Source organism: Halichoerus grypus, chromosome 9 (genome assembly GCF_964656455.1).
Source record: "Halichoerus grypus chromosome 9, mHalGry1.hap1.1, whole genome shotgun sequence".
In the NCBI taxonomy this organism is placed as follows: Eukaryota; Metazoa; Chordata; class Mammalia; order Carnivora; family Phocidae; genus Halichoerus; species Halichoerus grypus.
The window spans coordinates 48,994,713-49,238,505 of record NC_135720.1 but is presented as its reverse complement, the minus strand read 5'-3'; the positions used below and the strand labels follow the sequence as shown (position 1 = coordinate 49,238,505).

At 43.6% G+C, this 243,793-nt stretch overlaps 1 protein-coding gene and 2 long non-coding RNA genes across 15 annotated transcripts; 2 read left to right on the top strand and 1 right to left on the bottom strand.

Moving 5' to 3' along the window:
• Positions 1-12,686: 12,686 nt before the first annotated feature.
• Positions 12,687-223,934, bottom strand: FYN (FYN proto-oncogene, Src family tyrosine kinase). Of its 10 annotated transcripts, none has more exons than XM_078054854.1 (15): positions 223,442-223,933; positions 195,635-195,674; positions 126,651-126,720; positions 114,431-114,564; positions 68,586-68,843; positions 64,933-65,029; positions 57,057-57,155; positions 54,209-54,312; positions 53,116-53,265; positions 50,304-50,468; positions 47,145-47,324; positions 45,335-45,411; positions 45,083-45,236; positions 24,949-25,080; positions 12,687-13,885 (listed from the first exon to the last, which is right to left on the bottom strand). In XM_078054854.1, the coding sequence occupies exons 5-15, from the start codon at positions 68,830-68,832 to the stop codon at positions 13,677-13,679; spliced, it is 1,614 nt and encodes a 537-aa protein (XP_077910980.1). In that variant the 5' UTR covers positions 68,833-68,843; positions 114,431-114,564; positions 126,651-126,720; positions 195,635-195,674; positions 223,442-223,933; the 3' UTR covers positions 12,687-13,676. The 10 variants fall into 10 exon arrangements, with proteins under 10 accessions (XP_077910980.1, XP_035961222.1, XP_035961228.1 ...); XM_036105329.2 differs by lacking the exon at positions 114,431-114,564 and adding an exon at positions 71,168-71,273; XM_036105335.2 differs by lacking the exons at positions 50,304-50,468; positions 114,431-114,564 and adding an exon at positions 49,726-49,881 and having other exon boundaries at positions 223,442-223,934.
• LOC118543919 (uncharacterized) lies at positions 13,882-29,002 on the top strand. Of its 4 annotated transcripts, XR_013441146.1 has the most exons (6): positions 13,882-14,093; positions 17,932-18,132; positions 26,793-27,020; positions 27,124-27,199; positions 28,555-28,716; positions 28,792-29,002. It is a non-coding gene; the product is annotated as an uncharacterized LOC118543919 (long non-coding RNA). The 4 variants fall into 4 exon arrangements; XR_013441145.1 differs by having other exon boundaries at positions 28,555-29,002; XR_013441147.1 differs by lacking the exons at positions 28,555-28,716; positions 28,792-29,002 and adding an exon at positions 25,849-26,112 and having other exon boundaries at positions 27,124-27,577.
• LOC144379051 (uncharacterized) lies at positions 107,093-113,794 on the top strand. Its single transcript, XR_013441148.1, has 2 exons — positions 107,093-107,214; positions 109,773-113,794. It is a non-coding gene; the product is annotated as an uncharacterized LOC144379051 (long non-coding RNA).
• Positions 223,935-243,793: the final 19,859 nt, after the last annotated feature.

Sequence of the window (243,793 nt, the reverse complement as noted above, 5' to 3'; positions counted from 1 at the left end):
CCAAAGAAGACATCCAAATGGCCAACAGACACATGAAAAAGTACTCAACATCGCTCGGCATCAGGGAAATCCAAATCAAAACCTCAATGAGATACCACCTCACACCAGTCAGAATGGCTAAAATTAACAAGTCAGGAAATGACAGAAGTTGGCGGGGATGCGGAGAAAGGGGAACCCTCCTACACTGTTGATGGGAATGCAAGCTGGTGCAACCACTCTGGAAAACAGTATGGAGGTTCCTCAAAAAGTTGAAAATAGAGCCACCCTATGACCCAGCAATTGCACTACTGGGTATTTACCCCAAAGATACAAATGTAGTGATCTGAAGGGGTGCATGCACCCCAATGTTTATAGCAGCAATGTCCACAATAGCCAAACTATGGAAAGACCCAAGATGTCCATCGACAGATGAATGGATAAAGAAGAAGTGGTATATATATACAATGGAATATTATGCAGCCATCAAAAGGAATGAGATCTTGCCATTTGCAACGACATGGATGGAACTGGAGGGTGTTATGCTGAGCGAAATAAGTCAATAGAAAAAGACATGTATCATATGACCTCACTAATATGAGGAATTCTTAATCTCAGGAAACAAACTCAGGGTTGCTGGAGTGGGGGGTGGGGTGGGAGGGATGGGGTGGCTGGGTGATAGACACTGGGGAGGGTATGTGCTATGGTGAGCGCTGTGAATTGTGCAAGACTGTTGAATCTCAGATCTGTACCTCGGAAACAAATAATGCAATATATGTTAAGAAAAAAAAAAGAAGAAGATAGCAGGAGGGGAAGAATGAAGGGGGGAAATCGGAGAGGGAGACGAACCATGAGAGACGATGGACTCTGAAAAACAAACTGAGGGTTCTAGAGGGGAGGGGGGTGGGGGATGGGTTAGCCTGGTGATGGGTATTAAAGAGGGCACGTACTGAATGGAGCACTGGGTGTTATACGCAAACAATGAATCATGGAACACTACATCAAAAACTAATGATGTAATGTATGGTGACTAACATAACATAATAAAATAAAATAAAGAATTAAAAAAAAAAGTACCAATAAATGCTACAACATGGATGAACCTAGAAAACATTATGCCAAGTGGAAGAAGCCCGTCACAAAGGACCACATATTGTATGATTCCATTTAAATACAATGTCCAGAACAGGCTGATCTATAGAAATAGAAAGTAGATGAGTGGTTGCCTAGGACTACAGAAATGAGAAGGGACGGTGGGAGTGCTGGCTAAGGGGTGTGGTTTCTTTTGGGGTAATGAAAATGTTCTAAAATTGGTTGTGGTCATGGTTATAAAACTGGGTGAATACACAAAAAGCCATTAAATTGGACACTTTAAAAGAGTGGATTGTATGGCATATGAATTATGTCTCAGTAAGGCTGTTTAAAATTTTTTAAAAAGTTAATTTTGCCCATAATCTATTGTTACAGGTTTAGACACGTTCTAATACATATTATGTTTGACCCATGACAGTCACATTCTGAGGTAATGGGGGTTAGGGCTTCAACACCTGAATTTATGCCCTTAAAAACAGAAATTGTATGTATTTAAAAATGTAGATTTCTGGGTCTTGCCGTCTTGCCCCAGGATCGGTAGAAGACAGCAATCTGCATTTAACTAAAATTTCAGACCCTGTTTGTTCCCCTTAGTAGGGAGTGAGCTCACAAGGAGGTAGGCAGCTGGGGTAAGAGCTTGAGTAGCCAGGGCCAAAGACAAACTACAGGATTTCCCCAGTGAGTGGGAGGTGGAGGACAACTTTGCCTGAGGGTGTTTCAGTTTTAAGAAAGCCAGATAGGGTGTGGAAGCCTTAGCGTCATTCAGCTTCTGGACAAAGTTCCTGTTAACTGCCACAGTCCCCTCTCCTAGACGGTGCTTCTCCATCCCACTCTGGTTCCATCCTCTGGGGGTGGGGCTGGGGGGCATATCTGAATCTCTGAAGGGTAAGGGGAGGCTCTTGAGATAGTTACATCGATCAAAAGTGGGCATAAGGAGTGAGGTAGGACATCCCTTAAACAGGCCAGCCCAGGCCTTTCCACATGGAGACATTCTCGTTGTGCAAAGGATGAGGGAGGGGACAAGAATAAAGCCGACAGGAGATTTCATTGTGGGTTTTTTTTTTTTTTTTTTTACCAGTTTCATCTATAAATCCAGGGCCATTCCCTGAAAAACAGGCCTCTGTGCCCTCTAAGTTTGTGATGTTTTAGACACATCCAGTAGGGCGGCCCCGCCTAGAAGTGCTGGCCTAGAGGGCCCGGCCGAGGCTCCGCCCCACAGCCCCAGATCCTGTGGGGGGACAGCTGTGAGCCTGCTCCGCAGATCTCAGTCCGACTTCACCACTGCTCTCAGGGACTGGCCACAGCTCACGCGGCCTTGTCGCAGCAAAGACTTGCTTTCTGAGGGGTCGAGTCAGCCGAGCCCCGCTGGCCTGACCTGGGGGGCTGCTCTGAAAGCAGACGGCCCCGTGGCTGGCGCTGCCCCACTGCCCTGCGGGGAGGCGAGCACCCACAGCCGCGCCCTGGGGCGCTCCGGTCACCAGCCTTTTGCGTCCTTCCTTGCCAGCAGGGGCAGACCATGACGCAGTCGCCAGGGCCGCCCAGGCCAGAGCTGAGGCAAGTGGGACTTAAAAGGAGCCTTAAAAGGAGAAGTGTGTCATGAATCATCTGCTGCCGTGCCTGGCCAGCAGGGGTGGGGGTGGGAGGTGCGGGGGGGAGTGGGGGGTGCAGGTGAGAGGAGAAAAGACCACTTTCCTGGGCCTCCTGCCTCAGAAAGCCTGATTCAGCAAGTCTGGGGAGGGGCCCAGAGACCTGCATTTTAATGGATTCTCTTAGGACCTTCACAGGCAGATTTGGGAAGTGTGGCTTTAGGTGACCCCGGTGGCGCTTTGTGCGGAAAGCTTGAGTGAGGGTCAGAGGTCAGCGTCTGAAAGTGGACTTCCCTTCAGGTGTCGGGAGCCTCCTGGCGGCTGGCTGAGCGGCAAGGGCTTGGCTCATCCCATGACCTAGAACCCAAACCCACCCCCGCTCGTGCGTACAGGGGGGGCCTGGGGCGGGCACGTCAGGAGGGGAGAAGCCTCGGGATGGGAGGGTAGGAGGAGAGCAAGGCCGGGCGGAGCCGGGCCGAGGGCCCACAGCGGCAGGAAAGATCGCCATCGGGAAATTCTCACACTTGCAAAAGGCAGCTGTCCCGTCCAACACCGTCTGCAGGAGCAGCTGCCTTCTGTTCTCAACATGGGTCCGCGGGACCTCGACCCCGAGTGCACGTGTGTCCCCCGGCAGTGCACGTGGAGCTGCGTGTGCCTGTACCTCTAGCCTAGGGCACGGCCCCCAGGTCCCCCGTCTACACCGAGCGTGGCTTCTAGTCAGGCTCCCAGGTTTACCAGGTTTCAGCTGTTGGCACGGGCACTCGAATTTTAGACAAGACCAATCCTAACACAGTCAAGAGGCGACCGACTTTCCGCCAGGCCAAAAGTTTCAGAAAGTTTTATGTTACAGCACCAAATCCAGTGTTATGGTTCCAATCAATTCAGGAAATAAAATGTCTACAATTTATTTGGGTCTCTAAGACTTAGAACTCCTGGCCAAGAATGTGCCCTTTGATCTTCATCCCCTTAATCTGAAGCATTCCCTAAATGCATTTCCATTTTAAGGAACAATGTCTTACATTGGCATAGTACTCTTGATTGAAGAAACTCAGATTGTGTTTTAGGATTCCAGCCCTTGGATTAAATTCAATGCAACATCCGTGCCTGATGTCTGCCAAGTTCCTACCCTCAGCGAGCAGAGGCAAGGAGGGAAACGTGGGGGGAGTGAGCTGGGGATGCCACTGAGACTCGGGAAGCCAAGTGCAGCGAGTTCTTAGGACGGAGCGATGGTGTGTGACTGGGGCATCAGAGACGGCTTCATGGGGTGGGGGTGGGGTGAGTCTGGCCTCAAAGGACGGAGAGGTTTTTAAGACGAGGAGAGAAGGCAAAAGAACATTCCAGGCCAGGGGAAAAGACTGGAGCAGGGCAGGGCATGCTTGGGGAATGGTAGGCAGTTCGGTGTAGCCAGGAGCTGGGGTGGGGGTGATGGAGAGGGAAAGGGAGAGAGGAGGTTGGCAAAACAGCGGAGCTGGACTGCAGGGGCCCAACCCAAACTCCTTTGAGTTAGCTCAAGTGACAAGATGGTGCACTGCACAGGTTCGAGAAATCTCATGGAGATGGTGCTCAGGAAGTGCAGCTGGGCCTCCAGATACAGGAGTGTAGAAAGCAGCTACTCCCAGTCACTCTCTCTCTGGTGGCCCAGGAGCTCCAACCACTGCTTCCCTCTGCAGACTGTGGTCTCTGCTCCCCAACGGGGCCAACCTAACCTGTAGACCAAGTGCCCATCACCACAGCCCCTTGACTCTTGGTTCCAACTCCAAGGCAACCATTCCATTAGCTAGTGACTACTCAATGGGTTGGTTCCTCCCGGTCAGGCGTCTGCCTCTGGTATCACCAAGCCATTCTGGTGGAGGAGAGATGGAGCAGTCAACAAGAAATGGAGCAGCCAACGTCGTGGAGGGGTAATGGTTGACCTAAGTATAAGCCAAGTCCACCTCTCCCCTGCATCCCGAACATTCAGATTTAGCAGCTTTCTATCTGAGGCTTCCTAAAAATCTACCCAGTGTGGTTTGCGCTTTGTCTACCCATCAGTACTGCTGCCTGGGGGCTCTTTGTCTCTTCCAGAAACTGCCCCTCAGCAATCTGTGATCATGACTGAAAGACTTAGATTTTGAAATGGCAACCTGTCATAGAAAGGCAAGACTGACCTACTGGGGCTCTGATTTTTAGACAGGCTTCCAGGATAGCTCAGGTGATTCCAACTCTAGGGTCATCACATACGGCTGAGCCAGCTGTGGGCTACACAATTTTGGGGGGCACCATTCACATGATCTCTTGGCTTATTTACCACAGTAGTTTTCTGGCAGATGGCAGCAATGTCTGGAGGTAGGGTAGCTTTTTCTAATTTGCAAAAAGGTAACTTAATAGCTAGTAGCAGGAGGCATAGGAATCAAACTAGTGTCCAATAAATCTTGGGCCACTGGCTGGGGTTGGTGGGAGCGAAGGAAGGAGTGGGGAGGAGTACTGGGGAAGGCCCCTTTGGCTAGCCAAAATGGGCACCAAAGAGCTAAGAAATGTTGGTCTTTGTGGGGTTCAAGGGTCAACCCTGTGGGGCCATCACGGTTATCGAGGAGGCAAGATGGGCCAACAAGGCGAAACCAAAGCAGCCACAGATTTGCCCTGACAGGTGGAAATCTAAGGGCTGTGTCTCATAAACAAATAATGGCCCTTAGTGGAGAGATGGGGATGAAGTGAATGCGGGAGTGTCTAAATAAAAATTCGGTGGTTCTAGTGGGGACGGGGAGCAGGGTGGGAGGATGGGGGCGGGAGGGGAGGAGGGGAAAGGCACAGGGGTTGCTATGGGAGTGCACGGCTGAGTTCAGGGCATCCAGCCCCCTCTGACCACTCTGGTTCTGAACACCTACATCAGTCATGCCCAGATATCCGCATTCATAGCCACAGCACGGCTTCTGAGGGGCTGGGTGCATTACATGAGGACTTTTTATTTCAAACACTGTAGACTGCAAAATCTTTAGAACTGGAACAACGTTCTCCATTTTGCATTTGACTCCGAAGCAGAATCCCAGCCAAGCACAGCTTTTTGTTTTATCTGTTTATCTTCCGAGGTCTTCTCTGGCTGCGTGCATATCGCTTTTGTTCTTGGCTTGCTGTTTTAAGTATAGCTGTGCTACATTTCCATTTTCTCTACTATTAAAAACCAAGTGCTTACTCGAATTAGAGCAGAAAAACACTGACTAGAGAGAAGCACTGCTTCCCCTCTGAAACGTGGTGAGGCCGTGGCTTAGCGATAGCTGTGACAATGATTAATGCCCCGCGCTCTCACTTCCAGACCTTCAGGATCATATACACAAAGATTTTCTGAATTTGCAGGTGAAAGGAGGAAGGTGAAGTGGCTCACGCAGGATTGTGCTGATGACAGTCTGATTCTTCTCCCCTTCCCAGTGCCCTCACAAATTACGCTCTGCCGAGCAGTGCGGGAGCTGTTCAGATTTTAAATCAAACTAAAGTCCACTGAAGTAGGAAAATTATGCATTTTCCATAAAGGATGTGGGCAAATTATTATTCAATTTTTTAACAGGGTTTTTCCATCACTTTACTGTGCACAATGTAATATGGTTAATTTACCAGAAAGCATTGTTATTCATTCCCTAATTCTCGAGGCAACTACTGCCATTTCCTCACCATTTCCTTGCTGTTCTCTGGGAATGGACAGACCTACCTGGCTCCGTTAGGGTGGCTTGGGTTCCCGAGCCATCTCCAGAGGCTCTGCTTCCTGGTGTCTTCTAGTGCTTGCCCTTCGGGAGGAGTCTAAGAGCAAAAGGATTCACATACCTGGGTTTAGTTTGCGAGTGGCTTTAAATGAATCCTTTTGTAAAGACACACCAAAAAAAAAAAAAAAAAAGAAAAAGAAGATGAAACCTCTTGTGATTTGGTAATATTTCCCCACAGTATTACATGTACGGTTTTCATTAAAAACACAGTCTAATAACCATTTCATTCTCTCCTGCTTCTAATTAGCTACTCATTGATTACTACATTGCAAACACTTGATAATTAACCAAAGGGAAAAAATTCCAAAACAAAACAACCAGAGAACATCCTGCAACTGCCCCTATATATCTTCTTTCATGAGTTTACATGTTGCATGGGGATTCAAGCAAAACAGCCTGGTAAATAGAAGGACAGGAAAGAATGCCAATGAGTTCATAAATGGGAGAAAAGCCCCTCCACTCTGCTCATTGCTATTAAGAGAGTGGGGAGGAGCTATTATAAGCCTCTTCTCCTGCCACTTTTTTTTTTTTTAAGATTTTATTTATTTATTTGACACAGAGAGAGAGCAAGAACAGGAACACAAGCAGGGGGAGTGGGAGAGGGAGAAACAGGCCTCCCGCCGAGCAGGGAGCCCGACGCGGGGCTCGATCCCAGGACCCTGGGATCATGACCTGAGCCGAAGGCAGACGCTTAACGACTGAGCCACCCAGGCGCCCCACTCCTGCCACTTTTTAATTCTCATACTCTGTAAATATGTTTCAAATTACTGTACCATTCCTGCTGGGACGCTAGAGCCAACAACCTGCCTAAAACCTTTCTCTCTGTCCTGTTATGGTATTATCTACCATCCTCTTCGTTAGCAGCTCAGTAATCAGAATAACTGATGCACCTATATGGTTTTGTGTGTGTGTGTGTGTGTGTGTGTGTGTGTGTGAGAGAGAGAGAGAGAGAGAGAGAGAGAGATTGACTTAGATTTTTTTATTTGTTTTTTCTTCATTTAGATGCATTTGCTGAGCACCTTCTATATTTAAAACATGTGCCAGCCCCTAATGGGGGTTGGGAATCAGAAGGAAACACATCCAAAGGCAAAATAACACTGGGCCTACAATTACATAGTACATAATCTATTTCCACTTGTCTTTTAAGATCGAGTTCAGGCATCACCTCCTCCAGGAAACCTTCTCTACACTCCCCATCCTGGGCTGGATAGCACTCCTTTGCTACCACCTAGCAGAGAGCATATATATATATATATATATTTTTTTTTTTTTTAAAGTAAACTCTACCCCCAACATGGGGCTTGAACTCACAACCCTGAGACCAAGAATCACATGCTCTAGGGGCACCTGGTTGGCTCAGTTGGTAGAGTATGTGACTCTGGACCTCAGGGTTGTAAGTTTGAGCCCCACGTTGGGTATAGAGATTACTTAAAAATAATAAAATCTTTAGAAAAAAAAAGTCACATGCTCTACCTACTGAGCCACAGAGGCGCCCTGCAGAGAGCTTATTGCAACAATCTTTTATGGGTCTCCATCCTCACTGGACTGGGAATATTGTCTCTGACTTTCTAGTGCTAGCACAAGGGCTAGCCCATAATAAGCACTCAGCAAATGTATGGAGAAGGAACGAATGTTAAGTCCTTATATATATCCATAGTCATATCTACCATTATCCCACTACCTTGAACAGCCTTGGCAAAGGATTCCTCTCATCCCAGCTCTGGTTTCTTCCTCCTTGTCCAGTGTCTCCATCCTGTTTACTCCCATTTGCTGCCATCTTGGACCAACAGGGTTGACCTGACCGGACTTTCACTTCTGGGTAGCTCTGGATGGTTTTCTTCTTCCCATTATCAAACCCTCCTGTCTTCAGTCCCATTCTCAGTCAGAGGGCTGTTCTTTGCTGGGTGAAAAAAGCGAATCAGATAAGAGAATCCATATTAATGGGGGTTAATGTCACCTCTCCCAAATGCATTATTTTTATGTTAATAGTAATATTTTATGGACAACATCTTCATGCTGTGATTCTCAAGCAGGGTGCAGGTACTCCCTGGATTGTGTAGGAGTGTGCCAGGAATCCTACAAGCTGTAGTCTGCTTAACAATGCACAACCTGAAGGTCTGGGAAAATAATTTTATGTGAAGATAAAAAATGGATATCCTAGGGAGAATATCAAATTTTCATAAAAGTACAAAGTTAGAATGAGACCTTGAAGGCCCCAGGTCCCAGGGTGGACGAGTTTATTAGCATTAGTGTTGGGATGAGTTCTGGGCAAAGACTTGGGAAGCACTAATGGGGTTCACTTCAATCACATACTGAAGACTGGTGACCACACATTGGCAGGGGGCAGGGCTAGCACAGCTGGCAGCTCACAGCAAATCCCAGTGTGCTTGGCACGGGCCTAGGTTAGGGCATCATTTGCAGGTCAGTCATATGCCCCACTAGACGGCCTCACCCACTTAGCCACCATCCACCCATTCAATGTCGACCAGCAGCTCATCGTTGCTCTCGGGGCAGGGAGAACACTGGTGAACCAGTTAGGCAGTTACCGATCCCAAGGAGCTCACGGTCCGGCAGGGAAGGTGCATTAAAAGAAGAGTCATATTATTAAACACAGTATTACAAGGGTTGTAAGTATCCTGGAAAGGGGCACAGTGTTCTGGCTGCTGGTGGAGCTGTCGTCTGTCGCTGATCACATTCTCCTTAGAATAGTCCCTGCCAAGCTGGGAAAACTCTTATTTTTATTTTCAGTCCTTAGAATTTTGAAAATAAAGTCATGTCTCTCCCTGCCCCCATGGGGTTCTGGATATTTTGCATGTTTGAAAAGAATGAGGCATGATTTAGGAATTTATTATGAAAGGTTTCTGGGAAGATAGGTATATATACATTACGAAGGTCTATTTGAGATTTCAAAGATATTAAAGATACTAATTTTTCATTATTTTCTTCACTGTAGATGTCATCTACTTTTGAGAATTAAATAAACATATATTACTGGTACTCACTTGTTAAATCTGTACCCCACAATATCATTTTTAGAATAAAAGTTTTGAGCTTCCTTCCCCCTACCCCCAGATTATTTTTTTCTTTCCTTTCTTTTTTTTCCTCCTATTTCCCCCCCTCCCTCCTTTTCTTCCTTCCAGCAAATATTTTGGACGGCCTAACTGAATCCCCACAGTATAGTATCTAGTGGTAAGAAAGCCAACAAAAGCCATCTAAACCTATTAGACTACATTTCAGGAACAAATTCACCAAACACCATTTTATCCAGATATAACTTGTTAGGAAATGCCTCTTCTGTCAAGCGAGGCTCCCTTGTCCTGAGCACTGACACAAGGACGGATGACATCCCTCCTGCGGTAGGCTCCCCTCTGCATACTGCCGAAAACCTCACCTTCTTTCAAGACTCATGAAAGAACCGTTCCAATTAGTGCAGTATACATTCTTCAGGTCCCAGAGGAAATTTCAGATAAAAATTTTGCAGCTCCAACGCTACTAGAAAAATCCTCTGGTGCCAAGATTTAGCCACAGGAGGATTCCTGTCTTTCTCCAGGCAGGTAAACACCCTCCGGCACTTGTCAGAAAATCTTCAGTACTGTGGCTGTATTTGAGGGTTTATGAATACCCTTAATTTTTCTGGGGGAGCTGCCTGGTTCCCCATACACCTTTCTTTGCCACGACTGAGTCAGAGCCAAATGCATCATTAGCTTGGGTCTACACCCCGATGCCCCAGCCCGCGGGAGGCCCTGCGTCCACTCCTGGCTCGCGGGTCCTCCCAGCCCATCAATGCACCGTGAACGAAGCGCCTCGGAGAGGGTGAGCTGCCGTGAGCATTGGGTGAATGGGAATCGTGTTGTCACATTTTCAACGTCTGAGCTTTGTCAAGTGGTCTTGTCCAGTCGCTCTATTATTTGATTTTAAGAAAGTAAAAAGAAATAGTGTATTAAGAAGTCCCCCTCTGCAGCGCAGCAATGCCAGATGCCCGCTCTCCTAAGGCAGCAGAGCAAGTACTTATTCACTACCAGGGTCCTGAAGACAAAAACCATTTCACCATCACTTGCTGCTAAGGTACCATTCAAGACCCAGGCATACCTCGTTATACGGTGCTTCGCTGATACTCGGTTTCTTACACATGGAAGGTTTGTGGCATCCCTGCGTCGAGCAAGTCAATTGGCGCCGTGTTTCCAACAGCAGTGGCTCACTTTGCGTGTCTCTGTCATATTGCTAGTTCTCGCAGTATTTCACCCCTTTTCATTATTATATTTGTTATGATGAGCTGTGATCAGTTATTATAGCTCACCGAAAGCTCAGATGATAATCAGCATTTTTTAGTAATATTTTAAAATTAAGTTCATGTACTTTTTTTTAGACATGCTCTTGCACACTTACTAAACTACGGTATCGTGTAAACATCACTTTTATATGCACTGGGAAACCGAAGCATTCATTTGACTTGCTGTATTGAGGTGGTCTGGGTTGGAACCTGCACTATCTCTGAGGTGTGCCTGTTGTTCTTCTTTCTTAACCAGAGATCATTTTGGTCAGTGAATTCAGTTTCCTCATTCCACGCTTCTACAACCTGGGAGGGAGAGAGGCTTCTTGGGAGGTGTTGGGAACCCCTGGAGGTGGTTTCATTTGCCTGGACTGGTCTACCTCAGGAATATCTCTGGGCAGCACTTAACTTTCGGAAGAAAAACCCTGAAAACATCTCTGATTTCTCTGTATCTGCAGCTACTCTTTCATCCTGCAGCCCCACACTGTTTCAGAACATTTTGTCAGAGTGACCTCAAGTTAACCCAAGTCCTTAGTTCTGCTTCATAGGAGAGAATCCACAACAAACTCAACTGATGAATTAAAGGCTACACTTTGATTTGAAGAAACTAAGTTTTCTCTTAAAGAATCTCTGTTTAAAGCAGGTTATAACCTTTTTAGTTTTTTTTGAATGACTGAGTCAGAAACATAAATAACAATCCTTTGGAGAATATTTGCAAATTATCCAACCTAGTGGGATGTGAAGATGAAAACAAAGTTATCTTTAAAAATATCTAGAACATGTTAATAAATTGCCCAGTAATGCGATAGTAATTGTCAAAGATGTTTGAAATTTTTATAAATTTAGCAATTGCATTAATACTAAAACAATACCAGAAAGACCTGGTTAACCAGAAAATCCCTTTGTTTCATCCATTTTTTTTTAAATGTTGGAAACCCTTTCTAAATATAAAGGTTACTTCAGCAAGAGAACTCTCCCGCTTGTATAACTCCACATGACAGCAATGATCTCCGAATTACAGGATCTTAGATCTGTAGGAACCTACGGCAAATCTCATCGAAACCCATCTCTACAGACAGGACCCAAAACAGAGGTGGCAGATGGCTGCTGAAGGTCCCGCAGCTGAATGAGTGCACAGCCAGGCACCTGGACAGGTCATGCAGTCTACCCACTGCCCCTCCTACCACACAGGGTTGTTTTCCTGCCTAGCGACACGCTTACAGAGGGAGAGGACCACGGGAAACACATATACTGACTCTAGGGCAATAAAGATTCTTCTTGTAATTGTCTTCCTCCTACAAGTGGGATACAGAACATTCCAGTTAGAGACCATGTCTGATAGATTAAAATGTGAAAGTATGCTTAATCTTGCTTTAATAATCCTCTGAAATAGCTTGACAACGGTCCAGCCTTTCTAGGGGGAAGAACCCACTGCCAGTGTTCTGAATGTTTCTCTCATTTGGAAGTCACTGCACAATGGTTAAACGGACCAGAGCACTCCTTATCACCTGGTGTGGGACAGATATGTCATTACTAGAGCACCTTCCATAATTTAAACAAATGAAGAAAAAAAATTCAAATGTAAAATGCTCTCTTTTTAATTACTAAATTAAGAAAGTTAAACAATTTAAAAATGTAAACTCACAAATAAATCGTAACAAAAAAGGAATTAAGATTTCAGAGTTGCTACCCAGTATTAAAAACTTAATAGAAATAGGCTTTTTGATTTGTTGTTGTTAAACATGTAATTCAAGGTTGGTACAAACAGCAACTAAAAATATAATACTTTTTTTTTTCTTTTTTTTCTTTTTTCGGTGCATCCCCATGAAATGTAAAGTAGTGCATAGTTATTCCACTGGAGACTTCTTGGACATAGAGAAAGTCATTTCATTAGCAGTACAGGACGTTTAAAACACGTATTTTACAATGGGAAATGTCCAACCCCCACCCTCAGAAGTTTTAGTTGCATGAGAAAGTTTAGCAGGTCGCCATGACATTGACTCTAATGCTATGGGTTTTAGACCATTTAAATGCGGTTACAAGGTTTATTAAATAAAAAAAGTTTGAAACATTTCAGCATTCATATTTTTATACAAGAAGTATGTGTGGTATCCATCTTCCAGTTCCCCTGGTAGTTATTGGCCATTTGCTTGCTTCAATATGCTTTTAGACTTTGAGAACAAATCGCAGTTAAGTCAAAGCAAATACTGGAAACAGAACTTGTGAATTCAGCTCTGGGGCTGCTTGAAAAGAGTCAAAGGAACAGCCATCTACAGGTACAATCATGAACCAAAAAAGTGCAATCCAAATTAAAAAAAAAAAGAAAAAAAAAGAAAAAGGAAAAAGGATCATGCTTTGCAAAAGCCAAAAAGGAGGCCACTGGTTTGCAGGATGACAGCAGTGCTTTTATGCTGATTTGGCAGTAAAATCCTCACTCTGGGTCCCGAGGCGTTAACGGCCCAAGTGGGCCATGGTCTCCACATTAGCACCCACATGGCGTATATACAGGGACATAAATATTATATATATTCATATTATAAAAAAGAAAAAACCAAACACCTGTCCTGATTGGTTTTTGTTAAAACATGAAAAAAAATTTTATTGTTTTAGACAAAGAGGCCACTTTTGGAAAATAATACTTTTTTTTTTTAGTTGAATCAGGTGAAGACAGTTAAAATCACATAGGATTTGCATTTTAAAAAAAGGAAAGCACTAGGGTCGTTGGCACTGGAGTAACTATTTACACTGAACAGAGGTTTGGCCTTTTACATCACATCGATACAATGCATTTTCCAAAGTCTGAGAAATAACAAGGTTCTGTCTCGTATGCTTCACAGAGGAGGTTCGGATTTGGGGACAAGTGTCATTAATGAGGGCCATGGAAGTTCGTCAGCTTCAGAGTCACATGCAATCTGATCCGGGACGGCTCGCACTGCCCGCGCAGCTGGCTACGGAACTGAAAGCTAATGGGGAGGGGGCGGGGAAGCCTCGCCGGAAGGCCTCTCTCTGCAGACCCCGGTCTCACAGGTTTTCACCGGGCTGGTACTGGGGCTCTGTGGCGGTGAAGTAGTCTTCCAGGAAGCCCTGCAAGTACTCGAAAGTGGGCCGTTCTTCCGGGTCCTTCTTCCAGCAGTGGATCATGAGCTCGTGGAGAGAGATGGGGCAGTCCTGCGGGCAGGGCATCCTGTAGCCGCGCTCCACCTGCTCCAGCACCTCCCGGTTGTTCATGCCTGCAAGACAAGGCAGTGAGTGTGCGGCCCGCCACTCCCCTCTCCTCTGAGCCTGCGCCTGGCGAGAACGCGGCGAGCCCCGAGCGGCGGGGGGCGGGGGGCGCCGAGGAAGCCCGGCCCCTGCAGGGGACGCCGCCCCGCTCAGAAATGAGCGCCGAGTGTGCCACTGCTGTATGCGGAAAGCTGGGTGACGAATCTCGAAAGCTTCGTAAGTGAAAGGAGCCACACACAAAAGGCAACGTGCTGTATGATTTCATTTATGTGAAGTTCTAGAAAAAGCAAAGCTACAGTGACAGAAAGCAGATGAGTCGGTGCCGGGAGGGGAGGGGAGTGCCTGCCAAGGGGCTGCGGGGAACGGAGGGGTGATGGAAATGTTGTGTGTCAGGGGTCAGCAATCTACCGCTTGTAAAGGCCAGAGAGCAAATATTTGCGGCTTTGTGGGCTGCATATGATCTTCGTCGCATATTACTATTTTTAATAACCCTTTAAAAATATACAAAACAAAAACAGGTGGGCGTTGGATTTGGCCCACAGACGGTCATCTGTCAGCTCCTGTTCTATATCCTGTATGTGGTGGTGGGGCTGTTTATGCTTGTCAAAACTCACTGTGTTCTTAAAATGGTTGAATTCTGTTGTATGTAAATTACAGTTCAATTAAACTGATGAAAAACTATGAATGAGGCAGACCAAAAAAAAAGAAATCCATGGACTGAAAAATACACTCTCCCATGTTAGTAGCATCTATAAACTCCATCTCTGAACTTCATAAATTCGTTTTGCTTCTGCCTGGGCCAGCTTTTGGTGCCCCACCAGCTGAGATGTGCCATCGTGTCCCCATGGCTGGGCACCGTCTGGCCCAGTGACCCTGAGGTGCCCCGGGGTTTGGTGACTTTGATGGGGAGACAGGGCGCCTCCAGGGCCCGTGTTTACTCATGACCTTGGACAGGCCATCTATCATTTGAGACCTTTGTGACCCTCTGGGGGAGCTGCCTAATGTTGAAACCTCAGGCAGCACAGCACAAACAGGAGACGTTTCGGGGGTGGGGGGCAGGCACCTCCCTGCACTCCCGCCTTCCTGACAGAGCAGGAAATACCATAGGTGGGGTGAGGTGCATGCCCTGACCCCTCTTCCAATCACTGCCAGACACTCTTCTCTACCTCTCCTTCCTTTTCCTGCCGTCTTGCCTTCTGCCACTGCCCGCCAAGCACTTGTATGTTTTGGCTGCTCCTTGGCCCCAAGCTTGTAATCTGGAACCCTCCCTAACTTCTGACCTGGTTTACTTACAAAATCAAGAACCTGATTTCAAGCCATACAGAAACCTAGATGTCTTCCCCTAGGTCTCAGGGATAGCAGCAGAAGACCACAGCATCTGCATGTAGCAGCTCCCTTTAACTCTGGAGGACCTGGGCCCAGAGCAAAGCCCCGTCCTGACTTCCGGGGTCTGTTGCCATTCTCTTTGTTTTGTTGTTCCTTTTGGAACTGGGTTTCTCCTGGCTCCAGTCACACGCTTATATGAGCCTTTTTGGAATGCTTTCTTATTCTCTGCCACTGTAACTTCTTGTGATAAAATCCATATATTATTCCTGCTGTGTTGAAGTAGGCCTTCAATTTAATTATTCTAACATAACCTTACTCCCATTTTGGGAGTGACCCTTGGTTTAGTGAGAGGGGTTTAATGAACCAGGTGCCCTCTTCAGTTGGGTGTTGGGTCAGCTCTGTGGCTAATTAGCTTAAATCCTCCTCCGACTGCTGCAAACTCATTTTGAAAACTCAGGATGGGGCGGGGAGCTGGGAGCAAGGGGAAGAACATGAGGGCACCAGGAGAATGTCCTGCGGTGCTCTGGACAAACCGCGTGAGAGACAGGGACTAGCATTTCCTTATCCACCATCCCGAAACCCAAAGCTCTGGAAACCCCAAGTTCTGTTAACCCACCTGGCAGCAAAACTGATCGGAACTGACCTCATTTGGCATAAAACCCAAGGCTGTTTACTGTTTTTCTGTATTCATACATACTGCTATAGAAGTAAGAATGTCTTATTTGAATATGGATGTGGCCTCAGCCTCTTGAGGATGTTATCTGATGGATGGTCTGTGCATAGCATGGATGTTCTTTAAAAAAAAAAGTCTGATTATTGGGCACATCGGGGCCCAAGAGTTTTGGCCGGGACACTCTGGCCTGAGTGATGGCAGCGATCACATTCCAGCTAGCCCAGAAAGGTTAGGAAGCCAGCGTAATCATGTATGAGGACTGGCATTCTCTGAAGCCTTTGCTTTGTGTTTTACTACAGTCCTTGGTTTCATATCTCAGAAGCCATACAACCTGAGCCTGCAGAAATCCCCCTTGTCCTGCCCCTGCCAGGAGCCTGTAGGAACTGGGAGGAAAGACAGGCAGAAGGTCTGAACCTCGGAAGGCCTGATGGGCTCTTCTGGAAGGGGTTTCACCTCGCCCCCCCCCCCCCCCCCGCCGGCCCCAAACGCCTTCTAATGCTTTATTCTGGCATTGAGACTGTCCAAAATGGCACCACAGAGTTTAATTAATCATTCTCCTATTGCTCTGTAGAGTTTATGTCAGTAAATGTTTCATTTCATTAAAAAACAAACTACTCAAATGGAAAGATTTCATGTATTTTTTTTAAACTCTTAGTTCAATCTCTGCCAATGGAAAGTTTAATTGGCCACTTGGGTCAGGCCAGTTTTTCCAGTGCTCTGCCCAAGTCCCAGACACAGCAGATAGAGCGACTTGACCCTATACATGTAGCATCCCCCGAGACAGCCCGCTTCCGGGGACCCACGCAGGCCACCGGCAGGCCCACACCATCAGTCACATGGCTGCTCCTATTCTCGCTCCGCCTCCTTTCCTGCCTGACTCCTTCCTCCCCTCCTCCCCTTCCTTCTCTTCTCGTGCCTTCTCTCCTCAGGCTTCCTCAAAGCATGGGGACCATATGTAACCAATTCCACACCCTGGGCCAAACAAAAACATATCAATGACAGCTTTGCCAGAAAAGTGGGAAAAAAGACAAGGCACATTCGGCTGACAGTGACAGTGTGCGTGGGATCAGCTCTCTTCCCGCCGCCCGTAAGCCAGAGCCCGCCTGGCCGATGGCACCTTCCCCACTGCACGGTCCGGAGATGCCCGCTGAGCAAGGCTTAGGCTGGTTTTGACTCTACAAACAATAGCCAGGTTAAGTGGATTGCGTTCATATTTAAAGGAATAGTATTCTCAGCTATAAGAATTTTGATAAATCATTTCAAGAATTTCTTTTTTTAACAAAAATGGGTTTTACTCTATACATTCCTACAGAGATGAGCCTACTTCATTTTTCTTTTTAGATGTTTCATATTTTTCTTACCAAAAGAACTTGCGAGTTCCCCTCTTTTAGTCACTTTTCCCAAGACTTTGGCTTTACCTAGTACGTGGGAGGTGAAGGACAGGGACTGGGAAGGGGCTACACATGGGCTTGAGCACCACGGTGGTCAGAGCAGAGTCTGGAGGGACATGGGGCTGCCGGAAGATGGGAATCTGGTTACCAGACTTCCTACTGAGGTAGCAGACAGGGAGGGAGGAGGGCGCTCGGGAATGTTTTTCCTTTTTCTCCCTTTTCACGCAGGAGATGCTAGCAGAGAAACAGAAAAGACAGAAGCTTGAAAACACGGCATATGGGCACGTTTTAGGGAAACACTGTCATCAACAGTTCGGGCCTCCAGGTTTCTTAGTGGAGCTGCACCAGGGACCATTTGTCAGCAGGAGGGGGGTCTCTCTGCCACCAGGAGTGCCCGACGGCAGGGGGTGTCACCGTCACGAAGTGCAGCTGGGTGTGTGCCCTGGTTCCCAGCCTCCACATCGGAGGAGGGCCAGCACCGCCCCAACCCTGTCCTCCCCCGCCCCCACTGTGCAGCCCCTGACTCTCTGTCCTCTCCCTAGATGGGGACAATGGGCCATTTCCATGGGTCACTCCCGCAGGGCACAACTCAGTGGTCCTCAGTCCACAGAAAACCTGCAGGGCCTGCTGTGCCAGGGTTTGCTTTCCAATTCCTCTTCCCTAGGTCCTCCATGGGGCCCCCTGCCACCACGGATTTCCGGCTTTCCAACACAGTCGCGGAGAGAGCATCATTTCCAATCGGTCTGCCCAAAACCCTGCTGCTGAGACTCTCCAGCCAAGGGGACTGCATTCCCTTCCTGTCATGAGGACCATATTATCCTTTCCAAATCATTTTGCTGGCTTCCTCGTGGTTTCTGCGTTAGGGGTAAGCGTCCAACGCTCATTGTACACGGCTGCCAACAATGTAGATATTCCCATGCGCCTCTGTTTTCTTTCCCCTCCCCTTCTTTTAGATTTCCCCATTCCTCTCCTTCGAGCTACCTACTAACTCCACAGAGTCTCCCTCCCTCTCTTCTGTTGGATTCTTTGCAGAAGGGAAAGACAGCTCCTTTCCCCTGGCGGAGCCACTCCACTACTCCCCACTCTGCACCTCTCACTGGTGACTTGACCTACCCCGGCCTCAGTTTCTTCATTTGTCAACAAAATACCTCCACAGTCACTGTGCTTTCAGCTGTTTAAAAAAAACCCAAAACAAACCCAAAACAGTCTTCTATGAAAGAGGAGGGTTTGGCTTTATGGCCTCCCATTTGTGCAGCTTCCTAATATGGATCTCAGAGGGGCCAGCTCTGCACGATCAGGGATTTTCACTATTAGAGGATCAAGGCTGCATCTGGATTTGACTATGGGTTGCAAGAACCTGGATTTTTGTGCCACGGGAAAATTGAGCACTGTCACAATGGGAATGATGTGAGGTTATCAGACATTGAGATTACTTTTGCAAACTGAGCTTTCCATTCAAAGGAAATTATGCTCTATTGTGCATAAGGCTTTCGTCAGAGGCTCCCCCTTGCTTCTCTGCATAAACCCTATAAAAAGCTCCTTCTGTTTGCTTGTCTGTGTCTGTTGAGCAGGGCTGTGCTAACGTCAGGGAAAGGAGGGCTGAGTTAATGGTGCTTGCCTGGCACGCGCTTGTGCTACACACCATCACGTGCTCCAGGTGTCTTACTAGGCGACAACCAGGAGGTGTCCTGTTAGGTCTGGGGAAGGATCAAAGTACAAATTTAGGGCAGATATATAGTGATCAAAGAGTATAGATGAAAATAAAGGAGTGACTCTGAGAAGGCACCATAATGTCTAGTTCTCTTTCTCTTGCCCCATTTGACCAGATAACCTCGGGGCAGGTGTTTTTATTAAGCCCACCGTATTAATGAACACAGAAATGACAGCTACTCAGGGGCCACAATACAGAAAGATTATTTGAAGTTGGTCATGCAGTATCGTGAAGAACTCCCTTGTTCCAGAAAAGGAGAAGTGAGGAAGAGCGTGAGGGTGTCCACTGGGAAGGCCGTGGAAACACTGAGCTGAGAACGAAGGGCAGCGGAACGCAGGATTCAGGAGTGGAAAGTTCCTCTCTGGCTGCCCTCTCCACTTGCCTACTCCTCCCGTCCTCTCACCTCTCACTAGCCACACTGACCAAGAGAAACCTTGTAGGCAAAGGGGGCAGCATGACTCCTGGGCACTCCAGGAAGGCTTCCCTCTCTGGGGGAACTCAGGAGTGGAAAGGAGAAGCCCTGGGGACTGTGGACGGGGGCAGGGAGGGCAGAGCGGGCAGAGGACAAAGCACCCTTCCTGAGGGTAGAGGTTCTATTCTGCTTCCATTTTCCTGGCTGGAGAGGCTAAACTTTTCCTGCCCCAAGAAAAATCTGCTCTGTCAGCACGCTGAGCATAGCAGGAATAGTAAGAATGCAGGTGATGAAAATGGGGTGCCGAACACAGAGGAATATGTCTACGATTCAGGGCTGTAGGGTATCTAAGTGGGGCAGAGGGAGGAGAAGGCTGGGACTTCTAATTCTCTAAGGAAGGTGGCTTCTAGCTTCACTAATTTCTCTTGCCTCTTCAAGTCATGGTCAGGTGACAGGATATATTCATGAAAGCCAGGCAGCTGTCACTTACTAAAAGATCTGAAAGTGCTTCAAATGCACAGATAAATGTGATGTGCTTAAGAGAATGCTCCTGCTTTGCTAGATCCTGCCAGATTCACAAAGCAGGTGTTCAGCTGAGAGCCAGGGCACAGAACGGCCAGGACAGTCTGCCCAGAGTGGTACTGGAACGTGGTGTTTCAACCGGACCACAGTGTCAATTTCCCAGAACAACTCTGAGGACAGAGGCTATCTCGTGGCTGGGACAATACATGCTATATTTATGTGTGGAGATGATGAAATAGAGTTAAAAGGCTTTGCAGGCTATCAGCCAAACTAAAAAAATCTTGTTTCAAAAGCCTCATAGGCATCATCTTTTTTTTTTTTTTTTGCTATTCCATCCATCCATCCATCTATCCATCCATCCACGTGCTTACACTTATTGAGAGTCTACTATGGGGCAGACACTGCTGGGCACTGGGAATATCTAAAGGAGCTCCTGTCCCCTCAGAGCTACTGTGAATTATAGACACACGGATGGGGGCTTTAACAGAGATGTACCGGGTGTCATGGAAGCAAGCAGACAGGGCAAGTCATTTGGTATGGACATGAAGAAAGCTGCACATAGGAGGTGATGTCTGGGTTGGGCTTTGAAGGATTCTGAGGCAGACAGTGAAGCTGAGAAGAGCCACTCACATCAGAGGGATATCTCAGTGTGAGGGTTGGGGGTGGCAAGAGAGAAATCACGTCTGATCATGTCACTCTCCCACACAAGCCCCTCAGTGACTCCCCATCTCACTAACAATGAAAGCTAAAGTCCTCACAATGACCTAGGAAGGCCCTATCTGATCTCCCCAGGGGCCTCTCAGATCTCCGTCTCCTCGGCTCTAGCCACACTGGCCTCCTTGCTGTTTTCAGGGCCTTGTTTCCTTCAGGTCATTCGTCACCCTTCCAGTGAGGTCTCTGTGAGGTCCTCCATTGCCACTCTCCATCCTCTTCCCCTTTTACTTTTTTCCCTACCCATTACCACCAGCCAATACCGAATAGAGTTTGCTTATTATCTTTGTTTATTGTTTGTCTCTTCCAAGAAGAATAAACACTCACAAGGGCGTAAGTTTTTGTCTGCTGGTTCAGTGCTGTATTCCTGGTGCTTGAACAGTATCTAGCATACAGCAGGTGCTCAATAAATATTTGTGGAATGACTCAAGGAGCCCCCCCCGCCCCCCCTCCTGGAAAGAGTTATTAAGAACTATGCAAACTAAGGCTTCTGGAGTTTATCTGGAAGGTGAAGGGAAGCCACAGACGTTTTTAACTAGGAGAGTAAGATAACTGGGTCTCTGTTTTCTGGGATAACAACCCTGGTGGTGACAGTGATAGAACGTGTGAGGGGGGAGGAGAAGTCGAAGCAGGAAGTCCCATGAAGAGGTCACCGTGAGCGGACGGCAGCCTGACACAGGGCCGTGGAGGCAAAGAGGAAAAGAAGGATGTGAGGGAGGGTTTGAAGGTGCCTAGCTCTGATTGCATACATCAACCCCAGAAAACTGCTTTCATGTAAGTGTTGTCGTTTCTCACATACAACAGTCCATCAGTACAAAATCCGTTCTAATCTTGATGCAAAGAATGCACCTCGGCTCACAGAAAAGCAAGCTAGACTGCTAGGCCTAGAATGTGTTCAAGTCAGGCTGCTCCCAGGGCATCTGTAAAGTGGAGCTGTTCTCTGGGATGGCGCGCATCTCTGTGACACCTCTTGGAAGCAACCTTTGTCTGGGAGGGTGGGGTGCGTGTGACTCCTTTCCCCACGCACCCCACCCTCCTTTCTGCAGATACCTTTCTGCATTTCAGTATTTTTTTCTTTGGCTCTAAGGCTGTCATTGAATTTGAGATTGTCCTTCTTCCCTTCCTTTTACAGAACTCGCTAACTAACCAGCCGACCGATGTTTCATTGTCTCCTCAACCCTTCTGCTCTTCATGTGGTCACACCTCACATACTCCACTCTAAGCTCCTTCTCTGATTCTTACTTCTGGAACTCCTTTCATGCTGGGCAGAAATGCCTGGAAAGCTTTATGAACCCATGGATAAGTCACCTCCCTTCCCTTGACCTCCATCCTCATCTACCAGCCAAAGTCCCTTTCCTCTGTGTGAAGGTGACAGAAGGTCATGCTCAGGTATGAAAGAATTCAGAAAAATACCGCCACCTACTGTTCTTGAAAAAAGAGTTACTTAAAAATGTACTGTAGCCAACTGAGAAATTTCTGCATGGAGATGTCAGAATGGAAGGCATGAGGCACAGGGCCTGGGAGTCTGTCCCGGCGTACCCCCAACAGGCACAAGGATTCAGCACAGCAGAGAAGCAGCGCCTGGGCACGCACTGACTGACTTGGCCACACCAACAGGGAGAGGGTGGAGAGGAAGGGCCTTTCACAGTGACGTCTGGATGACGCTTAATGACACTGTGTCTTAGGAATTGGTATCCTTCATTACGGTAATAATTCTGTAATTGGAACTCCTTTGTAAAAGCCTCTCCCTCAAGAAGAGTTTACTGTGAGATCCAGAAGTCCAATTAAATAGGATTATAACTATGTTAAAAGACAAAAACAGGAAGCACCCATGGCTAGGAACAGGCCTGGGAACCATTTTCTGTGGCTGTTTGTGGCTGAGGAGCTGCTCCTGTCGCTCGCCCGCTGACACAGCGCCCTGGCCGCTGCTGCGGACCCCCTGGCCCCAGAGCCTCCCTGTGGCAGTGCACCAGGCCCCTACGACAACGACAACAGGCTCTGGCCAGCCTTCCCAGCTGCATGCCCAGGCTCCACGTCACGGCCCTCAAATTCCTTCTCCTGCAGCTCCTTGAAGAGGCTCTGTCCTCCTCGGCCCTGGTGCCTTCCCATATGCCCGTCCATATCCAGGACATTCCTCCCTCTTCCTTGGCTTGAGGAAGAAGCCCTGCCTGCCTGTTCCATGAAGCTTCCCAGACACAACCCGTCCTGTTACCCTCGGAGAAGCAGAGCAGCCCTCCCAGCCCCCTGGCACGTCAGCAGCTGCTCACGGTATGTAACTACACATAGGCAAGTGGACCTCGTTCTCACTGAGAACTCCTTTGCCACCCTCACTGGATTCTGAGGGAAAGGCTCTCTGTAGATAGGTGAATCACATGTCCCTGACCCCATTATCAGAATTAAGAGTCGAGGCCCACAGGGGGTAAATTCAAGTAATTCATCCCATGAGGATGATTCCCTCTAATAATAAATAAGTATCAGAAAAGACTGATTTCTTCCTGGACTTGATGCATATTTTATCTATCTGACTGTAAATTCCATGAGTGCAGGGACTAAATTTATTTATTTGCTCATTGTTCTACATCCCCAGCAACCAAAACAGCGCCTTGCTCCAGGAAAGTTTTAATCTGTTTCCTCAGAGTGTGAATGTCTTATTTGTACTCACTTCCCAGGTAGAGCAAAATGCCCAGCACAGTTCACACTCACGGACGCTATGCTGAATGAATCCTAGTCTGAGTTATAAAATGAGGCCATTTTCTTTATGCTAAATCCAAACTCGGGAAAAGCCTCTCCCTCAGAAGCACACACCTGCCTGCCTTCTCTGGGGCCCCAGCCCCTGCCCCTTTGTCTTGGTTTCTGTGTGCAACTCTGAGGAACAAAAAGTGGCTTTGTGTCACTGAAAGGAAAGCCTTTACAGAAACGCAAAACAACATTAACCTTTTCCCCTCTGGGGCATTCAACACACTGGCTGACTGTAAACCTGGGGCATTCAGGGAGAAATTCATTCAAAATTCAGGCAAAAAAAAGGTGCCTTCCTATCTTCAAAATCCCAAGACCTGCACATTTCCCCCCCTCAAGAAGCAACTCAAAAATGCCCACGCTGCACTCCAGACCCCCTAGGGCAGCCCTTTCTGCCACGCTGGCTGGCTCCTCGCAGAGCGTCTGCCCCCTCCGCGTGCTCCCTAAAACTGACTGCCACCCGCATCGGAGACGCCCCGTGCTGGCGCTTCAGAGACAGGGCATTTTGTTCATTTTGTCTCTGTGCCAACCTGCCTCTGCTAGGAGTCTCAAGGCCACGCCAACCTGAAGAGATCCTCTCTACTTCTCTGCATTCTCCGAAGATGACCAGAAATAATCATAAAAAACGAACAAAGGGATTACAAATTAATCTGCCCTCGCTGTCTCCTCTGACTGCAAAGATAGAATTACAAACCCAGGATTTGCAAGAGACCTCAATTCCTCATTAATCTCCACTATCATTTCTATCATGGCTTTTTTTTTTTTTTTTAAGCTCCTTAGGCAGGGAATGAGGGGGAGCTACGTTCTTTCTTCACTCAACATAACTGAAAAATATGTCCTTAACATTTCAGAAAGCAGATCACCCATGTGCTAGAATATAACCACTAAAGTGTGGAGGTGAAATGGCACAAGTGTCCTTTACGTCAGCATCTGTTGAAATTAATGAATTTAAGGGTGGACAGCCTAAATCTGTGGCTTCTTTGAAAAGCATGAATCCGATACTCCAGAAAATTTCCAGGGCCTAAGACTCTCCAATTTCTTTACGCTTGCTTTCGTAGGGCATACTTTGACTGTTCGGATGGGCGGTGTGTGGCCTCAAAACTGCGTTTCGAATGTGCCTCTGCTCTCTCTGGCCATCTGGAGCTGGGGCCTGCAGAGAGAGCAGGTCCTGGCATTTTCCTGCCAGGTTCACTTCATGGGTCAATGCTATGGTGTAATCAAAAAGCAGTGGGGGCTTTTCTCCTTCTCTGTCCCGGAAGTGCCCGCAAACTATTTGGGTGAGGCTGTGTCAGCACCACCGCTCCTCCTGGAGCCACGTGCTCCGACCAAGAGAGCACAGACTGCACGACCTGGGGGGCACCGGAGCGCTCATTCTCGCTGCTGTTTACACAAATCCCGGCATGCCATGCACGGCAGCTGCTTGTCTATGTGATGTCCATGGTGGCTCCCAGTCCTGCTCTTCCCTGGCTAAATACCAGTCCATGTTCCTCAAACTCACGCTTGGCAGAAAGTTGAGGATGGGGCTTAGAAGGTAAAGGGTGAAGAGAGCATCCAATCAGAGGCCTGTCTCTGCTAGGTCCCGCTCTTACCTGGGTATGGCACTCTTCCTTTGGTGACCAGCTCTGTGAGTAAGATTCCAAAAGACCACACGTCAGACTTGATCGTGAACCTCCCATACAGGGCTGCTTCAGGAGCCGTCCACTTAATGGGGAACTTCGCACCTGCAGAAAGAACACGCGGTGACTCGGCAGGCAGGGAGCGTGGCGCCGGGTGTGGGGCTGGGGGGTAGTGCTAGGAAGCCACTTTCACAGCAGCAAGGTCGCAGAGGATGATGGGAAGGTGGTGAGCAAGAATGGACTACAACTGAGCAGCTGTGGGATCTGGTCCTGGCTCTGCGACCTTAAGCAAGCTAGTCTAATTTATTTTTCCCATCAAAAGGTTGGTGTTCAAAGCCCCTTAAAGTCCTGGCTTCTAGAACTTGAATCTGTGACCACACTGAATGTCATAGGGTTGGTCTGGATGTGGGGCTGACTTGTGATTTAGGAAACTAATTTTATATATTTTTTTCCTTTGCTTTGAAATGATGTCATATTCTAATTAATACATACAGTATTAAATCATAATGCTACTCTCATGAATTCTTTGGTATAGAAGACCATAGTGTGCTCTTACGAGGTACACAGAAACCATATCCAACCATCGTGCTTCTCCCAAGGTGAAGACAATTTGCTGCAGCCCATGTATTTTGTAGAAATGGGCTCTAACTCCCAAGGCCTCCAAAACCCACAGCAGAGAAATGATTTTGCCTCTGGCTACTTCCCTCCACCTTTTCCCCCATCACTGATAGTGGCCATCTTCACTCCTGGGACAGCTTTTTCTTCTGTACTCTATGATCCTTTGTTTACCTCCCTATCTTTCTCCCACCCACCAGAGCGTACTATTTACTGTTTTTTATTTTTTTAATTAAAAAAAATTTTTTTTTTTTGAAGATTTTGTTTGACGGAGAGAGGCACAGCGAGAGAGGGAACACAAGCAGGGAGAGTGGGAGAGGGAGAAGCAGGCATCCCATGGAGCAGGGAGCCCGATGTGGGGCTCGATCCCAGGATCCTGGGATCTTGACCTGAGCTGAAGGCAGACGCCTAATGACTGAGCCACCTAGGCGCCCCTACTGTTTGTTTTTAAAGAGTAATCTTGCCTCAATGACTATCTTATGAGTCTGATTTCTCAAGACCAAGCAACAAATTCATGCCCAGGTCAGTAGAATCTTTCCTTTGAAATTTCTCAGATTAAAAAAATCCTCTCTCCAATCCAAAAGGAAGGGTGGCATCCACCCTGCTCTTCATAAGGCTAGATATGTGTATAGGGAATTAAAATTGATTCAGCAGCCTGTGCTCTCATATATTAAGCTCAGCAATTATAAAGCAGTTCCAGAAATTTCACTGAACAAACTAAAAGAAAAACACAAGGAATTTTTATTACTGATGTAAACACAATTATGTTTAAAGTACGTTAATTTTACTTAGGATCTCCTAAAAAAAATCATACAAAGGCTGACAGAATCAGAAATTTTCATAGTATCTTCTACGAAAAGTCACAATATGCGAAAGTGGCAAATAATTAAAATCTTTAAATTAGCATGGTTTTAATAACGAGAGGTATGATAAATTACAGCAATTAGATTTTTATTTTAAACACAGTACATGATAACGTCTTTAGCAAATCTACCCTGGCATTTTCTGGCAATATAATTTTCCTCTCCATCTCTTTTATGCCAGTGTGAAATGAAATTTAAAAAATCCTATTTCATTATGAGGCATCTTACATTTACACTGGAGCAGAAAAGTTATTCTATAGTTTTCTTTTCCTTTTATGCACTGAGTTATTTTTAATTAGCTGTGTTTCTCAAGCATAATTATTTCTATCTTTTCTTAAGTGCTGCATGATTCCACACAAGGCCTGGTATTCTCCGAACAGTCGTTTTGTTTTTAAAGTTTCTTTCAAAGCGTTCTGCTGTGTGAGAACCTACCCTCGAGCATTCTGTTCACGCAGCTTTGGACTCTGAGCCGCTGGGATTAACGTGATAGATTTTCTTCAGTGTCGAGAACAGACTTTGCCCTGGACCAGACCTCAGCTGGAGTTCTCTTATTTCAGAGAATTAAAGGTATATTAAATTCATTCCTATTTAAACTATCTCTTGAGCCAAATGGCTTGGAAATCTATGTCCATCTCGAGAGCAAAAAGAACTTTCTTTTTCCCCTGTGCAGACACAAATCCTGTAAACAAAATGACAAGCAAAAGGAGCCTTTCTTCCTTTCTTGGAATCATTCAACATTCGTGAAGGTGTGTGTTGCTGAAAGTAAACTGTTCAAAATTTGGATAAAGTCACTTTGGATTTTCTGAGAGAAGATTTCATAATTTGAGGTTAACAAAAACCCAAACAAATGTCAATATATCAGCCCGTTGTGCTAGGTGGCTTCATTGTTTTTTCATTACATCATCTACAACAAGAATTACAATATGTAAACCTTCAACAGATAAATTCAAACAAAGGCTGTAATGGATCTCTAATAAGAAACCATTTGTGGATATGTGCTTTGAGACTTATTAGCAGGAGCTTTTGTAAATAAATATTTTGCATTAGTTTTCTTTCTAAGATAAGCAATATATTTACACCTAATGCATTTTGGAAGAAAAAAAATAAAGGATGTCTTTGTCCAATTTCTCCTACTTCTTTTCAGTCTTAAAATAGCGGGCACTGTTGACAAAAAGAGCTTCTCTAAAGATAACTCATGTTTTCCTTTTCAAGGCAGAAAAAAGGTTAATAAATTAAAGCACCGATAATCTGTTAATCATTAACTACAGTTTCAACAAAAGAACTGATGGGTGTCCGCTCTTTTACTCATCTCATTACCTCTACTTCCCCTCGCCTTGGTTTCCCACCTTCTGGGAGCACAGAAGCAGCTCCAAACAGTGTGTAGTGGGGGTGGGGGGAGGTGTCTCTGTCCAGGGCCAGGCAGGTTGCACATTGCAAACCCCAGTCTATGAGAACCCCCAGGGCTGTCTGGAATACCACCTACACAACCCCACAGGTGGCCCTGCGGGGGGCTGCAGTGGGCTCTTGCCTCGGGTGAAGTCAAGAAAGCTCAGAAACCTGCAAGAAAGGATCTCCTGGGTGTAAACACTGCCTTTCCCTTGAAAATAAAGTTCCGCCCCCTCATATTTTTTTGAAGATACCATGACAGGCAGTAAGTCAGGATCAAAGTTGTCTCCTAAGCAGTATGGATTTGTAGAAAAAAGGAGACAGCGTCCAGAGGCCTATATTACAATGAACTTGGCCCTACTGTGTAACCAGCTGATTCGCTCTTCTTGAAATTCTCCTGTTTGGGAGCAGGATTCAGATGCCAATGCCATTTCCTCTCCTTTGCATTTTATCAGAGGAAACGTAGCCAACTGCAGGTAGGATAATCTGTGTCACTGGTATCATGGGCTTTGGAGGCCACAGTAACTCAGTGAACTTGTTCAATGTTTAGCTGAACCAAAAAATAAAGGAATTATCATCACTCTAGTGTTTATTTCTGACTGAATTACTTTAACAGTTTAGGATTCTTTGAGGCCAATAGACAAAGGCCATACATGATATATTATGTATTTAATGCATGGGACTTGAAACATCTTTTCCACTGTTTTCCAAGCAGCGTTTGCAGATTTTGTACCTCCCACGGTAAAGCCCTTGCTGAAAGCCTAATTCGGTGCTGTCACCGAGGCCCAGGTCCTGGAACCACCATGGGACTTGCGTCATTTACCTTCCTGTAATCCTAGTGAGGAGCAGCGAGCCTGAGGCCAAGCCATTTTCTGTGGTGAGTAAACATGCGGGTGTTACAAGTAATAATTTGTCACCGACCTCTCCATCCTGTTTCTCTGATTCTGTTAAGATTGAACTGAGTGGTCATGAGCTCTGTGTCACGACGGGGGACTGTACTCCCTCTCTTGGCTTCAACCGCTCTCCTGACTCCCGTGTCACCTGTGTTTGGATCACCCGATGGGCGCTCCCTCCTGAATTCCTGATCTGTACAATGGATTCTCTCCTCAGTGTCTCCACTGGGAGGCCTCAAAGGGCCTCTCAAATACAACATCCAAAATTGACCTTCCCCAGAATTCTGCTTCTTTTTCACCATTTGTTGCCTTGTAAACTGCCCAGCTGATGAGACCAGAATGCCGAGAACCCTCCTTATCTAGATGCTGCGTCTAACTGCCCATCACTGTGCCCTCACAAGGCAGCGCGGGGCCTGCCCAGGGAAGGAGCTCAGTCCATCTTCCCTGTGTCTTCTTCGGCCCCTGCTGCTTTATCACTCTCCAGGCTGCGTCCACTTCACTCCTGTGAATGTGTCCAGGCATCTTCACTACCCTCACTCCAGTCCTTACTCGCTCCCTGTCCCCTGCACTCCTGCAAGGGCCTTCCAGCTGGGCCCATATGCACAATCTGGTCCCTCCTCCCTACTGCTCCAGCCACTTCCTGTTATCCTGGGCACCTCTCCATTGCCCTTCTCCGATGGTTCCCACCTGCTGGAGGGCCACGGGGCAGGCTGTTCCCTTTGCTGAAGTCCCGCCCCCACGGCTAACTCCTGCTCCTTTGTTCTTAGCCTAAATGTTATTTGCACAGGGAGCCTTTGCTGGGACACGGGACTGGGGTTGGTTCCTAGCACTGTGCGGTCAGAGCCTCTCATTCTTTGTGGCTACTACTATTCCAGGGCAGATGAATACATTAGTTGTTTGAAGCACGCCTCTCTCAAGAGATAGAGACTGTCCCTGAGGGCAGGAGCATGTCTTTCCGGATGGCTACCTTATCTCCGGTACCCAGACCAGTGCCTGGTGCACGGAAGAAACTAGATAAAGATGTGTTGAATGATGGAGGAACTGGACAGCTGATTCGCCCTTCCAGCTTTCCTTTCCAGGCTGAACCACCACAGCTCCTCAGGAGGCTTGTTATTATTAGTTCCCTGCTCTCTGGCGGGTCTTCTCCTCGTCCTCAGTGACCAGTGTCACTGTCTGCCATCATCTGGATACCCTTGTAAGGGCCTCACAACTGCCGACTGCAGAAGAGCATCACCCTCATGACACTTAGAAACACCTGGAAAACCCTGTGTTCTTACTGCCAAATGAAGTGTGGAGTGAATCTGAGGCGGAAGGAGCCCCAGACTTTGCTCTGTGAGGAGTGGGGGGCCTAGATCACTGGAGTTGTGGCTCAGGGGGTTATATCAGCAGAAAGTCTAGGTGACCAGAGGCCTTGGGAGTGTTCACAGCAAAACAAAGTGGAAAATCCTTTTCGGAATAGAATGAGATGAAGCAGGTAACTGGTTGCCAATCACTCATCACCTTGCCCTGGTCTTTCTCAGGTAAAATAAGGTTAACAGTCATCCAGGCTATAGGTAGGAGAAAAGAGAGGGTTGTGGATATATTCAGTTATCAAAGTTTGACCACAAAACAGCACCAAGCCCCCACTACCGCTGACTGGTTTTGTTCTCTCTTGTTTCCTACCATAAGTATTTCTGAGTTTTCCCCATGTGCCTGGCACCGTACCTAGTGCTGGGGATGCAACAGTGAGCTCAACCTCTGGCTCTCATGAAGCTTGCAGCTCAGTCTGGGATGGAGATAAAATAAATGAGAGGCCATTATATATGTCAGACAGTGACAGATGCTATAAAGAAGAATAAAATGGGCTACAAGGACAGATTTTATGGGGCTTTGCAAGCCCCACTAAAGTCTTTGGATTCTATCCTAAGTGTGATGGGAAGCCACTGGGGCTTGTGAGCAGAATAGGATGACATCCTACCGCATTCTTTCTCCTTGTCTTTCAAACGTGGAAGATAATATATCATTACCTTGAGAACGATTTATGATGAGAAAGAACATGTAAAGCATTTTGACTTTTCAACTCTTGAGAAGCATCGTGACATTTCAAGGCCCATGGGTGTTTCTTACCAATTTGCATTGGGTAGATTATGCTTCTATTGTCACTTCTGACGTCATGTTTATTTAACTAGTGGCTCTAGTCACACTTGTGCTATTTTAGCACACTTTTCACGTTTGAACAATACTAATAATCTCAGCAACAAAGGAGTAAAACTTAGCATACTCCAACACTTTGCAAAGCTCAAACATTTCTATGAGAAATGAATTAATTATCTTCTCTGAATTTATTCTTCCCTGATGTCCTTCCTTCCTTTCCAAGCCTTTCTCGTGTCTCTGCCTTAGGCTCTTCTCCATCCCCCACTTGCTAATTGCGAGCATCTGAGAGGCCGCCGTGCTGGGACTCTTCCCTCTGACTCCCTTGGGAGACACACCCTCTCCCATGACTACCCCTTCCCATCTCTCTGCGACTAGGGCCGGAAACCCTACACAGACTCTGTTTCTCCTCGGAAGTCCCAGTTCTTGATTTGCAAATGTCAAAGGGATCAAAGCCTTTAGGGTGTCCCCACCTTTATCTCAAATGTGGCAACTATGAATCTAAATTCATTATTTTACTAAATCATCTTACTATGAATAAGACATTATAAAGGAGATTCTTGTACTAGGTAGAAAATTTTACTAAATGACTGACCTGACTTAAAAAGCTTATTCTCACTTTAATATTTTAGGATGCAAATGGAGTACTTTTTTTTTTTTTAGTATCCCTTTTCTGGGGGTCAGATCATCATTCTGCCAGGCTTCGAAGTAGGGGAAAAACCTGATAGCCAGCTGGAACTTGTCCCTCTCCTCAAACCTCCAAGCTAATCCATCATCAAGGTTTCTTTTTTCTCTCTCTCTCTTTTTTAGTAATCTCTATGCTCAAAGTGGGGCTCAAGCTCATGACCCTGAGATCAAGAGTCATATGCTCTACTGACTGAGCCGGTCAGGCGCCCCGTATCACCAAGGCTTCCTGTTTCCCTCTTTGACGTGTCTCTCACATTTGCCCTTTCTTGTTTAAGCTCTTCGCTGAAACTTGTCTTGGGTTCCTTGTCCCTCTGATCAGTCCTCCTGTCGTGGTTCATGGATCGTGCCCTGCCTTCGGCTCAGTGTCTTTCCAACGAGTCACTTACACCTCAGCTTCATAACGTCCCCCTCACCAACCGTGTAGTGGGCCCCCCCACTGCATCAAGGCAGACCCCTGCCTGGTCTCCATGCCCACGTATCTATTCAACTTCAGCTCTCGGAATCCCAAACACATCTCCTCTGGTTTGCTTTCTCAGAACCTGTACTCTGCCCTTGGCGTAATCATACCTGCTTCTTCTTAGCTTGTTCTAAATGTTTCTAAATGTCTTCTTTCCTTCCACCTGCTTAGCTGAAGCCTACTCACCTCCAGTCCCACCTTCTTCACGAAGTCATTGGGGATCACTCCAGCCTTCACTGATCTCTCCAATGCACCTGGAGCCAATCTTATAAATCACAGCCTAATGCTTGACAGTAGCCACAACAGTAGCAACACATATACTGAGCGCCTGCTAAGTGTCCAGCGTTGTGCTAAGTACTTTACATGCAGGAGGTAGATGCCAGCAATAATCCTGTCCTCCAGATGAGAACACGGAACACAGAGAGGTAAAATGATAGGCCAAAGAACATGTGGCAATGGTGGAACTAGGATTTGAACCAAGGGAGTCTGGCTCCAGAGCCCAAGTGCTTCAACGCTATATCCCATGCTGCTGTGCCCATGTCCCCAACATGTCTTTGTGCTAGTTCTGCAGGTGTTATTTTTTATCTTCTTAAGTAGAGTGTGAATCCTTGGCAGTTGGAGACCATGTTCTATACTTCTGTTCCTTGATAGTACCTTGCCTGAGGCTGGTTAAAGAGCAACTGCTCAACAAATCTTTAACTGGCTAAAGGCAATTTATCTTAGCAATTTGCCAACACTGTGATGGCCAAATAAATTCTCTTCCTTTACACAGATTTAATCAAAGCAAAAAAAAAAAAAAAAGAAAAGAGTGAACACACAGCAGTGTAATGAACTAATAATTGTTTTCACTCTTAGTATTATAGGAATAAAATCATCCTTACCATACTCTGGGATGGTCTGACCGAATGCTCTTGGTTTTTAAGTGAAAACAAGAAGACCAGTTAAATTCATTAAGTCAGGATGGCTCATCCCAACCCCCAGGATCCATTCCAGTTAAGGAAGGTCCTATATCCCTAGTGGCCAGGCAAGCTGTTTTCTTTGCCTTGAATGGAAACAGTTCTTACTTGATTTGGTTACTTACTATACTTTATGCATCTTCATGCATTAAGATGATGGCAGTGGCATTGGAGATATTCAAATGAAAATGGCAGAGACTTCTACTCCCAAGTCTACCTCCTGCACTAAGTGTATGCAAGTTGGCCAGGAACCAGGGAGGAAAATGCTCTCCCTGTGAGAGTGCAAAGGGGCCCACCCTGTGGGCTGTGCTGCGATCGAGGGCTCATTCGTGAAGGCCCAGGATGGTCATTTACGAAAGGAGCTTCGAAGTCAGCAGATCTGGGCTTGCACATTCGATTTGCTGGGTGACCACTTAAAACCTCCCCCAGTTTCAATCTCCGTTGTCTATAAATTGGGATGATGATAACCTTATGAGGTTGTGGTGAGAATTATAAATAATGTAAGGGGTTCAGCACAGCATCTAGCACTTTGTGACAGCTGAATAAATGCCAATTATTATTTTATTTGGACAGTAATGCAAAGGCACTGAGTTGCATCAGGTTAGCCAAAGCCTCCAAACTTTAAGAGAGGGAAAGAGGATGAAGAAAACCCAGTGCGCTCATCTATCAGTTACTGAGAACTTACTGAGCGTACACTTAGCCCCCAGCACAGGGGGAGGGCCTCCTGAGAAAACAAAGCATGGGTCACCTCCTGCCATATGCCTTTCCAGGCAGCTGGGGAGATAGAGCTCACAGGCAAACCCAACAGACAGCTAAATAGATTGCGGCACTGGCTCTAGGAAAAAGAGGGCTCAGGAGAGAGGGAAAGAAGAAGTGCACAGGGGCTGCGGGCTCTGGATAGAGGTGGTCACACTGAAATGCTGCAGTGTGACCTGTGGGTCTCCCTGGGAGGGGCCTGGGGGCCAGGACAGGCCTGGTGGGGAGGAGGGGGGAGCTCACATTATTGGCTCTTGGTGGAGAGCTGGGCTGTCAAACCCTTCCACACCCCCTGGTGACCAGGCCAATTCCATAGCCCTGTCTCAGAAAACATCCCCTCTGGCTAAAAAACTGGGCCAAGGTGGAGGAGGCAAAGCCATTGTGGAATGAAACCAGCCAAATCCTTCCTACAGAGACCACAGTGGTGCCCTAAGAGCATTTTCAAGGGGGGAAGGCATTAGCTTCAACAACAGACACTGTTTTTCTGAACTAAAGATTCATCCAGGGTCCCCTTTAATTAGGAAGCCACAAACTCTGCAAACTATTACATCCAAAATTAAATAATGTGCAGTACTTCAACTTTAAAGTTACCCTACGGAATAAAGGAAAAGAATTCACACACCATGCCAACAACAGGAAGCGGATTACATTGGCCGGGAGGGGTGACAAGGCAGGACTAGGACGGGATATCCTGCAGAAGAGTCAAAATCAAAGCTGACCTGACCTGGAACTCTGTGGTTATTCAAACAAAACAATGATTTCAAACCCAATAAAACCAGGCAAAGCAAAACTCAGATTTTTCACACTAGGCCAAAAGAATGACTTTCAAATTTCCCAAACATGTCTGGAGTAGTACAGCTGTGTGTTTTCCAGTTATTCCTGGTGACACATTCTGTTGAAATTTTTACTTCAAGTTCGTAAGATTTTAGCACCATGTTTTAAAAGTAAAAGTAAAGGAGAGGTACAGGGCACAATGAATTCATGTGACGTTCCGTCTGAAATGCATAACGGTGAGCCGGGAATCTGAGAAGGAAGGAAGGAGGTAATGAGGAGAAGAGGGAGGAGTGCTGTCCCATCAGGGATATGGGTGGAGGAAGGACAAGTTCAGCCAAGGAAGACAAGAACCAAGGGCCAGAGGCAGGGCCTGGACACACTGCACAGACAAGGACTGATTAGCTGGGCACGGATCCGAAGTCTGGTGTGGCTGACTCCATGGAAGGGATACTCAGCCTGAGAGGGGTGAGGAAAGTCTCAAGGGAGGCCCAGAATGGAGGACCAGATAGAGAAGGGTGCCAGGTCCATCAGTGGGTATTGAAAACCTAATCAGGACAATCAGAGGACAGGAGGGAGCAAACCCAGTCGCCAGGGAGAAGAGGGGATGAGGCTGCAGCCAGGGCACTAGGCCTGGCATCCTGTAGCTGAGGAAGGGCAGGCAGAAGGTGAACTGGGAAGGGCAGCGCAGCCTCATGTGGAGGAGAACAGAAAGCAAGCTGTGACACTTCTGCAATCCGTGGGGGAGCCAGCAGGCGAGGGGAGGCTGCTCTGGCTGCTTGTCTCCACACCACCCTCCTCCTCCCAGTGGTGACCACTGGTAACCCAGAACTCACACCAGCAGCACAAAAGAACGAAATTCATTAGCATCTCCCGCAATCATGGGTATTTGGTCCCCTTACTTTCAGGAAGGAAATCTAAGAACCACCAAGAGGACTTTGCTTGAAGTATAGACTGCGTTGGGGGAGGCTTGTGTAAGTGGTTCTCTTGGGTGGAAGTGGGTAAAGCAGGAATCTTGCTACCTATTCTAGAACTATTCTAGAACTAATGATCCTTCTGGCTTTCCAAGAGCCAAAAGAGAAGCAAAATCAGAATAAAAATTTGGATTCATAATCCCAGTTGGAGGGACACTACCTTTGTGGACTTTTATCCAGAGTAACAGACAAGAAAGCAGTGTGTCGGGTTCTCTAACCATGTGTATGCTGCTGATCAGGGTGGTGAGAACTCAGACCTGAGTAATAAACGGGTGTCTGGGATGCAGCTCACCGCAGAAATTATTCCAGGAATCCAGCCACCCCCAGAAGGGGCAGTGGGCCTGGTTCAGTCTGACATCATGCCACAAAGTATACGAGGCAGCAGGGACATGCACTGGGCTTGGGGAACTGCTTGGGAACAGCTGGTGGTCATATTGAGGCTTTGGCGGGAGTTAGCAAGAAATCAAAGGAGGAGAGGATATGCAGAAGACAATAACCACTTTGGGGTTGCTTTTTCAAACTGCCCCCACACAGTGCCTGTGCCACTGGGGAGACTAGCAAGATGCTGCTGTGTGCCTTCCTTCAGCTGCAAGAAATGGAGGCTTCCAAATGTGGGGCAGTTTTCATCTGCACTGCCTGCCCCTGATTATCCAGATGATGCAAATGAAGGAGTTCCTTCTGCCAGCAAAGCAAGACGAGGAAGCCAAGTGACATTTTTGATGTTTGATGGCAGTCTGCAGTTCCTATTTACACACTTTAAAATCACAGAGGGTGACCATCTGCTTCCTTCTTGCTGATTACTAAGAAACATGGGACGCACAGATCAAGGACATGCTCTTGACCATTCAGAAACAACCGCCAAATTGCTCTGCCCAAGACAGCACAAAGGAGAAAGACACCCACACGGAATCGAACACGTGACTGCCCAGTGCAGATAAAGAGGAAAGATATTCAGAGGAGCGGGCTGTCAGTGATCAGGGCTTACAGCGGTCCCATCTGTTTCCCCCCGGGCTGTCAGGGTGTGGAAGGAGTGAGTCCACCTCCTTCCTGTAGTTTTAATCTTACAAGAGAGTCTGGGGTAGGCAAGGGTGAGTAAGGTAAAGCCCCTTTCTTTTCACGGTGATCTTTGGCTTTCCGCATGTTCTTTCTGTGTGGAAAATGGATGGTGTGCACAATTCATCTCCCTTTCCCAGGCAGAATGACCCACCCTCCCTGGCGGTCAACCTGGCCCCTGCAGCTCCAGGGTGGCTCAGCAGAGAAACAAAGCATCCCTTCGGAAATGCCATGGAAGCCCGGGGCTGGAAGCGGCAGAATACAAATGAAGGCGCTTTTCTGCCTCGTGACAGAAGTGTACCAAACTAGGGATCGGGGAGGCTGGATCAGAACCAGGCTCGGTTCCAGCATGCACCCCGCGAGCTCCGCGGGAGGGCTGGCTTTGACCCGGCTGAGGGCAGGACGTTCTGCCCGGAGGTTCCCCAGGATCTCACCAGACAGCCCCTCGGGGCAGACAGTAAACTCTGGGGGCCAGAGGGTCAGTCCAAACAAACAAGTTTCCTGCTCAGGACTTAAAACAATGGCTTCTTTGGAAAGGATTTGCTTTTTGTCAAAGGATGGTTTGCTTCTCTAGTATGGGAAGAATTAGATTAAATCCAATGATTAAAAGGTCTCCCCGCCCACCTCCCCTTCCCTGACATTTCCAGTTCAGGTCACAGCACACTGTGTGGGGACTGCAACGCTGTTGTTGACAGAGAACAAGAAGCGCATGTGCCGACAGGGGCAGAGGGAGGGCACTAATGGCGAGACCAGACTTGATGTGCCACCGGATTACAGAGGCCTCAGATGAGGCTGATTAATAATTCTGCAGGAGCCCTTGAGCTGGAAAGCTGGTGTTCTGAGTCTGATAATCCCCAGTCATTGTAATACAAAGGAAGGACAGAAACTGAATTCACAGTTCTGAACTGTTGAAATTCGAAATTTGAAAGAAACAGGGATACGCTTCTTCCTGACTGTGTTTGTCAACCTAGCTGCCTCCTTGTTTGTGTTAAATGGCTACTGTGCTTTTTGAATCCAAAATCTGATTATATTTAATTAGTACAGGCATCTGGGATTTCTAATACACAAAGAGTTATTAAAGTAACAAATCTTTCTAAAATATGTTCACCATGAAAGAATGTGTTAATTTATGCAGTAACAATTTTTTAACATGAAATAATTAACATGAAAACTGCAACAATTATGAATTCTTCGCAGTCTAATTTATACGTGAATTGTCCTCCAGATAATAATCTATTCAACTTAAATCTGCAATACTGGGAGCGTTTGAACAGACACATTTTTCTTCTTCTATTTAATACACAAACCTAAACTCACAGCAGGTCTTATACAAAGTCACGAAAGCCCCGGTTTCTACACACATTCCAAAGATCCAAAGATTAAATTGCCTTGACATTTACTTCCCCAACAACGATCCTGTCGTTAACTTAGACCTTAAAAAAAAAAACAACCAACACACAGAGCAACTCTATGTTCCTGTCTTTGTGATGATTCAAATCAGGAGAGGAGAGGGTAAATAGGCAGGTGACCTGGCTGGGAGCGGTTAGGGAAAGACCAAGGGGGTGTGCTCTGCACGCAGGCATGCATGTGTGTGTAAGCGTGCGTGCGTGTGCGCGCGCGCGCGTGTGTGTGTGTGTGTGTGTGTGTGTGTAGGGGCAGGTAGGAGGGAGGGAGGGAGGGATGGGCGGACAGAGTGAAAGAGACACACACTAACAGCTACTATCAACCCACCAGATCACTAGTAGTGATATTACTATTACTACAACTGACTATAACTACACAACTATCAGCTCAGCATTTGCTTTGTGCTAAGTGCTTTACACATATTCCCAGGAAAGCCATCCAACAATTCTGTGATGTGGATAACTATTATTATCCCTGTTGTCAGAGGAGGGAATGAAGGCTCAGAGAGGTTAAGGAACTTGTTCAAAGTTTACAGCTAATTAGCAGCGATGCTAAGATTCACACCAAGATCATTTGATTTCATGTGTCGTGCTCTTAACCAATCCAGTCCCTCCCATCTTTGGGGGTGGGGAGGGAGAGGGAGGGAGAGAGAGAGAGAGAGAGAGAGAGAGAGAGAGTGTGTGTGTGTGTGTGTGTGTGTGTGTGTGTGTGTGTGTGAAGGAAAGCGGGGTCTGGCTATCCAGAAAGACGTGAAGCTAAGTGCTGCCAGGAGCAGCGGAAGGAGTGAATAATACCAACAGCTTCTTCTCTCATCCTCACAACCACCTGAAAGGTGACCAATACCAACCCTATTTCAAGGATGAGAAAGCTAAGGCTCACTGAGGCTAGAGCTTATGCAAAGTCCATGAGCAGGAAATGGCAGAGCCAGGATTTGAACCCAGACCATCTAGCTCCAAAGCTCCTGTGCTTCCCATTACCCAAAAGACAGTCTTGCTGTGTGCAGGGGTGCTGGTGTAGCAAACCATCCTCTCTGGAGGATCTTGCAGTCACCACAGTATCCGGTTCCCAGAGAGAGCTGTGCCCGGTGCTCAGAGAGCAGGAGAGCATGCCTGGGAAGAGTGTGCAGCGGTGACAGTGATTTTGGCTATTTTCACTGCCGTACACAGACATCTATTAAATACCTACTATGTGCTCTGTGCTGATCTTCAGGCCAAATTACCTCTCTAGAGAAGCAGCACGACTGGGTCCACTGACACTTGGGAGAATTGCTGTAACAGTGCCCGTGCATTTATGTGTGTGCACGCGCACATGCATGCACAACCATCAGCAACACTGCTGAGAATGCCCACCAGATACTCAGTTGATAAGGTGAGAAACAACAGAGGTGGCGTGGGGGCAGGGGCAGTTCTCAGCAGAGAAGGCAAATAATGAGAAAAAGGAAAGTCTGCTAGCGTCTCTGGGGCCCTCGGGGCAGGAAGGGAATACAGAGCCGTGACTGCCCAGACAAACAGAGCAGGCTGGAAAATAATCAACTAATTTTTTTTTCCTCTTAAAAGATTGATTCTTCTTTATTGATTACTAGCAGTCTTTTTTTTTAGGTAAGAAAGAAAGATACTTTTCAAGGACAATATACATCAAACACAAAAAGTTCAGGTCGTAAGAATGGTTTTTATATTTCACAACCCTTGAAGAGCTTTTATAGACAGATCATGTAGTCCTGTACTAATTATGTGAGGTAATTGTTTTCATTTCTCCATTTCACAGATGCTAAAACCGAGGCTCACAAAGGTCAAGTGATTTGTAAGTGAGTGAGTTCAAACCCAGGCCGTGTAACTTTGAATCCTAGGCCCCATCTGCAGCCTGGAAGGAAGTACACCGCCAGCACATAACACACTAACCCTGTATTAGACCCTAAAAGATAAGCCCACAAAGTCCGCTGGGCAGTATCTACAAATGCGAACTAGGCTTGTAGGACTAACGGTTTTTTGTTTTTTGTTTTTTTAGATTTATTTATTTATTTGAGAGAGGGAGCAAGGATGAGCGGAAGGGGCAGAGCGAGAGGGAGAGAGAATCTCAAGTAAATTCTGTGCTGAGCATGGAGCCCCACAAGGGGCTCGATCTCGTGACCCTGAGATCATGATCTGAGCTGAACCCAAGAGTCGGATGCTTAACCGACTGTGCCACCCAGGCGTCCCTAACAGTTTTATTCCTGGCATATATCTAAGAAATAGGAGGACCTCTGTCTACCACCATGGCAGCCTCATTCATAATGGCCCCAAATCAGAAATACCAGTAGAAGAGGGAAACTGATGTATTTGTAGAGGAGAATATGGCTCAGCCATAAAAGGGAAAGAACTGGTACGTGCAGCAACATGGATGAACCTCACAGACATAATGGTGGGAAAGAAGCCAGACACGGGGGAGGAAGACTCTACGACTGGTTTACGTGAAGTTCCATCACCAGTGGAGGAATCCCTGCTGACAGAGGCGGGCACAGCGGCTACCTGCTGGACGGGGCACGAGGTGGGCTTCTGGGGTGCTGGCGGTGTTCTGTGTCTTCATCTGCAGGTGGTTTCAGGGGCGGACGAATGTGTAAAAACTTACTGAGTTGTAGACTTCAGATTTACTCATTTTATTGTATGTATGTTATGGCTCAATAAAAAATAAGTGGCCACAAAAGCAAGTCGTTCTTATCCACAAGCCAAGTCTTTGGCTTAAGGTTTAAATCAAAACTAGTCAGCGTTGAGCTTCCTGAAAGCTTACGAAGAAGAAAATGGAGTCGATCAAGGATTTTCCCACTGCTTCCTGTCTGTTTGCGTGAGCTTTGAAGGAACTGATGGTTGGAGGGGCTGGGAGTCTTAGAAAGCAAGGTCTGGTGACAGCTGCCCATGCTGGTGGTGATGGGAGGAGGCAAGGTGTGGACGTGTGAGGACAGACAGACAGTGGAGCCTCGGGTGCCCGCGGCACAGGCGGGGCTGGGGCTAGCTCTGCTGATGCTGGGGTAGGGAGGTGGCTGAGGGTAGACCTCAGGCGACGGTGCAGGTCGGGGTGAGAGGCCAGTGTGAGCGGAGAGGAGAGGAGAGGAGTGGAGGGAGGCGCTGGGAGGGGAGCACCCATGGCAGTGGTACCCCGGGAGGGCTTGGTCACTGCACTGGGACATACCATCACAACCACCTCAAGCGCAGCAAACCCAAAACCAAACTCACCCTCTTTCTCTGAAAATGAGCTCTTCCTTTTGGACTCCCTCATTTCTGTTGCCCGCAATTCCATTCTCATGATACTTGCATTTGACTACCTGGGAATTATCTTTGCTTCCTCTCTCCCTTTCCAGCACAGTGTTTGAGCCTTTCCATTGTGTCTACCGTCCATTCTTGCCTGTGTTTATTCCCCAAGGACTGTCTTGTACAGGACATAATAACAGGAGTATTTATTTACCACCTGCCATGTTCTGGGCACGTGCTAAACACTTTACATGTACTGTTTTTAGTTATCTTGGCAAAAATTAAAGCACAAAGGAGGTAAAATATATCTTCACTTTACAGATAAGCAGACTGAGGTGTGGAAAAATTAACTAACTTGGCCAAGGCCCCAGGCGATGGTTTTATGTGGCTTCGGCGCCGCTCCTGTATGTCTCTCTGCACACTTGCAGACCCCCCGGTGCAGTCTCAGGCTTCCCTAGATCTGTAGCTCTTAGCAAAGTCCCTTTCCCAGACAAGGCATTCAAATAATTAATGCTGGCATTACTCAGAGACCCTGATTGGGCAGAATTTAGCAACGTATTTTTGACTACAGAAGATCGGCTGCGAGAGGGAGCATACAGGTGCTAGGGAGCAATACCGAATCATTTCGGGTTGCCTCCAGAAGGCTGTTGGCAGAGGGCCACCCTTGCAGGGTCTGACCCTGGTCTTGACCTTCTCCCTGACATGGGCTTCTGCTTACAGTCCAGCGGGGTAGGGGGTGGTAGGAGGAAAGGAACACAGGAAGGGCTGTTTAACACATGTCCAAATTTCAATTCTACTTGTGCCCTGGGAAATGTCACCACACCCACCCGGGGCAGGGGGGATGGTGACAGACATTTCAGTGTGCCATTAGATGGGAAACCCACAACTGTGTTGATAAACAACTGTCCCTCACAGTCCCCAAATACCTGTGTTTGGCACTTGCTTCTGAACACTGCCCACACTTCCATAATCAAGATTTATCCTGGTCGTGGCCTGTGGGTATCATAAAACCCGACTTGTAAATATGATCAGGCACATGGACCAGCTGTCTGGAGGAGCTGATTAATCCCCAGCAGAAACTTTAGCATGCAGCACGCATGCCATCTGCAGAGTACACTAACAGATACACACTAGGCCCTTTCTGCCTCATGAAGAGGCCGGGGCAGGCCAGACCCTCGGGAGGAATTTTATAAACAGCTGGGTTGTCCCAGAGCTGGAATATGAAGCTCTTTCAAACTCCCTCACACATGCACGTTAGAAGCTCCCCCTTTAAAAACTTTCCCATAAAATAAAGGGAAAATGGGACTCATGCCTAATCTTAGTTTTTAGTTTTTGTCTTTTAAATGACTGTCTTGCTGAGAGGCAGTCAGTACAGCTTATAAGAGCAGAAGCAACAGTGCTGGCCATACCCAGACTCAAATCCTGCCTCTGCCCTTTTACTAGCTGTGGGACTTTGTACAACTTACTTAACCCCTCTGAGTCTATTTCTATCATTTCCCTCTGCACTCTTCACATTTACCCTCTCAGACCTGGCTCTCGGCAGATACCCTGCAAACGCCCCAGCTCCTTCCTTTCCCTCTGCTGCAGGAGACCATTTTTTTTATTCTCCTTGCAAATCCTGGAGCCCCACAGCCTTTGTTCTTCCCCAACTTCAGTTCTCCACGTCATTTACTTCTCCTTACTTATCTCTTTCCAGTGTCTGGCATGGATGTGAAGGTATTTGTGAAAGGGAAGAGAGAAGCAAAAAGCATTTTAAGAGGGATGGGTGGGGCTCTATTTGGAAGTTAAGCAAACATGGTACAAAGGGTATGAAGCTGATCCTTCAAAAGGCATCAGGACAGCATGTGGGACAGTGATGGTGGGGGTTAGGAAGCCACCAGAAGGGTGATGGGGAGAGCTGGCAGGGGACGAGGGTGGGACGTGATGGCCAGGGCTGAGGGTGGCCACTGTGGCCATGCTCCATAGCAGAAGCGTGCTGTCAGGGAAACTGGTGAGGGGCTCTCACACGCCTTCCCCTCGGGTATCAGGCACCCAGGGCGACAGCCAGAGGACCCCACTCCATGGATTAAACCTCCAGCTCTGTCAGCAGCACCCCTGTCAACATCCTTGGTTTCTGCCCTGCAACCTTCTGGATGGTTCAAGGCCAGAATTTGTAACCACAAGTTGTGTAGAGTCCAGAGTCTGGGAGAAGGGGAGGGACAAATCCTGGACTGCCCCATCTGGCACCAGGACTCTACTCATGCATGCAAGGACGCTTTCACGACCGAGTGCTGAGACTGACTCCAATCTCACCTCTTCCCGAATCAAATACTCATGTCTCCAAACCTTCACCTGCTCCACCTCCTTCTGGGTCTGTGAGTTGGGATGTAATGGGTTTGCCGCGGGGTGAGCTCTCATTTAGGGCCAGGTCTCAGACCCAGTGACACTGCACACCCTCTCAGCTCGCCTTGACTTAAAATCACGTCCACACTTCTTTCTGGACAACCAGTGCCAATCGCAGCTGCCCGTGTGCCTTTGATTAGGGACACGGCCTGCCATCTGACCCCGCAGTAGCGTGTGTGTGTGTGCGCGCGTGTGCATGTGGGCATGCGGCTCCAGGACAAGAACTGCCACGTGTTGGGGACATTCAAAGAGCCGAGCTGTCTGACCAACAGGTGATTGAGCATCTGGACGGTATCTGCGCTAGTCAGGGTCTTCGTTTAACCATGCTCCTCATCACTTGAGACCGCTGAGAACGATGAGGGAAGAACAGGTGTGAAATGAAAGAATTTAAAAAGAAAGAAAGGATCGGAATTCCAGGGTGGCCACTGTGAAATCGAGCAGAAAGCACTGTCCTGCAGTGCATTCTAGTCAGCACTCAGCCCTGCTCAGAGTACCTCGGCTTGCTTAGAAACAACAGCCATGAAGCCTACCCCCTCCTCCCGACGCGAGCATTACATTCTACAGGAGAAGCGTATGTTCAACCGCAAACAGCACACTTCATTCCACACACTTACCTGCTTACCACTGTGCACGATCCAGGGTGGTAGGAGATAACCCTGGGAATTCCCTCCCTGGCATCAAGTGCTCTAAAAGTAGCCAAAAAGCTCCCCACCAGAGTGGCTGCTGGTTTGGGATGTGTTTAGTCTAGAGCCTGATTTCTACAAATCTCTGGGGGAGGGAGAATGGAGGGAGATGATTTAGAGGGGGTGGGCTGCTCGGGTGACACTGTTATTTTCTATCCTTCTTCTAGATCCCTTTTCTGCTCTTCTCCCGGCTCCTGACCCAGCTGGACTCATCAGTGGGCTCCTCTGACTTTTGGCTTCCCGCCGGGTTGGGCAGGACATCTGGAGGAGGCCCAAAGGCTGAGCTCAGGTACAAATCGCCCGATCCATGCCTGGTCTTTCTCTGCCAAATGTGGCCTCTCGTTCTTAGCTCTGGTGGCAGCCCCCTCCCCACTGCCCTTCTGGCCTTGGTGGGTGGCTGTTACTTACTAGCTCTAGGATATCACACTATGCCATGTTGGTTTTCCTCACTCCACCCATGCCTTTATAAATAACTCCTTGATTAAACTCTCCAATGAGCGTGTTTGTGTGTTCTGCTGAGACTTCGAGGGAATGACAAGCTATTATTTGACTTCTCTTTTGGCCTTTTAAAGCCCTCTTTCCCCAAAGGCAAAGCGTCCCAGGCCTGGATGTGAGGAGGGCAGCATAAGCCAGGAGGACCACAATGGTGGACACTCACTCACTAGAAAGTAACATCTTGCCCATCTGTTGAACCCACTATAGTCTCCCACCTGCAGAGCTATCAGATTCCTGCCAGATCAAGAAGAAAAACCTCAGCCGAAGAATGCCATTTCAAATATTTTCTGGAGGAAGGGAAGGGAAGGAGAGAGGAAGGATCGTGCAGTAAGCGACTGCTCTCAAGGATGTGATCACGAGCCATCCTATTTAAATGCCCACCTTGCCTTGCTGTGTACTCGTTGTCTTCGATCAATCTGGCCAATCCAAAGTCAGCAATCTTGCAGATTAGTCCATTCCCCACTAGAATGTTTGCTGATCGCAGATCCCTGTGGATGTAATTCATGCGCTCAATATAAGCCATTCCTGCAGCAACCTGTGGGAACCGAGGAACAGGACACATGTCACACCATGACTCGATGTACTTACATGTCGCTAAACCTGAGGTGCGAGTCAAAGGGCCACGTGGCCTACCTGTGCTGCCATATCCACAAGGTTTGGTAATTTCAGAGCTCTTCCTTCCCCATCTTTTAAGAAATCAAGTAGACTTCCTGTGAACAAAACATAAAACCATTTCAATTTACTCTGAAAGATAAAAATGCCTGACAAAGGGCTGTATTTGGTTTTCTTATTAGAAGTAATGAGGTGATTGAATGAATAATGCCATCAATGAAGAAAAGATTTATATAAAAAAAAAAAAAGGAGGGTAGAAAAAACTGTGCATTGAGAGGCAGCAGTTTTATCTTTCAGAAACAAACAATGGCGACTCCATTTCTAAGGACAACAAAGGTTTGATAAAATCGCAATACATGGGATGTGATTCCCTGTATGTCACAAAGAAGGACACGTGGGGACACGTGGGGAGCTGCACCATTTCAGCCTCATCCCCCAGCAGCCCCATATGGAGGAGTGACGTGGGGAAGATGCTGCCCAGCTGCGTGGTTCTGGAAGTGTGTTCCTGGGACCAGCAGGGATAGCATCCCTCGGGGAATTTGTTAGAAATGCAAACTCTTGGGTTCTACCCAAGAATCAGAATCAGAATCAGACACTCTGGAGGCTGGGCCCAGAAACGTGTATTGTAAGAAGCCCCCTGAGTGATTCTGACACCTGGCAAAGTTTGAGAATCACTGGCCTCGCTTATTTATAGATTTTAAATCAAGGAAAGAATATCTCAGGAATATAGAGTGGGGCAGGTAGCTCCGCCTGCTAGATCAGCACCCGCCAGGCCTTAAGGATATCTGAAACAAACAGCTGAAGCTTCAGAGTCACTGGGACAACCCAGCCTCAGGAGCTCAGGACCGACACCAGAGCTGAAACAATCATGAGCAGAGGCTGGAGGCTCACGATGGTCATTAGTGATTGCTTTCATGCTTTAATCACAAAGTTATTTACCATATAACCCTGGATACAAAGGACAAAGAGCCTGCCAGGAAAAAAAGAATTCCAAATAGATTTAAAAAGAAAGTACGTGGAAAGGAAAAATTACACTGGTGTCCTCTGGTGCCTTTTAAAGTTGTTTCTTGTTTGCTTTGTCTATTTTTCCAAAACAAAGTGATCTCTGGCCTTATTCCTGGCAATAATGCTTTGATTAGAAAAAGAGAGAATGAGAATAAAATGTGCTCTTTGGGACGCCTGGGTAGCACAGTCAGTAGAGTGTCCAACTCTTGGTTTCAGCTCAGGTCATGATCTCAGGGTCGTGAGATTGAGCCCTGCATCAGGCTCTGCATTCAGCGTGGAGTCTGCTTGAGACTCTCTCTCCTTCTCCCTCGGCCCCTCCAACTTGTACTCTCTCTCTCTCTCAAATAAATAAATCTTAAAAAAATGTGCTCTTTAAAAGCATGTCTTTCTTCATCTGATGTTTAAGAAGAGAGCTGGAAAAACAAAGGTGCTGAGAAGATGGAGACTAAACTGAGCCCAGAGACCTGTGTCTGATATTAACTGTTCAGCCCTGAAAAAGGAAATTTAGCCCATGGCATTTGAAATGATAGCAAATGATCATAGCTCTCCACACCACCCCTGATATTAAAAATGAATGCTTTCATTATGGCCAGGAGCTGGGACTCCTGACACATGCAACGTGTAGAAGGTGTTGCATTTCATAAGGATCTGGGCGGCAAGCTCAAGGTCATGGTCTTTTTTAAAAATGTTCTCATTAATGAGCACACAATTTGTGCTTCCCGATGGGAATCCTTGACTCATGCAGAAATTAGGAAAAAAGCAAGCAAGCACTGCCATTTCCCTCCTGAAAACAACCCTGTGGGTCAACTGTGAGGTGGGGCCCAACCTTTATTCATGTACTCAGTGACAATGTAGATAGGCTCCTCAGACACCACCGCGTAGAGCTGGACCAACTTGTCATGCTTCAACTTCTTCATGATCTGTGCCTCCTCAAGGAATGACTCCGGGGACATTGTGCCTGGTTTAAGAGTCTTTATGGCTACTTTTGTGTTTCCATTCCAGGTACCTGCACACATTGCACAATATTAAGTCAAATCAAGATCCTCTTTTGATGGGAAAAAAAAAGCTTTTAAATCAATAGCTACTTGCATAAAGTTAGAGTTTAACTTAGAAAAACTTAGTATCTTTTTTTTTGTTGAACAAGGACAATCAAATGTAAGGACTCTGTCAAATATTTTCAATAGGAAAAATGTGTTTCCTTATCACTATATGATGGTTTATAATTCTTGTAACTTTTATTTTGATATGTGCCGCTTTCCTTTTCTGGTGCTCACCCATGTGATTACAAATTGGTACCAAAAGCTCTGGATACTTCTTTACAAGGATGAAAGTCCAAAGGTTAGAACAGGCCAGGCCATCCCATAGCTATCCCTTAGGTAGTAGAGTCAGCATGGAAGAAACTCGGTTAAGTTCCATCATTTAAAAAAAACATGGCAACACACTGAGGATGTCTGGAGATTACTTCTAGACTTTAACTGTCTGCAGTGGATGGGCTACTTGACTGAGTCCTTGAACAGCTGATATATAAGTAAGATTACAAGTATGCTGATGAGCATTGGCAAGAAGCTCATGGTCTACTTGCCCCATACTTCAACCAGGTAAGGAAAATTCCTCAGGTTTACTGATGATCAGCCACAAGAACAATAGCTTCTATCAGTTAAGAGTGAAAAAATTAAACAGCAGCTAAGAGGGAACAGAAATATTTAGGCATAACATGTTAAAATCAAGTAGGTACAGAGACAGGCCTGGTGTATGATCATTGGTTGCCTCATCTGTAAAATATAGGAATGGAACTGGATTATCTTTTGAATCTCTTTCAGCCCCAAAATTAAGAAAAAAAAAAATCTAGGTTCAATGTGTATTCCATTATTAGTCCTATGACTTTGACTTAAAACTCTAAGGGAAACAGAAAAATCTGCTAAGTTAGATTATGCCTTTTTTATTTAGAAAAGAAAACTGGTTTAAATTAAGATTTTTATATTTAATATAATTGATTTTAGAATTAAAAAATTCTGTAAACTTCTGTCACCCTGTTCAAGACATGGTTCATATAATTACAAAATGCAACCTATAAAAATCTAAGTTATGAAAGAACAGTGGCTTAAAGAAGAGTTAATTCAAACTTTATAAAATATCTGACCACTAAATGTAAATGGAAAAATCTGACAATCTGTAAGTGGTCTTTGCTATTTAAGTACTGTTAGCATCCCAAAATTTTAAATAGAGATTTTCTTCCCTAATAACAACCCAGTTAGTCTCACTGGCATTCCATCCTGATCCTGAACTACCATAACATGATGTTTTATGTTCAGTGGGAAACAGATTCTTAATAATATGGCATAATGATTTAAAGTTGATAATTATAAAGTTTGAAAAGAAATTTTTGTATAATGTCTGATTCTTCCTGACTGTATAAGTGATTGAATTAAAATCCTTGGCATCCACAACTTCAATTATAAATTGGGTGAATGAGGGAGAGGAAGGCCATAAAGATATTTATATATACTCACTATATAGTAGCTTACACATACACATATAAATGTATATGTCTGAGCGTCTATCTCTAACCTTATTGCTATATCTCTATCTATGTAATACTTATTCCTTGCCAGGTTCTGTTCCAAGTGCTTTAACTGTGTTAAATCTTTTAATGCTGACCACCCCTAAACGCCTACAACTACACATAGCAACAGGTACCTATCTTTATTGTTTTTAATTGAATCTAAGAAGGAAAGAAGGAGGATTCCATAAGCACCAACATCTGTCTCACTGACAGATGTGTTTGGGTGGGGCCAAAATCATGGATTTTCTCTAAGCAAAGCTGCAACTGACCCAAAGGGTGTTATAAAAGCAGTGGGAGGGGCCCAGTGCAGTTAGCCTTATCAACGACATGACAACCAAATTAAGAGAAATAGGAGTGTCTACTGAGCATCTACTATGCACAGGGACTCTAAGTATATTGTCCTATGTAATCCTCAATCTTATAAAGTAGGTATCATTCCAATTTTACAGATGAGGGAACTAAGGCTCAAAGAGGTTAAATTAGCCCCTTGCCCATGTTAATCAGCTAGTAAAGATTCAAACCCAGGCCCATTGAGCACATGGTCTTTCCCTATAGTAACCCATCTATAATATCTTACCTTCCTAGGCCTTAGGAAGAGGAAACAACGGATTCTTATTGTATTGGTTTCTTGTTCTGTGTGAGCCTGCCTTCATTAACCATATGAAGAAGGATGGAAAAGTACAGCAAAGTATCGCCATATTCTCAAAATCTGGATGTCCTGCGCCTAGCTAGCCACCCAGGTTAAATGTCTTGGTCCCAATGACTGTGTGGGTATTTTTGCCCCAAACTGTCTTTTTAATTGGCTTTGAAATGCAGCCAAAATGAAATGTGCCCTCTGCCTTACCAAGCCACACTTCAGCGAAACACCCCTGACCCAGCTTCTTCTCCAGAAACAATGAATCACGTGCAACTTCCCAAGCATCTTTAGCCAATCCAGAAGTTTGTGGGGTACAACTCGATGCAATCAGAGTTAAGTTAAAACATAAACCATCAGCTTTCTCTACAGGAAAGGGAATTAATAAAGAAAACACAGTCCTTATAATCCATAATTATGCATGCACTAGGAAAGATGGAAGGTGACTTCCCCTTTAAGGAGACACTGATCTCACTGGGCAAACATCTGCACTTGAAAATGAAAGGCAAGCCATTTGTGCAGGCTGGAACATTCCTTGTATTATTTTCTGTCTTATGAATTGAAACTCATATCATAGCATAATTTGAGCCATCTGCCAATCTTGACCACTATCTCTCTTTTGGAAATTCCAGAATTTTGAAATCCAAATCAAATGTATTAATTCCCCACTATTAGTAATTTAAACCTTCTTCTGGGTCATAAAGTCTTTATTTTTCACCTTCCATCTTTGATGTTTGGGACTTCCCAAACGAGAGAGCTAGTAATAGAATAATTGAGTCTCAGCATACCCATCCATACTTCCCCAAACTGCCCATTTCCCAGTCTCTTGATCAACTGCAGGGATTCTCGAGGGATTTCCCAGACATCTTTGGTTTTGACAGACAGATCGGTAAGCCTTGGCATCCCTTTATGACAGGGAACTACTAGGCGGCAGCAGAGACCTGCGGCTCTCTCTGATGGAGTGGGGACAGCAGCAGGAGAGGGAGAGAAAAGCAGAACACGTGAGACAACACTTATAGTCGCACAAACCCAGCGAGCGCACAGCGTTGCTCGAAACAGTGCTACATCGGCAGAGAACTGCACATATCTTGGAAGATTAGACACCACACATTGAAACATGTTCCTTGGAGGTAGGACAGAGGACATTTCAGATGTGAACTGCTCCGTGCCTCCAGGTATAATATAGGCTACACAAATATACGGGTACAGGTACGGCTGTTTTGGTTTCTATACTAAGGAAGAAAAACATTTTCCGCCTGATATGCTAAGATCATGTCTCTGGAACCCTAAAATACCTCCACTGATTTCAAAAGGTACCTTTGGACTACAGAATGTCAGCACGACTGTCCCCTCCCTCTCTAATATCAAGGGTTTAGGGACTTTCTTTGCTTTAAATATATTTAAAATTGTAACTTCAGTACAGGATTTTTTTCCATAGAATGTTAGACTGTTATAAGCTAGTAAGACTGAAGATTATACCTGGCAGGGGAAAAAAGAGGTCACATTTCTCTAGGATTTCTTTGGCATTTTAACTGACTCTATTCTACCAGTCAGATACTCTCGCTTCTTTGATATTTTCCATTAAAAAAAAATCTTTATAACAGTCTCCAATGTATAATTTAGAAATCTGGTTTCAAAGCAGAAAGAAAGGAAACTGAAATCTGCAGAAACTCAAGGATGTGAAAGCACTCTATCTACTATGAAAAAGACAAAGGAAAAAAGTTATCACTATTGGGTTATTTGGAATTTTTTCTTCTTCTTCTTTTTTTTTTTTTTTTTAAGAATATACCTTTTAGAATCTAGCAGTGGTGAGGGGGAGAAATTGCCTGAATGCCAAGTGAAACATCTGTCAGGTAAGAAAAGGTAACAAAGCACGAGGAATCAGGGCAGTGACAAAGGCTGGAGAGAGCCTGGCTTGTGAGGTGGACAGAGCCCCGTCCCACCACACCCCACTGGGGGCCCTTCAGATCCCGGGAAATCATATGTAGTGTTGTTGTCTTTTCTCTGGGAACCAGTTCTAAGTTACTTTTTACTCCTTTCTTTTTGGTAGAGTCAGGTTCTGAGATGTTTAGGCAGGAAATTATTTATGTGTCAATATTTCAAAGGCACTTTGTTGTGTGGGAGAGAGAAAGAGGGAAGAGCAAAAGCCAATATAAAAACAAATCTAACTTGAGATGGATTTTTTTTTTTTAAGATTAAAAAACATCTATTGCTCTTCACATCCCTCCTCTCCTTCCAGCTTTACGATGTTATTAAGGTGCCCTTTCCAACACAATATTTTCAAATGATCCAAACCCTGGGGATCCTGCTGATGTTTGGCTGTAATGAAATACATTTCGGCATTTGAAAAATCCTTACACATGCAGGCATTTTGGGGATGTTGCTTAAGCTCAGGGAGATAGTCTGCTTCATTTCTACAAAATATTTCATTAGAATCCATGTAAACCTAAAGCTACCCAACGCCCTAATCAATGAGTACTCCAAGTGTTGTTAATTTTTTCACTTTTTCATTAGTGCCCAGGATCAATTGATAGGCATTTCTTATTGCCATTTTCAAAAGATTGCTTTTTTTGGTGCTAAAAAATTATACACACTTTTTTTTTAAACAAATGTACATAGAGCAATAGTTGAGGTCAAGTCATGTGCTATTTTGGGGTTTTGTTATTGTCCTGAAGAACAATATAAAATGTGTGTATGTGGGTATGCATATATATATGTATATGTGTGTATATATATGTATATATACACACATATACAGATCACAAAAAAACTACTGGGTTTAATGGGACATAGATCTATATCTGTACATATGTATCTATATAAAAATCCACCTGTGTGTATATGTTATATAGTGGGATACTCTTGCTAATCTTGGAAAGAAAATGATTATTTTGACACCTGTATATAAGACCACATCCTTTACTAAAATGTAGAGACTGTACACCTAAACACCTAGTTAGTATATATTTCTAGGAACAACACACTAACAGTGACATTGGGGGTTAGGACAGAGACTGATCTACTGACTGTTTCTAAGTTTAATACAATAGCTGTAACCGAGCTAGGAGCTACGGGTCACATAGTCTACATCTAGTTAGGAAACTAGATGGGTGGGGAAGTAGAACATGATAAATGGATTGCAAAATTCATCTGATCATGGGAATGAAAAGTATGCGCAGCCACTCCTGTGAGTGCTGAGTGTGAACTGGGGGCCCCCAGCAGGAGCCCCCCTGTGAGCTCCCTCCCAGACACTGCTCCCTCTCCTGTCACGGTTTCTGATTACAGACCCCACGGGAAAAGATGACAACATTTACAATTTAACTTACTGCTTTGTACTTGGGAACTAGAATGTTATATAGAGTCTTTTGGCAAACGTATGGAACTAATAATAACTCTGGTAGAAAGACATCAATAGAACCTATTCAGCCAAGCCCCACCTTGTGTGACCGGCAAAGAAAACTGTCACTGCTGACTTCATACATGTTTGTATTCTGCGCACCCCCCCTCCCCGCAGCCCTCCCCCCCCCCCCCCACGCCCCCAGTGCCTACCCATTCCCTCCAGGGTACCAGTGGTTAGTAGTTAGTTAGAATTAGGGTTACCTGAGTAATGTTGTACAAGCTGCTGAAGTGTTTCAAACTGGGCCCGGGTGGTAATATAGTATCCACCATTGTCAAGTTTGCGAATTTTATAATGTTTGACGTGGTCTCCTTTCATATCATCCCAATCTCGGATTGACAGTGAATAGGCACCTGGTAAATAGGCAAAGCGTTAGCAGCTCCAATCATTTGGAGAGCTCATTTGTTTTTTGGGTCTCATTTACTTGAGTATTCCGATTAATAATTATGAAGAGGACGCACAGGCATGCATGCGTGCATCTGCGCGTGCACACACTTCCACTCAGTAACAGAAGAAAACACCTTTTTCTTGAAATGTCAGAAGATATTAGCAATTAAGTGATTTTATCCTTGAGAATGAAAGCCTCCTGGATTTTTTCCTACGATACTCTCTTCAGTACCCCTGTGTTGCCCAATACGGTATAGACCCAACTCCTCTGGGGGCGGATGAAGAGAAACAGGCGCTGGGGTCGCTCTCGTCAGCTTCCCGGCCATGGAGCGTTGCAGGGGCAGTGGCAGTGTGTGTGAAACAAGTGTAAGGACTGTTTCTCTAGAAGGGAGCCTCCAGTTTCTACTTGGCAACACCGTCCCAGGAGCAGATCACCATGTCTGGTAGACGGAGCTAGAAGGCCATGGCTGCTCCTTTCCCTCGGCCCAGCTTCTCTTGTGGGCTCTCAGATGTGGTTAAATAATGAAAGGCCAGTGGCTGGAGGAAAAGCAGTCCTCAGTTTCGATAAAACAAAAGGAATGCAAAAACAACCTGTAGGAGTGGTGCCTGAGCAACTAAAAGTTGTAGAAAGTCCTAATTCTAAAGACCTGCTGCAAATTCTATGAACTTGCGTGCCTGCAGGAATGAAGCTGCCCGGCCCCTGTTTCCGGAGGAAGGCTTGATTCTGAGCCTCTGTAGTCCTTTCGGACTCTAGAGTCTGGAGGGAAAACTGAAAATAGGACTCTGCTCACAAGGTGGGGAGGATATGTGCCATTTAAAAATCCTTGTACATTGGAGATAAGCCTTTCATCCCCTCTGACTAATCCACAGATCTGAATGACAACCAAGTTCTTCAACTCCTTATCTTACCTTTGGTGGTTTCACTTTCACGGATAAGAAAGGTACCTCTCGGGTTTCCAAAGGACAAAAGCTGTCGCTCAGCATCTTTTCGGCCAAGTTTTCCAAAGTACCACCTTTAAATGAGATCAAGGGAAGGAAGCCTTTTGTAAGGGTCATTTACAAAAATGTAATAGCCATCCTCCTCACCCCTGATCGCATCCGTAGCCTTTCCCTGTACGTGTCTTCCTAGCCTCATCTAGTTCCCTTTCAGTCTGCTCCTGATTCCATCCCTACTCCATCTCTTTCACTCTTTGAAGAAAAAAAAATCAGATTTGAATTGTGGGCGATTTCCCTTCCCTTCCAGAGGTGACAAGAACCGGTTTGTGTTAAAACTGCCACCTGCATTCACAAAAAGAGAAATCTAAGACCTTGTTTTTAAATGGCAACTGCAGGAGACCCTTCCCATGCCCATCTACAAGACCCTGGGATTTCTGAGCATAATTACAACCCCTGGGAAATAATGAAACACAGCCTTAGTCTATATAAAGATCATTAATCAAGCATTAAAAAAAAGAGTCAGAATGGATAAAGAACAAAGACATGATATTTTCAGTAACTTTGTACCTATAGCAACTTTGAAAAAAATTGTCAAGACTACCCCGAATTGAGATGACTGCTGCCCTTGGATGCTTGCTTCCATGCTCTTCCTGGCCAGCAGGTGTGAGGACCTGGGTAAATGAAAGGCGCTGCCTTAGCAGATGGGTGGGCATCTGCGCACGTGCGCTCGGCACAGCTGCAGGGACAGGTCACTAGGCGCAGTCAACGAGCACGTCCTTCAAAATGACTGGCGTTGCAGACGTTTCCTATGCTCCTTGTGACGACACTCTGGTGCCATGTGAGAAGGCATCACATCCAGTCACCTCACAACCTCTGCTATTTATCTTTTCTCTTCCCTTCCACTCTCCAGCCCTAACCATGGCCCGGGAATTAGCTAACGTCTCTGCACGAGGTGCTGAATCCAAGGCAGAATTCAGGAGCACCCCATCGGAATCTGTGCCCAGAAACAATTTTAGAATATTCAACTGTGAAAGGATTCAGTTTCTAAAGTGAAATTTTAATTCATTATACTTGAACATAGCTATTATGTGTTCACTGTCAAATTCTTTTGTGAATGAAAGAGCCTCACTGAAGATAAGAAAAGATACGCTGCAAGCGAGCTCCTCAGTGACTTTTAAAGGCACCGGACTGTGTAATGATCCTAATTTAGCACTAGGCGGTAGAAAGAGAATCACAACAATTATTTATGAGAAATGACTTTCTGGGTTTGCATCAGTCACCCAATGAAAATGCAGTATAACTGTGAACAGTGGTGAAAAAAGAGCTGTTAGAACAATGGATGGAACTAAAACAATAGCATTTTCAGATAATTAATTAAAAAATTAATTGCCTATGTAAAACCATATGCGTTATCTTCTTAAAACGCTAACTTATTCTTTAAAAACAAATTATTTAAAAAATTTATTACATTATACATATATATAACTTAAATATATAGTTGTAGGTTCCCAGTTAAATCAAAATAATGCCACATTTTAGTGGTACCTTTTATTCTGAAAGAACACAAAGATGTTTGCAAATCTGCCATAAAATAAAAATTCAATACAAATTCCTTTATTCTCTGATGATAAAACACACTCACTAGGAGAAAAAAGGAGTGCAGAACCACTGAGTATTTGAGAGTGGGGAACAACAGCGATCTTCTTAGAGCAAATATAAAGGAATTAAAGCAAGACGGTGATCCAGTTGGGGATTTGGCTGGGGTGTGCAGTCTAATCCTCCTTGCCGTGCTTAAGCAAATCCAGGGCAAAATGCAGTATCGGAGCCAAAGGTTGGGCCTCATGTCTGACTTTCCTTGACTCCCTTACTGGTAAGGCAAGACTACCAGAAGAGTCAGATCCCCAGGGTGTCAGGGAGGAGGACAGGTCCCCAAGTCTGGGAGTCATGGGCCAGTTTTCTTTCCCTTAGTTCAGAAATGAGGGCCCTCACACAAACCACTCTGATAGTTCTCCCTTTTGGAAGTGCCCATGAATCTCCACAGGTGAGGAGAAGGAATGATAGCTGTCCGTTCTAGAATCCCCTCAGCCTACTGACCATCTTCCCAAACTGGTACCAAGTGAAATCCTTGGTCCAACTAACTGCTAGTCACAATTTACTATCAAAGAAACCAACCAAGACCCCAACTCAAAGGAAAGGAGCATCTGAAATGCATCAGAGGATTTCCCGAGTTGTGGAACATGCTGTATGTGAGATACTTCTATGTGGGGCATGGAAGGTATGTCTTCAGTACCCCCTTAATACTTCTGATTACACTGAGAAAGAAAATGTCAAGCTGATGTTTAATAATTATTTGCCCCCTTGGCCCCCTCCCACCATTCTCTTTCCCTCCCTACTCCCATTCTTTCTCCCTCCCTCTCTCTCCTTTTTTTTCAGCAGACTATAGGCTTAGAACTTTGGGTTCACAGTAATAATACATGCTCTGGCCAGAACTTCATCACATTTTCCTGATCAGTTTCTATCTATGGCAAGTAATACTGGGTTTTCATTAGGGTTCTGATATAAAGTTCCCTTTCGAAATAAGTATGTTTTTAAAAAGCAGGTGTAAAGAAAAGTATTAAGTTAATAATAGTACAAGTGTTACACAGATATGGCAAAAACCACAGCACGGTGCCTGGGGAAAAATGGCATCACCACATTCTCTCAACCCTGAAATCACTCTAGTGAATTTCTTCTCCCTCCAGCACAAAGTTAATGGCATTTTATTGTGACAGCTAACTTTTAAAAGCAAGTAGTTGAGTGAAAACAACAAAACAAAACATACTCTTCTGCCTGGATAGAGTCAACTGGAGCCACATAATTGCTGGGAATGTAACCAGTCTCTCCGGTTGTCAAGGAGCGGGCTTCCCACCAATCTCCTTCCCTGCAGAGAACAAAGAGAAAAGGAAGTGAATGTGTTGCCCATTTCAATGTTCTGCAGTTACAGACTCAATGCTGTATGAGTATAAGACCATCTCCTAGTCATTCCACTGCCTGATTTCTCCAAACTCCAACATAGCCCTTTGTAAGGGTCACATGGCTACAATCTGAGTCAACTGTGACTTGAATCCCGTGCTGCCTCTCATTTCTTATTTTATTTGCAAATTAATAATGTAGGACCCTGGGGGCGCCTGGGTGGCTCAGTTGGTTAAGCGACTGCCTTCGGCTCGGGTCATGATCCTGGAGTCCCGGGATCAAGTCCCACATCGGGCTCCCTGCTCAGCAGGGAGTCTGCTTCTCCCTCTGACCCTCCTCCCTCTCATGCTCTCTGTCTCTCATTCTCTCTCTCTCAAATAAATAAATAAAATCTTTAAAAAAAAAAAAAAATAATGTAGGACCCTGGCCATGAGAGAGCTTTCTTGAGGTGGAGGGGCATTTTGCTTGGTAAGTGTCCCCAACTCGGACAGAGGGGGAAGGGAACCCAGCCTCAGGCTACTTTAGAAAAACCCTGTAACCACAAAAACAAAATGGTAGTTATGTGAGGTGAAGGATGTGTTATTGTGGTAAACATTCACAGTATATACGTGTGTCAACCCATCACAGTGTACACGCTGTACACCGTACACATCATACACAACCTATCACAACCTACACAATGTTATGTGTCAGTTATAGCTCAGCAAAGCTAGAAGAAAAACAAAGCATGCATTGACACTACTAATTTAGCTAAGCCTCTATTTCGGCTCACATCCTGAGGTAAGCAGCATCCTCTGGTATTGCTGGAGAGATGCAAACTGTTTGCTGGTTCTAGTGTTTTTTGTTAGCCATTAACAGATGTATCAGAAAAGAAAAGAGAAACAGATCATCTGCAGTCATCTGAGAAAGGAAGCCTGCTAGGAGGCCCAGGAAGGAATGAAAGCCTACTCCTAATACCTGCCTTACTTGCTTTCGAGACAATGGGTAGCATGATAAGGACGATAGGTTAAGCCTTGTTCAGAAGTTTTCAACCTGAGGTTATTTCATCGACTACTGACAGCACTGACCTGAGCCTGGCGGGCAGGAGAGGAAGGGTGGGTGTAGCTGTGTGTGTACAGGTGCGGGGGTGGGGGTGGGGACAAAAACTGGCCCGGCGCTGAGGCTCTGCGTCTCACCACTCTGTAAGACCCAGTGCTCCAGGTGGTAGCCTGTCTCCGTCGGGAGAGGGGGCGGGCTCTCAGAGCCGTGGGCAGAAGGACGTGAAAGGGGGGCTTGTATCACCACCTGCAGCTTAGAACAAACAGGTCAGTTCAATGGTTAGAGTTCATGTGTTAGGCTCACGGCAGTGGACGCGTGACAGAGAGCAGGGACGGAGCGTGTGACTCTCCCCACACACATATGTGGGCTGCAGCCTTGCCACGCGCGAGTCCACAGAACCCTGCACCGGCCCGAGGCCAGGGGTGCGAGGGCAGGGGAGGAGGCGAGGTCACTGCTCCTGAGCATACCGAGACCTGTCAGACTGCTCTTCCGCAGGGGCCCAGCGCCTTCTCTCCGTCCATTTTCTGGTCCTTGGAGGCAGCAAGAAAAACCCCTAGCCCTTTTTTTTTTTGAAATCATTTTGTGGCTGGGCTCTGTGTCAAAACCCTCAGCCAGGGAAGAAAACGTGTTGGCTTTTGGCCCCGGTCAAGATCTTCCTCAGGCTGTTGGGATTAGGTAGAGAATAACCAGCCTCTGTATTAACACAAGCCTTACTGAGAGCCCCATTCTCCAAAGACTGACTCTCTGAGCAAGCTGACCGATGAGCAACAATTCTAGATAAAATTTAATAAAACAACAGGCAAATGGTGACAAGCCCACCCGCCCTCTGGGTGTGGCTGTGGGGCAGTGCTTGACGGCACAGGGGACACAAAATAGCCCACAAGGAAACGGGGTGCCGGCAAAGGCTTTTAAAAACTTATGTCTTTTTTTTTTTTTTTAAAGATTTATTTATTTATTTTAGAGGCAGGGAGGGGCAGAGGGAGAGGGAGAGAGAGAAACTTAAGCAGGCTCTGCGATGCAGGGCTCCATCCCACGACCCTGAGATCGGGACCTGAGCCGAAACCAAGAACTAGACACTTAAACAACTACACCACCCAGGTGCCCCTAAAAACTTATGTTTTAATTCATTTTTCAGTCTTTCTTTTTTCACTCTATTACAAAAATTTAAACAGATAAATCAACCAAAACAGGGAGATAACTTTTCATACCCAGAAAGTCCTTTGTTAATAAACCTTATTTTTAGCTTATGTCCAGATTTGTCTTAGGCAATGACTAATACATGCCAGAGAATATATGTGTATATGAACACCTGTGAACCCACCACTCGACTTAAGAGCTGGGTCTTTACTAATTGTGTGGAATCTACTCTGTGCTGCTCCCCTATTGGATTCCTCTGCCTTTTGGCCTCAACTCATAAAATTAAAATTGTTAGCCTTTGAACAGTTTGTATTGGTTTAATTTCCATGTCCTCTAAAAGAAATACATGCAGTTGTTAACTATATCATCTAGGAACACATGTGGAAGTTAAGTTTTTTTGAACACATGCTAAGAAATGGCTTTGGAGGCTTTTAAGATAGCAGTGTTTACTGCTCTGAAATTCCACCAGATGGAGACATTTCATCATAAAAAAATTAACAATACACATCATCTCCCCACCTTTTCCTTTCTCTTTCCCTTACTCCATCCACCTCCTAAACCCCACACCCAGGAAATGCTCCAAAATAGTAAAAAATTAAGAGCTTTCAGCAGAAGCTTATCTTTAATTGCAACCTTCATCATGTTAGTTCTGATTTAAATTAAGAAGACCGTCTAGTATCAATGCAGGGGGACATGGAAACGTCACCTGAGGCAGGAAGCCGATATATTTTGCTGGGGCTGGGACAAGCCCAGTCTTATTCAGATGATCTGGGATTTTTTTTTTTTTTTTTTTGAAGATTTTATTTATTTGATAGAGAGACAGCCAGAGAGGGAACACAAGCAGGGGGAGTGGGAGAGGGAGAAGCAGGCTTCCCACAGAGTAGGGAGCCCGATGCGGGGCTTGATGCCAGGACCCTGGGATCATGACCTGAGCAAAAGGCAGAAGCTTAATGACTGAGCCACCCAGATGCCCCGTCAGATGATCTGGGATTAATCAAGTATGGTTGACCCTTGAACAACATGGGTTTGAACTGCATGGGTCCACTTATATGCAGATCTTTTCCAATAAAAACAGTACAGTAAATGTACTCTCTTCCTTAGGATTTTCTTAATAACATTTTCTTTTTTCTAGCTCACTTTATTCTAAGAACACAGTATATATAATACATATACGAAATATGTGTTGACTGTTTACATTATTGGTAAGGCTTCCAGTCAACAGTAGGCTATTAGAAGTTTTTGGGGAGTCAAGGTTATATGCAGTGGGGGGGAGCTGGTGTCCCTAACCTGTCCATTGTTCAAGGGTCAACAACAATTTCCATTTCAAATCCAGTATTAATATCTCATTTTGATGTTGGCACCTAAATAGTTTAGCACAGATTAGAATCCAACTCTCAGCTCATTCTGAAGTCATTTATCAGGAATTCATGATTTTCTCTTAAGTGACTCCATTAATCTCACAAGGGTTTTTAGTTACTCATGAGAAAGATAAAATCCTTTTCTTTTTTGAGGCCATCCAGGGTCACTTTTTCCATCAAAGGCGATATGAGGTGACAAGGAAACAATGTATTATGTAGTAAGCCTCACAGGTTGGGCCCAGAGAGGCTGGTACCGACTCAAAACATCTATCAAAAAAAATCTTTTGAGCAAATGAATAAATCATCTTTTTAATACATTAGAAGTCCAATACACCCACAAATAATACTCTTTACAAATCTTTACTATGCTACTTTTTACTTCTTAAATTATTGTGAGTAATTAACATTATTAAAACTGCACTTTAAAAAAACCTGTTCTTGTACTTCAGATATTTCATTAATTCAGTGTTGGTGAGATTTTCTTTAACTGTTATCTTGCTTTGACTCAAATATATGATTTAAGGCTCTGGTTTAGAATAACTTTTAAGTTTTTATAAGAGCTTCCCCTATTCCTCTAATTTAAATACTTATTAAAAGAGCCTGTTCTCAATCCCCAAAATTGCTCATTGGGTTTGTTGGCCCCTGATCCAGCCAGGAAGTGGCATTTGCACATAGAAGTCAGCCTGATCCATTGAGCTGTGGAGCATTTTTATTATAAATACTATATTCTTTCTCAATTTGGTTAGTGCCATCTTACTGTCAGAGAGCATATCCATAACAATTTTATCATATGCGTAGATGGGAGTCTAACCCAGGATTTCTCCTTATCAAGATGAAAAGAACTTTAAAGGAGTCACTACTGTAGGCACTATTCTACTCTGTGTAACATGTTTATTATATTTTAAAGAGTCAGTGTTTTTAGGTGGTAAATCACTAAGGATTTCACATTTCACGTGAAATTTCACATTTCACGTGAAATGTGAAAATAGGGAATAAAACAGATAAATTTCCATAGTTTGTAAAATGGGTTCAAGTTTCATAATGTCCAAATGCACTACACTGAGCACTTGTAACAGGTCCGTGAAGAACCCTTAGCCTATGCTGGGCAGCAGTGCCCACTGGCTCTGGGCACAAGCACACGCGTGTACCACACAAAGGCCAGCCCTGCCGCCTCCGGTTTCTGCCTCTGGACGGGGTAAGGGGTGGGAGGACATGCACTAGGTGGTGCGGCAGCTGCCCCAGGGAGAGCAGAGCGCCATCCCCTCCCCCCACCCAGCGGAGGAGAGCCTGGGGCTGGGAGGGGCTGGGGGAAGGGAAGGAGCCGCAGGCCATCTGGTTCTCTATTACTGCTTTGTTTGTCCTTCATGATTTCCTCTTCCCTGTTATTACCCCTTACTTCAAGATACTGTATTTGTTGTAAAAACCTTATTTTTCCCCCCATAACCTTGGAAAAGGGCATTTAAATGGCATGTAGGATGAGGAATTCCACTGGCAAGAAGGAAGAACATTAAATAAAGGAAAAAAACCTTTGTAATATTTTCTTCTAAGAGAACAAGGCCAGAGGCTCGAAGCCTGTAAACACTAGAGGCCATGCATGCAAATCATAAAATACCGACTGAGATAGACTGGATCTTCCTGGAATGTTTCTCCAAAATTTCAATTAATTGCCATCGTAGAACCTATCCAGATTAACAAAGGAAGAAGTCAGGAATTTGACTTTGGCAAGGACTGGCTTTCCAAGTTGCCTAGGATCCGATATGTAGATCCCCCTGCAGTGTGGACAAAACCCGCAGAGGAACAGTTGTGTGGTACTTCCTACTACTCCTTAGTTCTCACCTTTCAGAAGCTGGTTAAAAGTTCTAACCGATTTTGGGACTGAGAGAATATTACAAGGAATGGGGAGGGGAAGTGGAGGGTATTTCAGAATTCAAAGTAAGTAGACTCTGAGAAGAAGCATTCATCAGAGAATCAAAATAACAATAAGCAATCTAAATCAGAAGAGATCAAAGCCAAATTCCCCTCTCCCCCACCTCCCAGCCAACCTTCCAAACTTTCATGTATCTTGCAAGGTTCAGTCCCCTCTGGGCCTTTCCGAGACCAAACCCGACGCAGTGCTCAGGATGCCATCCCCCACCTCACCCTTGGCTCTGCTGCCTGCTAGCTCCTCTGTGCACCTGGGCAGCTACCTAACTTGAGCCTCTGGCTCCTCATATGTCAAAGGATGACAGTGAGGCACATGGCAGACAAATGCCATGAAGAATAAATAAGAACACTTGCAACTTAGTACGTGGCTGGCACACGGGAGCCTTCAATAAATGGCAGCTGTTTACTACTTAAAAAAAATCTCTGTGGCCGTGAGGGGTCTTGAGGGGGCAGGCCACGTTCTTGATCTGGGGGCTGGTTGCACAGACATGTTCAGTTTGTGCAAATACAGCAAACTGTACACTTCCAAAACATTGTGGTAAAACATGCATAGCAAAATTTACCATTTCAACCATTTTTAAGTGTAACGGGCAGCACTAAGCACATTCACATTGTTGTGCGACCACCACCACGCACATTCTGATATGTGCGGTTTTCTGCATGTATTTAAATAGTTAAAAAAAACCCACCTATACCCATTAATGATGACAATAATAATTTAAAAAACCCCAACAACCCTGTGGCTACTATGTAGACACAGTTTTCTGAGATCCAGAAGAGTGACTGGCCTCTTTTGGGAGGAATCTAGCTCCTGTCCTTGAAAGGTGGTGTATTCTGACAGTTGGGGGTGTCCCAGGGAAGGGGTGGGCTTTCTAAGGAGGCAGTTTTCAGGCCTGAGGGAGTTCCCTGTTAACAATGACCACTTCTCTTTCCTAGGAAGGGGATGCTCTGGGGCGCCTCTAGCTCCCCTCGCTCGCCTCTCCTCTTGCTGGAGCTCTGGGGTAAGCTCAAGAGCCAGGCTTTGACTGGTTCTTCTGCCCTCACAGTTTGCTCAGGGAATGGAGTACAGAGCAAGCGGGGCTGGCAGCATAGGAGAACTTCCTGGTGGGCCCTCAGCCTTGGGGTGGCATTCCTCCCCGGTCCCTGCGGAGCACTCACAAGGAAAACTTGAGGACAGGGGAGAACGCCTGACTTGCTGATGGGGACATCACCATTTTCTTTTTCTTTTTTTGGGGGGGGAGGAGGGCAGAGGGAGAGAGAGAATCTTAACCAGCCTCCGTGCCCAGCACAGAGCCCCGCATGGGCTCCATCTTACAACCCTGAGATCATGACCTGAGCCAAAATCAAGAGTCGGATGCTTAACTGACAGAGCCACCCAGGCGCCCCCTCCCTTTTTTTTTTAAGTAAACTCTACACTCAATGTGGGGCTCGAACTCACAGCCTCAGGATTAAGAGACGTATGCTCTACTGACTGCGCCAGCCGGGAGCCCCCACCACCATTTTCTTTGAAGCCAGAAGTTTTTGGGCAGGCACACTGCCTTAACCTAATAGAGGCAATATTTAAAAACTACAGGGAAATACGCCTATACATAATGCCATATATACCTATATTTGCTCTTCTTATAGGTATTAAATGTAGAATTTGATTCTACCCTTACAATGAGTGATTCTGACCCTTGAAACTTCCCCATTGCCTATTTAACTGTTGTTCCTACTGGTCCCATCTAAAATGCACGCATTGTAGTCATTCACAAGTGGGCGAAGTCCCTTCTCCTTCCATCTCACAAAGATTTCAGTCACTCGCGCATTTTCACTCTGGGGAAACGCCTCCACAGGCTTCACCAATCAGAATATTTAGCAGTTTTGAAAACAGAAGGAACTTGTTGCCAGCTGTCAATGAGGGCTCAGCTAGTGCAACTTGTGAAATGCAACAAAACAAAAAAACCCATCTCAAGGCAGAGAGAGGGTAATGTGGATAGCCAAGCTTTGTGCCAATCATCTGAAAATGCAGATCTGCAGGGGGCAATACGGGAACTTTTCCAACCTGTAAACCGAAAGCATCAACTCTGCTACTATGGCGGCCCCCCAAAAGCTCCTTGGACACCAGTGCCAGAAAATACTGCACTGGCTCATCAACTCTTCATTTCTCAAGTTCAACTGCTACACATTAATGAATTTACCAAGTGTTCTCTTAGCATTTCAGAGACTAAAAAGGCACAGACTGGTAACACAAGTATCCTTTCCCAATCTGAAAGATATGCATACTTCCCTGTCCCTCCCCGAACTTACGAGCTGTTCAATATTTGGAATTTCTCTCCTTTGTGAAAACTCAGGTCATCTTCTGTCCGTGCTTCATAATCATAAAGGGCTACAAACAGGGTTACTCCTGACAAAACAAAATCAGAAGGGGAGAGATTATTACACAAGGGGAAATTAATTCCAAGAAATGAGCTCTTCACTAAAATCTTATTCTCAAAATCTACATCTAACCATAATATGGTGTGGTGGTGATGTAATTAATGTGTGCAACCAGGGCTGCAGGGCTGAAGTTATGCCTTGGTCTTTGTAGGGGAAGCGTTATTTGGTCTGACTGCAGCCTAGAGCTGGAGGTGCCCTTCTCTCTGAGCCCTCGGGAAGAGGCAGGCGTTAGCATTATGTCCACAACCAAGGGGCAGCAGTGGTGCTACAGCTCAGATCTGTGAGGCCTGCAGCAGTTACAGATACAAATTCCCTTCCTCTCAAGAGCCCACGTTAGGTCCAGGGTAAAACAGATCACAGTAATGGAGAATGTAACAGGAAACTCCTTCTGCAGCCTGGGACTGAGAAGACCCTCTCCATAAATGCTCACCCCAATTAGAGGATGTCTTGCTTTTGGCATCTGCAATTGCTCTGGGGACTCCGTCTCTCCTACCACAAATTTGCCTATCCTTGCACTGATTTGTAGTCCTTACTCCTCCTCATAACCACCCTACATTTTCTCATCTGGTGGACTCCCCACAGAGGCCCTTCCTGCTCTGCACAAGTCTGCTGTCGACAACAGAAAATCTCCTGCATCCCATTTGGCTTAGGACTTCCTTCATATAGTGGGTAGAATTCTAAGGTAGTCCTCTTGAGTCCCACCTCCTGGTATTCATGCTCCTGTGTAATCCCCCTCCCCCGAGTGTGGGTGAGCCTAGTGACTTGCTTCTAACCAACAGGACATGGCAAAGGTGATGGGATGTCCCATAAGTGATTAGTCTTCAAAAGATTGCTACTTCTGTCTTCCCTGCAGACGCTCTGTACTGCCACTTTGGCCTGAACACTTTGATGAAGCAAGCTGCCATGTTGGAAAGACACACATGACAAAGAACTGAGGGTGGCCTCTGGCCAACAGCCAATGAGGAACTGAGTCCTGCCAGCACCACACGAGCTTGGTAGCAGATCCTTCTCAGGTGGGCTGTGAGGTAGTGACTACAGCCCGGCCAACATACCTTGATTGCAGCCAGTGAGAGGCTCTGAAATGGGGGACCCAGTAAAGTCATTCCTGGTTTTCTGACCCCCAGGAACTGTGAGATCCTAAATATGTATTTTTTTAAAGCTGCTAAGTTCGCGGTAATATGTTATGCAGCAATTATTAACTAATACATTCCACTTCTCTGCTCTCTGGCTCCTCATTTTGATCTCCGCACACTTCAAAGTGCCTGCTGTGGCCTAAAGAACACACAACATGGATTCCACTCTTTAGCAAACTGCCATTTTGCTGTGTCTGTACTTCCAAGGGAGCAGATGTGCCTGTGGGGCTATCCGCAAACCAGAGAAGGAGGTGGGACTTGTTTTTCCACCCGATCCCAAGTGGGGCTTCCTGTAGGAGGACTGGCATTCTGACGGTCTGACCATGCAAAGCAGCAGGGCTCATTTGGCAACTTTAAATTTCTTTGAAAGGTTGGAAAAGAGACTGGCTTAAAACAAAGAAGTGGAAGCCTGTAAGGTCATGCTTATTCTCACTGAACACTCTATTAACAGATTCCTTTTGTTACATAATTTGAAAACAAACCCAAGCCCCATTGTGTGGAAGACAAGGAACACGAGGACGGACACTTCCAATCTCCCACGCTCACCCTGCATCGGCCGGCAAGTTCTCACTGGGGTTTTTATCTTTTAAGGACGGAAAGGAGAGTCAAAGGAGGTCACAGGGCACACAGACACTGTTCTTGGCCTTAAAGCACTAAAAGCAGTGGTGGAGAGACAGATATGCACATATAACAAAGCCAAATAATACAAGGCAGAGAAATCTGCCAACATTTGGGAGTACTAGATTTTAACTTCCAAATTTTAAAAGGGACCAGGTGGCCTCTTATACTATAAAGATTGTCCCTGACAATGAATCATGGAACACTACATCAAAACTAATGATGTAATGTATGGTGATTAACATAACATAATAAAATTTAAAAAATGTAAAAAAAAAAAAAAAAAAAAAAGATTGTCCCTGACTACAGTAGAGACTCCCATGTTCAAGGCAACTATTCCCTTCCGGTGACTTTATGAATGATACCTGCAGACACAGGGATTCGTATCCAGCATTCATGAATGAATGAACAAGGTCAATGTCTGCATCAGCAGAATTCAGTCTGGTTGGCAAAGAACTCAGCAGGCACAGGAAGTGTGTGCTGGTGCATTTTTGGCTCTTTTTTTCCCCTTCTGCATCCTCAGAGACAGACTTCCATAGAATGCCTCTTTCCTTCTTCCCTCCATCCCAGGTGCCTTCCAGGAAGGTAGGAAAGATTAGTAAGTATACTAACATTCATTAGCTCATGCGAGGCCTACTTTAAAGAGAAAGTTGGATCCACTACAACACAATGATACAATGCCCAAAGCTCTGGGTCAGGTCCCCTGGATATAACCACACTGCCGTGTTGCATGCAAAGGGAAAAAAACCCTGCTAATGTCTCAGTAGTGCCAACTCCCCAGGTAAAAAGGCACAGTGAGTCCTTATATAAGACTTCTGCTCCCAGATGAGCCAAGAGCACAATGGTTGATGTATATTTCTTTAAACTTTTCTAATAAACAAAACAGTTTTGGAACAAATAATGTCAAGTATCTAGTTACCATGATTCACATGCTGGGAGATGATCTGGAAGGCTAAGGATGCATGAGATAACTTTCAAATATTTTGCAAAACATATGTCTGAGAATGTATGCCAGATATTTCACAAAGTATTAGCTAAGTCAGCAAATGTACATGGCAGTAAAACAGAGCCTCGTGGTGGGAAAGAGAAGGAAACTTAAAAAAAAAAGAGAAGGATTCTTTAAGGATACATAACATTTGATTTTGAAATACAAGAGATAAACGATACACTTGACGGTTGGTAAACTCTGTCATATGGAAGATGATGGGAAGATCAGAAAGAGAATTAATGAAGATCAATGGCCAAAAACAAATGCTGCCAAACATCCCCACCGGCTGGGAGGTGACAGGCAGGCTGACGATTAGGAAGATGAGGGAGAAGGTGCTACCCCTGCAAAGTGGCTCTTAACCGGGGGATGGGAGGAAAGTGCACTGATATCTAGAGGACTCAAAACATACATTCTCAGATCCAGTCCCGGAGCTTCTGATTCGAAAGATGTGGGATGGGACTCAGCATTTTGAAAAAGCTGCTAGTTATTCTGAGTCAGCCAGCCAAGGTTGAGACCACTGATTGGCCTAGAGTATCTTAGTAGAAGCTGTTATCTCCTAACCCATGCAGAATCCTCCCAGAGCAGCTACTTGGGGCCACCTCGCACCACTGTAGCCAGCATTTCATTTGTCCATCAGGCCCTGTTTGTTTTAATAGCCCTTCATCTGGCAGTGGGTAGATGGAGACTGATGATGAAAAACGTAATGTTAAATCCTTAGTCAAAGGGAGCCGACTGGAACACAAATGTTCAATTGACAAAAAAATGAAGAACAGCCTAATTCTTACCCGTTCCTCCCCTGGTACGCAAGGTCCCGGTATGAGATGAAGAGTTCACACCCCCAAAGACGGTGAGTCCTTGGCCCCCCGCTGCGTGGAAGTTGTTGTAGTTGGGGATGGAGGTCACGCCGAAGCTGGGGTAGTGCTGCGGGGTGGGGTCTGTGCCATAGCGGTACCCGGAGCTCTGGGTCAGGCTGCCGTCCCTCTCCTCCGTCAGTTTTGTTGCTTCTTTATCCTTACATTGCACACAGCCCATTATCTAAATTCCTGCCGAAAACAAAAGGGAGGCACGTGAACTTGCATGCTCCTTAGCTGCCGGGTTGCTGGGTCATTTATAAGGCTCGCCCTTGGCTATTTCAGGCCTGAAAGGGAAGGAGGAAAAGCAGTGGCTAGGGCTGATGGTTAGAAGCGATCTCACGGCCCTTAACTTGACAATCACATTCGTTCCCCCTGTGCTCTGGGTGACAGGAGCCACACAGCGTATGGTCGCCAGGCACCAAGGTCCTCACATGAGGCCTGCACCCCTTAAAATCCTCGAACATTACACACCTGCTTAAAGATAGCCCAAGACTACTTATTATGCTTTTCTTTAGTCATCTAAAAGAATAATGTATGCTCTAGGAAGTGAGTCCATGCAATATTAGAACAAAAACCTCCATTATGGCAAAAAAAAAAAAAAAAAAAAAAAATCTAAGCAAGAGGGTGGAGGAATGCTGGAAAAGCCAGAAGACAGCTCCTGAACAGCTCACCATACTTCTTTTCTCACGGGTACCCATTCTTCAGGCACACACCTGGTAAATTTTAAGCAGTAAGATGATGATAAGTATCAAAATTAAGAAATCATTGCTGGATGAAAAATAAAATTAGGGGCGCCTGGGTGGCTCAGTTGGTTAAGCGTCTGACTCTTGCTTTTGGCTGAGGTAGTGATCTCAGGGTCGAGAGATCGAGCCCCACGTTGGGCTGGGCATGGAGCCTGCTTAAGATTCTCTCTCTCCCTCTCCCTCTGCCTCTCCCCCCCTCTAAAAAAAATTAAAAAATAAAATAAAATTGGTAGAAACTAAGAGGTCTGGGTATATTTGCAGGATGTCATGATAGCCTACAGTAACAAAATCATTTTCAGCTGCTAATTAACTTTCCAAATTTCCATTAGCTTTTGACATCTTTCAAAAATACTAAAAAAAATCAATCTCATGTTCTAGAGTTAGTGGTGGACTAAAAACTCAGGTCATTGTCACCCCACCCTCCTCCAACCTACTTCTCCTGTGCTTATCGTAGAAATGCCACCATCAATGACTGACTTGCTCAAGTCAGAATCCTGAGAAGCAACCTTATTTGCTTCCTTTTTACTTCTCACTCTCCCCGTCTCACACTCTACTATCCAAACATGCCGAACTTCTCAGTTACTTCAAGGTTCAATTTTTTCTGCTTTGCTTTAGGCCTTGGAATGTGGCCTTGAACATTTTTTCCTGACGTGCAACATATTCTTCGTGTTCCACGTAAGACACTGCTTCCTCTGCAAAGCCTTCTCGGATCCCCACACCTGCCTTCCAAGGCTGGCGGGATGCTCCTAAGTGCTCCCATGGCATCCTGATTTCTCCCATCATGGCACCTATTGTGCCATATTAAAACATGGCTTGTCCACTTATCTCATTGCCCAGTGGACTGCGGGTTCCAGGAAAACAGGGCCCTGTCCACTTTTGTCAGAGCTATAATGCCAGTGCCCGGCACACAGCACATGCTCGATAGACAGCAACCAAACAAGTGAAGATTCTCTAGCCCAGGATGTTTCTCTTTTACCCTTTCTCTCTGCATCCAAGGCCATCCCTTCTCTCAGCGACTTACATTTGCAGCTGACCCTGCATTTTTTAATCTATTGGTATGCGTGAAAAAGAAAGAGGATTCAGAAATACAAGGTTAATTCGGTTAAATGATCGTACTTTGGACTATAATACTCCGTCAGGTTGATGGGGGTAGGTAGAACATGCAATGGATGCCCCTTCCAAAACTCTGAAAAGTGGCCCATATGGAACCAAAGGATCAAATAAGAAACACATGACACCATGTGTAATTACATGTGTTCACCGGAGAGGGCAAAGCTGGTACAGGAATGGAAGGGACTTGCAGCAGTGAAGAAGAAAGAACTAGTTTTTCTTAGTATCTTGCAATCCAAAGTGGGGAATGCCACATCAGATACAGAGACTCTTGGCGGGGGGCACTGCTCTGAGCACTGCTTTTCTGGGGAAAAGGGACATGAAAGCAGCATCAGACTGCTCTAACGTCCTCTTACATTACACATTTCAATAAATACTTATGGAATTCAATGTCAGTTCCTGAGAATGGAAATGTCGGGAAATGAGCCACCTACTGCTTGAGCTGAGATCACCCAATCTGGAACACATTTAAGCATAAATCATTCGAGATTAACTTACAGTATACTGGGTCCAACATGCTCTCTAACTTATGGTAGATGAATGCCAGTTTAAAAAATTTCCAATAGGAAATGCAAACTATGTCCAAGGCATGATTTATTGAAGGAATTTCATCATTTGTTGTTGGTATTGCTTCATAGGATTGATAAATATCTTGCTTACTTTATATTAACTCCTTCATGGCAGAAAGTTGCTTTGAGCTCCCACAAAGGCCAGACAGAAGACAGTTCTTGTCCCAGGCACTTTTTTCAGGCATTTCACTGATCTACTGTAATTAGAAGATGTGAGACCTGAGTCACAGTATCACATCATTTACATCAGCGATTCTCAGCTGGGGTTGACTTTATTCCTCTCACCCCCACCAAGGGACATAATAGGCAATGTCTGGAGATACCTTTGGTTGCTACAACTCAGGGATAAGAGGTACTACTGGTACCTAGTCGGTAGAGGCCAAGGATGCTGCTAAACATTCTACGATGTAGGACAGCCTCCAACAGCAAAGAATTAATTGGCCCCAAATGTTAGTAGCTTCAAGGTTGAGAAATCCTGATTTATGGAGGAGAAAGAATGTATATCCATATCTTCGAAACAGTATATAACAGCTGTTTCCCTTATATGTGTGATCAACATGCAATTCACAATGCCTTTCTTAGGAGAACAGGCAGGCTAGGTAGAAGGGCACAATTTTAAAAATTGGTATGAAATGCTGATTCTTCCCTAGAAGATTGTTCCTTGTGATAGAGAAAAGAATCTAAACCAATGAGAACTCTCATTACAAACTACTCTTTCAACTCCAACAAAAGAAAATAGAAATGACACATCAGAACCCCACTGAAAACAGGACCTTATATCTAACCAAACTAAGAAAACACTCATCTTTCACAATCCACCAAGAAAAAGCATTACCACTGGAATAAACAGCTAACACCATATATAGACCTATGAAATAATGAAAGGAAACAAACAGTAATCTCCTTAAAGGCAGCTTATTTTTTGGTTTTGTTTTAGTATCGCATCCTGAGGGTCTAGAACAGTGCTATACATTGTAGGAGCTCAATAAATATTTGTTAAATGATTACAATGCAAAAACCCAAAACTCAGTCAAAATCATTTTGGAGAAAACAATTTTCTTTTGTAGAAGGGACAGCTCTGTTACCACTTCATACATTTGCAGTTTAGAGTAAGAAATGTTTCTGCACAGGTCTTGCTTACTCTCTTCCCTTCACCGACAAACATAAAGAGACCGAAATAAATCAGTCAATGCAGGCTCAAGACATTAAAAGTTAATCACAATGAAAATATTTGTGTAAGAACTTGTGGTCTTCTTCCTCCCACTTGGGGCGGTCAGACTAACCATTTCCTGACGGAAGAGTCAGAAGCCGCTCTGTGAGCTGTACCGAACATGACTTCAGGCTCCTTGCCATGAGACAAACTTCTGAGCATTTGAGTTAAAATAAAAACATCCTTTATTACATATGGTTCTGTGATGTGGCGTTTATGGCCAATGCTGTAGGTCCATTATGAACATATAATGTACTAATATACTTGCCCGAGATCTGTGGGGCACTGGGAAACAAGGAATAATGCCGTTCCAAAAGTGGGACCTTGGAATTACTCTGAAGAATAAATCCTACACCAGGAACTCATGGCCATCCTTCTCTGCATGTTGTTGTGCCTAGAGAAACTGATGGACAAGCACTTTGACCAATAAGATCCTGTGACTGTGGTCGAGGTGTCTGGATTATAGCCACGAAGCCCCCCTATTCTTCAGTCCTTTGGCAAAACCAAAGGGCTCTCTTTCTATTATGCAAGGGAAACCTGATTTACATAAAATTTCCTTAGTCCTGTGGATCTTATGTGTGCCAACAGCATTAAGCAACTCAGGGAAGAGTTGTCAAAGAGAGAACCCGAGGACTGCCACACCCGCACCGTCTGGTGCTGGCCACACGTGGCCTCAGAATCCTTCTTCACATAAGCCCTCGAGTGATCGACTGAAACCGACATAAAAGATGGACGCTATCCCCGATTCTGGGCCTAGGCTGCTTTGATCCAGAATGAGTCTGGCTGAACATACATTCCCTCCATCGACACCCCAGACCATGGTCCGGCTGCTAGGTGCACATCAAACACAGGTACGACAGATAAGCTCACGCTTCCTTGCACACCACTCAGTAAAGCAGCACCCATTCACTCAGGTTATAACGCTGCAGGACTTCAGAGAAGATTTCAGAGAGCTAGGTACCAAAAAGGGGGAAAGGCCATTGGCAGTCTTCTGCAAAAGCAAATTACCTTCTCTTGAGACACATAAACTTGGAAGCAGAGGAGGGATGGCCGGAGGAAGGCAGGTGAAAGTGACAACAAATAATTTTAATTTCAGCAGTGTGAGCACTTCTGTCTCAGAAACCAACCTAGGTGGGTGTGGAGAAGTGAGGGCCCTGAGGCCTAAGTTCCCATCCTTGCTGCTGACAGCGCAGACTTGGAAGAGTGACAGGTCGAGCCACACTGGCCTGCACTCTGATGTGGCATGTTTCCTGCTGGTACCATTCACCATCCCTTTAGCTGGTCTCCACTTTACCTGGGTGAAAATCATAATAAAAGTAAAGGAACAAGGAAGGGAACCTAGAAACCAAACACAAGCAGCTGAGATGGGGACAGTTGAAAAAGAATTTAAAGCTGAATTGTAGATCGACTGCACAGTCTCATACACTTCTCTGGGAACACAGCAAGAACTGGTGGTTTAATGAGCAACCACCCTTTTCTGGGCAACAGTAACACCATGAGGCAAGAGGGTGAGATGTGCAGAAATACATCAGAAATGACTTGACTTCTGGGGAGAAGAGCCATGGCAGGGGGTTCTCGGTCCTTGTCAGATTGGAAACACCCACAAGAATCAACCGGAGGTATCTAGCTACATTCTCCACAGAGAAAACAAATCCCTTGACAGTGTAGGAAAGGCTTGCTTTAGTTTTCACCACAGAAGTGCTGGAAGCTGGACGTTCAGAGACAGATGAGTGCCACGTTGGTAGCAATGGCTGTTGGGACACAGAACCTGTCACCCAAATTTCCCAGCACTTTCAATCCTTTATGACGGGACTTTCCTCTTTGTAGGACACCACCCACAAGAGAGTAGGGGTGGTGCTGTCTTCTGGGGACACCAGGACAGAAGGGCCAGTGCTGACCGGGGAGGCTGGAGAGAAAGCAGGACCACGTTGGACCGTCTTGGAAGTGCAGACACTCCCCAAAGTCCCTGCCACAGCTGGGATGGGATGTTGGGCATATAAATACTCGAGGCCTGAACCACAGTATTGGTATGGGGTCCAGCCAGTAGTCCCAGATGGCTAAAAAAAAGAATACAGAGGACTTTGCTTCTTTGCTGCCAAATGGAAGGAAGGAGTGAAAATCTGTGCCTTGCTGAAAAGGTGGCGTGGTAGGCAGAACTCCAAGGTATGCCCCAGATTCCTGCCCTTGGTATGACAAACCCCGTATCATCCCTAGGACTCATGACTGATGGGATAATCACTCCCTTGATTAGGCTATTTTATTTGGCATGGTTGACTTTAACAAAGAGAAATTATCCCAGGTGGACTTGACCTCACCAAGTGAGCCCTTGAAAGGGACTGGGCTCTCTCTGAAGAAGTAGATACCAAGTGTAAGAGGCATTCCGGTGGAGGGGGGTGGGGATGTTCTCCACTGCTGGCTTGGCAGATAGAGGGGGCTATGTGGCCTTTAGGAACTGAGCACAGCCCCCAGATGGCAGAAAGCAAAGAAATGGGGACCTCAGTCCTATAACCACAAGGAACTGAAGTGGGCCAAGAACCTGGAAATGGATTCTTTCCTGGTCAAGGCTTCAGATGAGAATGCTGTTGGCCAATGCAGCCCTGGGAGCAGAGAGCTCAGCCACACCATGCCCAGAGGCTCAGAACTGTGTGCTAATAAACGGGGGCTGTTTAAGCTGCTACGTTTGTAGTAACTGGTTACACAGCAAGAGAAAACGAATACCTATTTTGGTGGAATGGGCACCACTGAGGTGAAGGCTCCAATCTTGGTAGTGATGACCAATATCAAATGAGGGCTCACTGCAAGCCGGGCACCGTGCTATGTACTGGAACATCCTATCTCACTCGATTCTCATAACAGTCCTCAGACAGAAGTATTATGCTTTCCCCTCATTTGACAACAGAGGAGCAGAGAGGTTTGAGACTTTGTCCACAGCTCCATCAGGGGTGGTGAAGCCAGACAGACTGATTCCATGGCTGGCACATGGAGCCTGTAGACCAGAGTTGCTTCCTGCCCCACGGACTCCTGGCCAGTCCACGTAAGCATGTGGGTGTGTGGTCAGAGGGGCCTGTGGGGATGGCTCCCTAGTGCCCCAGAGCCCAGCTTCCTGTGCATGACTAATGGGGGCCCTGACATCAGGGACTGAGCCTCACTCCCCCACATTCACACCCTGCCCCAAGACCGTGGGTTCTGTAAGGGTACTGGGACCATGCGAGGCGTGGTGAGTCACCAGCTTCCTTCATGTGGTGTAGGGTCTTAATGAGCATTTGAACCAACGACACTGAAGCTCCCCTTAGTTTCCTGATATTTCCTAGATGTGGTGTTTATTTATTTATTTATTTAATTTACCTATGTGGGGGCGGGGAGAGAGAGAGAGAGAGCACAAATGGGGTGAGGGTAAAGGAATAACAGGCTCCCCGCTGAGCAGGGAGCCCGATGCAGGGCTCGATCCCAGGACCCCGGGACCCCGACCTGAGCCAAAGGCAGATGCCCAACAACAGAACCACCAGGCGCCTGTGGTGAGTGTTTATATACACCACAAAGGAGTGAGCACTGGTTTCCTTGGTATAAGTGAGCTTGCGGACTGCATTTAAAACATGATTTGCTATACAGGCAAAACTTTCTGGAACATATTTACTGTATAAACAGAACACAAGCAATGCTTCCTCCAAGCACAAAATAACAGATTTCTACTCTTGGTGGAGTCCCATGAGGGACAACACCCTCCCCCTACCCAAGCAATAAAATGTCACATCTTTGAGGTGCAAAGACTGATGTAGACCCAGGAACACGTACAGTGCAGACACCAGTCACATGCAAGAGTGGGAGAACAGAGCCTATTTAAAAATCAAATCAAAGCTTTGCTTTGGAAATAACAAGAGGTGGTGTTGGATGATCATTTGTGCATGACTCTGCAAGGTCCTCTGGAGGGTGAGGACAATGAATCTTGTTCTGTACCGCACAGCAAAGGACCCGAACTCATGTAAATCACTCTCACAAATGTCACATCACTTTAAGAAAAAACCACATTCCTGGCACCTAGATTTTTTGGCTACCACCCTGGTTTGTCTTGTTCAAATCACCCCCCATGCCGAGAAGCAGTGGCTTACTCCCTGCAGCATGTTCTCCTTTCCCTTCTCTAAAACCTTCCATTCCCTGATGCCTGGAGAGTCAAACGTACTTAATAAAGAAAGAAATGGAAGCATTAGACCCCGATGGTGAGATTTAACACTGCAGTCAACAAAGAGCTGGAACCATTCCCAAACCCAAATGGCCAAATGAGGTTTTAACACCAAACCATGGAAAGGCTCCAAAAGGAGCGAAGAACATTTTCTTCTTACACTCACTTCACTTTGGATCTCAGGGTTAAGACAAGAGGGAAATGGTGATAAAAAATAAGGATATGTTTTAACTGTCTATGCCAAAGGGTTCAGAAAGAATTAGAGCACAGATTATAAAGTTTTTCAGGCCTTCTCCCACCCCTTTTGGGAGGGAAAAAAGGTTCCTTAGTGGTTACTAGCTTAAACTCTTATTTTTATTGATATATAATTCACATACCATAAAATTCACCCTCTTAAAGTTTACAGTTCAGTGGTTTTATATTTTATATACACATATTACATATATAAATACATTATATATGTAATATGTATATTTAATATACAAAGGAAACCACTGTCACTATCTAATCCTAGGACATTTTCATTACCCCCAAAAGGAACCTGTACTCATTCAGCAGTTACTTCTCATTCCCTTCTCAGACTTACACCTGACAACCAGGAGTTTTATGTCTTTATGGATTTGCCTATTTGGACATTTCATATGAACGCAATCATATAATATGTAGCCTTCTGTGACTGGCTTCTTTCACTTGGCACACGGTTTGCAAGGTTCATTCATTTTGTAGCATGAATCAGTACTTCATTCCTTTTTATGGCTGAAAATATTCCGTTGTATGGATACACCACTTGTTTACCAATCATTAGTTGATCGACATTTGGATTGTTGTCATTTCCTGGCTGTATGAAAAATGAGGCTATGAACATTCATGCATAAGTTTTTGTGTGGACATATGCTTTCAATTCTCTTGGGTTCATATTTTAATATGTAAGGAATTTATATAGATAAAAAACCCCCTAAGATTAGGTAAATGGGAAAGCATGTTAATTGGCAGTTCAAAGAAAGGAGAAAGGACTTGTGAAACTTATGGGAAAATGTTACCTTCAGTAGTAATCAAAGAAACACAATGTTGATTAATGAGAGACTTTCACCTCTCAATTAACAAAATTTCAAAAGGAAGTCTGCCCAATAGTGACGGAGGTCCCCTGAAATGCCTGTTCTCATATATTGCTGATAGAAGACCAGGAATTAGTGTATAACCGTTTCATAAACCAATTTGACAATATTATATATATAGAAACAACCTTAAAAATGGGCCTGTTCTTTGTGAATCTGTGCTAAAGAGACACTTTTTGAAAAATGACACATGAAGAGGTCCTATGACATGTTATTTATAATTTGAAAGTCAGAAAACTTGCTAATTGTTTAACAAGAAGATGATGGCTAAGTATATAATAAGACACGCCGTTCATGTAAAGTAAAACAGAAATTAAAACTTCCGGTTACAGAAAATAATCAGCAATACAGAAAAATGCTCATATTACACTAAGAAGGATCACATGATTGTGACTATATGACAAATGCCTAAAAAATTGTTTGGAAGGAAAGATACCAAGATGCTTGCTGGTGGCGTGTGGGGGAATAACACTATGGGTGACTGTTCTTTCTTCTGTTTTTTCCCCTCAGATTATCTATACTGAGAAAGCACAATTTTTATGAGAGTAAATAATTTTTTTAAATAGGAAAGATCCCTTTAATTTTATCTGTTACTGATTTAATTTGTATATAAGTATATAACCATACATTGATGAAGTATGCTTTGTGAACTGAAAAATTAAGAGAAAGAAAGAGAGTAACTGATTCTAAAAAAATTTTTTTTTCTTTTTTCTTTTTTTTTTGAGGGGCACAGAGACTGTTTATTGAGTGGCAACTGATTCTAAAAATTAAGAGAAGGAGAGAGAGTGACTGATTCTAAAGTCTGTTAAGAAGCAAGCTCTCCTCCTGGAAGGTTTGAAAGGTGAAAGGTACTGAAGGACAGAGAGATTTCTTTTTCTTTTTAATTAATTTATTTATTTGAGGAAGAGAGATAGAGAGAGAGAGAAAGAGAGAGAGAATTCTCAAGCAGACTCCCCACTGAGTGTGGAGCCTGATGCTAGGCCTGATCCCAGGACCCTGAGATCATGACCTGAGCTGAAATCAAGAGTTGGTTGCTTGAGCCACTGACCGAGCCACCCAGGTGCCCCTTAGGACAGAGAGGTTTCTGAGTGAGTCTTTATAACATCTGTGCTGGGAAGTGGGCAGTGAGGGAGCAGTGCTGGGAGGGGTGGTGAATCACCCAGATGGGCAACCACGAAAATCTAATCAAGGGCACAGATTAAGCAAAGCCATAACACATAAACAACTCAGAGGACCATGTAGGTGGCAAGTGGCAAAATGTGGGATATCAGAACCAGAAGTCGGGTGGCTGGATTAGTGGGTTCTTGAGAACCTTCAGGGCCCAAGCTCCTAGGTACCTGGGGAAACCCAATAAAGTCAGAATGACAGTACTCTGAACAAGTCAATGTTGGAATATAACCGAGGAGTTCTGGATTTTAAGGTATCTGCAAGACCTCTCTGTGAGCGAGGGCCTGAAGACCACACACTGGCATGGCTCTAGGGAGGTGGGCAGAATGAAGTGAAACACTTTGTTCTTTGGATGCTTGCTGTTGGTGGAGACAAGGGGACTTGCTCAGGGCACCAGGCAGAAAAATTCTATACTTTTCTCTCACTTTTCCTCTTGTTGCCCTCACCCTTTCCTGCTGGGACATTCAGCCTGGCATTTTGATGGTGTGACTTCTTACTCTGACTAGAATTCCCCAGTCCTTAGAATCTGGCGCATTACAAGCAGGGCACAGAATAGTAACCAACACTGGTTTATGCGACCTAAAATTTTTCAGAAACATAAAAGATTCAACAAAGATGCTTCTTCCTGATGTTGATATTTGGCCAAACATCTTTCTACTCTCCTTGGCCCTGTTATATAAAAACAACCAGAGGAAAACAAAAATAAACATGTAGGCTTCCTTTCATGAACTGGCAAAAGGAAACGGGAGAGTCAGTGTCACATCTGGGCCACAGTGGTAGAGACTGGCTTTCTGGGCTGAACTGGCCGAGGGCCCAAGGGTCGGGGTGTCACCTGGTGGAGCCACGAGAAAGCACATTAGCACAAAGCAGCTGTGTGAACAGGCGTCATCAATGCCCCCTGCCCGCCAATGTGGAGAATGAACGCTGAGGAGGTTCTCTCTCCAAGGCCAAACAAAAACCCTCTCTGCCAATCTTTCTAGTCTCTATGGAGGTTCCTCGCCAGATGATTCTGCAAATGTGGCCTCTTCCTTTCAGAAAACAATGAATTCTTTTTCCCTTTAATTCATCAGTTAAAGAAACAGAACGGACTTTGAATAAGGAAATTTTACTTTTCTTCTTTTTGCCCTCGAGCTCATGTTTGTGTTTGTGTCCCCACGAGACCCCCTTTCCGCTGATGACTTATCTGGAGTCAGAGCGCCCTGAGAATTTGGTTGTGAAGCCACTTGCATTGTGTTTTTGGCACTGAAGCAGATGTCTTTTCTTTGAAGAATGACGTGAAGCCCTGGCCCCCCTCCCCTGGATCTTTATGTTGGCACTTTCTCAAGTTGCAAGGAATCAGCAACACTCTGGGCCTTCACTTCTGCATCCCTTGCAGTGGTTTCGAATTTCAAAGCTTCTCGGCATCTGTTTTGGTGTGAATGCTGATAAAGTAGGCCTTCAGAAAACGTGCCCCTAACTCCATGGCCTTTACTGGTTCAAGGAACAACAGTGACAGTGATGACGGGAACAAAGGAAACACAGAGGCCGGTGGACTCTAGCCAGCCTCCTCCTACCACTTCTGCGCCTGAAGGGAGTGACGACTGTCTCTGCCTTCCCTGGAGCTTACTTTTCTTACCCGCGTTGAGCCCAGGTTGGCTGACTCTGTGGTAGTTGCGTCCAAGCTGAGTGTCTATAGAGATCCGAGGAAATTAACAAGGAAATTAACATGGGAGATAGTAAGGAAGAGGAGGAGGACGGGGACCCACTGCAGGGACGCTTTCCCCAGCAGCATATAAAAATGGTATCTGGAATGACAAACTGCGGCCACTCTGTGCGGGAGGAACATGTGTTGCTAGAGCACTCATTGATGACCTACTTGGCACCAGATAGAAATCCTGTCAGGTTTCTGTTAACAAATCTGAAAAGGAAAGACGTGGTTTATATACCAGCATACATTTTGTAAACACTGTCGCTTATAAAATTTACGGTAAAGCAATTCAATAGACTTTTCACTTGGCATGTGAATGCAGCAGAGTGTGAATTTTAGAGTGTCTTGCACAGTAATTGAACTTGGGGTTTATCTCCTTAAAGAAGACAGCACAGCATATTGTCCCCTTGCAGATTCTGGTATCACAGCCTTGCAATGTTGAGGCCCGAATCCAGATGACTGAGAATGGGTAGCAGGAGGATGAGGTGAAGGGTGGGCAGACTGCTCCCTGTGCCACCAGACTCACCCCCCTCCTCCACAGTGAGGCCTACGGCTATGCACCCGAAGACTCCACTTTCAGCCTCCCTTGCAGCTAGGAGGGCCATGTCTGATTCTGGCCAACCAGCTGAGAATGGATGTGATATATCCAGCCCCTGTGTCTTTAAAAGAGACTGGGTTGCTCTCCATCCTCCTTCCCACTTCCTGTGGGCTGGACAGTGGATGTGGTGCTGGTGAATTGGCTTCCTCCAGGCAGAGGATGGCAACCCGACAGGGACTGGCAGAACCACAGGACACAGGAACCTGGCCCTAGACAGTCTTGGAGAGCACGGCTGCTCATCTGCCTTAAAGCTGTGATCTGTGACCTAACACGAGAGAGGCATGAACGTGTATCTTGTGGGAGCCACGGGATTTTTGTGGGGAGGAGCGAGTGGGGTCTTTTTGTTATAACAGGTAGCCTGTAACCTACCACAAGAAGGAAGGAAATCTAACATAGAGGTCAAAGGTGGCTCTACTGGTCACTTACTTGGTTTTTTCCCCCATAGTCTCTAGAACCAATAAGAGCTTCTGACCTCCTTTGATACTGACAGTTAAACTTGTATTAAGGCAGGTTAGTAGGATAACAATAACAAATTGTAACAATAGCTACCATTTATTGAGAACTTATTTTGTGCTTGGCATTTCACATATGGTATTTCATTTAATCTTCTGGACAACCTCGAAAGGGTATTCCACAGTCAAGGAATCTTGGGCTCACAGAATTTAAGTTAACTTGTCTGGGGTCACCCAATCAGTGGGACCTGGATCCATGTCTAATGCAATCATATCTTCTTCCTACTACCCCACGTTTCCTTTTGAGAAGCATGCTCTGCTCCTAGCCATTTTCTTCATACTTTTTGAAAAGAACAAAGAATGAGAGATTTAATGGTGTGACAGGAGTTGGGCATTGCTGTGTCCTACCATTATTTCATTTTTTGCACTAGGGCTGAAAGTGCTCTTTAAGTGTTCTTCTCTTTACAGTGATCCGCTTAGGACTGGCTCCTAAGTCTCTAGGACATTTCAGTCCTGGGTACCAGGCTCCTGGATTGGAGAAGGTCTGGGAGCAGTGACAAAGCTGGGACAAGGCTGTGAGTTGCCACGTGGTCCAGAGCATATCACTTGACACTGTGGAGCCCGGTTTCCTTCTTGGTTGAGCAACAGGCCTCAACAAGGAGCTCTAAGGATTCATACTAAGCCTAACACTCCTGAAGGAGCCCAGAGCCCTCCTGTACACACTCAAGCAGAACCGATTCTATAAACAGGCACAGAGGTCTCCACTCTCCACAGCCCTAGAGGCCTGTTATCAATCACGAGCACCCACAGAGTAACGTGACCAAGTAGCCAGGTTTGGCTATGAATGCTCCCTCTGCCATGGCCAGAGCCTGGACCATGCATATTATGAGAGTTTTAATGACGTGATAGGAGCTAGGCATTGCTATGCCCTACAGTTTTTATTTTATTTTTTGCACTATGGCTTAAAATGTTCTTTCTTACTGTGGTTTTCAGAAGACCCAACTATGCCCTCCATGTCTCTCTGCTGCTAAAGTGAAGGACAACTTATGATATGGTACAATTAGCTCAGGTACTCGAGACCTGTTGGGGTCTTGACCCACCTCCCCCTCCTCACAGGGAGGCTCCAATTCTCTCTGAGTCTTTCCTAGGATTGCTAGGTATAGCTGTTCTCCTGAGTTGCTGGAGATGAGGAAGGTACACAGAAAACAATAATAAGAACAAAGAAACTTTCCCCACTCCCCCAGACCAAAGTTACTCAGAAATCACCATAGTAACAAATCACCTGTTTTCAACGATTTCATTTTCCTTGCATTCTTATCTTTTTCTTTTTCTTTACAGCCCTATCTCTAGCCTCTATTCAGTAAACATATTTTGATCCTCTCTATGTGACAGGCGCTGTGCAAAGGGCTGTGGATATGGAGTCAAGTAAACAAGGCCCTGCCCGCGAGGAGCTTATGTGTACTTAGGAGGGAGACCTCAAATCTGGACTTGGGTTGGGGAGAGAGCACAGAGGGGTCTGAATTCATCCAGGCCAGCCACTGTGAGGTACCTGGCCCAGGTGAGGAGGGGGTGGGAGTGCACATGAGAGCACAGACGTGTGGTAGGGCATGGTTCCATGGGGCTTACTGGATTTGTTCCTGCGTTTACAGAGCACTGAAACATGTGCCAGGCATCATGCAAGGCTCTCAGAGGGAAGGGGCCAGGCGCCTGCTCAAAAGGAGCTTACAGTTTAATGGAATGGATATATGCAGCTGGGAAGGTGGCGGGAGATGAAGCCAGATTATAAACAGCTACGTGTCCATTTTACTGAGCACTCACTGTAGTGCCTGAAGCTGGTGTTAGGTACGATAAGCAAATGCTCTCCTTTGATCCATCAGCAGCCTTGTGAACTGGGTACTATTATTTTACAGATGGGGGAATGAGTATAGGGAGGGCAAGTTACTTGACGAAACCCCCACAGCTAGGTTGAGCTGGATTTTAACCCACAAATGGCTGAATCTAAGACATCATCTTAACCACGTGCTAATAGGCTAAAGTATTTGCACATTATCTAGCTGATGCTTACTCAGTATTAAGCGGGAGTGGAACTGGGTCTCGACAGACACATACTGAAATGTGGGGTAGAGGAGAAGCATGGGGGAGCCCGACAGTGAAGCCAAGATTGGGAAGAGACTACACACAAGTGGACAGAGGCATCTGAGTAAGATGTGACTTCTTCAGCTGGACAAACAACTCCATCCATTCTAGCAACCTGTCTATGCCTAATTCATACCTCATAATTCATCCCCAACTGTGGCAACACTGTAGCTTTTGTTGCAAGTGAGAATACAGATCTAAAACCATACTGGCAGCAGAGGCAGTTTACTATGGGACTATGTAAGCTACATTCTCCGAGAGCCCTGTCAGAAAAAGAAGCCCAAAATCTTTTAGGGCTGGTAGGAGTGGGAGACGTGCAGCTGTGTAGATGGTTGCCTAAACATGGCAAGGACAGACAACAGTGGAGATAGACACACACCTGCAATGCACGACATCTGGAAAAAGATGACTGCTGTCCACTAAAAAGGGCATGTAACAGCTAATATGCAACAATGGACTGATGACCTCTGATGTCCACAAGAGGAGCCTGAAGAAGGGGCTGGGGGTAGAGGTGCAGGTGAGTATAAGGTAAAAAAGGGCCCACCACCCTCTCCCTCCAACCATGGGCAGTTTACTCCATCAAGCCAAACAGAAATGTCTTTTGGCAGAAGCGGTGTTTACACCTCAGTTTTGCATGGAATATGTAATACTAACGAATTCTTCAGGCTAATGTCAGAAGGTGGCTTATATTTTAGCTATGACAGTTCTGCTCACATCTCCAAGCTCACCACAGTCAGAGGATGGAAACTGCCCATCCACCAGCAATAGTCATCACTCGGCAGCTCTGAGCAGTGGCAATTCAGCCCAGCACTAGGCAGAACTGGCCTGTCCCCAGAGCGCATGCTGAGCTCCTGTGGAACTGCCTTACAGACTCCACGTGACAATGACCCAAGTGTGGCTGCATACTCTGCCCCAGTTCTGCTTCAATATACCCCCAACTGACGGGGTCAGTAACAATGGTACACACTTGGAATGAGCCCAGGCAACAGCTCTGCCATAATTCTTTTTGACAAAGGCTGACCTGACATGCTAGTCATCAGTCCAGGCGGGGGGGCGGGGGGGGGGGAAGGGGGTCCTGTGATTAACCAGCCTACACACCCTTGGTTTCTGCCAGGGTTCATCTTTAATCTGGACACACATTCCCCGAATGCACTCTCTACTAAGTCCCCTCTTAATTTCCTACGCATTGTGCTTCTCTCTTGAGATTTGCATTTTCTACACAGGTTCCATTGCTAAAATGAAAAGTTGCTAAAAATTAGTGGATCTCTGTATCTCTTACAGAAAATCAATTATTTGTACCAATTCCTGCCTTCCGAAACCCACTAAGCTGTTTACTAAGTTTGTTTTTCTTAGCCCTATCTTAACTGTTTTAAATCTGTGTCTGTCTTAACATGCTGGCTGGTTAATCTTCCTTTCCAGTTTTTTCATTATTTCTTCCAACATCTGACTTTTCTTTAGCTTAAAATAAGCCTCAACTAAATTTCTCTTTTTCACTTTTGGCTCTGTTTCCCATGGCAAAACAAACAAACAAACAAATAAACAAAATTGATCACTTTTTTGGTACCAGAGCATTTTTGCTTTCTCATTTAGGTCAGGTAACAAAATATCATTTATTCTCAAACCAAACCAAACCTACCCCAAACTCACCCCCTCCTTTCTCTCTCGAAATTCCAGCATAAAGAAGTGATGCTATTGGCAGAATTTTCAGTCTGCTGATACGAAGTACTGATAAAAATGTGGAACAACAGAATTCCCAAACACTGCTGGTGGGACGTAAATTGTTACGATTACTTTGTAAAAACAATTTCACATTATTTAGTGAAGATAAAGATGCATCTCTCCTATGAGTCACAATTCCACTCCTAGGCATATATCTTAAAGAAGCACGCCTATGTGAGCCAGAGGGCATGTGTCCCTGCAGGTCTGGGGCAGGGCCAGGAATCTGTATTTTTTATAGTTCTAGATGCAATGTGGGGGCCTTATTCCACAGCAAGGGCCTGGGACTGAAGGCCTACAATATCAACTCAGATCTATCCTTGGGGCTGGGTCCCTCCAAGGCCTGTGGTTCCAGCCACAGGAAAGCTCATTGCAGAGGAGTGATGGGAAATGGCACAAGCCTGCTAGTTGAGTAACTATGCTTGGGGCACTGATCCCTGGTCAAATTCACTGTCATTTCCTCTTCTTCCTTTTCTGTCAGCCTGGCTGCCCGGCGAGGTTGGGCTTGTGTTCCTCATGCAAACTCCACCTCATCTGGAGAGGTGCTTGGAGTCAGCAAGATCATCATACTCATCTTTGACACAAAGCCTCGAAGCACCCACCCAGACACGGTGCTCTGAATGTGCTGTTCCCTGCCAGGAATGAGAAAACATCTAGGCAAGGTTTCAGGAGAGAAGGCTGAAGGCTGAGCCCTGGTAAAGAACCATCGTTCTTATTCTCTGTGCAAGCCTTTACATGGGGGTCCATGTTTGTGATTCTTGGTGTATTGAGTCCAACATAAGTACAACGCTAGGTGCAACTTGGCTTTTAATAAATACTTCCAAATGACAATGAACAGAAAGTGAGATAAGGAATTTCTTCTCAAGAAGTGAAAGCGGCTGTGTGCCTTCTGGTGTAAAGTTGCCCTCCACCTTCCTACTGCTCTGTCTGCTCTCACTCAGGGAGGTTGAATAATGGTGTCTCTCTGTCACCCTCACTTACGTTCATCTCTCCTCCTGATGCCAAGAATGGCTTCCACTATCCCTCTCTCCTCCATTCTGGCTGAACAAATGGGGAAAGTGCATGGCTTGGTCAGATGACCTCCCTCCATTTGTCCAGTCCCATAATCCTCCTATTTTGAAACTGGAGGGGCTCCTGGGTGGCTCAGTCGGTTAAGCGACTGCCTTTGGCTCAGGTCATGATCTCGGGGTCCTGGGATAAAGCCCCGCATCGGGCTCCCTGCTCGGCGGGAAGCCTGCTTCTCCCTCTCCCACTCCCCCTGCTTGTGTTCCCTCTCTCGCTGTCTCTCTCTGTGTCACATAAATAAATAAAATCTTAAAAAAAAAAAAAAAAAAAAAGAAACTGGAATATCCCTGGGGCAAAGTACGGATTACCATGTGGCTATTGTTCTTTTAGGTTTAAAAATATCTTCAAGGTGTCAAAAGTTTTACAGATTCCACTGGGCACCTGAAACCTGCCCTGTTCTTTAGCCCCAGTAATGTCCTAAGGGTGGAGGCAATTTGTTCAGTTTAAATCATTAAGTCCTCATAATGTAGGGTTCTGACAAGATGCAGTATGTGTGGGAGATGATGATGTGATGTTGGAAGGAAATCAAGATGATGATATGGTGCAAATACAAATGGAGTTTGGGTTGGATTTCAGGGAGGCCACACAGAGCCCATCTCTGCATGACTTGGCCTCGTTCCCACATCCCTGCCGGGGTTCTGTCTCTCACTTAAGGCTGTTGTGGTCCGCAGTGGAGCAGCCTGCAGCTTGCCCAGCCAACTGTCTCAAGAGAGGCCCCGGCCAGGCAGTTCATTATTTGGGCACGTAGGAGACAGACAGAAGTGATTTTTCTTTTAATGGTTTCAATTCCACTCTTTCAGTTCTAAAATGGGTTGCCTTCTAATTCTCTCCTCTTTCTTTTCCTCTTTGCTTCCTTTCTCATTGCCTTCGGGTGTCAGAAGGGCAGAAAGCCATGATTGAGGGTTAGAATTTATATTTTGAGTAGGTGGCTTTAAGTACTCTGGTTTCTTCCCTGTACAATGGGATTATGCTGATGTTTATAAGAATAGACATTCTACTATTAATTACTAGTAGGAAGTTACTGATACCTGACCATCTTTGATCTGAAAAAAGGAAACATCAATTTCATATGGTTCATATAGTAGATAATATCTAGACCATTAACTGTCCATGCAGTAGGTGCTCAGTAAACTGCAGGCTTACTAGGCATGTATGTATGTAAGAGAGGCGGCATGCTGGAGCCTGGGGGTCCTCTTGGGCTTATGGCTGGTCTTTCTATACCAGGCACAAATGACATCCAGTGACCTCCTGGCTGGCCAGGAGATAGCCAATCTACCATTACTGGTATCCAGCTACACTGCCAAACTAATCACTATGGATCGGTAATAACATTTAATGAGTTTAACTGAGTAGACAAACAAAACGATTTTGATAAAAATCAAAAGACAATAAAAAAAGAAAATAAAGAAGGGAGAAAGCTGCATTTCTGTCTACTCTTTAATTGGTTTCAACTCAAGAAAGAATCCACTGCCTAGAGTTCTCAGAAGGAACCACAACATTTGTACGATAGTCACATTGTTAATGTATTAGTTGGAAGGTGGGGATGGAGGTTGTTTGGTTGTTTACTCTTAGAGAGAAAAAAAGGAACTTTTAGTGTAACTCTTGGGTTGAAAATCTCAGTAGGAATCACATCACTGAAGAGCCAATTTCAGGGGTCATTAAAACTATAGCACTCCTGTCAGACAGCATTTTTGCATCTACTAAGCTAATTTTCACATAAATACTAATGTCCGAAGCACAGATTTCTCAGAAGCTGTAGACTGATGATTGATAACCCGGAGAAAAGCACATGGATCTCAGGCAGAAGGGGTTATATTTAGCTCCATTACTTCCTCAAAGCCACAAGGAGACTGTTCAGAAAGCCCTGGCATTTTGGGCACAGTCCTCTTGGCCTGACATGATCAGAAAGCTCAAAGGGAATAAGGAACAGCCACATTCTGATTCCTCACAGATCACTTCTGTGGCTCCATCAAGTGTCATCAACCTCTCCCATTACACTGTCCATACCCATAGGGCCTGAGTCACCTGAATGCAGGACCTTTCCTTCATGCTCCGGGACTTCCACAGACCAGTGGGGGCTGCTCGATCCAATCAGGCACCAGATGCTGGGAATGGCCCCCATCTCCAAGGCATTTGAGCAAGGTCTCCTGGGCCTTCTCCTTTACCTGTGCTGGGTTAAGAGCAGAGGACTCTTCCAGCCAGATTAGACACTGAGCCTTTGGCCAGAACTGGGTGGTCTAGAGGTATATGGCTTTGCAACATTTTGGGTTAACAGTTTTTGGACTTCTGGCTTTTTCTGATGATAATCTTTCTTGCTAGCCATCTATCCACGGACCTATATGCCCAACCCTTATTTGTTTGCTGAAAATAGGCTCACCGGGTTTAGTAACAAAAAGGAGTACATGACAGAAGAGGAAGACAGTTTGTTTGGTGGTGCCAGGAGAATCTCACAGTGCCTATGGCGGCCCTGGTCTGCAGTGTGCTGGGCTGCCCGGAATGTATGTGGCTGACCCCGGCCATGGGAGAGAGGTGTGAGTGTGCAAGGTCAACAGCACCACAAGCACACAAGTCTGGTGGTTGAGGAATGGGAGGGCAATTGCTTCTATAGATAGACAGATTCCTTCTTTGTTTTCAGTCGTTTGCTGAAAGGAGCCTAAAAGGCCTCAACTGCTACGTGGAGACCACGTCTTGGGGTGATGCAGAGAAAGAAACCAACATATAAACTGAAAACTTATTTGGTTACTTGAAGGGTTTTTTTTTTTTCCCCTTTTGGATTCTGGCCAATTTCTCTTTTCTGTGAAATAGAAAAAGCCTCCAACTTTCCCTTTTTTAGCTCTCCCGTTTTCCTGAGAAGGTGGAGAGAATTAAAAAGTCCAAGCAGAATGGAGGGACTCACTGGCCACTGTTGGGACTCTAAGGTTAGGCTAGTTAGATACCCCCAGGGGCTCCTACTGAATTCCACCTAGGAGCCACGCAGACCTCCCAGTTGTAACCCCCAGGGCAACTGAGCAGGACTGGGAAGCAGATACTTGATCACAGCCATGAGTCAGGGAAAAACGGTGCTTAAGACAACTGTGCCCCCACATACCTGTAAGTGAAGAATATGGATCTACACCCATTACCTGTTACATATTTGTGTTTTCTAACTGCTTAAGAATGAAGATGATAATGGAAACATGCACTGTTAATATGCAGCTAACAATGAAGTTAACGATGAAATTCTCTAACAGGGTAAGTAAAAGCAGAATCAAGCCCAGAGACAAATAATTACTTTCTTATGTTTTTCTTGTATAAAAGTGCCAGGGCCAGGCCTAGGATAAAGTGAATGAGGCACTTGCCCTAAGAGCAAAATAAAGAGATGTCAAAAAGCTCAGTAATCAGGATAAAAAAATTGCATTAAGATATTATTTATCTTGATTACTGAGGTTTTTTTTGGGTGCTTTTAATTATGCACCCCAGGAGAGCGCCTCACTTGCCTCCCTCTGGCCCATGCCTGGTAAAAATACATCAACTAAAGGTGTTAAATTACTGGAGGATGCCGGTTATGTAATTACAAATGAAACTAACTAAGAGACCCAAGAAAGAGTCTTCAAATTTCCTTAGGATAATTCCTAGAAGTGGGGAAGGACTTCCACTTCTAGGAATTATCCTAAGGAAACAACAAGACTGTACACAAAGATTTGAGAGCACTCACTTTGGTATTATTCATGACAACAAAAAATTGGAAATAATCTAAATACTCACAGGGGGTTAACAAAATATGATATCATACCAGATTCCTATATAGCCAGGAAAAATGATGATGCTGCAGAACTTAATAATCTTGAAAGATGTTCATGTTAAAGTCAGGGGAAACACGCAAGTTAAAAAACACTAGGTGGAAATACGAGTCTGCTTCTCCGGTTTCCATTCTTGCCCTCTATAATCCATCCTCTACATAACAATCAGAGTGAGGTTTTTTTTTTAAGTTTTTCCTAGTCTTAGTATGGTTTCCTATTATATTTAGAATAAATTTAAACTATACAGCCATCCCTGTTCTGGCCCCTGCCTATCTCTCTGGCCTCTTCTAAGGCTCTCCCTTCCATGCCTCTTCCCTAGCCAGATGAGCCTCCACACAAGCTTTTCCCTTTGCCTGAAATGCTCTTCCCCCCAATACCCACACAGCTGGATCATTCCTAGGATTCAGGTCCCAGCTCAAATGTCGCCTTCTCAGAAGGGTTTTTCCTGGCACCAACTCTTAATTGGCCACTTCCCTGTCGCTCTATCATATCACTCTCTTTTTTGGGGGGAAATCAGAGGGGGGATGAACCATGACAGACTATGGACTCTGAGAAACAAACTGAGGGTTCTAGAGGGGAGGGGGGTGGGGGGATGGGTTAGCCTGGTGATGGGCATTAAAGAGGGCACGTATTGAATGGAGCACTGGGTGTTATACGCAAACAATGAATCATGGAACACTACATCAAAAACTAATGATGTAATGTATGGTGATTAACATAACATAAAAAAAAGATTTCATTTATTTATCTGAGAGAGAGAGAGAGAGAGAACGTGAGCAGGGGGAGGAGCAGAGGGAGAGGGACAAGCAGACTCCCTGCTGAGTGCAGAGCTCCAGGTGGGGCTCAATCTCAGGACCCTGAGATCATGACCTGAATCGAAATCAAGAGTCAGACGCTCAACCCACTGAGCCACCCAGACGCCCCTCATATCACTCTGTTTTATTTTCTTCATATACCTAATACTCTCAGAAGTCATCTTATATTTAATTACTTATTTGTTTACTGTCTACCTCCCTCCATGAGAATGAAAGTTCCACAGGGGGAAAGGCTTTTTTTGACTGTATACCATGGATGCTGAATGACTATGGATAGATGTTTCTATACATACACATAGGTTAATGTATACATGTGCATTAACATTAAAAAAAAAAGGACTGGAAGAGCACAGGACAAAAGATTATCCTTGGATGGGGATACTGAGTTTCTGGATGGTTCTAAGTTTCTTCATTTTGCTTATTTTTATTTTCTACAACAATAATGTACTACTTTCAAAATAATGAAAACAAAGTTTTCCCTCTGTTTTAGAGTATGATCACTATGAAAATGTTGCCTGGGCACAGCTAGACTGAGATTAGAACTGCAAGATGCCAGAACTGGAAAAGAGCATAGAGAACATTTGGTCCCTCCCATCTCTCATTTCAGAGATGAGGAGGTCGAGGCTGAGCAAGGAAATGACTGCTGGCTTATAGAGCGTAAGACGTAACGAGTCTGGTGTTCTTCTCACTACACCAGTGGTTCTCAAACTTAACACACATGAGAATTATTTGGAAAGGCTTGTGAATACAGACTGCTGGGCCTTACTTGCAGTTTCCAAGAGTGGGTCTGGGGAAGGGCCCGAGAACCTGCATTTCTGACAAGTTCCTGAACAATTTCGAAGCTGCTGGTCTGGGTCCACACTTTGAGAACCACTAGGCTATGCCACGTTGCCTCTCATGACTCCCTCAGAAATGTCTTATTCTTTTTGTAGGAAGGGTAGTGATTAAAACAATACCTTCAACCGAAGAATTAATAAAAAACTCTATCTTTTAGGCTCACTCCCCAGAGTTCCTAGTGAAAAGAAGGAAAGGAGACAGGGATAAACAATTCTGAGAGCCTACTCTATACCAGGCGTTGTTCTAGATGGATCTACATTTTGTTTGTTTAATCTATTTTGCCGCCGGAAACCTAAACTACTCCAAGGGATAAAGGAACTCATTTAAGAGCAAACAGCTAGGGAGTGATTGAGACAGCTTTTAAATCCATGTCTATTTGACTATTGAAGTCCATGTTCCTTCTTCAACCTTCAGAAAAGAAGGAAAAGCTGTCACTTGTGGCATTTAGTGTGGCAAATCAATGTCTCCCAATGCAGAAACAAACACCCCCAAGAAGTATTAATGTCATGCTCCCAAAGATACTGAAGGTGTGTACAATATTAACATCCAACCTCTTCTCTGGGCTTGAAGCCAAGGTTTATTCACTTACATGATATTCAGCAACTTCTAACTCAGACCCTCACAGTAGAGATGATTTGAGTCAATGCCTGGCTCAGTGCAAATCATCTGTGAAATAACTGGGAAGGGAGAATTCATCAATCTCAGCTTCTGACAAAAGGAAGAATTCACACATGCTCTGTGGGAATAGAACCAAACAGATTTTGCAGCTGAACAGAACTGTCCCACTATTTGAGGAACTAAATTTGAATCCAAAGGCCAAAAGCCAAATATGAGAATGTATCATTTTCCATTTTAGGTAAAAAGTAACCTAGACATTAGTTATTGCTCCCTTTTTATTTGTTGATGAGGGAATTAACAAGAAATAAAATCTACATGACAAGGTCACCCATACCTACAAACACCCACACAATCAACGAGTCACAGTTTGTGCTATTATTGTGGTCACACTCAATCCACGTTTGAGAAAGCTCTGTTAATACTGTAATGGCAAAGGGCCTCGATGACATTCTTTAACAGTATAGTTTTGACCAGAATTCCAAGTTAAGTACAAAGTTAGATATTAGTGGGTTATTTCAGGAGTGATAACAAAAAAAGGTGGTTTTCTTTATCTGTCTCTCTGTATTTCTTATTTAATTTTATGATTTCCCCCCTTATGTTTTATTCCAGATCCCTGAAGCAGCTGTACAAATAGGTTTCACATGAAAATAAAAGGAAATACTTGCTGTAATTCTGGCTATAGAATCAGAGGAATGAGGGCTTCGACCAAGAGGGCTCACATGATGGGTCCCTTCCTGTGCCTCCCCCAAGGATCCTTGGTGCTTCTTCTGTCAGAAGCTCATTTTCTAACTGTGGTCAGTGAAATGTCTGTAGAGTTTGGTTAGCAAAGCTGGCTAATAGAGACCCTGAAAGAAAGATAAGTGGGAAAGAGGGAATAGGACAGAGTGGATGTGAAAAAAGGACAAGAGGATCCCAAAGATGGGTACCCAAGAGTGGTTAAAATTTGGTATCAAAGGCAACTTTGCTCTAAACACAGTTACGAATAGGCTTAAGGTTTGGAGTGACTGTGCTCTTTTCTGTGCACAAATCAGTAAGGTGGACCAAATTCACAGCCCCTCATTTGTTCATGTCTGTAAAGATATGGCTCTTTCACTCCCAATAAAATGCATGGAATTTTGTTTATTATAGAAAAAAGGAGGTCTGAAAGATCTTGTAGAACAAACCCTGGGTCTCAAAGCCAATGAGCTGTCTCTGCAGACAGCTTCTGAGCTAGGTCTCTAATGCAAGGCACGAGATTGGACTGTGCAGTATTAAGTATGAGCAAGCTGTCTTCTCATTCCCGACTCTCGTCCTTTATGAACAGTTTGGAAAATAGCCATCTTGCCTTCCCCAAAGGAATGATGCTGCTGCAGCTGTAAATGCAGTTTCTGCAGCCATTATTCCATGGTTAAATGTTTGCTTTTAAATATTAGACTGGCCTAGCAGAAAGAGCGGTCTTGTGTCTCCCCCTGCGACCCCAGCCTCACACACACTCACACACACACAGAGAGCATGTGACCAAGCTCCATATCTGCATTAGCACCCACACCTGTGTCCCAGCAAGGATTTAAGAAAAGACATTCCCTAATTTCTATCCAAATGGACATTTATCCCATAAGCTGCAAATATATTGTGGCAGTGTATGGCTGCTGTTGATTCTCACAGATTTCACAGTGGCCTTCAGCCTGGAGTAGTTCATGCAGAAGACAAAAGAATAACTACTTGGCAGATAATACTCTTCAGGCCTTAGGGAGGGCACTCAGCTGGAAAGATCTGTTTTCGTTGGAGATCGGAAGTGCTTTTCTAGCAATTATTTGATCTTTACTGGGAACTCGTACTTTTGAAAATCTCCCAGCCTGGTGGGAGCACATGGACTTCTATTCTGGTCTCAGCATTATCACTAACCAGACGTGTGACTTTGGGCAAATCATCTGGCCTTTACTTCACCTCAGTTTTCTCATTTGCTTGCTGGAATAATTATCCCTTCTCTGCTTACTTCATGGGATTTTTGTGAAGATAAAACTAGGTGGTGTATGTGAAGGTATTTGGAAAATATAAAAAAGCAAATTTATTGTCAGGTGGTATTTGTGTTAGGTTTTTCATTTTTTCCCTTGTCCTGGTTTATATGGCATTGGTATGTTCTGGTTTTCGTTCTCAGAACTAGGTAGGAATTCCTTCATGCAGAGGAGAGGTAGTAAGTGCAACTCAGGCAGAGAACATCATCAGATTCTTGTTACACTTGGAAAAAGAAAGTAAAAAATGCAGGACCAGAACACTGTAACATTGTCCTAGAAAGTCTGCTTTTGCTAGGGACACACAACATTCTGGTCCTTATTTGCCTCCTCTTCAGAGGTCCATACTGAGAAGGTTACTGCTGCAGTGTGAATGAAGGAAGGAAATGAATCTAAACACTCATCCACCCACCTTTTATAGACCAATACTATGTATCCAGCAGCGTGCACAGAATACAAAGATGCAAAATGCTATCCCCCTTGCTCAAGAGAGACCAGCCAACCTAAGGCAGACATGCAAAGGATTTGTCCTGCTACAATGTGGTCAAGTGTGCCCTCCAGAGAAACACACATGTGCTCTGGGAGCTTGAGCATGTGGGTCGTTCCTACCCCGAGGAGACTGGGACAGGTTCTCAGAGCACAGATATCTGAGCTGGGCCTGCAGGAAGGACTGGTGAGGGATGGGGTGGGCCAAGTGCTCTCCAGCTCTTACAGAGGCACAGATTCTAGAAGGAACATTCCAGAGAGCAGCTTTGTTTGGTGTGATGAAAGCCAAGAGTGGAGATGGGCAACTAGAAAGTTGGGCAGGGGCCTAAATGTGAAAGCAGGAGCAGGCCATCCAAGCTTCTGAGCAAGAATTACACAATAGGTTGGTATTTCAGAAAGATTACTTAACAGCAGGGAAGACAGACTGGAGGGAGACGGTGGGGGGTAGGAAACAGATTTAAAATCTAATGTAAACATCTGCATTTCACAATACTGGATACTTTACAGCAAGTACTGGTGTAAGAGCATTCCTCCAAACTCTAAATACAGCCAATCACAAATTAGGGAGGAGTATATGGTCAATGCCTTCCAGAAACTATTCTCCAAGTAATAATTTTCCCTTGCACAATTTAGAAAACACTGATTTCCCATATAATCTGGAACAATCTTTGTGAAAAGGGAGTCACTCTATGCTTCTGAAATGTGGTTGACCATTTGTGTACTGTGGCACCAGGAAGGGTCCAAAAGAAACAAGAAGCTGCTGCCCTACTATGTACCAGGTATAAAAAGGGGCTGATGAACAGCTACTTGGGAACTAGCTTTGGAGAAAATATCTCAGAAATGAAAAGAGAATTACTAATAATTTGGGGAGGTTTAGCAAGGATTATGGACTTTTTAATTACCTCTCTGAGTTTCTTTCTTTCTTTCTTTTTTTTTAGAGAGAGAGAGAGAGCGCAAATGTGCGCGTGGGGTGTGGGGTGGGGGGGAGGAGCAGAGGGAGAGAAGAGATTCCCAAGCAGACGCATGCAGATCCTGAGATCACAACCTGAGCCAAAACCAAGAGTCCGATGCTTAATGGACTGTGTCATGCACACACCTCAGTTTCCTTCTAGTCTACGTAAAACTCACATACAGTATGATGTATAGATCTTAAGTGCACAGTTCAATGAGTTCTGACAAATGTACCGGTGTAACCCAAACCCCTCTAGAGATAGAGAACATTTTCATCATTCTAGAAAGATCCATCAGTGCTCCTTGCCATCAGGCCCATGCAAAACAGTCACAGTTGTGCTTTCTACCACATAAATGAGTTTTGTCTGGCCCAGAACTTCATATAAATGTAGTCCTACAGTAAGTACTTTTTCTATTTACTTATTTTTTGACATTTATCCACAAAAAAATGCCTTTCATTAGTTTATTATTGCTGAGTAGTACAGCAGTCTTTATTGCTTTATTTATTACAGTACTTTTTGTTACTGAGCAGTACTCCATGGTCTGAATATACCACTGTTTGGCATGTTTTTAACAGCCCTCTCTTTTTCTGGAGTGTGCAAGCGCCTAACCAAGGCAAAGCAAACAAGAAAGGCATGGTGTGTAAGGTCAGGTGAAATGGCTGACTGTTTTCTGTGTGGTCGGGGCCTGACCTCTTGAGTCAGCTTGGTCTTCAGGACCTCTAACAGCAACAGGGGCTAAAACTTCAGGTCAATCAAGAAAACTAAGAGGGAGACCCGCCTTTGTATTTTCTTAGCGCTATATATTTGGATCACAGAAACAGATGAAAAATGGCCCCCAAAAGGGAGAAGTCAACTTACTGAGAATTCAGGTACTTGGGATGAATGGTTAGACAAATGATGTAGGTAACTAAAGCATTCCTTAAGAACTTAAAGTGTGTCCATGGAGTCCTGCACTAGGATTCTGTGTTGTTCCTACCACAAGTGGTACTTCAGTCAGGGGACTGAGGGAGTTCAGCAGAGAAAGGGAGTGATTCAGAAATACTCTCAGGATTCCCAGTTCCCAATGAGAGAAGTGCACCCATGAGTAGCAAGCAACTATGAGGCGAGACTGCAGCTGCGTTCAACCAGGAGACGGTATCTGGAGGCTTTGAGGAGAGCCGGTGAGCTCCAGCTACGAGGTTTATTGCGCAGCACAGGCAAAAGTCCTTACTCTGTGGAACTGTGTAAAGAATCATCACAAAAGAATCCAAATGGCATCCAAAATGCTTATTCAGTCTTCTCCTGTACATCTGTCACAGCTCCTTATGAAAATCAGATATGAATACCGTTCTGATGACTTGAAACACACCATTTGGGTCAGCTCCTCCCCCTGTCGCTATACAATGCCTGTCCTTTGAAATGAACTTGTCATTTTGGCTCCAACATTCCCATCATCACTGAAAGTGATGCTGGTTACAGTCATGCTGAAGACACAATGGAAACAAAGCTCTCGGCTCTGGGTAGAGCCTGGTTTGGTTCCAAAAATCATGTGGATAATGTCCTACAAAAAGCTGGCGGGCTCCCTTTCCATTTTTCAGACTAGACACACCTACTTGCCTTCTATTTTGCCCAGCCATTTTCTCGAAGCAATTGCAAACTAAACCATAACGCTCTCATTTTTGTTGAGCACGAACTATGTGCCAGATACTGGGCTTTGCACTTCATTCTTACGAGGCCTTGAGGTAGTAGCTGTTACTCCTCCTCCTTCAATGATGAGGAAAGTAAGAGCTAGCCACAGCTTCCCCAGTCGTCATTACTATTCCACGTGTTGCCTTTGCTTGTCTGCTTGGAGGTGGGGGCTGGGAGACGTGAGAGCTGATGCTGAACAAACAAAAAGCAAAATGATCCTCTTCTTTGATCTCCCTCCTTACATTTTTTCTTTTTTTAAGATTTTATTTATTTGACAGAGAGCAAGAGAGCACAAGCTGGGGGAACAGTAGAGGATGAAGGAGAAGCAGGCTCCCCACCAAGCAGGGAGCCCGATGTGGGGCTCAATCCCAGGACGCTGGGATCATGACCCAAGCCGAAGGCAGACGCTTAACCATCTGAGCCACCCAGGCACCCTTCTCTCCTTACATATTTTAACGTTAAATGTTGTAATTAGGTCAAGGTGAGAGAGATCACTGTGGAGAGCTACAGCTAAAGTTTAACAATTATTTCTTAGAAGACCGTTAATTGGACTGACTTGGGGTACAGGCTTCAGAATACGTACTCATTCTGATAGCAGTTACAGCACAAGACAGCTCATAAATAAAAGCCATTTAGAACATTATCCACAGGAAACAGCTGCAGCCGGTAAGGGAACTTCTGACATTAAGGAAATGCAGAACTTCATGGATTTAGAGGAAGGCAGGAGTCATATATCACATGGTAACACTATCTCAGCAAGAGAGGGACCATGTTTGCAATAGATACACTCATTTTACGGCAGTTTGCGCTTGCTTACTTCTCTCGGGTTTTCAGGAGACAAGCTTGGCATGTTAAGAGCAAAAAGTCAAAAGAAATGTGAACCAGACTCAGGGCTATTTACAATTTCAAAGGCTATGAGTGTGTGGTTTGGTGCAAAGCTTGGGCCTGTTCAGCTGTAGAGACCTGTGCTGTCCAATGTGGTACATCATCTCTAACCGATTGTGACTGGTCCAAACTGAGATGTGACATAGGTGCAAAGTATATAGCCAGACTGCAGACTTAATAGGAAGAAAATTATGTAAAGTCAGTCATTAATGAATTTTGAAATATTGACTGCATGTTGAAATGGTAATATTTTGGATCTGTCATCCTAAACAAAATACATTATTACAATTACTTTCAGGTGTTTCTTTTTGCTTTTTCATCATGGTCGGCTCCTAGAAAATTTAAAATTACCTGTGTTGCCTGCATTTGTGTTTTGCATTTTAAGTCTATGGACAGCACTGGTAACATACTCAGTAATTGAAAAGATTAACCCAAGTTGAAAATGTGGTGCATTTGATCAAAAGTGGTAAACCATCTGCAGTGAAATATGTTCCCTAACAGGTGAACAGAATAATTTAAAAAGCAAACATGTGCACTGCTGTTCTGCTCTGACCCACTGGTGACCTCAGGTAAGCCTCTCATTCTTCCTGGGCCTAGCCTCTGCAATGGTTGATTCAGATCATTTTTTTTTTTTTTTAAATAAGAGGGGGAGAGATGCGGAAGGGGCAGAAGGAGAGGGAGAGAATATTTTAAGCAGCCTCCATGCCCAGGGCCGAGCCTGGTGTGGAGTCCGATTCGAGGCTCGATCTCAAGACCCTGAGATCGGATGCTTAACTGACTGAGCCACCCAGCACCCCGATCCAGATAATCTTGAATATTTCTTCTAGTGCTCACATTTCGAGTCTGTGGCAAATTTCTAAGGGTTGTTGACTCATGGGTGAAGTGAATAATAATAAAAAAACCCCGAATATTTGCAGCTCCAATGTTGCCTGCTGATCTTCCACATGCGACACACCTTTGACTGTCTTTTTGGAGCAACAGCTAAAATTTAATGGCAATAATAATCATGTTTATAATAGACAGACTGGGCTACCTGAAAGGAGGGACAATGCCGTTTGCATGTGTACCCAAATAAGTGGGTTTTATATGACAAGACTATATTCCTAATATAGAAAAACTTAAGAGCTCCTTAACTCAACAGATGCTTACTGAAAGGTGAACCCAAAATGTTATAAAATACCCCAGGAGAGGGCAAAGAGAACCAAGTTCTGCCCTATTTATTTTCAAAGCATCTAATAATCTGCTGGAAGCTATTCTGCATCTCTCAGGCAGATTATACACTTTTTAGATGATTCCAGAGTTTTTCCTTAAAAGGTAAAAAATTTCAATTTAGATAACTCAATTATAACTAACAGAGTAAAGTTTCAGCACAAGCAAGACAGCATTCATGACCCCGTGAATATTTTAAGCAAACGTATGCTCAAAATCTATGTGTGGAAACAAATTTGGAATTAAGAAATTATAGGAATAAATGCCTGTAATGTGTAGGGATGGAAATCTTGCTTATTGTGAAGACCTCCAGAAATACTGCATGATCTCCCCTGGCAAGAATCCTAGAATTTACATGCCCATTTCTGTATGATTCCCCTGTTACATCTAATTTAAATCTGACATCTTTAACTTCTGAACATGCAGTGACAGTGTGTTCAACTGCCACTAAGATACTTGCCCATTTTGAAGTAGTCCTTGCCTTTATTTACATGACTCCAGATTCCTTCAATTATGACTTTCTGCAACATGACCATAACGTCACTAACAGTGATAAATTTTGCCTGTACCAGAGTAACTCAAGAAATACTTGGTGAGAAAAGGAATGTTAGACAGGCTCTTTCCCCTTCTTCCTCTCTTTTCTTCCTTCCTTTCTTTTTTTTGTCTATCCATAATAATGCTGCTATAATTCAAGTCTTTTTTTTTTTTTAAACTAACATTGAAGGCAAATTGGAAATTTTCACTGAATTGCTGAAATAAATGGCTTGGGCTTCAGCTATTCCAGACTTTGGGGGAACTTATTTTAAAAAGCAAGAAAGAGGCTGCAACCAACATCACAGAACAACAAAAGGATAGATTGGCCACCTTCACTTTTGAAATTGGTAGAGTGGGAGTTGGTCAACCCATGAATGAGAGCAAGTCCCGGTGGGTCTATCATGCAAGATAACAATTTGACTTGAAAACGGAAAAAATGACCCTGCATTTCTTCCCCTTTGCCACTATCTACAGAACCACATTTGAAAAAGCACTAAGAGAAGCAGATTAAAAAGAATAGCTTCTGGCTGGCTTTTCCTCGGCATTTTATACTTTCATTCCTTTGTTCTTTTCTCGTTCAACCTCATTCCCAATTACTGCACTGTTTTCGGGGCACTGGGGACAGGACGTCTGGGAAACATAACACATATTAGTCCATCTGCTTTCTCTGTGAGTTCTTTTCAGCATCTTTGCATGGCAGCAGGAAGGATGTGGGCTCCCTTTCAGATTCAAATGAGGCTAATCAGCCCTACCTCAGGTTGACAACATCATGCTTTTGTTACAGGGTAGCCTGAGAAAGCCAGAACCACCTCGCTAGTGGGGTAATCATTTCATCCCTGGGCTTAAGCTCTTATTTTTAACATCAGATTCCTAGCCCACTCCTCACTCAAATTAAAACAAAAAACAAAACAAAAAACACAAAAAACTGCTGACACAGTATGACTCAAGTGCATTCTTCTGTTAAGAGAATTCTGATTTTTAGAGTTGGAAAGACCAATGTTTCCAATATATTTGAAGATGTTTTAAGTTGTGTGGTACAGGGCGCCTGGGTGGCTCAGTTGGTTAAGCGACTGCCTTCGGCTCGGGTCATGATCCTGGAGTCCTGGGATGGAGTCCCGCATCAGGCTCCCTGCTCAGCAGGGAGTCTGCTTCTCCCTCAGACCCTCCCCCCTCTCATGTGCTCTCTTTCTCATTCTCTCTCTCAAATAAATAAATAAAATCTTTAAAAAAAAAAAAAAGTTGTGTGGTACAAAGTTTCCAAAGTGGCAGTGTCTCCTTCTTAAGATCAAATTATTTATGAAGCTAGAAGAATGTGGTAAGAAAAGCTCACCATGCCTTTTCTCCAAATATATATTTCTAAATGTGCAAAAACAAGAGGTATTACAATCAAATATAGGACTTTTGGTCTAATTCTTAAAACTGGATGTTTTATGACTAATATTTCCACAAAAAGATCAAAGCAAAACCATGGAATCTAATGTGGTACAGTGTTGGACAAACACCTTATCGGTGAATTTGGGAACTATTATCAATTCTACTCAAAACTTTGTGATCTTGACAAATTATTTCTCTCTTTTGAATCTCAACATCATCCATCTATATCCATCCATCTACTCATCCATCCAACAAGTATGTCCCATCTACTAGGCACCCGGCCCTTTGTGAGCTAAAAAGGTGGATAAGCTATTGTCCCAGCACCGGAGCAACTTTTGATAAAACAAGTGTAGAAACAATTCTACACTGCTAACACAAGCTCAGAAGAGGAAGAAATCACTTTCAATGGAGGATCAGTCCAGACTTCATCAAGGAGAAGCATTTATTTTATTGCTTGAGAGAGGAGCAAGATTTCTAAATTTAGAAATTGATTGGAACATTCTCCACCTCAGGCACACTGGTAGCAAAGATGGCATCAGGGAGTCAGGGAGGCAGGGGAGACGTTTAGGGAACAGTCATGACTCTACTTGGTGGTGTAAGTCTGAGGAATGGGGAGGTGGCTCTGAGGAGACTGTCAGCCAAGGGAGCAGGACGGACCTAGTTTGGAGTGTGGAAGGGAGGCCCCAAAGAGCTCTGAGAGAATGACTCGGTCTGGTAGCTCTATGCAGAATGGCTCAGCAAAGGGAGCACCCAGAAGAGGGGCACACAGCTAAGAAGCAGTTTTGGTGGACCAAGCCAGTATTAATTAGTCTTGATTTAGGAAGGTGATGCGGAGGGTGGGGTAGAGGGACAGGGTTATTGACTGGTGGAATGGCACTGGGGGACTTCGTTTATCTCTAACATTCTAGCTGACACATTCTAGTACTTAATAGTTCAGCACAGGTGAGGAAAATTGTTAAACCGAATGCCCACAAAAACAGGTAAAAACAGCTTTGGATAAAATTCAGTGCCATTTCCATATTTGAAATCTCAACATTAATTGGTCTTATTAAAATAGATGGGTCTTATGGAAAAAGTATCAAGGAGTGCTAGATGAAAAAAGTCCAATTTGGGTAATCCCATTAAAGTGTTTCAGCATTTGGTCTGATCCCTCATATAGGATAGGGATGGGTTAGCCCACTTTCTATTTTGAAAGGGATCAGAAAAATGTGGTTCTTTATGGACTTCAGCAATGCATTATCCAAAAAGGCCTCTCATATTCCCTTGGGAGACAGGAAAATGTGGGCTGGATACCAGGGCAATGAAGTGAATGATAATATTTAAATGGGGTTGATCAGTGAGTTCATGTCCACTTAGAAGGTAGACTCTAAGGGGCATAAAACAGGGCTCTGAGCTCTTCAACAACTTTGCCAACATCTTAGATGAAGATATGGAAAATTTACTTGATAAAATATTCAGATGAGACAAACTTTTGGAGGTATAGGAAATGTAGGTGACAATCTCAGGACACAAAAATATCTTGATAGGCTAGGGTAATAGGGCCAGAACTGAGATGATAGAATTAGTGAAGGAAAATGTGAGGGCCTGAAAAAAAAAATGTTGCATAACTACAGGAAGGTGGGCGTGTGGTTTCAGCAGCAGCACGTGTGAAAAAGATTTGGGGGGTGTTAGCTGAGTGATTTCAATTTGAGTCAATTGTTTGACATGGCTCAGGGAAGCCAGTGTGATCTAATGCAGTGTTTACTGAAATACAGCATTAGGTCTGGCCTCACATAAGAGAAGGTTTCAGAAACACTTAGAAACACAGGAGCTTTTATTATATGAACATGCTGGGTAAAGTTACTTAACAAACCTAGCTTGGCTTAACCAAGAGAAGAGATTTTGCTGGTTATCATGAAGGTCCTCCCCTTAGTTAGGCTGAGCTAAGGTGGTTAACAGACCATAATGAAGGAGCTGTCACACTAGACGTTGCACTGACCCATTCTTAGCAATCCTCAACTTTGAGTCTTTAAATTGCAACAATAATGAAATTTTAGGCACGAAGAGACAGAGACCATTTAAAAGGGCAATGTTGTCCCTCTCTTCCTCATTAAGTAAATGCTAAGCATTGTATTAAGTAATTAAGATACTGTCTGTCTGTTTGAAGGTGGGACTCTTTAACTGTCTGAATAGTTCCGGGCCCCAAGCTGGGGTTTGCTTTCTTGATGGTTGGAGAGGATCATGAGGGACAGGGAGTGGAGTGCCCATGATTTACAGCCAACTCCCTGCAAGCACAACAGGGTACTATTCCCATGGGGGGAGGAGATCTTCTGACACCTCTTACTATTCCCTCAGTGTATAAGTGGTGAATTCTGGAACTTCCAAATATAACACTTACTTTATGTCAGCAAATTGGCAAAATTTCTAAACAAAGTTGGTTTTTTTTTTTTTTTTTATAACAGGAAATTTGTTGCTGTGTATTAGTTCCCTTCCTCCTGTAGTTGCTGCTGATCTTCAGGACAAGGGCTGCATGGATCTTGGTGTACACCTTAAGAACAACAGACAAGAGCCACAGTCTCTCATCTCAACTGTTTCTCTTGAGAGAGAGAAATTCTTATATGATAGGGTCAGTGGGTTTTAGCCTCAATATAGCATATTTTTTTGAGGGGCTTCCCTAGTAATTACCTAATAAGATATTTTTAAAACATATTTATAGAGAGATATATGCACACACTTACTCATATATGTGTGTGTGTATGTGTGTGAGTGTACAATTTGAAAGTCTCTCAAGCCCTGACTATATAGAATCTAGAACTTGTCCAGAAAATAACAGATATTATAAAGATCTGAAATTATGTTGGGAAAAACTAATACAAAAACTGAAAATTGTTTTTGCTCTAAGCAAAAGAAGACATTTAAGCAGTCTTTAAAAAAACTGATGGGTTGTTACATAGAAGAATATTTTCTTATGATGCGTTTTAATCATGAGAACTTCCCAAAGATGGTAGAGACTATGTGACACTAGAGATGTTTGGGCAGAATTTAAATAAACAGATACTGGTTGGACTAGATGAACTTTAAGGCTCCTTCAAGCACAGCAGCTCTTTTCTTTGCCCATGAAACAGCCCATGGTGTTAAATCTAACAAGGTAATCTGAAGGTGAATGCCCTGAGGCCAGGGCTTCTGAGAAACTAGATTGATAATTACTTAGAAGCTGAAGAAGGGAATCCATGTTCTGAGAAAAAGAGGACGGTGCCAGCAAAGGGCTCTTCGACACTCTTCCATGATTAAAGCAAATTGTCAGAACTGTAAGGACAGAATGACAAACATAGTGAGAGATTTTAACAATACCTCTCTGAATGACTGATGAATTAATAAGTCCATAAAAGATTTGAACAACATAATTAAGAGGTTTCATCTAATGGGTATATTTTAAGAGCTCTATCTTCCCAGTACCCATCAGAGAATACGCATTTAAAAAAATATTCATGGAATGTTTTTAAGAAATCAATCACACACTAGGCCATGAACCAAGTCTCAATAAATTTTGTGGAGCTGGTTTCACACAAACAACATTCTCTAACAACAAAAGATTTTTTAAAGTTAGACTACTAAACAAAATGGTTACTAAAAAACTCTCACTTGTTTGGGAGTTTAAAATGACACTGCTAGTAACTCATGAATCAAAGAAGAAACAATTATGGTAACGATAACATTCTTAAAACTGAGTGATGATGAAAATATTCCGTAATATAACTGGGCAGATCCCACTAATGATGTAGTTAGAGGAAAATACTTAAATCTGATCCTAGAAAAGAAAAAAGATGGAAAATTAATGAGTATCCAACTCAAGAGGTAAGAAAGTGAATGACAGTAAATCTGAAGAACATGGAAGAAGGGATTAACGAAGGGTAGAAACTAATAAAATCAGTAAACAAAGATATGCTAGAGAAGATTAACAAAGAAAAAGCTGTTTATTTGAAAAGGTTAACAGGCAAATCACCAAAATCGATCAAGAAAAACACAGAGAATACTCATAATAATATTAGGAATAAAAGAGAGACTATAACTAGAGATTCAACAGAGATTAAAAATTAAGAGTATACTCTGCACAGCTGTATGTCATTAAGTTTGAAAATTTCAGTGAAATGAAGAATTTCAGAAAAACACAGTACTATAACCGTTGAAGAAATTGATGTATCAGTTAAAAGTCTACTCGTCTCTCCATCAAAGAAAACAAAACCAGTAAGCACTAGGTTCAGATGGTTTTAGAGAAAAAAAGATGCAAGTCTCAGAGATGGAGAATGGAAAAGCACTAGTATAATCTTATTATCAAAACCAGACAAGGACAGTAGGGAAAAGGGAAAATTATAGGCCAATTTCAGATATAAAAACAAATAAAAATCCTAAAAATATATTAGCAAATGAACCCAATAGTGCACTGAATATATCATGGCTAACTTGGATTTTTACCAATAATGCAAGGATTATTTAACTTAAGAAAGCTGCTGACAGCAAGTTCCCCATTATCAGATTAAAAGAGAAAAACCCTCGATCTTATCAATGGATGCAGAAAAAGCACTGAGTAAAATTCAACACTTATTTGTGATTTTAAAAAACAGAAACTCTTAGCAAACTAGGATCGCAAGGAAAATTTCTTAACCTAAAGAGTTTTAACCAAATCCCAAGAGTAAGCATCATGTTCAATGGTGAAATGTTAGCAGCCTTCCCTTTAAAATTAAGAACAAGTCAAGGAGGTGTGCTCTCCCTACTTTGCTTAACGCTGTACTGTGGGTCCTATGCAGAGCGGCAAAATAAGAGAGATAAATAAATAAATAAATGTTGGAAAGGAGAACTAAAACTCATAATTATTTATGGATGTCTGGATTATATGGACCTAATAGAAATTACAGATAAATTATCAGAGTTGATAAAATGCCTTAGCAAACTGCTATTAGTTCAATATGAAAAATTCTGTTCCTATGCACCAGCAACAGTTAGACGAAGTAATTTTATTCAAAAAATAGAACACTTATTTTTCTTGACCTTCATTTCCTTTTCTTTTTTAAAGGTTTTATTTATTTATTTGAGAGAGAGAGTGAGAGTGTGCATGAGCAGAGGAAGGGGCACAGGGAGAGGGAGAAGCAGACTCCCCACTGAGCAGGGAGCCTGATGAGAGGGCTTGATCCCAGGACCCTGAGATCATGACCTGAGTCGAAGGCAGACATTTAACTGACTGAGCCATCCAGGCGCCCCTTGACCTTCACTTCCTGCTCTTCGATGCACACCTCATTCAGATAAGCATAGGATGATAAAAAAAATAATTAAGAAAAACAAGTAACTAATTATATTACAAAATTATGAGAGGCAGAGGGCACAATTTCATGGAAGACTTACAGGATTCCTCTCTAGTCTATGGTTCCCACAGAAAAATTCCACTTGAAAAAAATGGGGCGCTGTAGATGGGGTTACCTTGAACTGTGGTGAATCACATGTATTACTGGAAAAGAAACACAAACAGGAAGTTCCAGGCCTCCGCAAATCAAACTCTGCCTCAAAGGAAAAATAAGGTTGACACCTTCTCTTCCACACAGCTTACAATAAAGTGAGCAGGAACCAGCTCTTCAAATGGCATCCCACATCGGGAAGGAGACAGAGGTCTTGAAGAGAGAGGCGCTGGGCAAGAGGTAGGTAGAAAGAGAGGGTTAAGAAAGTTCTTCATCTACATGAAGATAATATTGAGGGTTACTTAAAAAACTTTTTTAAATTGAAATTTCACTATACCAAGCACAGGATGATATTTACATTCTAAGAACTATCTGCTTCAACCGAGACCTCTAAACTTACTCTATATTTGGGTACCTCCATCAGCAGGGGGCTCGGTCTGCTTGCACTTTCAACACTCTTAGGGTGGCATAGTACTGGCACATATAATTCGTTTCTACTCAGGGGCTGATTGTCATTTCGATTAAGTGACAACGAAAATGAGATAAAACTTCATGAAGAACTTTTTATATTCACTTGGATCTGACTGGGCAAGTCACTCAATGAAAACAAGGTTATCTGAAAATACTATAGTATGATGTTGTTTTTAAAAATGGTTAAAACCTAATGCATTGGAAACAACCAAAATAAGCAAAAATAGAGGCTGGTTTCCTATCTGATTAAATAAACTATGGCACATTCCTATAGTGGGATAGGAGACAGCACTGGAGTCCTACTGTAAAATAACCTTATTGACACACAAAAATATTCACAGTATATTGCCAAATTATACAAATAAGATATAAAACATTAAGTGCAACTCAAAATCACTTTAAAAAATTTCCAAGTTTGGACATTGAACAAAAATACTAACAACATGTGTGATTATTTCTGAGTGATGAAATAATAGTGACTTTTGTTTTGTCCTTTGTGCTTTTCTGTGTTTTCTAAGTACTCTACACTAAAGATGTGTATTAATGCAGATATTATTTTTAAAAACTCACCATAATGCCATTTGTGACAACATGGATGGACATTATGCTAAGTGAAACATGCCAGACACAGAGAGACAAATACCATATGATTTCACTTATATGTGGAATCTAAAAGCAAAACAAAACAAAAAAAATGAACGAATATACAAAGAAAAAGAAACAGACCCATAAATACAGAGAACAAACTGGTGGGTGCCAGAGGGGAGGGGTGGGGGAGGGATGGACAAAATAGGTGAAGGGGAGTGGGAGATACAGGCTTCCAGTTAGGGAATGAATAAGCCACGGGGATGGAAGGCACAGCACAGGGAATATAGTCAGTGGTACTGTAATAGCATTGTGTGGGGACAGACACTTGTGGTGTATAGAGAAGCTGAATCACTCTGCTGTATACCTGAAACTGTGTAACATTGTGTGTCAACTACACTTTGATAATTAATAAACAAACAAATAAATAAAATTCACCATAATAAAGTACCTAGAGTTCTGTAGCACAAACTTCTGGAGCTCTCCCCAAACATTCAAACTTAGTACAGCTTCGGGGCAGCCAAAACAACCAACAAAAACAGTGTCTCCTGATAGTCACACTAGAGACTCTTTTCTTACTCTAGTTCCACCACCCGAGTGGGAGTAGTTGGGCTGGAGTATCTCAGGGCCCCCAGGAGACACTGAAAAGGCTTAGTGCCTATCCCAAGGAAGAGTTTGCTTCCCTTAGCTTGCTCTTGCACCGTCAGCCCGGCAGAGCCCCTAGCGCAGCATCTGGGGCTACAGGACATTAATGAGAATTCGGGGCATGGACAAAAATTCCACTTAACCATACTTCATAATGTTGCTTTCCTGCTTAGCACCCTCCCTCAGTTTTCCAGCTTGGCTTCCAAGCCTTCCACATTAGGGCCCCCACACCTCTTCCACCAATCTCCCACTGCCCCGGCACGATCTCCACCCAGGATGGTATATATCTCCACACTACCGTCCCTGCAATTTCCACATCTCATTCACGTGCCAGGCCCCATGCTGATCTTACCCTCCAGAAGCCTTCCTTTTAGTTCCTCTGGCTCACGTTGATCTCCCAGTCTCTCAGTTCCTTGGCTTATCCCCCACACTTGATCATGTGGGGGTGGACAGTCACATTGGTTCACTGTTTCCTGTGCATGGCAGGGTCTCTGAAGGGTTGGGGCCAAGTCCTGTACTGCTTTGATTCTCCCCATTGCCTTCTCCCAGCTGCTAGCATGGGGTTGCAACACGGTAGGCTCTCCCTTCCAGTCTGTCTGTTTGCCTGCTTCCTTCACTTTCTGCTTGTCCCATCCTACAGAGCAGAGCATGACATCTTCCCTGCCCTCATTCTTCTAAGCTTCTATCTATACGGCTTCCTCTAATGTCTTCGGCTCTCACTTAGCTGCACTAATGGATGGCAAGTCACTAATGCAGACAATTCGTGAAAGTGCCTGGTCCTCTTGACTTCTCACTCCCAGGCACCCCCAGGGTGCTGCACCCATTGAGAACTATATCTCTTTCAGTTCCTCCCTAACTCTTCTCCTTCACCACTTGTTCAACACCTAGTTACTGAGTGCCTTTTGTGTGTTGGGCACTGTTGCTTAAACCCACAGTTGGAGGTCTGTTTTTCCCCAACTAGATGGGAAGCTCCTTTATGGCAAATGTTATCTGTTACAATTATTTAAATGTCCAGACAATCTAGCACTGTGCTGATAAAGTGTTTGGAATGAATATATATATATATATTTTTAAGATTTTATTTATTTATTTGACAGAGAGAGAGAGCACAAGCAGAGGGAGAGGGAGAAGCAGACTCCCCGCTGAGCTGCAAGCCCAACGCGGGGCTCGATCCCGGAACCCCGGGATCATGACTGGAGCAGAAGGCAGACACTTAACCGACTGAGCCACCCAGGTGCCCCAAGTGTTTGGAAAATATTAAACTGAAACTAGAAAGAGAAAAGGAATGAAGCAGAAGGCTATAGTTTCATTCTATAACTCTCCCCTTTGTGGTTTGACTATATAGATGGTGTAAAGATTAGGAAAAACTCCCACTCTAGCAGAAGTGAGTAGAGCCTTTGTTTCTTTCTGAGTTTAAAGCAGACAAAATGGGACAGTGATGTACGTGAAAGCACTCTTTAGATGGTAGAATATGTTACAAATACCATCATCATCATGATATGCATTATCTATACCTCGATGTGGAAAGTTTGATCCCAAACAATAAGCAACTAAGTCACCCCATCTTGCAAGTTCCTGCAACCAGCAGCAGAATATAGCCCGAAGAGAAAGCTGATAGCCTGACAAAACCCAAATGAAAGATAAAAATGAGCAAGAACAGCCACATACCCAAAGAGAGAACAAATCCCCACTGCTGGGAGCAAGAAATCCTCTAATTGCCTCCACACCCCTGCTTACTTCCATCTGCTCGCATTTAAGCCCAACTACAGGGCTCCTTGCAGCTGCGGAGAAGAAAGGAAAAGACTTCAGAGTGTCTGGATGGCTAGGGCAGGCAGAAGCCAACAATAAGGACGGAAGATCCACAAGCAAGGCTAAAGAGCAAGGTAAAGTGGACAAGAGATTCGATGTTTGTTATGCAAAACTGAGCAAACAACCTCTCCTGGTTTGAGACCACGTGAAATGATCATGGAAATCACTGTCGGGAGGAGGGCGGCAGGAACATGCGTGGGCACGACAGCTGCAGTGGTGCAACTGAAGCAGCCTATGAGCCTCCCTGGAGCAGGGAGTCGGAAGGGGCCCGGGCTGCAATAGGTTTCCTACGCGGATGGGACCGGAAGCGCAGGCACCACACTCCTCAGTGTGCTGTTAACTCAGCCTTCACAAAACTCGCAAGTGCTGATCTTGGTTTTTAGAAATGCCAACCTTTTGATTTTGGTGTCATTTGGATCATTTCTCCCCTGCTGTGCCTACCTCAAGCTCACCAGTCCCAGTTCTCACTGTTTCTGGGCTGCCTCATGCTCAGGAATTTCCCCTGTGCCCCCACAGTCTGAAGGATCCTCCGAAGGAGCAATTAGGTAGTATAATTTTTTTTTTAAAGTCACAGCATCTTGGAAAACAGGCAGTCCATTTTTAGATGACGAGACTGAGGTGTACAGATGCAAAGAGGCAAGATGTGGTCATACCACCGGCTAGTGGCAGGGATATGAGCCCTCATCTCATACCTTACAACGAATCACACATGAGAGAAAAGGGAAACCAATGCTTAGTGACATTAGCTATACTTAGTGACACTAAGTTAGGTGGCTTCACATACTTTTATCTGAGCTCCAACCTTTAAAATAATCCTATGAGCTGGGCTTAGGCACTTTTCCTCAAGTCTCACAGCCAGGAATGGTGGAAGTTGGGGGTCCACATTTGGTCTGATTACAAAGCCTGTTCTTCCTTCTAGCCAGGACTGCCTAAACATTTCAGGATGAAGGAAGCTGATGGAGTAGTTAACTCAAGAGACAGGTACCTTTTGAGGGTATTAAATTCTGTTCAGGGCATAGTGAAAGGAGAACAGTATAATGGTATGAATATCAGTAAGTCACATGGGCCCCAAGACTCAAACAGAATTTTGGAAATCAGTGGGAAAGGTGGTTACTAGAAACTTCTTGGTTTCCTCGTGTGACCATAGTTTTGCAATCTGTGAGGACCCTGGAGGATTCTGGAGAGGTGGCTTTCCTATCTCTAAGCAGCTTCCTCCTGCAGAGCAGGGTAAAGCTAGAAGGGTAGGTTGGGTAATGCCAATGGCAACCATGCTTGGGCCAGTAGGACACACAGGGCTCTCTGCAGGAGTGGAAGGGGGCCCGTTGGCTATACCTTCAGCAATGAAATGCCCTCAGGAATCCCTTGAACAGAGTATCTTTGCCACCAACCATCACTTCCAACAGAGCAGAGACTGCTCAGCAGTTCCTGGCCAGGCCAGGTCACCATCAATGCAGGGCGTGTTCACAATGGAATGCTGTGGGCGACTCTGTTTTTGACTCTGTTTTATAAAAGAAATTGATTATGTCCTTCCATGAGAAGGAACAGCTTCAACATGCAGGTTGTATGGATGCAAAATGTTCCTTTGGGTAAATGATGGAATCTCACCCAAGTGGCCAGAACTGGAAAAGGGGACTGTCCATCATTATATCTGCTCTAGCCTTCCACAAGCCGCACCAGGGAGGAGGCTTCCGAGCTGTCCGCTCACAGGCACCACCCCCGGGAAGCTCTGTTTCTGCATGGGTTTTCGGAGTTCTCTCGGACCTTGCCAGTCAATGTCAGTTAGGTACACCTCCAAGTGATTTCTCTCCCTGGCCTGACAGTTCTAAAATTAAAATTCAACCAAGTCTCAAATCTGTCTCTTTGGAGCAGACATGATAGGATGGGTAACTGAAAATAGCTTGTGTGTTTTGTCCACTGCTTGAGACAAAGTTTGCTTCTGTTGGAATTCCCCTTCACCAACATTTTATTGTGAAAAACTTCAGATACATAGTTTTAATAGTTTTACGTTGAATATCTATCTAGTTCTGACATTAACATTAATTTGCTTTAACATATAGCTATCCATCTCCCCATACTGTAAAACTTTTATATCTGCACATTTAATAATTTTACATTGAACATGCACCTAGCTTCTAACATTAACATTATACCATATTTACTTTATCATATAGTGATCCATCTACCCAAACTGTAAAACTTACCTACGCATTTTTTATGGTCTTTATTCTCCTAAGGTGCAGCTTGGGGGAAAAGCATGGCTTTCAGACACCTCTGGCAGTGAAACCCTGCTTGAACACTCACTAGCTGGGAGATTGTGCACGTGTTTAATTTCTTAGCGCTTCAGTTTCCATAGTTATAAAATGTGGGGAACAATGCCTAGGGGTGTTGTGAGGATTAAATGCCATATGGTGGGGGAAACACCTGTAAGGACATGGAACCATGTTTTAGTTCATAGACAATTCATGAGCATGACACGCTCCCTCTGTTTTCTATGAAACAAAACTGCAGAGTCAAAAAATAGTAACAATAATCCAGGTACACATGAAACAAGAATGGCAGAATGTGGGTAACTGTGGGAGGTGGGTGAAGGATTCATGGGAGGTTGGTCCATTATGCTACACTGTTTACTTCCTATAAATTTGAAAATTTCCATAATAGGACAAAATATTTAAAAAAATGAATCCGCTGGATTTTGTCAAGGAAAAAAGAAGGAATCCTATTTTTGGAAAATTCAATAAGAATCCTCTGAGGAAGTAATAAGATAAATGATGACACGGTGGTTAACAGCACAGGTTTAGGGAGGCCCTGGGTCATCTCACTCTCACAGGTGGTAGGGGAAGCGGAAGCAAAGGGCTTAGGGACTTTGTAGATGCTCCCCAGGTGACTTGGTTCACTACTGGGTGAGAACCTTTGTCCTGGCAGAAAAGTGTGAAACCACACTTTCCAGCATATTAATTGTGAGAATAAATACTTTGCATAATGCAAAACTTGTGCCTCCAGCTAATTTGCAGGCTGATGACTGTGTGAGGAGCCTCTGATTTAGCAGTATAAAAACTATTTGTAACCCAACAGCCTCCCTTGGTAAGTCAGGGGTGGGTTAACGAAGGACCCAATTAGACTGCATTCTCCCACACTGCTTATCAACAGTCTAAACTAATAGAGCTAAGGAGTTCCTCAGCCGCTTTCAGAATCGGGGACCTGGAGAAATCTGGAGGGGGGGAAAAAAAACACCCGTGGACAATGTTTAGCAGAAAAGGAAAGACTTCATTTCTTTCTTTTAAAATAAAAATGTCACCCTCCTGTTCTCCTACCCTGATTCCTTCCCTTCCCTGCTGTGGATCATTCTCTCTTTCCCGTTCGCTGGCAGCCAAGGGCACCGAGGGGCTGCGAGGGAACTGCTCTGCTCGGGGAGGCGGTGTGTGTCTCTGGGAGCCCTTGGAGTGGCGGCAGCAGCGGGGCCTTTGAGGGACGAGGGCAGGGCTCCCACAGGTGAGCGACAAAGCCATCTGCAGCTCTGTGGGCTTTTGTGGCAAAGAAGAAAGCAGGTAACAGAGCGCATGGGGGCACGTGCACACACGTGAGCACTAACACACACGCACTCCCTCCCTCACGTGCACACACGTGAGCACTAACATACACACGCACTCCCTCCCTCACGTGCACACACGTGAGCACTAACATACACGTGCACACATGAGCACTAACATGCATGTGCACTCCCTCACGTGCACACACGTGAGCACTAACATACATGCGCGCTCCCTCGGGAGCTGGCAGTGTTTCTGTACCCCTGTGTTACTGACTGAACAGTGTCTCCCCAAAATTCATACACTGAAGCTCTAACCCCCACTACCACTATATTCGGAGACAGGTCTTTTAAGGAGGTAATTAAGGTTCAATGAGGCCACAGACGAGGGCTCTAGTCCAACAGGTCTGCTCTTCTTACCAGAGGAAGTGATACCAGGGATGTGTCTGTACAGAGAGGCCACGTGAGGACAGAGAGAGAAGGTGGCCACTGGCCGCGGGCCTCCTTGCAGAGAGGACAGGCTTGACCAGGAGAGGCCTCTTTGAGCACCTGTGCTGAGAAAGAGACACAGTGTTGGACAGAGAGGTGAATTTTCCAGCCTGAGGGACTGGGAAGAGGGGGCATTTAAGATGAGCCTTGCGGCCGACTCTAAGAGATGGGAGGAAGGCATCCTGGAGGAGGAGAGTGAGTGCCCGAGGCCCGCTGAGGGCACAGAGGCTGTTTGTTTTTGCCCTGGGATGACTATGAAGCATATGGTCGGACATGGTAGAAAGGTAGGTCAGACAGAGGGATGGTGAAGGGCCTTGAACATCAGTTTACCACGTTTCTTTCTCAGAGGCTAATGGGAACCTTGAAAAGTTTTTAAACAAGAGGATGACAAGAATTGATATACATGCTAACAAGGGCAAAGTAAAGAGGCCTGACATGGAATAAGCATTTAATAGTGCCAGGCATCACGTGAGCACCACATCTTATCTCCTGTGATTCTCGACTCCCACTTCGGAAAGTAGGAAGGTGAGGTTCACAGAGGCGAAGTGACTTGCCCAAGACCCCACAGCTGGTTTGCAGTGGGGAGCTCAGATTTCAATCCTATGTCCATCACCAAAGCGAATGCCCTGTCCATCCTGCCATTTAAAACCCTAACCCAGTTCTGGTGGCTTCATCTACTTTCCCTGAAACCAGAATGGCTATTTAATGGAACAGAGACTGGAATGCACATTTTGTTTAGGCTTGGGAAGTAGGCAGAACAGCAGCAAAAACTTCCAATGCGCAGGGCACCTCCAGAAATCTTATTCAGCCTTCAAACAGAAGCTATATGTGAGTTGGTTCTTTGCCTTCCACGTCACAACAAAAAGTTACAAATGTTCCTGTTATGTTCGGTGGTATCAAAGTAACTAATAATGGCAATTTGCATATAAGCTGCAAAAATGTGTAGGGAGAACAGTTGCCCTGGGTGAGCTGACACCCTGCATGGACTGTATTTTTTTCAATGCAGTGTCAACAGCTACTCTCAAATACTCTTTGCCCCCCAACTCCTGAAAGAGCATCCAATACCCAGGAAAACACAATGCTGTGTCCTGGATCTGCTGGAAGGACAGACTTGGTAAGGGATGCCATGATCATTTCTTTTTGGCTCAGTTGCTTATCCAAAACCCCAGATACATTTAAAAGTGAAAAAGAATAAAACACTGGGTTAGAAAGAAGAGTTAATGTTCTTAAATATAAAAACCAAATCATACCATGACACATACCATCAGGAACCACTTAAATATTCTTAAATGCACTCTCCTTCAAGAGCAAACATTTTTAGTATTTAGGAAGCAATACTTACAGAGGTAACTTGGGTGCTATTTTGAAAATTACACACTACTATTATTATCCTAAGATGCAATTGTGTATAACAGTTTGTCAGGGGAAAGGCAGACTACTGAAAGCATCAATTCAATCCAGCACACCTACTGTGGGGCATACCTACTGTGTCAGGCATTGTGACTAGATAGATCAGGATAAACAAACTGAAGAGTATGAAAGGTTGTGGAAATCACTTTAAAAACAACTGATGCCATAACGACCTCTTTTTTTTTTTTAACTTTAGAACCAAATTTTGAGAGGCATTCCTTTGAAAAACAGGCATAATATTTTCTACTTCCTTGCCTAATCATGCCCTAGGACTCATGTTCTGTGGCTTCTCTGTAAAATGTTCCTAACACTGCCTAACCCATTCCACCTTCAAGAAGGCAGTGGGGTAGAACTGGGAGTGTGTGTGTGTGTGTGTGTATGTATGTATGTGTGTGTGTGCACATATGTGTATGTGTTTGTTGGGGGTCTTCTTTTCCTTTTTTGCTCTACAGATATGCTCATATTACATTTTCCATTTTGCATCCTAATTGGTGGATATTGGTCTCACCCATAAAACAAAACCCTTGTCATGTACTGTGTCTCAATGCACCTCTTTTTTCCCAAGGCAGGAACAATGCCTAGCACGGCTCCTTAAATGTTAATGAATGAATGAATGCTTGTTTTGACTGTGAGCTTTATCTCTGAGTCTAGTTTGATAGTCAAAATATTCTCCATTGTGGGTGTCAAAAATTTCAAAAATGTCAATGCATGCATATAAATATACTTCAGGATATTAAGTTTGTTAAGGTATAATTTACACATAGTAAAGCTGTCCCTGAATTTTGACAAATGGACACAACTGAGTAAGAGTGGGTGGTTCTTAATATACTTGCTTGGGTCCTGTCCGCAAGCCTTCTGACGGTGAGAACATCTCCTCAGGTGATCCAGATAAGAATCCTTGAGGTAGATGATGCTCTGCCACTCTATTCTAGATTTCCTTTCCTTTCCTCAGTCCCTCATCCATCACTCTCAGTCAACTATTAATATTGAAGATGAAACCAAAACATTTCTACGCAGCACCATACTGGAAGCAAAATCTAGGTAACTCAGCCACTTGCCTGGAGTCAACTATGATTTCTGGTTGTATGGCAGAAATAAAGCTAGTAAATGATATTTTGAAATGAACACGAGATACCCACTCAAAGAAATAAAAACGCCTTTGAATCAGAGTGAATAAAAGGGCTGTGATTTAAATGGGGACTGAGTATTGATGTAGGGAAGGGGGGGTGAGAGAAGAAAACTGCCCTTACAAAACACATTGTTTTGATTCCAAATGCAACTTTACACCTAAAGATTCAGGGGCTCTGTGAATAAGAGAGATTGACACAAGGTCAAAACCTAAGGAGGGGCGCCTGGGTGGCTTAGTCGTTAAGCGTCTGCCTTCAGCTCAGGTCATGATCCCAGGGTCCTGGGATCGAGCCCCACATCGGGCTCCCTGCTTGGCGGGAAGCCTGCTTCTCCCTCTCCCACTCCCCCTGCTTGTGTTCCCTCTCTCACTGTGTCTCTCTCTGTCAAATAAATAAAATCTTTAAAAAACAAAACAACAACAACAAAAAAAACCTAAGGAATACAGTGCTGAAGGAAAATAGGGGAAATTCATTTCTCTGGTTTGGTGGTGTCATCCTTCAATGACTGGAAGAGGCCAGAGGATAAGGGGAAAAAGGCATTATCTTCTCTATCCTTTATTTAACTGAGATTGTTGGAAGATGTGGAATCTGGCCTCTAATTAAGAATATGGGACAATCTTTACCCTATTCAAATTTCTATTTTTACAAATCAGTGTTTCCATTTGGGTGAAGTCCATCATAACAAACTCCAGGGGCCTGTCACCTTTCTTCTGTCATTTCCCCCCACCCCCCAGGATTGTATTGTAATCGAATACTTCAAGTGATAGGGTCAACGGCCAGGAGACTTGACATTTAGTGGAAATGGAATCTGACCTTTACTAATGTTTCATTGTGAATAATGTCCTTGGTTTCATTGTGAATAATGCTCAAAATGGGACTGATGTATTAACTAGTATTTGACTAATTAAAGAAAAAAAGAAGAAACCATCATGAATCAAAACAGAGGTATACTTGGTGTAAAAACAGCCAGAAAATGTATAATGCCTACTTGCTCTGCTGAGGTCCTGGGAGACTATGAGTCTGCATGAATTTTAAGAATCCATTGATTAGAATGGGTCCTTCAGAAAGGGTGAGTTAAAAAAAAATCACCCTGGTTTTGCAAAATGCCATTGAGTTACCCCCTCAGAGAAAGGAAATCATGGAAACTGCTGTGGAGACATCTGGAAGTATGCTTCACACTATCATTTACAAGGCAGGGTATGTGGGTCTCACCAGCTGCCAGGACTGGTGGAAAACTGCTGAGCTAGTCGTTATGGCCAAACCAAACATCTCCCTGTAATTAGACTTAGCTGGGGAAAAAGTGGCACACAGAGGATAGAAATATGTGGCCTCAGACTCGGGGGGAGGACAAGAAAGCTGATTAAGTTTTTCTCAAGAGATTCAATTAAAGAATCTCGCTGGGTGTGGCCCTGGACTGCTTAGCTGCCCAGAGAAGTAGCTGTAAGCCACATCGAGTGCTTGAAATGTGGCTTGTCTAAATCGAGATATGCTGTTAAGTGTTAAATACACACTGAGATTTCTAAGACTTAGTACACAAATATTTCAATAATTTTTAATACGGATTGATTATATAATAGTTTAGATACAACTTAGGTTAAGGTATATTATTAAAATTAATTTCGCCTATTTCTTTTTACTTCCATTTATAAATGAACTACCAACATTGAAAACTTGGGACAGTTAAAATACAGATCGAGATTTCTGATAGCACTGGGCCCACAGCTGTCTGAGACCCAGGAGCACGTGCACTTTTTAGGTGTGCATGGCTTGTGTTTCTCCAGCTGCACAGCCCCCTCCTGGCTGACTATGTCTTGTTTCACAGACCCACCCAGTCGGGTAGGCATTTGTCTACAGCAAGAACTGTAGGTGCGAGACACTGACAGGGTTGGGGATCAGAGGGGACACAGCAAAGTAGAAAATCCCTGACGCCAAGCCTGACAGATCCTGCTTGATCTCAGCTCCACCAGAGGAGCTGGGTGACCCTGAGCAAGTCCCTTTGCTCGCTAGTCTGAGCTGTTGTGTGTGGGGGGAAAGTGAAAGAAGTTCTATAGTTAAGGAGCCTATGTGGTACCCTGGCAGGTAGTAAATAGCTTTGTTAAAGTTACTCTTTCTTATCCTAAACACAAGAAATCTATTATCACAGCAAAATCTAGCTGACTACCAGGGAAGTGGCTAATTCATCACTGTAAAAATATGAAAGCCTAGATCATTCACTATAAAGAACTGAGGAAGAGAAAGCAAAGGGTAAAAATATCAGACACTATCCCAATGTAGTAAGTGATCCAGGTGAGGATTATCCATTGATACTCAAAGCACTGGACAAAAGGTAGGTTGGTGACAGGATGTTCACAAAGGATCCATGGAGCAGCCTACAGATGCCTTACTGACTCAGGGTGTATCTGGACATAGGTGAGGTCTGGTTACCACCTGCTCAAGAGATCAAACTGAGCTCTGTGGATGGTGGTACAAGGTGACATCATCTGCCTCCTGCTGTGATGTAATATCAAGCATGCATTACTACCTATGAAGTATCCTTGCCAAAAAAATGTTTAACCCGCACCTAATACCAAGCCTCTAAATCTAATAATTTTCAGGAAGAGAGAAGGAGCAAGTTGACCAACACTATGAAGAAACAGGCAAGGCCAGAGTGCAGGACATTCTATACAACATGCAGCCTGGACAATGGGGGAAATCTGACTATGGACTGGATGTTACACAATATCATAGAATTACTGTAAATTTCTTAGGTATAATAGCATTGTGGTTATATAGAAGAATCCATATTCTTAGGAAATACACAATGAAATATTTAGAGGTAAAGTGTCAAGATGTTTGCAACTTTCAAATATGGCGCAGCAAAAATTTATATAATGTATGCCATATATGTTACATGTAATACATATAAATATATATGTATAAATAATTGGAAGAAGGAATAACAAAAGCAAATATGGCAAATTCAAAACAATTGGTGAATCTAGGTAAAGGGCATATAGGTGTTGGTTTTACCATTCTCCCAAACTAGTGGCTTTGTTCAGAATAAAAAGCTGGGAAAGAAACTGGAAGAGAGAAAAAAGAAAAAAATAATAGGAAAGAAAAAAATCATATAATATCACTACCTCCTCTTTTCATAATCCCCTTGACATTTACATTCAGGGCAGCTTCACTGTGTGCCTTTTCATTCAATATGGTTACATTTTTACCACTTTAATAAATTCCATGTGTGCTCATTCAAACTGATGTAGCCACTGTTTTGGCTGCTTTGTTGGCTGACATCAAAATCACACTTTAAACAAAGCTCCAATAGTAGGCTGTAGAAGTGCTTCAGGTGGGGGTATGAAGCCTAAGATGTCTTATCAAAAACTCCTGAAATTGACACCTAATTCCCTATCTGGATGGTTTTTAAGCCAGTAAGATTGGATCAAAGGCTCTAGGTGGAGCATCCTTTTGGGCTTTGATCTTTTTCAAAGATGGCACTCTTTCCACCGTGCTAGGCACTGATGGAAGAATGACAGGTACAGGGTGCTGGTCAACCCGGGATACTGAGGTTTCAGAAAGGCTGCTTCCACATAGAGCATGCTGTGCCCGTGTTCTGGTGCAGAGTAGCAATGACACAACCCAAAGAACAATCACTCAGAATTCAATTTTTAATGCAATGAGAGCTCCCAGTAAAGCAGGAATTCATTCTGTGATGCCTTTAACATGGAGAGGGCCATAAAGGGTCTGGATTCAGAGAGCATAGATATAAGCCCGGTTCGACCGCACAAATTAGCTGTACAACCTCAGAGCAGTGTTACTGGGTGGGGTGCAACAAACCCTCTGCCGGGGACAACTCTTCACTGAGCAGGACTCTGGGAGATGCTGTAGGCCACGTACCAACTCCACCTGACTCCCCGTGCCAACTGCATGCCAACACCTCCTCCAGTCTTTGCGAGGAGGACAACCCCCACCCCGGAACCCCCAAATGCCTCCTAAGACATAGGCTGAATTCTTGGAGGCACAGATTTTATCTGGGGATAATACCTGTTCCACCACCTCAGAAGTGATTTGGGAGGAGCAAATACGCTTCAGCTCCTTATAAACTTACCGTAGCTATACGAATGACATCACGATACCCATTTGCACAGGCAGCCATACCAGTTAGAGGCAGGGCTATAGAGTTGGTCCAAATACCTGTATCCCAGGTCGGATTTATTACCCAGGGTCAGCTGTCCAGCATGTACTAGAATATGCAACAGTTACTTATTCTGAAAATGTTTCCCCTCCGTAAGTGGGAAACCCTGGTTTTACAGCACCCTCACTGTGGTGTAAATTTTCCAGTGAGGGCTGATGGCAGATCCACAGGCTCCTGGAGCAGACAAGAAGGATGGCAGTCTCAAAGTGGCTTCAAAGAATCTGGCTTAGGATGGCACCCACACTAACCTGGAATGAGAAGGACGCTTCTCTTAGTGAGCAAGGATTAACCTCAAGGATCAAGAGAATGAGGTAACAGGATACGGTGCTCTACTATCCCACACACAGCAGAGCAAGGAGCATAATGCGTAGTTCTGACCTTCAAAATGGCTGCTCCGTTCTTTGCATTTTTCAGCCATGCTTATGGAAGAGAATCTTAGAGGCTGGGCAGGGCTGCATATTAGTAGTACAAGAGTACAAGAGTAATACTAATAATTAGTGTTAGTGCACAAGAGCCACCTGGAGAGTGGCATGAAGAATACACCTGCCACAGGGGTTTGGATTCTGTCCATCTGGACTGGGCCCAGGGACCTGCACTCTTAAATCCATCTCTCTGGGTGATTCAGATGCAGGCTGCAGACTGCCTCTGGGAGAACAGGGACACCTCTCCAGAGACTTCTACAGAGGAGGCTTTGTCTTCAACTCTCCCTCACGGAGCATTCTTGCTCTCATTTTATTGCTTTCATGACTTACAATTTAGGTAAAAATGCTTCTCTGCCCTCAGGTGTGGTTGGTTTTTGGGTTAAAAATTTGTTCTTACTTGACCTCTCTTCCTCCTCCCCACCTACCTCCCACACACATTGTGTAAGCAAAAAGCTGATTTTATTTTGTTGATCTAATTTCTCCTTTATCATTCGCTTTCAAATGAGGACTAGGAAATGCTGACTGGGCAGAAAGTTCCAACCCTTCCTTTGAGAAAGGCCAAAGTCCTCAGGTATTAATAGGGAAGTGAAGGAGGCCACCAAAGGCAGAGCTGGGGAAAGGCATGAGTCTTGAAGAGCAAATGTGCAAACGGATACCCACTCTAGGTTGTCAGCTGTGGTAAAAGGGCACTGAGGTGGCCCAGAAGAATCACCCAGGGGTTGGGGAGTGCTGGCAAAGTAGGTAGCTATACATGTGTGGCTTCTCCACCGTTCCTTACATTAAAATATTCAGCACCAGCAGGTTCTCACAGTCTCACCCGATGCTGCTTACTCTTCAGCATTGGTACATTCCTCCAAATTCTGTTCATCTTAAAAACAGCAGACTGATAATGTAAAGTTCCTAAATCTCTGGACTTGGCCATCTAAAATGAGATCTTTTATCCTTTTCTTCTCCAAGTTTCTAGAATGCATTTTCATAGCATACTTGCAAAGGGAAAGATTATCAGAAAAAGAAAAATGGATGGTAGTAAAGTTGAAGGAATATTATACTAAAGGTTTTGGTAGGAAAATATTTATGTCCACAAGCACAAGCCACACCCTTTCTGGGAAGATATTACTAGCCTTGAAGCTGGGTTAGTGGATCCCAAAATATACCTCACAAAAAGCACAGTTACCCTCCCAAAATAAGCCCTATAATTAAAGTCTTTTCAAGTGGATTGTCCTATATCACAACTTGACATATGTTGCTTTAATCTCCCTGCTTCAGCAAATGTAGCCGTCTTGGGCTACAAAAGCCCTCAACAACTTACATTTAAACCAGACTGTGGTGTCACTAGGAAATTGATGCAAATAAACAGCCCTGTGTACCAAAATACCCAATCTCAATCATCTGTAATGAGATCTCTCTCCTCCCTAAGCACATTTTCATCACACCAGAATCGCTGCCCTTGATTCAAAAGGAAGGACTAGCCCAGATTGAAATACCATTTCATCTCAGAGACCATCTAAAGGCAGGCACTTCTGAAGAAGCTGGGGCTGAAATTAAAATAGGAGATGACCTCCTTTGTGTGAATGCGGGGATCATGTTGTGTGAGTCTCACTTCAGACGCCCATCTGTCTGTCTGAATTCATTTAAGTCAGTTCGTGCTTGGAGTTAGGGGTAGTGTTAAGAGAGAGAGTCCCTTATGAGACCTTTTGGCCCTATGATTCTCTGACCAAACTTCTTTATGTTTTCTAGGTATATATTTACATATAATTAAATGTCAAAATACTTAAAATTTTAAACCTTCAAAATAATAAGTACTTTGGACATTAAAAATTTTTTTTTTTATTACTTCCATATCAGGTTCCTCAGTCTCAGCTTTATTGACACGTGGGCCTGATCACTGTGTGTGGGGGGTGCTGTCCTGTGCACTGTAGGATGGTTAGCAGCATCCATGGCCTCCACCCACTAGATGTCAATACACACATCCTCCCACCCCCAGTTGTGACAACCAAAAATGTCTTCAGACATTGGCAAATGTCCTGTGGGAGAACAAAATTAACTCGGGTTGAGAACCACAGCGCTTATATATCTCCCCATGGCATGCCCAGGGGGAAAATAAATCTAGATTTTTCAAGGCACTCACAAGTTTTCATTTTAAGAATTTCAAACTTCCTGTGATTCATAATGAAGAATCAGGATCTGTGATACAGTGCTACCTTGAAAAATTAAAAACAGCACTACTGCTGTCTTAAACAAAGGGTGGCAAGGCCTGGCCTCATTTCAGTCAAGACACTTAAGAGAGGATGGATTTACTGTACCCTATCTCTTAGACGGCTATCCTCCCCACTTTGAGGAATTCCATTCTTAGAAGACTACTGTTAAGAAATCCTTCACAATCTATTACCAGGCCCTCCGTACTGATCGCAAAGGAAGAGGATTAGGGTTTGTATCTAGTGACATTGTCTATAGAAGCAATGGCCCTCTGTACTGCTCCTGGGCCAGATCACCTCAGGGGCAGTGCTTCTAATGCTGGAGAGGCAGGGTGGGGAGGGAGAGGGAAATAACATCAGGAGACACACAGTACAAGGATGGAACATGGTTAAGTTCAGGCCAGAGAAGAGAAGACGAATGATGAAGGAGAGGGTCTTCAAATACGTGAAGGGCTGGTGTGTGTGAGAGAGTGGGTAGACTTGTCTCTGCCTACTTAGAAAGTGACTGCGAGCATAGCTGGCTCAATGAGTACTTACCATAGGCCTGCTAAGTGCCAGGCACTGTCCAGGCACTGGGACCAGAGGAAGGAAGAAGACCAAGTTCCCGTCTCATGGAGCACATACGGTTCAATGTAAGGACTAGATTGCTTTCCTTCCCTCCTTTCTTCCCTCTTTCTTTCTTTCTTTTTTTTTTTTTTTAAGATTTTATTTATTTATTTGACAGAGAGACACACAGTGAGAGAGGGAACACAAGCAGAGGGAGTGGGAGAGGGAGAAGCAGGCTTCCCACTGAGCAGGGAGCCCGATGCGGGGCTCGATCCCAGGACCCCGGGAGCATGACCTGAGCCGAAGGCAGACGCTTAACGACTGAGCCACCCAGGCGCCCCTCTTCCCTCTTTCTTTTTAACAATTTGAGCTAAATGTCCAGGTATTTGTCAACTGCTTGTTTTTTTGTTTTTTTGTTTTTTTTTCTATTTTAAAACTGAGGTTTAGGGGCGCCTGGGTGGCTCAGCTAAACATCTGCCTTCAGCTCAGGTCATGATCCTGGGGTCCTGGGATCGAGCCCTGAGTCAGGCTCCCTGCTCAGTGGGGAGCCTGCTTCTCCCTCTCCCACTCCCCCTGCTTGTGCTTTCTCTCTGTCAAATAAATAAAATCTTAAAAAACAAAACAAAACAAAACTGAGGTTTAATTAACATAGAGCAAAATTCACCCTTTTATTATAGAATTCTGTGAACTTTCATGAAACAACACAGTTGTATAAATACTGCTACAAATCCAAGATCCAGAACAATTTCCTCACCTGCTACACTTTTCCTGTGCCCCTTAATTGTTTTCTTTAATTGGAGCATGCTGCTCTGTGCAGTAGCAAGCTCCTCACCTCTGAGAGAATTTGGACTCCTTTCTGTCACAGGTTCTGTAGAAGAGACTTGTTTTGGCTAGTGGGAGAATGGGCCAGACAACCCCTGAGGCCATGTCCATCTCTTCGATTCCATGAAACTGGAGGGGTCCACCTAGGGACACCAATCTTAAAAACCAGCCCATCTGCAGTGAGTGACATGGCTGATTCCTTCCAACCACAGATAAAAGCCCTACCCCAAAGCCAAATTCTTTTAGTCGAAGCTCAAAAATTTCAGCCCGATACCTGGATCTCTGCGAAGGGTATATAATAAGCACAGATGAAAAAAAATCAAAAGAAAGGTTTGGAAATGAAAGCCTAAATATGGTAACTACTCCTAACTCTTCTTTTCCTTCTCATTCTTTTCATTCAAAGTAACATTAACTTCAAAACTGAAACAAAACTCTAACAAATGTGACTGTACTTGTCTGCAAAGGTGGCAGGAAGGGAAGTTAAATTAGCCAAGCTTGTCTAAGAATGGGTAGACAGGAGTGGAGAAGATGATAAATGTCTTGGGGCTGCCACAGTGTGTTATGGAGTGGACTGTGGAGGACGGACTGCGGTGACCAGCTGTGACATCCCTTGTGACAGCAAATGTGGTGTGACCAACCCATCCACGGTGGCCCTCCTGCTGGGAGATATGTACACCTTTTGGTGGTTTGACTTCAGTAAATGTCCAGTTTCCAAATGAGGCTGTCCCGTTACCAAGAATAACTGCTCTATTGAGCACCTACTACGCCCCAGCACTACCTAGCTCATTTTATTCTCACCACAACCATATGAGGTGTGTAACATTACAAGCCTTGTTTTACAGACGAGGAAACTGAGGCTTAGAGAGTGGATGTAACAACCAGTTAGTGTAGAACTTAAATTTTAGCCTGACCCTGAAGACTGTTCTTTTTACTACTGCTGGCAAGGTATTCTGGGTGGTTGCTGAACTTAATGTTCCTGGTCTCTTGGGCCACTGTCATGCTGGGATTCCTGATTCCCTTCAGTTTCCCGTTCCCCAAACAGCTAACTGTCCATTTCTCATTTCAACAGCTAGGCCGTAAGGATTTCTCTGTGGTGGAGACTCTTTGTTGCTGTTGTTATTCTATTGGTCTGCACGTTATTACTCTTATATTCCATGGGTTACCTAGATGGTAAGCTAAACTGTCAAGGGTATTCTTTACCCTGTGTCCAGAAGCTTCCCTAAATCTAGGCTTCTTATTAAATCTTAGAAAACCCCACATTTCTTAATAACATTAGCAATAACAAGAAAAAACGTCATACTGTCAGCAAGTGCTGATTAAAGGTCACATCTAATTATAAAATCCTATTTTGTCTAAGTTTAGTGCAGATTCAAAAGATGCATGAAACAAGGCAATGGCTTCCCTTTTGGGCACCACTTTACAACAAAAGGTATTAGAAAATGCAGCAGCACTTACCAAAATTTCCCCCAACTATCACAAACTTTATATACACCACATGTCTTCTTCTACAGCTGCTGGACCGGTCCTGAAAAACAAACCATGACAAAAGGAAAAATGCATTGCTGAAAAGAAGTCATTTACCCTTCTGGAAACCACGTAGTCTTCCTTGTTTGGGGCACTCATCCACGTACCAAACTCTTACTGCCAGATTCTTCTCTGTTTTTCACAGGAAGATGAAACCATTTATAAATTAACAAATAAATAAAAGTCTGGAGAATGAAGTAAACCAGAAACTTTGCTCAGACTTTATTTGAATTTTTAGCCCTTTAAAATAATTGAAGACAAAACAATGCAAAAATATCTAAAATTGAACTCATAAAAATTTCCCCCAAACCAATTCTTTTTCCTGTTTCTTTCAATAACACACTCTCTTCTCCCTTGCTGGCTGTGAGACCCTCACCTTTCGTTTCTAGACTTCATTTTCTTACCTGTAAAATAGGGATTATTGCACTGACCTCCCAGGGTGGTTATGGAAATTAAATGAGATAAATTTAATGACATATAAATGTCACAGCAAGGCTTAAAACAGCATCTGGCATGCAGTAAACACTCAGTGCATGCAAGGAGCTATTATCGGTCTCCTAATCACCCAGGCCTGAAAACAAACATGGCCTTCCTCACCTCCTCAGTGAACCGAGGTCCCAGACTGCCCTTCTAGTCCTGCGGGTGTGCTGGAACTCACCGCCTTCTCTCTATCTTATCATTACACCAGCTGGCATCGCTCCGTGCAGAAACCGGTTTCCTGGCCCCCGGTTTCTTCCCTTCCAATCCTGCTCTCACGGCTCTGCAAGGCATCCTTCCTAAACGCAACTTAAAGCCTTGTGGAAACACCTTCCACTGCTTCCTGTGACCTACAAATTTATCTGTGAAATTACATTAGCCTGGGACTCCAGCTCCCCTCTGCTTTATCTCCACACCTTCCCACCGGAAGCTGCAGCGTCCAGTCACCTATCCTGCCTGAGCCCGTCTGCATGCCAGTTCCTTCCCTGAGTGTCTCTGCCTCACAACTGCTGGTAGGAGGCCTAGCCATTTTCTGAGGCAGGGGCTCTTTGTCCTTTTTGTCCTGTAGCAGTCTAGAGACATGTTTCTCAGAATAATGTTTTTAAATGCTTGAAATTAATGCATGAAATGAATAGGATTCAAAAGAAGCATATTGATCATACAGTTATCAAAATATAACAAAATTGTGATGTGTTTCTTTCCATATTTAAATAAGTTCCAGCAAAAATCTAAAAATTACTGTAATTTGAAGTACTGTTGGGCATAAATGATATTTTAGGGTATCTATAACCATAATATAATATGAAAATACCCATAATTTCTATTGGTGGCAAAGAACTAATGCTACTTTGTAATAGAAGGAAATATTAGATTTCGGTTAAGGGTTAGTGAAAATAATTTTTTTTTCTCCATCCAAGTTCACAGAGCTCCGAATTCCATTCATGGACCCACGTCATGAGCCCCTGCTTTTAGGCCTGGCCTAACTTTCTTCTTCTTGAAGCCTTTCTTTCTTTCTTTCTTTTTTTCTTTCTTTCTTTCTTTCTCTCTCTCTCTCTCTCTTTCTTCCTTCCTTCCTTTTTCCTTCTTTATTTTTTTAAAAGATTTTATTTATTTATTTTAGATAGAGAGAGAGCATGAGCAGGGTGGAGGGGCAGTGGGAGAGGGAGAAGCAGGCTCTCCACCGAGCAGGGAGCCTGATGTGGGGCTCGATCCCAGGATCCTGGATCATGACCTGAGCTGAAGGCAGATGCTTAACCAACTGAGCCATCCAGGCACCTTTCCTTGAGCCCTTTCTACCTTGATTTTCCCAATGGCTATGATCTTATCTCTCTTTGTTTTTCTCTTTCAAAAATTATGTTTTATTTGATATAGATACTTGAAATACATTTACTGTATCCTACTTTTTAGGCTGTAAGGGGAGGCGCTATTTTTTTTTTTTTTAATTCCTCCCATGGCTAATAGTGTTTTGCCTCACAGCACACACAGGCAGGAAGGCATGCGGCCAGCACTGTTTGAATCAATCAGTGAGTCAAAGGGCTTTCTTGCCTGCCCCACACAGATCAGCTAATATGACTATTATTTCACCTCTCTTTGGCAGGCTATGAGGTCCTAAATATGTAGATAGGACCCCTAAACACTCCATATTTAGAGTATAAATTACTGAAGTTAGGCAACAAAATGTTCTCTGCTTTTACTTCTCTCTAGAGTGTGGATGCTCAGTCAGTGCTGCTGACGGACAGATCTCCCAGGAGCAGACCAGCGGTCCAGGCAGCACGTCACACAGGGGGCTCACAGTCCCTGCCTTCATGGAGCACCGAGTCTAGCAGGTTTCCCCACCTGGTGGAGAGTAGCTGGGCACCGCTCAACCTTTCAGGGCTTCTGCAAAGATGAGACATATCTGGTGATTTCCTAAGTATGGGCACCTTGGTGACCTATGTAGGCAAGGCCATTGAAGAGTTGCTCTGGTTTTCCATTGGTCTCACGGATGTGAGCCCATGGTTCCAGTAGATGGAGTGGTGAAATGTCATCTTCCCTCCTAAGTGACACCATCCTTGCATATGAAGTCGGAGATGACAACCCCGCCAAAGAGACTGTCTCAGGAAGGTCTACTTAACACCTGGCTGCGTATTTCACTCTGAGCCCCACTGGGTCTATGATGGATCTGCCCCAGGACGGACACCAGTCCTTTGGTCTTACCAGCTTTTTCCCTAAACAGCTACAGCTCAGGACTCCTGTGTATCTTTTATTAAGAAAAATTTAAAAATAATAGATTAGGAGTGCCTGGTTAGTTCAGTTGGAAGAGCATGCAATTCTTGATCTCAGGGTCATGGGTCTGAGCCCCGCACTGGGTGTAGAGGTCACTTAAATAAACTTAAAAAAAATCACAAAATAGTTCTTCCTTTTCAAATGATGACAGCATGATGATTTTCTCCACTGATAATCACTCATAAAGGTATTGTGGCCATTTGCTTTGGCATAAATCCACCACCGGCAGCATTTTTCATGCTCAACCTCATATCAAGTGACCCTGAGGACAGTAGGGGTGTACTCTCTCTCCCCGAGAACTAAGACAGATGACATATTCACTCAGATCAAAGGCTGGGCTTGGCACACTCTTTTTAAACTTAAGGACATTTACATCCATCTCATTTGCATTTGTTCTTTTTGAGACACATTAGATATATGGTATTAAATAGAAAGAACTGAAAGATAATGAGGAGGGCAACATGACTGTTTAATCTTTTGTTTCAAGAATTATGACATATATATCCCCATAAATAAATAGTAAGATATTAATAGGCATTCCCACACAACACATTGCCCTGCATGAACTTTTTGCCACTACTACATATCATAGACCCTGTGCGGCTCCTGGTTTAAAGGATAACATTCTCATTACCATTGGAACAAGTATCTCTAATACAGTTCTCATCTGCACGGGTCATTCCTTCACCCTTCTTCCTAACAGATCCCCTGTATCTCTTCAGCCACAGTGCCTCAGGGGCAGGTGACAGCACTCCAGCTGGAGGGTGGGGACCTGAAGGGCCTAGGGCTTTGTGGCATGCTACGCAGTGACGGTCAGCATCACCTGGGAGCTTCTGAGAAATGTCAGCTCTGAGGCCCTAGCCCAAACCTACTGAACCAGAATCTATTTTATAAGATCCCCAGGTGATCTATGGGTCCACAGGGTTTCAAATGCACTGATCTAAGGGGAACACATTCCTCTTGACAGTGACAGGTTCAAGATTAGGCATGTGACCCAATTCAGGCCAACAAGATGTCAAGAATGTTTTGCTGGGAGCTTCTCATTCTGAGATAAATTCCCCCCTTCTGAATGTTGTGTGGGATATGATGCCTAGGACTTCTGTAGCTACCTTGCTCCAGTCTAATGATAAAGCTGGCCCAAAGAGGAGGGCAAAGACAAAAGTCCCAGGGAAGCAGAGTTGGGGTGACTGCATCAGGTCAACCCTGAAGTCTGTGGAACCAATGGAACTCTAGTAAATTTCTTATTGTTCAGGCCTCCTTGAGTTGGGTTTTCAATTACCTGAAGCTGGAAAGCATCTTTCCAGCAAATCAGTGTCCAGTAAAGCATTATAAAAAGGACAGAACACCGAGACATTGGGCTTAGTCATATGCTCAAGAGTCCAGACAAGTCAGTGCATTGACAGGCAACAGTTTAGAGACTTGTTTTGTTTGGGGAACTGACCCAGGAGTACTTCTGGTTCTGACAACCTTTGTTCGCTTTGTGCATTTCCAAAAGCTTTCCAAATCAGCCAGTTTAAATGATCAACCAGAGGAAGTGCTGAACACTTTCCAAATTATTTTAACCAGAGCGGTCAACAGTTGCTTTCCCCAGAAGCCACATGGATGTCATTTCCTGTAAAGACAATGGGAGACTAATTGCTCAGCCTCGGACTCCAGCAGGGAAGACAACCTGTGACATGTCGTTACTGGCAGGGTAAATAAGGAAAAGCGTGAGGATCTCAGAATCTGCTTCTGAGATTTATCCACTCCAATAACTCGGGGGAAAAGTTAAAAAGCACCAGCTGGTCTAGGAAAAGATTTGAGGGGATAGCAAATTAGATAGTCACCTACAGCATTTTTACGTACACTGGTATTTATGGAAGACCTTTCTGAGGAAACCAAATAGACCTGCTCTTGTATAAAACCATATAGGACTCTGGTGTGATTTTGCTTCATACACAGGAGTGATGTAGTCAAGGAGAGCTGGGCGTCCAAATGGACATTATTTCTTCTGTGTGTTACAGCTTCTTAGCCACAACAGGATATTTTGAGGGATGAGTTTGCTGTGTCAGCTTGATGAAGAATGTGCTTCCTATGATGGAGTGAAATTAGTTGGTTCTCCACAGAATGTTTCTTAGGTTCTATCACCTCAGGTCTTTTTTTCCTCTCTAATCCTTTTTGCTTTCTCTTCCCTGGTACCTATATGCTTCCAAAGCTCCAACCATCACCCCTTGTCATGAGTTTCAAACCACACCCCTAGATCTCTCACCCATGCTCCCAGTTCCTCTGCTGCCTCCTAGACATAAAGTACTTTGAAGTGGGGACTTCGTTTTGGTCACTGCTATATTATCAATGCTTAGCACAGTAGCTGGCACTGAGTATTACATGTTTGTTGAATGAATGATTGAAAGCCCTCACTCGGAGTCTTAGGATGGTTCACAGAAGTTCTTGCCATCACCTCTTAACTGGCCTCTCTGACTTTGGTCTCTCCTTTTCCCACTCTATCCACACACATGAAAGCTCTGAATTACAGCTCTGATCAGGTCAGTGCTAGAATGCCCCAGCTGGGAATGACTTATCAGCCCAGCCCTGCATTTTCCAGCTGAGGCACTGGTCCCACTGAGACCAGGAGACTTGCCTACGGTTTTACGAACAGTGGGTGGCAGAGACAGGATTCTTACCCAGTGGCTCTTGCTACCATGCCATTGACTAGCTCGAAATCTTCAATGGTCTTTCAGTAGGACCTAGTACAGGGCTAAGTATGTAGGAGTCACTTAAAATATAAAAATATTTGTTAATTGACTGGATAAATGAGTGGGTCTCTTTTACATATACCAATGGGTTTCAGTTTTTCTTAAAGTGGAATACTCTATTTAAAGAAAGACAATTCCCCAGTACACAAAATGGAGAAGAGAGGAGCTGGTCTGCCCCTGCAGTGCTTCTGAGCCACCTCCTAGGAACCTCAGGGCTTGGTGGCACTGCAAAAAACCAATGACTTATGTAAACTCGAACTCTTCAGCTTTGTACTCAAAGCTACCCACTAATATTCCAAACCTACTTCAACCTTATCTTCCATTTCTTTTTCCTCCTTCATGCCCAGTCCTACCAAAGCACTTGCTGTTCCTGGCACTTGCCCCTCCCCTAGACCTTCACACGTTGCTGGGTAGCACACCACAAAGCCCTGGGCCCTTCAGGTCCCCCACATCACACTGTTTCTTCCCTCTTAGGTGCTCTTACCTCCACCTGCAAGAATGGAGAACCAGCCTGTCCCTCTGGTCCAACTCTAATATAAATCCCTCCCTGAAATTCTTGCCCAATTTCTTCCACTGGAATTAATCTCATTCTATTTGTACCTCTACTATATAACTTACCATACCATCAGCTTCAAGGGAAAGAGCCAGTTCCTTGAGGGCAGGAACTGACTCTAAATTTATCTTTGAACCACTGGCACCTTGCCTGGCCCAATGCCTTGCACAGAAGAGGCACTTCTAGTCGTTTTGTTGCATTCAAAGGGCATTATCCTTTTTGGTTCACCTCTGTAACCAAATTACATACATTCTGTAATGGGGATTCCAAGTCTTCCTCTAGACGATACAGGTTGACGATAAAGCCAGCACGCACTTGTGTGGAGCCCACTTGTTAAGAAAGAGCCGTGGCAGTCTTTGCTGAGTCTTATTTTCAAAAGCGAGAAATGTGGGGGCAGGGAGAGTGACTTCCCCTCCCCTCCACAGCTCTCCTGTGGCTACAGCTCTCCTGCAGGCATGAGGTAGAGGCTGGGCAGCTTGTGCACAAAAGTAACAATATACAGTCCTGATCCTTCCACGCTACCATATTCTCTGCAAGTCTAAAGTCAATTGTCTGAAAAATTAAAGTGTTCCAAATGGTGGGATAATGCATTAAACAAGCCAGTGCACAAAGCCCAAGCACAAGGGAGGAGGATGGGAACCAGAAAACACAGGGTTCCCTAGGAAACCAAGCTCACTTTATGACTGACTGTGGCTTTCGCTCCTCTTGGGGGAGGAAGGGGGTGCTCTGAGAAGGCACCACTGACCCATCTGCTTCCCCTGCCTGCAAAGCCCTATTTCTTCTGGCTTCACTCCAACAAGTTAGGGAGACTCCAGCGAGGCTTGGTTGTTGCTTGTTTTATTATTTGCTGGAGGGGGAGTAAAGAGCAGAAGAAAAGAGGGAGAGAGACAGAAAAAGAGATGAGCACAGAGGGCACTCGTCCAGAGAAAGAAATTACTGACCACAGAATAAGAGGCAGGAAGGTAGAACTACAAAAGGCCAGTTCAGGGAATCAGAGTCTCACTGTGAGCAGGGCACCACCAAACCAGTAGATGAGTTTATCCTCAGCTGCCCAAGAGGCCAGCTCTGAAGTCAGACTAGAGAGGTATATATTTTGGGTTCACTGGCACAAATGGTTGGACTGAGTCATGCAAAGGGATGGCTGGAGGGGTTGGGTGGGGCTTTAGGGCTCCCCCTCACCCCCTGCAACCTTCATCAGCTCCAAGCAGGAGTAGTAATAATTTCTAATAATAATAATAAATTATTAAGTTTAACCTTTGGGCTGAAGACACCCCGTTTACTTGGGGAAGAAATAAATGCCACTGGAATAATTAATTAGTTGACTGCCAGAAGGAAAAATAAAGATTCTGCTTCTATAAAACTCATGAGAATGAAGTATATATTTATAATAATCATGTCTTTTCTTAAATGAGTTAAAGAATGAACAATGAGGGCACCTGGATGGCTCAGTTGGTTAAGTGACTGCCTTCGGCTCAGGTCATGATCCTGGAGTCCCAGAATCGAGTCCCAGGATTGAGTCCCGCATCCGGGTCCCTGCTCAGCAGGGAGCCTGCTTCTCCTTCTGACCCTCCCCCCTCTCATGTGCTCTGTCTCTCTCATTCTCTCTCTCAAATAAATAAATAAATAAAATCTTTAAAAAAAAAAGAATGAACAATGAGTTTCTGTCAGGTGATCACATAACTTATGGATCAGGTAAAGAGAAAAGAGAAACTGTTTTTGTAGTACACTTGAATTGTTTCTGACTTGTCCTTGTGAACGAAGCTACCTCTAGGGATCTGCAGTCCAGGGTCTGAACAGAAACACTGCTTTGCTCTGATGCAGGTGTAGCTTCTGGACAAGTCCCTGAGCTCTCTTCCAACCTGAATACTACTCCCAAGACCCTCTGGACAGACATTCTGCAGTGGCTCCTGGGAAGACCAATGGTATATACACGGTATCACAATGCTGCCAAGATCCAGGTTAATAATGATGTGTGCAGAGCCCCTGGAATGTGTAGGCTTGCTACAATATTAGAATCCCAGAATCCTAAGGATGAATGAAATGTTAAAGAATATCCAGTCTGGTAGTTTTAATACTATTTTTTTAATATAAGAATTGTGAATTCATACACGTGTGTCACATTTTTAAGGTTTATACTAAATACCAATATATTAAATGAAAGTAGAATAGGACAGTCCTGGCTCAAGGGGGAAAGGACTCAAAATGCCACCACCTGGGGGCGCCTGGGTGGCTCAGTCGTTAAGCGTCTGCCTTCGGCTCAGGTCGTGATCCCAGGGTCCTGGGATCGAGCCCCGCATCGGGCTCCCTGCTCAGCGGGAAGCCTGCTTCTCCTTCTCCTGCTCCCCCTGCTTCTGTTCCCTCTCTCGCTGTGTCTCTCTCTGTCAAATAAATAAATAAAATCTAAAAAAAAAAAAAAAAAAATGCCACTACCTGGGCCATCCTCCTGGCCTACTTGGCACTTCTGGGGAGCCCTAATGTTCTAAGAACACTGAAAATTCCAGATCTAGTTCCTTACCCCCACCCAGGATCTGCATCTTGTCTTCCTCTCTTCCAGCCCAAGCACGGGTTTGCCATGTGGCAACGTGGGTGACCAAACACCTCTACCTTCCCTCTATCAAGGGCCTATTTTACCCACCCCCAAGGGCTCCATATTATGAATGATTTCACCTCTCATAAAAACTGCATTCCTGAAGCGATAACTAATTTATTTGTCTAGTGAGACCTCAACTTAAAGCTTAGCCCTGCTGTGCTTGCCTAACTTGGGAAAATTCCTTAATAATGTAAAATAGACATAGAAACCCAGTAGAAACTTTTCTTCTCTTCCTCTGCTTCCTATTTCTTCAAAACAATCTCCATCAAAGAAATACCAAATACTGAGGAATAAGTCCAACAAAGAATAAGTTTGAAACAAAACACTGAGAGAAATTAAAGTCCTAAATAATAGAGGGTTGTGTATGTAGAAGGACTGGAAATCTCACTATTTTTCAGATGTCAATTCTCCCCAGGTGCCTGGCTGGCTCAGTTGGACGAGTGTGCGACTCTTTTTTTTTCCATTCTTCCTTTTTTTTTTTAAATTTTATTTTACTATGTTATGTTAGTCACCATACATCATTAGTTTTTGATGTAGTGATCCATGATTCATTGTTTTCGTATAACACCCAGTGCTCCATGCAGTATGTGCCCTCCTTAATACCCATCACTGGGCTAACCCATCTCCCCACCCCCCTCCCCTCTAAAACCCTCAGTTTGTTTCTCAGAGTCCATAGTCTCTCATGGTTTGTCTCTCCCTCCGATGTCTCCCCTTCATTTTTCCCTTCCTTATCCTAATGTCCTCCATGCTATTCCTTATGTTCCACAAATAAGTGAAACCATAGGATAATTGACTTTCTCTGCTTGATTTATTTCACTTAGCATAATCGCCTCCAGTCCCATCGATGTTGATGTAAAAGTTGGGTAATTCGTCCTTTCTGATGGCTGAGTATTATTCCAATCAAAATTCCAATGACATTTTTCAAAGTGCTGGAACAAACAATCCTAAAATTTGTATGGTATCAGAAAAGACCCCAAATCGCCAAGGAAATGTTGAAAAAGAAAAACAAAGCTGGGGGCATCATGTTGCCTAATTTCAAGCTATATATACATTGTATATATAGACCACATCTTCTTTATCCATTCATCTGTTGAAGGGCATCTCGGCTCTTTCCACAGTTTGGCTATTGTGGACATCGCTGCTATGAACATTGGGGTGCATATGGCCCTTTTTTTCCACTACATCTGTGTCTTTGGGGTAAATACCCAGTAGGACAATTGCTCGGTCATAGGGTAGCTCTATTTTTAATTTTTTGAGGCACCTCCACACTGTTTTCCAAAGTGGCTATACCAACTTGCATTCCCACCAGCAGTGTAAGAGGGTTCCTCTTTCTCTACAACCTCTCCAACATTTGTTGTTTCTTGCCTTGTCAATTTTTGCCATTCTAACTGGTGTAAGGTGGTATCTCAATGTGGTTTTGATTTGAATTTCCCTGATGGCTAATGATGATGAACATTTTTTCATGTGTCTGTTAGCCATTTGTATGTCTTCTTCAGAGAAGTGTCTGTTCATGTCTTCTGCCCATTTTTTAACAAGATTGAAGTAGTGATCAAAAACCTCCCAAAAAACAAGAGTCCAGGGCCTGATGGATTCCCTGGGGAATTCTACCAAACATTCAAAGAAGAAATAATACCTAGTCTCCTGAAGCTGTTTCAAAAAATAGATACAGAAGGAAAGCTTCCAGACTCATTCTATGAGGCCGGCATTACCTTAATCCCCAAACCAGGCAAAGACCCCATCAAAAAAGGAGAATTTCAGACCGATATCCCTGATGAATATGGATTCCAAAATTCTCAACAAAATCCTAGCAAATAGGATCCAACAATACATTAAAAGGATCATCCACCACGACCAAGGGGGATTTCTCCCCGGGATGCAAGGGTGGTTCAACATTTGCAAATCAATCAATGTGATAGAACACATTAATGAGAGGAGAGAGAAGAACCATATGGTCCTCTCAATTGATGCAGAAAAAGCATTTGACAAAATACAGTATCCTTTCCTGATTAAAACTCTTCAGAGTATAGGGATAGAGGGAACATTCCTCAAGTTCATAAAATCTATCTATGAAAAACCCACAGCAAATATCATCCTCAGTGGGGAAAAGCTGAGAGCCTTTCCCTTAAGATCAGGAACACGTCAAGGATGCCCACTCTCGCCACTATTGTTCAACATAGTACTAGAAGTCCTAGCAACAGCAATCAGACAACAAAAAGAAATAAAAGGTATTCAGATTGGCAAAGAAGAAGTCAAACTCTCTCTCTTCGCAGATGACATGATACTTTATGTGGAAAATCCATAAGACTCCACCCCCAAATTACTAGAACTCATACAGCAATTCCGTAATGTGGCAGGATATAAAATCAATGCACAGAAATCAGTTGCTTTCTTATACACTAACAACGCAACTGTAGAAAGAGAAATTAGAGAAACAATTCCATTTACAATAGCACCAAAAACCATAAGATACCTCGGAATAAACCTAACCAAAGAGGTAAAGGATCTATACTCTAGGAACTACAGAACACTCAGGAAAGAAATTGAAGAAGACACAAAAAGATGGAAAAACATTCCATGCTCATGGATCGGAAGAATAAACATTGTTAAAATGTCTATGCTATCCAGAGCAATCTATACCTTCAGTGCCACCCTGATCAAAATTCCAATGACATTTTTCAAAGTGCTGGAACAAACAATCCTAAAATTTGTATGGTATCAGAAAAGACCCCAAATCGCCAAGGAAATGTTGAAAAAGAAAAACAAAGCTGGGGGCATCATGTTGCCTAATTTCAAGCTATATTACAAAGCAGTGATCATCAAGACAGCATGGTACTGGCACAAAAACAGACATATAGACCAATGGAACAGAATAGAGAGCCCAGATATGGACCCTCAACTCTATGGTCAAATAATCTTTGACAAAGCAGGAAAAAATATGCAATGGAAAAAAGTCTCCTCAATAAATGGTGCTGGGAAAATTGGACAGCCACATGCAGAAGAATGAAACTCGACCATTCTCTAACACCATACACAAAGATAAACTCAAAATGGATGAAAGACCTGAATGTGAGACAGGAATCCATCAAAATCCTAGAGAAGAACATAGGCAGTAACCTCTTTGACATCGGCCACAGCAACTTCTTTCAAGATACATCTCCAAAGGCTAGTGAAACAAAAGCAAAAATGAACTTTTGGGACTTCATCAAGATAAAAAGCTTCTGCACAGCAAAGGAAACAGTCAACAAAACAAAGAGGCAACCCACAGAATGGGAGAAGATATTTGCAAATGACACTACAGATAAAGGGCTGGTATCCAAGATCTATAAAGAACTTCTCAAACTCAACGCCCAAAAAACAAATAATCAAGTGTGCGACTCTTGATCTCGGTCAGGGTCATGAGTTTGAGCCCCATGTTGGGTGTAGAGATTACTTTTTTTTTTTTTTTTGCAAAACATTACACAACTTTTTATTATTATATGAGAAAATCTCATTTGTTACATTGTAGGGATTACTTAAATAAAAATAAAACCTGAAAAAAAAGATGTCAGTTTTTCCCCAAATTGCATCTTCAATGCAATTTCAAAAAAAAATTTTCTTCCCCCCTGGTGGAAACTGACAAGCAGATTCAAAAACTTATATGGGAATGCAAAATGCCAGGAGCCAAGATAACCTTGAAGAACAACAATGCTGGAAGACTTACCCTATTTGATTCAAAATTCATTATAAAATAATAGTAATTTAGACAATGTGGTATTTAAGGATAAATAGGCCAACAGAACAAAAAAGGAGGTCCCCAAGTAGACCTACACAGATAGTCACCTAAATTATGACAAAGATGACACTGAAGTTCAATAAATGGTGTTGGGTTCACTGGGTATTGTGGGGTGAATTGTGTGCCCCAGAAAGATACACTGAAGTCCTAACCCCCTCTCCCCCTGTACTTGAGAAGGTGACCTTATTTGGAAATAGTGTCTTTGTAGGTGAAATTCATTAAAATGAGGTCGTAGTGGATTAGGGTGGGGCCTAAATCCAATATGACTGGTGTCCTTATAAGAAGGAAATTTAGACACAGGGAGACATAAGGGGAACAGGGACATGTGGTAATGGACACAGAGATCAGATCAATGCAGCTGCAAGCCAAGGAATGCCAAGGATTTACTGGCTACCACCAGAAGCTAAGAAGGATTCTTCCCTAGAGCCTTCAGAGGGAGCATGGCCCTGCTCACACCTTGATTTTGGACTTCCAGCCTCCAGAACTATGAAAGAATAAATTTCTGTGGTTTTAAGCCATCCAGTTTGTGCTACTTTATTTACGGCAGTCCTAGTTGATGAACACATTGGGTATCCATATGAAAAAAATTATTCTTAATCTCTATATTACATCATGTAAAGATCAATTTCACATGGATGGTAGAACTAAATGTGAAAGGTAAAATACACCTTTAGAAAAAAACAGAGAATACCTTCACACTTTGCAAGAGGTGAAGATTTTTAAGAACAGAACCAAAGAAAATGCTAATCATAAAGGGAAAATATGATAATTTGGAGTATGTTAAAATTAAGCATCTCTTTGTCAAATGACATCAACAGAATCAAAAGGCATGCCCACAGTGGGAGATAACTGCAAAACTATATCCAGCAAATAACGCCTGCAAATTCATAAGGAAAAGGTAGGAACCCAATAAAGAAATAGGCAAATACTTTAGAAGAAACTTTGCAAAAAAGGAAATCCAAATGGCCATTAAATGGATTAAAAGATGCTTTAGCCATCAAAGAAAAGTAGAGTAAAATCACAATGCATTACCAATACACACCTACCAAATTATCTAAAATGACAAAAACTACAAAGTGTTGGTGAGGATATGGAGTAAACGGAACTCTCATACTAACATTGATGAGAGTAAATTGATAAAGACTCTGGAAAACTCACAGTATCTGAAAGCTGAACACACCCATACCCTATGACCCAGGGTCTCGTCATCAAGGGATCTATCCTACAGAAATGTTACATATGCTCACCCATTGACATGTACAAGAATGTTCCTAGTACCACTCTTTGTGATAGCCCCAAACTGGAAACGACATAAAAGCCCATGCACAATAGAAGAAGGATTAAATACATTTTGGTATAGTTATACAATATTACATAGCAGTGAGAATGAACAAAGCACAACTCATAACACAAGGAATCTTCCAAATATAATATTAAGGGGGACACAAGATTACATAGTACAATTTTATTTATGCAAAGTTCAAAACAGACAAAATCGATGTTGTTAGAAATAATGCTATCAGTTACTTTTGGCTGGAGTCGGGGTGGATAGGGACTGGGAGTGGGTCTCGGGGCTTTGGGTATTTGGGTGACATTCTTTCTCCATCTGGCTGCTGTTTACACAGCAATGTTCATGTCATGAAAATCCAGTACCTGTGCGCTTAATTTCTGTGCTTTTCTGTATGAATGTTATACTTCAGTTAAAAAAAAAAAATCTTGGTGGTTAATGCAGTGAAACCAGAAACAAAACAGGGCTCTTATAAGTACTGAAAGAAGAGAGCACAGCAATTTAATTTAAGCAAGATAATTTAAAAATTTGCTTTCGCTAAAAGCTTAAAAAGTGCCATTTCATTAAATTGTGTTTTTTATTTACTTAAGAGGACTCTCATGCCAAAGCTATTTTATTATTATATGTTAGGCTGGAATGAAGCGAACACAGTTTCAAAATAAAATAACACATTTTATCTGATTTCTTAAAGTGAAAATTTAGATATTAAGCCCAATTCTTTCATGTCAATTAAACAAAGTTTTCTGGGTCCTTGGTTTACAGTCTGAAGAACCCCTTACATGGGAAAGCCCTGGGGATAAAGGTGTTTCCTTCCTGTGCACACAGGCACTCAACATTTCCCTTCCAGAGTCATCACGTGAGATCAGCTCATTCCTGCCAATGGAAGCAACAGCAGTTCAGCTTGCCTTCACGACCTGGTTGTGGGTAAATGTACAGTTTCCACCTGACAGTCTAAAATACTGAAGATAACTCCCAGGACACCACTCCTTGTCAGATAACTCCAAATCAGCCTTGGCCGATTTCTGTGGCTCTTTGGATTCCCGCTACGTCACAGGCGGGGAGTCCTGACCTCCCTCACAGCAGGCAGCATTAGAAGGATGGAGAGAGAATTCTGTCCCTAGTCCTGGGGCAGCTCAGCCCCCATCTTCTACTAGCCCTCTGCCCCTTCTGGTCAGTGTCTGGAGAGGGGTGAGCTCGTCGTCACTAGACATGCGCTCTGTACAACTGTTCCAGCTACGCTGAAATGAATCCCTTGGAGCATAGAAACCAGATGGCCAGGCTCTTGGCTTTCTCGGACAGCTTTGTTCTCTCAGGCCCTCTGGAAGGGAGATTTGTCTGGGTGCTTACGGGGCATCCTGAGGCTGCAGGCAGTCCCCCCAGGAAGTGAGAGACGGCCACAGCCACCATGGCCTACATGGTGAACTGGGAAAGAAACCATGGGAAGGGACCCCTGGAGGATGTGGGGCTGCTCTGAGGGCAACCTCACTCACCTTCACCGTGAGAGGAAAGCATGGGGACCGGAGCCCTGGAGCTGAGTTGCTATCCTCTATCTGCCTTGAGAAAACCTGGGCCTTTCTCTGGCTGCTACATTTCCCTTAAATATCAACTTCCCGAAAGAGACTCCTTTTTAGATTCAAGCTCCGTGGTTGTTTTTGTGCAGACTTTCTGTGCTAATTCTATTCCTAACTTTACTGCCTGACAATGATTTTCTGCGTGCTTTAAGAATATTTCCATATCCCCAGTTAGAGTTCCCTCTGGTAAAACAAACAAAACAAACAAACAAAAAATAACACTTGCTTTTTAGATAATTTTTTTTTTTATCGTGAGTAACCACAGAGATTTTTCAGAATTTACAGGGACTGAGGAAAATCATCCAGGCAAATTCCTTGAGAGCCTTTTAGCTAGATAATTTGGCTCTACCAGCCAGGGAAGGGGTAGGCAAATTATAGCCTGTGGGCCAGATCTGGCCCGTGGCCTGCTTTTGCTGCAGCCCGTGAATTGAGAATGGTTTTTACATTTTTAAAGTGTTGGGGGTGGGAGGGAGAAAATAAAAAGAATATTTCATGTCATGTGAAAATTATAAGAAATTCAAATTTCAGTGCTTATAAATGAAGTTGTACAGGAACATAGCCATACCCACTAGTTTACCTATTGTCTCTGGCAGCTGTCATGATCCAACAGAGTTGTCTTGGCAAAGATCGTATGGCCTACAGAGTCAAAAATTCTTACCATCTGGCTATTTACAGAAGTTTGCTAGCCCCTAAGCTTAGGTAAGTGTTACGTGTTTGCAGAAGGTTGTCCGCTCTGATCTTCTTACTCTCCCATACATGTTTTCAGCCTCGGAGGCTGTCTGTACAGACAAAGGCAAGTCCTAATGCTGGTGCCAATTTCACACTAACCAACACAACCCACTAGAGAAGTGCCTTTCAACGGTCTGGTTATCAATATAGTGGGCTGTAAAAATCTACTGAGTTGCTTGTGCCCAGCATTTTCTTTGATAAAATAAAAGAGAAAAATATCAAGGGCATTGTTAGGGACTGGATTATGTCCCCCTTTCCAATTCATATGTTGAAGTCCTAACCCCCAGCACCTCAGAATGTAACTGTGTTTGGAGATAGGGCCTTTAAAGAGGCAATTAAGGTAAAATGAGGTCCCAGGGTGGACCCTAATCCAATATGACCGGTATCCTTATAAGGGGAGATTAAGACAGAAGAGAGGCCATGTGAGAGACAAAGGGCAGAGCCAAGGAGAGAGGCCTCAGAAGAAATCAACCCTGCTGACACCTTGATCTTGGACCTCTAGGCTCCAGAAATGTGAGAAAACACATTTCTGTTGTTTATGCCACTCAGTTTGTGGTACTTTGTTATGGCACCCCTAGCAAACTAATACAGGCATCACACATAATATTATTTGGAGAAAATTTCTTTTTCAGCCATGTATGCATGTGATACGGTTGTAATGTAAAAATGTATTAAATTCTGTGTGTTAGATCTAAAATAAATTGAATACTACACGGGAGAGACACACCATGCCAGGTACAAAATCACAGAGGGATGCTCTAACTGAACCAAGACAAAAAAGGGGGGAAGAACACTTGCTGAACACATTATTGCATTCTCACAGTGGCCCTATGCATGGCTTATGCTGTATGTCCTCAGCTGATAAAGAAACTGAAGCGCAGGGAAGTTAACTGCCTCACACAGGTGGCAGGGCCAGGTCTGACTCCAAAGGTTATGGTGTATTTTTCCTCATCATGAATCAGTTTGTACTTCTAAGTCCCTGAGAATAGGCTGTAGTTTGACAATACTAAGGGATCAAAAGAAAGGGGAAAACATTTTAAGTTAAAATAGCTAGCACTTACCAAATACTCCCTATGTGCCAGGTACTGTGTTATGCTTTACATAAATGACCTCACTTCATCCTTATCAACAACCCACAGGGTAGGTTCTGTTATCCACGATTTTCAGCTGAGGAAGTCTGGAAAAAATTAATTAACTTGCCCAAGGTTACAAAGCTGGTAAATTGCAGACCCAGGATTTGAACTCCCATTGGTCTGATATTTGAGCTAGAACTCTTGCCTACCACAATCTCTCCTTTGACCTGACTATACTTATTGTCAACCTAAGTATATAACTGTTTGCCGGTAGTTTCCACTTGAAGAAAAAAGATGCATACTTTTTGTTCATCTATCTAATAAATACCAACTGAACACATACCACAGGCCAGGCCCTGTTCTGAGGGATAGGGATACAATAATGAACAAAACAGAATTCTTGCCATCATGGTGACCATTTGGATAAAACTTTAATAATATAACCATATCATGGTGATTGAAATCACCTCATGTGTGTCATGAGGAGTAAGATTCAGGTGTGTTAAAGGCATAGGCCAATGAACCTGAAGAAACTGTAGAAAACAAAGGAAGGTGGGTAAGGTTTACTAGAAATTTCTGGTAATTTTATTTAATACCTCTTATATCCAAGTTTACTTATCATGTGGGCCTGTTGAGTCTCCAAGCTGACTGGAAATTTTTCAATGGCACGGGCTGCGTCATACTTTAAAATATCCCCCTTAGTGCTTGGCACAGTGCACAGTAGTCTGAATTTATTTACTTATTTTTAAGTTGTTTTCAAGAGAGATGTACGGAGGTTACTCAAGGACTTTCAAGTCAGATATAATGACAAGATTCAGACAGTCCGTGGGAAGTCCCAAGAGGATAGATAGATCCTGTCTCATGGTATCAAGCACGTGAGCAAAGAACTAAACATTTAATGGGAAGAATTTTTGCTAAATCAAATGAGATACCAGTACAATGGTTAAGAAATTATAATGAATGACTGGTCATGAGAGTGTGAGAAAAAATTTTCTGAGTGAAAGGAAACCAGGGTGTGGAGTGTTAAGAATTTTAATATATTTGTGGCAAGTATTTTTCCTTTATTTAGGATTTTACATGTATAGAAACTTCATATTTTTAGTCAAGTCTATTGATTCTTTCATTAAGAAATAATCAAGGAGATAAGCAAATATTTACATACCAGAATGTTTACTATATGTTATTTATAATATCAAATGAGAAAATTTAATTACATTGTAATAGGATAGTGAATGTTTAATTATGTCTATTCATACAATGGAAAACCCTATAGTCATTATTTAATTACATTAGAAAATGATCACAATTTAATACTTAGTAAAATCAGGATCAAAACCTTATATATGTATATAAGGTGCATATCCCCGACACAAAGGAGGGGAAATATATAGGAGCTTAACATTGTTATCTCAATAGAATGTGATTAAGAGATGTTTTAATTTTCTCACCAAATTTTCTACAATGAGTATATATTTTATTAGAAATAATCTTAAATCAAAGAGAAAGTTTGCATATAGTATCCTCATTGCGCACCTCTGATGTGCTGATGGTCTTAGCCGCCAGAGGCCTTTGGCCACTCTGACACATATGGCTAATTCTGGTAATGTTATTTTAAAAAGAAAAAAAAAGGGGCGCCTGGGTGGCTCAGTCGTTAAGCGTCTGCCTTCGGCTCAGGTCATGATCCCAGGGTCCTGGGATCGAGCCCCGCATCGGGCTCTCTGCTCGGCCGGGAGCCTGCTTCTCCCTCTCCCACTCCCCCTGCTTGTGTTCCCTCTCTAGCTGTCTCTCTCTCTCTCTGTCAAATAAATAAAATAAAATCTTTAAAAAAATAAAAAATAAATAAAAAGAAAAAAAAATTAAAAATATGTATTTTTAAAACTTACCTGCAAAGAGGTTTCAAAATAGATTTGGCAGTGGCCAGGGCAGTCACAAGGATGTGATGATGAATTATAATGAATTATTTGGCTGTGACAATACTTTCATTCAACAAGCATTTCTTGAGTGCCTGTCATGCTCCAAGTACTCTGCTGGGTACTGAAGGGCAAATTGGGTCTCTGGGAACAAGTGAGCCATCAGGCTGACACTGGGCCTACACACCCCGACTCCAGCTAAGATCCAGCAGCAGGCAGGGCTGGGCAGTAATCATGCAGGCCTGCCCTCAATCCTCCCACCTCTTCTGGGCTTGTATCTATGGCCCTGAGAAAGGATGGCTTCACCTCCCCAGCGCCGGCCGCCTCATTTGTAAAACAAGAATAATCCTGACCCAGTTCCCAGTACTGTGGTGAAGAATAAGTGAAAAGCATTCTGGGCTTGTTTCTATCTATTCAGTGCCAGATAGATTCTACCTGTTAATAGCCAGCATTGCTTCCTTCCTTTGGAAATTGTGTATTTATTCTTTAAAAAAGGGGGGGGGAAGGGGGTTGGAAATGAGGTTCAGCGATTAAAGGGATATTTTGTATTTTTCTTCCTCAGAATATCTAGATGAATAATTACAGAAATGAAAACTTGTTTCTCAACCTCCGACAAAAGCAGAGGAAACTCAAAGTTCTTGCAAGGTCCGATGACATTCCAAGGACAGAACTAGGTGAGATGCTGCCAGTCTTTAGGGAAATAATTTAATTATAACCAGCACTTCAAAACCTAATAAAATTAACTTATAGTTTTCCATCTCCCCCTGTTAGGTAGGATGATTTTCCAAAGAGCAACATTTAAAAACAAACAAGTGTTAATTTAAGTGTTACAAAATCTTAACATTTCTAAGAAAGACTAAGGGGCACTGAAAGGATACCATGCGTTATGCCCAAATCAGACATAAATATGGAAATACCTCCTCTCTCACCCAAACTGAACTCATTTTCCAAACATTGGGAATATTTGTGTAATAAGGCCCTATTACAGGCAGAAGAAGAGGTAGGAAACGAGCAGGCAAGATAGAAGGAGAAACACACAGACCCCAAAATGGGGCACATCAGGAGAGAAGTCTCCCTCGATTGGCTATTAAGGTGAACACATAAGCACTGTACAAATACATGCAGCGAGAAAGGGCAGTGCTAAACCTAGTGTTTGCATTTTACGTGAAAGGTGAAGGGTATTTTCAAGTTGTTTCTACAATGTCTTCTGGTTCTTTGTGGTTCTTCTGCCCTAGTAAGGGTTGGTAAAAGGAGGGTTTCAGCAGCTTTACATGTATCTGGACCGAATCCCCCCACCTCTCCACTGTTCATTTCAGGGATGTTATCTGTCAATAACCACACAAATAGCTCAGGTGAAGCAAAAACCTTTATTTACTTTTCTCTGTCCTGTGGGTAACAACGGTCCCCTTCCCACTGTTCTGGCACCTTCCCCAGTGTTGTTAGGCTGAGACCCAAACGCTCCAGCAGCCCCCGGATGGAGGGAAGCGTGCAGGAGCGGCTGCCACAAGGTTAAATCTTCAACACTGATACTGCCTACGTCGGACAAAGCTCGAGACTTCTAGCCTGGGTGGGGCAGGACTGTACAACTACATCATTTCTTCCGAAGGACTTGGGCATGCTATGATGATATATTCAGTAATTGCTCTACTTTTTAAAAAGGAGTTGTAAAAATCATATTTAAAATGCTTGTTGATGCCCTGTGGGTATGAGTCATTTTGCAAAGCAGGATCAAAATGGATCCTCTGTTATGGGCTCCTGCTGGTTCTTTGATTCTAAACAATTTTATAAATGTTACGCACACATCAATGAGAGAATACATTCCTTGGGTTTAGTGGTACTTCAATTAATGATTTATAATAAGCAACGTAAAACGCTTTCTAATTTTTTTCCAAGTAATGACACACTACCCAAGAAGAGCTGAAAATGAGGCCCAGGTCCCCCTGGGGAAGGGGGAGAGATGGGGGGGGTGGTGGCAGAAAGAAGGCTCTCCAGCTGCCCGAGGCGAGGCTCTCCAGCTGCCCGAGGCGAGGCTCTGCAGGAGAAGTCCTCGGCGCAGTGCGTGGGAGCATAGCAGGAGGGACAGACACAACTCGCCCAAGGGATGATGAACGTGATGAAGGGAGGAAGAGAAAACTCACAAGGAGCGAGCCTGACACAGAAGGAATTTACTATAATCTAAAATGGGAATGACTGCAGCCGTGCTTCTTAAATCTGTCACGGGATCATTCCATTTTTTTCAGAGCATAAGTTAATACTATTCATTGACTTCCAAAAATACCCACCAAGATGAAAATGGGAATTTAAGTTCCAGGGATGATGCAGCAGGATTCCTAATGAATAGGTTAGTTTGCAGTGACACAAAGCTCTGCCTTGAATTTCTGGAAACCCAGCTTCCGATTTAACCCTCTCTTGCCCAGGCCTGCAGGTCTCTCCTCACCTCTTCTCACGGGAAACCAGATGCCGATGATCGATAACCCTGTGAGGATGGGGTGAGGTGCCATGGGGGCCTGCAGCAGAGACAAGTGTAAATTGCAAATGCCTAAATTCCATCATTTGGGAAGAGAACAGGTTCAAGTTCTCATCTAAGAATCTCCTCGGTGTTTGCTGTTCCATACATAATCACCTTAGACCTCCTTACAATTTTATCCTAATGCTGCACAGATATTGAGAAGACCTCTGCCAACAAATAAGACCCCACAACATGGAAGACCAGACACACGGGCCATCTGCTCTCAGCCACCGAGAGTCTGGTGGTGTGTCTAGGAGCTGTGGAAGCACTACATGCCTCACCTGTAGTGCTGCTGTGGTCAAGCAACCCTCCAGCCTCTGGCCCCGACAGGGCAGCACCCTGAGCATTTGGCTCAGCAGTCACCTCCCATTCGGCAGGTTTTGGAGCACTTTGGATTTTAAGGGTTTTGCATTTAGACATTCCAGTGTAAACCATTTCCAAAATAACCAAGGCAGGGGTCCATACACCATGTGCATTATATGTAGGATTAGACAGCTTTGCAAGGGAGTTCTTCTGGTAATTATTGCCTACATGGAATACACGAAAACAGAATTCAGAAACTGTTATGATGTGTAGTTTAACTGAACAAATATTTCTAGGGAGAGAAATTTGCTGGCTAGGGAAATGAATATCAAAATTCAACAGAACTTCTATACCAGCCACTTAGACATATCTGGGAATGGCATCATTCATTCTATGAATTATCAGAAAACTGAGGGGTCTCTTCCAGTGGTACAGATCATACTAGAAAAACATGAACCAATCACACAAATAGCAAGTGAAGAGAATAAAGTATCTGGAACCATGTTAGCCTTCAAGACATCTGAGCTATATCCACAAGCCAAGTTGACTTACCAATGCAATACTTAACCACTGACTATTTGCCAAGCTCAATGCAGAGTGGGTTTTGAAGAAACTGGGTAAAACTCCTAGATTTCCCAACCATACATGTTTTTCTTGGCTAGGAAACTATAAAATTTTGGACAAGATGACCAAAATCCAGCTGAAGTTTTTCTAAGTGAGAAAAGTGACAACTAAGTAGTCTGTTTACCCACTTTTCTCCAGAAAAAGGCCCCATCCACTTTGGGAAATGTTTCCCGGATCCACCATCTGCCTCTAAACAGCAAGTTCCCACTGACCTTTGGAGGCCACTGGGAGTTCCAAGGGCCTGCTGCTGCTTCATCCACTGAGCACTGTTCTGGGCTAATTTGTAGTTTTTTGGGTTTTCCAAATCAGGTACCTTTCAGGGGTACATATTTATTTGGCTCTTTTAAAAGTATGAATTCAATCAGTTTAAATATTTGGGCTTCATTAAAAAAATTTCCTTTCCAAACTATGCTGCTTTTGTGGCTTGACTCTGGAAGTGAGGTTTCTTTCACCCCATGGATCATTTCTGGAAGTCAACAAGTAATATTAATAAATGTCCAAGGGCTTTCTTATTCTCAAGCTACTCTGAATTGAGGACCACAGCCAATCAGCTCCTGGCCAGTTTCATTCATCACAGATCCTCAGCTTTTTAGTTTCACGTTCTCCAATCTGCAAACAGTCAAGTACGATTCTTGTGAACATCAGGGAAGGAAGTAACCCACTTTGTAATGTTTTCGGCTGGCATGAGTGTGGGTGGTGGAGGCCACGGAGGTAAAGGGCAAAGGAAGAACCTGAGTAACAGGTGTGTCTACCTCCGGCTCTAGCTGGTTCATGTTTAACACTATCACTACTGAGATAATAGAGCAACAATCTGCCGAGGATAATTTCATTTCTGCAGCAAACAGTGCAAACTGTAGCATTACCTGAAGACATAATCTGCGGAGGAGCATGGGGAATTTCAGCTTCCCAAAGAAGCCATACAACATTAATGTGGGATATTTTGCTTTCCAAGAAAACATCGCAAATATCCACCATGTCAGGAACGGGGCAAACCACATGAGTACAGAAGAAGAAAAGAATCTTCTTTCCCATAAATGACCTTCTCCCCTCTAAATAGTTTCCCACGTGCTAATTTACTGAGAGGATAAGACAGTGTGGACACAGCTATGGGTTCACTGAAGTATTCTTATCCTCAAATCCACAGTTCACATCAAAAGCTGCTAAAGTAAACAAGATAAACTTAAAAAGAACATTTCATTCCTGCATGTTTAAAAGCCAGGAAAAGGCGCAGTGATCCTGAAAAAAGAGGAAGGCCGTGCCTAAGGATTCAGAAGGAAAAACAAGGTAAAGTCAGGCTTTGGGTAACATCTACAACTCCTGTTACCATAAAGCTCTCAGTCCCTGGAGGAACTGGGGGTGATGGTTTTCTCTAAGTCAGAAGAGACCCTCCCCATTCTACTCTACCCTGAGCATTTCTTTCTTCCCAACTGGGCACTGTGGAGGGCCCCGGAGAGCACACAGGCTTCTGCTGACTAGTCCCCTACCACATTTCAGTCCTAAATAGGAACGAATGCTACATTGTAAAATCATTGATACTTATTTTTTTAAAAAGATTTATTTATTTGAGTGAGAGAGAGCGAGAGAACATACACAAGTGGGGTGAGGGGCATTGGGAGAAGCAGACTCCCCACTGAGCAGGGAGCCCCAAGATCATGAGCTGAGCCAAAGGCAGACACTTAACCGACTGAGCCAGCCAGGTGCCCCACTGATACATATTTTTAAGCCAGAAGGAAGCACAACTTTAGGTTTTTCTTTCATGCTACCGAGTAGCCAGATTTTGGAAACAGATAACCGCCCCAAATCGCACCTAATGCAATGAATGGCAAAACCTGGATGTTTCTGGTCCCTGGTTTTTGTTAACTGGGATCTAAAACATAACCCAGCCTCTTGGTAAGAAGGGGCTACCGAGGAGGTTCTTAAACCAACAGAAAAGAAAATGAGGACAGTGACTCATAAGCGGAGTGCAGTCCTTCCCACAGGTTGGCCCAAGTGGGTAGAGTATATAGAGGCGCCCTTGTGTGGAAACTTGGAGGGCTGGATGAGAATCTGCTGTGTTAGCACAATGTAGTGGAAAGAACTCCGTGAGGACTTAAGAAACCCGATTCTGCTACCAGCTTCCCTGATGTTTTTCTGTGACCGAGTGGCCACTTCACCTTGTCCTCTACTTCCTCTGAAGAAGGGTACAGGTGACTCTTAGTTTCCTTCGAGGCCTCTGCCCGAACCCCACCTGCACGTTCACTTCCTGGAGTCTCTGTCTTCCCAGTTCTGCAGGCCTTTTGGAAGGGCCTCTCAGACAGCGGAGCCCTCTGCCAGGCTCACCTCCCTCCAGGGCCCTCTCAGCCACCGAGACTAACAGCAGGGGGCCCAAAGTGTGCTTGTGAGCTTGCTGTCTGGTGCTACGATGCGTTCTCCATGGTTGGTCCGGGGGCTGGGAACACCAGCTTCTGGAGGCTTTTCCACCAGCCAAAAGGCTATAAACCACAATCCCTGCTAGCCTCGGCTTTCCCATCACTGAAGTGGGGCCAACAACATCTTTCTCACAGAACTGTTGAATGTCAGGCACTCAGCCATTCTGAACACTGCCAGATAAAATTCAGAACACCCAGTTAAATCTGAATTTTGGATAATCTGGGACAGACTTATACTTAAAAAATTACTCTTTCTCTGAAATTCAAATTTAGTTAGGCATCCTGTATTTTTTTTATTTGCTAAAGTTGGCAAGCCCACATATGATAGATGGTGTTGTTGGTGGTGTTAGGTACCAAAACAGCCTTACACAAAACAAAACCACTGCTGGCCTGGCTTCTGGGTCTTAGGAAAGAGACTATGTGGTTAAGGTTCTTTCTCCTCAATCCTCTCACCGTTCCAAAGCTACTCCCTTCTAGTCCTGCTGTTGGCTTTGTATCACCACATATCCTACCTGGGTCTCTCCGGGGTACCCAAATTGTCTACTGACCACTTTCCAATCATACTCCCCTTCCCCCTGGCTGGGAAATCTGATCCAATGAATTCATGTACATGTGTCACTGATCATTTCATGAGTCATCAACCTCTTCTGAAGCAACTTTTTTCTTTTTAAAGGTCATTTATAACCTCAAATGAAGATGATCAAATTGTAGGTCATCAAAAAACTGAAGTGAAAAAAAGTAGCTTGTGTGGGGAAAAAAAAAAAGCATGGTGATTGGGGGAGGGCTGGTTCCACCTCCTGCTGGCTCTCATGGCAGATCCTCTAAGGTGTTTCTGCTTCTTCTAGCCTTTTCCATTCTGAGCCCACAGCAGCTCTTGTGATAGCTGAAGACCCTGTGGATAAGGGGCAAATGGAAGGGTGGAGTGGAATGGGGGTCTACAGTCTCCTAGGACACTGGTCCCCACACTGCCCCTGCCTGCAGCCACCTTCCCAGTCACCAGTGCAGGTCCTGGGGGTGCCTAGCGTATCTAATTCAGTTAGACTGGAAAACACAAACCCTGACCAGCCTTTCTCCTTTATGAGCACCATGTGTTCAGAGATGAAACCGTACTGCACACACTTGTAACTCCTGGCTCCTGAGTGCTGGCCAAAGTAACTCCAGTAGCCTTAAGAACCACCTCTCTCTTCCCAGGGCACATTAGTCTAAATGGCTCTGAGAGCTAACCTGGAGAGGCAGGGGGTGGCTTGAGGTGGTGGGACACACTTCAATCAGAATTGCTCAAGCACTTCCAAGTGGGTCAACTGAATTCCTCCTGGCCCAGCTCTGCCCTCCTGGAAAGGATCTCTGCTCCTAGGCTGTTCTATCCAAGATGATCTTTTATCTTAATCTCTACAACCTGTCAGCTAAAAGCACTTTGCCAAACCATTAAAAGGAAAAGGCTTAAAATGAACAAAATGGCAAAATATTATATAACAGATAATTTATTATCCTTCTCTAGCAATTAGCTCTCAGCGGAGTACCCCTCACTCCACCTTTTGGGAAGACAGGACTGCTACATGGCCTGGCTCACTATTCAGGTGAGAAGAATTACTACTTAACTTGGACTGAGAAATTCTCTTATAATTTTGCAAGGCCCATTGCGGGGTAGATGGAAGCACCTAGAGGCTGCCCCACTGACTCAGCAGACTACACTTTGCAATTATCTTTACATCTTGGTAACTGCCCTGAGATTAGGGATGTGAATTTTTTTTTTTTTAAGATGATAACAGAGTTCTGGTGGGGACAGTGGTTAGAGTGGGGGCAGGGAGTAACACCGAGAATCTCACATGTCCCAACAGCTTAACTAGGAGAAACAGACCCCTTGGTCCAAGCAGCATTTGAACCTGTGTCTTCTGGACACTCCCCATTGTCCATGATAGCATTTTATTCAAGGTCTTGAGCTCCAATCTCACTTTTCCCTTGGGAGTGTGAATGCTGATGCTTTTTCAGTGTGGTCACTGACAGGAACTGACTAAGCATTTCATGGGCTGATAAGTAACAAGTGCTCTACTGAGGGATTTACTTTAACACAGGACTTATACTTCTTTTTTGCAGGAAGCGTCCAGTATTTAGAGACTTACATTTCACATCTTGAGTTACACTTTGGTAGTCAACAAGGTTTTTTCCTTAATAGATGATGGCGAGGAACTCCGTGACAAAACAGACATGAGGCTTTCCTCCTGGATAATAGGCAATGGTCTCTTCCTTTCCAAATCTTGCACAGGAACTAGGAGTCTGGCCATTCCAGCTAATGCATCAGTTCACTGTTGTTAACAAGGAGTTAGGAGAGCAATTATTCTCCTCTTTGAGGTTTAGTTTTCTTTCTCATTAAACTGTATTTTTCAAGAGAATTTGTATTTCCAACCATCAGGTGTTTCTCTCACCTACTTCCAGGTAACAGTAAAACATGGCTCAAAAGGCCTTGTGCCCTTGAACCAGTTATCTGTTCAGAAGGCCACCTGGGTTTGGGGTACTATAAATTATCATATTCTGTGTCTAGTGAGCAAAGGTCAAAAATTATAAGGGCCTTGGAGCCATCCTCAGCACTCTGAAGCCAGGAGTTGGAGGAGTGGGGCCTAGGAACCTGCATTTTCACAACCTTCCTAGGTGATCTTGAAGCACCCTTAAGTTTGGGGACCATTCTGGTATACAACACATTGCTATTAAGGCTGAGGTCAGTCCATTTGGAACCAGTCAGCTTGGCTGTGTTGCAAAGAAATCTGCATATGCCCACTTTATCAGTCAAGGTTCCAGCAGGAAATAGACAACAGTCTCAAATTATGATAATTTGAAGGGAATTTAATAAAGGGGCTATTGACAAAGAAGTGGGTGGGGTACAGGAAAGCCACAATGCCTAGTGCAGTCCCCTGGGCTAATTAACCTGCCACACCCCAAGGCTGAGGGGGCAAGATGAGAGGGTGGCTACCTGAACCTGGGACAGAAATGCTGGCTGGACAGCACTGCCTGACAGGAGCTGTGACCACCCTTGAAGAGCCAATGCCTGAGAAACCCCACAGAAAATAAGGATCCTGACCTCACTCCCGCCCTCCAGGTTCAGGTGCCCCCCTTGCTGAACCTAGCTAGGAACCAGAGGCACCCACCAAAGCAGTGCACAGAAGTCAATTTTCGGGGGCAGAGAGCAAGCAGGGAGGAAGAGGGAGGGCAGTGTCTGGACCTGGGGAAGCAAAGGGAAGATGCCTGGTAAGGTGCCACTATAGAAACCTACAGAAGCCATACCAGGGAGTGTCAAGCCTTCACCAGCATTACAGATGGCAGCATTCCACCTGCAAATGCCGAGCGTCTAGGCTTCTGCCATGCCCACTTATGAAAGTACCTGACGGGAGAGATAACTACAGGAAGGACACAACTTTGTCCAGGAAAGTATTTCAAAAAATAAATTCACAAATGTACCTATCAAACATCTACTGAGCACCAATTCCATGAAAGACATATTTCACACTTTAGTAGTAAAGGTCTTGGTGTCTTTTATGTTGAACTTAATAGGGCTACTGCTGAGAGCCGTGTTCATAGGGTTTAGTGAAGCGCCTGCTGCTGTTTCCTAAAAAAGTGTGTGTGTGTGTGTGTGTGTTACAGAAAAGGAAAATATCTCAGATTTTTCAAGTGGAAAAATTGAACTTTTCCATGTACTCATAGCCTATAGCAAAAGTGACTTTTCCCCCCTTTTAATATATATGACTTTCCAGCTAGGTTTTACCTGCATGTGAGCAGGCGATTACACACAGAATGTGAGGTCGGATGGCCTGAAACAAATGGGGTGAGGGATGATTTATTCCATCCTTCAACTTCCACCCAACTAATGTTGGTTCTGTGAAACTTAAGTTCTCAGGAGGCATCATGTTTGATCACCATCTCTCCTACAGTCACCTTCACTGGGTGCTCAATAAATGACTTTGAAGTCTCACCATCTCCACATTGACCTGGTTCACTGGCCTCCGTGAAGGAAAGTCTCCTGAGTTCTCTGGGTTAGCCGAGTGGTGCAGCAGTGTCTGCCACCAGGGACGCCCCAGGTGACTTCAGAGGCACATCACAGAATTACAAAATGAAAACCTTATTCCTTTCTCAGTGCTTTTCAAGTCTTCTCAAACACCGAAGTCTCAGCTGGATGCTGCATGTCTACGACAGCTTGCCTCTGTAACACCTGCCAGTGTGGCCTTAGGCCCTAATCTTATTTCACTTATTTATTTTAATCATGATCATTTATTTGCATCAAATGATACTGGTTTTCTACTTGAGGAGGTCACACAGTCTCCTTTTAAAATAAGTTGATTTAGGGGCACCTCGGTGGCTCAGTCATTAAGCGTCTGCCTCCGGCTCAGGTCATGATCCCAGGGTCCTGTGATCGAGCCCCGTGTCGGGCTCCCTGCTCTTCCGGAAGCCTGCTTCTCCCTCTCCCACTCCCCCTGCTTGTGTTCCCTCTCTTGCTATCTCTGTCAAAAAATAAATAAAAATCTTCAAAAAATAAAATAAGTTTGGTTTAGTATAAAAAATTAAGGGCTGTTATATAAATAATGCAGGTGGTACACAGATATGAAGAAGACAAGACAGGTGGTATACAAATGACTAGAGTCTGGGAAACACAGATCTAATGCCAAGTATACCTCATGAGTCACAGAGACCTGGATTTAGTTCTAACTGCCATCCAATAGCAATAATGACTAATTTTATTGCCTTGTAAACAAAATATTCTTTCATTGAAGGTAGTAGTTCTGGTCAGAGGGTTGCAGCTCAAAGAGAGTAATAAAAATTTAGTAAAATTGCTTTGTAATCCGAATCCTATCTTGTTATTAACAGAGATGCCTGTGATATTAATCATTTATACGGTATACTACTGTAGGATGAAAATATGGCATAATAAATTATGAAAGGAGAGGGAAAATAGCTAAACGCTGCTCTCCTCATCAGGTCTGACAAGAGGGCCTTCAGCAGTCCCTGTAATGTGCGGGGGAAAAACCTTCCCTCATTCACGTAAGATTCACTGACAGTATTCCAGGTCCATCCAGGCAGAATAAATTCCAAAAGCAATCTGTCATGGTACGTGAATCCTTCTGATGTTTGGTAAAAATACTTCGTATTCTGTGGTGCTGATCAGGGAGGACATGGTCAATGGTCCCTTCCTACACAAACTGCACAGCTCTTAAGGCATTTTACTTTAGCCCTGTTTTGTTTCAAGTCAGCCAAAACCCCAAATTCTAACCTCTTGAAAAATTTACATTTATGTTCATGTTTTTTCAAGTCAAGACCTCAGGAAACATTAAATCAACCAACATATGGTGCCTTTTTCCTTCTCTCAGGAGCATGAGACAGCGGAGTGTTGGGGTGCACTCACACTCACTTGTGATCCTCCTGCACACATACTTGCCCCCACCTGCAAACTCCCCTGGGGGTAGAGCCAGAGACTAATGCTGCCCGGCTCATTCCAGAAAGAGGTGTTTGAAACAAAGCGTGCTGTCCTTCTGAACCCTTATTTACACTTGAACTTTGCTAAATATCACACATCAGTAGACACTCTGGAGCCGGGGGCCCTCTCCCTATGCATTGTCTGCTTTTTACTTGTTTTAAAAATATTTCTACAATGCATCTATTGTTCTCCATTCATCATATAATTGTATGATACATTGGCAAACAACTGTTCCTCAATGAATAAAAGTGTGTTTACCAAAGAATAATTGGAGTTACTTGGCACAGGAACCAGACCTTGTCCACCACCAGCTGATGTATGTTGCAAACACAGAGCCCTCAGCCTTCTGCCCTTGCTGGATGTGTAAGTAGTCAGTACTTGTTAATTCTGGGACCTCAGTTTTAGCCACATAAGATAAAGGAATGCTATTTTATGCTGTATGATTTCATTTGTAGAATTTTTTAAATTACTCAGTTGCTAGAATTATAGGAAATAAACAGACTTTAATTTTATTTAAATCCTAAAATTTAGATTCAAACAAAATCTTTTAAAACATGCCATAATAGTAGCTTATTTTTTGGGGGGAGGAGAGGGAAGTTCCTATAACAGCATTTAGACTTATAAATGTAAATATAGTGAATAGAGGGCAATACGGGTCAAGATACTGCTATGCTTCTTATTCTAACAGAACCCAGTTTCATAAAGAGAGTTGTTTGAGGACAAAGTGCAAGTTGAGTTTTATGTTTCAGGTCTCTCCAAATCATACCTGTACCATACATGTTTCTGGGTGTCTGCCCCATCCTTGTCCTGTTCCCTGGGAATCCGTCCTGCCATTGGCTCAGCGGCAAACCATGTGACCATAGCTAGTCCAGCAACATATGATTGGACAGAAGTATACAAATGAAATTACTGAACATCAAAGAATAAAAGGAGCTCCCAGAGCAAATGCTAAAGGGATGAAAGTAAGACTCATCAACTGAGGATTTGATGCTCTCAGAGGAAGAGACCTTTCTGATGGCACTTCCACAGGCTGGTGGTAAGGAAGACTGATAAACGCCCCAGCAGATCCCAAGTGATTACCTAATAGTGCACACCAGTGGTTACACATGAAATTTTCAGGTAAGAAGAAAAAGGTCGTAACCCAAATGCCAGACATAAACGTGGCACACGTGAGTCTTACCCAAAGTCACAACTGCTGCTTTGCTGTGACTCTCCTCTACAGTAATTTTTAAACATTGTGGCAAGACACCAATGATTACCTACTCAGACAACACCAGTACATTTATTTCAAATTTCTAGGAGGTAAAAGAAATGTCTGATGCTGATGCTTTATGCATGCTCAAGGCCAGCTTATAAATACTCCATTCGGTGATAACATAAATTTGCAACAATGAAAAGACACTGGCAAAATCCACCTCTTGCCATTCAACTGAAGGAGGCCCACCCACAAATGCTGGCTAGGAACCTTCAAGCTGTACAGCTTGGCTTAAAAAGATAAGTTAAGCCAATCAGATTGCTCTGCCAGGAATTTGGAACTAGAAAGTGGAGAAGCTGTTACTGGTTAGCCGTGGGCTGCTAAGTTGACAAATCATTCCAGTCGAGAGGCTTTTTAAATTTCTTTTAATTTTGGGAAGGGGAGTAATAAATAGAAATGGCTAGATGAAGTATCCACAAAGTTTCTTCCTCCCCAAAAAACATTTTGGGTCAAAAACAGTTCTGAATCACTGCTCTTTAAATGCAATTAATAATTATTCACCTAGGGAGAATATTTGAGAAGGAAGAAAAGCATGTACATAATTCCGTGGTGAGTGGTGCATAAAACAGGGGCTACTGTTTGGTTCATCCGACGCGTGAAGTCTTGCAGGCCAACAGCTGCTGGCTCTCCAGGCATCACAGGTAACAAGGAAAGCTGCAGCCTCGAAATGAGAATACAAAGGAGAAACATATGTGCTAGCTTCCAGGGAACCTGTCTGAGGACCCTCTGCACCCCAGGCCCCAGGCTGGCGTGTGGAAGGTGCTCAAACATGTCTATGGAGCTGCGTGGGATTGAACCTGGCCCAGGAGCAGCCTTGGGTGGAAGTCGGACAGGCTTCGAGTGAAACCGGCACGAGTGAAGATTGGAGTGGCTGCAATCAGCACTGTGTCTAAGTGAACGAAGGGCGTTCTGAAGAAGAGGCCAGTGACTGCCTAGGCAAGAGGGGAGGGTGCCACGGCCTCAGAAAGGAGGCAGGGCAGATGGTGATCCTTCAGGGGAGTGAACAGAAATGCCCAGAGCAAGACCTCGAGACTCCTTCATCTAAATGGATGTGTTAATGGCTCCCATGGAGCGGGTGTAAGAGGCCTGAGCACATATGCCTCCGTCTACTGTACTGGCTGTAAATAAACCATGTGCTCGTCTGCACCATCTGCTTAGTGTGCACTTTGTGGAACTGTGTGAAGAGAAAAAAGTGTTTGGGGCCAAATATCTAGAAATACTTTAGTTGTATACTTAGAAACCAAATATGCTTACACAGCTAAATTATTACATTGCCTTTAAAGTGGGTAATTTAAAATGCTCCCCCTTTTTAATAAGGGGGGCAATGCTGGACAGTAGGAGGCCACACAGCGTTGAAAGGTCAAATAGTAGGTCACAGGCACAGAATGAGGCTGGAGACAAGTTATCCTACAACTAGAGTTAATCAATCTTGAGTTAGTCATACTTAACCGGTCTTAACCACAAATTCTTCATCTATAAAAGAAGAGTGTGTCACTCATCTTCCTCAGAGTGGTATTTTGAGGATTAATGAGTTCTTTAGATAAAAGATACTATGAACATACAACATGTTTTTATGGAGACGGTCATGCCCTCTATAAAATACTTAGTATACATCATACATGATCATTGCCCTCAGATACACACTGAGATTGCTTATTGTTCATTATTTTTACTTTCTCCAAATTATATAAATAATGCAACTAATTCACTCATGAAACAATTATTTACTGAGCATTCAGTATGTTTTAGACTGTGGAATAATTTAAATCAGAAGTAAGAGACCTAAAATTATGTTCTAAAATCACAGACTTAGTATGTTGCATGTAATTTCCAAAATACACAGTTGGATTTGTGTTTTCAAAATTAAACAGTTTACAAAATTTAACGGTGGGGTAATTTCCCACTTCTGGATTTGTGATGGTCTAAAGTTTAGTGATTTCAAAGAGTTCAAAGAACTCCCTCATCTAACTTGGATGACCTTTATCCCCAGGACTAATACAGCAGCAATTTAGGTAGATACTATACACACTCCCAGACAACCCAACAACTTTATGGAAAACTCTACAATACAGCATGAACACCTGGTTTATGAAATGCAAACCTGAAAGAATAATCATACTGTGTTAGACTGATTTACAAACCATATCTCATCTTAACAGAACCCCCAGAAATAATGTAGGTCAGATCCTGATAAAATGAATTCCAAGGATTGCTCAAATACTTTTTATGGAGCTGAACTTGGGCTCTATCAGAATTTGCTTGGAGGAAGGAAGAGGTAATGAGTGCAGTAGTTGGAGCTAGCGCTTTGGACTCAGACAAAGTCCCACACCATGATGTATCAGCCATGGTCTTAAATCAGCTACTTTAGGTTTTGTCCTTGGTTTTGTCATCTACAAAATGGAGATGACAATACCACCTATCTCAGGATTTCCAAGTGAAACAGTAGAAGTCTTAGCATATGGTAAGGACTCAATAAATATTAGCTAATACAGAGATCTTCATTGTGTGGAAACAGAACTGGCATGGAAGCCAGAGGGTCATCAAAGAAGTGTTATTGAAACTGGAAAGTGGGTGGAGGAGGGGGAGACCCTGCTACTCCTATGTTCCCATTGGCAGCTCTGTCGCCCTTGCTAGGCAGAAAGCACAGAGGTGCCAAGGAACTTGAGGGAGATGGATCATCCTTCTAGTCTGTCTCAGCAAGACTTGAGCTGAAGGAGAGAGTACAGGCCACTCTGGAAGCAGCACAAGTGAACCTTAATTTCTCATCACGTCCCAACATGGGAGTGCCTCAGTACCATCTTGATTTATGTTAATTCCGTAAAGAGAAAGCACAGTGTGTACTCTGGATGAGTTTTAAAACTAAAGGGGAAAATCCCACACTCACAATGCATTTTAACATTGTTCTTATTAAAATACTTTAAAGACAGGTCAAAATGGTGGGGAGAAAACAAATCCTAACCACTGGGTTAGTTTCAGAAGTGGCTTTGGTTTTACAAACTAAGTTTTGATTCTAAAGACAAAAGTACAGAGGAGAATGATAAAGCCTCATCCCACTGACCAGGTCCCACATTCTCACCAAAACAGAACAAAATAAAAGCCTAAAGCATGAAAAGATCTTTTTCTGCAAGCTTTTGGAATTTCCTAGGAGAAGGATAAAGATACAACTACAGCTGTGAATTTAACGCAGGTAAATTTTAATCTTCTCTTTTGTCAAAAGGTTGGAGGGGCACCTGGGTGGCTCGGCCGGTTAAGTGTCTGCCTTCGGCTCAGGTCGTGATCCCAGGGTCCTGGGATCGAGCCCCTCATCAGGCTCCCTACTCGGCGGGAGCCTGCTTCTCCCTCTCCTCCCGGCTTGTGCTCTCTCTCGCTAGCTCTGTCACTATCTGTCTCTCTCAAATAAATAAATAAAATCTTAAAAAAAAAAAAAGGTTGGAAATAATTAAGAACCTGAGATGGAAACAAGTTTATGCAAAAATTTGTAATACGTGCTACATAAAATGTATATTTTGTGTAGAATCAAGGAAATATATACCTAAGTTATGAATTTTACACAGTGACAAGGGTATTTTCAAGGAGTATTCCTAAACAAAATATTTTTAAAACATCTATTTGGTTTAGGCCTTTGAAACAACCCCATACTTATTCCAGAAAAAAAAAAAAAAGGAAAATGGCAGTAAAATTAAGATGATTTTCAACTAAAATAAATTCACGTGGAAATCCTAGGAGGGCAGAAATATAAGCCAGGACTTGACTGCGGAACACATAAGCATGAGTACAGAGAATACTGGAGTTCCCTCCTTTCAGAAAATTTATGAAATGTAATTCCTGGATAATCTCAACATGCAAGGCAAATAAAGTGGTGAGTTCAGTTGTGCGTGTGCGCGTGCTTTAAAAAAAGATATACAACAAGGCTTCTTTGAAGAATTCGCTTCAAAGGAATTTGAAGACCATAAAAGAAATGTGGTAACAAAAACTTAATTTCGACACTATAGTAACACAACTATCTCATGAAATCCAGCTCAGCCACATGGGATGAGACAGAGAGCTAAGAAAGATTCAGTCCACATTTGGTCAGTGCAAGATCGCCTCGCTGTTCTCCTGGAGCGGAAGCAGTATAGACGGGCTACAGCCTCAGACTCCTACAATCTGTAAACTGTTTAAACATCTTCAGAAATAATGGGAAAAAAATGGCCACATTATTTGATTGCATAACAAGATTTGAATGATGAATTCGGAGGAATCGCAATGTTTATAGTTTTAATTGTCCAAAATGTCTTTCAATCACACTTAATCCTCACTCTAATAAAAAATGTGTTACAAATAAATAGCAACACATGGGCGCCTGGGTGGCTCAGTTGGTTAGGCGACTGCCTTCGGCTCAGGTCATGATCCTGGAGTCCTGGGATCGAGTCCCGCATCGGGCTCCCTGAGGGAGCCTGCTTCTCCCTCTGACCCTCCCCCCTCTCATGTGCTCTCTCTGTCTCAAATAAATAAATAAAAAATCTTAAAAAAAAAAAAATAAATAAATAAATAAATAGCAACACAAACAAAATTCTCAATTAAACCACAATAAAAAAAAAAATCAATCTGGGTAACCACTCCCTCCCATTGTTGAAAAATTAAGTATACACATTTGCTGAAATTCAAAATCTTGTACAGTTTTAGTATAGTCCCACTTTTGTAAAACAGGTATGTAGAGAAAAAAAAAAAAAAAAGACTGGAATAAAATACTCCCAAACCAGAAACACTGGTCGTTTCTGCCTGGTGGAATTTGAGTAAAGGGATTATATCCGTTACTGAGTATTTCTAATTTTGCTAAAATTTTCCTACAATACAAAATGTAATAATCATTGAGCATGTATGAGAGGCTAGGCAGTATCCAGGATGCTTTCTGCATCTCACAGAGCGCTCACATCTGCACGAGGGGGGTATTATTATCTCTGCAGATGTGGAAGCAGAAACCCAGGCAACCAACACTGGAGGGGTGGGGACTGGAACTCAGACATGCCTGTCTCATAATCATTCTGCGGCAACTGAATTTCATTTGTGGCCAGAAAACAAACAAACTTAAAAGTAAATTTAAGTGCTACATAGCCAGGTGAAGGGTGAATGGAGACAATATACCTCTAGGCATTTAAGATTTTTATTAGGTACTCCTTAAATTTAGTGATTATGATTTTTTTTTGTTGCTATTTTCAAAAGTATGTTATCTATTTGAAAATAAAAGGAAATGAATGAAATCTTACATGATGCTAAAAACCAGTGAACTGGATTTAGATCAGTTATCATGTCTACACAACATCCTTTCAGTGAGGATTCTATTACCTGAAGTAGACAACCTCCTCACTGATTCTGACCTGACTCTGAAGAAAAAAGTAAAAAAGGAGTCTTCCCTTTTAAGAGGCATAGAGATAGGACTCACAGAAAATGGTACTCCATAGACCATATATGGAGGCCATGATTTCTTGGTGGCTAAAACTCCCATCTAAGCACAACAGAAATCAAAGAAATAGAAGTTAAAACAGTGAAGCATCATTTTTCACCTGTCACACTGACAAAGATGATAACCAATGAAAAGTATTATCATAAGGGTTTTGAGGGGCGCCTGGGTGGCTCAGTCGTTAAGCGTCTGCCTTCGGCTCAGGTCATGGTCCCAGAGTCCTGGAATCGAGCCCCGCATCGGGCTTGCTGCTCAGCGGGAAGCCTGCTTCTCCCTCTCCCACTCCCCCTGCTTGTGTTCCCTCTCTGGCTGTCTCTCTCTGTCAAATAAATAAATAAAATCTTAAAAAAAAAAAAAGTTTTGAAAAACTGGCACCATTGTAAACTTTTAGTAGAGAGTGGGTAGGCAATAAATATGGATCAAACTTCAAAATGTGTAAACAACTGACCAGCGAATTCTCCTCCTAGGGACTTATTTTAAGGAGAAAATTAGGTTATGTATGCAAACGTAAATGTGGCAGTAATCGCTGTTCAATGCAGTATTGCTTATAACATAGAAAAACCAGTAATAACCAAAATATCCTTTGATAGAAGAGTTTGCTGCTTATCCCCAGAATTTAGCAGTGTCTATTTGTAGAAGTAAAAATAAGTATCTGTGAATGAACAAATTAACAGGACACAGCTATACAACTGAATTTTATGCTGGTACTAACACTCTTGATGTAATGTTATATTCAATGTAATGCTATATTCAACATGGAAAGGAGTCGATAGCATTTTGTTAAGTGATCAAAACAGATTACAGACTAGCCTATGTAGTATGATCCCACTTAGAAAAAATCATATGTATGTCCACCTGTGTATATATGTGTAGAATGGCAGTGTAGGTGGGATTTGTGAAATTTTCACTTTTTTCTTTATACTTTTCTGTATTATTTGGATTTATTTTAAAACAGTAGCTACATATTTTCTATTTGGCTGAGAAGAATCCTATTCTTTGAATTCTTATCCCAACCACTCAATCTATGGAGAAGGAAAATCCTACTAACAGATAACATTCAGGGAATATAATTTAAGACAATTCCTTTTCCCTTGATTTCTCAAATATTGCTGTGCTAGTTCTCTTTTCTGCAACTTACTCCTATAACAGGTCTGAAGCAGAATGAACACAAGGCACATCTGTTTTAAAACAGTTGTAATCAACATCCTGGTAACCATTATACTGAAAAGAAAATCTCAGTGCATGGTATTTCACTATTTTGACTTTCTCTGTCCACAACCCTTCAGAACCCACCCTTGTTAACTTTCTGGCCAACCTCATCGCCCAAGGGTGCTCTCTTGGGCTCTGTGTGCATTCAAGTGTATTCACCATCAATGGACTCCATCTGTCAGCTCTATACACAAAGACCTTCAAGTTATTTGGCAAAGAAACACTGCTTTTCTTGAATGCTGGATTGAGTTTAAAAGCGGACAGTTTGTATTAATAACTAATGGCTTCTGGTAATTTTTTTCAGTCCGGGAGAAAATACAAGCATTCCTGATAAACAAATGACAAAGTCTCTCTTTGGATTCAAACAAGAGCAACGTGATTCCTCCACTGGGGCACTGTCTGGTTATAACAGTGCCCGGCTGCGATTCTGGCCAGCCTCTGAAAGCAGGAGTCGGGGCCAACAGACACTGCATCTATGCACATGTGCCCTGAAGAATTAGCCAACTGTGAGAAGGGCAGAGAGAACACATGAGCTGATGACTGATAAGCTGCCTCTTCTGGATGCCAGTTATCTGAAAGTACCGCAGTTTGCTGATGAAACATGCCATGCCAATGCATGGGTTCATCAAGTCAAGAATAAGCTACATGTTTTGGTCTTGTCGTATCTTCTCCCAAATAATCAAGCCCAGAGTAAGAGCAAGATGGAGGGCTGAGAGAACAGAGACAGAATGCTGGAAGACAACGCACATCTACTGCTTCTTCCTTGCAGCTCCTGGGTGAGCTATCAATCCAGGTGGGTGTTAGGGACAGCAACAGCAGATACCCAACGTGAAAAGCATTCTAAGCCCCAGACATGAGGGTGGCTGGCTTGATGGGATCAAGTAGATTATGGATTTAATGTTGCAAATCCTCTTTTTTTTTTTTAAAAAAAGGTACCACTGTACATGAAGACGAGCCTACTGGCATGAGCTCTGAGTTCATGGTCAGTGGTGGTGATAGTTTGCAATCACACCTGTTGGATGCCAGTGCCACTCGTTTACAAGATGCTTGGACAGCCTGGGGCCTCCTGAGAAAGGAGTCCGACCACCGCCCACCTCGGGAGCCCGGCTCCATCATGGTGACCCATGGTGACAGGGGCTTGGTCTTTCGCCCCTGCTGCCGCTGACTAGTTTTCCGTGATGCTGCTGTCCTGTGCCTTGTCTACTCAGACCGGTCAGCTTCCGAGCCACAGATATTTCCTGAGGGGTATAAAACTCAACAAATGGCAAATAAACAATACAAAACATGATTTCATGCTGTCATGCTGCTGTTTCTCTAGACTGAAGCATTGTAGCAGCTCCCTGACTTACAAGTATCATTTGGCACTCACTTTTCCCTTCCAGTTACTTCTTTTTCCTGCTTTTACCCTTAGTCCATCAGCAACCTCTATTGCCTATACCCTTCCCCAGCCCCGCCCCTGGGACCCTGGCTCTCAAGGTCACCAGGCTACAGAAAGGATTCTTGTAAAGTTCACCAGCAAGTTACCCTACCTTGTTCTCCAGAGTTTAACACTGTCTGTGTGTGGCTTTTGCTGCCAGTGTTGGCTATGCCTGATCATCTTCTCTGCCCAAATCAGCTCTACGTGCTCCCTTCAGTCGGAGGCAGACATCTTCCCAGGCTGAGCAGCTCAGTCTTGTCTCTTTCCCCTGATCTCATCCCCTATATCCAGGCAGCCTGCTTCCATCAAACCTCGAGATTCAGTCTTCAAAAAGGCTTGCAATTCATCAAGATTTAACACAGATTTAATAAAATAACATTCCTAAAAGGAGTCTAGAAACCATAGTATGACATACAAATACAAGATATCAGTATGGGCATAATCATTTTACCTCAATTCTGTTCCCTGCTGAAGTCATTCAAAGTCTTTTTCCAGTATTTAAATCCTTCTATAATCTGGACTCACTTTAAATCTCCGACTAGATCATGATTGTTGTTTTATGACAGGCCCTGGAAGTGGAATATATCCTTCCCTCTAAAACCTCTCTATAAAAATGCAGCACTTGAACCACCTTCGCCAAGACCTTGACCCAGATTAAATTGAGTTTTAGCCACTCCAGTAACCCCTCGGGCAGAATTTTAATTAGTTTAACAGACATATATGCATTGCAGAAGTCTTTATGTAGTTTCCATTTTCCTGCTTCTCTATTTTCTAATTTGTGTTTACTTATTTCCCAAATTAGCACAAACAGGGATCATGTCTTAATATGGACTATTAGTGACCAACAGACTTCAGTTCACTACTGATGACAAATTAGTCCCACCTCCCTCACTTTTAAAAATACATAAATATTCATATATTATTCCTATACACTCACCCTTGGTGTCTCCTCCAGAGGGTCCAGTGATGAGAGAGTTACTAAGAGTATTTAAAAGCCTCATTTCAACTCAGGAGTAAGAAATTCATCCACCCCTGACAAAAACAGCTTAAGAATAAATTCCAAACACCCAAGTGTTATTTTCTTCACCCCACAAACCCACGAACATTATGTGACCATGACACAAGCTTGGATGACATCCCATGGCAATCAGATGATAGATGTTTTCATTGGTTTCTCCTTAAATCAGGGCTATTAACAGCAGCATGATACTGAATGAAAACCCTCAGCAAAAGAGCTCAAATTGTATCTGACAAGGCTCACTTTATAAACCTCAACTATTTTCCTACTGAAGAGATGTTGTATTAAGTCAACTCTGTTTATACAACCATTATGTATTTATATTCTCTTTAAAGATAAATGATACTTTTATGAAGAATGAATTGCACACAAAATACTATCTGCCTTGGAAAGATGCCAACATACACAGTTAAAATACACAAAACAAAAACAACCAGCTACCAATACTTCTTCCAAACAAAACAAGGGGTGTGCAGATTTCTCTATTGCATAGTAGGGTGATCTTAATGAGGGAAGCAAAATTAATGTTACTGTTAGAAAACGATCTGAGAAATAGGTTAACTGTACCTTATGATAATTGCACTAATATATTTACTATAAAGCTTAGGATATTTTAATTTGAATTTAAACTATAATTTAATATTATATATAAATTGGAATGATCTAATTGAATGGGCAAAAATACCAATGTTCACTCACCCACTCACCCACTATTGATGGGTGCTTTGATAGGGGAATATGAAAAGACACTGTCCCTACCATCTCAGAGTCTTAGAGAAAACAGATACACAACCATATGTTAACTACTATAATTATTCAGTCGGCTTTGCTTGGAAACACCCACATTTAAGAAGTTGGTGAATCACAAAATGGGTATGATGGAGATTTATCCTGACCAATGTCATCTCCAAATCAAAAAGCAGTATGTATAAAATTATCCCATTCATGTTGAACAACAACAAACAAACCAGATTACATGGAAAGGGTCAGGAAAAGAGACCCATTTGCCTCTGGGATGGGGGGTGGTGGAAAAAGGAAAGGAACATGGTTAAAAAAAAAAAAAGACTTTCTCTTTTTACTTTACATACTTCTGTTATTGTCTGAAATTTTAAAGTCATCTATATGTTCATGTAATACTTGGCTACTGAGGAAATAAGTGATTGAAACACAGAAGCAGTAAGGCAGACAGAGATGAGCTCCCAGTAGAAGAAAATCCAGAAGCGGGTAGAGTCATAGAAGCCATTGGAGGACAGTGCGGAGAGAAAGGGCTGGTCAACCAGATCATCCGCCTGCATAACAGATATGGAGGAGGACAAGGACGCAAGAAAGGACATGCTACAAAGGAGGAGGACTCTCTAATTTGGGATATGGCTGTTTCACTGCAACAGCAGCAGGGGAAAGAAGAGTGCAGCAGGGTGAAGGTAGGGGTGAGGGTGGGATGAACAGCAGCTGGAGATCAAATGCTGCAGGACAGGTAACACGCAGGAATGAAGTGAACTGGGAGCAAGCTGCCCCCTCTGTCTCTTCCATATTGCCAAATGGGTACAAAAAAATACTTGTCTGTTTTGCGAAAATCAACAGTACAAATGTGATCGTGAATGGCAACTAACACTTGTGGCCACAGACTTCAGGGGTGGGGACCCACCAAGAACCTGACAGACTGCCTAGGAACTGATGGGGCGGCCGCTATGCAGCTCCTTCTCCAGTTAATGGCTGCCAAGTGGTGATATTCGCCCAATGTTGCGAGATCATTTTATTTTTAAAGAGAAGCCATAAATCTGGATTTTTTTTTTTTTTTAGTGTGAAATATCTTGACTTTTAAGTGCTGGCTCAAATTAAAAACAAAACAAAACAAAACATTGGACTAGGCAAAATATGCCTATGGGCCACCTCTAGCATTCTGACCCTTTCAAGCTTGGCACTGAAGAGAAAATGTCAGGTAAAAATTTTATTTTTTTCCTTTATTTATTATTTATTTATTTATTTTAAAGAAAGAGAGCTTTTCACATGTTGCTAGGCTAAGAGTAAAGACCTAATAGGTAAAAACCATCCTCTCATTTTTTTTTTAAATATTCAATACTTGAACAAAAAAGGGCTCACTTTGCTTGCCTTTAAGAGTCTATACACTCATGAGGCACCTGGGTGGCTCAGTCTGCCTTTGGCTCAGGTCATGGGATCCTAGGATTGAGCCCCACATCTGGCTCCACACTCAGCGGGGTGTCTGCTTCTCTTTCTCCCTCTGCCCCTCCCCCCTGCTCCTTCTCTTTCTCTCTCAAATAAATAAAATCTTAAAAAAAAAAAGAGTCTACACCCTCACATACTCTACTGGTAAACATTTAATCCACACTCTTGTATCATGCTAACATAACAGACCTCAGCTAACTATTTATTGCAAGTGTTAAAATATGTGTTTGGATGGGAAGCACAAATTAACTGATAATTTTTGAAAGGAGAACATGAGGAAAGAAGCAAAATTCTCACAGAAAATATATAAACACTCAAGTGGACTTTCAGTTTATCAAATTTCCTCAGGAAAGAACTTCCCATTTGCAGCTGACTTATATTACAACAACACACCCAACAATTTCATTAGAATGTTATTTTTAATCAGTTCATCATATCGCTTTGCCTCCGGAACTGGAAGCAAGGAGTACATAAAGTCACCAACTATGGATACAAAACATTCAGAGTTCAAATAGCATTTTTAACTAGGAAAATAGTTAGAAAAGCACAGCATCTCCACAAAAGAAAGGTATCAACAATTGATACTCTTACATGAGTACACAGTCTTTAAAGAAAAATCTTCATTGCAAACTTTTGAAAATTGAAAAACATCTATTGCAAGATGTGAAGAATCTATTTGGTCATTACTCATCTGTGATAACATCACTGGCTGGGTCATTGCCATAGAATCTATTTTAAGCTCATTTCACTTTGCTCTAGTTCTCCTAGTCTATTAAGGGGCATTTTGGATGATGATAAATATTAGTCTCTACTTTCAAATGATTTTTCCCCTGACCCAACAAATACAATCTCAGGCATGTGGAAAGAGAACTCAGCTGGAAGCCCTCTGTATACTAGGCTTAACTTTCTACTGAAACTTAGGGGAAAGCCTGACTACCACCCCCACCCCTCGGTTTAGCATCTTTAACACTGGGTGACATTCTTGCCTGTGGCTCTGTGTCTTTGTCTTTCCATCTACAGTACATTTCTCTGTCTCATGTCCTTCGTCTTCAGCTCTTATGTAGCTCTGCCCTAGCTTGTCTTTCCCTGTTCACTCTGTCTCATCCGTTTTGCCTTACTTGCTCTCGTTCATTATTTTGTATTTGTATTTGTTTAGGTTTAGCTATTTTGCTTCTCTGGTCTCCTGTCCCTTCTTCCAGTTAGGACCCTTTCCCCTCCCTGCACAAATCAGGTGGCCACAAAATGCATTCTTTGTATACCCTTACCCCTAAGGTTCTTATTTGTATCAAGTTCACAAATTCACACGCTGAACCAGTGTCTCTGTCAGAAAATATATTTTACATTTGTGACAAAGGAACTGCTTAAAATTCCCTGTCTTTTTGAAAGCTCCTTCCAGCTCCCATCTCTGTGCTCTACAGGCATTTCCTTAGACTGCCAGGCCCAACATTAGCAGAGTCAGGAAGTTACGGCCTGGGATCTGTGGGACCAGTGGTCCACAGAACTTACTGGGATCTCTCTGGGCTGTGGGCAAAGAGGCCCAGACCATTCTCCCTGTTTCCAAATAAGACAAAGATTCCACTCCACTTTGGGGGAACATCCTCTTCTCCATTTAGCTCTCATGCTTTCAAAATCTTTGCTGAAAACAGATTTAACTGCCTCAAACAAACACCAAAGACTTAGTTTTATAATTGTGCTTCCCACCCAAACAAATCTGCAACTGAAATAACATGGAGCCTCTGGGATTTCTCTTACTTACAGGCAGCACCACATAGGACCAAGGGCACAGTTTTTATAACCAGACAGAACTGGGCTCAAATCCTAGCGTTCTCTACATAGCATACCAGGCAAGTTACTTGACTTCTCGGGCTGCAGTTTTTTTTCCAGCAGCAAAATGAAGACATCAATACCTACCACACAGGATTCCTGGGAGGCATAAATTACATGAGGCACTATAGAAGAATGACTAGCGCAGCTGTAAACAGTGGTGTGAGGGGCACAGAAATCAAGAGCGCCTGCTTTCAGGCTCTCTTCCCCCAGCCCCAAATGTGGATTCTGACTTTGCTCTGCTGGTTCTTCCCCTCGCCTACCCTTCTGGGAAAGTCTTGATCCTGGTCTCTCCGGGGGGTATCTTATGATGCAGAATGAGGGGGGAAGGTGGAAAAGCAAGTGGGTCGTGGTTAGGAAAAGTCTGTAAGCGCGCAAGCGTTGTAGAGTGAGGAAAACTGGTGGGAGAACGAGGGACTTGAGGCATTGCTGCAGATTCCATACCCCACTGGTGCACTGACAAATACAAGTAAAGAATTTGTTGTTTGGAACTGTCACCACCACATCATCCTGAAGCTGAGCGGTGTGGCTTTGGATGCATAAGGGTTAAAGCATTATTCCAGTCTTATTATTGTTTAATAATCCAGACTTGGGAGTGGAGGTTGCTCATAAGCAAAAGAGAAGGGGGAGTCAAAACAGCCAAGCTGCCTGCCTCATTGTAGAAGGAATGTAGGGAGGCCCTGGAGGCGGGTGACTGATGGTCCAAGGGCCGGGCCAGGTCCTATCACCCATCCCTGATTCACTCTGATCCTGGTGAGTCATTAGCATTTCTGTGTTCCAGTTCTTCCCCTGTAAAATGGCAGGATGGGAGGGCTATATTATTATTGCTCACCAGTTGACCTTTTAAAAGTTTGCTGGGAGATATGCCAGCAGCTGGGTTCACCCAACTCTGGCTTGTAGTGCTCCTTAAACAGAAGTACGTGTGTGTTCACGTGTGTGTAAACACCTATCTGTACGTGTGTGCATATGTATGCACACACACACACACAAATTCTGGAGCTGTCCCTGCACAAACAACTAAATCACTAAAAAAGAAAGCCTTCAAAAAGATCATCTGGTTAATCCTGCTACATCCAAACAAGAATATCCCTGAATCTAAAAAGATGAGAATTTTCTTTTCCTAAAATCTCCAAGGGAGAGGTTTATAGCTTCCGATTAATGACGTACTTGATTTTCTAACAACTCTCATAATGGAAAAGTTCCTCTTTGCTACATTTTTTAAATTGCACTCCTGCCTGCATTCTTGATTCCTCTTACCACACTTTTTTGTTCTTGGACAGAACATATCACCTTCTAACAACTATATAATTTACTTATGCATTAACATTTTACTGCCCATTGTCTCATTTCCTTTTCCCCCAACTGGAATAAGCTGCCTCATTCAGGGATTTATCCCAAGCACCTACGACAGTGTCTAGCTCATAAAAGGCACTTGATAAACATTTGTAATTTGAAGTTGAATTATTATTTTTTTGTTTAATCTTTGATAAAAATCACCCATCTACAGAGCTGGAAGGAACCTCAGCCAAGGACCATCAGCGATGAGAAAGCCGAAGCTCTCTGAGGGGAAGCGGATTGCCCTAGGTCGTACGGTTTCATCAGGGCTCCTTCCACTTGGCCTCCACACCTCCACATGGAACTGCGATCCCCGGGGGGAACAGCATGGCTGCAAGCTGGCCAATGAGCAAGGCCAAGTCTGAACTCATTTAAAGCAAAGGAGTCCGAGAGAATAAGCTATGGTATTTATTTACAGAACATAAAGTCTCCTGTAATGATAATAATTTGTGCATCAGTAGCTGCTTTCATCTAAGGATCTTAGAGAGCTGACGAAATCCTTGGCCCATGGGGCCAGCTATCATTATCTGCTCTGGCGCAAGGGCGCTGAGATGCTGGGGGCTCTGCGGCCTTACTGCAGGCTGCTGCAAGCTCTTCGGGGCTACAGATCTACTCCATAGTTTTATCTCCTCTCCACGTCCTCATCCTTATCAACGTCGCAAACAGCAGCTATAACCTCCTGGTCTGTTCTCTTTCAGGCGCCCCTAAAACCATTCAGGGACGTGCCAATTTTCAAACCAGTGTATAGAGAAACAACACTGAGCATGTGGGGTGTTTGCTCATGTAGTCTCTCCTGCAAGTCACCAAGGGCTTGGCCTTCCTGAGCCCGTCCTGGAGAGAGGCCGACCACAGGGACATCTGAGGTACCCAGCGGCGTTCGGGGTTGGGACTTTTCTTTCCTCGCTTTACTGCCATTGCCCCACATACCCTTTTTCCATCTGTGGAAAGCAGATCAACTCTGTTGGAATTTTTACCTACCCACACAATGACAGTATTTACAAGTATCCCTCAATGAGTCAGGAACCACATTAAGGGCCAATTAGATTGAGCCAACACAACAAGTGTGGTAGAGGAGCCCTTTTGTACACGGTTTTGACCAGGTGGCATTCCTTGCTCCTTGAGGACTGAGGGGAACGGTGGACTCTGCACTCCAACCCTTCTCACCACGAAGCCCTCTCCAGGCCCCTTCCTGCGCGTAGGCCGGGGGCTGCTCTTCTTCACCGTCCTGCTGAACGGACGTACCAGCCTAACCAGTGCTGCCCACAGGACATCAGTGCCATGGCAGCCTCTTCACCGGTGCCAAGTTTACAGCGTCGGTTCCAGCCAGAGGGACCCGTGCCGCGGTCTGTCGTGTATCCTGGAGCTTCCTCTGCTTCTGCAGTTCCGGGGACCACCCTGCTGACTTTGCCTGTGGGCTGGCAGATTTGGGGCCGAAATGCCCGGCCAGCATCCTGAGGTTTGCCGGCTCCTTGGAACAGGAGGAAATCCTTGGCACAAGCGGAAATAATCGTAGGCTCAGGATTTCCCAGTGTTTTCTGGGAGACCCGGGTTCTGGGGGATACTCAGAGGTATAATGTGGAAAAAGAATTCTGTGATCAAATGAATCTGTGAAACTTGGGTAGAAAAATATGTTAAACAATGGTGGTTGCATAAAAAACTAAAAAAAGAATTACCATGTGATCCAGCATTTCAATCCAGCATTTCCGTTCCAAAAGAACTGAAAGTAAATTCTTTTTTTTGAGAAACAGAGAGTGTGTGTGTGGGGGGGGGGTGGCGGGGAGAGGGAGAGAGTGAATCTTAGGCAGGCTCCATGCCCAGTGTGGAGCCTGATGCGGGGCTTGATCTCATGACCCTGAGATCATGATCTGAGCCAAAATCAAGTGTTGGATGCTTAATGAACTGAGCTACCCAGGCACCCCAAAAGTAAATTCTTGAAGAGATATTTGTACACCCATGTTTGCAGCAGTATTATTCCCAATAATCAGAAGGTGGAAGCAACTCAAGCGTCAACTTGTGTTGGATGGATAAACAAACGTGGAATATCCATATAATGGAATATTACTCAGCCTTAAAAAGGAAGGAAGTTCTGACACATGCTACAACATGGATGAGTCTTGACAACATGTTGCTAAGTGAAATAAGCCAGTCATAAAAAGACAATACTGTATGATTCCATTTATGTGAAGTACCCAGAGTAGTCAAATTCATAGCAATAGAAAATAGAATGGTGGTTGCCAGGGGCTAGGGGAGGGGAGAAAGGAGTGTTATTTAAGGGGTGAGAGTTTCAGTTTTGCAAGATGAAAAGAGTTCTGGAGACTAGTTGAACAACAAAGTGAATATACTTAACACCACTAAACTGTACAATGAAAAATGGCTAAGATGGTATTTACTGAATTTTTTTAAAAAGTACATTCAACAGTCATCTTTGCAGTAGAACTTGTCAGAACCTTTAAATGCTAATCTGCATTGGGAATCCCCAAGAGGGGCATATAGCAAGCAGCTTTGCCCAGCTTATCTGGCCATGCAACCCATTTTTCACTGAGTATCTCGCGGGACCAGTGCGCTTCAGAACATATTTCAGGAAATGAGCCACCAAACTGGAAACTGCCAGAAAATAGGAAATCCTACTTTTTTATATTTACATCAAGGAAGGAAGGATTCCAGAGCACAAGGCCAGATTTTCAAAACAGTTCTAACTTGCTATCATCCTCTGGCTGAGGAGAGCTGGGCTCTATCTTCAACTGTGTCACTTATTAGCCACATGGTCTCAGTCTCAAACAAGTCACTACTTTTATCCCCTCTGATGTGTGAGAATAATACCAGCTCAACCTACCTTACTGGCTTGTGGTGAAATCTAATGGAAAAACATACGTGAAAGAACCTGAAAAGTACCAAGTGCTATTTAAAATGTAAGATAATTATTAAGTACTTATGCTTATTAAAGTGCAAACAGATAACTTAAGGCAGCATGAAGAGCTCAGAATATCCATGGGCACCATACAGGTACTAATAAGCATAGAGATGAAGGAGAAGGGAAAAAGGAAGAATGGTGGATGGAGCACTTGCAGTGCAGCAAACAGAGAGACTGGGAGTGAGAAAACATAGGTTCAAAAGCTGATTTTATTGCTGTCTGACCTTGGACAGGTCATTTAACCTCCCTGACTCTCAGCTTGCCCAGCTCGCAAATAAGGTGGCTGGAGATCATGTCGGGTCCCTTCCAGCTATGAAACTATCAAATACTGAGAGAGATGCGCCATGGCACCTGCACACCTCCCTTATCAGACACTTAGGCCCGCCCTTGCCTCATGCTAGGACACAGAGATGAGCAGACCATGGGCTGTACTCCTTGGTGAGTGAGAGGGGGCTGCCGGCCTACAGACCAGCAGGGGAAGATGAGATGGCGCACGTGGGGGATGCCACAGATTTATTTGCTTTGTACTATTCTCCTAGTCCCTTGCCCCCATGCTTTTTTTTTTTTTTTTTAAGTGTTTCCAAAGTATCTTTACTGCAGTACTGACTCAATTGAGCTAGATGGTGGGGAAAAGTTGCTAAATGAACAGAAGGACAGACTTCCACAGAAGTAAGGCTGCCCAGACCTGGGGACCCATGTCCTGCCGGGTTTAGTGACTATTCACAGAAAACATGAGGCGCCCAAACACTGCCTATCAGCAGACTGATCATCTGTCCTAGGCACCCTCTTGGAGGGGCAGAGTTGTTGGCAGTGCGGGAAGATGGGAGAGGAGTGGCTGGATAGGGACAAGCAAGGAGGTCGGGGAAAGAAAGTCTCTGGGGAAATGGGAGGAGGTGAGCCGGCCCCCACAGTGAAGGAGCTGGTGGTTTTTAACCTCCTGTGTGCCATGACAGAAAACCCCTGAAGGTGTTCAAGAGGGTAGAAGGCAAGGTGAAAGTGTGCCTGTGAGGCAGGCCACACACAGGGAAGACTGGGTCCCAAATGAGGGGTGGGATGGAGGGAATTTGGGGACGGGAGGCTGGACCATTTAAAGGACAGATGTTTGAGGCTTGCACTAGAGCAGTGATGAAAAACCACAGAAGGGGTGAAAGCAGTGGGAAGAACCTGCATGGAGTAAGACAGCACGCTTGTTCCAGCTTTTGGGGAGACAGGGCAGAGGGAGAAGCTGGTGACCACCTGTAAGGACTGAAGAAATGACGAGATGAGCTGGAAATCAGTAGTGGTGGAAAAGGATCTCTGTTTCTGTCACATTTAGACTGAACTAACTGGTAATGGAGACTTTTGAGTAAAAATGTCCTATGGAGAAAAGGCATAAATGAAAATGAATTTACAGACATGGGTCGGGAGAGCCTAAACATGGGACTGTGCAAAACAGAAGGGGCTATTTGTACAATTTGCATTTAGATCAAGGATTCACATCTTTGGGTCCATGAAGAGGCATTCAGGAAGTCAGACCATAGACCTCCTGAGGTAGCATACCCTATGTGTGTTTCTGTGTATGTGTGCACACGTTTTTCTTGATGGAGGATTTCCCTAGCTTTCGTCTGGTCCTCTAAAAGACCCCCATCCAGTGGTTTAGTTGGTATTAAGATTCTCAATATTTGATGGAAAATTTCTCTCTTATCTGCTTGATAAATCTACCATGTCAGAGCACATTAAGAATACGGTGTTAAAACTGCACTTATTACCAAATTTAAGAACCAAGGAATAGTCACTCTCCTATCATCTTATCAAAATTAAGGTCCATTATAACACTCCAAAGACTATTGACACTGGCAACCATATTTAAATATCTTAAATTAAAAATGTTAAAAGTGTATTTAGAATTTTGCAAGTGCAGTTTCCTTGCAAAAGGTTTACTATGGGGGCACTTGGGTGGCTCAGTTGTTAAGCATCTGCCTTAGGCTCAGGTCATGATCCCGGGGTCCTGGGATCGAGCCCTGCATCGGGCTCCCTGCTCAGCGGGAAGCCTGCTTCTCCCTCTCCCACTCCCCCTGCTTGTGTTCCCTCTCTCGCTGTGTCTCTCTCTGCCCAATAAATAAATAAAATCTTTAAAAAAAAAAAAGTTTTACTATGTATGGTATTTTAATATAAAAGTACCTGGATCTATTAATATTCACAGCTAGATTCAAAGACTTGCCAAAAAGTTACTACTACTTTTAATAGTCATGACCCCTTTTCTCCCAAAAGGATGTTATCAAGTACACTGTGCAGTAATGACTATAAATACATGACACGCCTGTTACTATAAATAAATATTGCACATTCTCCCAACCCATTTAATTACCATTCACCCAAAGCAGTGCAATTAAGAAACTGTCTGTTGAATTCTGAAAATGGGAAAAGCCCTCGTGTCTCTCTTAGGTAGTTTTACAATGCTAACAATAGACTTAATGAAGCCTTTTAAAACAAGGATGATTACATTAAAATGACCGGGGCATGTAAAAATTCATTACATAGACCCTCCTGCTGTCTGGTGGATTAAATGCCTCATCACACCCTAGAGAGAAGAACAAAGAATAAAGAAAAATCACAACTTTCTGAGTGAACATCTTATGTGAGATTTAATTTGGCCCCATAAATCACTCAGGACTTCACTCTATACCCCAAGTGCAAAGGAGGTATGCCTGGTATCAGATAAATTGTGAAACGGCCCTAGCAGTGCTGCATGGCTTGTTGAATACAAAGTGACATTACAATCCACATCTTGATGAAGCTAAACAATTATGCAAGTTGATATAGCTTTTCCCCTTGAGAAATGATAAGGGCTACAAAAACCAAGTCCACTCCCTGGAGAACTGTCTGGGACCATTAGCACCCATTACCCTTAAGTGCCTGCAGAGATTGCACCAATTGATAGTTTTGTTACATTTATTTCCAAGTGTTTTATGTTTTTCTGTTGCTGTTATACATAGAATTGTTTCTTAGCTTCATTTTCCATCTATTAGCTGCTAATATATAGAAATACAATTGATTTCTGCATATTGACTTCGTATCCTATGACTTTAAAGTTCATTTATTAGTTCTTTCTGGAAGTGGTTTTATACATTCCTTAGGATTTGTCTATGTAAACAGTCATGTCACCTGCAAGTAGATAAAACTGCACTTCTTCCCATCCAGTCTATATGCCCTTCATTTCTTGTTCTTGCTCAATTCTCCTTCTTAAAGGGCTACAGCAGCTTGTTTCACCAGCGAGGAACCTCCTGCCACTGCATTCCAGTTGTCCTCGTGCCATCTTTGACCTTCGTAGGACCAAGAAGACCATGCCATGGGGAACTGTGGCCTTAGCAGAAAGATCTTGATCCCACCAAGCCATCCACGGAAGACAGGGTGCCTGATTCAGAGCCTCAAACTTAAAGGAACAAGAATTTATAGTTCATTTCCTATAGTTTAATTATTTGTACCTCTCAAGATGCTGACATGTAGAAGAAGAAGAAGAAGAAAGAAGAAAGAAGGAGAAGAAGAAAGAAAATAGCCAAAGGAATTATAGAATTTTTGGACTTTGGACCCAGAAGGTCCTTCGAGATTAAACCTCTCCTATTATAACAAAAGTGAGGCTCAGCACGTCCAGTGACTTGTACAAAGCCAGCTGGAGGCAGAGGGAGAGTCTGCTATTCTAAACAGGACATGAACTGGGAGTGCATGGACCTGGATTCTAGCCTTGAGTAGGTCAGGAATGTACTGTCTTCAGACTGTAAGTCTACGAGTCTAGGGGAGATCTCAGATACTCTGAGTACTGGTCCAAGTAGATGGGATGACTCGGGCCCTGTGAATATGGGCATCTTTCTTTGGGCCTTTGCTAAGGATGTACCCTAAACCAGGGCAAGACAACATTTTCCAGTACCTGGCCCATCTGTAGCTGGCTATTACTCTTAAGAAATGAGTTTTCAGGATGCCTGGCTGGCTCAGGCAGCAGAGCATGTGACTCTTGATCTCAGGGTTGTCAGTTCAAGCCCCAGGTTGGGTGTAGGGATTACTTAAAAATAAAATATTTTAAAAAGAAAAGGAAAAAGAAATGAGTTTTCCTCTCCTTGCCTGAATAAACTTACCCTGAAATAAGTTAAAAACTAGGATCTCTTTGAGCATCTCTGGCCCTGTTTACACCAATTGCTGAACATGATCATCTCCTATCATCGGGAAGCTTGGTTAACATCTTAGGGCTCACACACAGCCCCTGGGGATCCTGCTAAATCTTCTCTTACATATTATTTGTATTTGTCTCTTAGAAGAACTTGACAGAGCCAAGAAAATCACCAGTCTGTTTAGCAAGCATATAACATGTTCTCTCCTTGCTAGCCAAGGGATGTTAAGATGTCCTCAAATAAGCAAACATGTTTCTGTCAATCCCATATATATATGTTTGAACAGCTGAAATTCTCGAACTTTTAGGAAGTCCAGTTCCTCAAATTTCCCCTCCTGTCACATAAGGCCAAACATTCTTACTCACCAATCACTTCTCTAAAATAACCATCAGTTGTCACTGCTAAAACAGAAGTTCTAAGAGGTCAAAAGTGTTTACTGACATCAGAGTGAGGCCCCAACTGGACAAAATAGAAACCAAATAATAAAAGAGCATCATGGCTGTTGGGTGTGTACCGGGCAACGCCTGTTTCACAAGAGAAGGGGAAGCTGAGGAGGATAGGAACCACCATACTAGCTACTTGCACCAGGAGCGGGGTGCTTTGGAATATCACCTCATTTGACTAGCAACAACCCTATGGGGGTTCCTGACCAGCTCCTGAGGAAGCTGGTTAAGTAGCTTGCCCAAGGTCAAACAGCTGGTTAATGGTAGAGTGGCAATTTGAGTCCAGATTAATCTCTTTTAAGTCCAGCCTTTTAATTAATTTTATTATAAAAGTAATACAACCACATTAACAAACACTGAGACAAAAATCCCTATAATCTCATAACCCAAATACAACTGTTAGCATTTTAGTATAATTTTTGTAGGCTTTTCCTACGCATGCGTTATGCTTTGCAAAATTACGATCATGTTCCACAATTTGGTATCCTGCTTTTTTCTACTTAACCAACTAAACATTTGCCTAACTTATTTAATAATTTTTCTAATCTTTTTTTTTTTTTTAAAGATTTTATTTATTTGACAGAGAGACACACAGCGAGAGAGGGAACACATGGAGGGGGAGTGGGAGAGGGAGAAGCAGGCTTCCTGCCGAGCAGGGAGCCCCATGCGGGGCTCGACCCCAGGACCCTGGGATCATGACCTGAGCTGAAGGCAGACGCTTAACCACTGAGCCACCCAGGTGCCCCTAATCATTTATTTTTTTTTAATCATTTAAATTAATATATTCTAAGAGTAGACATGTCCTAGTTTACATAATGAGACCTCAAACCATGGAACACTGAGGTTCTTTTCAGTTTTGGGGGCAAAGCCTGGTGTTATCTTGAGTATGCCATGCTGCCTTCCCAAACATGTACTGTCACCATTGAAAGCTTCAAATAGACAATACCAATCAACAGATGATAAGAAAAAAAAACTATGATGAAAATATTTTAAAAATGCCACCATCCCTGAGCTCTTAGGCCTAGAATCAAATAAATCCGATGAATGCTATTAATGAAGGGTCACCCAAAAATAACAAGTTCAAAAAGGCTGTACTTCTGAGACTCCAGACAGCATGTGCTGTGAATGGTTCAGTGCTCTACTTTCAGTCTCCTAGGAATGCCAACAAAAGAAGTTATCCTCACTAAAATCTAGATTTGGAAGAATGGAAATTCTTTGAAAAGAAAACAAATCCTATCCGCTTTATGTGTCAGAGTGATCAGAACTTACAAATGAGGCCAAAAATGCTCACGCAGGACTGTGTCATACTTCACAGTTAATTTGCTATTCAAAATGCCATGCGCCCATTTTTCTCAGGTCAAGTGACCGGGCAACAGCAGAGCAGCTCTGAGTTTTTTGCAAATAACCCTATGATGTAAAAGAGTCAGCAATATCGAACCCTGTGTGAGTTTACTGAATTTATAAAGTATAAAGAATGGCTGTCAGAAAAATCTCCTACATTTGGAGGAGAGTAATATCCAAAATATCTGTGCCTCTGTGTCTGTTCTGAAAACTTTATTAGAATCCATGCCACCATCCATGTGATGTGGAAATAGCACACTTAAATGCCTGGAAGCATCTATCTGCTCCCCAGATAGAGCACTAAAGATTCCTGCTGATCAGGGAGAATGGAGTAAAAGCAGGGAGAACTGGGGAATTCATTCCTACTGAGATGGAATATGTCACTTACTGACAACTCGGCCATAGCCCATGTGAGATAACCTTTCACCCTATGCACAGTGCCTGTTTAAAACCCGTATCTTTTTCTTCATATCCCCAGCTCTCTCTACTCCACACTTTGATGGGGAGTGGTACTTCATCAGACCCTAATGATATCCTTTTCCTCTCCAGTGTTTAGCCAATCCTGCACTTTGGACTTCCCCTTCTCTTAAAAGCTAGTATGTTTACTCATGGGAATGTCAAATGAAATGTCCAAATATAACCACTTTAGAAAACAATCTGGTATTATCCAGTAAACCTGAAGATACACATACTCTAAGTCCCCCAAATTTTTCTCTTAGGCACCTGTCCTAAGAGTTTGTTTGCAGCAGGATGCACATACAAGAATGTTCACAGCAGTATTGTTTAAAATGGCACAAAACTGGCAATGACCCAAATGTCCATTGAGAAGAGACTGGATAAATTGTGGTATGTTCACACAATACAAGACCATATAGCGGTGGAGATAAGTGAATTTCATGTATGTCATTTCATGCATCAACAGGGATGAATCTTAAAAAGAAACGACTGATTGAAAAAAAGCAAATGGTACAAGAATACTATATAAACATATAGTATTTTTGTTTGCTCATGGCAAACAAAACTTAGTAATAGATTACATAAAAAAGCCATAGGGAAACATACTTCCACAGACAAGCCAGGAAACAAACACAAAATTATTCAGCAGTGGTACCAGGAGAGAGGAGTATGGCCAGGGAGGAACACATAAGGACTCCCAAAGTACTGGTGATATTCTAGTTCTTATGTTGCAGAATGGTACAGGGGGTTATATTTCCTACCCTCTTTTTCCCTCCACTCTCCTCTCTGTGTATGTATATATGTATATAACTGACGCATACGCACACTTCTTTGTAGGAATATATATATATCCCTTTGTAGACATCCTCATACTCGTCATCATTTTTCCATGTCACTCTGAGCTCTGGACCTGTCTCCCTTAGCCCCTCCTTCCCAGCATTCTGACCCATGTGGAGCCCTCAGCTCAGACCTTTGTCTTAGACTTGAGTGCTTTCTCTGTCCAACTCCCTCCTCCAAACATGATGACCACTGAAGACCCGACATGACGTCCTTTATTCTCTATACAGACTCATGTGGAGCATTTATCCAGGCCACCACTGATGGGAAGGTAAACCTTGCGGTGAGGTCTCATTCAGAAGGTGGTACCAGCTGCACTGCAAGGGGACCTGAAATGCCACTCAGAGTGCAACGGCTGTTTGCTGAATTATACCAAGTTGCTGCAGGCAGCAACGTTAGCCTGATCTCCCAACCTGACCCAACCACAGGGTGTCCTGTGCTCCTGAGAAGCTTGTCAAGTTTGCTCTATTGCATTACTGCTGCCTGGCCTGACTTCCCAAACCACCCTTTCTTTCTTCCTACAAAATAATCTTAATTCCACCCATCTCCCAGACACCCAGGCTCCAAACTTATTCTTCAACTTCTTTTTTTTTAAGATTTTATTTATTTATTTGAGAGATAGCAAGAGAGAGCATGAGCAGGGAGGAGAGGGAGAAGCAGGCTCCCTGCTGAGCAAAGAGCTCGATGAGGGGCTTGATCCCAGGGCTCGGGGATCATGACCTGGGCTGAAGGCAGACGCTTAACCGACTGGGCCACCCAGGTGCCTCAATTCTTCATCTTTTTACCTCTCTCTCTCTTTTTTTAGATTTTATTTATTTATTTGACAGAGAGAGAGAGAGCACAAACAGGGGAGTAGCAGAGGGACAGGGAGAAACAGACTCCCCAATGAGCAAGTAGCCCAATGTGGGGCTCGATCCCAGGACCCCGGGATCACTACCCGAGCTGAAGGCAGATGGTTAACCAACTGAGCCACCCAGGTGCCCCCTTTTTACCTCTTTTAAGGATAAACTCTGAGATTACTTTTCTGCTCTAACCTCAGTTAGGCTCCCTCAGGAGTCCCTGATTTTGGTACCACAGCCTTAATTTAGACAAAATAAGAATTCTTATTGAATTTGTTCTATTTCAGTAACGTTTAGTCTAAAAGCTTTTCTTATCTCCTACTCAAAAATTAAAATTGATAAAGAAATTATTTCAAAACAAAATGAATTTGGCAAAGTTTTTTCATTGGGTTTTCTCTCCTATTTAGTAGACTACTTGTAGAAAAAATACATAAGCTGCAACCACTGTCCTAGAGATCTGAGTTTAGGGAATTTGATTTTCTTCAAAAATGTTTCATACCATCTGCGTGTAACATAAGAAAAGCACAACACATCTCCATTTTTACTTTCATGGGCCAATTTTCATTTGATCATACACATTAAGTGAAGAATAAATATGAAAAAAGATCATGAAAAAAAGGAAAGGTTTATGCAAAGAGGTGGTAGGATACCGCAAAGCAAACCCTACATGAGCACAATGCTGTTACAGTCAGGGGGCTGAGCTAAGTGCGCAACTCAATAGAGAATGCTGAATTCAACAAGAAACAGAGGAACTGAAAGGCAGGTCTGAACTACCAAGCCAGCAAAGGTGATTCCAAAGTGAGAGGTAATAACCTGACTTAGACCTGATTGTGGGAAAGAAAAACAAGAAAAAGGAGGACCTTTGGAGAAAAGCCTCAGAGTTGGCCAATTCCTTTAATTTGGGGGAAGAGAGCTCTCAACAATCATGGAGCTGGGGCATACATGATGTAAGAGAAAACTCAAAACTCCGTCATTCACCACACAAATTTGAGCAATGGATATTTATGGGTTAAAGCAGCAGGTGAAATGGTGGTTGACTAAATTTACATGCCAACAAGCTTACAGCATGCAGCGATTTGGGCTCTTCCCTTAAGAAGAAAATACAAAACAATTTCTAAATTCCAACAGAGAGCAAATGCTTTTTATCACACTCTATGGTATTTACCCAAAGGATCTGAAAACTTATGTCTACACAAAAACCTCTACAGAGACGTTTATAATGGCTTTATTCACAATTGCCAAAATTTGGAAGCAGCCAAAATGTTCTTCAGGAGGTGAATGGATAAATAAAATGTGGTACATCCAGACAACGGAATATTATTCAGTGCTTAAAAAGAAATGAGCTATCAAGCTATGAAAACACATGGAGAAAACTTAAATGCATATAACTAAGTGAAAGAAGCCAATCCGAAAATGCTACATAGTGTATGATTCCAAATACATGACATCCTGTAGAAGACCAAACCATAGAGACAGTAAAAGAAAAAAAATTTTTTTTTTTTACTGTCTCTATGGTTTGGTCTTCTACAGTATGTTAATTTTGCTATGAACTGCTCTAAAAAATAAAGTCTATTAAAAAAAAACTTAAAAAAAAAAAAAAGAAATCAAACAAGTGCTTTTCCCCGCCCTGATACATCTTCCTTCACGGGCTCTGAAATTGTTTCTGAAGCTTTTCACTTTTTCCTTCAAAACACATTACATGACATCTTGTTGTTGGTGTATTTACTACCTAGAAAACATGGAAGCCTAATTATATTTTCCTCTAAGCCACCGTAAAAATAGAATAATAATAAAGTTACATGATTGGCTAGTAGCCAGTATTTACATTAATAAATATAACCGAATATGAGAAAATACAGTACATATTATGGTAACTGTCAACATTTTTTTTTCTTCCAGTTCATGGGTTATACATGAAAAAAGCGCTCCTGACATTTTGCCAGTGAGGCCTCTCCCATTCTTTTTTTTTTTTTTTTTTTTTTTTAAAGATTTTATTTATTTATTTTGACAGAGAGAGACACAGCGAGAGAGGGAACACAAGCAGGGGGAGTGGGAGAGGGAGAAGCAGGCTTCCCGCGGAGCAGGGAGCCCGATGCGGGGCTCGATCCCAGGACCCTGGGATCATGACCTGAGCCGAAGGCAGACGCTTGACGACTGAGCCACCCAGGCGCCCCAGGCCTCTCGCATTCTTAAAACTTCACTGTGGATCACTGTGAGGACTTCCAAACTTCGTGAGTAGGTTTTAGAAGTTATTTCATTTTTAATACCCACAGGCTGCTCAAACTTTTAACCCCATTATCAAATTTACTTTTTTGCAATAAGCATCACCTTGACACACGGGTCAAGCTCTCTGGTAAAGGAAAAAAAGTTTTTCCCCTTATTTGATAACCGTGTAATAGGCAAAATGACAGTTACTTTGTTTTTTAAACTACTGCTTCCCATACCACCAGTTTAGGACTACTTTTCAGAATACTCTTCCAAAGATGAACAAAATCTCCCACCACACATACACACACACACACACACACACACACACACGCACGCACACACGTTCTGTTTGTTTTAAATTACTATGGCATTAAGTCTTGATGAAGAGCAACAGAAAAAATAACGTCGTGGAAAGGAACCTCCCCTCCCAGGCCATTCTTCTAGCCCAAGTATGGATCTGCTCCCTGTCACACTTAGAAGTTATCTAATCCTTGGCCAGTACTGCCCAAAGAAAGAGCGGACAAGAAACAGAAGTTGCGAACTCCTATCTGGGATCCTCCTGTATCATTTCCCCAGCTCCTTGCACAACTCCTCAGACACTCACCACCACTGCAATTTTTCATCTGACTCTCTGCTTCCCCCACAGCCAACATGACACAGCTCTTTGGCGGCACACAGGACCTCCTCACGCCCCTGAGGCCCACACACTCTTTCCACTACATCACGCTGCCTCGTGACTGACCCTGAAACCATCTCACTTGGTCCTGGCAGTCTTATTTGGAAGGACTATGCAAATGAATGAATTGCTGTTTTACCCCCTTCTTCTGTTAACGTAAATGATCCACACAGCATCTCACTTCCTTTCCTTCACTTTACACGCTGACTACATTTAGTATGGCACATTTCACAACTTAAGGAACACCCCTACATCTTCCAAGAAGCGGCCTTACGCACCCAACGGTGAGGTCGGCTCTTCACAGACCACGTGTAATAGGCAAAGGAGGAGGTCTTTAGTAATGGTGAACCCCAGAAACAAAGATTAGGACTCCACATCTGAATATGGGCTTCCAGTCTCACCTTAAAAATCACCCATGGCTAACACCCACAAGTGTGTTACAGGAAGTGGGGCTCAGGATCGAAACCCACGGACATCAGTGAGAACAACCGGGGGACCTCTACCCTCACAGCAGTGACTAACTCAAGCATGCTACCAGCTCTCCCTTCCTGGGGCACTGCCTCATCTCAGGGTATTTTCACAGGACAAGCAGAATGGTACGTTATAGACACAGAGCGCCTGGATCTGTCACTCAAAGCATAGCTATGAGAGATGGGAAACCCTGGGCCAAGTGACAGTTCAGTCTGAAGGCCTGAGAGGTGATGAGCAACCATACCTAGGGGTGTGAACATCACAGAGGAACAACACTGACCTGGAGGGAGGTCCTTGCACAGTGGGACTTTGTAGGTTCATCCCTGGTAAGGTTTTCATCAAGATGTGCTTAGGGATATCACAAATAATTCACAACTGAGGGGATAGTCAATTAATTAGAGGAAAGAATAGAGATTTTAAAACATTTCAGCTTTAGCCAGCTGGAAGGACTTCCAGAACTGACCAAAAAAGAACCCAAAGAATTAACAAAAATAAAACCATGCTTTTAAAGGTAAAAAATCAATTGTGTATATATAGAAGGGGGTCATCACCTACCCTACACCCTCCAATCTGCTCAGCTAGGACAACTCAGCCCTGTTCACAAATTCTGCCACGTGACCCTGACCCCAGGCTCTGAATGGATGAGGCCCCAGGTCACTGTTACATAGACACACATCAGTGTTGTGACTCTGACTTCAGACCAGGGGCTTCCTCTCACTCTCTGGACTCAAGCTCCTATCTTGGGCCCTCCCATTTTGGCAGTTGACTCTAACTCATCATTCAGGACTCATCTCTTTTCATCAGCTTCCTGTCTGAGTCTTGTCCCCCCACATCAGTGCTCCTCCTATCTGCCCCTTGGCATGCTCAGCCAGACAATTCTGCTGCCAACATCTGTCCATCTAGACTGCCACCTACGGAGGACTTTCTCCAGTTCTAGGCTTCACCAATTTGCCCTAACTGCCTCTTGTTTACTGTCTGCTGCTGGTACCATCCCCATGAGCGTACCCCAGCTCGCGGATACATCTGTTCCCTGGATCCCTGTCTGGACTCTACTCTGGGTCCCAAGCTGATCACATCCTGCTACTGACAGAAACCCGGCTCTTCTATCTGGCAGGGGCAAAGGAGATAGGTTTAAAGCAATTCATATTTTAAAGTCTTAAGGATTTGTACTGAACCCAAGTTCAATGCAAGCCAAAAGTGTGACAGGATGGCTAAATGGAGATGTGACCTTCGTTCCCCTAAGTGTAGCACATAATGATGCAGAAAACATGTGCATCTCACAAGACCTAACAATTCCAGGAGTAGAGTCCTTACCCTGTACTGGGCAAGCCATCTCAGAAGTATTGTTCATGTCTGAGTGCTGTGTTCTTAAAGAGACAATGACATCAAGGGAACGCATCCAGGGGGATGTAATCAGAATGGCAAAATTCCCGGTATCAGGTAATGTAAGAATATTTGTAAGAACAGGGCTGTTGGCCAAGGAAAGGGGGATTTGCAGGGATGGAGTTCTCAGGTACTAAAGAGCTGTCACATGAAGGATGACATGGAGACTTACATGACGAGAGACAACCTGGACACACACAGGGACGCAGTGGAAGAGGTGGGCTGAAGCAGTGAGTGCTAGTCCCCATCTCTGCTCCTGACTCAGCTGACCCTGCATCTCTGACCTCAGTTTCCCCCTAAGACTGGGAGACTATGATTTTGAAGGTCCCTCCCTGCTCTCAGAGCCCACGATTCCTCATCCTCACATTAACCCCAATCTAAGAAAGAAGATAGGCATGGCCTTGCCTGTTCTGTGGCCTGGGAGACCAGGTGGGTTCTTAGGTCTCCCAAGGGCCCCTTGTAGAAAAATCACTCACTAGAGTAATGTGTGAAACCAGTGGTCATAAGCTTTTGTTTCAGGAAATGAAAAATGTGGAAATTCACAAAAGAGAAGGTGTGGGAGGCAGAAAAATGTCCACCCCCTCCCCAAGATATTCACTTCCTAATCCCTGCAATCTCTGACTGTCACCTCATACAGAATGGAATGATAGGGTCTATTAAGTTAAGGATCTCGGGAGGAGGAGCTTATGCTGGATTATCTGGCGGGTTCTGAAAGCCATCACAGGCATCCTTACAAGACGGATGCACAGGAGGTCTGACAGACACACACAAAGGAAAGAAGAGAATTTGAAGGCAAAGGCAGAGGCTGGGGTGACATGGCCACAAGTCAAAGGAAGGCCTGTAGCCACCAGGAGCTGAAAGGCAAGCAACAGGTTTCCCCCAATGCCTCTGAAGGGGATGCATTCCTGACATCCTGCTGTGGACTCTGACCTCCAAAACCGTGAGAGCAGAAATCTGTTGTTTTCAGCCGTCAAGTGTGCGGTCGCTTGCCATGGCAGCCACAGCAAACTAATACGAAGATTTTCTGCTTAAACTTTTGTGTAGCCCAAAAGCGGGCAGTAATAACCCTCGTTAGGGGAAAACCTTGAATTTTTATGTATTTTTAGGTCTCTTCCCCATACACACAGCAGCTCAGAACAAGTGCAGGTCTGCTTTTAAAAGTGTTTCAGGGCAGTGACAGAAGTATCTTCTAAGCTATTCTTTACACATATTTTCCTAATAATCTCTCCTTCACAGGTGATTTCAGCAGACAATAAATCTAGGCAAGGCAGACGACTGAGTGATTCCAACCTCTCCCCAGCAGGCCTGGCTGCAGTGGAAGAAATTATGCAGCAACTCACGGCTACAGGAGAAAGCCTGCAGAGTAGGTGGGAGCTTGTCTTGATTCTCCATTGTGACGTGGGCTGCGTTTCTCCCCACTCTCTTCTGGCAGCATCCAGCTCTCTCCCTGTAGAATGATGAATGCTACCAAGAGGAGGACAATGAGATGATCCCGAGCCCAGGAGTAGGCCTCCCCAGACTCCCACTCCTGCAGAATGCCATTCTGGGAAGTCACTCTCACTCTGTCACCCCCAAGGGACCACCTGGTAGGACCAGGTCAGGTTCAAAGAGATGGTTCCCCTTTAAGTTTCTAATTTCTCTTTGATAAAAACATCATTACAGTTTTTAAAGCCACAAATAAGGGTGAAAGTCTTAAATTCAGGGAAGAGAAAATGAAAGATGTGTATAAAATTATCAGTTAAATTGCATGAGGCTGATGATGGATCATTTGTCTTCTGCTCTTTTGAGCTTCAGTACAAGAGAACAATCCACCGTAGAGTGGAAACAGAGGGTACTCCAAGTCTGAGAGCTACTTTTGGATCTTGTCATTTCCTAGATGTAAGTCCTTGGGCAAACCATTTCACTTCTGTCGGGCTTCATTTCCCTCACATGTAAAACAGGGCTACTGAGTAAGATAGCCTGTGGCCTAGGACAGTGATTAGCCCACAGGCGTTTGTTAGTGTTCGAGGAACAAATGAATTATGTGTTCAGCATCCAAGACTAGACAATTCACCCCTAATTTTCCAACTCTTCCCTTGGATCAGCCTGGATCATAAATTTTGTTATCTGTAGCTCTTCCAATGGTCATCAATATCTGCCTGAGTTTATAATGTCTAGGAAGAGGTACTTTTATCTTAGAAATTCGAATTGGCAGAAGGGATGTTTTTTCTTTTCCAGCAGCACTTAGGTTTATAATGCAGAGATTTATATAAAAGAAAGTTGGTCAGTTATTATGGGTGATGTATAATAACTGTTTTTGGTGCAGGACTAAAACTGTTCGTTCTTCAACCTAAAGCAGAACTGTATGCAAGTTCTTCCCTCCCAAACAATCCCCTCCCACTCAAACCATTCCCTGGTCACCAGGAAAGCAGGCTGTAGGAAGCCCAGCCTTTACTCAGTGATAGGGAGGCTGGTCTTTCCCCATGTCCAATCTCCAAGAGAATGCGTCAATCTATGTGGAGGCTGGGGCAGGGCATGGAGAATGGGAGACAAGTGGGCATCCTATAAGCCCTGCGGCTGACAGCCCTAAGCATGTGGACCAGAGAAGGCCTAAGGAGCAGTCCCATCTGCACACCAGGGCTGCCTTCTCCATTCCCCACACCCACCTAGAGAGCCCTCCATTCCATTCAGGAAGCAATGGCTTCTACATTATGGGTGTTCTTCCCTCTTGCTTTTCACACCTCCTTATAGCAACCAGCATACACAGGGAAACGCTACACCCTGACACTGCCCCTTGCCCCCATACACACACACATTCTCACTGGAGACACATCCTCATGCCTTTGGACTCCCCATATAAGCACTGCTGACCTTCTGACCCCTGGAAATCCTATTCTCCCTACTAAAGAAAAATCTTACATGAATTAATTTTTCCACCTCTCAACCAGCTATGTAGGAATCCCATATACATGGCTTTAAAGCTTGGTTCCAGATGCAATCTCAAATTTTGAACCAATTGTTTAGAACCACATTTTTTTTTTTTTTTAACAAAAACTATTAGCCCCACAATAAGAAACTAGGATATTGTTATCGCTTCTCTTGGGACTTATTAAAACAAAAGAAATTGGGCGCCTGGGTGGCTCAGTTGGTTAAGCGACTGCCTTCGGCTCAGGTCATGATCCTGGAGTCCTGGGATCGAGTCCCACATCGGGCTCCCTGCTCAGCAGGGAGCCTGCTTCTCCCTCTGACCCTCCCCCCTCTCATGCTCTCTCTATCTCATTCTCTCTCTCAAATAAATAAATAAAATCTTTTAAAAAAAAACAAAAAAAAAAGAAATTGAAAAATGGAGCAACTTCTACGTACATTCTACATTTACGGATGAACACATTTTAAGGAATTCACTGGGAAAAAGGAAACATTCTAAAGCATTCTCTTTACTCTTCTTTCGAATGACAATTTTTATTTGGGGTGGCCTCTGTATCTATCAAACAGTAGTATCTATGGCCGTATTTGTGGCCTAAAGGCAGCTATCCAAACCCTGCAAACAGAATAGCAATACAGGGATTCTTGTTCTCACTGAAACTACAAAAATGATGGATCTCTTTCAAAGCAAGTGCCAAATACTTTCAATCATGCTAGACAAAGGCCATGCAGGATACATGAAAATCATTTAGGATACATGGAAATCAAACCTCTCTCCTTAGCCCTTTGAAAGTCATTATGACCAAAGTAGATGTTATTTTAAGCAAATCCATTTAAATCATGATTTAAATCACCAAATAGGATAACCCAATTTAATCAGTTTTATTTTTTAAAAAGTACATTTTTGTCCTTCTGACATGCCTAATTACATATTCTTTAAAATTCAGTTGAGTATGGGTTTTACTTTTAGAAGATACACTGTATATATTTAAATCAGTGATTTACGTAAACCATACTCAGAAGTGTATCCCTTAATAATTCAAGAAGATTCTGTGAAAAAAACAAAACAAAGCAGTATTGCTGTCTCCCTTGTGCTCTTACCGCTCCTCCCTCTTTTATCCTTAGACTTTCTTTGCAATAATCTATTCATTTGTCTGCTTGAAACTTTGTACTTTTGAAGAGGAAGTCAAGGAGTGATTGTCTTATCTCCATGTAATGCTATTAACTAGCATGGTTTCCACAGATAAAACCTATAGATGGAGAAGAAAACCATGATTTCTGGAGTATACAGAAAGATTTTTTACTTTGCCACCTACCAAAGTGGCTTTCATGGACTCTCATTACCCCCTAATTTGGTCATGTGCCAGTCACTCATGCCTGTGGTCAACATTTTAAGAAGGCATTCTAGAAGTCAGGCACTAGGCTTAGCACGTGTAAGGATTCAGATCTGACAAAGCTTACAGTTCAAGAGGGAACAGATACTAGATGGTTATTGAACAAATAACTATACAACAATGATAGCTTTGAAGAAGTGCATGGTGGCAGGGCAACCCCATCCAGATTGCGGGGGAGTGTCAAAGAAGACCTCTCTAGAAAGTAACATTGCCTTTTTATTACTCGTAATACTTTTTAGAAAGAGGTCACACAAATATATTGTCCCAAATATTGTATCAATTTCAAGGTAAGGTAGGGTATGAGAAAGAGAAGGCTCTAGACCAAGACAGAATTAGAATCCTTGCTATTACTGTAGTGCCTCAAGCAAGGGACATGGTTCCCTCCCAAAATTGTTGTAATGGTCAAGTGTGACACACAGAAAGCACTCAGTATAAGCTCAATAAACTATAGATAATAATTAATTACAGGATTTAGTTGATTTATCTTTGAGCTTTCACATGTCGAGATACGGCTAATTTTCCATTCATAGTTCTATCTTTACAAAAATGTTCGACTAAAAGAGAAAACTCAAAAATCCATTTAGAAAAAAACACACCATGACTTCTGTAATTTTTCTTCACTTGGGTTGGCCAGCAGGTATCATTTAATTATACAATGGAGGCACACCCTATTCTAGATTCTTCTTGGCAGATATATAAATACAGGCGAAAAGAACAATTTATACATCTGTGCTCAACAGCCTTCTATCAGCATTAGAAAAAATTTTGGAATTGGAGCTTTTGAATTAGAACTTTTAAAATAGTAAACTCCCTTAGGGTGGTTAAGTGTTTTCCAGGTCATTAACTATGTGACCGAGAGGGTGCGGCAGGCAGAGTCCTCTGCAGGCAGCTCAAATTCACGCAGCCCAAGAAGCATTTCCCACCACCTTTTTAGCTTCTCTTATTCTGAATTTCCCTCAGTACTTACAAATACCCAACCCACATGACAGGGTCAGTCACAGTATTCATTCCCTCATTAGATACTCACTGCAGCCAGTGTTGTACCTGAGGGTACGTACAACAGACAAGGCTGCGCCTGCGAGGACCTCCCAGCCTCTGGTGGGCCTTATTAAGCATCCTTCAGACTCGTGGCCAACAGCCCTTTGTCCTTTTTGGTACAAAGCCCAAGTCAGAAAATTAAGAAATATGTGCGGTTTATGTTTTTAAGTTAAAAAATGAAGAATTTTACTTGATCCTGGAAAATGGACCATGTTACTGATGAGAAAAATGAGGCCTGCACAGGAGAAAAGATTTGCCTGAGGTCTTAGAGCAAGTGAACAGCAGAGCTGAAGCAAGACTCTAATTCATTCCATTCAGGGCTTCACACCCCATTTACTGAGCCCTCTTGTCTGCCTGGCATTGGGTTGTACTGAGAACACAATTAACAGACCCGCCTCCTCCATAAACTGGACCTCCCCCTTTCATGGTTGTAGGATTCACCTCTCACAAGGCAGGGCAAGCCCTGCAACCTGGAACAGCTCCAGGCATTTCCTAACCCGTCTGGCTGGTCCGGCTATTCTGCGCTACACCATCCCAAGGTGGCTCCTGGCACCCAAAGGCTCTTCTAGCCTGCTCTGGGGCCAGCCTGGCCCATGAGGGCTGCAGTGATGACCCCCCACCCCCCATAGGGAGTACCTTTGCCAGCCCCTGGCTTCCACACCCAAAACCTAAGCACACCGGGATTTCAAAAAGGCTCCCCTCCAATCTAGCCCTGACTAGAGCCTGAGTCACCTTGGTTTGCATGAGCTGAAAAGGCCATGACTGAAAGTAGATCACAGGCCATTCTGCAGAAGCTAGGGGGTTGCATGGGACAAAGGTCAGGGGTTGCTCATAATTGTTCTAGAAGGAGGTTTCAGACGAGATCGGGCGCGTTCAGGGTGGGATGGCCGTAGACTAGAAGGAGGTTTCAGATAGTAACTTAAAGGTACACCAACTGCATAAGAATGGCTCTAGGTTCAGGGAGAAGAACCTGTCTTACACACAAATTCAAAATGGGAAATAACCCCAAGTCATTCTTAGATGATGAAGTGGAGCCCCTGATTGGCCAGGGAAAGGAGGATTGTAACTCTGAACTGCTAAAAAATTACCCCCGAGGCAATGTGATTGGACAGTGGAGACTGGGGCAGAAGAGGATCCCACGGTGGCTAGTGAGACTCACTTAAGGCCAACCTTTCATGGGAACCCAAGACACCTGGGAGACGAGCGAAGTACAAGCAGAGAAGACTCAGCAAACTTTACAGAAGCAAGAAAATATGTGGTTCCTTCACACATCCCCTCCGTCAGGGAGCTTTTCTGGACAGTCCAGCCTCAGTCTGAGCTTCTAGAGCCCCTTCTGCACACTTCTATCACATTGTATAATCATTGCCTGTGTACTTGTCGGTCAAATTCATTTTTGTCTCAACAGATTCCAGCATGGTGCTTAACACGCAGTGTGCCTCAAAAAAACGTTCAGTGAATGCAAGAATGACCTGTGACACAGTGACTACAATTCGAAGGTATAACTAGGGCAGAGGTAAGCAGTAATCATCTCAGAGTAGAGAAAAAACAAAAATGGATGGACTTCCTTGACCAGTCTGAAGACAGAGTGCTACCCACCCCTCAGCAGCCCCTGAGGGCTCATCAGCCACAGGACCGCTGTCCCATTCTATTTCTGGGGTAAGGAGACACATCATATAGCTAAAAAATATGTTCCCATAATTATCAAAACCGAGTGTTACAACTAAGAGAAGGGGAAAATGGTAGATTCACCTAAGTGAGGGAAGACTTTCTATTCATGTACCAGCTCCCTCTCCAACTCAACCTCTCTCCTAGAAACCTACAGACTCAGAGTCACAATCCCAAGTTCAAAGTGGACCAAGTCCTGGGTCCCAATGGGACACCCTTTCTAATTCACAAGGCATGTGCTCTCAGTGCAAAACTTGTCAACTTACTTTTTCCACGTCTAGATCAGCATCCTGCTTCTTCAAAAAACTGTAGAAGAAAAAAAATAGACATCAAAAAAGAACTGAACACTCTGCCTATAAACCTCCCACAAAGTACCACCAAAGAATTTCCATTTGCTGCAGAAAATCAACTTGCCCACAACTTTTTTCTCGTTCATACAATTGTTGCTAAGTCACAGTTGCCACAAACACCTGCCTGCAACTGCAAAGACCTGGCCGACATGAGATTTTGAGTTTCTGGAGTCAGGAAAGATAAAGATGGAGGTCTTACACACACACACACACACACACACACACACACACATCTTCTGAGTGCCTACAAGTCATCCATAGTTGGGACACATTAAAAAAATGAGTCTTCCAAGGTCTTATTCAACTCACCTCTTGGCTTAGATCTTCCCTTAGCCCCCAACCCATATGTGCCCCACTTCCTGTCTAACTGTGGGTGGGCTTCGCTGTCAAAACAGCCTCCTTGGGATGGCCCCTCTTTCCCATCAGCTGGAGTTCCCCTCTCCGGGAGGTGTGCCAACCCACCAGCCTGCACCAACTTGTCCACGGAACTCGAGCCCCAGGATTACCTTAGAACCTTGTGCCAACCCCCTGGCAGAGCGGAGTGCTGATTCTGTGGCACCCCTGCCCATTTCACATTAATCTTTAAAGTGCCAGGAGCAGGATGGCAGATTTCCAGTTTGCTCATGCACTCTGCCTACAACCTGCCAATATTATGGTACCTCATTTATTATTTGCAATTTTAGCTATTTGAACAAAGCTTCAGTTTTAATAAGATGTCTAAAGAGAATAAAAATGGCTGAATGGAATTATGTTGACAACGTTAGGGAAGAGAGTAAAAGGTCTGAGGAATGTGAATAAAAAAGCAGAAACCATTTTTCTTATCTTAGTAGAGACTCACACTTCTTTTCATTATGATTCTTAGCATCCTGGTCCATAGTTTAAAATACTGCCATCATAAATTACTATCCCCATCAAAACCATCCCCACACACACAAAAGAATTTTTGCACTGTTCGAAAGGGTGCATAATTAACAGTAACATCTTTGTTTTGTTTAATCAAAGATGACTCAGAATGAAGGAAAGAAGAAAATGACCATGGGGAAGAGAATTAGAAACTCATATATTGTCTTCTGCAGATGCGTATTCAAATCATGAACTGACTGCAGACATGCACGAGAACCAGCATGAGGCTGGAGAGAGAGAACTTGCTAATGAGCATGCCACTCCAGCCAGTACCTTAGCAACCCACATCACCCCATCGCTTTCTGGCTTCTGACATGCCGTCCCGTCCTAACAGAGGAGATGCCACCAGGCCATATAGGCCTTTTCTTCTGGCTAACCCACTGGGGATGCAGACAATGCCGAGCTGGACGAAATGGGAATCCCCATTGTCAAAAATTTTTAACTAGCCTCCCTAAAACCAGCAAAGAGAAATTTAGTACCATGAAAACTTCACCAGGGAGGGGCGCCTGCGTGGCACAGTTGGTTAAGCCACTGACTCTTGGTTTTGGCACAGGTTATGATCTCAGGGTCATGAGTTCGAGCCCTGCCTCAGGCTCCATACTCAGCGCAGAGTCTGCTTAAGTTTCTCTCTCTCCCTCTCCCTCTGCCCCTCCCTGCCTCTAAACTAACTAACTAAATCTAAAAAAAAAAAAAAAAAAAAAAAGTTTCACCAAAGGGAACATATATACAGTGGAAGTCTGACTTCCACTTGAACACCTTCATTCTGATTTCCAGAATCGAATTTTCTATTTGCAAGGTGAAAGATCCCTTCATCTGCCACAGAAAGAGCACTTGGAGAATCACTACCCTTTTCCAAAGCAGTAAGGAAACTCAACCTCTCTCATACAGATAACACAAGTGCAACTGCATGGGATGCCCAGTTCAACAACAGGCTCTTGAAGAATGAGCCTTAGCTCCACAGCACTTTAGCAACTGGTAGCAAAAGGAAAACTGAAAAGCTGTTTGGAGCTGCTGGCTCACTACTGCAAAAGGAATATTACCCATCCATACATATATGCAGCTTCATCCAATTTCTTTTTCAGGCTTACAAAACAGATGGAGTTAATTAACAAAGACAATACATATATGCATCATCCTGCAGCCATAAACCAGAAGGATGCCACAGCTTTAGCTTCAAAGACTCCCAGCAAGCACAGCCCGAGATATTTTTAGGCATCGGCTCCATTGTTTCAAAGAGGATATGGTTTGGTGAAATAAAATTGCCAAGAAGTAAAATTCATAGGACAGCCCTGTCTAGTGTGAAGAGTGGCATTTGTTTTTAAAACCAGGTATATCTGTCTTAACTAAAGGGTGTGTTTCTGAAAAGTTGAGAATAAATAAATGTCGTCATCAAATGTTTAAGTGAAATAGAAGTACCTTTTATTTGGGACGCCTGGGTGGCACAGTTGGTTGAACGTCCAACTCTTGGTTTTGGCTCGGGTTGTGATCTCAGGGTCATGAGACTTCTTTCAGCCCTGTCCCCCCGCCCCTCCCCCCCCGTACCTCCTCCTCGTGTGCAAGTGCGTGCACATGCTCTCTCTCAAATAAGTAAATCTTAAAAAAAAAAAAAGAAGTACCTTTTATTTGTCTTACATTTAAAAAATCATTCTTTAAAAACTGACCAATTATCCCATTTAATTTTTATTCTAAATCTAAATTTTTGGAATCTTCAAGTTTTAAGTGTCCAAGGCTTAAGGCAAGATAGACCTCTCCTTCCCCATGCGTGTGCTTTTGTACAGACACAGATATGCATATGTAGATACTTTCAATAGTTGACTCTGTATTCAATTGTGGGCTTGTGGGCATTAGGGCATTTTCCATGCTTTTATTCTTCCTGCTGAAGTAGTGCTAATGTTTTGTTTGAGAAACATGACTGAAGTGACCCAGATTCCCCAGTGGAAAAGGCTGATCCATGAGTGTTGCAAATGTGTGACTGCCTGCAGGAATGGAAGCCAGAGGATAAGGCCCTGGCCAAAAATGAGCTACTCCCAACTATTTAGATCAGATCAAATCCTCTATCTTTGGGAGAATACATAGAGATCTTTGCTTTTAGAGAAAACTCTAAAGATAAAACTCAGAAGCCTTCAGCTGTGAGTCCTCTGTTGATGCAGCCACCCCGTAGCCCCAGGGCGCTCCTATTCCAGCCGCCAGGGGACATCTCCCACGGCACCCACCACAGGCACCTGACCACAGGGCGGAGGAACAAACAGACACGGTCAGCGGGGCGTCAGCCACATGTTCAGAGAACGGCAAGAGGCTTGGCAGGACTACAGGGCAGAGAGGGAGGTGAGAGGACGGTGGTAGGCTGGTGGGAGAAAGGTGGGAAACTGAGGCAGAGGCCAGCTAAGGAGTCAGTCAGTTAGAGGCACACTTGTGTGGCTACCAGTGTCTTTTCTACTCGCCTCTATCCCAGGAAGGGGCAGAAAAACAGATATAGCCCCCAGCAGATTCCTGGCACCGGACCAAGCATCGTCACTCCAATCTCACCACCCTGCTGGGTCAGGATAGTTTTCTCCTAATTCGCTGTCGCTGCCGGGGCCCAGGACAAAATCACCTTTTCACTCCTGTTTTCCTTTGGTCCCACTTCTGTGCAGAACCAGACTTCCTCTCCTTGGTGTTCTCACAGCACTTCCCGCAGTACCTGTTTCATGGTCTCCCGGGCTCGGATGCCAGCTCGTGTAGGGCTGGGGCCGTGCTGAGCACGACAGGGGCTTGTGTCAGCTCTGCTGATGGAGGGGTGAAGGGGGACGAGGGGCGGTGACAGAGTGACTAATGAAGAACTGACCGACAGGGATGAAGGAAACGAAGCTGCGCTGACTCAAGCTGCGAGTACGGTAGGGGGTGTGCTGGGGGGGGGCTGGAGGAGACAAATCCAGGGTGTGCCCACGTACCACACACAGCTTATAGATCACCAGAAGATGACCTTTCTTTCCATTTAGTCCTGTGTCTTTAGCTATAAATAAGTGACAAAGATCCAATCTGGAGATTCTGCTGTTATTTTTTAACATTAGCCAGTGTTTCCTTTTTACTTAAGAATGTGACTGAGAAACTGAGGTTCAATACATGAGAGTCATAATCACAACTCCCATTTAAAGAAAGAGATGTAAGGGATATGACAAATCCAAGATTTAAATCCTGGTTCTCGTTTTTGTTTGATTATTTTAAGAAAAGGAAGATTGAGAGAGAAATGAAATATACTTTTCTCTTGCCACAGAATCTTCTCTATTTCCAATTCAACCCTCTTCACTTCTTGAAAAAGATTTAAAATATTCATCAACCTGCCAAAAAACATCTGCATGTTACTAGACATGTCTGTTCACATCTGAATGGCGGCTTTCTGCTCCAACGATCACAGCTCTATTCAATCAAAACTAAAGTGTGAACCTCAGGACTGTACATGGTGTGATGTCAGTGGCGATGAGGATAAAATGGCCATTGGACAGCAACTTCCACATCAAGTGTGTCAACAGGGGCACTGTTCCTTCAGTTATTAACTTAGGATCCAAGGCACAAAAAAGACCAGGCAGGGCCAGACTCTGCCACAATTCCAAAGAAAGCTGAGACACATACAGAGCGTACACAGAAGCTCCTCAATGCTCCCTGGTGAAGGGGCGGCCCCTGGCTCCCTGCCTGAAGCCTGGGAACAGGCCCACTCTCTCAGTGGGCTTCCTGAGGCCTCCACAGCTGCACAAAGACACGCGGCACAGTGTTTGGGACCATCCACGCTCAAGGTCACCACAGTCTCCTGTGTGCCTAACAACTGGGCAGGCCCCAGAGACAGGAGCCAGCTCAGACAAGGCCCTTTGTTGTGGGGTATTCCTCATTGCCTGGTTTCCCCATGAAAAAATTTATTTTCCTTTAGCCATTCACTCTGGCCCCAGACTAGCTCATTCTCCTGTGTCCTCCTCCACACATGAACCTTCTAACAAGGTTCAAGATGGCAGCAATCACAACCTCTTCTCCCATCTTACCCATTCCCCCCAACCAGCCCCCTGCCAAAGGTGCAGAGACAGGTCCATGTTCACAACGGTGAAGGGCACAGGGCCTTGGTAACAAGTCGAGACTCCTGAAGGAGTTTGAAGGAAAGGGTCTAGTCTGGGATAGGACCACAAAGGTTGTTGGGGATTGCCTTTGAGGATTCTAGGTTGGGAAGACATGATGGGGCTCTGCCAATGTCCTATATCCTATGTCTTATATCTCCTTATTTCTTCTATCTAAACATTTATTTACTTCATTGAAAAGGTAATCTATGTTCACTGAAAATCTGGAACCCCTGTTATGATGCTGGAGCTTTCCCCTTCTGACCAGTTTTTCTATGCTTATGTAACTGTTAACCTCTAGTACAGCACCTCCATCTTGCATGTCACAACTGACAGCTCATACAACTTACCTCTGATAGAGGCAAATGGGGAGATACCCCAATATGAACAATGTACCTAGTACAATTAATGGCAGGGTCTATTTCGAGTAGCAAGGTGCATCACCTAATGCTGCCTCTTACCACTGACCTATGAATTAGTCTCTAAAACACAGAATTTTGGTCCACAGCGAGGGAGGAAGCAGTTGGACCCCACTCTATCCCTAGTTCTGCTATTTATTTGTTCTGAGACTGGGTGAGGGAAGGGGTGCAGGAGGGGTCACATACTACATAGCCCACAGGGCCAGGCAGGTAACACAAGTGAATGAAGCAGGTGAGGTGGGGCTGGAGGGAGCTCTTCCCATCCCAGGAGGACAGCTGTAGCACTGCTGAGGCAGGCTGCCATCATGGGTCTTCTTTTCAAAAGAAATGGAAAATCTCAGTTTTTATACAAAACTGCCCGATTCTAAAATGTTAGTTTAATTTTTTAAAAATGCATCATGTGGCCTAATAAAATATAATTATCGAGGGTATAATCCAGCCCATGGACTGGTTGGCTATCTTTTTGAGTCATAAGATCTAGCCCTTGGTTTCTCTTAATATTAAATAGGAAATTGGCTGCTATCTGCCCCTTGGGGTTATTTAAGAGCACAGAGGGGGTTTTTATTATCATGTAACAAAATAATCCAAGCACATTCAGATGCACAAAGCAGAGTAACATGATCCCTTGCGTTTATATAAATGTATTAACTATGAGGCTTCGTGTTTTTTAGAATTATTTGAAATGTATAATTACACATGTTAGCTTCTAAATAAACAAAAGAGGTAACTGTAATAGCCTTAGAGGATGAAGGTGTGACCAACTGGATCAAGCGGTGGGGTGGAAGCCTGAGTGGAAAGGTGTAGAGACAAACCCTGTGCAGAGACAGGTGGTGTAGACAACCGTCTCAAGAAGCCCTGTGATAAAGGGCAGCAGAGCCGTGAGGTGGTTGCTACACGAGAACACGAAGTGAAGATAATGTATCTTAGAGATGGATGAAATCACAAATGTCTGTATGGTGATGGAATGAGCATCATGTTAAAGTAAACAAAAAAAAACCCCCAAGTACCAAGTAAAGGAATTATGTCAGCAAAATATTAGACAGTACTGGGTGCAGTAAAAATTTTATTAGTAAGAGTTAAGAAGCCAAGATCTAGTTATACAGGTTTTCCCAAACAAGAAGTCAGAAAAAAAAAAAATTCTTTACTACAACACACATTGCCCCACATTTTACACTGTGCCATTTCTGTATTTGTCCTTTTTAGCCTACTTCTAGCAGTCTCTCTTTGCTAAAATACATTAGTTGCCATGGAAACGATGTCATAGTGTGTAAAACCATACTGTCCTTGGAAAGGCATTCATGATAAAAACTGAACAGTAGCATGTTTTAAAAAGAGATCCAATAGAGAGCAGTTGTGTAAGAACACCACAAGATCTCAAAATTGTGACTTCAAAGTATTCTACCACCACCATCATATGTCCCAATTCCCCCCACGTCAACCAGAGAGGCACCTTTCCTCCTCTCATACACCAGGAGTACTTGAAACAAAATCTCTGATCTAATGTTGGTGAAAACAATAGACTCCCTGTAACGCACACTTACCTGTCTGGGTGGGGTAGGGCTGGGAGACTGCAGAATCAGAATGGTTTGTGGGCATCATAACACCTCTGCTAATGGGAAGGATTTAGTCCTATGATACCTTCTGCTGTCCAACTTTGTTATGAGAGAGAGAGAGAAATAATATTTAGGACATAGAGATTTAGACTTGCTTTCCTTACTGCCAGATTAGCAAGACACTCCCACTTTTTTCCTTTCATTAACTCAAGGTAGACCATATTTATCCCTCTGAGGTAAGATATTAAGCAGCTCTCATGTGCTATGTTGGCAAAGAAAACAGACAAGGTATGGGTCCCCTGGCAGCTTAAAATCTGGCGGGGCCAGTTGGGTGAGGATGGGAGCATGAAAGGCCTCCTGGGCTTTGGTGAAGAGCTGGATTTTATTCTAACTGCAATAGGAAGACTACTGAGTGGTGCGACCCAACAATGTGATCTCCCATAGATTTTTAAAAGCTCACTCAGCTGTTGTGGGAAGTGGAATTGGAAGTCAACAGTAGAGGAGCATAGAGCAGTAATGTTATCAGAATAGTCCCAACCAGAGAGGAGAGTACAAAGTAGACGGAGAAATAGGCTCTCTAACTAGGGTGACTTTACACCTTGGCTCCTCTGGGAAAGTGTTAGATTATACCTATTGTCCTGGGAGCGATTAAACATCTGTCCAGACATTTCATTTTTAAACCAAGTATTATTAATAGTTGCATCAAAATGTACCAAGATTGAATTTGGTAAACTCCACTTTGCCTTTCCAACTTCTGCCATAGTCTTGCCTGCCAATGGTGAGATGACCCCATGGTGAAGAGAGTTTTCACCCTAATGTGATTAAGTCTGAAAGGTGACCAGTAACAATCCTGTCCTTTTCCAATCTTGACTTAAGTAAACACCTCCCTTTCAAGGAAAACATGCAGGATGCCTATAAAATAAAGAACACTTGGCTATGAGCATCTATGGGCAGCTAACTCCTCCCAGTCTCAGTGGGTGGGGTCCCTGCCAGACACTGGATGCAATGACTGGTTGTGGCGTGGCCAGAGTTGCACAAGACACCTGTCAGAAGGGTCAATGGGAAACAGAAAATTACAGGTTAGGTGTACATGAAATATTTTCGGGAAATGACCCTTCTCAAGAATGGTCTAAATGCTTGCATTACAGTGTTTTTGTCATTTATTGACGGCTATCTATTTCACTTTGCAGTATTCCTTTCAGCAGTAATGAGATAAAAAGGAAAAAAAAGCCTGCAAATTTAGGGAAAAGTTAAGCACTAAGTTTCTATTTTTCAAGAAAGTTGATGATGAAATGTCAACTCACACAAAATGTTTGAGATTTGCTGTCCACCACGGGAGCCATAGTGATATCATTCACTACATGAACCACAGCCACAGATCTGCAGAAGCACAGATGGGCACCTACTTCAAACGCGAACCACTACTGTAACAAGGCTGTGCCCGAGGACAGTTTAACACGTACAGCTATGGAAGATTCATGAACATAGCACTCTAGGAAGCATGATCTTTCTTTTAGGCCACAAGATTGCTCTTCTAGCTTGATTCTGCTTATTTCTGAGTTCAGGTTTTCTGGGCATATATGAAAAGTAAAGTGATAGCTTTTAATGTGTTGGCTTCGTTAGCAGAAGAAAAAGATTTAACAGTTAAATGATTCCAGTTTTATGTTAGTGTTATCAGGTGTTTTAAGCAGAAAAACCAATTAATTCCAATAGTGGTTTGATTTTTTTTTTCCTCGTCTATTTCCTGGGACCAAATAAAGCTTATGAAGTTCATTCTGTCAGTGGTGAAACATCTGTTATTGTGCATGCTATTGTAAATTGTAAAAAGTTTAACATGAGAGATGAAATTATTTTTGTAGTGAAATATAAATACAAATTTTATGATGCTAAAAACAACTGTCCTTACTAAGTCAAGAAACTGATGGAACAGAGGAAGTCACTTGGAATTGTGGATTGCATATGCATAATTCATTCATAACTGCCAACTCAAATAAGTGGCTATATCCTACCAAATGCAAAAGAAACTATAGATGTAGAAATTGACAAACAGGAAAACTGAACTACAAAAATACTACAAACACTTCAGCACCATAATACTTGCCTTCTATTTTGCCACCTGTCATCAGCAACCAAATTTTAGAAATGTTTGAGAAACGACTCTGTAAATCAACCTAGTTGTTTCACAATGGTATGATAGATGAATCCTGTAAAGTTTGGGTGCGTTCTGTTCCAAAACAGTTGGAAATCTTTCATCAAAGCAGTGAGTGAAGCGCCAAAACACTTCAGCTTTTAAAGCCTTTAGCCAATTGCAGTTCTTGAAAACAGGGCTTGCTAAAAGGAAGATGTTGAAATTCATCCCAACAAAGCAAAGGAGGAACTAAATGCAGTGCCCAAGATTTAATTCTGATATTATCTTATGATGTTTTGAAGGATCTCGACCTTAGGTGATCTTTTGATGGTGCTCCTAGTTTTAACTGGATCCGAATGCAGTGAAATTATGAAGATCTATGATTTGTGTCATCTAAATGTGATAAGCCATTCAAACGACCACAGTGGATTTTATTTTCATGAATTTTATAAAAATATTTTTTTAAAGATTTATTTATTTGAGAGAGAGAGAAAGTGTGCAAGCAGGGGGAGGGGCAGAGGGAGAGGATCTCAAGCAGACTCCCCGCTGAGTGCAGAGCAAGACTGGGGCTTGATCTCACGACCCTGAGATCATGCATGATCTGAGCCGAAATCAAGAGTCAGACAATCAACCATCTGAGCCACCCAGGCACCCCTGTAAAAATATTTATTAATGATAAAAGTCCTGAATGGGGGTAAAATGGGGGTGAAAATATTTGGGCTAAAATATTAACACATTTCTATGTGAAAAAAATTAGTCTGAGAAAAGCCTCCGTTTAGCAGAATTTGCTCTGAGCTTATTTGCATCTGTAGAAAGAGCTATTTTCTCAGTGAAAAATATTTTGATGTACACATAAATGCCAACTAAAGATAGTGACAATTTCACATACTGACTATAAGACACAACTTTGAAGGAGACTGCAGGCAAATCTATGAGAAAATTTAAAAGAGTTCATTCTTCATAAAAAAATATGTGACATGAATATTAGAGACATATGGCTAAAAACTGACTAGAGCGAATATATACCCCAAATAATTATGGTCTTATGTTCTTTTAAATGCTAAGATAATCAGTATAAAAAGGTGTTGTTTTTTTTTTTTTTGCTCTAATGTATATGGACATGTTTTTAATTTTTAGAAATTTTATTTTTGAGATTTTGAATAGAACTGTTTCCAAGGTCCAAAATATTATTGAAATGATGTCAGTTAATAAATCAACTTTTAAAAATTCTATAATATTATTTCAGTGACTCCTCTCAATGATGTTATGATCCCACATCTCTAGCTCTCTTGGCTCCCACTGACAGATGTGGGAAAATATGAGATGCATTTATGTTTTGAGAAGATACGCTCAAAGCATCACAGTAATTTTCTAGTAGAAAAATACATAAGCAGTATCCTCACACCACCAAACCTACACTTTTTAAAGCAAGACAAAAAAAAAAAAGACTAAAGATTTCCCTTCCCAAATTACTAGGCATTTCAAGGAAGAGCAGGTTTTAAAACATCTTAAATGCAGCATCATCCTTGTATGAATGTCAGAGAGAGATGAAACATAATTAAAAAGAGCTAACTGGTTTGTTTCCCCCTCTCTCATTTAGTGGTCTGGTAACTACTTATGAATTATACTTGAAAATGAATCCTTCCATAAACTCATTCTTTATTTAGCACGTGAGGACTGAATAAAAATGAAGAGCTTCTCCCCTTACAGTCAGACTGTAACCTCTAGTATTCACCGATACCTTTAAAATACGGAACTGAAGGATCACACCCAGTAAAAATTCTTATCTAGTCTCCAGCATCACAGTAAACTCATTAAAGAAAGGCCTGAAATTCTAATACTTTCCACTGACCTGAGGCTCCATGGCAACCTGAAGTCCTTCCTTCCAGGGCACACGGAAGAACTGCCACAAGCTAAACAGTGGGAAGCCCCGAATCCCCGCTTCACTTTGTAATATCTGGTACGTAACTCTGCTCCTTCAGAGGGCAGATCTTCCCACTTCTTGCCCAGAAGGAACCTAGTACAGGTATGCTAAGGCATGACTACTCAAAAGAACAAGCGTACTGTAAGAATATAAGCAAGTGAATATGCCGCCATCATTGTTATCATCATCATCAAGATAAAATACAGCTCAGACACTGTTGCAGGACTGAGATTTACACCTAATACACAGCTGCAGACAAAAAATGTTACTTCAGGGGTGCCTGGCTGGCTCTGTCGGTGGAGCATGTGACTCTTGATCTCAGGGTCATGAGTTCAAGCCCCACGCTGGGCACAGAGCTTGCTTAAATAAACAAATAATTTTTTTTTTTTTTTTAAAGATTTTATTTATTTATTTGACAGAGAGAGACACAGTGAGAGAGGGAATGTAAGCAGGGGGAGTGGGAGAGGGAGAAGCAGGCTTCCCGCCGAGCAGGGAGCCCGATGCGGGACTCGATCCCAGGACCCCGGGATCATGACCTGGGCCGAAGGCAGACGCTTAACGACTGAGCCACCCAGGCGCCCCACAAATAATTTTTTAAAAAGATTTTATTTATTTATTTGACACAGAGGGAGAGAACACAAGCAGGGGGAGCGGCAGGCAGAGGGAGAGGGAGAAGCAGGCTCCCCGCTGAGCAGGGAGCCCAACGCAGGGCTCAGATTCCAGGACCCTGGGATCATAACCTGAGCCGAAGGCAGACGCTTAACCGAATGAACCACCCAGGTGCCTAGTACATTAATTCTTAAAGAATGTTACTTCACTTCTCCATAGTTGAATTCAATTTGATCACGACCATTGCATTTCTCATTATGGCAGAAAAAACAATCTTGCCACTTCAAGATAACTTAATCTCTTCAGATTTAAAATTTTCAGTTGCCTCAGGGCAATTAGTCAAATTAAACTTACCTCAAACTTTGTCTCCGGGGCTATGTTCCTTTCCCTTGACCTTCTCCCTGCATCCCCACCCCCCTGCCCCCCATACTCCCAACCCCCTGGTTAGATGACAGACCACCACAGGATGGGTGAGGACCTAGTCCAGGCGCTGCCCTCCATGCCCTCACTGGCCTCCCTGGGATGTTTCTTCCCTTTGTCTTTGGGTGTTGGCCTGGTTCTGCTGATCTGCTGATGTGACTGGTAGATCGAACCCAACCAGTCTCCAGGAGTGAGACTGCACAGTTCGTTCTGTGCCGCCTTCATTCTGCCTCCAAGCCTCTCCCACCCGGCTCCCTCTGCACCTCCACATGTGCCCGAGGGGGCCTGCAGGCCCTTGCGATCTCTCCTATGCCACATGCAGGCTTTAGGGAACTGGGAGGGGACAGCACTTCAGGGCTCGTTTCTGCCTAAATATGCCTCACTGCAGGGCACACTACAGGTGGTTTCCTTCCAGGGTTCCAGACAGGAGGCAGATTCTCCTCCACCCTCCTGAAGTAGGGGAACTCAATGACCCATTCATTTCTCTCCAGTCTCCTCTAATCTCTAAAGGCTCCATGCTCCATCCCAGGAAGGTATTTCCTCCTTCCTACAGCCTCCTTCCTGCATGGCTTACTGTACAATATATGCCAGGCCTTCTGAGATCTGCCTTCTTAGAATCCACAATCACTTTTCTTCTAACAAAGCCTGTCTCTTTTGAGTGAAGGCCTGGGCTAGCTCTGGTCTCTGAAACATGCTTCAAGGGCCTGTTTTGAAAGTCAAAAGCTGAACAACGTCTTCTTTGTTGTAGACCATATTCTGTCCTCCCCCTGAAGTAATGGAATCCTTAGCCTCAGTGGGGAAGACTCCCAGTGCAACAAGAATTAGAAGGAAGGGAAAGTAAATTGAATACTAGTCTAAGATATTATCACCACCAAAGCAGCTCGTCATAATGCAAGGTTTCAGTGATCCCAGGACACTCAACCAAGATTTAATTTTTTAAAGTAAATTCTACACCCAACATGGGGCTAGAACTCATGACCCCAAGATCAAGAGTTGCATGCTCTGCTGACTGAGCCAGCCAGGTACCTCATCATTCAGGATTTTTAAAAAAGTGCAACATACTGACATGTCATTCTTCTAGAAGACATACTTTACAGTCAACCCTTGAACAACATGGGTTTGAACTGTGTAAGTCCACTTATACATGGATTTTTTTTTTTATAAATACTGTATAGTACTGTAAATGTATTTTTCTCTTATGGTTCATTTTCTTAATATTTTCTCAAGCTTACTTTATTGTAAGAGTATGGTATGTTATACATATAACATATGAAATATGTTAACTGACTGCTGATGATCAATAAGGCTTCCAGTCAACAGATAGCTAATAGTTATGTTTTTGGTAAGTCAAAAGTTATACATGGATTTTCGACTGCCCAAGGGGTCAGCACCCCTAACCTTTGTGTTGTTCAAGGGTCAACTGCATACATATTTGAACCAAGGGCAAAAGAGGCCTATGGCTTTTGGTTTCTTACCTAATGTCCTCAATCGCTATTCTACAGTTGAGTGGAGATCCATTCAACAAGAAGCCACCCTTGCTCAGCATCATTTTGGAACTCTTCACTCCCCTCGATTTCTTCTTCCTAAGGCCTTCCTGCCTTTGTTTCCACTACTCCATACCTGCTGTATTCACTCATCACATCCCTAAAACCTCAGATCTTTCCTTACTGTATCCACCATCCCAATTTCAGCTTGCTCCCCTACCCAGGCTGAATCCTACTTGCAGCTGATTCAACTAATATTTTCTTTAGTCTCTTAGAACACCCTCCCCACTTGACTGTTCAAATCAATTCTCAACTTTAGGTCACCACAAGGTCAGATTTCCATTCCAAAGTAACAAGTACTACCAGGCAAAATCACAAAACTGGCCTAAAGGAAACCATTAAAAAGACCTACAAATTCCAATGGGGCCTCACTCTTTTGTAATACTTTTCTTTTTTCTTTTTTTTAAGATTTTATTTTTAAGTAATCTCTACACCCAGCATGGGGCTCGAACCCACAACCCCAAGATCAAAAGTCACACGCCCCACTGACCAATCCAGCCAGGCACCCTCTCTGTAATACTTTTTATTCACCTATTAACATGTTACCCTATATTTTCATGGCTGTTTGGGCTTTTTCTAGATTCTCCAAGCCCCTCTCCCATATCCAAACCTTCCAACCTTGGATGATGGCTCAGCCTCCAATTTTACTGAAAAGCTTCAAGACACTCCATGTGTCAGTATCTTTATCCTTTCAGTAATAGTTAGAAATCACACATGTAAAATACCGTGCCTTCCCCTCAGTAGGCATCCAAACTTGCAAAGACCTTTCCATGTGTTCTTTCTCATTCCAAGTTACTGCTAATTTTTATCCCTTTGAGAGCTATAGTGGGTTGAAAAGTGGCCCCTTCCCATTATAAAATATACCCATCTGGGATCTGTGAATGTTACCTCATAGGGAGAAAGGGTCTCTGAAGATATAATTAAGGATTTTAAGATGAGATCATCTTGGATTAGGTTGGCCCCTAAATCCAGTGACAAGTGTCCTTATAAGAGGAGAAGGCCATGCAAAGACACTCAGAGGAGAATCTCCTGTGTATTGGAGGCAGAAATTGTAGTGATGGGTCTAAAAGCCAAGGGATGCCAAGGACTGCCAGCAGCCAGCAGAAGCTAGGAAAGAGGCATGGAACAGAATCTCCCTTGGAGCCTCCAGAAAGAGCCAACTCTAGTAACACCTTAATTTCAAGACTTTTGGACTCCAGAACTATAAGAGAAATTTTTCTGTTGTTTTAAGCCACTTAGTTTGGGGTAATTTGTTGCAGCCACAGCAGACTAACGCAAGGGCTCCTTCTATACCCATTATGATCTTGCCCTGCCAACTCTTTGCTGATCCTTTATCCCCTCTCTCTCCAGTCTCACCAACATCACCCTCATTAGTGGATCATTTCTGTGTGTTCTAGCTCATGTAAGAGGTTCTGAAAGCCCAGCTGAGTGTCCTGGTGGGGAGCACAGAGCAGGGCTCTTCCCACATGGCAGTTCTGAATCTCAAGTGCGTGGGAGCATTATTGTGGGAGTGGAGGCCAGGGTACTTCATCCCCTACAAACAGAACCTCTGTCACAGCTAGGGACAGGAGATCAGGGAAGGCAGTGGAGTTTGCCTTGGGCACCCTAGATCAGGGACTCTTAACACCTTCCCACACTGGACTCTTCCTCATATGCCATACTTGGGTCAAGGTACAATCAAAGAATGTTTGGGGCTGCAGTTTTCCAAGTGCCAGTCCTCCTTGTATCACACTTAGGTATAAACTAACCAGAACTTCCCTGAAACTACTGGCACCCACAGACACATCTGGCTCTGCTCATTATACTGTAGTCCTTCTAGGTCCTTCCCAGCCACACATCACTGGCCTTCCCTAAGCAATTCTTGGCCTCTTAGAGAACTACCTTCAACTCTTAGCAGTCTGAAATCAAGAATCTGTTGAACAATGACTATAGGACAGTGGGAATTATATTGGCAACCACACTTACATGGAAAGAAGCATGTGGTATGGCACACTATCTACCTATGCTTTGGCCCTAATTTGCAGACAGGATTAGAAGTTGGCATCACTGCATTTTCATCCAAGGAGGTAGAACATAAGGTGGAACCTAAAAAACTGTGCAACCAAAATCTGGATTCTAAACATGACTCTGAGGATCTACCAATGCAGAGGACCTAATGTACTAAGTACAAGAAGATAATTTATTCAAGATGCATCTCATTCCAGAAGTACTGAAAACATCTTTAAGACCTCCCAGCTTGGAAGCTTAGAACATAATCAGCAAGCATTTAATAAACGCACAGTTCAGTGTAGTACTACATAGCACAAAGCAAATTAAGTGAGGTGGGCTTTCAGCCTTCTGGAAACTTGCTACGGAAAATGGACAACATTGACAATGCCATGTACAAAAGTGACTGAACAAGCACAAACTGGATAAATACATGAAGTGGTGACATTACATGCCAGCTGAGGAGAAAGTGCATTTTGACAGTGGTATGTGATCTCCCACATTTAAGGAGGTGGTTTGGTAGTGGGGGTGGAGGGTGTGCTCAAATCATCGACCATGTATGGGTATGGAAAGAGAAAAGTTCACTACCACTTTCCAAAGACCATAATGACATTTCAAATAACAGTGAAGCACCAGGTACCTCCCTTTCCCCCTCTTGGCTGCAGCAGTTGGTCAACATCCATAGAATGTGTTCGTATTGTTCTCCATCCCTCAGATACATTAAACTTGGCATCCAGGTGAGGGCTACGCAGGGGGACACATTAAAGAGGAATCACAGAGAACTTTTCAAAGGTAGATGAGAAGACTCTTAATAAGTGGCTGACAAACACTGACTGCTGTGCTGTTGTGCATTTTGTTACAGAAATGACTCGAGTAATGACCCTAACCGTGGAAAACATTTTGTAAGGTTTATTTTTAGTCGTTCTTTTGAAGGCAATATAGAGGCTCTGGTTGGGATACAGTGTTAGTCATTACTTTGTAGGATATTAAGTCCATGGAAACTTCCTCCTCTACTAGGGAGATTCTTCAGATGGTGATACTACCAAGTAAACAAAATTAACACACGGAGAGGAAGGTACTCCCACAGCCACAGCTGGGTGTCATGTGGATGAGGGACTTAGGTAAACACTGCTTTGAGAGGTGCAGAAATGAGTGGGCACCGACCCTCACTAGTCCTCACAGACTTCCAGGCACAACACTGGTGGCCACTGTGCAGTAATCCCACTTCCACCGTCCACTACTGTGTTCTCCCAGTTTCCTCCTGGTATTGAAATATTCTGCGTTTCCCCTGGTCTTGGATGTCACTGCACCACTGCTAAATCCCTATGGTTTTGGTGAAAATCTTACTGGTGAAAGCCTAATGGCAGAGGACAAAGAAGTAACTATTTCCCTGACCACTCTAAAATTTTTTAAAATATTTGTTTATGTATGTTTGTGTGTGTGTGTGTGTGTGTGTGTGTGAGTGAGAGAGAGAGAGAGCGTGCACACACAAAAGGGGGGGGAGGGCAGAGGGAGAGAGAATCTTCAGCAGACTCCCCGCTGAGTGCAGAGCCCAGTGCAGGGCTTGATCCCACAATCCTGAGATTGTGACCTGAGCCAAAATCAAAAGTTGGATGCTTAACCGACTGAGCCACCCAGGCGCACCCCCCTTCCCTGACCACTCTAAATTTTTTTTAAAAAGTTCAAATTATGAGAAAAAGATCTTTAAACATATACCATTCTCAAAATACAATGGTGGTTACTGAAACAGTCTGGGACAATCATCGACCCTAAACCATGTGGGTTGGTAGAGAGTGAATCTGGTGCCATCAGAAACTACAGAAGCTCAATGTCCAAGGAGAGCTAGCCTAGCCCCACAGATGGCCAGGAAACGAGCTACATATTCCAGTGCCCTGATTCAGGGCCTGTCTGAATAAACATCCACCGAGTATCTGCACTATGAATGACATTGTGCTACACGGTATAGGGGGACAAAAAGGGGGGATGGGCAGCAAACAACATTTTTGCACACATGGGGCCAACAGTCTCTTGAGAAAACAGGACCCATATACATAGATTTCTTGGAGACCTGTATTCTAGTCTAAACTGAATTACTGGATGTATGACCTTGGGCAAGTCACAAAATTTCTCTGCACCTTGGAGTCCTCATATGAGAATTTAACAACATAAGGCATCATTTATTAGGAGACAATTGCTCACAAATGTTCAATGCAAGAGGATGAGGAGATTAGGGGAAATTTCCCAGAGCTGGGATTCCAGCTGGGCCTTGAAAAATGGGTAGAATTCTGAGGGGAAAGAAGGATTAGGGGATTCCAGAAAGGAAAACAAAGGCCAGAACACATACTTCATATTAAAGAAGTATGACATCTGGCTAATCAAGTGTTAGTGTAGTGGTGAATGAAGTGAGCCAGATATGACCAAGGATGTGGAGATGGAAGGCGTTGAATGCCAGCCTAAGGAATGTGGCCCTTCTCCTACTCAGTGGGTTGTTAGTAAAGGGACGAGGCAAGAAAACCAGTATCTACATCAGCCAGCACATCCATTTTACATGGATCGACATCTCCTCACTCAATTTAGAAGGTATAGGAGTGAAGCAACTGCAGTCGTGCTTTGCAAACCACGGGAGAGCCTGAAGGACATAACATATTAAGAAAATACAGATCGGGCAGAGATCTATATAAACGACAACCACACAATTGCCATTTTCAAGTAAGAGATGATGATAAAAGATAGAGAATGACAGAATGTTAGCGTTCATTGATAACTCAGCTGTGACATCTGAAAACAATGAGGTACTCTGTTTTTACTTATAGGTTGGACAATAAACTCCATAATGAAAGGTGAAAGCCTCCAAACTCTGAGAGCAAATAAGAGAAAGAAACCTTTAATAGAAATCAGCGCTTTTCAAGTATCCTTGTGTGCATGTGCTTAGTTACAGGCAACATACCACACAGTTCTGGAATAAAATGAAAATTGAAAGGAAAATCAAATTTTACAAGTGACAATATTTGAAACCATTATTGCTTTTAAATAGATAGGACAATGTGTGGAAATGAAGAAACTTGTTAGTGTTTATTTGCCTTTTCATTAGAATTTAAATTGGGGCGGGGGGAGGATCTCATAGAAATACAGATTCAGTAACTTCTTCTGGGGATTAAAAGAAGAAAGGATTGGGAAAAGTGCCCTGGGCTTTGTTGTAGGAAAGGCGATCTGGCTCATTTTTAACTTTCCATTAAAGCCCTACTTTTTGGTATAAAGCAGATGGAATCCTTATACAACTCCATGAAAAGCCTACTATTTTTGGGAACCTCAAAGATGGAAGCTCTGAAAAAAAAAATGAAAGTGTTTAAATTCATCAGATAAAATCCCACCAGCACATTCAAAAGAAGCAGGTACTTAGAAATCTTAAAAATACAAAGTAAGTGGTCTTCCTGTGATTGATTTCTGATCCCCAGCCTCCCCTGGGCGGCTGCTCGCTCTGGCTCTGGCTGATTGATGATTTTCTACCACTTCATGGCCTGCTCTCATCAATGTGGCTGAGACTCACTGTGCTTGCTTCATTCCTTGTCTTTCAGAAGCTACCTCCCTGATGGTTCCATCCCCACTGCCATTCTCATATCCAGAAGAGATCTCAGTGTTCAACCCTGCCTGCCCCAGACTACTGAGTCAGAAGAGGGTCTGGGCATATGCACTCTATAAGATCCTCAGAGAATATTCATGTAACCACGGCCCTAAAGCTCTCTCCTTATTATTATTATTATGAGCTAAGGCCTAGTTCAATATTTTTTGTTTGTTGTTCTGCCAGGGTGGATGGAAGAACAAGAGGGCTGACGTTTACTCGGCGTGGACTGTGAGGGCACTGGGCTAGGAGGTGATATGCACTGTCTCCATCCTTACAGTTTACAATCTCATTTGAGAGATGGAACAAATTTAGTGTTAGGAGCAGAGATTCTGGAGTCAGACTGACTGCCTGGGTTCAGATTCCAGCTCTGCTGCTGACTAGCTGTGTGAGCCTGATGAAATTACCTCCTATATACATCAGTTTCCCCTCTCTTAAGTGGGAATAATAATGATAGTACATCATGGAATAATGCTGGGTGTTGTGCTAGCCAATCAACCATGAATATGATATAGTCCCTGACTTCCAAAGAGCTCACAAGTCAATGAAAAAGACCAGTATCCACCCATTCTCTCACCCAGCTGATGCCATTTTGCTTTGTAAGTCAGACTGTGATAAGGGTGATGATGAGGTGGTAACCAAGTGCCATGGGGGCCCAGAGAGAGGACCAAAGAGGGGGCTTCGCAGAAGGTAAGTCTTGAATGGAGCAATGAAGGAGTGAGGTTTCCACTAGGGGGTAAAGGTGTCTTTATATCCTTCAACACTTAACACAGAAGCAACTGCAAAGCAAAGGCAAGGACGTTAGAAAGCAAGCAGGGAACAAGGAACCACAGCTCTGGAGCAAAAGCGGGCATGAGCTTAGGAGCCAGACAGACCTGGCTTCTCTAGTAATTAGCTGTGTGATAATGCACAAGTTACTTTACCTTTCTGAGCCTCAGTCTTCCCATTTGATCAATGGGGATAATAACACCTGCCTCACACAGTTGTTATAATTAAGTAAATTACTGTATGTAAAGAACTTAACAAGGCCCCTAGGGTGCAATAAAAGTGGTAGGTATTATTATTTTTATGGTGTATTTAAGGAGGGGTGAGTACTTGTGGTTGCTACATGCTTTTTTACATTATCACAAGGCCAGAAATAAGTAGCCCTCAGAAAAAGCCTTACGAATTAAAGTAAGAAATTAGTTAAGACCTTCCCATACTGTATATTTTTCTCCCCAAATTTATAGTTAATAGATGTTCCATACATATATGCCCAAACCAACAGGGTGCTGCTTGAGGTCACAGGTCTACAAGGGCAGAAATATGTGATGATCTCCGCTTCCTAAAAACACCCAGGAAGGACCCAAGTCAGCTTCACATCCAAAGTGAGGCCTCCCGCAGGTCATTCTGGAAGCTCTGAGACGAATGGGAAAATGCTCTCATCCAAACATTACGACAACTCAGAGCCTTACAAACGTTGTTAAAGTTTCATGAGTCAGTAAGCATTATATTTTCTTCCCACGTTTTTATTAGACCATAAATCCAGTTCAGTTTATATCCTTCCAGGATTACCGTGTTCTAATCAAGTCCAGAGTGCCACTTAGCCTAGGCTCTCTGTACTGCAGGTCACCTAAGTCCAGTCGGGTAACACTGTTTAGGCTACTCATGTGTTTTAGCAGCCAAAAATTAGATTTGCTCAACTAGAAACATTAAGGGGTAAAAAAAGAGATTTCTCTAAATAATCCAAATCACCCTTTTTTCAGAGGAACCAAGTTCATGAAAGTCATAACTCATGTTTTCTCCCTCTACTCTGTAGTCTTTACCTTTGGGAAGTATGATGACATTCTGAAGTCAAACTCAAGGGACTTACATTGTAAATAGGCTAAAATTCTGGTTATCTGACTAAAACCAAGAAACCCTTTCATAGGGCTAATTTCAAAGTACTTTTATGTTTTCTATTCTCAAAAATAAAAAAGGCTCTGCATTCCTTAAGAAAACTTGCTAAATATGCTGTTTTCTTTTCTTTTTTTTTTTTTTTAAAGATTTTATTTATTTATTTGACAGAGAGAGACACAGCGAGAGAAGGAACACAAGCAAGGGGAGTGGGAGAGGGAGAAGCAGGCTTCCCGCGGAGCAGGGAGCCCGATGCGGGGCTCGATCCCAGGACGCTGGGATCATGACCTGAGCCGAAGGCAGACGCTTAACGACTGAGCCACCCAGGCGCCCCAAATATGCTGTTTTCAATCCTACTATATAAACTTTCCCACCTTCCCAGTAATTCTTGACCCAGGCCTGACAGTCACCCAAATCTCTTTCTAAAATATTCAAAATTTCCTTTTATGCAGACAATATATCTTCATTTTCCCTTCCCTAAGGGATATATATGTTGTATGTATGTTATATGTGTACGCGCACACACACACACACACGAAACAGCAGCTGCAGATTCACAGCTGTTCCCATGTGTGGGGCACTATTCTGAGTGCTCTACATTTATTATCTCACTGATTCCTTATAGCAAAGCTTAAAGGTGCAAAAATGGAGGCACAGAGAGTTTAGGTAACTTGGCCCTGTTCACACTGCTGGGAGGGGAACCAGGACCACACCCACGTCCCTGCTCTTGACCACATCCTTCACCTGGGCTGGAAGGCTTGACACCTGGTTCTACATGGTGATTCTGCCACCTTGGACAAGTCACTTAGCCCCCTGGGCCTCATTTTTCCTCATAAGGAAAACAGACATGTTGGACTACACGATCTCCATCCCTTATGGCTGTATGTTCTACGGTTCATACATGTTTCTACCCTGGTCTGGGGAGCAGCAGAGTTGTAGACTGCCACTCCTTATTCCCCTGATGCTGCTCTGGCCAGATTCAGAGATCTTTGGTGCTAAATCAAACTACACTTTTCATTCTTAACTTTGCTTAATCTCTGGGGCATAACCCTCCCCTCCTGGGGATCAGGGACACCTCTCTCCCCTGGGCCTGCTCAACACTCTGGCTGTACCATTCAGGGCCCGGGCTCCTCTCCCTCCTCCATTCCTGGGCTCTCCCTCAGCCATGCCTGCAAACTCCCTGAGTGATATTGCCCACATCCATTGTTTCAAGTAGTTTCTAATTTGCTACTAATAGACTTATATATATATATTTTTAAATGTTTTATTTATTTATTCATGAGAGTCAGAGAGAGAGATAGAGAGAGGCAGCGGCAGAGGGAGAACCAGGCTCCCCGCCTAGCAGGGAGCCCGATGCGGGACTCGATCCCAGGACCCTGGGATCATGACCTGAGCCGAAGGCAGACGCTTAACCATCTGAGCCACCCAGGCGCCCCTAATAGACTTATATTTAAAAGTCCTCGTCTTCACTCCAGACCCATCTATTCAACTGCCTTGACATACCTGGACCTGACAGTCCAAAGTCCATTATAAAGTCATCATTTTACACACCTGTCCTCTCCTGTCTTACTGTATTACCTGTCTGCATGTCTCTCTCCACCTAATTTCTCAGGACCCCTCTTCTGCACCCCCCTCATATACTGTCTCACCCCCTCTTATTCTTTTTTGTTCCACTCCCACTTCCATTCCTTCCATTCAGACCTTCATCTATTGCTCATCTGAGTTTCCATAACTACCTTCCCTGCATCGGTCTTGACTGCCTCTGGTCAACAGCCCACACGGTGGCCAGATGCTTTTATAAAATACAAATTAGATCAAAGTAGCATTTCCACTTACAACTCTTACATGGCATTCTGCCATTCTGACCCTTGAACAATGCAGGGGTTAGGGGTGCTGATCCCCATGCAGTCTAAAATCTGTGTATAATTTTTGACTCCCCCGAAACTTAACTACTAATAGCCTACTGTTGAGGGTGCTGATAACATAAAGAGTTGATTAACACATATTTTGTATGTTATATCTATTATATACTACATTTTTACAATAAAGTAAGCTGGAGAAAAAATGTTAAGAAAATCGTAAGGAAAATACATTTCCAATACTGTACTGTATTTATCAAAGAAATGCATGTAAGTGGACTGCGCAGTTCAAACCCATGTTTTTCAAAGGTCAACTGTACTTACAAGAACATTCTCAATTTTTCCTCTAGCCCCATCTTCTTCCTCTGTCCATCTCTCTACAACCACCACCTACTCTGAACTACTTGCAATTTCCCAAAAGGTCTGTGGATTTGCCTTCTAGGCTGCTCCTTCTGGGGCAATGGCCTTCTGACAACACTCTACTAGCTGACTCCTACTCTTCATCTCAAAGACACCTCCTCCAACCTTTTCTGCCTGGCTGCCCCACTTTCCCACCTCTTTGCAGAGATCATGCTCCCATCTCTTTCTCTTGTGAGGACCTCTCGAATCACGGTGGTCAGAGACTTCCTTTATCCAGGTAAGTTCCTTGGGGCAGGATCACACCTCTGCCCCTGAAGCATTCAGTTCAATGTCTGGCATGGTGGATACAACGAATGAATGCTGCTGAATGAGTAAATACACAGGACAATTCACAAACACAGACCTGTCCGTGGCCCACGGAAGGACCCAGCTTAAAATGGAAATCACAGAGAGTAGAAGTATTTCCCCATCAACATGCTTTGCTTTCCCATTTTTAACGTTATTTTTATTTAAATATGAAGTTGCTTCACAACAATTAGAAGTATCAATTTCCAAAGCATTTAGTCATCCGCCCATATGGCATATTTTAATTAATATCATTATATCCGTATATAGTATTTTGCATATTGCCTAAGAGCAAGGGCTCTGAAACCAAACTAACTGGGCCCGAATTGTGACTCTACCACCCAATAACTATATGATCTTGAGTTAGTTACTTAACCTCCCCTGCTTCAATTTTCCATCTGTAAAATGAAGATAACCAAAACCACTTCATATCGTTTTTATTAAGACTAGAACTTCAACACTGCTTGACACATAGTAAATGCTCAATAAAAGTTAGCTATTATTTATTTATTTTTATCTCCTCTAGCGGACTGTGAGCCCTTGAAGAGCAAGGACAGCAGAAGCATTCATTTTCATGACCCTATCTCCCAGTGCCTTGCACACAATAACACACTTGGCTAATGTCTGCAGATCAGATGAATATAATGAAATGTCTGTAGCAAACCTACGTGCATTATTAAGTATGATGACTAGTATGGACTGCATTGCTCCAACGGCCTGTGGAGAACAGAGACTATCCAGAACACTTAGCAGTTTGCCCTGCTCCTGGAGGTCTGGAAGCTCACTTAATCTCCATGGAATACGCAAGGCAGGGCTCACAGTCACCAAGTTAGGGCAGCTGTGTGGTGAAGGGGACCCAGGCAGGACGGAGAGCTGGGCCTACCAGGGCTCCCTTCCCATTAGCATGGCCCTAGGCAAGAAATTTCTCCTCTGCAGTCTGCTTTCCTCTTTCAATTAAGACAAGGTAGAACTGTGATTTCTAAGGACCCTCCTAAACACTTTGGGAGTCTTTAAATCAGCAAATAAAAAACTGGGCCAAGAAAGATGCTCCTGGAGTAAAAGAACCATATCAAAGTCAACACTGGAAGCCTAAGATCACTGTATTGAAAGTAATCACTGAGTGGGAACTAGCTACTTGAACCGACAAAAAGCAAAGTTCTTCGAAACACGTTTAAAATAAAAAGATCTGAACTCAAGAAACCAAAAGAATAAAAGCAATGATGGGTACAGGCTCCAGTTTCCATATATTTTAATTCTCATCAGCCTGCAAACTCCCTGAGGGCAATGACTGTGCCTTGTTGAGTGGCAACATATGGCAAAGCTGGAGGCCCAAAATACATTTCTTCTTGATTTTTTTCTTAGTCAAGTGGCTAACCTATATTTCCCAGGGTCCCCTGCAGTTAAATGTGGCCATATAACTAGCCCTCATGTATAGGATGTGAGTAGAAGTGATGGGTGTCATTTCCAGGCCAAGGCATTTAAAAAGTGGACTACTACATGAGGAATAATAAACATCTAATGCTTTTGAGCCATTACATTTTTGCAGGCCTATTTGTTATAGCTGCTAACATGAGCTTAATGAATCCAGGTGCCTGGCACATACCAAAGACTTAACTCACATTTATTGAAACAGGATTAGGTAAGACCAGGTTCCTTCTCTCAATGTGCTGACTGGCTAATGATGGAGACAGAGACATGCCAAACATAATGCCTGCTGCTGAAGTCTGAAAACAAAATTGGAGGTGTAGTGATTTGTTTGGAGGGGAGGATGGAGAAAGCATCAAAGACTTTTGAGCTGAGCCCTAAAGGTTAAATAGAACCCAAGCAAATCAGATGGGATTGGAGAGTCCAGACCCAGCACAAAGCATAAAGTACAGAAAGCAGAGTGTGCATTTGTTCACATTCAACCTTATCATTAAGTCTCTTTAGCTTGGTCAACACAGTGTGAGCTTATTGTGCACTGACTTTCCTTCCTGGGTCTGGCATCAAACAAACAACCCTTTGTTTTTACAGTACACTCATTAACCCCATTGCTTTTTTTTTTAATATAAAAAGTTCTACGATGAATGTCCTTAGAAAGTGCAGAAGTAAATGTTTAATGAATCATAACTCTTTTCTAATAAAATTCTTGAAGAACAAACTTGAGACAGATCTATTACAACCGTCAAGGAGCCATGCTCTTAGGAATCAATGGTTTCAAAGTTTTCACATTATCAATTAAGCATGTAATAGTCACTGGCATACAAAATGGACCATTAAGCCTCTAAATTTACATTAACATTTCCTCTTTAGAAGGAACACTAAACAGATGGTTCAAAGTTCTGTCAGAAGATTCTCTACATCCTTTGCTCCTAGTTAAGTGCCCCCAAACCTGGGATAGTTAACAAACCACTTCCTCCAAAAGTCTGAGTCCCTTCATCTGCAAGCACAGTACCCATGGGACCAGGACTCAGGAGAAAGAGCACAAAGGGTGGAAAGTATTATCATGGCTTGGGTGGTAAGAGGAAGGATGTGGGTGTCTGAAGGCTACCTTGAAGCGGGGAAGACACATAGTCTCCAGTGGTCTTCCAAATACCAATTTATTCTGGTTTTGATGCCCCCCCAAAACTTGTTTAAATATAAGGGTAAAACACCACCACTGGGCAGACAAAATTGCATTTCAATACTTTTGCACTTCTTAGACTTCAGAGAAGTCTGGCTGCCTCACTCTTACCAAACACCAATTTAATATTCTGATTCCAAAGCAAAATTCTTCTGCCCCCACACCAATGTATCCTCCCCCAGCTCTTTAGTACCTATCCCCAAAAGAGAGGAGGTTAAAACAAGGCAGAGGAGGGCTACCTTGCTAGTAAAGCAACTCTTAAGACTGCTGGAATCATTTCCCCCTTAAATCGAAGAAATACTGCAGCTGCCAGTCAACACTACTGGGTCCAGGAATACAGCAAAATGACAGCACCTGCCACCCCGCAGCATCTGGGGCCTTTTATTTTTTGGTAAATGTGGCAGGAAAGACTCTCAGAGAGAAAATCAACTGCTTTATCTGAGAGAAAGGGAAGCCCCAGTGAAGAGAAATAAGAATCATCGTGTCCATCCTTGGGTACTTTGTGCGTCTCCTCTCTGTGCACTGAAAGGGCTCTTTGTGTCACACACACACACACACACACACACCCGGCAAGTCTGTGTGATTTATTAAGGGGAGGAGGGGAAAGAAGGGTGATTTTATTATCCCTCTTCTCATGAGTCCCAGCAAATCTCTGCCTGGGCCCAACCTCGGTGGCCTCTTTCTGGCCCAGTCCCCTCTGCCTGTGGCCGCAGAGATAAGAGAGGGGAGGCGACCAAAAAAAAAAAAAAAAAAAGAAAAGAAAAAAAACCAGTCATCGATCTGGGGAAGTAGAGAGGAAATCCAGCGAGCAGGGAACGGAGGAGAAAGGAGCTTGAGGGAGCAGAAGGGGTGGGGAGGCAGAGGAAGAAGAGCGAAGGCTCCAGCACGGGGGACAGGGGAAGGTTGGGTGGGTGGTGGCACAGGAAGAGTGAAGGGGAGGATGGGGGAAGTGCTAGGGAGGTGCCAGAAATAGGCAGGAGGATGCGCTGAGGAAAGCGACGACCGCAGGAGGAGGCCGAGAGGTGGAGGAGTGGGGCAGGGGTGGGGTGGGGTGGGATGGGATGGGGTGGGGAGGGAAGCAGCACGGGGCATCAATTATTAAGTGATTACATCATCCCTGACATTAAAACAACACACACAGACCGAGTCCCCGTGGGGGGCCCCCGAAAGGAGGGCGAGGGTGGAGTCTGGGCCAGCCTCGCCCCCCCCAGCCAATTCCTATTCTCACCCCGCGCCCGCTCGCAGGCGAGGAAATGGGCCCCCATCCCTGCGCCACCTCAGGGCCGCACCCCGCAGAGGTGTCCTCCGGCGCGGCCGCGGGAAGACTCCGAGCGGGGCCAACTCCCCGGCAGCCCCGCGGGGCGCCCCGGAGGCGGCGGCGGCCGGGAGACTGCAGCGCGGGGCCCCGCGGCGGGGGCGGCGCAGCGCGGGGGCGCCGGTGGCCGGCGTCTCCGCAGCATCCCCACGGCCCTCCCGCGGCGCATCCTCAGCCGCTTACCTGCGCGGCGCTCAGGCTCCGGAGCCCATTCACATGGTCTTCTCCCCGCCCTCCTCCGGCGCGGCCGAGGCGGCTCCGGTGGCTCCTCGCCGGGCCCGGGAGCCGGTGGGCCTTCCGAGAGCGCCGAGGGGGCGGCGCCGGGTGTCCCCGGCCCGGCGGCCGGATCCTTCCCAGGCGCGGACGGCGGCCGCCGGGCGGTGCGGCGCGGGCGGCGGCTTTGTGTGCGCCCGGAGAGCTCTCGGTGCGCTTGCTGAAGCGCCGCGCGCCCGGACGGGAGAGAACGCGCGGCTCGGAGGGTACTCTGCCTCTGCTTTTGCGGCCGGCCGGCGGGCGGGTCTCGGCGGCCTTTGGTCACGACGACCCCTCCTCCTCTCCCGCGGCAGCCCCCTCCCCGCCGGCTCCGCTCCTGACAGATGGCGCAACTGCAACAACGCGCCGCCGCCGCCGCGGCTGCTCCCAGCTACTCACGCTGATGCTTCGGCCCCTCCAGCCCCAGCCCCGAGCGAGGACGGGGCGGGACGCACCCTGAGAGTGGCAGGCCCCGCTGACCTATCAACGCATCCGTCGGGAGTTGCGGGCGGCGACCATTGGTGTCTGGGGCGGGGGCGGGGCTGAAAGGGGTGGGGCTACCGAGTGGGTTGAGCGTTACTGTGGCAGCAGGCATCCTGGCGTGCGTGCCGTGTGGGTTGTGAGAGGGGATGCGAGGTTGGAGGAGTTGTGTGTGTGCTTTTAAGGATTGTGTGGACTTGCGAGGTAGTGGGTTTGGGCGGGGGAAGAAGGGGAGAGTGTGAGCTGCAGTTTAGGCTTTGCGGGAGGTTGCAGCTGCCACTGCAGAAAGGCATCTGCCATTCCCCCAAAACCATGGGAACCTGCCTGGAGAAAGGGCTATCTTGCGTTTCTGGTGTCTTTTCATTTGAAGGTGGGAGGATAAATTGGCCAACGAAAACGTTTTCGCTGATCAAACCGGAGAGTGCGGAGCAAGGTAGAATTCCATCACCGAAACTTGGAAAAACCAGGAGAACCCTGGAAACTCACAATTAATATTAATATTAATAAAGAGAAGGAGGAAGGGAGAGAAAGAGGAAATTAAGATTAATCTATTAGTATCCTATTTTCGTGGACACACACATATTTATTTTCAAGCAGAAGTCTGGAGGAAGTATTACTGAAATACGGGGAGGGGTGGAGAGGGCAGGTGGCAACTTAGGAATCTGAAATCACAGAGTAGACATTTGTTTGTATAGATTTCCCCCAAATCATGTTTAATTGTAGCTATTGGTTGTCTTTGGTTTCTCGTGACATTTAGCCTCCTCATGTTTTTTTTCCTTCATCAAATCTGAGCTTTTGCTCAGATTTTCCTTGATGAAATAATAGCCAGTTTCGTATACAGTTGGGAGTGCATCAGTCTTTATTTCCTATCCAGCTTTTCTATGGCAGGATGTAACTTCATAAAAAGAAACACTTTGGCTTCCTGATTTTCTTTATAGTTAATTCCTGTTTACTGAAAATTCTCCTTTAAGGCATGCTCAGATTCATTCCCCTTAGTGATTTTGGCAAGAACCTTACCCTCCCCCCTCAGCAAATCTAATGTTCTGAGAAATAGAAGTGAATTAGCTTCTGCTTCTATGCTCAAAATCTATATTACCTTTCCTGCCCACTAGTTTTTTAAAAAAATGTTGTTTAAAAATATCAGTTGCTTTTGCTGACTTCTTTTTGTACACAGTACTTTGAAAAAAGTTGCCCGGTTGCGTGGCTGGCTTGGTCAGAAGAACTCATTACTCTTGATTGGCGGTCGTGAGTTCGAGCCCAACACTGGGTGTAGAGATTACTAAAAAAAATAAATAAAAATTGTTTTAAAAATTCCCAACATTTATTAAAGGATCCCCATTTTATGGATGAGGAAAGTGAGGACAAGAGAACTTAGTAACTAAATTCAAGGTGATAGCATAGGGTAGTTACTGTGGGGTGTTGTTTCCTCCTTAAACAAAGTGATAAATGAAACCATGTTTAAATTATGTGTCTGGTAATTCATTCCACAGTCCCGAGAAATGGAACCACAACAAGCACTAGAGGATTTCCATACAAGAGAATACCAACTTCATCTAGCCAAGAATTGTTGATCTCAAGAGAAGGGGCTCCTCTTCCTTAGTAGTAGCCTGACATGGCTGTCCTAGATTTGAATTGGGATGGAGAGGCAACTGTCTAGAGTAATGGTTCTCAAACCTTAGCATCTTTCAGAATTACCAGAAGGGACTTGTTAAAATACAGATTGGTGTTCCCCAATCCCACAGGGTCTGATTCAGTAGGTTTGGAATGGGGCCCAAGAATCTGTTCTTCTAAGAGTTCCCTGGTGATTCTGCTGCTGCTGGTCTGGGTACCACTTCTTGAGAACCACTGTTCTAGAACTAGGCTAATGTGGCAACGACTCGCCACAGGTGGCTGTTAAGTACTTGAAATGTACTTGTGTATTTGAAATGGGGCTGGTGCAAATTAAAGTATGCTGTAAATGTAAAAAACACATTGGATTTCAAATATTTAGCATAAAAAAAGAAATGTAAAGCATGTAATTAATTTTTATATTGATTACATGTTAAGATGATAATAGTCTGAATGTATTGTGCTCCATAAAATATATTATTAAATTTTACTTCACATATTTATTTTTATTTTTATTTTTAAATGAGCTACTAGAGAATTTTCTTAAAGATTTATGTATTTATTTGAGAGAGAGTACGTGCAGAGGGAAGGGCAGAGGGAGAAGGAGAGAAAGTCACAAGCAGACTCCCTGCAGAGTGCAGGGTACGGGGCTGGGCAGAGGCCTGAGGCCAGAGGCCCAAGGCGTGGGGGCCCAAGGTGGGGCTGGATCCCAGAACTCTGAGCTCATGACCTGAGCCAAAACCAAGAGTCAGACACTTAGCTGACTGAGCCACCCAGGAACCCCACTACTAGAGAATCTTAAATAGCATATGTGGCTCACATTACCTGTCTATTGGATAGCAGTGTTTCTGAGTCCAGCTCCTTAGCACACACTGTGAGCACCTTGATGACTCAAATCACTTAGTCTTTATGGACCTTTGTGTTCTCATACATAAAACAGGGAAATAGTAAAACTGATCTCATACTACTTTGTGAAGACTAAATGGGCATGGAAGCGGTTTATGCATACTTTCTTCCTTTTTAAAGATAAACTGTCATGTAATCTCAGAAAAACCACTCTTAAGATATGGACCTCCTTGGTATCCCACATTAGACTCAATTTATCTTTTTTTTTATGTTAATCACCATACATTACATCTTTAGTTTTTGATGTAGTGTTCCATGATTCATTGTTTGCATATAACACCCAGTGCTCCATGCAGACCGTGCCCTCTTTAATACCCATCACCAGGCTAACCCATCCCCCCACCCCCTCCCCTCTAGAACCCTCAGTTTGTTTCTCAGAGTCCATAGCCTCTCATGGTTCGTCTCCCCCTCTGATTATGTGAAACCTGGAGTAGGTGGGGTAAGACGTCCCCTTGTTAAAGTTTCTTCCAGAAGAGTCACTTTTTAGCATCTGTAACTCTAATAGCTTCTTGATCTAATTAGTGAACAAAAAGAAGAGACAATGCAATTAAAATGACAGATTAACCTGCTTTCATCACGACTTCATCCTGTTTTTGTAATTCTTTCCTTGCCTACCTTTTTATCTGTTGCCCTTCTTAGAAGTCACTTTAAATGGATTTGGCCTCCTCAGGAGGATTTGCTAATGGCCTGAACACGCATATAGAGTACTGTGAAGGATTTGGATACTATTCCCCATTTTGATCTACTGTGTAGGTCTCTGCAGACACCGTGATTAAAGGTCCCTGGCACTGTCCCTGGCTTACCTGTGATAAGTCATATTGTCCTCTGCACCCCTGAATTTTTAAAAAAAATTTTATGGGCAGTTTATATTATACAAATTAGAATGTAGGCATTGTTCTAGAATTTTGCTTTGATTTGACTGGTACTAGTTATTTTTATTTTTCTATTTCTTTACCTTAAAGTTTCCTATTTCTATCTGGGCTTTATTTTTGTCTCACCTGAATTTCTTTCTTTTTTTTTTTTTTTTAATTTTTTTATTGTTATGTTAATCCCCATACATTACATCATTAGTTTTAGATATAGTGTTCCATGATTCATTGTTTGTGCATAACACCCAGTGCTCCATGCAGAACCTGCCCTCCTCAATACCCATCACCAGGCTAACCCATCCTCCCACCCCCCTCCCCTCTAGAACCCTCAGTTTGTTTGTCAGAGTCCATCGTCTCTCATGGTTCTTCTCCCCCTCCGATTTCCCCCCCTTCACTCTTCCCCTCCTGCTACATTCTTCTTCTTCTTTTTTTCTTTCTTAACATATATTGCATTATTTGTTTCAGAGGTACAGATCTGAGATTCAACAGTCTTGCACAATTCACAGCACTTACCAGAGCACATACCCTCCCCAGTGTCCATCACCCAGTCACCCCATCCCTCCCACCCCACCCCCCACTCCAGCAACCCTCAGTTTGTTTCCTGAGATTAAGAATTCCTCATATCAGTGAGGTCATATGATACATGTCTTTCTCTGTTTGACTTATTTCGCTCAGCATAATACCCTCCAGTTCCATCCACGTCGTTGCAAATGGCAAGATCTCATTCCTTTTGATGGCTGCATAATATTCCATTGTATATATATACCGCCTCTTCTTTATCCATTCATCTGTTGATGGACATCTTGGCTCTTTCCACAGTTTGGCTATTGTGGACATTGCTGCTATAAACATCGGGGTGCACGTACCCTTTCGGGTCCCTACTTTTGTATCTTTGGGGTAAATACCCAGTAGTGCAATTGCTGGATCATATGGTAGCTCTATTTTCAACTGTTTGAGGAACCTCCATACTGTTTTCCAGAGTGGCTGCACCAGCTTGCATTCCCACCAACAGTGTAGGAGGGTTCCCCTTTCTCCGCATCCCCGCCAACATCTGTCATTTCCTGACTTGTTAATTTTAGCCATTCTGACTGGTGTGAGGTGGTATCTCATTGAGGTTTTGATTTGGATTTCCCTGATGCCGAGTGATATTGAACACTTTTTCATGTGTCTGTTGGCCATTTGGATGTCTTCTTTGGAAAAATGTCTGTTCATGTCTTCTGCCCATTTCTTGATTGGATTCTTTGTTCTTTTGGTGTTGAGTTTGATGAGTTCTTTATAGATTTTGGATACTAGCCCTTTATCTGATATGTCATTTGCAAATATCTTCTCCCATTCTGTCGGTTGTCTTTTGGTTTTGTTGACTGTTTCCTTTGCTTTGCAAAAACTTTTTATCTTGATGAAGTCCCAATAGTTCATTTTTGCCCTTGCTTCCCTTGCCTTTGGCGATGTTTCTAGGAAGAAGTTGCTGCGGCTGAGGTCGAAGAGATTGCTGCCTGTGTTCTCCTCTAGGATTTTGATGGACTCCTGTCTCACATTGAGGTCTTTCAACCATTTGGAGTCTATTTTTGTGTGTGGTGTAAGGAAATGGTCCAGTTTCATTCTTCTGCATGTGGCTGTCCAATTTTCCCAACACCATTTGTTGAAGAGACTGTCTTTTTTCCATTGGACATTCTTTCCTGCTTTGTCAAAGATTAGTTGACCATATAGTTGAGGGTCCATTTCTGGGCTCTCTATTCTGTTCCATTGATCTATGTGCCTGTTTTTGTGCCAGTACCATACTGTCTTGATGATGACAGCTTTGTAGTAGAGCTGGAAGTCTGGAATTGTGATGCCGCCAGCTTTGCTTTTCTTTTTCAACATTCCTCTGGCTATGTGGGGTCTTTTCTGGTTCCATACAAATTTTAGGATTATTTGTTCCATTTCTTTGAAAAAAGTGGATGGTATTTTGATGGGGATTGCATTGAATGTGTAGATTGCTCTAGGTAGCATTGACATCTTCACAATATTTGTTCTTCCAATCCATGAGCATGGAACGTTTTTCCATTTCTTTGTGTCTTCCTCAATTTCTTTCATGAGTATTTTATAGTTTTCTGAGTACAGATCCTTTGCCTCTTTGGTTAGATTTATTCCTAGGTATCTTATGGTTTTGGGTGCAATTGTAAATGGGATCGACTCCTTAACTTCTCTTTCTTCTGACTTGTTGTTGGTGTATAGGAATGCCACTGACTTCTGTGCATTGATTTTATATCCTGCCACTTTACTGAATTCCTGTATGAGTTCTAGCAGTTTTGGGGTGGAGTCTTTGGGATTTTCCACATAAAGTATCATATCATCTGCAAAGAGTGAGAGTTTGACTTCTTCTTTGCCAATTTGGATGCCTTTGATTTCTTTTTGTTGTCTGATTGGTGTGGCTAGGACTTCCAATACTATGTTGAATAGCAGTGGTGATAGTGGACATCCCTGCCGCGTTCCTGACCTTAGGGGGAAAGCTCTCAGTTTTTCCCCATTGAGAATGATATTTGCTGTAGGTTTTTCATAGATGGCTTTTATGATATTGAGGTATGTACCCTCTATGCCTATACTCTGAAGAGTTTTGATCAAGAAAGGATGCTGTACTTTGTCAAGTGCTTTTTCTGCATCTATTGAGAGGATCATATGATTCTTGTTCTTTCTTTTGTTAATGTATTGTATCACGTTGATTGATTTGCGGATGTTGAACCAACCTTGCAGCCCAGGGATAAATCCCACTTGGTCGTGGTGAATAATCCTTTTAATGTACTGTTGGATCCTATTGGCTAGTATTTTGGTGAGAATTTTTGCATCCATGTTCATCAGGGATATTGGTCTGTAATTCTCCTTTTTGATGGGGTCTTTGTCTGGTTTTGGGATCAAGGTAATGCTGGCCTCATAAAATGAGTTTGGAAGTTTTCCTTCCATTTCTATTTTTTGGAACAGTTTCAGAAGAATAGGTATTAATTCTTCTTTAAATGTTTGGTAGAATTCCCCTGGGAAGCCATCTGGCCCTGGGCTTTTGTGTTTTGGGAGATTTTTGAGGACTGCTTCAATTTCCTTAGTGGTTATAGGTCTGTTCAGGTGTTCTATTTCTTCCTGGTTCAGTTTTGGTAGTTGATACATCTCTAGAAATGCATCCATTTCTTCCAGGTTATCTAATTTGCTGGCATAGAGTTGCTCATAATATGTTCTTATAATTGTTTGTATTTCTTTGGTGTTGGTTGTGATTTCTCCTCTTTCATTCATGATTTTGTTGATTTGGGTCATTTCTCTTTTCTTTTTGATAAGTCTGGCCAGGGGTTTATCAATCTTGTTAATTCTTTCAAAGAACCAGCTCCTAGTTTCGTTGATCTGTTCTACTGTTCTTTTGGTTTCTATTTCATTGATTTCTGCTCTGATCTTTATTATTTCTCTTCTCCTGCTGGGTTTAGGCTTTATTTGCTGTTCTTTCTCCAGCTCCTTTAGGTGTAGGGTTAGGTTGTGTACTTGAGACCTTTCTTATTTCTTGAGAAAGGCTTGTATTGCTATATTCTTTCCTCTCAGGACTGCCTTTGCTGTATCCCAAAGATTTTGAATAGTTGTGTTTTCATTTTCATTGGTTTCCATGAATTTTTTTAATTCTTCTTTAATTTCCTGGTTGACCCATTCATTCTTCAGTAGGATGCTCTTTAGCCTCCATGTATTTGAGTTCTTTCCGACTTTCCTCTTGTGATTGAGTTCTAGTTTCAAAGCATTGTGGTCTGAAAATATGCAGGAAATGATCCCAATCTTTTGGTACCGGTTGAGACCTGATTTATGACCTAGGATGTGATCGATTCTGGAGAATGTTCCATGGGCACTAGAGAAGAATGTGTATTCCGTTGCTTTGGGATGGAATGTTCTGAATATGTCTGTGAAGTCCATTTGGTCCAGTGTGTCATTTAAAGTCTTTATTTCCTTGTTGATTTTTTGCTTAGACGATCTGTCCATTTCAGTGAGGGGGGTGTTAAAGTCCCCCACTATTATTGTATTGTTGTCGATGTGTTTCTTTGCTTTTGTTATTAATTGCCTTATATAATTGGCTGCTCCCATGTTAGGGGCATAGATATTTACAATTGTTAGATCTTCTTGTTGGATAGACCCTTTAAGTAGGATATAGTGTCCTTCCTCATCTCTTATTACAGTCTTTGGTTTAAAATCTAATTTGTCTGAAATAAGGATTGCCACCCCAGCTTTCTTTTGGTGTCCATTAGCATGGTAAATGGTTTTCCACCCCCTCACTTTCAATCTGGGGGTGTCTTTGGTTCTAAAATGAGTCTCTTGCAGACAGCATATCAATGGGTCTTGTTTTTTAATCCAATCTGATAGCCTGCGTCTTTTGATTGGGGCATTTAGCCCATTTACATTCAGGGTAACTATTGAAAGATAGGAATTTAGTGGCATTGTATTGCCTATAAAGTGACTGTTACTGTATATTGTTTGTGTTCCTTTCTGGTCTATGTTGCTTTTAGGCTCTCTCTTTGCTTAGAGGACCCCTTTCAATATTTCTTGTAGGGCTGGTTTCGTGTTTGCAAATTCCTTTAGTTTTTGTTTGTCCTGGAAGCTTTTTATCTCTCTTTCAATTTTCAATGACAGCCTAGCTGGATATAGTATTCTTGGCTGCATATTTTTCTCATTTAGTGCTCTGAATATATCCTGCCAGTCCTTTCTGGCCTGCCAGGTCTCTGAGGATAAGTCTGTTGCCAGTCTAATGTTTCTACCATTGTAGGTTACATATCTCTTGTCCCGAGCTGCTTTCAGGATTTTCTCTTTGTCTCTGAGACTTGTAAGTTTTACTATTAGATGTCGGGGTGTTGACCTATTTTTATTGATTTTGAGAGGGGTTCTCTGTGCTTCCTGGATTTTGATGCCTGTTTCCTTCCCCAAATTAGGGAAGTTCTCTGCTATAATTTGCTCCACTATACCTTCTGCCCCTCTCTCTCTTTCTTCTTCTTCTGGGATCCCAATTATTCTAATGTTGTTTCGTCTTATGGTATCGTTTATCTCTCAAATTCTGCCTTCGTGATCCAGTAGTTGTTTATCTCTCTTTTTCTCAGCTTCTTTATTTTCCATCATTTGGTCTTCTATCTCACTGATTCTTTCTTCTGCCTCATTTATCCTAGCAGTTAGCGCCCCCATATTTGATTGCACCTCATTAATAGCCTTTTTGATTTCTACTTGGTTAGATTTTAGTTCTTTTATTTCTCCAGAAAGGGTTTCTCTAATAACTTCCATGCTTTTTTCAAGCCCAGCTAGTATCTTTAAAGTGATGATTCTGAACTCTAGATCTGACATCGTACTAATGTCCGTATTGAGTAGGTCCCTGGCAGTCGGTACTACCTCTTGTTCTTTTTGTTGAGGTGATTTTTTCCGTCTTGTCGTTTTGTGCAGAGGAGAATAGATTAATGAGAGAACAAAATGCTAGCAGGGTAACAACGTCCCCAGAAAATATACTCTAAACAAATCAGAAAAGACCTGAAGCAGTGGGAAAAGAAAGGGAAAGAGAGAAAAAAGAAAAAGAAAGAAAAAAAGAAAAAAGAAAAAGATAAAGATAAAGATAAAAACAAACAAAAACAGAACAAAACAAAACAAAACAAAAACAGAATGTGATCAAATATGATCAGGCTGGTTTATAGATCAGTGCCACACACTAGATTTTGGGTGTATTTTGGTCTGTTAAAAGAAAGTGCCTCCCAAAATTTTAAAGAAAGAAAAACTTATATATGTACAAAAATAAGGGTTGATATGATGAAGGGATGGAATATGACTGTAAAGATGGAAATTATAAAAATTTTATAAAAGGAATTGATAAGTTGTTTGAAAAAAGAAAGAAGAGGATTTAAAAAAAAAAAAAGAAAAAAGGGAGAGAATGTGATCAGGCAGGGGAGTAGAAAAAAACCATACACTAGAGATTTAGAGTATATTTTGATCTGTTAGAAGAAACTATCTCAAAATTTTAAAGAGAGAACAACTTATATATATATGCCAAAAATACGGGTAACTACGATGAAGGGATAGAATATGACTCTAAAAATGAAAAATAAAAATATTTTTTTAAAAAAGGGATTGATAAGATGTTGGTTGAAAAAGGGAAAAAGAAAAATTCAAAAAAAAAAAAAAGAAAAAAGAAAAAAAGACAGTTAAAAAAAATAATTTACTTTGAAAGACTAAAGAATCATGGTAAAAAAGCCATGAATTCTATGTGCAGTATTCCCCTAGTGCTGGAGTTCTGCCGTTATCACTGATCGGTAAACCTGGTCTTGGCTGGCTGTTCTCGCTGATCTTCTGGGGGAGGGGCCTGTTGCCCTGGTTCCCAAATGTCTTTGCTGGAGGCGGAATTGCCCCACCCTTGCCCGGTCCAGGCTAAGTAATCTGCTCGGGTTTGCTCTCGGGAGCTTTTGTTCCCTGCAGCTTTTGTTCCCTGCAAGCTTTCCCTACAGCTTTGGAGGCGGAGAAAATGGCGGCCTCCCAGTCTCCGCCCCGGAGGAGCCGAGAACTCGGGCCCTGCTCCTCAGTGAGCCCCCAGAGAAAAGCCGTCAGTCACTCCTGTCTCCCCGGTCTCCAGCCGCACTCCGTGCTCACCCGGCCTGTGACCGCGCTTTTCTATCTCTGGCACCCGACCCCAGGTGGAGTCTCCAAACCCAGCAGATCCCCGCGGTGCGCTCCCGCACCTCTCCTCCCCGGGGGAAGAAGGTGAGTCTCCCCAGATCTGTCGCTTGTTGGGTCCCTGCTGGAGGAGCAGGGGCCCGACTGTGCTGCGGATCACGGTTTATGGCAACCCCGAGCTGAGAGCCCGCGCCTGGGCTCCGTCTCTGCAGCCGGCTTCCCCGCTCCGATACCTGGGAGCTCTGCCGCACTCAGGCACCCCCGGTCTTTCTGTGACCCCGAGGGTCCTGAGACCACACTGTCCCACGAGGGTTCCACCCCCCACTTAGCCACCGGAGTGACGTCCCTCAGCAGAGCAGACTTCTAAAAGTTCCGATTTTGTGCTCCACGGCTCTATCACTTGCCAGAAACGGCCGATGGAGGCCCCTCCCCCGCCGTCTATCCTCCCGAATATCGCCTCGGATTCACTTCTCCGCACGTCCTACCTTCCAGAAAGTGGTCGCTTTTCTGTTCAGAGAGTTGTTGCTATTCTTTTCTTCGATATCCTGTTGAGTTTGTAGGTGTTCAGAATGGTTTGATCCCTGTCCAGCTGAATTCCTGAGAGGAGACGAAATCCAGGTCTCCTACTCCTCCGCCATCTTGCTCCGCCCCCCCTCACCTGAATTTCAGCTTTTAAAAGTAACATTTTCCTTATTTTTTAATTTTATTAGTTAAAATATTTTCTTGCCTTATTGTTACATTTAGTTTTAATCTTCTTTTAAATGTTACCTCAGTAGCAACACATATGGCAAGGGTAAGAATCCAGAATATAGAGTTCTTACAAATCAACAAGAAAATAAAGATGAACACTCTGATTGAAAAACACGGGCAAAGGAAATACATCTCAAAATGGCTGGTAAACATGAAAAGATATTCAACTTCACTTGTAACCAAAGCAATGCAAAGATAGTTTTTTCTACTGCACAGTTGGCCAAAGACATAAAAGGATATAGGGAAATGGACATGCATACCCTAATGTTAATTGGCATGGCACTTCTAGAAGACAGTTTACTAACATTTCTGTAAAGTATTTTGAAAAGTATATGCCTATGACCTAGCAAGTCTGCTACTGGGAAAGAATGCAACAAGTTTGCAAAAATATACCTATGATGTAAGTAATTGGAACATTGTTTATAATAGTGAACAACTGAGAAAAGTCCATTGGTAAGAGATTGGGTGTGTAAACTGTGCTATAATAGAACACTGCATAGTCATGAAAATGATGACGATGCCATTTATTTTTTTATGTGGAAGGATTTTCAGAATAAATTAATATGTGTATATATGTGTCTCTATATATGTATTTTTATGCATACATATTCCATTGTTCTAAAATTTATCTATATATGTAGATTTTCATAGAAAAGCATGCAAGTACATACACGGAAATTTTAACAGTGATTTTCTCCAAGTTATCAAATTATAGGCCATCAATATTTTTTATCTTTTTCTTAATTTTCTGAACTTTTTGTATTGGATGCCTATTATTTCCTGTCTTTGCTACTTTAATTTTCCCTTTTATTTTTCCTGCTGATTTTCTTCCCTTTTGAAGGAGCCTTGCCACAAGAGTGGTATCGAGGAGAGGCTCCCTGCCAGGGCTGAGAGGGTTGGGGGCCTTCTACTCCCATCTGCCCACACCCATCCTTCTAGCTTCTGGTGGACCTCCTTGGCACCTGTAAGAATGATTCTCAAAAAACTTTACTTACTCTGAGAGCAGGAGGATGCCGGGAAACTAGTTCCAGGGCTAACCTCCATGTACCTGGTACACCTGGTTTACCATGAAATTCTTGCTTCTGACATCTCATATCATCAAGTTCTTATAGAAAGAGCTACATATTTTAAAATCAATGATGTTCAGAATATAGCCAATAGTAGGAGATGGTCCTGGGAAAATCTTATGTGGAATGGGAAGGACCGTCCCATACTCTGTCCTTTCTGAGCTCAGGAAGGAGTAGGAGTAGGTGGTGTCAGACAGGCCTTTGGAAGAGGCCCAGCCAAGCTGCTGATGCTGGGATTCTGGTGGTACTTTATTCCAGCTTTCTCATGTTCAATTTTATCCAAACTAGATAGTTGCTCCGCTTAGCAGGTCACAGCAGAGCCTTCTTGGTGTGTGGCTCCTTAACTCCCTTCCCTCTTAAAAAGGTGGAAACTGGGCTAAATAAACAGGCGTTATTATGAATGAGGTTCTAGTGCCCATGTCCACTGACCTCTGCTGCATGCTCTTAAGGTGTCAGGGTTAGTACCGGGCAAGCTGGGCCTGTTAGGAAGAAAGGATTTGGCTTAAAGAGGAAGGGAGGCCATATCCCATCCAAACCACAGGGAGGGTGGGAAGGGTGGTGATGATTGAAGATGGACTGAAGATGGTCTTCTTTGATTCTTTGCCTAACTCCCCAAGGGAGGCCTAGATTATCATCTGGGGATAGTTGGCCAAAGACATAAAAGGATATGAAAGTCCCAATGGGAACACTTTTAATTTCACATATCTGTTTTCCAACAGATCTCCCAGAGGAGCCCTTGTAGGAGTTTGACAAGAGAGACTCTCTTGTCATAAGATGGCCTGTCCCTTTCTTTTACATCCTAACTAGCTGTCCCTCCCACTCTGACCAGGCTTGATTACTCACTCTTATCTATTTCCTGGCGGCACTCTATGCAGTGACGGTGCTCGAAGCTCCTCCTGTGTGGCCACTGTGCAGATAACTGCAGCCGAAGCCTTCAGACTTCCCTGTTTGCAGGCATAGGTCGGTTAGGCCTGATTGCTGGGTGAGCTGAACTTGATTTACCATCCCTGGGGAGACATTCAAGACCTACACAGTGAGGCCCCACAGGAGCTCTGTGTGTGTGTGTGTGTGTGTGTGTGTGTGTGTGTGTGTGTGTGTGTTTGATTGGGTAGAGCTCCTAGAGTGTGCCCTTGATGATTCAGATATTTTTCTGGTCATAGCCTGATGTAGTCCTAAAGAAAAGAAGATTATGTCTCAGCTTTCTAATTACTTTAGTGATCTACATCTGGATGAAATGTGGATTTTATAACGTTTATCTGCCACTTTCAAGAGTTCAAATATTCTATGTGTCAGGTTGTCAAAGGGAAAAAATGAACAGAAAGAAGTAAATTATTTTATCAGTCAAGGTTCTTGGTTGCAAGCATTAGAAACTATGTCTAGTTTAAGCCCAAAAGGAGTTTATTAGAAGGATATTGGGTATCTCCTAGAATCAGTGAGAGGACTTGAAAAGTAAGCTCAGCAAATAAGCAGGAATCAGGAATCACCACCCAGGGGCACATCTGAGGGCTGGTTAGGATGCTCTGTTGGGGCCCTCCCACTGCCAAGGACTTCTGCCACTCCTGGAGGTGATTCTACATGGTCTCTTCATTCTCGTCCAACTCGCCGAAGACTCCCATTCTTGGGTGATAGCATCCTGCATGCTGGTCGTACTGTAGGCGTCAGGGGGGTTGTAGAGCAGGAGGCAGAGGAGGGGAAGGGGTATCTGGCTTTATTCAGCTTTCTGTGGAAAATGGTAAGAACTTGCCCCCAGCCAACTCAGATGACAGGACTCTTCCCAAAATAGGAGGGGAAGTGGGATATTGGACCAGAATTTTAAAAATGACAATGCCCCCCGCCCCCTGTAATTGTTCACCCATATCTCTATGAAGCTCAAATTTCCATGTTTGAGTGCCACTGCTCATTTAACAAAAATTTCTTCCTTTCCAGTTATGATTCTGTTTTCTGGCAAGAGGGTGACAGGCTGGGTCCCACACTTACATTTCTCCAGCAAGGTACACGGTATCTCCTAGAACATAATGTCTCACATGAATGATCTAAAGATCATTTCATCTATTCTACATTCACGTGGGAGAGTTAACTGTCTCTGAGAGTGAAGGATTTATGACAGGTCTTATAGGGATGTGAAGCTTCTGAGGAATGGGAGTATGGGTAGAATTTTTACCCTGGCTCCTACCCTGAGATGCAGCATGAGAGGCTCAGAAGAGGTTCTGTCAGCTCTAGCCTCCTCCTGTTTATTATCATCCTTCATCTAGGAGACATTCTTGTAGTGGCTTCCCAGGGCACTGGGAATGATTCCCACTTTTGGGGAATAGCTCACAATACCCAGAGGTGGGCTTCAAGAGACCATGTCTTTGTGAAGTGACCGTACAACACCTCAGCCTAACCATTGCCATCAGGGGTAGGCACTCATCCCATAGAGAGCCAAGTATTATTTACCAAGAATTTGAAAATTGGATCAGAGATATACAGACTTGAGTGTATTAGCAGGAAAAGCCAACTGCCGTAACAAATCATCCCCAAATCTCTGTGGCTTTACATGGCAAAGATTTGCTTGGGCTTTTGTTGAACAACTTTTCACAAAGTGATTCAGGGATCCAGGCACCCTTCAACCAGGATTTCACTGGATTCTTTTCCTACCACTGAGAAACAAGGGAAAAGAGAGAATGGCGTGGCAGGTTTTAGGAGTCAACATAAAAGTGACATATAGCGTTTCTGCTCACATTCGATTGGCTAGAAAGAGTCACAAGGCTACCCCCATAGGCAAAGGAGCTGGGAAGTGTAGTCTAGCTGGTGTTAGAAGGAAAAAGAGGAAATGGCTTTGGTGAGTATCTAGCCAGTGTGCCACACTGGGAGATGGTAAAACTGAGCCATGCTCTGGGGAGCTGATCTACCAAGTCCTGCTGCTGAGGTTTCTTCAGCAGTTTGGCTTCTCTTCCTCTAACGTGATTAGTCAACTCCTTCTTAGGTCCACTAAAATATCTCAGTATCTGCCCGATACATATCTTCCTATGTTCAAAGTAGCCAGATATGTTTACGTGTGTACAAGATGGTGTGTGCATAAGGACAATAGGTTCAGCATTTTTGAATCACAAAAGATTGGAGATCTTAAATGTCAATAGGTGACTACTCGAATAAATTAAGGTACTTGCAATTCTTTGTGCCTTAAAACAAACTAAATTATTTTTTTTTAGATGTGGTCGAAAGTGTTTATTTCCCCTTCGCCTTCCACTTTAGCATGGCTGACCCAGGACCTGCCTTCACTAATCTGGGGGCAAACAGAGGTTGGGAAAAGAATAAGGTAAGCTGTGGAATTTTAAAAATATATCCATGAGAAATAAAACTTGAAAAGTTTTGAGGAATACAAAATCACATCTAGGATTCCTCAAGGAAGAACTTTTGCCCCGCCCACGCTAAGAACAGATATGGACGCTAACTGGAAATTGGTGCCATCTCACATATGCCCGGCCAAACCATGTCTTGCCCTCCTGCTGTTCGGCTTGATGAAGAGTGCTAAGTTTAAAACAAACAAAGCAAAATGCGGACCAAGTTCATAAAGCAACCCTCAAGATGAAATTTAGAGGGTGATAGCTGATATTACTTCCGAATTTTAAAAATCATATTACATGTTTGTAGTTTGTGTTTATGTGAAAACACTTGGGTCTATCGGAACCAATAATTCTATCAGAACCAATAATAAGAGCAGAAACAGTTACGTGGGGTGTGTTTTTGGCAAATGTGCGTATGAAATCCCAAATCCTTGTTACATTTTAGAGGCTTTATTTTTCTAGCTTATAAATCAACGTCAACTGTCCTGAACTTTGGAAGTCCCAGACCAATCTGAAGAAGCAACTTCTTCATATGATCCATGGAATCAAAAGTCCAATGAAGATACAGCCACTAGAGAAGATCTCAAATAGACTTAAATTACAGATGAGCTTATAAAAATTAGACTCATTTTAAATTAAGAGAATCAAGTTTATTAGAAATGATCTATTGAAAAATCAGAAAATATCTCATGCCAGTGTAAAACTGAAAGTCCATCCTGCATTCAATGTATCATTTATTTTAATTCAGTTTAATTTGTCATTTATTTTATTTAATTGACTTTGGATAAACTGTACACATTCCCCAAACACATTACCTCAATAGGAAGAGAAACATTCAATTTCTATTCAAATCTGACATTAGACAAGGATATTCCTTTCACCACTAATACTTAACATTGTTCTGAAAAGTCTGGCAAATGCAATAAAACAAAATGAAGAAACCACATGTATAAATAATGAAAAAGAGACAAAATTCTTATTATTTCCTATTGATGTGATTGTCTACCTGGAAAGACTAAGAGAATCAATTGAAATGCTATTAAAACTAATAAATGAATTCAGTAAGGAAGCCAGTTGCCAAAGATCATGAGGTTCTAAAAACAGTGAGCAAGGTAAAAGTTGTGCATAGGCAAAATCACAAAATTCTCCAAATTTCCCCAGAGATACTGCATACATTGAGGTTGTATATGCAACTCTATGCACTACATCTGTGTAAATGCACAATACATACAGTATTTGCAGAGTACGTATGTAAAGCAATTTAACAGTACTCATTTTTTCATGACAAAACTAATGTTTGAGTATATTATTATATGCACATATATTTCTACCATAGACAAAAAAATCAATAACTTTCTTATATTGCTAGTTAGGAATTATCACTTTTAGAAGTTCCATTTACAATAGCAACTAAAAATAATTAGGGGTTATGCCTTGGTTGGGGTTTCCCTAAAAGCTGACCCTGAGACAAAGATGAGTGTTAGAGTTGTTTACTGAAGTGATCCCGGGAACCCAGTTTGGGAATGAGGAAGAGAGAAGGAGAGGGGAAGAAAGTAGAGGTGCGTCATCCAGTTAGTGTTTTCCGGGGGAGGACAGAGCCTCACCCCACTGGGTCCGTCTGGGGGATGGCATGAGCCTATGTCTAGGGACTTGCACTCCAGATTTCCAGCTGGCCCTGCCAGCAGGCCTCGTGTGCTTTTATGGGCAGAAAAGACCCACTTGTATAGGGAGGCAGTAAGCAGCCCTCACTTGGCACATAGACAGGAATGCCGAAGTCATTTGGTAGGCAGGGCACTGGCAGTGCTTACCATATGTTAACCGAAAAAGGAGGGGGACCTATATATAAAACCACACATTTTTACTGAGACTCACAAATTTACAAGCTTAAATGGAGAGATGGACCATGTTCCTGGGAGGAAAGACTTAATAATGTTAAGATTTTAGTTTTCTCCAAATTAAACTATAAATCAAATACAATTCCAACTAAAATTCTACTGGGTCTTTTTTTTTTTAAGTTTATCTGGTAGGAAAAAAATGAGTAAGAATAGTTTAAAATGTTTGAAAACTTTCATGGAGTCAATACTACCCTTGAAAATCCTTTAAATAATGAGAGCATATTGGCCTTACCAGATAATAAAAGAATGGTCCTGGTGTAGGGATAGACAGACAAACAAAAGGAATATTCTGAAGAATGCAGGAACACACTCAACTATTTATTAGCATGTAATATATATTCCATGTGGCATTTCAAATCATCCAAAAATAAAAGGAATACCAAATAAACATTATTGGTATAAGTTAAATCTTACATCATATCATACAGCAAAACAAATTCCACCTGGATATAAAATTAAAATGTAAATAAGTCAACATAGTAAAGTACCAGAGAAAACAAATGAGAGTGAATAGAATGGGCAAGTCCAGCCTGAGCTTGATACCTGAGATAGAATCTTAGAGGACAGAAATGATAGAATTGAGTACATAAAAGTGAAAAACATCTGTTGACCTAAAACACCACAAATAGGAAAGAGCAAAAGATAAAAGAGAAAGCATTACTATACTTAATATATAAAAAGTGTTTGAAGTTCTTGAAAATCAATAAGAAAATATTAAAACACTAATAAAAATTAAACTGGGCAAAGTACCCATCCGTTGTTCAAGAAGTATTTCTTGAGAGCCTATTCTGTGCTATGAAGAGAACAGGGAATACGGAGTAGAAGTACTGTGATATCGGCCCAGGAGAGGCCTCTCTGAGGAGCTGCATACAAGCCAAGAGCTTTAGGATGAGAAGGAGACTTCTAAGTGAAGAGGAGAGGAAGTGGACAGAGCATTCCAGTAGGCTGGGACAGCACGTGCAAAGGCCCTGCAGGAATGGAAAGGAGGCCAATGTGGTGAGGGAGAGGACAGGGAGAGTGGTAAGGAATGAAATGGAAGAGGGAGACAAGCATCAAGTCATGCAGAGCCTTCTTGATTGTGGTAACTAGTTTGGAGTTTATTTGAAAATTTATGGGAATCCAATGAAGGGCTTTAAGCAGGAATAACAAGATCAAAATTTCCACTTAAAAAACATGTGTGCTTTATGGACAACAGGTTGGAGGGATGCAAGAGAACAAACAAGGTGACAAGATGAGAAGTTATGGTAGTAGTAGAGGTGAAGCTAGGTGACTTTGACTGGGACTGAGGTTTAAGGAGGAGGGGGAGGAGGAGAAGGGTTAAGATTTATTTTGGAAAGAGAAACAATAGAACTTGCTTACAAATGGGAAGGTAAGGCCCAGTGGGGAAGGGGAAAGCAACCAGGAATGACCCTGGTTTCTAACCCGATTAGCTCTGAATATGATAGTGACATTTTTAAGTCAGGGAAGACTGAGTGAAGAGAAAGGGGAATCCCTGTTTCTTTTAGAACCTGTTGAATTTGAGATTCCGGTGATACATGCAAGTAGAGATGTTACTATCAGTTGAATGTCTGGAGTCTGGAGCTCAGAAGGGAAGTTTTGGTTGGAAATATAATTAGTATATGTGGTAATTAAATGGAAAGTGAGTGAAATCACATAGACAGGGCCCAGGATTAGGCCATGAGGGGTCAGCCAGAGGAGAGTGAGGAGGAATGGCTAGAGAGACAGAAAGATGCGGTATCTCAGAGGGCAAGAGAGGAGAATCTTTTAAGGAGAAAATGGTTAATTGTGTCAAAGACTACCAAAAGGTCTAGAGAAAGGAGATCAGAAAAAACCATCCCAGAATTAGGTGAAGTGGAGGTAACTGGTGATGGGTGGGGAGTGGGCTGGCAGGTCCGTGAAAAGCCATGCTGGAATGGGCAAGTCTCAAGGACAAAACAAAGGTGTCCATGAACAATGAAAAAGCATTTCACGTCAGTAGGAACCCATGAAAAACTAAAACAGAAAAGGCAAATCACTTGTAAATGATCAAATTGGCAAAATACTGAATATTTTCTAAGGGGCTGGGTGGCATACACTACTGAAGGAATTGTAAATTCATGTAACAAATCTGGAAACTTAGCTGTGTATTCACCATTTTGACTCAGCAATTTTATTCCTAAGAATACATCTGAAGGAAATAATCAGGGATGTGTGCAAAAATTTGGCTGTAAGTAGTTTTGTCATGGTGTAAAGGCGTATAAAATAGTGACATATCGGAAACAACTGAACTGTTCAACAGTAAGAGACTGATTAAATTATAATATATTGTTACAGTTCAATTCTTTGCAGTCACTAAAAATTATGTTGTAGAAGACTATGAAATAACATGAAAGAGGTAATAGCATGTTACAAAACATGCAAGGGCTCTCATTTATTTAGTGTTTAGTATGAACCAGCGCTATTATTAGTGCTTTACATAAAGTAATTCATTTAATGGTCACTAAAAAAAACCCTATGAAGTAGGTATTATTATTATTCTCACTTTATAGGTAAGGAAACCAAAGCCAAGATTGGTGAAAGAGACTTGCCCCAGGCTGTGTAGCCGGTACCCAGTGGAAACAGCGCTCTGTGGCTGTCTTACCAATATTCCATTCTTACTCACAGCAATGGTATATATATCTTCATTCAGTTAATGAATCCATAATGAATTCAGAATGTTACATCTTGTGTGGAACTGTGGGTGATCTTTACAGTTTTTTGTTTTATT

What these genes read in the sequence shown, in the direction of transcription:
- FYN (XM_078054854.1), bottom strand. Translation starts at nt 68,832, where the DNA reads ATGGGCTGTGTGCAATGTAAGGATAAAGAAGCAACAAAACTGACGGAG. An exon ending in TGAAAGTGAAACCACCAAAG is followed by an intron (nt 53,266 to 54,208) that starts GTAAGATAAGGA and finishes CCTATTTACCAG; the next exon opens with GTGCCTATTCACTGTCAATC. An exon ending in CGAGTACACAGCAAGGCAAG is followed by an intron (nt 25,081 to 45,082) that starts GTGGGCATTTAA and finishes TTCTTTCTGCAG; the next exon opens with GTGCGAAGTTCCCCATTAAG.